At 42.9% G+C, this 246,631-nt stretch overlaps 1 protein-coding gene across 1 annotated transcript; it reads right to left on the reverse strand.

Moving 5' to 3' along the window:
- Positions 1-19,478: 19,478 nt before the first annotated feature.
- TSPAN7 (tetraspanin 7) lies at positions 19,479-209,116 on the reverse strand. The gene is made up of 8 exons (XM_068265611.1): positions 208,919-209,116; positions 61,000-61,188; positions 52,548-52,622; positions 48,738-48,833; positions 45,337-45,492; positions 32,697-32,780; positions 22,903-22,975; positions 19,479-20,490 (listed from the first exon to the last, which is right to left on the reverse strand). The coding sequence occupies exons 1-7, from the start codon at positions 208,997-208,999 to the stop codon at positions 22,907-22,909; spliced, it is 750 nt and encodes a 249-aa protein (XP_068121712.1). The 5' UTR covers positions 209,000-209,116; the 3' UTR covers positions 19,479-20,490; positions 22,903-22,906.
- Between the last annotated feature and the right edge of the window lie 37,515 nt (positions 209,117-246,631).

The following is a 246,631-nucleotide window of genomic DNA, read 5'->3' on the forward strand; positions in this document are numbered from 1 at the left end:
TTTCTTTTTACAGGTAAATATCCATTTTTAGTGAAACGCTGCCCGCATTAGGATAATTTTCTGGTGAACACTGGCCACATTACGATTATTTCCTGGTGATCGCTGGCCACATTACGATTTTTTCCTGGTGAACGCTGGCCACATTACGATTATTTCCTGGTGAACTAGGGGCGTCGCTAGCCCTATTTTGGGGGGGCACGTGCCCCCAATCTGTCCTGGGGTGCCACGGATCTCTTCGCGCCGCCACCCCCTCCAGCCGCCGCCGCGTCACTCAGACCTCAGGATCAGGCGGCGAGCTGGCAACCAATCGTGCGGGCGCTAGGACACAGCGCCCGCACTGATAGGCGGAAGTGACATCACTTCCGCATATCGAGCGGGTGCATCCGGCGCCCACTAGTACTGGTCGGGTCGCCGCTGATCCTGAGGTCTGAATACACTGCCTGGTGATTTGTTGGAGGCCTCATGATTGCTGAATTTGTCTTGTTGGGGGCCTCATGATTTGTTGGGGGCCTCATGATTGCTGAATTTGTCTTGTTGGGAGTCACATGATTGCTAACTGCGAGACTATGGGAAAAGCTGAATCCTTATCATATGAGACAATAGCATTAAACCTACTTTTTTTTAGCATTTTAAAACAGAAAATTAAACTGGGATGTTCTAAAAAATTGAAATCATTTTTCAGGAGTCAGATGGATGAAATTGTTTATCTTCACAGTTTATTTTCAACTTGGATTTTCCATAATGTTCATGTATGAGTTAAAACGTTTGTACAGTATTTAGTTTAAATTGCTGTTGCCACTTTGCGATAGATAAGTGACTTTTGGGTTGCAGTTTGGGCACTCGGCCTCCAAAAGGTTCGCCACCACTGTCATAATCTAATGTCCCACCATTGCTAGGTTCATGTAAATTTGTCTCCACCCGTTACCACACCTATATTCTGGTCCATGGCCCACCCATTTTTCGGTGCAGCGCGATAAGCACGCCGCACAACGTGATCCTCATATTTTTGGCACGCTAGCTGCAGTGTGCTGAATTCTGCTGCCTACAGTATGTACAGTTTACGCTGTTCTCTAGTGCCTGCACTGTGTGCTGATTTACCTCCAGTGTGTACAGTGTAAGGTGTTACTCTGTGCCTTTACTGATTGTAAACCAGCTATATTGTATGCTGATCCCTGCTACTTTCAGTATGTACAGTATTAGCTGTAAAGCCTGGTACACACATACAATTTTGATTAGCCAATTTTAGCTCTGTTCATAAAATTCATTGTCTGTTGGCCCACTTACTGCACGGGTGGGGGGGGGTAAAATTGGGGGTCAGTGATTGACCAATCAAAATTGTTTGTGCGTATACATCTTTGATCTATGCCTATACTGATTGTAAATTATCTAAATAAAGAACAGGGGGCTCCATCCAATATTTCGATGGGCAAGCCCGCTATCTGTAGCTTACACCGCTGCTAAGTTCATGTACATTTGGCCCCACCCATGGCCACGCCCACTCACCTCATGGCCACGCCCATTTTTGCTGCTGCGCGCGCCGCATATACCTCCCCACCTGGTGCCCACAGGTGCCCCCCGATCTCCAAGGACCCTAGAAACGCCCCTGTGGTGAACGCTGGCCACATTACGATTATTTCCTGGTGAACGCTGGCCACATTACAATTATTTCCTGGTGAATGCAGGCCACATTACGATTATTTCCTGGGGAACGCTGGCCACATTACAATTATTTCCTGGTGAACGCTGGCCACATTACGATTATTTCCTGGGGAACGCTGGCCACATTATGATTATTTTCTGGTGAACGCTGGCCACATTACGATTATTTCCTGGTGAACGCTGGCCACATCCCGATTAATTTATGGTGAACGCTGGCCACATTACGATTATTTCCTGGTGAACGCTGACCACATTATGATTATTTTCTGGTGAACACTGGCCATATTACGATTATTTTCTGGTGAACGCTGGCCACATCCCGATTAATTTATGGTGAACGCTGGCCACATTACGATTATTTCCTGGTGAACGCTGACCACAATATTATTATTTTCTGGTGAACGCTGGCCGCATTATGATTATTTTCTGGTGGACACTGGCCACATTACGATTATTTTATGGTGAAATATTGCCACATTACGATTATTCTCTGGTGAACGCTGCCCACATTACGAATATTTTATGGTGAATCATTGCTGCGTTATAATTATTTTATGGTGAATAATTTCTGCGTTATGGTTATTTTCTGGTGAAAGATTGCCGCATTACGATTATTTTAAGTGAATCATTGCTGCGTTATAATTATTTTCTGGTGAAAGATTGCCGCATTACTTTTATCTAATGGTGAAACATTGCTGCGTTACGAATATTTTACAGTGAAAAATTGCTGCGTTACGATTATTCTCACCAGGGGGTGCCACACGGGGGGGGGGACCTCAGGTTTTCTCGCCTGGAGTGACAAAATGACTAGAGACGCCCCTGCTCACATACAAAGCTGTCTAGGAAACTGGGTTTGGAAAGGGGTAGTTTTTGGCTATGGATCCTTTTCCTGTGTGATGTAGAAGGACATACATATACATATGGTCACTATGTAACCCTCTGTTATGCTGAAGCAGCAAAGAAGGGTGATGTGTGTAGGCTAGCGCCTAGCTATTGATAAGTATTTGGCTGCTAACTTAAGATGGTTAAATGTATTTGTTGTTTTGTTTCTTACGTTTTTATACAATGGTGATATTTATTTATCTGATCTGAACATTTGTATAGCACTTTTCTCCTGTCGGACTCAAAGCACTCAAGAGCTGCAGCCACTGGGATGCGCTCAAGAGGCCACCCTTCAGTGTTAGGGAGTCTTGCCTTGAACTCCTTACTGAATAAGTACTGACCCTAGCCAGGATTCAAACCCTGGTCTCCCATGACAAAGGAGGTGCCCTTAACCAGTACACTCTCCAGCCACTATTTATTGAAATGCCGATGAGTTTAATTGTTTGAAACCGCTGCGTTATTTGGGATGTTGCCAGCATGATAACCTTCTCCACATACCTATGAATATGCTGCCGGGAGATTTTGGCACAGGATAAAGCTGATATACGGCTTGCCCTGCTCCTGCTAAAGTCTTGGTGGCGATAATTACTATTCTATACTATGGATGGTAGGGAATGATGTGATTCGGCTTCCAGCTATTGCTGGCGGCCGAATTACAGTGTTTTAAAAGTAATTTGTGCTCCGTCTTATGATGGCGCCCAAGTTACTCACTGACTGCCGCTATAGACGTAATTCCTATTACAGCCTATGGTGGTGCCGGCTGCGCCCAAATCTTCTGCACTGTTTTAACAGAGCTCGACTTTCTCCACCTCCTTCATCTTATTCGTACTGAATTATCTCTATGTAAAAGGGGCTCAGAAGAACAGCCCGAAAACATTACATGTTTTTGGAGAAATAAATCTTTCATTCTATACATGGAAAAGTATGATGAGTATTTATGAACTATTGTTCTAGATATGTGACTTGTATAACGGAATGTAAACAATCAGCATGACTATGTCATCAACCTTTTGACTGCAAAAGTGATTAAGGTAAAACTTGAAATGAAAACAACCACACTACACTGATTCTGGGCATCGCTTAGGGCCCATTAACACTCGGGCACACTGCTGCACAAGGAATCCTATGGGATTTCTCTCACTGCAGCGATTGTGGCGCATTTGCAATTAACGCCAATCGCTAACACGCAACGTGCAGAATTGTCCCTATTGCATCATAATTCTCATTCACTAGAATGAGAATCGTTAAACGCAATTGGTGAAAAATCACGAAGTAGCGCAACGGAACATTGCGATTTTGAGTTCCCAAGTGTGAAAATACCAAAATGATATGCTTCAATTCACAAAAACCTGTTGATTAACAGCAGAGCAGTGTGGAGTTGTTGGTTTTGTTACATGCTGTTCCGTGCAGTGAGGGCATTACAATAGTAAGAGGCATCCCGCCATCTCTTTAGAATGTACATGTTTATTTTACTCCCTCTGCTCACTCTGAGTTTGTCCGTTAGTCTTTCTTAACATTTTATTTAATTGCCATAGCTTAGATGAACTTTAAAAAACTTAAAATATGCCATGCTTAGGTGATTTCCCCACTAGCTCCTGCATCTTCAAAAAGGGGTTAATTGGCCACAGGGAAAGCTTCTTTTGTTCCGATCTCTCTGCTCACTGCCTGGGAGGTAGAAAAGCTGGACCTTCCGGAGAAGGCATGAGGTTCTATCACAGGGACTTGCAGGAGACAGAGGCTGTTCCTATTGGCTCTCTGCTCTTGTCAATCATGGGGATATCCACATGGAAGGCATTCAAAGCTAGTTTTTGACGGATAAGAGCTGCCGGTAAATAGGGAACATGTTCCTGGGCTTGACCGCATGCTTTGATCTTCATGAATTGACATTTACTGACGTGTTGGAGGTGTTTACCGCACAAGTCGATAATTTACCTCACTGCTCAGTAATTTCAGCTTTTCATGCGGTAACAGCCTTGATGAATTGACATTTTACTAAATGCTCCGTAAACTGTTTTCAGCATTACCAAATGTGGTAATGCTTGATGAAATTACGCCCATGTCCCTGAACTCTGCTAAGTCAACAGGAGCTGTCAAATTCGGACATCTGATGTCTCCTAAAAAGGACCTCTCACACATACAGCTGCTTGGGGACATACATGTTCTTAGTAGCTATAGCCTAGAGCGTAGTGCCTGCACAAACATAACACATCGTTACTCACATACTGTACAGGCAACTGATATGCAGAGATGTATATAAAAACACTAGTACACTACACTTATTATGTATGTTAGACATGGAGTAACTACAATGATGATGTGATCCAGGCACCATTCACAAATCCAAATGGTTTGGTGTTCCCTCCATGCACCCAGCTTTCTCCGGTATGTCTCCCACCTTCGTTAAACTTGTTTGTCCACTGCATGTGGATTGCTTATACAATAAACAATTTGGATTTGTGAATGGTGCTCAGATCATGTCTTCATTATTGTAGTTGGTCTATATTAGCTTCTCTGGATCCAAGTGAGCACATCCTGTCCTCGATTCTGGAGATTCCACAAGCATTAGGTAAAACGTTCTGGGCTGTGACACACTGTGACTTCTGATTCCACTTTTTCCAAGCACCGAACTTTTATTCTTCTGTTCCATATGTAATGATAATAATATTGGGTCTGTTGTAATATAAAATAAATGTTTTTACATTTTCCATTCTATGTAATGAAATTCTCCATATTTTGGATATTTGCCATTTCACAAAAGTGAGGAATTTTACATTACAGGTGCGTACATACATCTAACTTTACGCCTGATTGTTGTTTAAACTGGTCGTTTGAACGACATGAAGTGCAAACAACAAGTCGTTCAGATGTTATGTACACACTGACCAACAAAGCGGCTGATATGCTAATTTACTTAATTTACAAGTCGTTTGACCAACTTGATAATGGACAATGGGCTGGATAGAACAATGGGTTAGATTAAATGACTGATCAAACGACTTGTTGTTTGAACATCTATTAGTACTAAAGGCTCATACACACGTCCAACATGCACACAACCACATGACGAACATGACAAACCACATGACCTGTACGTACACATGCCTAGATGGCTAAACAACCAACTGTGAGGGATAGCGGACCCGCTGCCAGCATGCATGTGGCAGCAGGCCCCGCTTCCCAGACTCTCACCGCCGGAGTGCCGCCAAGCGGGGCTGTGCGGTCGGCGAAGTCCGTATGCTCGGCGGACTTCGCCGCGCAGTTGCCTTCTGTGGGGTCCCCTTCGCTGGCCCTTACCCTACACATAACGCGCGCGCGAGGAGGCAGGATCTTTATGTCTCGAGACGGGGAGTCAGCTGACCAGGCCAGTCAGCTGACTCCATCTCCTCTGGTGATTGGCTGGGGCTCTGGGGCGGCGCAGGGCAGCTCACTTGCTACATATAGGACTTGCAGGGCCGTTTCTACCCCCGTGCGGGGCGTGCCGCCGCCCGGGGCGCTGTTAGGAGGGGGGCGCTATAATGGAGGGGGGAGCTGGAGCCGCGGGGAGGGCAGCCTGACCTCTCCCTCCCTCTCCCGGGCGCCCTCCGTGCTCCCCTCTCAGATGCAGAGCGAGCAGCCGGGAAGCGCTGTTTGCAACTCACCTGCCTGGCTCCAAGCGCTGCTCTCTCGCCGCTGGTCTGTCTCCTCTCTCTCTGCATACATGCTGATACACGCGGCTTCCTGTTTAGCCGGAAGCCGCGTGTATCAGCATGTATGCAGAGAGAAGAGACAGACCAGCGGCGAGAGAGCAGCGCTTGGAGCCAGGCAGGTGAGTTGCAAACAGCGCTTCCCGGCTGCTCGCTCTGCATCTGAGGGGGGAGCACGGAGGGCGGCCCGGGAGAGGGAGGGAGGGAGAGGTCGGGCTGCCCTCCCCGCGGCTCCAGGTCCCCCCTCCACTATAGGGGACAGCTAGCTATCTAACCTATCCTGGGGGCACCTACCTAATCTAACCTACGCTGGGGGCACCTACCTAATCTAACCTACGCTGGGGGCACCTACCTAATCTAACCTACGCTGGGGGGCACCTACCTAATCTAACATACACTGGGGGGCACCTACCTAATCTAACCTACACTGGGGGGCACCTACCTAATCTAACCTACACTGGGGGGCACCTACCTAATCTAACCTACACTGGGGGCAGCTACCTATCTAACCTTCACTGGGGGGCAGCTACCTATCTAACCTTCACTGGGGGGCAGCTACCTATCTAACCTACACTGGGGGGCAGCTACCTATTTACCCTACACTGGGGGGCAGCTACCTATCTAACATACACTGGGGGGCAGCTACCTATCTAACCTACACTGGGGGGCAACTACCTATCTAATCTATACTGGGGGGGCACCTACCTAATCTAACCTACGCTGGGGGGGGCACCTACCTAATCTAACCTACGCTGAGGGGCAGCTACCTATCTAACCTACACTGGGAGGCAGCTACCTAATTTAACCTACACTGGGGGGCAGCTACCTATCTAACCTATACTGGGGGCACTTATTTAACCTGTATTGGGGGCACCTACCTAGCTAGCCTATACAGGTGGCCACTATACTGGCTACCTATATTGCAGGCACCTACCTAAATAACCTGTACTGGGGCACCTACCTATCTAACTTATACCGGGGGCGCCTGCCTATCTAACATATACTGGGGGCAACTATACTGGCTACCTATACTGGAGGCACCTACCTGGCTAACCTATAGCGGGGGCAACTATACTGGCTCACCTATGCCTGGCTACCTATACTGGGGTACCTATTCTTGGCTACCTATACTGGGGGGGACCTATACTAAGTGCAACTAGACCTGGCTAACCTATACTGCGGGCACCCATACCTTGCTCCGGGGGGGGGGGCGCAATTTTTACACCCTCGCCCTGGGTGCATTTTAGCCTAGAAACTGCACTGAGGACTTGTTTGTCAGTAGCAAGTTGTCTGCTGTCGTGAATACATCTGTGTTAGCGCTCAGACCTTAGCTCAGTTTCCTAGGTGTTGATACCAAGGACGTCACACCTTAGATTAGGATTGTATTGTATATTTACATGTGTTTTGACTCTGGCTATCCCTGACTACTCTTTACGCTGATCGCTCTTGTACTTCTGCCTGATTCAAGTTGCCGACCCTGCCTGTTTACCGACTCTGAATCAGCTTTCCGTTTCTGTACTGCTGCCGCCTTCTCTGTTGCCGAACCTCCGCTTGTCTGACCTTTCTCCCTTCAGTGTAACGTCTCCCACTGACGGGTTATCTCTGAGGCTTGCCTCTCCGAGACGCCTGCCCCGGCAGACGATTACTGCCAGGGGCTGAGATTCCTTTCTTTGTCTGGGTTAAGGATCTTGCATACGAGGTTCCCATTCAGAGGTAACCACACCTCTGAGGAATTGCCGTGTGATGGATATTTCCACGAACTTACGAAATATTGCTGTCTTTATTGTAATTTACTGTGTTAGGAGTCCAGAGGTTAGTTATACTTGGATTATCGGTGATTCTGCAGATCATCAATAATCAGGTATATATCTGTATTCTTGGTGATACTGCAGATCACCAATAATCAGATTCTCTCTGTGTGCTGACACCGATTGTTACACCAACTCAATTAAGTCTTTCAAACAACTTGTACACACGCACCAACTGCATGATATCAGACCAACATAGATCCAACAGTTGGATTGATCAAACCACCTTGTCAGAATTCTAGCAGTTTATTTATGCAGGAAAAGCTGTCATATGTGTATGTTTAAAGTTTTAATGTTCTATGCAAAATTTCATTGTAAACTGTAAAGTTAGAGTACTTCTTTAAAATATTGCTCTGGGACATCTCAGCATATTCCAGACAGTAAAGCTCATAATTAGATTATTTTAGTTACAGAAGCTAAAACATTTTTGTTTATGTTACAAGCATCTTTCAAATGTCAAGGTTAGACAGTGCAGTGTGTGAATACTAAAATAACGAAATTTAGAAGTCACATTACTCAGCAATTATGTATATTTGCTCAGTTATTACATATAAATATTAATAATCAATACAGTCCTTCTAAAGAAAGAAATAATTATTGTTAAACCCTATAATTACATATACTGTAATAGAATGTATTACTTTGAAATACATTTTAAATGCAGGATTCTGCCAGTGATAGCTGGAGACAGTAAAACTTTTATAAGATTGTTTTAATTTTGAAACTAAAAGATGTTCTTCTTACTTGAAGGCCGTCTCAGCTAGCTGAACATTGATAGCTGATAACAAATGCAATGTTTTGGGAACAGGCCTCATAAAATATAAAACAAATATAAGGGGTTTTCCCAATGTTTTAAGAATGATTAAATAGTGACATCTGCCGGTGGGTGACGTCACATGACTTCAGCCCAGATCCTCCGCATACCGGAAGATATGCGGAGCTGTGCAGACCGGCTGGGGCGGCCGCTGGAACGAGGTTCAGTATGTATTTAGCGGGCAGCGGCTGCATTGCGGGGGGGGGGGGGGGGAGGTATTAGGGGTGGATTGAGGGGTGGGGGGAACTATGCCGTACATTCCTAATGCTGCAGATAGTGTACAGGAGCCCCTGCACCTAGCTAACGTATACTGTGGGGCTCCTGTACCTAGCTACCTTATACTGGGGGGCACCTATCTACCCTATACTGGGGGGCACCTATCTACCCTATACTGGGGGCCACCTATCTATCTTATACTGCGGGGCACCTATCTACCCTATACTCAGGGGTTACTTATATAGCCTATACTGGGGGACACCTATCTACCCTAAACTGGGGGGCACCTAAACAGCCGATCTTTGGAGGCACCTAACCAGCCTATCCCGGGGGTCACCTGCTTACCATATCCTCCTTTGGGACACCTACATTTACTGAGCCTATCCTGGGGGACCTGCACCTACCTTGCCTATCATGGGGGATACATGCACCTACCTAGCCAATACTGAGCGACACATGTACCTACCTAGCCTATACTGGGGGACACCTTACCTACCTAGTCTATACTGGGGGCACCTAGACCTGGCTACTTACCTACAATAATCTGCGGGGGACTCCGAAGACAGATGGGAACCACACGATGGGCGACTCAGGACAGGTAATGTATAAAAGCACACACAGGAGTACATTTTTACATTGGAAGGCAGCGACGAGGTAACGGGCACGGCCGATTCCCGAGCGATTTCATGTTGAAATTTATCGGGAATCAACCTGTGGAGTATGGGCAGCCGATCGATCTCTTTCTAATCACATTTGATTAGATAAAGATCTGTCTCTTGGTCGAATCTGCCCATCATCTCTATTGTATTAGTGCAGGTTGAGCAGCTGCAGCTTGGAAGTATAAATGGTCAGAGATTTTCGGGAGTATTTTTGAAATTTAATTTAGATTTTGTGTTTCAAGCTTTTATTGGTCTCAAAATGTACACTAGACCCCTGCTTGACACATTTTGTTAACCACTTGAGGACCGTGGGCTTTACACCCCTTAAGGACCAGGCACTTTTTTTCCATTTAGACCACTGCAGCTTTCACAGTTTATTGCTCGGTCATACAACCTACCACCTAAATGAATTTTGGCTCCTTTTCTTGTCACTAATAAAGCTTTCTTTTGGTGCTATTTGATTGTTGCTGCGAGTTTTACTTTTTATTATATTCATCAAAAAAGACATGAATTTTGGCAAAAAAATGATTTTTTTAACTTTCTGTGCTGACATTTTTCAAATAAAGTAAAATTTCTGTATACTTGCAGCGTGAAAAATGTGGACAAACATGTTTTTGATTAAAAAAAAACCATTCAGCCTATATTTATTGGTTTGGGTAAAAGTTATAGCGTTTACAAACTATGGTGCAAAAAGTGAATTTTCCCATTTTCAAGCATCTATGACTTTTCTGACCCCCTGTCATGTTTCATGAAGGGCTAGAATTCCAGGATAGTATAAATACCCCCCAAATGACCCCATTTTGAAAAGAAGACATCCCAAAGTATTCACTGAGAGGCATAGTGAGTTCATAGAAAATATTATTTTTGTCACAAGTAAGCGGAAAATGTTTGTGACAAAAAAAAAAAGTTTCCATTTCTTCTAACTTGCGACCAAAAAAAAATGAAATCTGCCACGGACTCACCATGCCCCTCTCTGAATACCTTGAAGTGTCTACTTTCCAAAATGGGGTCATTTGTGGGGTGTGTTTACTGTCCTGACATTTTGGGGGGTGCTAAATTATAAGCACCCCTGTAAAGCCTAAAGGTGCTCATTGGACTTTGGACCCCTTAGCGCAGTTAGGCTGCAAAAAAGTGCCACACATGTGGTATTGCCGTACTCAGTAGAAGTAGTATAATGTGTTTTGGGGTGTATTTTTACACATACCGATGCTGGGTGGGAGAAATATCTCTGTAAATGACAATCTTTTCATTTTTTTTACACACAATTGTCCATTTACAGAGAGATTTCTCCCACTCAGCATGGGTATATGTAAAAATACACCCCAAAACACATTATACTACTTCTTCTGAGTACGGCGATACCACATGTGTGGCACTTTTTTGCACCCTAACTGCGCTAAGGGGCCAAGCAAATCTGATGCACTCGGAAGGTGGTGGTTGGAGGTGGTGGGGGGGAGGGTGGGGTTGGGTGTGGCGGGAAGTGGGGTCTCAGAGGCAATCAAACAATCACAGGACAATCGAAGCCGATCACGGGACAATCAAATACAATCGCATCACAATCGAATACAAGCGCAGCACAATCAAATCTGATGCACTCGTAAGGTGATGGGGGCTGGGGGTGGTGGTGGGGGTTGGTGGGAAGTGGGGTCTCAGAGGCAATCAAACAATCACGGGACAATCGAAGCCGATCACGGGACAATCAAATACAATCGCAGCACAATCGAATACAAGCGCAGCACAATCAAATCTGATGCACTCGGAAGGTGATGGGGGGTGGGGGTGGTGGGAAGTGGGGCCTCAGAGGCAATCAAACAATCACGGGACAATCGAAGCAGATCACGGGACAATCAAATACAGTCGCAGCACAATCGAATACAAGCGCAGCACAATCGATACAATCACAGCACAGTCAAATACAATGCACTTGGACGGTGATTAGGGGGGGGGTCTGAGGGCGATTTGAGGGGGTTGATCAGGAGCCCGCACGGGGCAGACTGAGTCCTGATCTGATGAGAGGCAGACACAGGGGGTTACTGATCGCAGATCAGTTAGTGATTGCTGGGGAGGACAGATGTAAACAAAGAGCAGGGAATGTAATCAGGAGGGGGGTATGAGGGCAATCGAGGGCCTGGGCAGGTGATTGGTTACCCCCGCGGGGCAGTTAGGGTCTGCTCTGATGGGTGGGGGTGCTGAGGGGTGATGGACAGGTGATCAGAGGGGGTTCAGGGGGTAAGGTAGCTGTATACAGATGTATACAGTATACAGGGGGGTAGTCTGGGATGGGGTCTGCGGGTGATCTAAAGGTAGGGGGGGGGGATCAGGGGTGACTAGGAGGCAGTTAGGGACCTAAACTAAGGGACAGCGTCGCTAGTTAGTGGCAGGTGGGGGGGGGGGGTTTACAGGGGTGCAAGGGTGCTGGGCAGGGGTCTGCTGGGGTGATCAGGGGGGGTATGAAGGCTGGGGTGGGAGATCGGGGACTCTGGGCAAAAAAAGGCAGTGTGCTGTGGATACTCACAAAGTGCTTCCTCCTCGCTGGTGCTCTCTGGAACAATGAGACCACGAGGCGAGGAGGAAGCACGTATAAGGCACTTTGTTTACCTAACAAAGTGCCTTATACTCTCTGATTGGCGGATCCCGGAAATTCCTCCGCTCGCCGGCTCTGCTAAGTGGCCAGCGAGCAGAGGCAAAATGCCGGGCTACCGACTCCCGGCGGAGGATCGCGTCACGGATGACGCGATCGCTCCGCCCATGCCCCTACAAGGACCGCCGCTATTTGTCAATACGGCGGTCCTTGCGGGGTCTACTTCTCGGCCGCCATTTGTCAATACGGCGGTCGGGAAGTGGTTAAGATACAGGAAAAAAGGTTAAAATTACGCATTGAACCAGTAATGCGTAAAAATGTATGTGTTAATGTTCCTGCACTAGCGGGAATGCGTAAAAATGTATGCAATGCGGCCCGCCGACCTCCGAGGTCGGCAAGCTGCCAGAGGGGGACTGGAGCAGCAGTGAGTGACTACGAGGGCACAGGATGGCTGCATGGGGCTGGTAGAAGCCCCAGGTAAGTGAAACTCATTTTTTTATTTTGCTTGAACCTTCCCTTTAAGGGATTTATAAACAATAATATTATGACTTAGGTATTCAAAACATGATGAAGCATTGGTGCACGGAAATTTCAGCTAATCAGAACCTGGGATTTAGGGAAATTCCAAATTAGGCAGCCATATTGCATCCAATCACTATAAAAATAGAAGCTGAAAGCTCATAGTTTGCACTAGCCTACCAATCTCCTGAGAAGACACAGGAGGCAGAAGCTACCTTCCCACATGTGGTTCTAGACGCTGAAGAGATGACAGAGAAGGGGTAATATTCTGAAATATTCTGGTGATTTACTTTATTAATTTTTCAGCATTAAAGCGGAATATAACCCTGCATTTCAACTTTGCTCTAAAACATTATTTACAGCATATTATATGCAACCAGCATATTTTTTTTTTTTTACTAGACCAGCATTGGAAGGGTTACACACACAGCTTTAATGTTCCGTGGAGAGAAATGCAGACGCATCCGAAGTTTAGATAGATACATTTAAGTAAACACAATGTAACAAGTGAGGAATGTGACACACACTCTGACTGTGTCCCGGAGCTCCTGCACAGTCAGAGTGTGTGTCACATTCTACACTTGTTACATTGTGTTTACTTAAATGTATCTATCTAAACTTCAGATGCGTCTGCATTTCTCTCCACGAAACTTTAAAGCTCTGTGTGTAACCCTTCCAATGCCGGTCTAGTAAAAAAAAATGCTGGTTGCATATAATATGCTGCAAATAATGTTTTAGAGCAAAGTTGAAATGCAGGGTTATATTCCGCTTTAAGTTCTGTTAAGATGTTAGCAGGAAGTTTTTTTATAAGCTATTTTTTATGCTATTTCTTTAAGAAGATTAGTACAAGTATAAACACAGCTACTAGATACACAGCTATTGATACAGATGAGACTACTTTTGATCCTATTACACATAACACAACTGTTATATTATTTTTGTACTTAGAAGATTGATGATCGCTTGGCTATAAAGGCCATGATGAGATGGAATACTGTAAGGAAACGCTACTTGGAACTGTTCATATTTTGTATATATGCTGTATGATAAGCACATACAATTTTTTATATAAAATCATATGCTGAGTGCTCTGATTCATTTCAAGGTATATCATCAATCTATAATTACTGTTATAGAGGGTTCAGACCCCACTATGCCAGATTTATATGATAGCAATGCTTTAAAGGCTGGTCCTTTACTGAGTTAGCAATCATGAAAAAGTAAACAACCGCACAGGTTTATGACAACCTGTTATTATCAGTTGCTCATCAAGTTGTTTGCACGTGTACACATGCCTGATTATCATCCAACAGACTAAGTCAGATGATAATCAGGCTGTAGGTTGGTCCGTGTGTACTTAGCTTAACCTCCTGAGCGGTATGGACGAGCTCAGCTCGTCCATCACCGCCGGAGGCTGCCGCTCAGGCCCTGCTGGGCCGATTTGCTTTAAATAAAAAGCAGCACACGCAGCCGGCACTTTGCCAGCCGCGTGTGCTGCCTGATCGCCGCTGCAGTGCGGCGATCCACCGCGAGCAGCGGCGAAAGAGGGTCCCCCCAGCCGCCCGAGCCCTGCGCAGCCGGACCAATCAGTTCCGGCCAGCGCTAAGGACTGGATCGGAGGCGGCTGACGTCAGGACGTCGGCTGACGTCCATGACGTCACTCCGCTCGTCGCCATGGCGACGAGGAAAGCCAAACAAGGAAGGCTGCTCATTGCGGCCTTCCTTGTTTGTTCTGGGCGCCGGAGGCGATCGGAAGAACGCCTCCGGAGCGCCCTCTAGTGGGCTTTCATGCAGCCAACTTTCAGTTGGCTGCATGAAATTGTTTTTTTTTAATTGAAAAAAAACCCTCCCGCAGCCTCCCTGGCGATCTCAATAGAACGCCGGGGAGGTTAAGAGTCGTTTGTACACATGTACAGACCTAACAGTCGTTTGAACGCAGTTGGTCTAACGGATCCGCTGAGCGGATCGGGCAAACCGCATGTTATCAGATGCTCGACATCGCATTCACACATCCAACTTATCGTTCAAACGACAAGTTGGATAACAAGTTGTTTGAAAAAGTTGGACGTGTGCATGTACCTTTAGACATATCTGCAATTATTAAAGCAAACCGATACTGTACTTATGTATGTAGAGGAAAGGCTCTGGGTAGCATAGATAACATCCTTGCTCCTCTGTCTCGTCATTCCAGCACCATGCCTTGCTGAAGTTATCCTTTGGAAGTACAAACGTCCGTGAGGGCTTCCAAAGATGGGTGCATCCGTGCTACCCACGCTGGAGTCTGGGCTTGTGCAGGGGTAGTGCTGGTGCACCTCTCTTTGGAAGCCCTCAGAGACGTGAGCACTTTTGAAGGCTGCCCAAGCTGAAGAGGTATTTGACCTGGCAAATTAAATAACTTTACTGGAGCACACCGCTAGACCAACAGGAAGGAGCGAGGACTGGGAAGGCTCTATGTCATCCAGAGCCATCCCTCTATATAGGTGAAGATCTAACCTTTTTTGGGGGGGGGACTGCTTTGGGTTTACTTTGACTGAGCAGAGTCTCATCTATTAAATATTTTGGAAATTGTATATATTATTGCACTGTTGTGGATTAATATCAGTTTTACAGGAATGGGACTTTGCAAATATCAGTGCAAATGTCCAAACATATTTGCATAATTTTTTTGCAAAATCTGTTTTATGTGCATAATTTGTGTTTTCGAGTCTTGGAGAAAGGAAAACACAGAAAGATACCAGGAGCCCAATCTTGTGTAGTGTTTTAGCAGTATGGTGAAGTAAAGAGCAAGTGTGAATATTATACTCACGGGTACATATTTTCTCCGCACCGCTCAGTTCGAATGACGGCTCTCCCCACTGCCGGTAAACTCAGAGGCGGCGTTAAATACTACCCCCTAACTCGGAGGGAGATGTAATTCGGGGTCTGGCGCCCGCCAGAGCCCCGAATTACCGCTACGCGGGGCGCGCATCATAGCACTGCTGCTATGACGGCGCCCAGTTTCGGCGCTCGGCACTCAGAGCTGCGCGCTGAAATGAACTGATCCGTATACTCACAAGTAACCACTTAGTGCGCGTGAGGGGAAGTACCATCCCCCCTCAGCCTTTAATTCAAAAATACAGTCCCTGGTCCTAAAAAAAACAAAACCTAAATGATCGCTCATTAGTAAGTGATCCTTTGAGAGGAATATAGTAATTGGACAATGGGTAGGAGGCACCCACTAGAATCAATATGAATAAACTAATAGAGATTATAATGGGTCCTGAAGGGAGAGATGGAGCGCACTATAGTGCATTATCAAGGTTGGGCTTTATTCGCAAATATAAAAGTTATACTCACAAGATTGACAATGTAAAAAACGCCTTTCAGCGGTACAGCCAACCGCTTCACTCACTGGCAGTATGCCGGCGGCGCGCTGTGGCCAGCAGCGCGATCTCCGGTGGACTGGAAGCCGTTTCGCTGTAGGAGTGGGCGTGGCTGGAGGTCAGCGTGCGTACGACGTCATGACGCGTTTCGGCGCTCTGCGCCTTCGTCAGATCTTCTGCTTGAACTGACAACTATGGGATCATTCTTGCAACGTGAAATAGCTACTGATTGAAACACTTCAAAAGGAAAAATGTGTTTCCTCTGATAGTTTCCTTGAATTGCATTGTTGTACTGTATGTCCTGCTATATTCTAATATTGATACTACACTCCTTACAAGTGAAACTGTGCACTTTCTGAATTTACAAGTGTAAACCCTGCCTGGCTCTATGGAGTATTTGCAGCTCCTCTTATCCTGCATTTAGTGCAAGTTGTATTTGGCTATAGTTAGAAATCTGCAATCTATAATGAGTGTCTTATAGTGCATCCAGAAAGTATTCACAACACATCACTTTTTCACTTCCATGACTAAGGTCCTTCACCCCGATCACACAGTTTAGATAACCAGCCAGCTCTAGGAAGAGTCCTGGTGGTTTTCAACTTCTCCCACTTACTAATAATGGAGGCCACTGTGCTCATTGGGACCTTCAAAGCAGCAGAAATTTTTTTGCAACGTTCCCCAGATTTGTGCCTTGTGATAATCCTGTCTCGAAGGTCTACAGACAACTCCTTTGACCTCATGCCTGGTTTGTACTCTGACAGGAACTGTCAACTGTAGAACCTGGAGGATTCCCCAGGTATGCATACATTTTTTATTTGTCCCCATCTCAGGTTCACCTTAAAGGACTTACGAGCCCAAATTACGAGTGCGGCTGCGCAGCTCTAGGGCCTCCCCCCCCCCCCCGATCAACGCTACAGGAGACAGCCTGTAGCGTGGACCGGGGAGGGAGGCCCTAGAGCTGCGCAGCTGCGGCAACCTCCGGCGGCCATTTTTGTGGAGGCAGGAGAGCCCGACCTGGGCTGTGGGGTCGGGAACCGGCCCGGGGGGGAATTAAGCAGCAGGGACCCGGCGGAACTGCACGGAAGGAGCGGATGGCGTCCTCCGTGCCTTCAAAAATCATGCAGGTATAGGACTTTTTTTTAAAATTTGGGCTCGTAAGTCCTTTAAAGAAAACCTGAACTGAACATTAAAAGTCAAACATACACAAGTCATACTTACCTCCTGTGTAGTCTACTCCTCAATCTATTTTTCCTCTCCTGCATCCTGTTTGTCCACTGTGATCAAGGGAATTCTCTGTCCTCCATTTTTAAAATGGCTATTACCCCCTAACCGCTTCCTGGTCAGCACACTGTTAAACTGTAACATCGCCCACTTGAGCCATAGGGAAACATGGACACATCAGTTCTCCTCTCAGCTGTAACTGACAGCAACTGATATATAACTGACAGCAACTGATATATTTCAGTTCTGACAAAATGTTGTCAGAACTGGAAGGGATCACTGTAAAAAGAAAATGGTAAGCTTCTGAGAGGAACTGATGGCAAGGTGACTATGTAATGTTCATTTGAAGTTACCTTATGTGTTTATTTTAAATAATTTTACTCAGTACAGGTTCTCTTTAAGTTCTGTCGTGCAGGAAGTTCCTGGTTAAGAGGCTCTTTATCTGCTACAAGTTGCTAATATTCACGTGATAAAAACTTACATTGTGTGCGTAAAGCAAATCTGAAGTAAAAATAAACTTCTGAGATAATTGTTTGTGTAGTACAAATAATAAATAGAACATTATATTGTTTTCCAGTACAGAAAGAGTTAAAAAAAACTTGATTTGTTATCTATGTAAAAGAGCTTCTCTGAGCTAGTTGACTAACTTGGTCAACTCAGTACTGTTTTCTTCAGACCTTAAACAGCCAAGAAACAGTGAAAGGGGCACTATGGCGAAAAATAGTACAATTTTAAATATGCGCAAACATATACAAATAAGAAGTACTTTTTTTCCAGAGTAAAATGAGCCATAAATGAATTTTCTCCTATGTTGCTGGCATTTACAGTAGGTAGCAGAAATCTGACAGAAGCGACAGGTTTTGGACTAGTCCATCTCTTCATAGGGGATTTTCAGGGATTTATTTATTTTCAAAAGCACTTAGTGAATGGCAGTTGCTCTGTCCAACTGCCAAAAAACTGTGTAGTGAGCAGGGAAAGCTGGCCAGCATCACTGCTTAAATCCTTTTTAGGGAATATCTTTATAAAGAAATAGCCTTGCTGAGAATCCCCTATGACGAGATGGACTAGTCCAAAACCTGTCACTTCTGTTAGATTTCTAATACCTACTGTAAGTGACAGCAACATGGGAGAAAAGTCATTTGTGGCTCATTTTATGCACATATTTAAAATTTTAAATTTTTTTTGCCATAGTGCCCCTTTAAAGACAGCTTGAGATAAGGTTTTACTGCAGGAAAGTTCAAAGGGTCATTAGGTGGGCTTTGTTTTACAGCTTAAAATAGTGTAGATTCTAAACTGCAAATGGGACAGTATGAAGCAATGTTATAAATAAAGCTGTACAACTGAATATAAATATGAGACTTTTTTGCTACTAATGATCTATTTATTATGAGTACTACACATACAATTCATTATATCATAAGTTTATTTTTGCTTCAGATTTGCTTTAAAGGAAACATCCGGGATTTCAAAAAAAACAGATCTACTTACCTGGGGCTTCCTCCAAGCCCTGGCAGCTTATGTATCCATCGCTGCAGCTCTGCTCCCAGCCAATAGCCCGGGATCCCCTCCATTGTAGTAGCCGACCTGGCGATGTCGGCAGCCACTGCGCCTGTGCAAACTACGTGACTGCGCCGCTCGCATAGCCTGGAGCGTTCTGCGCAGGCGCAGAAGTACTGCGTCTGAGTTGAATGCTCCCAGCTGCAGGAGCATGTCCCAAGCGGCGCGGCTGCGCGCTCGTGCAGATGCTGCCAACCTTCCCAGGTTGGCTGCTGTAACGGAGGGGTTCCCGGGCTCTCAGCTGGGAGTAGAGCTATGGTGAAGGACACATAAGCTGGAAAAAGCCCCACGTAAGTAGATCTGCTTTAAAAAAAACAACAAAAAAACGGATGTTTCCTTTAAGCAGGATTTAAGAAAAATACATTTGTGCTTTAAGGTTCTAGTCAAATTATTTTCCCATAATTATATTAGAAGGAAGCATTAGATGCAGATTTGTGCTGCCTACCATGAATACGATGGAAAAAAAACCCCTATGCTGTAACAATGATAGTCAATATGATAATCAGTAAAAATCAAATATCTGTCATAGTTCAGTTTATTAATATGTATATCACAAATGCTCACAATATCAAAGCATTTTCTCAGCATGCTAGATGGAGACATTATATATTAAAAAAAATCAGTTTCATTTTTAAAAATTTGTGAACTTTTCCGACTTCTTTCCTAATCTTCAGTTTTCACACCGTTCTGAAAATATCATTTGGTTGGTGCACTTCCAAAGCATGGTGGGGCAAAAAGTAAGGAGGGAACATCATCAAGGAGAAGAGATAAAAATAGGTGCAAGAGCATGATTTAGATTACTTTACACTAAAGATTTTTTTTCCTTAAAAAAAAAAAAGCATAATTATACTGCCTTCACAGTAAGCGACAACAGCTTAGTAACAGTGAAACACATGTTCTTGGAATCTGCAGCAAAAGAAATTCACTAGACAAAGATCATTAGCATTAGGCATACAGCACAGAGTTAGGATCGGGGGGTGTGGCCTTGTATGAGGCCCCATTGATCCTATAATTCAAAGCACAACATATTTCAACATTACTCTTCAAGTATTGTCATATCACAGACTTTTAGTTTTTCCTCAACGGTATATGGCAAAATAAAAAGTATGCCTTGTAAATAAATATATATATATAAAAGATTAGATAGGCTATATTTGATTTCCAGGTACTGATTTAGAGAAATGTGTGAAACATTCAATAAACCATTGGTAAGGACGTGGTTGTCCCTTTTGTTTGTATCAGCCACTGCATGCACAGCCAGGTCGAGGCAGTTAATGGACTTTCATAAGAACTTTATAACTACGGTATGACTAAAGAACACACATAGCGTGCCATCATACGAAAAGCCTTCCCAGGAGGAAGTGTGCAGTTACACTATAGAGGCTACTCTTCATGGCACAGCTGTACTGGAACAGATGGTTACACTACAAAATGGGAACACAGAGTGGTTGGTGAATGTGTTGTGTGCTCTAACATTCTGTAAAATCCTTCATGATTCTTTCAGCTCCTCATGTAGAAACTGCTGGTCCCTGGAAAACAACAACAACAACAATATATTAGTATAACAAACTACAATGTTAATGGGGAAACCCATTTTGCCCACCCTTCAGAAACATAACATGATGAAAATACAATTGTCATGGTGGTTGCCCTGTTATATGACCACTGAGGGATGGCACCCCTGGCCATTGGGGTCACTGAGGTTGCAGGTGGAAGGGTGTGTAAATGTAAGAGGGCATCCATGACTAGATTCCCGAGTTCAACCACAATATGGATATATTCCCTCTTGTATTGCAAAATTGAGCAAGAATATATACATCACTAGTAGACCCAGCCCGTTTAAAGACGGGCTCTAGGTCTACGGCCGCCGCCACCGCCAGTGCGCATGCGCACGCACGCAACCGCCGCGCGCTGGGTGCGTGACCGCCCACCTCGCCCGCACCCGCCCACCTCACTCGCCCCCGCCCACCTCGCTCCACCCGCACCCGCCCACCTCGTTAGCCCCTCCAGCTCCCTGGTCCAAGCTGTCAGTTACTGCGCACATGCCCAGTAACAAAAATCCTGAGACACAGGGACAAAACTGCTGGACGCAGCGACACTTAGCTTTTATTAGGTAGGATTAACTGGAGCACTTGACATCGAGCAGATGCCTGTGAGCCTACAGACACTGTGGGACACACTGAATGTAAGAGGGCCCCATCAGAATTTTTCTGGGAGGGTCATTTGTAGTTGTGCCCCTGCAGAAGTTGATGTGTGGTAGATCAGGTAAACCATGGATATCTTACTGATATCCTTAATACTGATCATCGCTGGCAATGAGCAAGACTCTAAAAGACTACACATTTTCTGTATCTAGTTTTGGGGACTCTGTCCTGCACATTGCCTCACATAAATGGGTATTGGTCCATACCTCTACTTAACCTGGTCAGCATTGGTTGTAGTTTTTGATCAATTCACTACGTTTTTAAATATTATGGGGTGCATTCTCTGCTGAATGGCTCCATGACTGTTGTTAGATTTCCTGTAGTTTATATTTGGGAAGTGATCAACTGATCATGGCTAACATCTACATTACATGATCTTGTCTCTGAGGACGTGGCCTTGGTGTGCCATGAAATGCCCATCAGGCCCTGCTGATTTATGAAATCGCTGGGATTTGTTTCTCATTGATTAGCATAGGTATGATTGTATTCCTTCCAGGGCTTAGTCAGCATACAGCTATATATGGGATTTCCTCTTTGTTGTCTATCAAAATTAAAAAACAAAATGGCTTTATTTTATATGCATTAGACAATAACCTCTGCTGAGGAGGCTTTAGTGTAAATACCTCTATGATGTTCTGAAGAATAAGTTGATTATACATAATGTAAAAAATAACTCATCTTATGTATGATGCAGCTGCAAATGCCAAGTGGAGAAAATCTTACATGAACCTCTCAAGTAATCAAATTATTAAGATTCTTGTCTCTGAAAACATCAGCTGTTGTGTTGTAACACACCCAGAAGGAGACCCCCTCTGCTTACTTTCCATCAAAATGGGAAGAAAGCGAAAGCCCTGTACTGTAACATTTAGGTTGGGAGCACACTTGTTTTAATTGCATACATTTCCTGCAGAAGGGAGAAATGCATGCAAAATTGCATAGAATGAAAGTCTATGAGCTACATTGGAAATCGCAGCTGTCTAAACACACAGTATGTTGGATATTCCTGCATAGGGTATTTTAATCACATGCGATTTGCATACAATGCTTATTACGAAAGAGGAAGGGGAAAAGCATGCATTTTGCTTGTGTTTTTTTAAACAAAATACATATATTGTATTTTTCTCCTTTGAAAAAGGGAGATTACGCAAAATGCAAATAACAAAAACGCAAAAAAAAATAAAAATTAAATAACTAAAAATACAGAACCGCACATGGCAGGAAATTCATGGTTTTTCATCTCCGCTGAATACAGGTCTGCAATAACTTACAGGCCTTTTAAAAATCAATCTGAAAGTGCTTCATAAGTTAAGAAGAGGAAATTACCCTGAGGATGGGGTTTAGGATAGACACAGCTTTAGGCTACAGGATAAGGGGGTGATAACAATAACAGATGTATGCACGGTGTGTTAATGCTATTATATCTTATAAGCGGTAGATTCACTTAGTTGACATAATATAAACATTACAAATGTGTGTTTTTTGTATTGTACGTATTTTACCTCCAGCGATTAGCCTGCCTTCTCCAGCAAGAAGAGAAGCCATTAATATGTGATTTGTACAAGCTGTGTATGCAAGCCACTTACGCACTTATTACAGAGAAATGTTATTACCATTTGAAATTGATTAGTCTGAAATCACAGCAATTGCTCCAGCAATTTTAAAGCAAATGTGATTTAGAGCTGGTAAGTGAAGGTGGAAGCAAGAGGCACCTCGGTAAAAGCTGAAATAGAAATTTACCATGTTACACCATCTCGTACTGATTGGCAGTGATGAACCGGGAAAGACAGCATGCCAGCAACATTCCAATCAGCTGCAGGGAAGAAGCATAAAGCACATATTAGGCTGTAATCAGAAGCCACTTAATCTCAATAAATATCATCTATATCCAGCATGCTGGATCTATCATGTGGTTTTACAACAAATTAGATAATCAAATAGTCTATTTGCTATGATATAAAAAAAAAATCTTGAAAATCCAAGTAATCACGTATGTTTATATTTTGTTTAAAAACATTTATGGTACTCATTACAACGAAGAGTCCTCTAGCTGACATAAATACCAGAATTATAAAAAACAAGAATTAGCTTTTTTGTTTTAGCTGGTGAACTATAATTCTTGTCAGCAGCACACGGTCATTAAACAATTGAAGTCCAAAACTATTCTTTATAACCGGTTCAAGCATTAGTTAGATGTCTATGCTAGCACTCCCTGTCTACAGTGTTCATCAAAACGTATGTGACAAGCCCCTGATCACGGTGGAATTTTTCAGCCAATTGTTTTGGCCCTGAGGCAATGCAGGAAGCCTCCTGCCTCTACTCCCCTCTCTATAAGAAAGAACATCTAGCTTGGCCGAGCCAAACATGCATGTACTATTACAAACTATTGTTTGACCAGCAAACCTTCTTTGCATGTATGCCATGCCAACAGGAAATGTTAGTCTACACTGAGGGTTAATCTATGTTTTGGCACTGACCCTCTGCTGACACTCATACCATGTCGAGGGGAATTGGCACTGGCACAAGTGTTCTTCCATAGTAATCTTTTAGTAAGAACAAACAAAACAAATAATGTGTGTGTTTTCATATAGCAAGACAAACCATACCAGGTACTAATTGACAAGCGAACATTGCCTGAAAACCTATCTGCAGTCCTACTCACAGAGAGCTACTCTCTGTGATCTTACAGGATCACAGAATTTACTGTATTTCTCAATTGCTTCCATATTTATACTTCTGGGACTTAATTACAAGAGTGGCAATCCTTTTGGTGTTAGCCGCTAGCATGTACAAGCAAGTGGTTCTGCTCTTCAGACATTTATCAATTAGTGTTACTAATTACTTGTGAGTGATCCTAGGGGGCTTTTATTATCCTGGAGGGATCAGCATCTTTGGGTTGCTTTAACAATACTTATCTGCATGAAAAGATTTATGGACTGAGCCTCTGAAGAAGCCGCGGATGGCCATGAAACGCGTGTCCAGCAGCATCATGTACCTAGCATGAAATTCATGCTCTTCTTATGGATGTTTTTATTGACTATAATGCTTAAAATAAATGGTATGTGTTAACAGAAAGATTGATATTTTGGTGCTGTGTAATTGTTGTTAGTTTGCAGTTGTAAATACATGTGCATTCCGTTTTTGTTTTTTTGTTTTTAACCTAGGACAACCTGGATTTAATAACACAAGCTCTCACTATTGATGCAATTGCATAACTACAATTGCATGACTGCTGATTCACGAATCTTCAATAACTATTGCTATGGTGAGATGACCCTGGTGGAGGGTCCAAATTCTATCTAATAAAAGACAGTTTTTAGTAAACCCAAGACAATTTTGCTGAATGACTTACATTCCCTGATGATCTCCAGCCCTAGAGAACCTCACTGAATCTTGCAGAGTGTGTATAACTTGATTGTCTGAATACAATTTAACTACAAGGACTCTTCCTAAACCCTTATTCTCACAGCCTGTCATTGTTCCCAGGATTTCTGTAGCAGCAGAGTGTTGTACCATGCTGGATGTTGGCAGAAGCAGGGAAATGTACATCCTTTGTGTAGATTACAATTGCAAGCTTTGAGGATAACTCAGGACTAGTGATGTTCCATAACATGCAAACAATTCCAGCTTGCATGCAAATTTAGTGTATACTGCAGTTGGATTTGGTCAATTCAAATTCAGCAGGAAATGAATCTGTCTAGGTTCAAGCTACATACAGTTTGCAATAAATTTGCATGTGGGTGGCATAGTCGATAGCACTCTCGCCTTGCAGTGCTGAGTTTCTAGTTCCAATCCCAGCCAGAGCACTATTTGCATAGTTTGCACGTAGTTCTCCCTGTGTCTGAGTGCGTTTCCTCCCACATCCCAAGAACATACACATAAGTCATTTGTCTTAACCCTAAATTGGCCCCTAGACTACAAAAGGACTGATGACTATGCTAGCGATTTGATTGTGAGCTCCTCTGAGGGACAGTTACTGACACGACTATATACTCTGCAAAGCGCTGCAGAAGATGTCAGTGCTATATAAATACTAAATAATAATAGTCATAATTAAGAAAGCTAGATTATTATTTGCAACTCATTGGCCATCTTTAGTCAAAACTTTGTCTAGAATTTTGTATTAAGGCTTGAGTACACTTGTACGCTTCTATGCATTTTTTCAGCAACACCTCAATGCTACTGACTGATATGCACAGCTGAAAATGCACAGAAGCAGGCAAGTGTACTCCGGCCCGTCGAGATTATGAAATCTGTGTAATACATTGTGTGTAATTCAAATGTGTGATAGAATTGTAAATATTATGGCATGCATGCTTAATGTCTGTACAAAACCTGTTTTACACATGTGCTGTACATGCCAAAATGATAACAAAATGCACCATCATGTATTACTAACCTGAAAGACAATGGCTGCAATTCACTAAGATCATGCTGGAGATAATAAGGCAAGAGAAAACTTACCTCCACACAGTGAGAGTGTTATCTTATCTCTTCATTCCTTAATTTACCTCCTCTGTAGTTAATTTACCTCCTCTGTAGTTAATTTACCTCCTCTGTAGTTATTTTCACACGCAGTTAATAAACAGCCTGTCTTTAATTCTGGAGTTATTTTAAGGATTGAAGAGTTATCTTAAAGACAGAAGAGGTTTGCCTGAGGTAAAATGTTTCCTGAATACGACATGCCTCGTCACCATGGTGATAACTCTAGAAGAGTTATTAAAGACAGGAGATAAGCTTAGTGAATTGACGCCAAAGTCATTTTAGTTTCTGTATTACACAAAGGCCGACAACAGATACAAGCTGTCTCAGAACTAAGCATTTCTATCCACTCAACAAATGGTATCATTTCAAGTACACCTTGCACCAGAAAAGTTTCCAAATCTGAGAGAGTGAATACATATTTGTCAATTATCTAATCAGAACAGCTGTGCTCTTCTGAAGAGGAAATCAGTTTTAAATCCTGCTTCCGGTTTACGCTAGGACAGACTAGGAAAGATTGCAGTGAACCTTATACAAACAAAACAGTAATTACAAACTAGTGCTCCCTGACACTTAATTCTTCCTGTTGTCAGATTAAGGTGAAACAAAACTTATATAAGAATACTCAGACAGCTCATGGTCACCCAGAGGTGGAAGGTATAAACTGCAGTGTTCCCCAACCCTGTCCTCAAGGCCCACCAACAGTGCATGTTTTGTGGAAATCCACAGAGGTTGTTATTTAGCTCTGCTGATACACTAATTACCCCACCTGTGATTGTGGGTGGTTTCCTGCAAAACATGTACTGTTGGTGAGCTTTGAGGACAGTGTTGGGGAACTTTGGTATAAAGGACATAATGTAAGCTTGTCATACATTAAAACCGATATGGATTCTTTTTGTTCTCTCTTGACATTGCATACAGGGGTGGTTTTAGGTAAAATGGGGCCCTGGGAACAAATAAATATGGTGCCTCTTACATACTCACACTGTACTGCTACTGACTTGTAGGCCCCTCTACAACCCCTGGCTTGTGGGGCCCTAAGGAGCTTGGGGCACTGGGCAATTGCCCAATCTAACCCTATGTAACTATAAACCCTGAACATGGTAGCTCTGACGCAACCAATAAAACAGCAGAAATCACCTATGGAGAAATCTGTGGTAAGCCCATCTATTATTTCAAAAGATGTTGTATTGTTTTGCAATACAAAAATGTTAACATAACTAAAATAACTCAGGGCTGACCCCGTATTCCCAGACACACTCAGTATTTATAGAGGTGCTGATGTCACCTGCATAGGGACGTAGAGAGACTATTTAACCACTTGAGGACCCCCCCTTTACCCCCCCTTAAGGACCAGCGCTGTTATTTGTGATCTGTGCTGGGTGGGCTCTACAGCCCCCAGCACAGATCAGGGTGCATCTAGAGCGATCAGATCGCCCCCCTTTTTCCCCCACTATGGGGATGATGTGCTGGGGGGGTCTGATCGCTCCTGCCTGCCGGTGTTGCGGGGGGGGGCACCTCAAAGCCCCCCTCCGCGGCGAAATCCCCCCCCCTCCCTCTCCTACCTGGCCCCCCTGGTGTTCCGGGCTGCACAGGACGCTATACGTCCTGTGCAGCCAGTGACAGGACGTCCCCTGTCACATGGCGGCGATCCCCGCCCGCTGATTGGCCGGGGATCGCCGATCTGCCTTACGGCGCTGCTGCGCAGCAGCGCTGTACAATGTAAACAAAGCGGATTATTTCCGCTTGTGTTTACATTTAGCCTGCGAGCCGCCATCGGCGGCCCGCAGGCTATTCACGGAGCCCCCCGCCGTGATTTGACAGGAAGCAGCCGCTCGCGCGAGCGGCTGCTTCCTGATTAATCAGCCTGCAGCTGGCGACGCAATACTGCGTCGCTGGTCCTGCAGCTGCCACTTTGCCGACGCACGGTATAAGCGTGCGGTCGGCAAGTGGTTAAAAGCAGAGAAGAGAGGGAGAGTACATACAATTACCATATTTTACTACCAGTAGTACATTTAAAAAAAAAAAAAATATCTTCAAGCAGACAGCTTAAAGTGGACCTGAACTCTTGCACAGGACAGAAGGAAAACAGAGAAAAATGCACCCTGTATGTATTTAGAGAGTTTAGCCTGTTTAATTCCCCACATCACTGTGCTCTCTCCCGTGTCTGCCATGGCAGTGATGGCAGATAAGCTCATTTGAAAGCACAGGCGGTTAGCAATATGTCTGCTTCCATGAATCAGGAAGTAGAAACAGTGCAGATTTATTTTAGGATTTGTATCAGCTGTACCAAAGACATTTTTTTGTTTAACGGTTATTATGCTGTTGTGTATCGTTTAGTGCAGAGAGGATGTTCTGAGTTCAGGTCCACTTTAAACAGATCGTTTTTCTTATAGATTTCCATTAACTTCTATGAGAAAATCAATCAGACAAACGATTGAATTTGGATCGGAACTTGTCGTAAATTATCTATCGAGCCATCTATCTGCTGAAAAAACTCATGGTGTATTCCCAGCATAAGGCTTTACCTTTGTATTGCTTCCTAGAAAGTGAAGCCAAGTTAAAACTTCATTTTTTATAAAGATTTTTTTCTCCATAAAAGTTATCATGCTGTGGCTAATCACACAGAGAAAGTCCAGAGTTTAGTTTCACTTTAAAGTTTAGTTTCAATTTAATTTTCAAATGTTAAGAATGGAATTTGTGCTCCAGATTACTGGTAACCTGTAGGCTAATTGTAAGATGTTCCATATTAGCCTAAATACTAGTTGCAGAAAAAGGAGACAACAGAAGGCAGAATTTATCTATAAATAACCATCTCTGCAGTCTGTCAAAAAGGCGGTTAAACAATGATGGCACGGAATAAAAGTTGCCTTCCATTATGGCGACAGATAATGTGGACACCACAGGCTCTACATTCTGTTCCCACCTGACTAATGATCAATGCTGGCTGCACAGCTAAAATATATTCCCTACTTTAGGTCAATATTTTCTCCTGATTTCCATCATTCCTGCAGAGTAATCACACAGCCTTCACAACAGGAAGACACGAAGCAGACGTGGTGAGTGCAACACACTGGATTTACCATTAATTCACAGCGGCAGGACGTCATGCAATTTCTGCCCTACCTTGTGCTATAAATTGGGTTTTTGATTACAGTTTAAAAAGTAAACCCCACCACTTATAATTCCATTCTGGACTCCAGCAGAGAAACTCAAAGTCTCATCTTAACCCAGAAAAAGAAAAGGTAAAATTATTGATGCAGATGTCACAGGACCGCAGTTCACAGGTCGTGGCGAGCTCAAGGCAGAAGCAGAGCAATGTCCCATCTACACACATACGCCCAACAGAAAATATAATAAGATATCAGGATATCACTACAGGAGAAATGCAAGATAATTACTTCCCAAGACAATTAGAGTAGTTGAATTTAGGTAAATTACATTAGTAATTAAGTCAATTCTCAAAACAATATCATCTTGAGTTAGTTGAGGTCAATTTCACAACCTCCAACTACACAGTGTTTAATCAGAAATTGTCCAGTGCTGTGCAATAGGTTACTCTAGCCTTCAACTATAAAAAACCTTCTCATTACAGTTATGGTTGAGCACATCCCGTATCAATGCAAGTGATGGCCTGTTTTTTAGCTGTGTACCACCCTTCAATCTAGAGACCCTCTTTTTGAGTCTCACCGAGATGCTAGTTGTGTGTGCATACTACAGCCTGTAATGCTAGGCATACACGGCTCGATTTTAAAGCTCGATTGATTCCTTCAGCTCGTTTTTCTTATCTTTTTCCATTGTGTTCAATACGGAATCGAGCTGCGAAACGGGAGGGAAAGTGGCAGTTAGGGCCCTACCGGCGATTCCCCGACGTTCGCGGCCGCGATTTTGCTATGCTATGCACTGCATAGCAAAATCGCGGCAATTATCGCTCCGCCGCGCGTTCGCGTTCCCGGCAAAAACGAATCGCGGTAGTGGAAATGACCTACCGCGATTCCCATGTTAAAAAGCAAACCGTAGCGATTGTAAAATCGCTAGCGGTTTGCGTTTTTGCGATTCAATCGCCAGCGGTTTGCGCTGGTGGAAAAGGGCCCTAAGAGGGATCTCCTGTGACGTCTGAAGCCTGGGAGCAATTGACTGACACTTACTATAAGAGCCCGTTTCCATTAGAAAGAATCTGCATGCGTTTCCTGCATGCAGATTCGCATAGACAATACAAGTGAATGGGACTGTTTCCACTTGTCAGGATTTCTGAGCGTTTTTCTGTGCAGAAAAAATCTGCACGGCAGAGCCATCAGAATTCGCATACCGCTATGCGATTTGCATACAATGCATTTCATAGGAAATGCGCATGCGGTTTTGGTATGCAAATTTTCATGCAAATTTGCATACGATTTGGCATAAAAACAATGGAAAAATGCACAGGCATGGTTAAATTTGCATACATAGTTATCCATGCGAAATCGTATGCGAATTCGCATGAAAATTCGCATACAACCGCATGCGAAATTCGCATCCGCATGCAAATTATTTCCGCAGCGATTCCCACCGCACAAGTGGAAACGGGCCCTAAGATAGCAAACTCCTCTAGAGACAAAGTTAACCACTTGATGACCCAGCCTTTACCCCCCCTTAAGGACCAGCGCTGTTTTTTGTGATCTGTGCTGGGTGGGCTCTGCAGCCCCCAGCACAGATCGGCTGGCACGCAGAGCGATCAGATCGCCCCCCTTTTTCCCCCCCATGGGGATGATGTGCAGGGGGGGGTCTGATCGCTCCTCCTGGCTGGCATGTTGCGGGGGGGGGGCACCTCAAAGCCCCCCTCTGCGGCGAAATCCCTCCCCTCCCTCTCCTACCTGGCCCCCCTGGTGATCGGGGCTGCACAGGACGCTATCCGTCCTGTGCAGCCTGTAACAGGATGTCCTCTGTCACATGGCGGCGATCCCCGGCCGCTGATTGGCCGGGGATCACCGATCTGCCTTACGGCACTGCTGCGCAGCAGCGCCGTACAATGTAAACAAAGGAGACAAATGTCTCCTACGTTTACATTTAGTCTGCGAGCTGCAATCAGCGGCTCGCAGGCTATTCACGGAGACCCGCTCTGTGATCTAACAGGCAACGGCCGCTCGCACGAGCGGCCTTTCCTGTTTAATTAGGGAGGCACCTGGCGATGCAGATCTGCGTCGCTGGTCCTCCAGCTACCACTTTGCCGCCGCACGGTATGAGTGTGCGGTCGGCAAGTGGTTAAGGTGGCCACACACGATACAATAAAATGATCCGATTTTACAGCAATTCGATAAAAACTATCGGATCTCCTGAAAAAAACAAGTTTTTTTATTATTCGACTGAAAAATCTGATCGGATTTCCCGTTTTTTCCGATTTTTATCTATCCGGAATGCCAGATATTTTTCTTCAATTTCACTAAAGATTGTGTAGTGTGTGTTAGATTGTCAGTTTATTAATATACACACCCTAGCAATTTTCTCAGAGTTTCCAATCATTTTTATCATAACTGGGAAAAAATTGAACATAGGTGTGTGGTACATTGGTCATATTTTTTTTAAAATGTTACAATCAGTCAGAAAAATGTATTGCAATTCTTAAATTGAACAGATATTTAAAAAAATGTATGGTGTGTGGCCACCTTAACACAGTTGAAATGGCCCCACCCAATTTATTATACACCAACCAGACTAGCTAGGATTGGTGCTATCCATAGTGATCACTGCTTCAAGTGTGGAGCGGGGGCGGCTGATTTCATCAGCACAAGAAACAGTACACATGTCTATATGTACATCAGCACAAGAAACAGTACACATGTCTATATGTACATCAGCACAAGAAACAGTACACAAGTCTATATGTACATCAGCACAAGAAACAGTACACATGTCTATATGTACATCAGCACAAGAAACAGTACACAAGTCTATATGTACATTAGCACAAGAAACAGTACACACGTCTATATGCACATCAGCACAAGAAACAGTACACATGTCTATATGTGCATCAGCACAAGAAACAGTACACACGTCTATATGTGCATCAGCACAAGAAACAGTACACATGTCTATATGTACATCAGCACAAGAAACAGTACACAAGTCTATATGTACATCAGCACAAGAAACAGTACACATGTCTATATGTACATCAGCACAAGAAACAGTACACAAGTCTATATGTGCATCAGCACAAGAAACAGTACACACGTCTATATGTGCATCAGCACAAGAAACAGTACACATGTCTATATGCACATCAGCACAAGAAACAGTACACAAGTCTATATGTACATCAGCACAAGAAACAGTACACAAGTCTATATGTACATCAGCACAAGAAACAGTACACAAGTCTATATGTACATCAGCACAAGAAACAGTACACAAGTCTATATGCACATCAGCACAAGAAACAGTACACAAGTCTATATGTACATCAGCACAAGAAACAGTACACATGTCTATATGTACATCAGCACAAGAAACAGTACACAAGTCTATATGCACATCAGCACAAGAAACAGTACACAAGTCTATATGCACATCAGCACAAGAAACAGTACACAAGTCTATATGTACATCAGCACAAGAAACAGTACACATGTCTATATGCACATCAGCACAAGAAACAGTACACAAGTCTATATGTACATCAGCACAAGAAACAGTACACATGTCTATATGTACATCAGCACAAGAAACAGTACACAAGTCTATATGCACATCAGCACAAGAAACAGTACACAAGTCTATATGTACATCAGCACAAGAAACAGTACACATGTCTATATGTGCATCAGCACAAGAAACAGTACACACGTCTATATGTGCATCAGCACAAGAAACAGTACACATGTCTATATGTGCATCAGCACAAGAAACAGTACACATGTCTACATGTACATCAGCACAAGAAACAGTACACATGTCTACATGTACATCAGCACAAGAAACAGTACACATGTCTACATGTACATCAGCACAAGACAGCGTGTAAGGGAAGCGCAGTAGATGACCCCAGACACAGCTGTGGTAAATGGCCATACCTGTGAGAATGCGATTCCAAAAGCCACCCCGGCAATGATTCCCATGTTAACTTCCATGAAATTAGTGACAAGTTCATAGCAGCCCTAAAGGATGCAAAAAGATACATTTAGAAATGAAACGAAACATTTTGTTAGAAGGAGATGTGAGAGGAATCTACAGGACATCACAAAGCTACATATCTTGCTGCTGAAGGTTGGCATTGTGTGCCTAATAAGCTGCATACTAGTTCCTGGGCAGTGGAGGAACAACATCACTGAGACTTAAGTGCAATCCTTTGGACTACTAGACAGCTTGTGAGTTAGACAATGGCAGCTTCCAGCAGGCAGCAGCAAATTCCTTTGACGTGAATAAGCGTACAAACAAAACAACAGATGTATTTAAATACAAACATAACATACCGTGGTTTGAACTGAATCATTTTTTTGGTCTTTATCACTAGAACACAAGCCTTTACAGTTCAAGTGAAGTGAAGGAAATGCCCAGATATTTATATGTACAGAAAATGAACTTACTGAAGGCAACATAGGGTCTAACATAATTGAAATTTGGATGATTATGAGCATTGTCTTTAAAATATCTTCCAAGCACAGAAAATAAGTATTGTATGTTGATAATAAACAGTGTTGAAGACCCCCATCTCTGTTTAGGGATGATTTGAAAAAGATGGTTTCTGTCACGTTTCGATGTTTAGAACGTGCACGTTGCCGTCCTCAGGAGAGTGCCCATTCTTCTACAGGTGCTGCATGTACGAGGCTGCCCATGTGCCATCAGGGTGCGGGTATAGTAACCCCAGCCGCAATGGAGAGAAGACACAGGAGGAGGCGTGCCGGCCGATAGGTGAGCTGCACCATTTCCACACTGACCACAGGCTCAGGGTGTACATATTACATGGGGGAGACCTGGGGGGGCCTGTAGGCAGAGGCTTTTGCAAAGATTTCTGATCGATTTCATGCTGACATCGATTGGAAATCTATGTACACTACACTGGCAGAAACACATCCCTCTATGTTCAAATTCTGATCAGAGATCAATCTATCTGATTGTTGAATTTGCTGTTCATCTGCCAGTGTGTGAGCACCTCAAGAGATATAAAAGGCCCTTCAGGTTAGCAGCTAACAAAAGTTCATCCTCACATTATCATCCAAATCAGAATTGACAGCCCCCACAATGATTACTCTCACACTTATCTGTTTCTCTCTCTCACACTCATAACTATTCATTATATCCCCACCACATCTCACACCATTGCAAGTCAATTGAATTCATTATATTCACTACAAACATTCATGTGTGCTGTTAGCACTATAAAATAAATATGTTTATAATTTTATTCCATTAATTACTCATGCCTCTCCATGCTTGTGGATGCAAGCAAATTAAAATAAACCCTCCTTAATGAATTGCACACCGCAGTAGGCTTTATTTACAATGCTTATCTTATAAATTGGTTAAGTGATATACGATTGTTAATTTAATCATACATTTATTGGTTAATATGACAATGCTAATAAATACCAAAAGAAATAAATATTCTTTCTCCACTGCATTGTATGTATTATCATTACATCACCACCATTAGTTGTTAATAGAGATTTTACAAACTCGTGTACCGAGATTTCATCACTGACTGTGGGCAGTTACCAGTAATCAGCAAAGGTCACTCAGGCCATTGCCTAGGGCAGCTGCTGACAAAGGGGTGGCCACATTTGGAAAATGGGACAGTTGTTGAAAATGGAAAATGGAGGCTGCAAATGTGGAGCTGCTGCCTAAAGTAAGATGTAGGGGAGTTAAGGGCTGCAGTATACATATGTTAAACAAGGAAGAGAGTACGCTGTACATGGAATTGCAAAGGACTGCTGCACATGGGAAGGTCAGAAGATATAAGCAGACAGTGACTGCTGCACTTGGATGAGGTGGCTACCATACACAGAAGAGGGCTGCCCATTGGAAGGTGGTAGGAAGGGGTGGCACAACAATGCTGGCCTAAATGAGGAAAAGGTAATGCAGTCTTCTCTTCTTCACCGATACCATACAGTATATTATATTTTATTAGGTCTTGTTATTGAAAACAGTTTGTTCTATTAGAATGAATGAAGCTGTGCTATTTGAAAAAATTAGGAAGGGGGGGCGTGGCTTGCGCATGGAAGAGTGAGGAAGCAGCCTAGCGAGGCTCCTGATTCCCTACGGTTTAAAAGCTAACTAAAGCGTGAATTCCGACTGCTTTTACCCACATGGGCTCTTCTAAGAAGAAGAGGAGCAAGAAGACCCCCTCTCACAGAAGTTCTGCTCATATCCTACGATTCCTCAGGCCTCTAGAGCGGAGACTAGCAGAAGCCGAAGAAAGCAACATGGCGTCGCCGCGAGGTCAGCCGAGCGCGCCATCGGCTCCACAGAGACACTCCAACTCACCCAGAGGTTCCCCAAAGTCCACCCAGGGAGAAGTGCAGACACCCGAAAACCAGGGTATGATCCCAGCAGGACATCAATCTCTGACACCGGAGCACGGCGAGATAGAGATGGGGACAACTGCCACTGCGTCACCACGCACACTTCAGGCTCAGGCCTCCCCGGGCTCATCTTTCCGGCAAGCAGCCTCTCCTGGTCAATCACCAAGATCAGCTCTGGACATCCGCCATCAGACCTCAGGGATAACTTCCCCCGTCACATCAGAAGGAGCCGAATCCTACCTGGAGGTAGATCTCCATGATTATGTGAGATCCCTCCCGACAAAGCAAGACTTTGAGAGACTTATTATACGCATGGAGGCAGCATATAAGAGAGAAATGACTGACTTCAGACAAGAGGTAAGCCACATAGTCTCGAGGGTAGAAACGGTGGAAAAACGACAGGACACTCTTGAGGAAAGGCTAGATAAACAACAAGAATCCATTGATGATAACTCACACCACATTTCATCCATCTATCTTAAGATGGATGATATGGAAAATAGGCACAGACGCAACAACATTAGGGTACGAGGCCTTCCTGAAGCCACAAGGCCCCCAGACATCATGGCAACTCTAGAAGGCCTATTCAAACAGATTTTGGGAGCACCCCCTGATCACAAAATTGAAATAGACAGGGCCCATAGAGCCCTGGGCCCGCCTAAAACAGACCCCTCCAAGCCTAGAGATATTATCTGCCGGGTACATTTTTATAAAGAGAAAGAGGCCATTATGAAAGCAGCCCGGTCGCAAGGAGACATTGATTTTGATGGCGCTAAAATTCAACTCCTAGCTGATCTCTCCAGCCTCACCCTCCAGCTCAGGAAAGCAATTCGTCCTCTACTCGAGGAGCTACGCAATAAAGATATACAGTACAGATGGGGTTATCCATTCTCCCTAAATGTCCAGCACGAGGGCAAATCCTTCACATTCCGCTCTCCAGAAGATCTGCCTAAAATCCGATCATTGTTTGACCTGCCTTACATCAAAATCACCGACTGGCCGTTGTTTCAACCACCTGCCTCCCGTCCCTCGAGAGTCCGCTGGGAACCAGTAAACAGACGAAACGACAATAGAAGGGCACGACAAGATGCAACATAGGCTATAGGGCTAAGATCTATGGAAATCCTTGTTTATGGTTTTACATACAACCTTTACTTTCTACACGTTTATCCCATACGGAATGATCTCCTGGGAGTGCCCTTATACATGGGACTATTTACGTATTCGTTTCTATAATTGCAAGACTGCTCATCCCCCATATCATCCTTCAGCGCAAGATTGCACACCATCTCGATCTCTGAAGCGCAAGATTGCACATCAGTAATTCTTCCGTTGTTTACGATAAACCCTATACTACCCATAAGCGCCTGATAGTAACACTAATATGGAGATTTACTCACCTCCCACTCCTCCAAATATATCATCATTACCTGCCAGACTATAGGACAAGGAATGGTATCCTATAACACTAACTTGGGACTGCCTAAATAACATACTTGTCGTAAGCTGAATCCTTTCCAATAGTTAAATGTGACAAAGGCCCGGCCTAATCTCACACAGGCATTACCTAGTATATTAATCATCCCCCCCCCCCTTCTTAAAATAATACTATGGAACTTAAGGATCTTTAAAATTCTATACCTGATAGAGGGATGAGAACTATATATATGGGTTGCAATGTTTCTATTCTGAACGAGGTCTTGCAGTTTGGTTATATGTTATATGTTATATGTTATAAGATAAGTATACCTATACAATGGAGAATATACGAGTAATAACCATATAATGATACGGGTCTGAACCAAAGATTCACAAACATACGCACGTAGGGACAGACCACATCCCATGCGTCTCCACCCCTCATTGATCAGAGCCACATTGCAGAGCGAAAATTGTTTCGCTCCCTTTGTGGCAGAACATATGGCTGATCACCGACTAGGAGAAAGGTGGATAGGTACGTTGATACCAGGTTTCTCATTGTTTATATGTTTTATGTTTTTTGTTTTCTTCTTATCCCCCCCAAGTCCCTTGCCTACAATACAAATGACTGTCCTACCTCACAGAACCACTAATCTGGGATATGCAGCTACCTTTTCGATACATGTGAGATGGCTGACCTCATAATAACATCCTACAATGCTAATGGTTTGAATGTCCCCCAGAAAAGATCTCAGATCCTCTACCACTTCCATAAGCAGAGGGCCTCTGTCTTGGCTCTGCAGGAAACTCATTTCCGCACAGATTCTATTCCTCATATGAAATCGAGGTGGTTCAATAGATGGTTCCACAGCTCTAACCCAGATGGTAAATCAAAGGGTGTATCCATTGGGTTACATAAAAACCTAAATGCTTCCTTCATAGATGATCTTAAAGATACACATGGTAGATTCCTATTCATTAACCTACAAATAGGCCCAAAGATCTATACAATTGGAAATATTTACCTACCTAATCAAAATCAGACTCAGGCCTTATCATCCTATCTTAATAAATTACTTAACTTTGCTAAAGGGCACATCATACTATGCGGAGATTTTAACTTTTGTATGGTGCCGCTCAAGGATTCATCCTCAGGTAAAACCTCGGTCCCTCTGGCTTCTCTCTCACGTATCCGTCTTAAACTCCAGTCAGCATCTCTAGTAGATTCATGGAGGGTAATGAACCCCACCGAATCCAACTACACATTCTACTCCCACCTCCACAAATCCCATAGCCGGATAGACTACATATTCTTATCCCAACCATTACTAGACAGGGGACTGAAAGCAGCAATAGGCAACAGACTTTGGTCTGACCATGCCCCAGTCACCTGCTCCCTATCATTAGACAACTCCCCACGCACAAACATATCCTGGAAACTAAACGATAACTTACTTAAAGATCCCTCCTGCTTCCAAGAGCTTAAACAAACTATAGATAATTTTATGAAAGACCATGCACAGGATGAAACGCCCCCTCCCATTAAATGGGAAACCCTCAAATGTGTGTTGCGAGGTGTTCTTATATCTCATGGGACCAGACTGAAAAAAGAAAGAGGGATGCAAATGTCTCAATTATTAACTAAAATCTCTGAACTAGAGAATACCCTCAAACAAAATGCTACCACAGAAATAGAATTGGAACTCTCCAATACACGACACAAATTACTATCCATCCTAGATGAGAAATCTCTTTCCGACAGAATAAGACTTAGAGGGGTCATTTATGAAAAAGGAGGAAAATGTGGCAGATTACTGGCTAGATATTTAAATCCTAGACTCCCCACAACTTCTATTCCCTCAATTTCCAAACATGACGGCTCTAAAGTATTCAGAACATCAGAAATAGCTGAGGCTTTTAGATCTTATTATCAATCTCTCTATAACATAAAAGGAAAATATGACGATATGTCGACTCCCACACTAAGAAATAGGATTAAAGAATATCTAGAAAAGAACAGAATTCCTCAAATACACCAAGCAACAATGGAAGAATTAGACCAAGAATTCTCCCCCCATGAACTTTTATCTAGCATAAAAGCCAGTAAACCAGGAAAGAGCCCAGGCCCTGACGGCTTTACAGGGTCGTTTTATAAGAAATTAGGCTCTTGTCTGGCTCCGGTAATGCTCCCTGCATTTAATTCTATATCTCCTACCTCCTTTTTCACTCCCCAGGCACTTATAGCACATATCACAGTAATCCCAAAACCTGATAAAGATCATACACTTTGTGCCAACTATCGTCCAATTTCCCTCATCAATTTAGACCTAAAACTCTATTCTAAGATGCTGGCTGAGAGATTGAAACCGCTTCTACCGGAAATAATACACAATGACCAATCCGGGTTTGTGATCAAGAGAGAGGCCAGGGATAATACCCTCAAAACAGTATCAATCATTCATAAAGCAAAAAGACTAAATTACCCCCTGTGTATCATGTCAGTGGACGCGGAGAAGGCATTCGACAGGGTTCATTGGTTATTTTTAGAGGAAGCCTTAATTCAACTGGGCCTGGGACCTAATTTTATTTCTAAAGTAATGGCCCTCTACAATAGACCTTCCGCCCGGGTCAAGGTTAATGGGGCCCTGTCGGATGCCTTCCCCGTTCGCAACGGTACTAGACAGGGCTGTCCCCATTATTATATGTTATCTGCATGGAACATCTGGCAGTAGCACTCCGTAACAACCACTCCATTCAAGGATTTCAATGGAAAGACTCCCATTCCAAATTAGCCCTCTTTGCGGATGATCTCCTACTCTATATTTCTAATCCACGTATCGCCTTCCCCAATATCATGCAAGAACTAAAGGAATATGGCCATATGAGTAACTTTAGGATTAACTTATCCAAGACAGAGATTCTCAACATTTCTATCCCAGAGGAAGTGGTACAGGAACTCGCGGCTTCATTCCAATTCCGTTGGCAGAAGGACAAAATAAAATATCTAGGGGTATACATACCCAACGACCTATCAGATCTCTTTAAACTAAACTTCCCACCCCTGGTTTCAAAAATACTGAATGATCTAGCCAGATGGAGTACTTTATTTCTCTCGTGGTCTAGCAGAATATGTGTGGTCAAGATGGACATTATGCCTAAACTACTATATGTGATGCAGGCCCTGCCTATACACCTTCCCAATCTTTTCCTCAAAAAAATACACACGTCTTTCTTACAATTTATTTGGAACAAAAAGCCTCACAGAATTAACCATAAATTATTAAGCAGACCTAAAGTGGGAGGTGGTATGGGCCTACCGGACATTCACACATATTACCAGGCAGTCCTCCTTACGAGAGTCTTAGACTGGTTTCAGAACAGGCTGAACAAGCAATGGGTTGTATTGGACTCCCTGTTCTCTGACCTAGACCCTAGAGCACTATTATGGATGCCTGGCCCCTCCAGACCTAAAGACCATTTGATGTCCATTAACACTCAGGTTGTCCTGAGGGGATGGGACAAAGCCTGGAAAAAATACAATCTCTCCTCAATACCGGGACCCCTCTCATCTCTTCTTGACAATCCAGAATACGGGGTGGGTATGAGGGCACAAAGTATATTGGGCTGGGATAGAGATTTCTGGCCACAGGTTAGACACATAACCGGCCCTAGAACCATCAAAGACAGATCTGAACTGGGCAACCCTGAAACAAAACCAGACATTAATTGGCTCCTTTGGAGACAGACTAGATCCTTTTATTACGCTCTCAAACCAAATTCCAATATACACAGAAGACTTACTCCCTTTGAATCCCTATGCTCCTCATCGGTATCCACAGACCATAAAATATCTATACTGTACTCTGATATGGCATCTTTCTTGAGCACACCTCAACTTCTGAATATCACTAATAAGTGGGACCTGGATATAGGACATGCTCTAGAGAGTGACCAATGGGAAACAATCTTCTCCCTATTACATAAATCCACAATCTCTGCTTCCTTTCAGGAGCGAAATTATAGGCTCTTTGCTAGATGGTATAGATGTCCTTTACAGACATCAAAATATAATTCTGCCGAATCAGATGCCTGTTGGAGATGCCTCCACCAGGTTGGATCATACATGCATATTTGGTGGCATTGCCCATTGATTAAGCCATTCTGGAAAATGATTTTTGATATCAATGAGTCCCTGTACTTGGAACAACTCCCACTTCTCCCGGAAATTGCTCTTCTTAACCTTATCCCAGGGAAGATATCCCAAGCTAAGAAAAACTTAACAAGCACACTATTAATTGTGGCCAAGTTACTAATAGCTCGAAATTGGAAAAGCACCAATATTCCTACACCCATTCAAGTGTTTAAAGAACTCAATGATATCTGCAGACTTGATGACCTATTCTACAGTGCATATGATCGGAATGAGGCTTTCGTGGGGAAGTGGGCAGTCTGGTTTGAATATAGGGACTCAGAAGCAGCTAAGGGTCTCATCTCATAGTTTCCAAAATCACTATTAGTGGTCTCGTATCTCAAGTATGACACATAAGTCAAGTCTATGAGCTTTCCTCCTTTACGCTGTTGCAAGGGGCTAGATACTGTCTGTTGACAGTGTGTGTTGTTTTCATCTCTTTTCACTGTTCTTTTCTTTCTTTCTCTTCTCTTTTCCTCCTTTGTCTTCTTTTCTCCTCTTTTCACGATATGACAGTTAGAAGTAACTAAACATGGTGTTAAATTCACAGCTCTCTTTCTAAAAGGTTTTTGGACAGTACTACTCTTTGGCTAATCTTGTTTAAAGATAGTATTAAGTTGAACTTTGTTTATCAAAACTTCTTGTCCTTTCCATACTGTTGTACGCATTACTACAAAGTACACTTTATCTGACTGCTGTATCGACATGTCATATTCTGTATCTTTTGATTTTTATACTTCAATAAAATGTTTTATTACAAAAAAAAAAAAAAATTAGGAAGAATTGGCAAAAACATAAAAATGTGCAAAAATAGCACACTGCTCGTTTTGCTTTCCACAATCGGAATGTCACCACTATGTAAATAACATAAATGCTTGCAAAAAACACTCTATAATGCAAATATACTATTATACTTTAATAGAATGCCAATACATCTCTCACAAGGCTTTCCACAGAAAACTGACAAAAGTATAATGTGGCAGGCAAAAAGCTTTAACATTTCTATGCCCTATAGTTTATGCTACGGCTCTTTTTATTTTTTTTTGCAAGAATTACTCTGCGGGTCCTTATGTTTTATGATCCTCTACAACTGTTTCTCTTCAGCTTATGCTCCCTTCTTCTCAATTACAATTATTGCAGGAGTGTTATAGTGCACATTCTTGTCTGGAGGCAGATGTGCCATAAATCTTTCCTTTTTAGTTCGCAACTACTTTTTCTGTTTTTCTATCCCCTAAAATTTTCTGCATCGCCAAATTATACTTCATGCATATGGTCCAGTTTATCACTCTTACAACCTTGTCATAGAGCCAGGGCCATTGGGCAAGGAGGGTGACTGCTTGGGGCGCAGGGTTGAGCAAGGGGGTGCAGGCGAAAGGAGAAGGGGAATGGATGGGACCAATAACGGCAGAGCCGAAGAACAGCAGAGACACCAGCAATCACCTGACTCCTCCTGGGCGTCCTGTGTTTCCTTGGCTGCTGACATCAAGTCATCGTTACGTCACATGACCACTGTTGCCTTGCGAGTGAAGATATTGATGTCCTGGACTGGTACTGCAGCAGCTACTGGAATCATGGCGCCCAAGGAGGAGTTGGCCTGTGTGTCTCCTGGCTGCCTGGATGTTGTCATTGGTGTGAGTTGTAGAAGTGTAGTTATTGTTCCTGTACCTCTTCCTCCCGCAGTGGCTGCTCTCACAATTGGGGGGGGGGGGGGGGTCTCTCTGCCTGATCTGAGGGGATTCCGGGGACCTACCAGCCAGTGTCATTGTAACTTAACTTGTACTGGGCAAGGGATGTCAAGACTTTAGCTGTGGAGTGCTGGTGTGATATTGTAAGTGGCATCACCTGTACTTGGTGGGGTGCTCTCTGGCTGAGGAGTTTTGGGGTGCTGCCATTGTAAATTGTAACCTGAACTGGCCTGGGGGATCTCTGGCTGAGGTGGTTTGGGTTTGTAATACCACCCCAGACCCCCTCAGCCAGAGATCGCCCTGCTCAATGGTTATGCAACTTTCAATACCACCCCGGACCCCCCTCAGCCAAAGATCCCCCCCGCCCAGTGAAGGTTACAATTGCGCTGGCAGCCCTACAAACCCCCTCAACCAGAGAAGCTCCCCAGAGAGAGCTCTCTGTGGTGGTTTGGGGGCCTGCCAGTGCCACTGTAACCTGCACTAGAAGGGAGGACCTCTGGCTGAGGGTGTTTCGGGTGGTATTGTAAGTGGCATTCCCTAGGAGCAATTTAATCTAGAAACTGCACTGGGTAGAGCTTCTTGTGACCCTCACCTTGACTGTAATTAATTTATCACCCACGTGCCCTCAGCACTAACCCTTTTCTAGTGTGCATGGGGGACGTTGGTGATCACAGGAGTGCTTTGCGGCAAAGATCCAGTAAGATTTCTACCTCCTCACACTAGAGCAAGGCATCAGGGCAGGCATCAGCTTGCGTGCTATAGCTCCACCCCAATTGCATGCGCTAGTATAATCACAATGCTACGCGGTGCAGCGTAGTATAGTCTGATGCTGTGCCAGACTAAAGCCAGAAACAGGGCCTCTACCTGCAAACCCAAATGTGTCCGCCTAATATTTAAATTATATGATGCTGCGGTGAAGAATGAGGCCGATGGTGATCAAAGAGTTAGACTTATCCAGGGAATCATATTGACTGTTTGGATGAAAGTATATGGATGCCTGATCGTTTGTGGACAAATTCAGCACTGTTTAATAGTGACTATTCACTAGCATAATTGTCTACATCTAACAGCGGGACTTTTCATTTCCTTTCATCTGGATATATTAGAAGCCCGTAGGTTCCTGATTCTGTAGGTAAACTATATGCATAGGCATTACGTCTGGGGATCCCCCAATGTTTGGTCCTGAACTTGGTGTCTTTTAGTGATACACACTATAGTGGACTGCAGCCTCTGGTGTAGTCACTTATTGAGCAGTCAATTTACCAACTTGTTATGGGATATTTACCTCTTGTCCACCACCGGGTGACGCTGCACTGCTGGCACTATCTTCTGAGCCCTGATCATATGTAATAATATGATCAGAAATCAGAAGAGTATGTTGGGAGTGTATCACCGCAGGTGGATGAAGAGAGGAAGGCGGTACAGTGTCCGTAACAGGTAACTATGAAAGCTCCCTGCGCCGTGCTGCATACCCTGCCATACATCTCCAGCGGCAGGAAAAACTTAGCCCTGCAGCTAAATAAAGTTTGGAGTTTTACTTTATTTGGCTGCTAAAAATTTAAGGATTGTGTGCACCCAAAAGCCATTTTTCCTCAGGTGATTTAAACTATATTACATGTGGGCAGTGTGCATGCAATTTGCAATATTTATTTTATTGAATCATATTTGAATATACGTCTTTAAAAATAGATAAATTGAGATCCTATTCAGATACTTTACTTAGATTGTGGAATTTTGTGGTCTTTCAAGAAAGTATTTAACCACTTGCGCGCCTCAGTACAGTATATCTACGCCCCGGCAGACTTCATGTCAGCGCTCATGGCATACAAATAAGCAACTCCGCTGCGACCGCGCTTGTTCACATCGCTGCCCGTTAGACCAGAGATCAGTGAATGGGAACGCTGTTCCCATTCATTGATCTAAGCAGCCATATCAATGATCGCCAACATCAATGAGATGCCTGCATCATTGTAGCTTCCGGAGTTACACGTTCATGCATTACTTCCTGTTTAGCGTACTATGCAAGAGAAAGTAATGCGCCAGCACATCTTGTGGCCAAATAGTAAAATTGCACCTACATAGATTTATTTTAATAAAAGACCCACAATTACATTTAAAATGAACTCCTTCCCTCCCACGCTCTCCCAATAGAACCTAAAACATTTTTTGCATTAAAAAAAAATACAATTAAAAAAAAACATAAATACTGTAGTTACCTTAGGGACTGAACTTTTCTAATATGTATGCCAAGAGTCTATATTACTGTTAGTTTTTAAATTATGGGCTTGTAATTGGTCAGGGATGCAAAACTAAAAAAATGCACATTTATTTCCAACTAAAACATTGGCACTATACATTGTACTAGGGATATATTTTAAACACTGCAATAACGGGACAAATGGGCAAATACAATGTGTGGCTTTTATCCACAGAAGAATATTTCATTTTAAAACGGCCTGAAGACTGAGAAATAATGAATTTTTCCCCTTTTTTCTTATTATTCCCATTAAAATGCATTTAGAGTAAAATAATTCTTAGTATAATGCACCACCCAAAGAAAGCCTAATTGGTGGCAAAAAAACAAGATATAGATCATTTTGTTGTGACAAATAGTGATAAAGTTATTAAGGAATAAATAGGGAGGAGCGCTGAAAGGTGAAAATAGCTCTGGTGCACAGGGGGAAAAACCCCTCAGTGGTGAATTTATTGCTCCTGCTGCCAGAGAGATGACTGACAGTCCATACATGACCCAGACCACACTTACCTTCAAAAGGCTAAAACACACACACACACACGCATGCACGCACGCACGCACGCACGCACGCACACACACACACACACACACACACACACTGACTTTATTGGTGAAAACAGATGCAGCATCTTCAGAAGAACCCACCCCTTGAAAGACCTTGGATGGAGCGATAGTCATATTACGCATATCTGATGGATTACAGTCACTCATGTTGGAGCAGCAGCTAGGCGGGATTCCATGTTGAGGGAAATAACTACTGGAGGTCCAGTTAAGGTAACTCTGAATACCGCAACACTTTAACTGCAAGAGAAAAAGAGATAAACATTAATATTTATTTAACATTTGTATGTATAACAATGGTAAAATCGGTAACACCAAAGGCATAAAAGTCACAGTACAGTATTTGCTACTTAAAATATTTAAAAAAAAATACCAAAAAAATCAACTTGGGGCCAGCTTGTCCACATTTAGGGCCCGTTTCCACTAGCGCGGAAACTGGGCCAAATCTGCAGAGTTTTCCCACAGGCAAATCGCTTGGGGAAACTCTGCCATAGGAAATAATGGCGCCCTCCGATGAATCTCTTGCCCTAGCGATTCGGCCGGTGGTGCCATCAGTTTTTTGTGTGCTAGGTAGCGAATCCCATAGCAGTGCATGGCACGGCTTCTGGGATTTGTCTGTGTACCAACAGACCCGAGACGTGCCGCCGCACGTCTCGCAGCCGCACGCAGTGGCTAGTGGAAACGGGCCCTAACAGGCTAGACAAGAATTTCCTTCTGTATCTACATTTATCAGGTCCAGGGGCAAGTGTAAGTGTCAGCTTGGCTCCCTTCGACGTACACGCATCCAATTTTAATTGGCCAATCACTTGTCAATTAGTCAATAGTATGAGAGCTTACCTACACAATCTATTCATAGTATACAAAATCTGTTGCCAGTCATAGTACATGGAAATGCTAAAATTGGCCAATCAAAATTGAATATGTGTATGCATCCTTAGGCCTGGAAACAGTTCCAAGTGTCAAAACATCATACACATGTGTACGATGGTGCTTCTGACTGATCTTTTGTTACCCAATACTTCTTTAAGGTCTCTAAAAAGATAATTCACTCATCTGTACATGCCCCTAACATTAAAACAAGTCTGATTTCACAATAGCCAACACAGAAACAGAAACATTTTTACTACAATAGCCAATAAAATTAATGTTTACTAATCAGTTTGACTGGTCTACAGCACAATTCCTTGATCAGTTTTGACTGGATAATTCACTGTTTGGGAGTGAATATTGGAACATGTGCACAAGTCCTTAAAGCGGATCCGAGATGAAAAAGTGCACAAGTCCTTAAAGCGGATCCGAGATGAAAAACTAACTATAACAAGTAACTTGTCTATATATCTTATCTAAAGTTTAGATAGGTTACACAGCAAATCTAGCTGCAAACAGCTTTAATAGAATAAGAATATTTCTTCCTGTGATACAATGACAGCAGCCATGTTGTTTGTAAACATTAAACAGAGGCAGGCTTATCTGCATCTTGAGCAAAAAAAAAACTAATCCCCCCTCCTGCTCAATCCTCCCTTCTGCCTCTGAAATCTCTGGCTAGTAATACCTCCCCCTCCTCCTGCCCAGACTGAGCTCCCATGAGCCCTTGCTACTGTCTGAAAGTGCCTTGGCTCCCTGAAAATCTGGGGGGGGGGGGGCGTATTTAGTTTATAGGGAATTAGAGCATTAAAACAAAAACAAAAAAGTATTTGGCTTGAGGAATGCCCTATAAACAATAGGAAAGGAACACAATTATGCAATGTGTAAAAGTTCATCTCGGATCCACTTTAAAGCATACCTGAAGTGAAAGTTCTATCGTGCTACATTTACTTCTTTTTAAAAAGTTCTATCGTGCTACATTTACTTCTTTTTAAAAATGTTAATTGCGGTGCCTTGCTGTCAGTTCATGTTGGCTCCAGCAGTGTGTGACTCACATGAGTAACAAGCATGCCATCAATGGAGACAGGCAGACACTGGGACACCTAATCTGAACACCCATTCTGTGTCAGGGATTCAGATAATGCTGGAAGCAGTGGATAACCACAACAGGCAAGTATATATCACCTTTATTAATCCTCTCACTTTATGTTTTGTTTAGCTAGCTTCAAAACTATTCTTCTCTTGTGTATGTCAAATGCATATGTAAAATAACTAGCATTAAGGGGCCCATACACCTAACGATTTTCCCGCCGATATACGGCCGATTCGATCACAGTGATCGAATCGGCTGTGAAATCGCCGCACACACTGCTGACAGAACGATTGATTTCAGCCCGAAATCGATCGTTCCTGTCGATTCGTCCGTGCGGAAGATTTTCCTCGATCGCCGGCAGGTCGGGAGTGCGTCGATAGTGGCGTTCGAATTCCCGTCGACTGACGCAAAACATCGGGTATACATTACCTGTTCCGGCCGGCGCGAGTCCCCTCTGTCTTCTTTCCACGCTGGGTTCCCCGGACTGGCTGCAGCTACACAGAACTTCCTGTCCCGGCAGGAAGTTTAAACAGTAGAGCGCCCTCTACTGTTTAAACTTCCCCTGGACAGGAAGTTCAGTAGCTGCAGGAACGGTCTGGAGCCCGGAGCGGAGAAGAAGACAGCGGGGACCAGGGGACTCACGCCGGCCGGAACAGGTAATGTATGCGGGGGGGGGGGGGGGGGGGGAGAATGCGGTAGCAGCGGCAGCTCCACAGATTGTGATCGGTTTCAGGCTGAAATCGATTCACAATCTGTTTGCAGTAAAGGTGGCCATACGATCCCTCTCTAATCACATTCGATCAGAGAGGGATCTATCTGTTGGTCGAATCTGATGGCAAATCGACCAGTGTATGGCCACCTTTAGTGAATGTGACCTCAAACAGAAAGATTCAAGGCAACACGAGCCAGTTGTAAGTTTTGATCTACATATAAGAACCTCACATCCCCACTGAGGACATTCAGTATTTTAAATACACTGTTGTTTCTAATCTTAAAATAGTTATAGGATACAAATAATAAAGTAATTTTAGTAGCTGTAGCTTCTGCATGAAAATGTTATTGTTAAATCACTAATAGGCAGATCAATACAGCTATTGTACCCAGCTAAGTTCCTGCTGTGCCTGCATTTGCTTGCTTAGTGTCTGTATTGTAATTCCTATTTCTCTACGATGCCTAAGCTGGTGCCATATTTGTGTTATCACAAGTCTCCTGGACTATCATATCTTGATCCCATGTATGCACCTGCTATAGGAAAACTGTCACTGGACTACGGTATTGCATTGCTACAGGAAGATACCACTAGGACACTTGTAGTATCCCTGATCCTGGGAATGTGTCAGGCAGAGTGCATGGAGAATAAGGAGTACAGAGAGATGATAACACACTTACATGTTTAGTACAAATACAGTAATAATATATTAGGCTGAATCTGTTGTGTCTTTTTTGGTTTGTAAAGTTAAATAATTCATTTTTGCCACATTTACACAAGTTTTTACTATTTTGCTCTAGTTCTGCTGTAACTGCTTACACTTTTTTGAACATCATCAACTGCACGACTTCTTTCATCGTTGCCATCGTAGTTCTGGATAGCTTCAGTATATGTCCTAAGGAAAGTATCCTTTATCTAAAATAGACCACAGAAATAATGTCACTAAAAAGTATATCCTGTAATAAAAAAAAGATCTCTGGACAATTCAACAAAAATCAAATACACAAATGTGCCTGTAAACATACAGTCCAAGAATCAATATGCAATGCCTACAGTAACCTAGATGTGACAGTACACATTTTCACATAACTCCAAAAGAGGACTTGTGGGAGCCCTGAAATAGTTAATTCTTCAAGCTGTCACCACAGTTCTTCCACCAGTTGTTTATTATTATTTATGGTACCGCCAACATATTATGCAGTGCGGCAGAATAGATAAATAGGGAGACAGAACAAGGTACAAGATACAAGATCATGCAACAGAGTTTAAGTCTTAGAGATCACATAGTTCCAGTCCGAGAGGGTCTGCAGGAAGGGTACCCGATAAAGGTGTACAGGATCAAGTTGGATATACTAGGGGTGAGGACAATACCAGAGGCTTACAATATAAAGGGGAGAATGCTCATTACAGATGGTTCAGTAAAAAGTATTTGTAAGTCATTGTACAATCTTGATTATACAATTCTACCACATGAATGCAGTATAAGAGCCAACAGATTTAAAATTCTTTGAACACATTGTTTAGGAAAGCTCTAAAGGTGCATACACACCTTTTGACTTATGGCACCTATCGGGGACCAGGACCCGATCCCCTTGGGCCACATCGCTAGGCTGGCCTGTACAGACCCGTGTCAGCTGTGTAGCTGACAACATATTTTGTTGCTATGGGGGGGGGGACAATGGAGCAGTGCATGTTTAACGTCATGCGGCAGGGAGCAACATCTTCAAATAAATTGTTGGTCGAGGGGGTGAGTTGATCTGCCGGGTCGCAGTTCAGGGGCCATTGTAAACGCGCCTGACTATCGGCTCCGGTAGTCCTTACTGGCTGCCTCAGCCGAATTTAGTCTAGCGTGTGTACGAGTATTCACACCACATGGAAGTGGTAAGATTAAACAATAATGATTGTATGGTGTATGGCCAGCATTACAGTGATGTTTCTGGGTTGGCAGGGGTGCTGCTCTATCAGGTATATAGAAATATATGAAAGAACATGTCATATACACTGGCAGGTTAATTAAAACTGAGTGATTGCGGGTTCACTAGAAGTAGCTATGCAATTATTAAGTTATTTCCTGTTCTTACAAGTCAAAGGAAAATGGGGGTTCAATTATCAAACCTGTTTTCTCTTAACATTGTTTTTAATCCTAGTTTGTTATTTTCTATTCTTCATAAAATTTTGAAATAATAATACAATAATTGCAGAACAAATCCATGTAGTGGGAACTGTAGACAGTATTCCAAGACATTGTCCATGACTTCCTTAACTAAGCTATGATAAAATAAATACATTTGTTTATTCTCAATCATTAAAACACGCATGCCATAAATGATCTCCCTGTCATGCACCTAGAATCCTATACAGATACGGTAGTATACTGCAGCCTTAAAAAGCTGTGTGCAGCCAATAAGACCATGCTGCTTTGTACAAATGATATCATTAGTCAGAGGCTCTGTACAGAATCAGACAGTGCTTCATTTATAAGGTAACCTACTGACTGCCAATCTGGGGCACTAATTAGAAGTCATTAGAATCACGGGGCTTCAACTTGGTTTCTTCTACAAAAATGAAAGCATTCATAAATGACCAGTGGACCAGTACATGTCCTACATTGATAAAGACAAGATCATTCTTTGTGATCGAGATAAAGGTCATCTGGTCATCCTGCACAGTGCAGCAGCAAATTGACTCAGAAAAAGGACAATAGTCCAAAATCAAAAGCCTGTGTTCTATTTCATAATTTCCATTGTCTGCCTGTAATATCTTTTTCTGAAAAGACAGTATTTTGTTCTTCTAGTTCCCCCAAAGCACTGACTACTTTATTGTGAACCTCTCTTTTTGAAGCCTGCATTGATTTCTGTAGAGAAATTCAGATCTATGAGCTAAAACGTGACTGATCTGCAGTCTGTCCATCTCTGTGGGTGCAACTCTAACAACTTTCCTCACCCAGTCTGCTGTATACATGTATTATACTGTCGGTCGCCCGGTCAGTTGGGTGCATGCTGAGCTGAATGATGGCTCTGCCTGTTGCCGATGAAATACCAGGTGGTTCTAAAGCATACCTATGAAACTGCTGCCAGGAGATTTGGGGGCAGGGTATGAAAATGTAATTGAAAAACATTCAAATTACTGAAGTTCCTAAGTGCAGAAAAGTAAATGGCCTGTCCAAGAATACTGTATTTTGGAACCACTGGTTTGAAACAGTCACTATTATTTTTACTCGGTAGCTTAATGCAAAGAAGAGTCATTTTGTCATGTTATCATGCAGAATGTGGTTAAATTCAATATGAAATGCTACAAGTAATGTGTAATTACATTATCACATTTTTATTTAGAGGGATTAAATGCCCTAAACTAAAATTTGAATACCTACTCTCTTAGGTTCATAAAAGAACATTTGAAAGCAGTTTATTTTCAATAGAGAGAGCAGTAAAATGTTATACTTCTCTGCTAATCAGCAAATGTATTCATTACTAGAAGCTCTCTACCTGGCCTCTTCACTCTGCTCCCCCTCCTCTCTTGAAGTGACTCAGCCTTTGCCACATCAATATGTCTACTCATTATGCTGGGGATACACGGTACGTTTCTGTACCGTGTATCGACCAGCTGATAATTTTCAGCTGGCCCGATCATGCTGCTCGACACGCGCCCGCTCGATTCCCGCCGGCGGACAATGGCAGGGAATCAAGCGGTGATAAGGAAGCGCCAGTGGGGACGAGCGGCAATCGATCCGCACGCACGCACGAGCGGGGATGCGCCGGCATCGAGCCGCCGGCTCGATCTGGCGCATAAAACGAGCCGTGTATGCCCGGCATTAGAGAAAGGGATGAGCAGAGTGAAAAGTCAAGGCAGAGTGGTTCCTGGCTGGCAATGATTACATTTGCCGATAAGCAGAGTTTAGCAAAGCAGTATTACTGCTCTCTGCATTGAAAGTAAACATTTTAATGCACAGGGAATGCTTTCACATGTTTTTTTTATGTACCTAAGAGAAGGTACTTAATTTTTAGTTTAGTGAGTTTAATTCCACTTTAAGTGGAGTTTCAAATAAATCTTCTTTCTGCTTTTGCTCTTTTTGCTTATTCGTGGTGTTTTTAATGTTCTACCATGTTTTTGAAGTGTGAGGAAAAAATAGATTGCCCTGAGTACAAACTCACAAATAACGAGGAGAATAAAAAAAAAACTAATGCAAATGGGGACCTGGGTTTATCTAAACATAGAACCTCTGTTCTACAAGGTGTCTCACTACTTACCTTTTATAGAGCAGGCATGGTATGGAAATGCAAGCAAAAGATGACATGAAAAATTTCAGTGTCTTACTCCTTCCTCCCAATGTATAGTGTGATATACTGTATGGCATGTATCCTGTGTACAGTCACTCAGTACACAGTTTCATACAGCAACGTCTATTGCTGGCACCTTATAGTAGCATTTCCATGATTTAATAGATGCAATGCTGCGTAGATAACCACATTTGAGCATTGTAAATGTTTCACAGTCAAAAAGAATAATTGGCAAGATAGTTTTCTGAAAGTAAAGGGTGTCTGTAGAAGCAGTACACGGTCTGCTCCACCTGTTGGGTACATCCTGCACACAATAACACACAATAAACTGACAATTATCCTTTTCACTCACCTCATGCCGAAACACAAAGCCTGAGATTCCAGCAATCAGTTCAGCCAGGAACACCAGGGATAAAAACATCGCATACTGTAAGGCAAAAGAAAAAGAAAAGGCAAGTCAGGATGTGGAATTACAATATTACAGCTGCTGTGATCAGTAGGATAATAAGCGGAGATTAGAGAACCTGAAAATCCATAATTATTTTTCCAAATGTCCCAGAGTCATGTCCTTGTTGTTTCTTTATTTTTTTTTAAAAAACCTTTCTATCTATACACATATATAATGTCTGAGATGGCGGGCCATACAATATATGGGATAAAAGGAGGAACGTGCAAACCATGAAATGTAGAATCCTGGGTTTCCATAACATCTCAGCAGTGCCACAGGCTGATCACCTTCCTGACACGTCACACTGACAGCCAAACATTGAGTGTGTACATGGACATACTTTTCAGTAGCAGACACCAGAAAGAAATAGAATCTGGCACTTGATGCAGTAACATGAATTGTTGGATACAGCATCAGTGATATTCCAAAGAGATGGAAATTCTATAAGGTGAAAGTGGAACATATTGGATATATAAGTGGTGGGTGTTGGGTGCTGAAGAGCCTGACGGCCATTCTGTGTGTTAAGCACCTCTTCCAATGCTGTTTCCAATGTTAAAGAGACTCCGTAACAAAAATTGCATCCTGTTTTTTATCATCCTACAAGTTCCAAAAGCTATTCTAATGTGTTCTGGCTTACTGCAGCACTTTGTACTATCACAGTCTCTGTAATAAATCAACTTATCTATCTCTTGTCAGACTTGTCAGCCTGTGTCTGGAAGGCTGCCAAGTTCTTCAGTGTTGTGGTTCTGCTATGAACTCCGCCTTCCAGGCCCCTCTATGCACACTGCCTGTGTGTTATTTAGATTAGAGCAGCTTCTCTCTTATCTTTTACAAGCTGGATAAATCATCCTCTGAGCTGGCTGGGCTTTCACATAGTGAGGAATTACAGACAAGGGCAAAGCTGTTTGCAGGAAGAAAGGAGCAGCCTGAAACTTCAGTGCATGAGAGATGCAGGGGGAAAGAAACACACAAATGATCTCTTGAGATTCAAAAGGAAGGCTGTATACAGCCTGCTTGTGTATGAATGTATTTTCTATGTGTGGACATACTGTACATCAACCTACTTCCTGTTTTGGTGGCCATTTTGTTTGTTTATAAACAAACATTTTAAAACTGTTTTTAACCACTTTTAATGCGGCGGGGAGCGGCGAAATTGTGACAGAGGGGAATAGGAGATATCCCCTAACGCACTGGTATGTTTACTTTTGTGTGATTTTAACAATACAGATTCTCTTTAAAGTCCATTGCGGTCCCAAGAGTGTCTTTGTCTTTCTGTGACATACAGTACTTTTCAGTAGGCTAACATTTCTGTATTACATTTTTATTATCATTATTATTGGTCTTATCTAAGTGTAATGAATCTAACCCCAGTTTCATTTTTTTTAATTGAAATATTGAAATACATGAACTTTTCAATGATATTCTAATTTATTGAGATGCCCCTGTATTAACAAGCTTGGCAGCTCCTATCTAGATATGGACCAGTGGTAAAAGATAACAAGGCTGCTGTGGAATAGTACTAGTAGAAATCTAGTAACCAAACACAAGCCTCCCATTATTATTTTGATTTATTTGTAAACTGTCGAGATGAGCCTTAACTGGCACAGAGCATGAATCATTGAATTGTATTTCCCTACACACTGCCTATTGTTCTGTAGAAACACTACTACTGGAATATCTGCTGGAAGTCAGCCAGGGAGGGATATACTGTATGATATTCCGCTAACTCCCCCCTGTAACTCCTACACAACACAATTCAAAAAGGTGCATCAATGAATTCCTCAATCTGCAGTCATGTCTGAAGTCAAGGCTGTTCCAACAGATAATACAGTAAAAGAGAATTCTGGGAGTGCAAAGAAAGAAAAAGAATGTCTGTGACAGAGGTCAGGTTTTGAAAGGACAAAAAAACGTGGGAGTTGCAGAATATCTTTGTCGCCTGTGCACATATATACTTCTTTCCAATGCCTTACAGCAGCTGGGAGAATGCAGGTTTGACAAACTGTGATCACACAAAGGAAACAGTTTGTTAAAGGGAACCTAAAGTGAGAGGAATATAGAGGCTGCCATATTTATTTCCTTTTGAACAATGCATATTGCCTGTTCTGCTGATCCTCTGCCTTGAAAGAGAAACTCTGACCAAGAATTGAACTTTATCCCAATCAGTAGCTGATACCCCCTTTTACATGAGAAATCTATTCCTTTTCACAAACAGACCATCAGGGGGCGCTGTATGACTGATATTGTGGTGAAACCCCTCCCAGAAGAAACTCTGAGGACCGTGGTACTCCTAGCAGTTTCCTGTCTGTGAACTTTGCTGCATTGTGGGAAATAGTTGTTTACAGCTGTTTCCAACTGCCAAAAAAAACCATGCAGCAGCTACATCACCTGCCAACAGTAAAAATGTCACCATGTAATAAATGTCAGAATGTAAATCAGGGATTTAAAAGATTTTACAATGGGAAAACACTGACTAAATCATTTATACATAATTATTGTAAAAATGAAGCACTTTTTTATTACATTATTTTCACTGGAGTTCCTCTTTAATACTTTTAGCCATAGACCCTGAACAAGCACGCAGATCAGGTGCTCTGGTTGAAGTGAGACTGGATAAGCTGCATGCTTGTTTCAGGTGTGTGATTCAGGCACTACAGCAGCAAAAGAGATCAGCAGGGCTGCCAGGCAACTGGTATTGCTTAAAGTGTACCAGAGCTGAAAATTAAAAAGATTTTATACATACCTGGGGCTTCCTCCAGCCCCATAATCTCCGATCGCTCTCACGCTGCCGTCCTTCTCTGCTCGCAGCTTCGGGAACCGGGTCCACGCATTTCCGTCAGTCGGAGCTAGTCTAGTGTAAGAGAAGTGCGCTATTTGCGTATCTCTCCAGCAGCTGCTGGTGAGATACGTAAAGGGCGCACTTCTGCTGCGTAGCTGGCTGCAACTGACAACAGTGACAGGACCCGATTCCCGAAGCTGTGAGCAGAGGAGGACAGCGGCGTGGGAGCGATCGGAGATTATGGGGCTGGAGGAAGCCCCAGGTATGTATAAAATCTTTTACATTTTCCAGCTCTGAGTCCCTTTAAAAACAAATAAATATGGAAGCCTCGCTTTAGGTTCCCCTTAAAGGGGCACTATGGTGAAAAATTGTAAAATTTGAAATATGTGCAAACATAGACAAATAACAAGTATGTTTTTTCCAGAGTAAAATTAGTCATAAATTACTTTTCTCCTGTGTTTCTGTCACTTACAATAAGTAGTAGAAATCTGACAGAAGTGACAGATTTTGGACTAGTCCATCTCTTCATAGGGGATTCTCAGCAAGGCTTTTATTCTTTATAAAGATATTCCCTAAAAAGGATCTAAAGAATGATGCTGGCCAGCCTCCCTGCTCGCTACACAGTTTTTTTGGCAGTTGGACAGAGCAACTGCCATTCACTAAGTGCTTTTGAAAATAAATAAATCCCTGAGAATCCCCTATGAAGAGATGGACTAGTCCAAAACCTGTCGCTTCTGTCAGATTTCTACTACCTATGGTTAGTGACAGCAACATAGGAGAAAAGTAATTTATGGCTCATTTTACTCTGGAAAAAACGTACTTTTTATCTGTATATGTTTGCACATATTTTTAATTTTACAATTTTTCGCCATAGTGCCCCTTTAAGGATTCAGTGCACATATAGAGGTGTTCATCACCAGCACAGCACCAATGAAAAGCTAATAAGATGCATACAGTAGGGCCCCTAGTGGGGCCCCTCTGGTCCAGGGGCCCCGGAGCGGTCGAAACCTCTGCATCCCTTATTGCTACACCACTGCAAATCTGCAGCTTTGGGTACAGGTATCTTGATATACCATTGTATTTCAAAGTGTAAAACATTTTTCTGTTTTTATAGAAAATATATTATTTGATTGTTATATGACCAGCTCAAAAGTTAATTTCTCATGTGACTGCCTTCTGTAGAAAGAATAGATTTGACATGCAACATGATTTTGTTTATATGTTAGGACCTTTGTCTTTTATTCTTTTGATATTATTTTAGCTGTTTGCTTACTGCAGCTACAACCATTTATTTTCTAGCCACCAATTTAGGGCATCTAGTGTGAAAGGGGAATGAATATTTTATCACAATAAAACCTGAGATAACCCCAGTGTCCCAGAGGGAAATCATGTGCAAACCAGTCAGCTCTATTTTTTTGTGTTAGCTTGAATTGTGCCAGAACAGACAGCACATTCTCCATAGGTGTAGTCTGTGCTGAATACAATATTCTGACAAATAACTGAGACGACCTTATCAGACACAGGGATCAGTGCATCCTTTACATCACCCAAGATACAACCACATTAGTCAAATCTCAAATGGAATAGTTAGAACTCCTGTGAGGGTCTATTGCTGCTTGAGTCTGCTGGGGAGATTTACTATTTATTTCCTTTGTCAGTAAATATGATATGCAAGTTTGCATGGAAGGTGGAATTATTAACATCTCATTCATTGGGCTTGATTCACAAAAGAGTGCTAACTGTTAGCACGGCCTTTTTCGCGTGAATTTTCACGCTAAACGATAACAATTTCGCGCGCAAACGCGAATTTTCGCGCGAAAACGATACTGATTTTGCGGTAAAATTCGCGTTTGCGCGTGAAAACGTTATCGGTTCACGCGAAAATTCGCGATCGCGCGCAATGCAAAAATTCACGCGAAAACGGCCGTGCTAACAGTTAGCACTCTTTTGTGAATCAAGCCCATTGTCTCTATTTGTTAGTGACAGACATTACTATGATCTATTTGTAGCCTATGGGCATCTAAAACATTTTATCTTAAAGAGGAGCTGTTAGGTATAAGGTCTCAGAGAAAATAAAAACATATATCAGTAGCTAAATATAGGCTGTACTTACATTACATATGCATTTCACTGTCCACGTTTGTACTTCACAGAATTTTTATATAGTATATGCAGAGATTGATGCTCCTGACAGCTCATGGCAGGTTCCATGTTTTTCTGTCTTCTATGAAGCCAATTGTGTCGTCATGTCCTGCCTGCTTCCTGATCACAGAAAAGCTCTTACTGAATAACACAGTGTGCAGTGAATATTAATGAGCCATGTGGCGAGGAACAATAGCTGACTCCTGCAGTGTACTCTGCCTGGAGATTTATCAGTGCTATGCGCTGGACTGATTACAAGCTGCTGTAACGTCTCATTAGCAGCCGAGGGGAGGGCCCCAGAATGCTTTGCAGTATAGTATGCGGCTTGCGTCCTGCTTGGGTCTAACAGCTTTTCTGATAAGCACACATCAAAGGTAAGAGAGATTTTTATCTTCACTAATGCCTTTTTGGCTTCCTTCTAAACTGTTTAACACAGGAGAATAGAGGTTTAAATTAGCTTCTGCAGCCTGACAGTTACTCTTTAACCACTTGAGGACTGCAGGGCTAAACCCCCCTAGTGACCAGGCCATTTTTAGCTAAATTGGCCACTGCAGCTTTAAGGCCAAGCTGCAGGGCCGCACAACTCAGCACACAAGTGATCCCCCCCCCCCCTTTTCTCCCCACCAACAGAGCTCTCTGTTGGTGGGGTCTGATCGCTCCCCCCATGTTTATTTTTTTTTAAATAAATATTATTGTTAGGTTTTTTTTTCTAAAATCCCCTGTTCCTTTAAATGTATTCCCTCCCTCCCTCCCCACAGCCGGCCAATTATGGCGATCGGCTGTCATAGGCTTCTGCCTATGAGAGCCGATCGCTCTCTTGTCCCCCATGGGGACAGCTGTGTCACACGGCTGTCCCCGGTGCAGCGCTGCTGCTCATCGCAGCGCTGCACCAAGTAAATAGACGGCGTGATCGCCGTCTAACAGTCTCCCGAGCGGCAATAGCCGCTCGGAGACTGAAGGCGGGGCGGAGCTCCGCCCTCCGAGCATGAGATGCGCACGCACCATGCGCACGATCTCATGCTAAACAGAGCCCCAGGACTTTACGCCAATTGGCGTTAGGCGGTCCTGGGGTTGCCGCCGCGGCCACGCCTGCTGGCGTGACGCGGGCGGCAGGAGGTTAAATTGTCCAACAGTTTGCAAGTCTTTGAAGGCATTTCCCTGACAGACCCATCCACTACACTGAAAAAGTAATTCGGGCTTTCTATTTTTTTTAAAGTACACCTGAACTGAGAGGGTTAAGGTGGCAGCCATATTTATTTCCTTTTAAACAGTACCAGTTGCCTGGCAGCCCCGCTGATCTCTTTGGCTGCAGTAGTGTTTCAACACACCTGAACCAAGCATGCAGCTAATGCAGTCAGACTTCATTCTGAAACACCTGATCTGCATGCTTGTGCAGGGTCTATGGCTAAAAGTATTAGAAACAAAGGCTCAGCATGACAGCTAGGCAATCTGCACTGCTTAAAAGGAGATAAATATGACAGCCCTCTAAGTTCAGCTGTACTTTAAAGAGACTCAGAGACGAGTTAAAGTATAGCTCTGATACTTACCCGGGGCATCCTCCCGCCCCGTAAACACGTCTAAGTCCCACACCATCCTCCCACGGTCTGCCGTTCAGCCGCGGTGATCTCAGTTACCAGCCTCAGTTGATGCCAGTCAGGGTCTACTGCGCATGCACAGACCTCCCGCACATGCACAAGAGACCCGAACTGACGTCACTGAGGCTGATAATGGAGCTCACGGTGGCTGAACGGCAGACCGCGGGAGGACGGGTGGGACTTAGATGTATTTATGGGGCAGGAGGAGGCCCTGGGAAAGTATCAGAGCTATACTTGAACTCGGCTCTGAGCCTCTTTAACTGTTGAGTCTCCCCTGACAAAAGGGCTACTAACTTGAAGCAGACATAAAAACAGGTTTCCCCATGTAACTAAGAGAACTAGAGGAATGGTTGCCCTGGCATTCTGGTACCTGCTTGCATGTCTTTCAGCAATGTGGCATACATAGCCAAAAATTCCCAAACCCCTTGCAATGTATTGCTGTCCAATGCTAATGACCACTGAGCTCTTCAGCAATCTCATTCCCCAAACAGAATTGGCTGGCATTGGGGAAGGGGTTTATGTGCAACCTACCCACTCTCCTAGAGGGGGAGAAAGCAGATGGCTACCAGCTACTATGTGAACAGGGACTACCCATTTAAAAGACAAACACCCACACAAAGCAAAACAAAGAGCCTTGGCAAGAAAAGAAGTAATTGGAGGCACAGAAGAATGTTACAATTATTAGGAAGATAGGAGTTTAATAATGTTCTTTTAATTCAGTGTGTGTTTTGAAGAACTAAAGGACTTTTTCTCCATGCAGCATAGGTATTTTTTTGCAAAAGGAATATGCTTAAAGAGAACCCGAGGTGTGTTTAAAGAATGTTATCTGCATACAAAGGCTGGATCTGCCTATACAGCCCAGCCTCTGTTGCTATCCCAAACCCCACTAAGGTCCCCCTGCACTCTGCAATCCCTCATAAATCACAGCCGTGCTGGGAGGCTGTGTTTACATCTGTAGTGTCAGTCTCAGCTGCTCCCCCGCCTCCTGCATAGCTCCGATCCCTGACCCCATCCTTTCCCTCCAATCAGCAGGGAGGGAAGGGATGCAGGCGGGGACTGGAGTTCTGCAGGAGGCGGGGAGAGCAGCAGACTGACACTATAGAGATAAACACAGTCAGCTCTGACAAGATGTTTGTCAGCAGTGTGGCTGTGTTTTATGAGGGATTGCAGAGTGCAGGGGGACCTTAGGGGGGTTTGGGATAGCAACAGAGGCTGGGCTGTATAGGCAGATCCAGCCTCTGTATGCAGATAATATTCTTCAAACCCACCTCGGGTTCTCTTTAAAGGGACTGCAAAAGAGTGTGAGTGTGGCTATATCCCCCTTTTATCTCTTGTGTCCTCCTTTGTCCCCTTCATGTGTCTGCCTCTGCCCCCCCTTGTGTCCTCCACTGTCCCCATGTGTCCTTCTCTGTGCCGCTCTGTGTCTCCCTGTGATCTCCATTGTATATATATATATATATATATATATATATATATATATATATACACACACACGCACATATATACATACATATATTAAATTTGAATGGTGTAACAAGGGGTTAGAATCTCTTTTGGTGTCTCCCTCCTTTGTCTTCATTGAGATTGTGTTCCTTCAAATCGTGTCCCTCAAACTTTCATAAACCTGTATGGGTTTAATCCTGGCTGTCTTGGTGACAGAAAACGAGGGACATCAAGAGAGAAAACATTACAGAGATTCTAGCTATCTCTGGGGGAGAGATTTCACCACCTCCTGTAAGGACAAGACATGTCTCCAAGATGACACAACCAGAAAAAAAGAGGTTGTTAACTATTTCTATATTAATAAAAAGTAAACTGTTAAAAATAAATATACAGATCTTACCAGTTTTAGCATCCATGGGCTACCACGACAGGTGGCAAAGCATCCAAAAAGTCCAAATACAATGATTGTAGTGCCAGTTCCAATGAGTACATAGGGAGCATTGGTGGAGTTTTCAGCAATGAGAGATATATATGTTCCTAATGTCAGCTTCCCCCACACTCCGACAGCTAAAAGAATTACTCCAGTAATCTGTAAAATACAAAAAAGGGAGACATATTTGAGACAAACTTAAGTTTACTTTGAATTTGAGCTTAAAAAAAACCTCTAGGCACTCTGAAATAATATTAGAAGTATATGAAAAATATAAAGTGATGACGATCAGGAGAGAAACTATGCTCTTATCTTAGTGTAAGGGCACTTCATTTTTATGCAATATATTTAATATTGTTCTTGATTGTTGGAGATTACTCCCCTCAGCTCCCCTGTCCCTTTATCCTTCTACTCCTCGAGGGTGCTTGGTAACTTTTATGATTAATGTAATTGGTTTTGATATACAGGAGGTCCCCTACTTACAAACAGTGGTGAAGCTGTGGTAAAATAGAAAAAGGGACGGGAGGACAAGCCGGGAGCCCAATCTAGTGCAGTATTGCAAGTTTTGATGGTTAGATCAACATAACATCCTATATTGTTGTACTCACAAAATTGGGTTGCGGGCTAAGCAACCACTTTGTGTGCATGCGGGGAGGTACCGTCCCCGCTCGGCCTTGTCCGTGGGTGGTCGCTGCTCCTTCAAAAAATCCACTTGCCAAACTGATGACCCCAATTTGGGGTAGACGTCAACAGGATAGGGTAGGAGGCGCCCGTAATGGACAGGTGTTGTATTATTCAACTATAATACATTAAACGCCAGTATATTCAAGTGATGAAAAGTAAAAGATGGTCCTACCTTAAAAAAGGGAATCCATCCATTTAGTAGTATAAAAGAAAAAAACCTTTATTGGGCACTTTAAAATGACAACGCGTTTCGCGGAACAACCGCTTCCTCAGGTCGAGTCCTGTGCCCTCAGGGCAATAGAGCAGCTATCTCGGGCGCCTGTGATAGCTGCTCTATTGCCCTGAGGGCACAGCACTCGACCTGAGGAAGCGGTTGTTCCGCGAAACGTGTTGTCATTTTAAAGTGCCCAATAAAGGTTTTTTTCTTTTATACTACTAAACGGATGGACTCCCTTTTTTAACCACTTCAGCCTACAGGGTTGAAATTTTTTTGCATCTGAGCAACTTTCACCTCCCATTCATTTGCTAATAACTTTATCACTACTTGGCACAATGAATGGATCTATATCTTGTTTTTTCCACCACCAATTAGGCTTTCTGTGGGTTATACATTTTGCTGAGGATTAATTTATTGTAAATCCATTTTAACAGGAATATTAAAGCGGAATATAACCCTGCATTTCAACTTTGCTCTAAAACATTATTTACAGCATATTATATGCTTTTTTTTTAATAGACCAGCATTGGAAGGGTTAAACACAGAGGTTTAAAGTTGCGTGGAGAGATATGCAGAAGTTCAGATTGCTACATTCTATTTAGTTATATGTATCTATTGAGAAATGTTACACACTCTTTGGCTGTCCTCCAACTCCTTCTCAGTCAGAGAGATGAGTCACATTCAACACTTAAATATATTTATGTAAACAAAATGTATCTATGTCAACTTCGGATGCGTCTGCAGAAATCTCCAGGAACTTTAAAGCACTGTGTAACCCTTCCAATGCTGGTCTAGTAAAAAAAAAATGCTGGTTGCATATAATATACTGTAAATAATGTTTTAGAGCAAAGTTGAAATGCAGGGTTATATTCCGCTTTAAGAAAGAAATGGAAAAAAATCATTCCTCAGCTTTTGGCCATTATAGTTTGAAATTAATACATGCTACCATAATTAAAACCTATGTACTTTATTTACCAATTTGTCCCGCTTATTACACCATTTAAATTATGTCCCTATCACAATGTATGGCGCCCATATTCAATTTGGAAATAAAGGTGCATTTTATTCAATTTGCGTCCATCAATATTTAGAAGCCCATAATTTAATAAATCATATTGATATACTCCTTTGACATGAATATTTAAAAAGTTCAGACCCTTAGGTAACTATTTAGGTTTTTTTTGGTTATTGTAATTTTTTTTTTTTTTTAATTAAAACTTGTATGTGGGTATTTTTTGGTGTGGGAGGTAAACAGGGGATTTTTCATGTTTAAAAATGTATTTATTTAATACAAAGTGTGTTTTTGGTGTAGTTTGCTATTTGGCCACAAGATGGCCAAAGTCAAAAAGTCCTGGGAGGGATCAATCTCGCTCCCAGGAAGAAGAAAGAAGACCAGAGCTCAGAAAAGCCGCAGCGTCTGAAGAGACGCTGTCGGCTTTTCTCCGGGGGGGTCCGATCAATGAAAGGGATTTATAATCCCTTTCATTGATCGATGGGCTAACGACCAGCAGCGGGGGCGCGCACGGGGGGGGCCGCGGGAGTGCGCGCAGCCTAACTGGACGAAAACTTTCATCCAGTTAGGCTGAAGTGGTTAAGGTAGGACTATCTTTTACTTTTCATCACTTGAATATACCGGCGTTTAATGTATCATAGTTGAATAATACAACACCTGTCCATTACGGGCACCTCCTACCCTATCCTGCCCAGGGCCGGCCCTAGACTTTTTGCCGCCTGAGGCAAATTATTAAAAAAATTGCCGCCGCCGCCCCCCCCCCCTGGAGGGGTAGCTGGCAGGACGGGGGTATTGGGCCAGCGGCGGGGAGGGGGGTCGGACCCCCCCCTCCCTCGCCTGGGTCCCCCGTCCTCCGCTCCCCTCCAGCCTTAAATAGAAGCAGCCGCTATGTGTAAGAGGAACGGCCGGGGAGGACACTCACCTCTTCCCAGCGTGCGCTCCACTGACGTCACTTCCTGCAGCGTTGCAGGAAGTGACGTCAGTGGAGCGCACGCTGGAACGAGGAAGAGGTGAGTCCTCCCCGCCTGTTCCTCTTACACATAGCGGCTGCTTCTATTTAAGGCTGGAGGGGAGCGGAGGACGGGGGACCCAGGCGAGGGAGGGGGGGGGCTTGAGGCAAAAGTTTCACCCCGCCTCATGAGTGGGCCGGCCCTGATCCTGCCTACTTACAAACAGGTTCTGTTCAGGGAAATTGTAAGTTGAATTTGCTTTGTAATTTGAGTCCTGTATTAAACAATGTGAAATGTTGATGAATGGTTTACCGTACTTTTGGACAACTCTGGATTTGGACATGTAGTATATATTGTGTTTTTGGGTTGTTTTCAATGACAACTTAATGACTTAACCTATTGGGGACCGCCACAGGTTGAATCAATGTCCGGCAGGGGGTTGTACAGTTCAGACCGGATGTTGATTCAACGTCCGCGCTAAAGAACTGCTCCCGACGGGATCGTGCGCACCCGGAGGGGGAGATTAAGCTGTCATATGACAGCTGGCATCTCCCCTCAGTGATCAGCAGCCATCGCGTATGGCTGCTGATCACGTGATCACTACGATCGCCGTCGGATCGTAGTTATCACTTTGACAGCGGCGGCGGCAGGGGGAAAAGAAGAGGATCCACTCACCTCTCTGCCGTTCCAGCGACGATCGGCGCCCCCCTCTGCTCTGGCCGGTATCTCTGCTCCGTCTGACGTCAGGGCCGGGTCCCGGCTTGATGACGTCATCAAGCCGCGACCCAACCTGAGCGTCATTTGGAGCAGAGATGCCGGCCGTAGAAGAAGGGGGCTACTGAGGCTCATCGCTGGAGCCTGGAAGGTAAGTGATGGCTGCTGCGCACATGGGGGACACTTGGCCACACAGGGGGGAGACAGTACAGCCAGCCACAGACGAGATCCGGCCGCCCGACCCCCCTCCACCGCAAAATGCCCTGGTCCCTAAGGGGGGGTTAGGCGGCCGGTCCAGAAGTGGTTAATGACAACTGGACGAATATATACGCCCAGTGTAGTTATGGAGAGTGCACCACCAGTTTGTTACTAAATGAAGCACGTGGTATCATTTTAATCGGGACGAGTTGTAAAATACATTTTGGTATGTCTTAAAGCTTTGACCTACGTCACACAAAAAATAGGTAAAGACAAACACAATCCAACATAAAAAGTTATTCTTTTAAATTATAATCAAACTTGAAAAAGTCTTTGCAAAACTACAAGAGACATATGTGGTAACATTTTAACAATGATAAGTAGTAGAGTAGAGTATAGAGATTTTTAGGGACGAGGCATATGTTTTGTTTATTCTTTTTCGTCACAAACTGAATCAAAAGCAATTACATTTTTGCATATTCTGTACCAAAATAAAATAATTGTAAAATGAAAACAAAGTGACAGAATAGAAAAGAAAAAATGTATATTGTTACCATAGGAACTTGGCTTTTTAAATATGTATGCCATGAGGGTATAATTCTATTACTTTTGCAAACAAGGTCTTGTAATCATCGATAGTGTACAATGAGGTAGCAAAAACAGAAAAAAGACACCTTTATTTTCAAATACAATATTGTCACCATACATTGCACTAGGAACATAATCTAAGGTTCATATGCAATTCACCCTTTCACCTGAGTTTTCTCCTAGGAAATAATGTTTCATTTTCTATTTAAAATAACTCGTCAGCACTTTACAACTGAAAAAGTACCAAAAGGTTGGTGAAAATGTATTATCAAAATTATTTTGCTTATTTTCTTGCTTGCTGGTGGTTTAAAAGGTATTTTATTGACAATTTTGAAAATATCACCTATGAAAAAAAGTAGGTGAAAAAAAATGCATATGAACTTAAATGTTGTAATAATTAGGATGGATAAACAAATACAATTTGTGGGTTTAACTTGTAGTTAGCACTGTTTATTGTAAAGCATAATGGATGTAAATGAAGAAATAGTGTTTTTTTCCTATTTATTCCCTTGTTTTCCCTTTAAAATGGACAGAAAATACGGTAATTAATAAAGAAAGAGAAAAAACAATATATAGATCATTTAGGTGTGATAAATAGTAATAAAATTATTGGCGAATGAATGGGGCTGCTATGTGAAAACTGCTATCATCCTGAAGTGGTTAAACTGCTTATAACAGTCTATACAATACTGTAACATTTAACAAATTCAACAAGAAAAATATGTATTAAAAAGAGCATTGCATATTTTGTGCATGAAGACCACTTTGTTTATATCTCTGAAATGTTGTAACTCGAGTCATTTGTAAGGGCCCGTTTCCACTAGCGCGAATCCGCATGCAGACAACGCATGCGGATTCGCATAAGCAATACAAGTGGATGGGACTGTTTCCACTTGTCAGTTTTCATTTGCGTTTTCTGTGCAGGATTTTTCTGCACGGTAGACCCTGCAGAATTCGCCTGCGTGTGGAATGCAGGCGAATCGCAGGCAATGTATTTAATAGGGAAATTGCATGCGCTTTTTCCCACGATTTCACGTGCGATTTCGCATTGAAAGTAATGTAAATTGACACAGGCAGTGACATGGTTAAAATCGCATATACCCTGCCTATGCGAAATCGCATGCGAAATCGAGGCAAAAAACGCATGCGGAATCGCATCAGCATGCGATTTTGTCAGCGGTGATATGCGGCGATTCCGCACCGCAATAGTGGAAACGGGCCCTAAGTAGGGCACTGTCTGTACTGAGTACTACTGTTCTTTTTTAGTAATAGTAATTCATACAGAACCTATTATGCCAGACTATTGTTCTTGTTCCCTTGGAGACTGGTTGTAGACCTCAGGATTTAGATAGGATCTTTAAACAACGCAATGTTTGCAATCATTGCATTTATAAATGTACATCCTCTCTTGGCCTACCATAATCAATTGGTCCGCTGGGGGCATTTACAAGATATTGGCTGATTACTATAGTCATTTAATAAGTCTATTAACTTCTGCTTCATAATTTATATAGAATGTATTATGTATAGAACATATTTTTTCTTATTTGCCAAAAGAACTAGAAACCCATATTCTGGCTATATGACATAACGAAAATATTACAGACTTTGTCATGGACAAAAAGTCAAGAGCTTGGTAACATTTCATATAATTTTATCTGGAAATGTCTCTTTCCACTGCTTAATTACAGGTCTAATGTAGCATACACAAGCACGGCGGGTCCATTAAACAAGAATTACCAGCCCTATTGATGTAGAAAGAGTGTTTGTAGTGGTTTATGTTTATGTAAGCAGACTTTCCTGAGTCATATGATCCCACGTGCTACATGCCAGAAGGCTGAGGGGACAATAACATCACAGCACAGAAACGGTGTTAGTAAAGCCATAGCTTCCTGGGAATAACTTTCACTGCACACCATTAGGAAGGACACATTTAGAAATACTTGGGTATGTAAAATATAAAGTGTGGATCTATTGGCAGATCATAAAAAAACGTCTGATGCATTCTGAAGACTTTATCTTCTATGCAATCATGTATTTTACAGGCTGAACTCTGGGCAGAGCTAATCTGTTTCAAGAGCATCAGTAACCTGTCACCCAGCGCTGCCTTTATAGAGAAATGTAAAATAACTATTTCCTCACGTATATAGAAGCGGTCACATGAGCTCTGCTCTCTGCACTTCCTTCTCTCTGTGCTGGCTCAGAAAGATGAATGGCAGCGCTGTATAGCAGGCTTTGGATATTGCTCACATACCTCTAATTATCACTTCACTGACGCCAAATATGTGGGAAAATTATCAAAAAGCAAAAAATAAATAAATCACAATATAAATCCATAATAAAAATGTAGCTTCATGCTGCAAAATGTACTTCCCTAGCTATATCAGTTATTGTAATGTATATTGAATATATTTTCTCTTGCTTATAATATGTCTTAAAGCATAAGCGTTTTGTATGCGTTCGTTTTTCAATTGTGTTTTATGCAAATAACCAGGAAGACAACGGGAAGTGGAAATACATCACAAAACATTTTTTTTTTTTTTTTTACAAAAACACATGTAAAATGCATGAAAAACGCATACCATTGTATTTCCATTGACTTTCCTTCTGTGCGTTTTTGATGCGTTTTTGCATATTATGGAACAAAACCAAATTATGGAAAATTACACCAAATAAGACAACTCAATCTACAAAAAGCATGTCCAGAATTCATGATATGTTAGTACATTAATTTTCATATACTGCTAGAAAGTTATCTAATAAAAAAAAGGAAAAAATTTACTGTGGTAAAAATAGCAACATTGCTTACTACTGCATTTACTAGGTCATTAATAAATAAATTGAAGAGCACTGGACCCAGTACAGACCCCTGTGGGACCCCACTGCTAACAGTCACACATTTTGAGTATGATCCATTGACCACAACTCTTTGTTTTTTATACGGTAGATCTTTTATAATAATAAAAGATCTACCGTACATATTAAAATATCAAAATAGGAATAACATATATCAAGCAGATCTTTTCAGTGAGCTCCACACCTAAAACACTACAACCTCTGGTAATTTGTGGGTTTGCTGCAAAATCACGATGTTACACCAACATATAAATAGTAATTTGACAAAACCTTGCGCTGCCTCACAGTCCACTACTATACGTATAAAGTTCCCAACTATGCAACCTGCGAGGTCCAATCTGCTTCAGTCTTCACATCCGGCAAACCTCAGAGGGGAGACAAAAACAGAAGAAAACGATCCTCATCGCATAGACTGTCAAATCAGTTTATCTTCCAAGTTTCACAAATTCTAGGCCGGGCAGTTTCCTTTTCGGTATCACCACCTTGTTGTGCTCCACCACCTTTAGGGACTGCTCTCACCTTTTATAATGGCTGCCTAGACCCCACAGACAGCTTATATCTCATGAGATTCCATACAACAACTTCTCCACTCCCCTGTGTTCTCCAATATCGCTCACAGTAGGACCAATCAGTTTAAAAAGGACAAGAATAAAAATAAAATATCATTGTGCAGGCTGCTTTTTCTCTGGATGTGGAGGAAACCACTACCTGGAAGTATCACCGTGCTTATTATAGGGGTCACCAAAACCACACACAAGTTTCCCCAACACCTGTCAGGACCGTGCTCACCTGATATCACGGCTGCCCAAATCACAGACAGCTCCAAAGCATATGTTTGCACGATCCCTTCACTTCCTCTATTGTTGTTTAAGAAGTTCCTCCACAGCACCACACAAAACAGCCCTCTGCAACTAAAAGAGCTGGTATAATGTAAAACCTTTAATTTAAGAGAATATAAATCATTAGCGCTACTCACAAACATAAGAGCATCTCAAGCATATCAGATAACAACGTAGGACGTCTCCTTCAAGCACTGCCGCCGTCCTGCCCGCTAAGACTTCTGACTAGTGAAAAGAATTGACAGATTATTGGGTGGGGCTGGGGAAGACCTGGCTGTCATGGTACACATTGGCACCAATGACAAAGGTCCTCAAAAATGATTTTCAGGTACTTGGAGATAAACTTAAAGCAGGGACCTCCAAGGTGGTGTTTTCTGAAATACTGCCAGTGCCATGTGCTACATCTGAGAGACAGAGGGAGCTTAGGGAGTTAAATAAGCGGCTGAGAAATTGGTGTAGGAAGGAGGAGTTTGGGTTCCTGTAGAACTGGGCAGACTTTGCAGTCGGCTACAGGTTCTACAGCAGGGATGGGCTGCACCTTAATGGGGAGGGTGCAGCTGCATTGGGGGAGAAAATGGCTAAATGGTTGGAGGAGATTTTAAACTAGGATCTGGGGGGAGGTGGGAGGGTAAAGTCTCAATAGACAAGATAAGGTAAAAAGACAGTGGGAGCCTAACATTATGGGGGGTGTAGAGGGGGGTGGGGACAGTGTAAAGAGTAAGGAGGTTGGTAAAACTTCAGGTAGCCCATTTCATGTAACCAAAATTGGAAAATGTAGTGGTAAAATATAAAGTGCATGGTAAACAATGCTAGGAGCCTTACAAATAAAATAGACGAACTAGAGTTCATTCTGATTGAATAGGCTTTGACATTATGGGAATAACCAAGACATGGATGGATGAAAGCCATGACTGGATAGCAAATTTAGAGGGATACAATGTGTTTAGGAAGGATAGACCAGGGAAAAAGGTGGAGGGGTTTGTCTCTTTGTTAAGAATTATTTTACAGGTGTCCTGAACGATGAGATGGAGGAAGATTGTGAAGATGTGGAATGTGTTTGGGTAAATATTCATGGTGGAAATAAAGGTTGCCAATTGCTTATTGGGGTATGCTACAGGCCACCACATATTCATGAAGCTGCAGAACTGCAATTACTACAGCAGATTGAAAAAGCTGCAAGTAAAAATAAGGTCAGTCATAGTTATGGGTGACTTCAACTTCCCAGACATTGACTTGAGTATTGAGGCTACTCATTCTGATAAAAGCAGCAGATTTCTGGCATCACTACAGGACAATTACTTGACTCAAATGGTAACGGAACCAACTTGGGGGAATGTGTTACTGGATTTGATCATTTCTAATAGACCAGATAATGTATCCAATGTGCAGGTTCAAGAACATTTGGGAAATAGTGATCACAACATGATAACGTTTGATCTGGTGACTGATAGGCCGCAGGGCAGCGGGACCGCTAAAACTATGAGTTTTAGAAAAGCAAAGTTCAATCAACTCAGACAGGCACTAAGTTTGGTGAACTGGGATAATGTACTACAAGGGGAAGACACTGAAGAGAAATGGCAAGCTTTTAAACTCGGACTCCTAAAGGATGAGGGTGGGAACTCAATGGTGGATGACCAAGGTAAGGCAGAGTTATTAAATGCTTTCTTTGCTTCTGTCTTCACAAGGGAAACATCACTGTTGCAAATTACAGATGCAGAAGAGTCTCAATCTTCCAACTGTAAAGCTGGCCATACACTGGCCCGATTTCCCGCCGATCGACAGCCGATTCGATCACTGGGATCGAATCTGCTGTCAAATCGTTCACGTAACATGCTAATTTTCGATCTATTTCGGCCCGAAATAGATCGGTCCCGTCGATCGCGCCGTGCGGAAAATTACCCTCGATCGCCGAGGGTAAGGAGCGCATCGCTAGTGGCGTACGACCGACGCAGGTATGCATTACCTGAAGCTGGCTCCCGGCATCTTCTCCGCATCACCTCCCGGCTCCCGGTGGGCATCTTCTCCACATCAGCTTCCGCATCCCGGCATCCAGCATAACTTCCTGGGTCACTGCAGTGACAGCGGAAGTACAAATAGAGGGCGCTCTATTTGAACTTCCGCTGTCACCGGAGTGACAGAAAGTTATTCCGGATGCCGGGATGCGGAAGCTGATGCGGAGAAGATGCCCGCCGGGAGCTGATGCGGAGAAGATGCCCGGGACCAGGCTTCAGGTAATGTATGCGGGGGCACGGGGGCGACAGCAGCAGCTCAGGAGATTGTGATCGGTTTCAGGCTGAAATCGATTCACAATCTGTTTGCAGTAAAGGCAGCCATGCTATCCCTCTCTGATCAGATTCGATCAGAGAGGGATCTATCTGTTGGTCGAATCTGATAGCAAATCGACCAGTGTATGGCTACCTTAATATTAAATACTTAACGCAGGAAGAAGTGAAGGCAAGACTAAATAAATTAAAAATAGACAAGGCACCTGGCCCCGGATGGCATGCATCCTAACAGTCCTAACAGTTATAGATAAACCCCTTTATCTTATCTTTTGTGGCTCTCTTTCAACTGGCCGAGTCCCAGTGGATTGGCGTACAGCCCACGGTTTCCCATTATTTAAGAAGGGCAAAAATCTGATCCAGGAAATTATACACCAGTAAGCTTAACATCAGTTGTATGCAAACTATTTGAGAGGTTTCTAAGATATACTATACATGGCTTCATAGTAGAAAATAATCGTATTTTTCAGCATCAACATGGGTTTACTAAAGACAGGTCCTGTTTGACTAACATGCTCAGCTTTTATGAGGTAGTGAACACTAATGTGGATATTGGGAATGCTGTAGATGTGATATACTTGGACTTTGCAAAAGCCTTCGACACTGTTCCCCACAAAAGTCTGGTGCAGAAGTTGAGGATGCAAGGACTGGGGAAGAGTCAGTGTGTATGGATAGGGAACTGGCTAATGGACAGAAAACAAAGAGTTGTGGTCAATGGATCATACTCAAAATGTGTGACTGTTAGCAGTGGGGTCCCACAGGGGTCTGTACTGGGTCCAGTGCTGTTCAATTTATTTATTAATGACCTAGTAAATGCAGTAGTAAGCAATGTTGCTATTTTTGCAGATGATACAAAATTGTGCAGAATCATCAACTGTCAGGAAGATAGGGACATATTGCAACATGATCTGGATAGGATGGCTATATGGGCACACAAATGGCGGATGAAATTCAATGTTGAAAAATGTAAAGCTTTTGGTCGTACCAATGGTCTAGCACCATACAAAATAAATGGGATACAGTTGGGAACATCAAACTTGGAGAAGGACTTAGGAGTACTCATCGACAACAAGTTAAACAATCGTACTTAATGCCAAGCCGCTGCAGCTGAAGCTAACAACATTTTGGGATGCATTAAAAGGCAAATAAAAACTTGAGATGCTAGCATAATATTGCCCCTGTTTAACTCTCTGGTAAGGCCACATCTGGAATATGGAATTCAGTTCTGGGCACCACATTACAGGAAAGATATTGCAGTTTTAGAGTAGGTGCAGAGACGAGCAACAAAATTGATACGTGGGATGGAAAGTCTCAATTACCAAGAAAGGTTAGATAAACTGGGTTTATTTAGTCTAGATAAAAGACACCTTAGAGGGGATGTAATTAACATGTATAAATACTTCAGAGAGCAATATAAAAGCTTGGCGGATGAGCTTTTTGTCCCTAGGCCTTCTCAAAGGACTAGAGGACATGATCTGCGCATGGAGGAAAAACGTTTTAGCCCTTTATTTAGGAAACGGTTCTTTACAGTAAGAGCGATTAAGATGTGGAATGCATTGCCACAGGAAGTAGTTATGGCAAATTCTATACCTGCATTTAAAGGGGGCTTAGATGCTTTCCTTGCGTTGAAAGACATCCATGGCTACAATTACTAGGTAGTGCCCAATGATGTTGATCCAGGGATTTTATCTGATTGCCATCTGGAGTCGGGAAGGAATTTTTTTCCCTTTTGGGGCTAATTGGACCATGCCTTGTAAGGGTTTTTCACCTTCCTCTGGATCAACAGGGGTATGTGAGGGGGCGGGCTGGTGTTGTACTTTGTTCTCTGGTTGAACTCGATGGACGTATGTCTTTTTTCAACCCAAATAACTATGTAACTATGATGAGCCACAGATATGTTCTAAGTTACATAGTTATTTGGGTTGAAAAAAGACATACGTCCATCGAGTTCAACCAGAAGTGGGAGCACATCTTTTAATTAGGAATATGCAGATATGTAAAGTAGTATGAAGGCACAACTAATGAATTCCACTTCTAATGGCACAATATTGTGCTTAGAATATTAATGTCAAAATATGAAAAAGAATAATGGCTAAAAGATTCCTCAAGTATTATATTAGAGGCATTAAATATCTGAGGTCGAGGCAGGGGTAAGCTGCATATATCTGTTTGCTAAGCCACTCTGATCCCATTACAATTCAGAGAGAACATTGTAAGAAATACAATAAATGCAGATGCTTGCATAAAAATAAACCGCATGTCTTTAGGACAGAGATCAAGAATTAATGTGTGGTCATGGGGACATCTCCAAAACACAAGAGGGAAAATATGCAAAAGATTAAGTAACAAGACAGATAAAGTATGCAGACTTGTCCCTTGAATTACGCCACATTTTTACTGTGGTCTTTAAATTGGCATTTAACAGGAAATTCAACCTTCTAACAATTATATATGCTTAGATTCTTCAGTCCAAGTTCCTACTCTGTGGTACAAAAGAATGCAATCCAAAACAAAAAGAGATAAATATGCAACTACTAGCTGCATGGCTTTTCATTCTTTATCGGTATGACAAGAATATACATTTTTGGACTGTGTTTTTCCTCTTCATATAATAAATTCACTTTATGAACTCTGAATTTACAATCTTCATTCAGGTACGGAGGAACAGTAAGGGTCCTTTCACAATTTCTCAGGTACATTGCACAACATAGTTTCCTAGACAGCATACACATTAGCCATTCATGACTAATACAAAGAACTTACAGACATAACTTACAAATAATTAAGAAACATGTAATATAGTCTTTTCCTAACGATATAAGTTTTACATGCTATTTTCTGAATGATTGTGTTAACCGTGCCACTTAGCTTCACTGGTCCTTTAAGGAGAAATAAAGTCTGCCTTGAGCAATGGCCTTGTGATGAGGCAGTTCTACAGCTGGCACATTTGCGATGCAGCGCACCCTATAATAATGGCTATTATATGCTCCTGGAATCACTACAGATTGTCAGATACGGAGGCTGTGGGCCAAATCAAGAGTTGATTTACAGGTTTATGTAAGCGGTTTGCCATTTTGTTTATCAGTACTTGACATATTTTTGAGGTATGCCAGGGAAATAAAAAATGGACAAAAAGCATTGACATACTGGGAGCCTAATTACAGAAATACATTTTTGTAACTGTTCAAAGAACAAAACTGCAGCATACATTATACAAAATCCATCTGTTTTTAAGGGCATGCATACTATTAAATGCAGGACACTGAATAGGAGGAAAGAAGTGTCCAGTCTTAACAGCATCCTGTTCCTAGGTGTGCTCCTGTGTGCACACATCCCCATGCTCATGTGTGAAGCGTGCACCTGGCATACTGGACATCCATAAATGGTGTGGAGAATACTTAAATCCTCTGTTGATCCTGATACCTATTGCTGACATTAGCCTTATTTCTGATCTTCCTTTCATCTGCTGACTGCTTTCATATTTCTCTTGAACCTCAACTTCATCTGCTACAACCCAAGCCTTAATATGGGCTATGCCTAGCCAGCAACCAGACCTCACATTCTTTACATGGGTAAGTGACCAGATCAGCCAGCCACCAGTTTTAACTCCTTGCCTGGATAACCAACCAAGCCAGGGAAGTTGTCAGCCCTGGCACCTCCTCTGGTTAACAAAGTCATCCACTCCCGAGTCCTCCCAAAGACAGGCGGCGCACACGCGAGTGCGTCATAGAGGGCGCGCGCACGCGCAGTGTAGACCGGCCCCTCTTCGGGAGCACTCGGGCATTTCCGAAAGCCTCTCTTCGGCCAGGAGACAGCGGTATTTGACCGAAACGGTCGAATACCGCTACGGGGGAGCCAGGACAGCAGTGGGCTCTGGGAGAGGAGAGGGAGTGCTCTATGGGACCCAGAGCCTCCCTCTCCCACTCCCTCTCCTTAGGTGAGTATCTGACTTTTTATCCTATTAAGATATAAACTTATCATCTGCAGCAGAGGTGACTCTTGGTCTTCCTTTCCTGGGGCGGTCCGCATGTGAGTCAGTATCATTGTAGCGTTTGATGGTTTTTGAGACTGCACTTTGGGACACTTTCAAAGTTTTCCCAATTTTTCGGACTGACTGACCTTCATTTCTTAAAGTAATGATGGCCACTAATTTTTCTTTACATAGCTGCTTTTTTCTGTCTATTCAGTAGGACTATCAGCTGTGTATCCACCTGACTTCTCCACAATGCAACTGATGGTCCCAATCCTATTTATAAGGCAAGAAATCCCACTTATTAAACCTTCACACCTGTGAAGTGAAAACCATTTCAGGTGACTACCTCTTGAAGCTTATCAAGAGAATGCCAAGAGTGTGCAAAGCAGTAATCAAAGCAAAAGGTGGCTACTTTGAAGAACCTAGAATATGGCATATTTTCAGTTGTTTCACACTTTTTGGTTATGTACTATACTTCCACTTGTGTTAATTCATAGTTTGGATGCCTTCAGTGTGAATCTACAATCTACAATGTTCATAGTCATGAAAATAAAGAAAACTCTTTGAATGAGAAGGCGTGTCCAAACTTTTGATCTATACTGTATATGATTTAGTAGTACCATCCTTTGTCTCTCTCCCTCTCTCTCTTTTTTAATGAGAAAAGCTTACACATATAAATGCATGAAATAACTCACATGGGCCTTATTCAATTCTGTTTTTCTCCTAGGAGATATTTTTCCTCTTATATTTAAAATAACATTTCAGCACACTGCAGGCCCGGTCTGCCCATGATTGCAAGTGAGGCGACTTCCTCAGGGGGCAGAAGTCTGCGGGCAGCACCAGGCAGAAACAGGAAGTGAAAAGAATGCCTGGCCAACCTATACTGGGGGCAACTGTACCTGGCTAATCTATACTGGGGGCAACTGTGCCTAGCTACCAACACTGGGGGCACCTATACCTGGCTACCTACCTATACCGAGGGTGTTTTTTGGGGGGCTCACCACAGCTATAACATACAGTGCAATTTGTGGGGTGCTGTGCAATCATTCCAATTTGGGGGCAGGCAGGGGGGGGGGGTGTCATCCTCACAAGCTTGCCTCAGGCAGCAGAAAGTCTAGAACCGGCCGTGGCACTCTGCACTTGAAAAAGTACCAAAAAGTAGTTGGAAAAGTACTGTCAACATTATTCTGAGTATTTCCTTGCTTGCTTAAAAGGCATTTTATTAATAAGATGTAAAATATCGCCTAGGAGAAAACTTAGGAGACAAAGTGTATTGAATAAGGGCCAATGACTTTTCCTGGGATTTACACAGAGGTTAGAAATCATGGCACAGCTGCAGTACACAGAGAGTAAAGCAATATGAAAGCTGATTCACTCTTGGACACAAACAGGAAACTAATAATGTACATTACTTAGAGGCAAGTGGACGTTTCTTATTGATATCCTGGTTATGTCAGCAAGTTCAAACTGAGCAGGGAGATCAGGAATCAGTCTTGTTTCCTCTGTAGGCTAAAACAGGAAGCCATAACAACCAGCATGAAAAAATAAATCACATGATACAACTGACCACATACTTCTCTGTGATTTCTCTTGCAAGAGATGGTTTCAACAGGTGTGTCTGTTTCAGTCCATGGTGCCATTACTTATGTAGTGGAAAGATTTACATTTCTGCTTCTGTAGATTGTGGGTACAGCTGAATTTATATATCTGGGTATCCCTGGCCAAATTCCAAACATGGCTGGTTTTGAAAGTGAATACTTAAAAAAAAAACTACTGCGGGGAACAATATGTTAAACACACATTTTTTTTTCTTTAACAAATGTTCGTATGCAGTTACTTTTTACTTATTGGGTTTTAAAACATAACAACCAATCAAATAGTAACTGTGGCATGTGAGGAGCCTAAAAATGAACAGATGCAGACGTTCAATCATTGCCATTGTCCAACTTCTTTCAGGCTAGAGAAAGGACGAGGAGGGTGCTACATAAGAATAATGAAAATGCTATTTCTGTGTTTTTTATGTCTTGCATTTTATGTTAAACCTACCATTATAAGTTGGATGACTGATAACATACAGTACTTAGCCATTCTTTTGGTGTTGGATCTACATTAAAGAGATTTTGTTTCGGATAAAGCTATACTGTACTAATTGAGTTATTTCCCAGCATGCTTTTCATCACAACAAATGAAAATGCTGGTCAGATCTGTAACAATGGCCTTGATTGTAGAAAGGGGAAGCCCAAGTAGCAATGGTAGAGGGGGAAATATTAAGAGTCTAAACAGGATATCTCAATGTGCCAAGTATTTCAAGGATTAAGTGGTACAAACATGATTCAAAAGGGAGAACACAGGCGATAAAGACCAATGGAGCAGAGCACACAGAGGGCAGTAAAAAACATTAATCACAATGCAGTATTACCTCTTGCAAAACAAATGATACGCCTCATTTATAATACTGTCTCTGCTTGCTGGCTTGTACATTTACTTACAGCTGTATTAAAGCTATGAGAAAAAGGATGTGATTACAGATGGTGATTTAACATATAAAAAAATAACCTAGGGAAAAGCAGAGACATCTAGATATATCACGATATTCTGCATATATTTATTGTTTACCGTTCACAGGGATGTCACCAGCAACGGAGAGAGCGTGTGATTAATGAGGAAATCACAATGTTACTGCAGATTATGGTAATTTAATAGGAAATGAAGGATGCCAGCAGAAACTGATGCCATGAGACATCAATACTGTATGCTTAAAGCAGAGCACAAATCCTCTATTGCTTAACAGAAGGGGTGGACAGGGCTCAGTATTGAATTGCAAAAGCTATTAAACACAGTGCACTTGGGGGTGTAGGAACTCACCATACAGGTTATCTGAATATAAGCATCAAAAACTGCCCTAGAATATCCAGATGGCAGGAAGACACTAATGGCTTATAATATTAGCAATGTCCTTAATGTCATTTATTTGAACTCTTAATGGTTGTGACATCACCAGAAGGAAATCATGGCAGGCTAGCAGTGTGCATAAGGCGTGGTGTGACTTATAAATAGCTGAGTGTAGAGAATTGTAAAAGCTTCATTTGATTTGATTATGTCTTGTGTTAAATTACATTTTTTAAGATCAATGACCAGGAGTTTTTCCTAGTGTCTGTCTCAAGGGTCTCTACAAGAGCAGTTAAAAAGGGCACAAGACGCAGCCTTCTGAAAAGGGCATGAGCTATTATAGTGGGTTTACTTTTCAAAAGGAAGCCAGGGGTTAAGTTAAAGCGGAATATAACCCTGCATTTCAACTTTGCTCTAAAACATTATTTACAGTATATTATATGCAACCAGCATTTTTTTTTTACTAGACCAGCATTGGAAGGGTTACACAGGGCTTTAAAGTTCCTGGGGATTTCTGCAGACGCATCCGAAGCTCAGATAGTTACATTTTGTTTACATAAATGTATCTAAGGCCTTGTTTCCATCTGTGCGCTTCTGTCCGCTTCTGTCCGCTTTTCAGCAACATGTATCAATCTGTAACATTGATGTGCTGATAAAAAGCGGATAGAAGCGGACAGATGGAAACAAGGCCTAAGTGTTGAATGTGACTCATCTCTCTGACTGAGCTGGAGAACAGCCAAAGTGTGTAACATTCAACACTTAGATACATTTATGTAAACAAAATGTAACTATCTGAGCTTCGGATGCGTCTGCAGAAATCTCCAGGAACTTTAAAGCCCTGTGTAACCCTTCCAATGCTGGTCTATTAAAAAAAAAATGCTGGTTGCATATAATATACTGTAAATAATGTTTTAGAGCAAAGTTGAAATGCAGGGTTATATTCCGCTTTAAGGCATGAGGGTGGGGTGGTTTATGAGTTAAGGTTAGGTGCCCAAGGAGGGTTAAGGTTAGTTGCCCACTGGGGGGGGGGGGAGGGTTAAGGTTAGGCACGGGGTGGGGTTAAAGTTAGGCACCACTGGGTAGTTGAGGAGTGTTCAGGCAAGAGGAATATGGAGACTGCCATATTTATTTCCTTTGATACTAGTTGCCTGGCAGTCTAAACCAGCGTTTTTCAACCGCTGTGCCGCGGGATGTTGCCTGGTGTGCCGTACAGGTCTGGCCTCTCGCCAGACCTGTTCCTACTGTAGGGCGCAGGAGGGGGTAAGCAGCGCTAGAAGGAGGGGCAGTGGAGGCAGCGGTGGCGAGGGGGGAAATATCCCCCCCTCCCTCACCTGGGACCCCTCCTTCTGCCTCTCTCCCCCTCCATTTAGCGGTGGCAAGTGCGGGCTCGGCGGCGGGGAGGCATGCGGAGAAGTACTCACCACTTCCGCGTTCCAAGCGCCGGCAGCGTCATGTCGTCAGATCTCCGCCTTCAATGCCGCCCACTGTGCTTCCTGATTAGCGGAAGCACAGTGGGCGGCATTGAAGGCGGAGATCTGTGACGACATGACGCTGCCGGCGCTTGGAACGTGGAAGTGGTGAGTAATTCTGCGCATGTCTCCTCGCCGCCGAGCTCGCACTTGCCACCGCTAAATGGAGGGGGAGAGAGGCAGAAGAAGGGGTCCCAGGTGAGGGAGGGGGGGGATATTTCCCCCCTCCCCACCGCTGCCTCCACTGCCCCTCCTTCTAGTGCTGCTTCTCCCCTCCTGGGCATCTATACTGGGGGGAACTGTACTAGCTATACTGGGGGCAATTAAACTAGCTATACTGGGGGCAACTAAACTAGCTATACTGGGGGCAACTAAACTACCTACACTGGGGGCAACTAAACTAGCTATACTGGGGGCAACTATACTAGCTATACTGGGCACTATACTGGGGCACTACCTACCTATACTGGGCACTACCTACCTATACTGGTCACTATACTAGCTATACTGGGCACTATACTAGCTATACTGGGCACCATGCTAGCTATACTGGGCACTATACTAGCTATCTGGGCACTATACTAGCTATCTGGGCACTATACTAGCTATACTGGGCACTTTACTGGCTATACTGGGGCACTACCTACCCATACTGGGCACTACCTATCCATACTGGGACTATACTAGCTATACTGGGGCACTATACCAGCTATACTGGGGCACTATACTGGGGAAACTATACTAACCATACTGGGGCAACTAAACTCCCTATACTGGGGCAACTATGCTAGCTATGCAGCCGCACCCCAGCCCCCCCCCCCCCCCATAGCCTGCTGCGCACGGCACTGTCCACTAGGTCGCGCAAACGCCCGCGCCCCCCCCGCCGCTCCCCGGAGAAAAATATGGTCAGAAAGTGTTCCCCGGGCCGGAAAAGGTTGGGAACCACTGGTCTAAACAATCTCTTTGGCTGAAGTAGTGTCTGAATCACACACCTGAAGCAAGCATGTAGCTAATTCAGTCAAACTTCAGCCAGGGTCTGTGGCTAACAGCATTAGAGACAGAGGCTCAGCAGGACCACCAGGCAATTTGCAGTGTTTAAAGGGAACCTTAACTCAAGTAAAATGAGTTTCACTTACCTGGGGTATCTACCGTTCCCCTGCAGTCATCCTGTGCCCTCGCAGTCACTATCGCGGACATTAGCAAGTACAAATTTACGTATTGCATCAGTAACGTGTAAAAATGTACGTGTTAATGTCCGCGATAGCTTCCTGCACCAACAGGAATGCATGCAAAGGTACAAAAACAAAACTAGCTGCCGGCGGGGGACCAGAGGAGCCATGAGTGACTGCAAGGTCACAGGATGGTAGCAGGGGGCTGGTAGATGCCCCATGTAAGTTAAAGTGGATCCGAGGTGAACTTTTACTCATTGCATAATTGTGTTCCTTTCCTACTGTTTATAGGGCATTCCTCAAGCCAAATACTTTTTTGTTTTTGTTTTAATACTCTAATTCCCTATAAGCTAAATAAACCACGCCCACAGGTTTTCAGAGAACCTTGGCAGTAGCAAGGGCTCATGGGAGCTCAGTCTGGGCAGGAGGAGGAGGAGATGTTACTAGCCATTGATTTCAGAGGCAGAGGGGAGGAGGGAGGAGGGGGATTAGGTTTTTTTCACAGGCTGAGTGTTCAAGATACAGATAAGCCTGCCTCTGTGTAATGTTTACAAACAACATGGCTGCTGTCATTGTATCACAGGAAGAAATAATCATTTTCTATTAAAGCTGTTTGCAGCTAGATTTGCTGTGTAAACTATCTAAACATTAGATAAGATATATAGACAAGCTACTTGTTATAGTTAGTTTTTCTTCTCGGATCCGCTTTAAACTCATTTTTTTTCTAGAGTTAAGGTTCCCTTTAAGAGGAGATACATATGGCAGCCTCCACATTCCTCTCAATTCAGGTGTCCTCCAACAGATAGCTGGCCATCTACTTGATTCCAGTGAACACAATATGACAAAGAAGGCTTTTACTAGTTTCAGTAACACCGCAAAAAGGGTAGTTTGAAAAGTGCTATCACGATCATTTTTTAAACTGCTGCTTTAAATTCAGGCAATGTGGAGAGGAATTTCAATTATGAAACAACAGAGAGGAAGATGGCACCTCACAACATGATGGTAATCACGGTGCAGCAATGCTGCAGAATTTCATCAGGTTATAGAAAGAACTGTTCTAAAAAAAAAAAAAAAATCTGTACATACTGTTCTCTCACAGAGGATTATAAATCCTCATTAGAGTAATAGCGGTAAAAGTGTCAGCTTCTTTGTTTTGCGGTTTAGAATTTTCATTTTATGAAGGAGATAGTATGAAACAGATGACGGATTTAGTATTCAAAGATGTTCTTTTTGTACAGTATAATTCGACTTTAACAAATACCGTACAATATGAATGCAAAAAGTACTATTAAACGCTGTGCTGGAATACAGAGAGGAAAAAATATGTGAGCTTGTACGGAAATGAATATATGCAGACGCATGAAGAGAGCGTGCCCCTCTGTTCCTGTATGTTAAACAGCTGAACTTAAACATTATAATGCTCTCAAGTCAGTGTCAAAACAATTATAGTAGTTAGACTACAAATTTCCTGAAAGACTTCACAAGATCAGAGGTTAAATGGGGTCATGCACTTTAATGAGGTGTACAAATGTCAATATTTGCAATCTTAGCTAAGTGAAACGTCAAGGTTGATTGGTTTTTAAAGCTTTTTTTTTCATGTAGTTAACTCCTTAGATTATATTAACAATTTGATAAATTGTTCTGAAACTCTTAAATTTTATTACACAGTCATCTCTAAGGATGGACATGATGAGGGAAGAGAACTGTTCAAAATGCTTTGTAAAGCACTGTTAAAATGTGTCAATAACATATACAAGTATACAAACGATAATAAATTGGTATATCAAATTGTCGGGATGCTGTGATCTGAGTGGCAAGCAGTCAATATTTACGAGGGTATATGCACTTTTTTTAATTACTGAAGTATGAAATATTACAAATAAAAATGTCCGTTTATTTTCAGTAGTTTTGTGATTCTTTATTGCTAGTGGTAAAGCACTAAAATTTCTTCTAACACGCAAGTCTCTATTAACCTAGGGATGGGACTACATTCACCCTATCAGAACCTCTAGCTGCTGATAAATTAGCCAGCTGCCTGCTAATTCATTTCAAGCTGTAGGCTTTGATAGGCTCAATTACTTTCCCATCCGCAGAAAAAATTTGCACGCTAGCATTCATTTTTGATGTATGCCGATAAAACCAGAGGGCAATACTTCAAAAACAATGCTACAAACCTAAAAAATGAAAAACAAACAGCAGCAGGCACATGAGGAAGGACGCACAGCCCCAAAACACTGTGTTGGCTGTGGCTAAGATGATTTGCAAAAATGTTTAAAAATTTTTTTTAAGATTGCTTTAACCACTTGAGGACCTAGGGCTTTCTACCCCTTAAGGACCGGCCACTTTTTTTCCATTCAGACCACTGCAGCTTTCACGGTTTATTGCTCGCTCATACAACCTACCACCTAAATGAATTTTGGCTCCTTTTCTTGTCACTAATAAAGCTTTCTTTTGGTGCTATTTGATTGCTCCTGCGATTTTTACTTTTTATTATATTCATCAAAAAAGACATGAATTTTGGCAAAAAAATGATTTTTTTAACTTTCTGTGCTGACATTTTTCAAATAAAGTAAAATTTCTGTATACATGCAGCGCAAAAAATGTGGACAAACATGTTTTTGATAAAAAAAAACCCATTCAGTGTATATTTATTGGTTTGGGTAAAAGTTATAGCGTTTACAAACTATGGTGCAAAAAGTGAATTTTCCCATTTTCCATTTTTTTGACTTTTCTGACCCCCTGTCATGTTTCATGAGGGGCTAGAATTCCAGGATAGTATAAATACCCCCAAATGACCCCATTTTGGAAAGAAGACATCCCAAAGTATTCACTGAGAGGCATAGTGAGTTCATAGAAGATATTATTTTTTGTCACAAGTAAGCGGAAAATGACACTTTGTGAGAAAAAAAAAAAAAAAAGTTTCCATTTCTTCTAACTTGCGACAAAAAAAAATGAAATCTGCCACGGACTCACCATGCCCCTCTCTGAATACCTTGAAGGGTCTACTTTCCAAAATGGGGTCATTTGTGGGGTGTGTTTACTGTCCTGACATTTTGGGGGGTGCTAAATTGTAAGCACCCCTGTAAAGCCTAAAGGTGCTCATTGGACTTTGGACCCCTTAGCGCAGTTAGGCTGCAAAAAAGTGCCACACATGTGGTATTGCCGTACTCAGGAGAAGTAGTATAATGTGTTTTGGGGTGTATTTTTACACATACCCATGCTGGGTGGTAGAAATATCTCTGTAAATGACAATTTGTTAATTTTTTTTACACACAATTGTTCATTTACAGAGATCTTTCTCCCACTCAGCATGGGTATGTGTAAAAATACACCACAAAACACATTATACTACTTCTCCTGAGTACGGCAATACCACATGTGTGGCACTTTTTTGCACCCTAACTGCGCTAAAGGGCCCAAAGTCCAATGAGTACCTTTAGGATTTCACAGGTCATTTTGAGAAATTTCGTTTCAAGACTATTCCTCACGGTTTAGGGCCCCTAAAATGCCAGGGCAGTATAGGAACCCCACAAATGACCCCATTTTAGAAAGAAGACACCCCAAGGTATTCCGTTAGGAGTATGGTGAGTTCATAGAAGATTTTATTTTTTGTCAAAAGTTAGCGGAAAATGACACTTTGTGAAAAAACACAATTAAAATCAATTTCCGCTAACTTGTGACAAAAAATAAAATCTTCTATGAACTCGCCATACTACTAACGGAATACCTTGGGGTGTCTTCTTTCTAAAATGGGGTCATTTGTGGGGTTCCTATACTGCCCTGGCATTTAAGGGGCCCTAAACCGTGAGGAGTAGTCTTGAAACGAAATTTCTCAAAATGACCTGTGAAATCCTAAAGGTACTCATTGGACTTTGGGCCCTTTAGCGCAGTTAGGGTGCAAAAAAGTGCCACACATGTGGTATCGCCGTACTCGGGAGAAGTAGTACAATGTGTTTTGGGGTGTATTTTTACACATACCCATGCTGGGTGGGAGAAATAACTCTGTAAATGGACAATTGTGTGTAAAAAAATCAAAAGATTGTCATTTACAGAGGTATTTCTCCCACCCAGCATGGGTATGTGTAAAAATACACCCCAAAACACATTATACTACTTCTCCCGAGTACGGCAATACCACATGTGTGGCACTTTTTTGCACCCTAACTGCGCTAAAGGGCCCAAAGTCCAATGAGTACCTTTAGGATTTCACAGGTCATTTTTGTTTCAAGACTACTCCTCACGGTTTAGGGCCCCTAAAATGCCAGGGCAGTATAGGAACCCCACTAATGACCCCATTTTACAAAGAAGACACCCCAAGGTATTCCGTTAGGAGTATGGTGAGTTCATAGAAGATTTTATTTTTTGCCACAAGTTAGCGGAAATTGATTTGAATTGTTTTTCTTCACAAAGTGTCATATTCCGCTAACTTGTGACAAAAAATAAAATCTTCTATGAACTCACCATACTCCTAACGGAATACCTTTGGGTGTCTCCTTTCTAGAATGGGGTCATTTGTGGGGTTCCTATACTGCCCTGGCATTTTAGGGGCCCTAAACCGCGAGGAGTAGTCTTGAAACTAAATGTCGCAAAATGACCTGTGAAATCCTAAAGGTACTCATTGGACTTTGGGCCCCTTAGCGCACTTAGGGTGTAAAAAAGTGCCACACATGTGGTACCGCCGTACTCAGGAGAAGTAGTATAATGTGTTTTGTGGTGTATTTTTACACATACCCATGCTGGGTGGTAGAAATATCTCTGTACATGACAATTGTTTGATTTTTTTTACACACAATTGTCCATTTACAGAGAGATTTCTCCCACCCAGCATGGGTATGTGTAAAAATACACCCCAAAACACATTATACTACTTCTCCTGAGTACGGCGATACCACATGTGTGACACTTTTTTTGCAGCCTAGGTGCGCTAAGGGGCCCAACGTCCTATTCACAGGTCATTTTGAGGCATTTGTTTTCTAGACTACTCCTCACGGTTTAGGGCCCCTAAAATGCCAGGGCAGTATAGGAACCCCACAAGTGACCCCATTTTAGAAAGAAGACACCCCAAGGTATTCCATTAGGTGTATGGCGAGGTCATCGAAGATTTTATTTTTAGTCACAAGTTAGTGAAAAATGACACTTTGTGAAAAAAAAACAATAAAAATCAATTTCCGCTAACTTTTGACAAAAAATAAAATCTTCTATGAACTTGTCATACACCTAACAGAATACCTTGGGGTGTCTTTTTTCTAAAATGGGCTCACTTGTGGGGTTCCTATACCGCCCTGGCATTTTACGGGCCCAAAACCGTGAGTAGTCTGGAAACCAAATGTCTCAAAATGACTGTTCAGGGGTATAAGCATCTGCAAATTTTGATGACAGGTGGTCTATGAGGGGCCGAATTTTGTGGAACCGGTCATAAGCAGGGTGGCCTTTTAGATGACAGGTTGTATTGGGCCTGATCTGATGGATAGGAGTGCTAGGGGGGTGACAGGAGGTGATTGATGGGTGTCTCAGGGGGTGATTAGAGGGGAAAATAGATGCACTCAATGCACTGGGGAGGTGATCGGAAGGGGGTCTGAGGGGGATCTGAGGGTTTGGCCGAGTGATCAGGAGCCCACACGGGGCAAATTAGGGCCTGATCTGATGGGTAGGTGTGCTAGGGGGTGACAGGTAGTGACAGGAGGTGATTGATGGGTGTCTCAAGGTGTGATTAGTGGGGGGAATAGATCCAAGTAATGCAATGGCGAGGTGATCAGGGCTGGGGTCTGAGGGTGTGGGCGGGTGATTGGGTGCCCTAGGGGCAGATGGGGGTCTAATCTGATGGGTAGCAGTGACAGGGGGTGATTGATGGGTAATTAGTGGGTGTTTAGAGGAGAGAACAGATGCAATGCACTTGGGAGGTGATCTGACTGCGGGTCTGCAGGCGATCGGATGGTGTGGGTGGGTGATCAGATTGCCCGCAAGGGGCAGGTTAGGGGCTGATTGATGGGTGGCAGTGACAGGGGGTGATTGATGGGTGATAGGTGATTGGCAGGTGATTGACAGGTGATCAGTGGGTTATTACAGGGAAGAACAGATGTAATTAATGCACTGGCAAATTGATAAGGGGGGGTCAGAGGGCAATCTGAGCGTGTTGGCGGGTGATTGGGTGCCCGCAAGGGGCAGATTAGGGTCTGATCTGATAGGTAAAAGTGACAGGTGGTGATAGGGGGTGATTGATGGGTAATTAGTGGGTGTTTAGAGGAGAGAACAGATGTAAACAATGGATTTGGGAGGTGATCTGATGTCGGATCTGCGGGCGATCTATTGGTGTGGGTGGGTGATCAAATTGCCCGCAAGGGGCAGGTTAGGGGCTGATTGATGGGTGGCAGTGACAGGGGGTGATTGATGGGTGATAGGTGATTGGCAGGTGATTGACAGGTGATCAGTGGATTATTACAGGGAAGACCAGATGTAATTAATGCACTGGCGAATTGATAAGGGGGGGAGGGGGGGTCTGAGGGCAATCTGAGCGTGTGGGCGGGTGATTGGGTGCCCGCAAGGGGCAGATTAGGGTCTGATCTGATAGGTAACAGTGACAGGTGGTGATAGGGGGTGATTGATGGGTAATTAGTGGGTGTTTAGAGGAGAGAATAGATGTAAACAAGGGATTTGGGAGGTGATCTGATGTCGGATCTGCGGGCGATCTATTGGTGTGGGTGGGTGATCAGATTGCCCGCAAGGGGCAGGTTAGGGGCTGATTGATGGGTGGCAGTGACAGGGGGTGACAGGGGGTGATTGATGGGTGATAAGTGATTGGCAGGTGATTGACAGGTGATCAGTGGGTTATTACAGGGAAGAACAGATGTAATTAATGCACTGGCGAATTGATAAGGGGGGGTCAGAGGGCAATCTGAGCGTGTTGGCGGGTGATTGGGTGCCCGCAAGGGGAAGATTAGGGTCTGATCTGATAGGTAAAAGTGACAGGTGGTGATAGGGGGTGATTGATGGGTGATTGATGGGTAATTAGTGGGTGTTTAGAGGAGAGAATAGATGTAAACAATGGATTTGGGAGGTGATCTGATGTCGGATCTGCGGGCGATCTATTGGTGTGGGTGGGTGATCAGATTGCCCGCAAGGGGCAGGTTAGGGGCTGATTGTTGGGTGGCAGTGACAGGGGGTGATTGATGGGTGATTGATGGGTGATTGACAGGTGATTGACAGGTTATCAGGGGGGATAGATGCATACAGTACACAGGGGGGGGGGGGGTCTGGGGGGGGTCCTGGGGAGAATCTGAGGGGTGGGTGGGTGATCAAATTGCCCGCAAGGGGCAGGTTAGGGGCTGATTGATGGGTGGCAGTGACAGGGGGTGACAGGGGGTGATTGATGGGTGATAGGTGATTGGCAGGTGATTGACAGGTGATCAGTGGATTATTACAGGGAAGACCAGATGTAATTAATGCACTGGCGAATTGATAAGGGGGGGGAGGGGGGGTCTGAGGGCAATCTGAGCGTGTGGGCGGGTGATTGGGTGCCCGCAAGGGGCAGATTAGGGTCTGATCTGATAGGTAACAGTGACAGGTGGTGATAGGGGGTGATTGATGGGTAATTAGTGGGTGTTTAGAGGAGAGAATAGATGTAAACAATGGATTTGGGAGGTGATCTGATGTCGGATCTGCGGGCGATCTATTGGTGTGGGTGGGTGATCAGATTGCCCGCAAGGGGCAGGTTAGGGGCTGATTGATGGGTGGCAGTGACAGGGGGTGACAGGGGATGATTGATGGGTGATAAGTGATTGGCAGGTGATTGACAGGTGATCAGTGGGTTATTACAGGGAAGACCAGATGTAATTAATGCACTGGCGAATTGATAAGGGGGGGTCAGAGGGCAATCTGAGCGTGTTGGCGGGTGATTGGGTGCCCGCAAGGGGCAGATTAGGGTCTGATCTGATAGGTAAAAGTGACAGGTGGTGATAGGGGGTGATTGATGGGTGATTGATGGGTAATTAGTGGGTGTTTAGAGGAGAGAATAGATGTAAACAATGGATTTGGGAGGTGATCTGATGTCGGATCTGCGGGCGATCTATTGGTGTGGGTGGGTGATCAGATTGCCCGCAAGGGGCAGGTTAGAGGCTCATTGTTGGGTGGCAGTGACAGGGGGTGATTGATGGGTGATTGACAGGTTATCAGGGGGGATAGATGCATACAGTACACAGGGGGGGGGGTCTGGGGGGGGTCCTGGGGAGAATCTGAGGGGTGGGGGGGTGATCAGGAGGGGGCAGGGGGCAGGGGGGGAGATAAAAAAAATAGCGTTGATAGATAGTGACAGGGAGTGATTGATGGGTTATTAGGGGGGTGATTGGGTGCAAACAGGGGTCTGGGGGGTGGGCAGGGGGCAGTCTGAGGGGTGCTGTGGGCGATCAGTGGGCGGGGGGGGGGCAGATCAGTGTGTTTGGGTGCAGACAAGGGTGGCTGCAGCCTGCCCTGGTGGTCCCTCCGACACTGGGACCACCAGGGCAGGAGGCAGCCTGTATAATACACTTTGTATACATTACAAAGTGTATTATACACTTTGTAGCGGCGCCCGCGGGGTTAACATACCGCCGGCGCTTCCGTATGGCCGGCGGGATGTTACGGCGGGTGGGCGGAGCCAGTTGCCGGGGGAAGCGCGCGTCATCAATGACGCGATCGCTCCCCCGGCATAGGAAAAGGACGCAACGCCCTAAGGCGTATTGCGGTCCTTAAGGCATCCACTTTGCCGCCGCCCATGGGCTGTGGGCGGTCGGCAAGTGGTTAAAGAGTACCTAAATCAAAAATTACAGTTTGCTTTAAACCTAATAAGTTGCCAAGATATATAAACTCACACATGATAAAGTGTGATTTTCTCAACCCCAGGGTCTGTATTCCACATATGGTCTTGAAACCCCCGCCCCCAGTGTGAAATTGGGCCCGGGGCATTTTTTTTTCTTTCCAAACCAAAAGTGCAAAGGATGCTGGGGGATTGATGTCATAACTCCACCCCTCATGTCCATGTGATCTAATCTAGGACAGACAGACAGACATCTGAAATAAGAATTATAGGAAACAGACATGATAAGACAGGCTGCTGCAGTTTTCCTGTCTTTTCTCTGTATTACAGTTTGTGAAAAGCGTAGTAATTTGATCCAGACAGGGGAGTTAACCAGGCTGAAGAGGTGGGCACAATTTTTTCAGCTTCAGGAGGAATAAGGAAGTGCTACTTACAGATATAAATATGAGTCTGTTCTATCCAATATGATGCACCAGATGTAAACTTTATATGTTCATCTAACTGTACACAGTGCCTAGACTACGTATATGTATTGTCATTCAGACCTTTTTTGGCTGGAGGTGGTCTTTAAAGATCACCCGAGGTGGGTTCTAAGAACGCGAATTAGCACACAGAGGCTGGGTCTGCATATACTTCTGTGCCCCCCATAAATCATGCACCGAGCTGTCGACACGCAGCTGGCTGTTTACCTTCTATCTTCTCTCTCGCCGCTCCCCCGTCTCCTCCATAGCGCCGGTCCCCGCCCGTGTCCCTTCCTTCCCCGCTAATTGGAGGGAATGGACGCGGGCGGGGACCGGAGCTATGGAGGAGGCGGGGGAGCTGCGAGAGTGACAGATGGAAGGTAAACAGCCGGCTGTGACGCGCTGTGTGTCGACAGCTCAGCGTATGATTTATGGGGGGTAAGCAGAGCGCAGATGTACTGGAAACATTAGGAGAAACAGCCCTGCCTTTTCACGCTTACGGTCTTCTGATGCTCTGTTACCACCCATGAGATGACTTGACCCTTGTTTGCCGAACATCCACTATCACCATTGCATCAGCCATGTCGTAGATAGCGTGCTATCTATAACATTTCCAACTTCTGTCCAGCATCAGGAAAGACCATACTGGTCAGGACTTTGTGTTCCATTACTGTAACAAGAAAAAAAAAACATATATCCAGGCACATCACCTCTAGTTAGGACATTAAATAAGTTATTAAGGAAAGGTAGGTGCTGAAGGGGGTGTGGCCAGAAAATTAGCAAAAATCAGTAACCCTTCGCACACTCGCATGCAAATGTTCAAACAAATGCATTCACAGATTCACTAATCCAGGCACCACTGTTATCCCTACAGCTAAGTTTAAAGCCTTAGTTCACAGAAGAATGCATTATTTTGCTTAGTCACCTACACTGCGCAGAAGTACCCAGGTAAACATAGGTGTTCTAACTCCATTACTGTAACAAACATCCATCATAAAATATATGTGGGCACATATAGGGCTTGATTCACAAAGCGGTGCTAACCCAGTTAGAGACTTTAGGCGTGATAACCATTGCACCACGCTGGTGAAAAGCCAGTTTAGGCGTGATAAGTTTAGGCATGATGAGTTTAGGCGTGATAAGTTTAGGCTTTATACGTTTAGATAAGTTTAGATTGCGCGCAAAGTCCTGCACGCAAAGCAGAGCCATTAAACTTTATGTGAAGTGCACCAGACTTTGCTAGCGCAAAACTTTTGATCAGCTGTGCACTGCGGTACTAATCCAGTTGGTGCTTAAACTTATCACGCCTAAACTTATCATTCCAAAACTTATCATGCCTAAACTTATCATGCCTAAACTTATCACGCCTAAACTGAGTTTAGGCGTGATAAGGGGCTTTTCACCAGGCTGCTAACTGTTAGCACCGCTTTGTGAATCAAGCCTATAATGTAGGCCAACATATCCGTTGGTCCGTTCTGTGATTTGGACTGCTTTAGTTCCCAGTGTGAACCTAGCCTAAAGGGATAACAATTTTTAACTCATTCTCCTGGCACAAGTACCGTATTTTTCTGACTATAAGATGCACTCCCCCCCCCCCCCCCAAAAAAAAGTGGTGCGTCTTATGGTGCGAAGATAGCCAGACTGTGACCCCCCTCCCCCCCCAACTGGTCCACGTCTCAGGTATACTCCCCTTTCTACCTCTGTGCAGATAGCCACTATGCAAGAATACAGGGCAGCTGTATGCCCACAGGGACTGCAGCGCTCTGTAACTTGCAGACTTTCAGGCATGGGGTCACTTGCGGCGGGGTCACTAACAGCACACACATGCCGGGTTAATAGCATCGTACAGGTGCGGTTCACTTGCAGTATACAATGGGGTGTATACACTAAAGTAACACAGATAAAGGGTTATGTACCATGCATAGAGCGTAATGCATTGCATGTAATGTATTTCATTCTACTCATGGGGCTCGATTCACAAAAGCGTGATAACTGCTATCACAGCAGTTATCACGCGAAATGCTCCGGAACGTTGCTTTGCACACGAAAAGCATTACTCCGCGTGATAAACGAACATTTGCACATGATCACGCAAATCTTCGTATATCATGCGGAGTAATGCTTTGCACGTGCAAAGCACCACGTGCGGCAGATCGCATGTTAACTGCTGTGATAGCAGTTATCACGCTTTTGTGAACCAACCCTAACCAGTAAGACTTTGAGAATGTTATTCTGCTTAGTGCAGTTTAGTGCATACACCCCATAATGAGGTCATCATCACTACCCTAAGGTTACCCAAAATGAAAATACAATGTGAAATGATTATGCAGAGGGTGAACTAAATCCCTGCAAGTTTTCATTTTTCAACCTTCCTTATTATCGGAGTACAGGAACACATCTTATTGGTTGCTCTGGGTCACTGTACTCTATAATAGGTTATTACTCATTGTCTTACCTTGGTAATGACATTCACAAGACAGACATGGAACTGGCCATTGCTGCCTCCTTCCAAAAAAATCTAATTTTCTAGCTGTAATCCTGCTCGTCTTGCAAAAATGCTTAATAAATCATTAACGTGGAATGAGCATTCAGATACTTCTGACATTTCTTTTATGAATATTCATTCCAGGTAAATGACTTAACTGTCATAATAGCTAAAAGACCTCATTACAGCATGAACAGCTCTATTAAAGTCAGTCTGAAGCTACTTTAAAAATAAAAAAACAGATACTCACCTAAGGAGAGGGAAACTCTGGATCCCATAGAGCCTTGCCGTTCTCCTGCCCCTCTCCTCGTTCCCCTGCAGGCTCCCACTGCGGGAGACTTTGGCACTCTTGGGCTCCCGAAGACTGGCGGTGCTGCACTGAGAGAGGGCGCTCTCTCGTGCGCATTACGGAGCACCCAGTCTTCAGAAGTCTGAGAGCTTCCGAAGACTGCCCAAGCCAGCCCAACCCAGAAGAGAGCAGTCCACGACTAAACAATCGTGGACTGCTAACCACACCCTTTGGAAGACACCCCTTGGAAGGCCACTTGAAGTCATGACTTTATTTAAGCACCTTTTTAGAACAAAATCCAGTACACCAGTAGAGAAATCTTTTTAAAATACTATATTACTGGTTCTTTACATATACTGTACATATACTAGGTATTACATTATTCATATACTGGGTATTAAAAAAAGTCACAGAACATTTATATCATGCTTTTCTACTGGCGGACCGAAAGCGCCAGAGCTGCAGCCGCGCTATATAGGCAGTAGCAGTGTTAGGGTGTCTTGCCCAAGGTCACCTCACTGAATAGGTGTTGGCACACTGAACAGGAAGAGTTGAGGTTTGAAACCCTGGTCTCCTGTGTCAGAGGCAGAGCCCTTGACCATATACAACTTTATTGCGTTTCCTGTACAGAATACACCAACAGAAGTTTGTGAACTGTTACAGCAGTTCCAGTAAACCATGTAATTACATTTTTTTTTTATAGAGGGTTTTACTGCAGTGGGACCTTCTGTTTCTGTCGGGTGGTCTGCCAGGGATAATACAGTATATCTCTAGCAACAGGCTGCATGCTATTTGACCCCAGGTTCTGTGCATAGTTATGTGAGAACACATATTAATTACAGTAGAAAGGGGGAGGATTACCAACCACTTTGATACTGCTGCGTAGTACAGGTTAGACTTGAAATTAAACAAAAATCATGGAATATTTAAGAATGAAATAAAAATGTACAGTGAATAAATTGTCAGCTCCTTACACCTTGAGCTTTACTGCTAAACAGATTCAATTCAATCTGTATATGTCTATTAAACCTTCATTATAGCTATGCAGGGCAGGCGCAATAGTTATCAGCTAGTTATGAAGTGAGGGGTGAGGTATGTTGAGCAGTGTGTCTAATATGATCTATCCTGCACAACATCCCTAGCATCATAGCTTGGATGCTTTAAACTTCACTGGCAGATCAAAAAACACTTACTTGATACAATTCACAGTCTCACTTCAAGGACTTCATGCCAATACGTCAACTTTAACACATAATTTGAATGAGAAGAATGATATGCTGGTGGTGGTGATCACAGGAGATAGAAATGTGACACGTTTCCTGTAAACCCTTCCTAGTGACCTTGCTCTTTTAATAACTATACATGTAACATTGAGTAAGAGACTCTCCACATTTTCTTTCCTAGGTGCCTTCTATGAGGTTCTGCAGATGGCTTAATGCATGCTAATATTGTGCACATCGGAGCTCTCTAATTGAAGGTAGCAGAGAAAGCTTCTCCCTATTAGGAAGGCAGCCTGTTGCACAGTATCCTTGTAGCAAACTGTGATAGCCTTAAGGCTCATACACACATCAGACCATAGTCTTTTGAAAATGAAAGATCACAGACCAATTTTACCCCCTTCCATGTAGTAAGAGAGCCATATCTACACAGTCTATTCTATGGAGCTGAACTCCCCATCAGACAGAAATCTTTGCAAGATGCTGCACACAAAGATGCTGTAGACATTCAACAGATCAGTATCTGCAAAAGATCTGTTCCTGTAAAAGATCCGTTCCTGCAAATTGCATTCATAGTCTATGATATCTGCAGATCATCATACACACCTTGTTTAACAGACATTCGTCTGCAGATCAGATCCACCAGGATGGATTTTCAGATCTGCAGATGATTGTCTGATCTGCAGATGAATGTCAATTAAACAAGGTGTGTATGATGATCTGCAGATCTCATAGACTATGAATGCAATTTGCAGGAACGGATCTTTGACAGGAACAGATCTTTTGCAGATACTAATCTTTTGTGTCTGTACAGCATCTGTGTGTGCAGCATCTTGCAAAGATTTTTTTCTGATGGGGAGTTCAGCTCCATAGAATAGACTGTGTAGGTATGGCTCTCATACTACATGGAAGGGGGTAAAATTGGTCTGTGATCTTTCATTTTCCAAAGACTATGGTCTGATGTGTGTATGTGGCCTTAGCCACATCTACAAGTATCATGTACTGACTCTTCAGATGCCCAATTCTAAGGTCTTCAATTTTCTGTATCAGTCTCAGAAAGTTGCACTGTCCATTTACAGAAAGATTCTCCCTTTAAAATTTACTTAAAACATTTTTTTACATATCTTATCATATTTAATGGGTGCCTCCTAATACCTGTTGCCTCAAAAAGGAACTGTGGTGAAAATAATATAATGAATAAAATGGTTATTTTTTTATTTTACAGTATTCATTTATAAATGATTTACTCAGTGTTAGCACATTGCAAAATCTTTTCTCCTTCTGGTTTATATTCTGAAATGTATCCTAGGTGGCGATATCTTTAGTTCTGCCAGTTGATCTCAGTGGAATGTTTGTTTACTAAGTGTTCTATGCACAGAGGGAGATATTGCTTGCTTGGCAGTTGGAAACAGCTGTTATTTTGCACAATGCAACAAGGTTCACAGACAGCAAACTGTCAGGGCCATGGCCCTGACATCACACTATTGGAGGGGTTTCACCACATTGGCCTCAATTCACTAAGATCATGCTGGAGATAATAAGGCAAGAGAAGACTTACCTACACACAGTGAGAGAGTTATCTTATCTCTTTATTCCTTAAGTTACCTCCTCTGTAGTTAAGTTACCTCCTCTGAAGTTATTTTCACATGCAGTTAATTAACAGCCTGTCTTTAACTTAAGAATTCTGGAGAGCAGTAGGAGAACAGAGGCACCAGCAGGATAAAAGCGGATAAAAACTTTAAAATTTGCTGAGAGGAAGTGGTGGACTTACCGCCATAAAGCAGACACGAAAGACTGTCTGAATAGTAGCAATCACATTTATTAAATAGTACCCCAAAAAAGTGCAACGCGTTTCGCAGGCCCAGCCCGCTTCATCAGGCAATAAACGTGGGGACAAAACAGAATTTCGGCAGTAGCAGGTGTAGCGCCGCAGTCAACTGGTGGAGGGGTGATCTACCCCCTTTCGCATCTACAGAGAGCGACTTCTTATCCCTGAGTGAGGACAGGTCTAATCTCCTAACCTGCCTATACAGTGGTTGCCTTTGTGGTAACCCATGTTTGTGAGTATAATTTTCTCACGATAACCTTTACTTCAATTATGCCTAAAGGGACTCCGAGCTCTGGCTAAAATAAAAATGTTCACTTACCAGGGGCTTTCTGCAGCCCAGTGCTGGTCGGGACGTCCCACGCCGACCTCCTGGCTCTTCTCCCCACGGCTGTCCATATAGGGCTGATCTGCGGCTCCCCGGGCGACACTAGCTTAGTGTCGGGGCTCCTTCTTCCGCAAACCTTATCAATGACGTCGCACGCCGGCCGCCTCGCGTCATCACGCCGGCCGCCGTGATGACGCGAGACGGCCGGCGTGCGACGTCATTGATGAGGTTTGCGGAAGAAGGAGCCCCGACACTCGGCCAGTGTCACCCGGGGAGCCGCCGGACAGCCCTATATGGACAGCCGTGGGGAGAAGAGCCAGGAGGCCGGCGTGGGACGTCCCGACCAGCACTGGGCTGCAGAAAGCCCCTGGTAAGTGAACATTTTTATTTTAGCCAGAGCTCGGAGTCCCTTTAACGTACTACACTATATTGGGCTCTCGGTTTCTCTACACTTTAAGAATTCTGGAGTTATTTTAAAGACAGAAGAGTTAACTTTAGGTTTGCCTGAGGTAAAATGTTTCCTGAATACTACATGCCTTATCACCATGGTGATAACTCCCAAAACGTTATTAAAGACAGGGGATAAGCTTAGTGAATTGAGGCCATTATCATCCATACAGATGTTTCAGATTATCTATTTGAGAAAAAGTAAAGATTTCTTGTGGAAAAGGGGGTATTAGCTACTAATGGGGTGGTGTTTAATCCTGGGTTCAAGTTTCTCTTTAGAGAGGAATTTTAATTTTGGTTTGAGCTTTATCCCAATCAGTAGCCAGAACCCCCTTTCCCAGTGACGTAACTACAATTTATGGGGTCCCCCAGCAAAACTTTGATGGGGACCCCCAATGTTCACTCCTCTTCCCTTGCTTCCCCTTGATGCCCTACATGACTCACAACGTCTCACAAAGGTCATAATACAAGTGTGGCCATCATGATCTTCACACCCATAACAAGTGTAGCCACAAAAACACCTGATCTGAAGTACAGTCCCCTGTATTGAAGGAAGGGAAGGTTAGTACTTGGGGCCCAACAAAGCTCTGGGCCCTCCTACAATCACAGGGGCTGCTCCACTCTAGTTATACCCCTGCCCTTTCCCACTAGAAATCTTTACCTTTTCTCAAATACATCGTCAGGTGGGCCTGTGTGTCTGAAATTGTTGTGAAACCTCTCCCACAGTGTGATGTCATGACCAAAGTCATGACTGTTTCCTCTCTGTGAACCTTGTTACATTGTGGGAAATAATGGCTTTTTCCAACTGCCAAGCAAGTAGTAACTTCCTCTGTGCATAGAACTCTCAGTAAATGAACATTCCACAGAGATCACCTGGCAGAACTGTAAAGATGTCGGTAGTAAAGATGATTACCCACAGGCTCATTGGGGATCAAACAACATGAACAAATTACATGGCAATTATTAATCATTTCTTAATCTATCTTCTATCTTTTTAAGTCTCACTTTGCAATGTATTGATTTATTTTCCCCCCACTACTATTTTTTGGTAAAGTTCCTCATTAAGTAAAAGTAAGCTTAAATGTGGCTGGATAGTATAATAGTTAAGGGCTCTGACACAGGAGACCTGGGTTCAAATCTCGGCTCTTCCTTTTCAGTAAGCCAGCACCTACTCAGTAAGGAGTTCTTGGCCAAGATTCCCTAACACTGGTACTGCCTACTGAGTGCAAACTAGTGGCTGCCTTGCAAGCGATTAGTGTACGACAGGAGAAAAGTGCTATACTGTACACATTATTACATTAAGTACATTAGTACATTAATTATTATTACATTCCTTAAAAAATATATAATGTTTTTAATCTTTGAACTACTTATGGTAGTGGATTTATTAAATTGTTGGCTCCATTTAAAAGTTTTGTCGTATCCTTTCATGAACACCCTATACACCCAGAAAAAGAATACAGGTGAAATTTTAGAATCTTGAAATACATTTTTAAAATACTATTCAATTTTTAATAGTGTCAAGCCAGAAGGGCAATCAAACATTTATAAGTGAGCTCCTTAAAAGTTTATCAGTGACTATGTTTTTTTTTGTAAAAGCATAGTGTTGCTGTACTCCTCTTACAATCAGTATTCACCTTACAATCTCGTCGTACATTTCTGTGCATTTTTACCAGCATTTAGGCATTGTGAAAGTTAACATACTGATTAAAATTAGGGTTGCTGTCCAGGGGCGTAACTACAAATTATCCCCCAGTATAGATCTGCCTGCCGAGTACCCATCTTCCAGCCTCCTGAAGGGGACCCGCTCCTGAGAGGAGGACCTGTCAAGCAGTCGAGAGCAAGTAATGTATAACGATCCGCTGCCACCGCTCTGCATTTAACGGTGCATTTGCTGATAGGAATTGGCTGTCGGTGGGCACAGAGGCTATTTTATGCCCTTTTTTCTGTCCATGTTTGGGTTAATGCTAAATTCAGAGAGCCAAACATTTTGTAATGTTTAAGAGCACACTTCAAAAAAATTTGCAAAAACGGACAGACACAGAACATCTCTATCGCGCTTTTCTCCTGGGGGACTCAAAGTGCCAGAGCTGCAGCCACTAGGGCGCCCTCGGTTGGCAGTAGCAGTGTTAGTGAGTCTTGCCCAAAGTCTCCTTATTAAATTCACCTCTTCTCCTAGGTTCTATCCTAGGTGATATTTTCATACCTTTACAGTAAAATGCCTTTTAAACTACGAGCAAACAATCACTTTCCCTGTGTATTCTCTAATGCCTCTCTCGTCACGTGTGCGGCTGTCAGGTGATAGCGATGTTTGCACTGAGTGTTGTATCTGGAACCTATAGAATGGCCCTAGAGGTGAGAGGTTAGTATACATGCACAACTGTTGTCGCCTAAAGGTTTTAAGCTCCATCTACACCATACAATTTTTTGTCTGATTCGACTCAATCTGACATGTCCAATCAGAATTTGATTTGATTCAATTTGCCATTGCAAAACAATGGCAAATTGAATCGAATCAAATCCTGATCAGACATGTCAGATTGAATCAAATCAAATCAATGAATCGAATCAGACAAAAAATTGTACGGTGTAGATGGGGCTTTAGGACTACAGTTTGGGGGCTGATCGCTGCACTGATGCCTTGCTCTGCTATGGCAGAGGGACATGTTTGTTGCTATGGAAAGGAAAAGAGAGTGATTGATTGTTATGACCTTTGCAAATGTTCTGCTACATAATCAATTTTTCATACCTTACAAAAATTAAATGGCCTCAGGAAATTTTGTACCCATAAAAGTTTTGCGTAGATTTGCAAACCTGCATCCTTTAAACTTCCATTCAGGAAAGTAGAAATGTACTGTATGCTGCTACATGACTGCTGTCTATTTCACTTCCCAGAAAAGGAAAGTGTGACAAGAAATAAAACTAATGGGACCCATTGCATATTTCCACTTTATGGCTAATTTAACAATCTGATGGACATCTAAATCACAGTTTCCATTTGAAATCACAAGCTAGCACTAATAAAAGTTATATATAGACATTTTCCTGCAACATATCCAGAGATAGACAACAAATGTCAATGCTATCAAAGACTTTTAAAAGGAGTAGTTATGACCCATAGCTATAAACTATTACTAACAGTAGGAAAATGACACATTAGTTCTACAGTAATTTCAAAGCAATATTTATACTTAAGAGTTCACAGCAGGGCATTTTTCATCTGAAAAATGCTTTTAAAAAAGAGGATACAAGCAAAACGGATTATTCATGGAATATTGGTACAATATTACAGCAAAGCTCCTTCCCAGGTCAGTGTCCAGCATATCCCAGACCCCTTGTTTTTAGAACACGTGGCAGTTAAAGAGGAACTTATGAATGTTACTATGTTACTAGTGGACCTGGAGTCTTGCACAGGACACAACGAAAACATAGAGAAATGCACCCTCATCTGTGTCTAATCCCTAGTTGTAATTTGATCTCCCCTGTGTCACATGACTGCCTATGGCAGATAAGCCCATTTGAAAGTACAGGCTGTAAACAATATGTCTGCTTTCATGAATCAGGAAGTAGAAACACTGCAGATTTATTTTAGGATTTGTATCAGCTGTAACAAAGAAATGTTTTTTGTTTAAAGGTTATTATGCTGTGTATCTTTTAGAGCAGAGAGGAGTTCTGAGATCAGGTCCACTTTAAGGCTAATTTCACACCAGGACGTTGCGTTAGAGGGGGCGTTAATGTCGCATAACGTCCCCCTAACGGAACGCCTGGTGGTGCTGGATCTGGACGTCAGAGTGAGCCGCATTGTGCAGCTCACTCTGGCGTCAGTGATGCCGTGATGCGCACTCTTGTGCGCATGCGGCATCACGTGGTCCCGCCGGCCAATCGCCACACAGAGCGGCCGCTCCAGGAAGTAAACACTGCACGTCACAACGTGCAGTGCATATTAATTAGCAATGTGCCTGGCCGCTCTCCGCTCCTCCCCAACATTACTGAGCATGTGCAAGCAGTCTAACGCGGCTCAGCCGCGTCTAAAGTACTGCATGCAGTACGTTGTCTTGTGACGCAGCCTTACAATGTAACACAACGTGGGCACTGTGAACAGCCCCATTGATTTTTCATTACTGTGCGGTGGGCTGCGTTACAGGCTGCTCTAACGTGCGCCTGTAACGTCCCACTATGAAACCAGCCTTAAAGAGAAACTCCGACCAAGAATTGAACTTTATCCCAATCAGTAGCTGATACCCACTTTTACATGAAAAATATAATGATTTTCACAAACAGACCATCAGGGGGCGCTGTATGACTGATTTTGTGCTGAAACCCCTCCCACAAGAGGCTCTGGTACCGTACGGTACTCTGGGCAAACTGCCACAATGTAACAATGACACACACAGGAAATGGCTGTTTATAGCTGTCTGTTAAAGCCAGAACAGCTACATAATCTGCCCACAGTAACAATGTCACTATGTAATACATGTCAGAATGTGAATCTGGGAGAGGAAAGATTTTACAATGAGCAAACTCTGACTAAATCATGTATACATAATTATTGTAAAAATTAAGCAACTTTTTATATTAAATTATTTTCACTGGAGTTCCTCTTTAAGGGGCAAACATATACAAATAAGAAGTACATTTTTTTCCAGAATGAAATGAGCCATGAATTACTTTTCTCCTATGTTGCTGTCACTTACAGCAGGTAGTAGAAATCTGACAGAAGAGACAGGTTTTGGACTACTCCATCTCTTCATAGGAGATTCTCAGGAAATTATTTATTTTCAAAAGCACTTAGTGAATGGCAGTTGCTCTGTCCAACTGCCAAAAAACTGTGTAGCGAGCAGGGAAGCTGGCCTGCATCATTGTTTAAATCCTTTTTAGGGAATATCTTTATAAAGAATAAAAGCCTTGCTGAGAATCCCCTATGAAGAAATGGACTAGTCCAAAACCTGTCACTTTTGTCAGATTTCTACTACCTACTGTAAGTGACAGCAACATAGGAGAAAATTAATTTATGGCTCATTTTACTCTGGGAAAAACGTACTTTTTATTTGTCTATGTTTGCACATATTTAAAATTTTACAATTTTTCACCATAGTGCCCTTTTATTAATTAAAAATGTATACATTATTTAACCATTTAAGCCTCCTGGACATAGAAGCTACGTCCAGGAGGCCATTTGCGCTCCCGCAGCCGATCCCGCTCGTGCACACGCACTCCAGGCCGCGGATCGTTAGCCCAGGAATCAATCAATCGGGACATGGTGCCCGATGATTGATTCCTCTCCCCTGCAGAAAAAGCGACGGCTTCTCTCTCTCGGAAGCCTCGCTTTTTCTGCCTCTTGCATCCCCCTACGTCCCTCTAAGCGTACATGTTACGCTTAGAGTGATGTCATGTAAACAAACTCATGCCTGCCATCTTGTGGCCAAAAAGTAAAACTACATCTAAATGTAAAAAAAAAAAAAATACACATATATTTACATAAAAAATTACTATTTACATCCCACCCTCCCAAAAATACCCAAATAAAATGTTTAATAAAAAAAACAAAAAAAAAAACGTTACAATAAAGAAAAAAAAAACACATAAATATTTACCTAAGGGTCTAAACTTTTTAAATATCAATGTACAGATGAAATATATCTATTTTTTTTAATTATAAGCCTGTAAATAGTGATGGATGCAAAACAGAAAAAATGCACTTTTATTTCCAAATAAAATATTGTCGCCATACATTGTGATAGGGACATCATTTAAACGGTGTAATAACCAGGACAAATGGGCAAATACAATACGTGGGTTTTAATTATGGAGGCATGTATTATTTTAAAACTATAATGGCCAAAATCTGAGAAATAATGACTTTTTTCAGTGTTTTTCTTATTCTTCCTGTTAAAATGCATTTACAGTAAAGTGTCTCTTAGCGAAATGTACCCCCCCAAAGAAAGCCTAATTGGTGGTGGAAAAAACAAGATATAGATCAGTTCATTGTGATAAGTAGTGATAAAGTTATAGGCTAATGAATGGGAGGTGAACATTGCTCAGATGCATAAAGTGAAAACGACTGAGGGCTGAAGTGGTTAATGTTTGCTCATTGTAAAAATGTCCTCACCCTTTCTACTCCCTGATTTACATTCTTAAATATATCACAGGTGGTGACTTCTTTACTGCTGGCAAGGTGCATCACTGCGGAATGTTTGCTGTGTGTTCCGAAGTGAGCAGAAACAACAGCTGGTCTCCCAAGTGCTCTGGGAGGCAAAGGCTGCATAAGTAAATGACCTAGGCTAAACATCACTGGGGTTATATACAAAAATACAGGAATATATAGACAGTGGTCTCCCCAAAAATTTTTCCAAGCCGGGTGACATGAAAATAGCCTGGTGGGGTGAGATGAGAGAATGGAAGGCCGGCGCTTTTCTGCACAACTCTGCTTACAGCATAGGAGGAGGATTAGATCAAGTGGAAGTCCGCACCACCTCTTTAGGATAAATCTTGTTTTATTAGTATCAAAAACACATTAAAAAGAACCAGTAGGCAAGACAGTCCGCTGTTTCGGGCTCCTGCCCTTCTTCATGTTGCCAGGTTCTGAATACATATTCAAACACATCACATATATATACACCAGAGTAACCAATCAGATTCAGTATTCAAAAAAGAGGACCTGAAGGGGAACTGCTCATTTAAATACAAAACCCCTCCTCCCCATATATCTCTATGGGGTACCCGTATCCTTTAATAATACATTGGGCATATAAATTACAGATTTCAATTTTACTCCATATAGGATAAATATATCTGCAGGCAATATCCTCATACATCGTAGGGTTCTCCTGGCTATAGATCGCCTTTACCTCATTCAAACAGTGTGTCGCTGGTTTGTAAACAAACACACCTCCGTGGTCACTGTCCAATCAAAACGCTATACGCGTCCGCGTGATGGTCCAGAATACGCCCACGTCACGCAGCCATTCCTGCCGACCAATCAAAAAAGACAAGCGTCAAATGACGCATATGACGCGGCCAAACGTCAGCATAACTAAACATGCCGACCAATAGGATCATGCGTAACGCGTCAGCCAATCCCATAGTGTTAGTACGGCCATGCGAACGCGCAAAAACGCCTGTCAAATGCCGAACAAAGGTACGCAATGTTAACGCGGCCATGCGAACGCGCAAAACGCCGATCAAATGTTAAATAAAGACACAGAAACTCACCCCAGGCAAGGTACCGCTATGTCAAAGGGGAGAATATGTGTCAAAAACGCATACTTCAAACCGGACATAATCCAAGATAGCAAATGCGATGAAATATAACCAGAAGAACACACATCACTCAGTTAATCTATAATGATTGTTATACTCTAAAATTTTAAAACCAATATAACAAAGACCCCTAAGTGAACTGTTAAATAAGCATATATACAACAAGAGCAAACCAATTACCAATCAAGGCGTAAATCATAGTCCCTATTTAATCCTGAATTAATCGTATCCAATTCCCTAATCCACCTAGATTCCATTTTTAGAAGTTTGGACAGCCTATCACCTCCTTTTTTTATCTAAGGGGACACTACCAATGATACATACTTTGAGTTGGCTTACATTATGTCTAAAAAGAGTAAAGTGTTCTGACACAGCTTGATTCCTATTATGATTACGTATGGCAGATTTGTGCGATGCCAGTCTGTCTTTAAGTCTTTGGGTCGTTTGGCCCACATAACATTTGCCACAAGGGCATTTAAGTAAATAGACTACCCAACTGGAACCGCACGAATATCTGCCATGTATCTTATATTTCTTTCCACTGGTATGATGTGAAATAGTGTCCCCCCGAATGAGGCTATTGCAAATGTGGCAGTTGAGACATGGAAAAGTGCTGCAGCGTCCCTAATATGTGGCTTGTTTGGTAATATCTGAGTGTACAAGTTTACTGCGAAGGGAAGGAGGTCTTTTATAACAAAACATAGGTGGCCGTTTAAATTCAGGTATATATGGCAATGAAGCCCCTAAAATATTCCAATTGCGTTTAACACATTTTTCAACCTGATGGCTAACAGTATTATAAGTGGATACCAACATAACTCTATCCATTTTGGAATTTTTAGACTTTTGGTTGGTCATATGTTATTTCCGTAGTTGTTCATTAAGTATTCTATCCGGATAGCCCCTCTGTCTGAACCTTCCCACCATCTCAGCAAGTCTTGTATCCTGATTGTCTTTTTCACTGACAATTCTGTTTATTCTTTGGAACTGTCCTCCCGGGATGTTACTAACCATATGTCTGGGATGAAAGCTGCTAAAATGCAAAATAGCATTACGGTCTGTTTGCTTCCTGTACAAGTCAGCAAGCAATTTCCCATCTTTCTTGTACATCATAGTATCTAAGTATGCGATGCCCTCAAGGTCAAAACTGGCAGTCAGTTTAATCTCATGACATTTCTCATGCAGTGAGTCAATAAATTCCAAGAGGGTCGAATGTGACCCCGCCCACAAACAGAAGACATCATCGATGTAGCGAAACCAACACCGTGCATGTCGAGAAAACAGTGGAGAGGTATACACAAGGGCCTCTTCATAGAGGCCCATGTAAAGATTAGCATATACTGGGGCCACACTCGACCCCATGGCTGTGCCCCTGCATTGTAAATAGAAATTGTCATTAAAAAGAAAATAATTCTCCCTTAAGATGATATTCAACATATTAACCAAGAATGATCTCTGGGCATCATCATAATCAGAATATGCAAAAAGGTAATGCTCGATCGCCTCCACACCTCCATCATGAGGGATGGAGGTGTAGAGGCTCTCAACATCAAGCGTAACAAGCAGCCAATCATCACCGACATAATCTAATTTACCAATCTCGCCCAAAAAATAACCAGTATCTCTAACATAAGATGGTAAACAGCTAACATAAGGCTGAAGAATACGATCTAAAAATCTCGCCATAGGGGAAAAAATGGAATCAGTGGCTGCCACTATTGGTCGTCCGGGGGGGAGCAGTGGATTCTTATGGATCTTGGGCAATGTATACAGCAATGGAGTAGATGGATGCCGATTAATGAGAAAGTGAGAAACATCATCACCAATGAGGCCATTATTCAAGGCTCCATTTACCAAATTCTCAACCTTTTCCATAATTGACAAAATCGGATTACCATCTAATTTCCTATACACATTGTGATCAGATAATTGATCAGTAATTTCTTTAATGTAATAGTCCCTGTCCATAATGACCACTGCTCCCCCCTTGTCTGCTGGACGTATAATGATCTCAGGGTTGGCTTCCAAACTTCTCAAGGCCTTCCTCTCTTCTGAAGTCAGATTATGATTAACCAAATATTCACCCCTCTTGGTAGATTTCTCTACCCTCTTTAAATCATTAGTAACCCGTTTAATAAACAGATCGATGGCCGGGTGACTACTTGGTGTGAATGCACTTTTATTACGAAGGCCAACCTCTTTAAGAGTAAGGCTATTCTCATCAGAGGGTGCTGTAAACCTAAAAATAGAATCAGATCGGGGAGTCCCAAAAAAGTTCTTAAGTTTCAGGGTTCGAAAAAAACGATTAAGTTCAATGTCCAACGAGAAAAAATCTGGACCATGAGTTGGGCAAAATGACAATCCATATTCAAGAATCTGTTTTTCAAATTAGATAGAGTATAAGATGAAATATTAATAACAAGAGACACATCACCTATCTTCTCCTCAGTTGAATTGGACTCCTCTGTTTTGAGGTTCCGGCGTTTGTGTTTCCTGCCACCGCGTCTACCTCTCCTCTTCCTCTCTCGGGTGTCAGATCCCGTGAGGACAAAAAATCAGATGTAGAACCACCAGCCATGGAACTCTCATCACCAGAGGGATTATTATTTTTCTTCTGTTTGTTGCCACTTTTTTTAAACTTGCGTCCTCTCCCCTTAGATGGATAATTATTAAAGGGTTTCCTTCCTCCCGGGACGCGTTTTTGCCAGCTGTACACATAACCAAGGCGATCTATAGCCAGGAGAACCCTACGATGTATGGGGATATTGCCTGCAGATATACTCATCCTATATGGAGTAAAATTGAAATCTGTAATTTATATGCCCAATGTATTATTAAAGGATACGGGTACCCCATAGAGATATATGGGGAGGAGGGGTTTTGTATTTAAATGAGCAGTTCCCCATCAGGTCCTCTTTTTTGAATACTGAATCTGATTGGTTACTCTGGTGTATATATATGTGATGTGTTTGAATATGTATTCAGAACCTGGCAACATGAAGAAGGGCAGGAGCCCGAAACAGCGGACTGTCTTGCCTACTGGTTCTTTTTAATGTGTTTTTGATACTAATAAAACAAGATTTATCCTAAAGAGGTGGTGCGGACTTCCACTTGATCTATTACTACCACTCTCTGTGGTATCCGGAGACAAGCCCTGCACACCTCACCCCCTTTCTTCTGACTAAGGGTGGTGTGCCAGAAGAGTGCGATTGGCTCTTTCTTAAGCATAGGAGGAGGATGACAGCCGGGTGCTCACCAAAACTAGCTGGGTGGAGCACCGGCTAAAAGAGCCTGGGGAGAACACTGTATAGATATAGGAGGTGTTTGTGATGCTGAGACCAGGATAATTAATGTAAAATTGGGTATCCTGAATAATGTAGTACATTCTACTATATGTCGTTATGGTGCCTCTTTAACCACTTGAGAACCACAGTGGTAAACCCCCCTAAAGACCAGGCTGTGTTTTGCATAATTGGCCACTGCAGCTTTAAAGAAAACCTGAACTGCAAATTAAAAATCAAAATAAGCATACATAAGCCATACTTACGTTCCATGTAGTCTACTCCTCATTGTCTTTCTCCTGTCCCGCGTCCTGTTTGTTCACTGTGATCAAGGGAATTTTGCGTCCTCCATTTTGAAAATGCCCATTACCCATAACAGCTTTCTGGTCAGCACACTGTTAAACTGTAACATCGCCAACTTGAGCCATAGGGAAACATGGACATTACCTGGTACATCAGTTTTCCTCTCAGCTATAACTGACAGCAACTGATATATTTCAGATCTGACAAAATATTGTCAGAACAGGAAGGGATTATTGTCAGAAGAAAATGGTGAGCTTCTGAGAGGAACTGATTGCAAGGTTACTATGCAATGTTCATTTGAAGTTACCTCATGTGTTTATTTTTACTCAGTACAGGTTCTCTTTAAGGCCAAGCTGCAGGACTACACAACACAGCGCACGAGTGATTCCACCCCCCCCCCCTTTCTCCCCACTAACAGAGCTCTCTGTTGGTGGGGTCTGATCTCCCCCAGTTGTTTGTTTTTTTTTTTTTACAAATATTTATCTATATTTATTGCTAATAGAAATGTGTATTTTTGCTTTTTTTCCCCCTGTCCCCCCCGCCCACCCCCGCCAGTCAATCACGGCGATCGGCTGTCATAGGCTTCTGCCTATGAGAGCCGATTGCTCTCTTGTCCCCCAGGGCTGTCCCCAGTACAGTGCTGCTGCCGATCGCAGTGCTGTACTGTGTAAATAGACGGCGATCACACCGTCTAACACTCTCCCGAGCGGCAATAACCGCTCAGAGACTGAAGAGGGGGCGAAGCTCCGCCCCCAAGCGGGAGATGCGCGCGCAGCCTGCGAACGATCTTGTGCAAAATGCAGCCCCAGGACTTGACGCCAATTGGCATTAGGTGGTCCTGGGGCTGCCGCCGCGACCACGCCCGTTGGCATGGGGCAGTCAAGTAGTTAAAGAGGAACTCCAGTGAAAATAATGTAATAAAAAAGTGCTTCATTTTTATAATAATTATGTGTAAATGATTAAGTCAGTGTTTGCATATTGTAAAATCTTTTAAATACCTGATTAACATTCTGACATCATATGGTGACATTTTTACTGTTGGCAGGTGATTTAGCTGCTGCTTGCTTTTTTGGCAGTTGGAAACAGCTGTAAACAGCTATTTCCCACAATGCAACGAGGTTCACAGACAGGAAACTGCCAAGAGTACCACGGTCCTCAGAATTTCTTGTGGGAGGGGTTTCACCACAATATCAGCCATACAGAGCCTCCTGAAGATCCGTTTGTGAAAAGGAATAGATTTCTCATGTAAAAGTGGGTATCAGCTACAGATTGGGATTAAGTTCAATTCTTGGTTACGGTTTCTCTTTAAATATCAGGCTTTCGTATACACTAAAACCCTGCCATTCAGTTAACAGGCACTCTCAAGCAACCTGGATTACCTGGGTGCCTGAAGGGAGTGTGCCTCTCTGTCTCCTCCCCAATTACGCTGAGCAGCAGAGCAACTTCCCAGAGAACCGGGTGCTGTCCTCCTCTCTGCTTCTGACAGACACCGACTGTTCTGCTGCATCCTTCGTGGGTTCCCAATGCCATGTGACCTGATAGTCTGTTAAGTGACATGCAACAGGAGCCTGCGGAGGATGCAGAAGCAGGGGCTGTAGGAAACGCAGAGGAGGATGGTGCCTTTTATGTGTCTGAGGTTGATAGAGGTTTTGCTGTATAGATAAGCACTTTAATTACCATGACCTTGTTATTTCTAAAGTTTTAGAAACAACTTTTACCAATTAGCATCTTTGAAATATATATATAAACTTAAAGTAACCCATAACTACGTGACTGCTTTCCATGTATTCCCTTTATACTTTTAAGCAAATGAAAAATACTAATTTAGGTTAGTTATAATAAATTTATTAACAGATTAAGTACTCCTTAGGTCCAATATTATGTATATGTACTTACCTTTTGGGATATGCATACAGTATATTGACAATCTAAACTTCAGATCACAGTATATTCAGCCTTCAGTCTATATAAGCTTGCGTTGTAGAAACTGAAGTATTTAACTTGTTAGACAAGTCCTTTCATGACTAGCAATACAAGAACATCAGAACAGACACATCTCAATGCCAAGAAATGCCCATGCCAAAGCTTGTACACTAATTGTTATTGTGTGCATAGCACTCAGATTTATAAAACTGGGAGAATTCACTGTGGAGATTGCGGCTACAGCCAACAGTTTTTAATTTGCACAATGGCCTCAATTCACTAAGATCATGCTGGAGATAATAAGGCAAGAGAAAACTTACCTCCACACAGTAAGATAGTTATCTTAACTCTTCATTCGCTAAATTACCTCCTCTGTAGTTAATTTACCTCCTCTGTAGTTAATTTACCTCCTCCGTAGTTATTTTCACACGCAGTTAATAAACAGCCTGTCTTTAACTCTGGAGTTATTTTAAGGATTAAAGAGTTAACTTAAAGACAGAAGAGTTAACTTTAGGTTTGCCTGAGGTAAAATGTTTCCTGAATATGACATGCCTTATCACCATGGTGACCACTCTAGAAATGTTATTAAAGACATGAGATACGCTTAGTGAATTGAGGCCATTGTCACAGCTTAGATGGATCCTATATGCTACAAGTAGACCTAAGCCCGTTTAAAAAATGGCTCCAGGTCTGTGTTTCTGGGCGCGCGCCTGCTCACCCGCCGCACATCCGGCCGCCCACTCACACGCCGCACATCCGGCCGCCCACTCACACGCCGCACATCCGGCCGCCCACTCACACGCCGCACACCCGGCCGCCCGCTTACACGCCGCACATCCGGCCGCCCACTCACCCGCCGCACATCCGGCCGCCCGCTCACACGCCGCCCGCTCGGCTCCCTGGCCCCGTCCCCGGCCTCCTTTCTCTGGTTCCGTGCTGCGCACATGCACAGTAGCAGAAAGCACGGACAACGCTACACAGAGACAGGAGGCACACGCAGGGACACAGGGGTTTTATTATAGAGGATGGAGAAAACAGCCACATGTATTTTTTAAATTTATTATGTGTTTCACTGTATCATTTCTAAAATGTTTATTCAACATGATAGTGAAAAGGGCATTAATCAGATTTCAGTCTAATATAAAGAATTATTGGAAACGGGTTACTGTTCCTTTCCCTTATTCTTTACTATGTCTTCTAATTAATCAAAAACACAAAATATCATATAGAGACAAATGTAAACAATCCATAAGAAAAAAAACACAACATTCTTTATGCATTTCAATACAACACTCACAAAGAAAAATATTACTCTATTGAGTGAAAACGGAACTAAATTCATGAAAGAATATCGCTCACAATTTTTATTCCTGTTATTGTGTATTTATTTTGCAATGACACCTTCTGCAGTATTTAAAGAGGAACTCCAGTGAAAATAATGTAATAAAAAAAAGTGCTTCATTTTTACAATAATTATGTATAAATGATTTAGTCAGTGTTTGCTCATTGTAAAATCTTTCCTCTCCCCGATTTACATTCTGACATCAGTGTTCTCCCCAGAAATTTTTTCCAGCCGGGTGGTATGAAATAGTAGCCGGGTGGTGGAAGGTTAGGTTGGGCGCCACTAGGTGGGGAATCGCGCGCCCCCCCCCCCCCCCCCCCAATAAATTGACAGGCTAGGCTCTGTCTTTTGTACTGGAATCTCTTAAAGGGATACTAAACTGAAAAAAATTAGACTAGTTACTTACCTGGGGCTTCTTATAGCCCCCTAAAGTCCTCCTGCTCCATGATCGCCATTCCACACTGCTCTGTTCCTTAGCCCTGCAGCTACTCGATCATGCTCCTGTGACCAGGAGTGTTTTGCCCATGCGCAGTAGCAATTTTTAGTTACCGCGCAAGTGCAAAACGCTGCCGGTAACGGGAATGTGGTGGAGGAGGCAAGTGACATGTGGCTGTGCATGCAGCGTTCAGAGAGGAACACAGCGGTGCGGAATGACTGCAAGGGAGAACAACAACTAAAGGGGCTGGAAGAAGCCCCAGGTAATCACTCTGTGCCTCTGTCTGCCATTGCCCTGGGTGAGTCTGTGGCTATCTGTACTCTGGCTCAAAGGGTTAAGCATCCTAAGGTTCTTGGGGGGGGGGGGTTAGTGTATAGTAGCCAGCGAGATTACATACACGCTGCTGCTGGGACAAGCACAGGGAGAGGAGGACAGCGTCTGGCTGGACATGCCACAAACATCAGGGTTGCGCGTTATTCTGAGTACAGGGAGAGGAGGAGGAGGACAGCGTCTGGCTGGACATTCCAGAGCCGCGCTTCCTAGCTCATGTAAGCTGCTCGTACAGAGAGAGGAGGACGACAGGACAGCGTCTGCAGGACCTTCCGAGAGCCCTGCTTCCTCTCTTCACTCAGAGCTTATGTGTGAGCTGCGTAACGTCTCCTGCATTCCCCGCCCCTCCACACAACTGCCGGGAGCTGAGGAGGTGGGCGGAGATAGTGTCTCTGAGTGACAGCGGCTGGCTGCAATGATACAGCCACCGCTGATCACTGATGAGCCGCACAGAATGGGATAATTTTACCCGGGCGCTCGGGGGAGATCAGCCGGGCGCTCAGAAGAGACCAGCCGGGCGGCGCGCCCTGGTAAAAGGCTCTGGGGAGAACACTGGACATTTATTACATGGTGACATTTTTACTGTGGGCAGGTTATGTAGCTGCTGCTAGCTGTTTTGGCTGTTAGAGACAGCTGTAAACCGCTAATTCCTGTCTGTGAACCTTGTTACATTGTAACAAACTACCAAAAGTACCACAGTCCCAGAGCTTCTTGTGGGAGGGGTTTCCGCACAAAATCAGTCATACAGCGGGCCTCTGATGGTCTGTTTGTGAAAAGCAATATATTTCTCATGTAAAATGGGGTGTCAGCTACTGATTGGGATAAAGTTCAATTCTTGGTTGGAGTTTCTCTTTAACAGAGTATAGTTATGTCATGTATCTCAAGGGAAATCTAATCCCGACTACAGTCATAGTCTAGTTATAGTTACAGTCATAGTCCTTTTAGTCTAAGGCCAGTTTTGTGGGGAGTAATCCAGAGTTCCCAGAGGAAAGCCATGCAAATATGGGGTGGACATACAAAACTCCAGGCAGAGAGTTTCCAGGCCCAAATTTGAACTGGGGAATCTAGGACTGCAAGGTGAGAGTGCAACCCACTATGCCATTTATATTAACCAACGTATGTTTGATAAGTAGTCCAATAAAAATGTCTATACCTTAACATGTTTGTGTATATCTGTGGAAGTAAATCCTCCACTTACCTCCTTTTAAACTGTTTTAGTTAATTTATTTTTTTGGGCTCCTCCTTTTTATCATATAGTTACTCTAGTAAAGGTATGCATGCAGGTCACATCAGCTTTACCGTTAAAGCGGGATTGTCACCATAAAAATCAAATTTCAACAGCAACTGCTCTGAGTGTATTAAGTGATAAAGATGCTAATCCTGCATTCAAAACTTTTTCTGCTGTTATGGTTTGGAGTTATCACATACCTTAGGAGCACTGGCCCTTTAATAGCCATTGCCAAACAGTTGCGCGCTGGTTTTTTTTATTATCTATAATATATTTCTCCTCTTCCCTTTATTTCCCTGCCTAGCTGCCTAGCTGAAACACGATCCTCTGCTCACTTGTGTTTACAAGCAAGGCTGAGGAGAAAAGAAAAAATGGGGAAAAAAAGGCCTTCAGCATTTAGCCTCAAACTGTGGGCGAAAGAAATGGTTCCCACCAGGAACATAATTCTCTTCATTTACTATATACAATTCACTGAAATCAAAACATGGAGAGTACAATACATGTGTTATGTAAGTAGATTAAGTATTTATCTAATTATATATGTGTTTTTTTCCCTGGCATAGTATGGCTAATCCTCCTGCTTTAATGGACAGAGTGTATGCTGCAACAGTAATAGCATTATTATTACACTGTTTGTATTCAGAAATATTATGTATTACAGGAATCTTAAAATAGACATCTTTATAAATGCAAAGTAGAAAAAAATGTTTTAAGACTGGTTTTCAGACGTAATAATAAAGAGACAGGAAACATGAAACTGTCATTAAAACCCTATCTTTCCATAGGCAATAGATTACTTGGCTGTGCCTGCTATACAGAAATGTTTCTACATAGGGCAGGCGCCTACTTGAAAACAAACCTTTTGCAGACTCCAGTAACACAAGCATCTTGAAAAGGTGCGAATGTAACTGTGTGGTTTGGGATTCAATGCTAACATTTTGCAAACTGAGCTACAATCAGTGGTTCACTGGACTGCAAAAACAAACTAAGCGTAAACTAAATAAGGGACTGCTCATGGCAAATATTTATGTAGAGTACGTTTTCATGTGGATTTCGCTTGTGATGAATGCTTCTTTGGAACTCTTGTTTAGATGCAAATAAAGGGGTATTTTTGTCACAACTAAGAGGAAGTAATCCCTACATGGCAATGACTTACATATTTGACATACACAGGAATTCCATATAAGTAAAAAACTTAAACAGCCTTTTAAACTTTTGAACAACAGCTGTTGAAGATAATCTGATCACCTGAAAGTGGACTGTCCAGCAAAACTAAATCTCACAGCACAGCTCCACAACTACCTCTATACTGGCTGAATATTCATCTATACATTCCACTGCCTCTCCTATGACCAGGGGATATTTCTAGTGACTGCTGAACTTAATAATAATAATACTTGTCATGACATGCATGATTTGTCTGGCTGAAGCAACTACTTCCATTCACTGTGTGCAGCACATGCAACACATCACATTATTAGAGCACAATATATTGATGTGGATTCTGACATCTGCATAAGATTTAATTCTGGCAAACCCAGAATAGTCCATCGTGATAATACTACTCCATATGCACTGCTGTGGTCTTGGTTTCTGGCTTCTGCAGAAGGTATTTCAATATATACTGCTTAGACCCTCATAGGCAGTGCTGGAGAACAAGTATTCTCACCTATAGGAGCCAAAAGCAAAAAAAGGAGGAAACTGCACCACGCTACTTAGCAAACTGAATTTAGCTGATACAGTGGCTACATGAAACGTGTCTAGGGCAGCAGATAACAATTGCCTCTGCAGACAATCTAGCATGTGCACAGCAGCCCCTAACCCCTTGGCCAGAGCTTCACCTGGCAGATCGCTTCAGCTGAGCAACAGGCCAGAGCACTGTTTTCCCCACTCACCCTGCCCCTGTGACGCCACACTCACTCCGCTCCTCGCATGAAACAGAATGCGTCGCTAGCCTCAGACCTGCAATGTCGTCCAAGGGTTTGGGTCCCGATACCCACCACGCGTAAGTCGTAGAAAGAAACTGAGTTTTTCCTGATCTAGCAGATCATCTCCAGTTATTCTTAACCCCGATGATCCTAATGTTTTTGACTAAATTATTTTACCTAGTCTTGGGGATTAAGAATAGAGTTTGCCACTATTAGTGTGATCAGCTAGCTCTACGTTTTGGTGTGGCCAGACCTATTATTGTATTGACTGATTCTTGGAGCTCACTGTGTTGTTAGTTGTCATTTTTTAATGTTTAATATATTTAACACACTTTTTAGCGTAAATAAAGGTAAACTGCAATTTTAACTAACATTTGAGGAAGCTTTTACATTTTTTGGTGTGTATGGCAGATTTCTCTGTTCCCTTATATTCCCTATAAGTCCCAATATGAGGCTACTATTTTAGTGCACATACATATACATATATTCCGTATGTATATATGTAAAGACACTTAGCAGGCACTGTGCCAGAATGCCAAAGCCTTGTTGAGCATTATAGAATATAATTGATTGTGATACAAATTAACTTCTAAGAAATAGCACACAAGTTCATCTTCATTTCAGTGAAAAGAGGAAGATGATGTTTTTGATTTATGTAATTAGTGTAATTAGATGAAGTTTATAAAATAAACTGCTGCTGAGGAGAAAGATTAATTACACAAAAGGAAATATTTTTTAATTATATTTAAGGAACAGAATTGAAAACAAACAACAAATGCTAGAGGTAGTCCATGGTTAATCATTGAGATAGCTTCTGTAGGTTCTTTCTTAAAGGAAACATCCGGCGTAGGCAAAAAAATGAGAACTACTTACAGGGGCTACCTTCAACGCCTGGCAGCCGATATGTCCCTCACCGCAGCTCCGGAGTCCTGGGATCCCCTCCGTTTCAAATGCCAACCTCACCTGGTTGGCATCTACTGCGCCAACATGAGCGCCGCTGTCAATCACTCTCATCACAACATGAGAATGATTGACAGCGGCTCTTGTGCAGGTGCAGTAGATGCCGACCTGGCGAGGTCGGCATCTGAAACGGAGGGCATCCCGGGACTCCGGAGCTGCGGCAAGGGACATATCGGCTTCCAGGGGCTGGAGGTAACTCTAATTTTTTTGCCAACCTCAGATGTTTCCTTTAACCAGAATTTGTACTTAAGTCGAAACACTGTGTCATCTTTCTCAGTTCCTTCTTTGTGCCCCCAGTAAGTCAAAACACTGCTACCTCTGTCCCCTATGCCTCCTTTGTGCCACCAGTAATTTAAAATAATGTGCTACCGCTGTTTTCTGTGCCTCCATTGTGCCTCTAGTAAGTTGAAGCACTGTGCTACCTCTGTCCCCGTGCCTTCTCTTTTCTCCCAGTGTCCCCGTTGTGCCTCCTCTGTGTCCCCCTCTGTCTCCCTATTGTTCTCCTGTACCTCTATCCATGCCCCATATATCCCCCTGTGCCTCTCTCCATGCCTCTGTGCCTTTTCCTGCCCCCTTTGTGTCTCCTTCCATCCTCCCATGCATTCATCCATGGCCGTGTCTCCTTCTCTTTCCCCTGTACCTCTACCCATGCCCCGTGTCTCCTTCTTTCCACCCTGTGCCTCTCTCCATGTCTCTGTGCCTCTTTCTGTTCCCCATGTGCCTCCATCCATGGGCCCCATACATTGTTATTGCACTTACCCCGTGCCTTTAAATGTTAAATAAACAGCAATATAAAACAACTGATCACAGTAAGTTCAAGTAATCAGTGTTTAGAGCTCAGCATTCAACAGCAGTGAAGGCTAGCCCTTCCACCAGAACGTTATATGATGTTCCAGATCACTTCACAGTGGAAGAAAAAAAAAACATTTTACCATCATTCTACTTTCCAGCAAAATTCCACTTTAACTGCATATGAAAAATTTGTAGTAAAATTCAATTTAAGAATAGATGGTATTTACATTTCTTGCTGGTGCTTACACTGGCCTGGGACTAGTGTTTATTGCCAAACAAATAAATCAACAGACTTCCATGAATACAGTGATGTGAAAAAATATTTGCCCCCTTCCTGATTTCTTATTCTTTTGCATGTTTGTCACACTTAAATGTTTCTGCTCATCAAAAACCGTGAACTATTAGTCAAAGATAACATAATTGAACACAAAATGCAGTTTTAAATGATGGTTTTTATTATTTAGTGAGAAAAAAAACTCCAAATCTACATGGCTCTGTGTGAAAAAGTGATTGCCCCCCTTGTTAAAAAATAACTTAACTGTTGTTTACCACACCTGAGTTCAATTTCTGTAGTCACCCCCAGGCCTGATTACTGCCACACTTGTTTCAATCAAGAAATCACTGAAATAGGAGCTATCTGACACAGAGAAGTAGACCAAAAGCACCTCAAAATCTAGACATCATGCCAAGATCCAAAGAAATTCAGGAACAAATGAGAACAAAAGTAATTGATATCTAACAGTCTGGTAAAGGTTATAAAGCCATTTCTAAAGCTTTGGGACTCCAGCGAACCACAGTGAGAGCCATTATCTACAAATGGCAAAAACATGGAACAGTGATGAACCTTCCCTGGAGTGGCCGGCCGACCAAAATTACCCCAAGAGAAAACTCATCCGAGAGGCCACAAAAGACGCCAAGACAACATCTAAAGAACTGCAGGCCTCACTTGCCTCAATTAAGATCAGTGTTCACGACTCCACCATAAGAAAGAGACTGGGCAAGAATAGTCTGCATGGCAGATATCCAAGGCGCAAACCACTTTTAAGCAAAAAAAACATTAAGGCTCGTCTCAATTTTGCTAAAAAACATCTCAATGATTGCCAAGACTTTTGGGAAAATACCTTGTGGACCGACAAGACAAAAGTTGAACTTTTTGGAAGGTGCGTGTCCCGTTACATCTGGCGTAGAAGTAACACAGCATTTCAGCAAAAGAACATCATACCAACAGTAAAATATGGTGGTGGTAGTGTGAGGGTCTGGGGTTGTTTTGCTGCTTCAGGACCTGAAAGGCTTGCTGTGATAGATGGAACCATGAATTCTACTGTCTACCAAAAAATCCTGAAGGAGAATGTCCGGCCATCTGTTCGTCAACTCAAGCTGAAGCGATCTTGGGTGCTGCAGCAGGACAATGACCCAAAACACACCAGCAAATCCACCTCTGAATGGCTGAAGAAAAACAAAATGAAGACTTTGGAGTGGCCTAGTCAAAGTCCTGAATCCTATTGAGATGTTGTGGCATGACCTTAAAAAGGTGGTTCATGCTAGAAAACCCTCAAATAAAGCTGAATTACAACAATTCTGCAAAGAGGAGTGGGCCAAAATTCCTCCAGAGCGCTGTAAAAGACTCGTTGCAAGTTATCGCAAACGCTTGATTGCAGTTATTGCTGCTAAGGGTGGCCCAACCAGTTATTAGGTTCAGTGGGCAATTTATTTTTCACACAGAGCCATGTAGGTTTTGAGTTTTTCTCACTAAATAATAAAAACCATCATTTAAAACTGCATTTTGTGTTCAATTATGTTATTTTTGACTAATAGTTAACGGTTTTTGATGAGCAGAAACATTTAAGTGTGACAAACATGCAAAAGAATAAGAAATCAGGAAGGGGGCAAATAGTTTTTCACATCACTGTAAGCTGCAGGAAAGCTGTTTCTTCATTTAGCATGCAGTAACCTCACACCAAGCTGTTCTGTGCTGAAGGCTTTGAAACATGTCATATAACAGGAGTGCAGGTGAATAACCAGTACAGCACTTGAAGCCACCTATTATATTAATAGCAATACAATATCCAAACAAAGGTATTTTAATTCAGTTTTAACATGGTCACCGATACAGGCTAAGTACATCTTACCCTTTGGTTAATTGTGCTTTTGTATTATCCCAGGCAGACTGAGAGTGCTGGATTTGCATCAGGGGAAAACTAAATGAATTGTATTTTTGCTGGGTTGTTAAAGTAGAGCTAAATGCCCAGAAGAGAGCATCACTTGACTATGCAGATGGTGTATCCTACATTTTCTATACTGGAAATGACTGTGGACTAGATCACAGTGCTCAGTTGCGTTGCAGAATAATTCTGCATGTCAACTCACTGCCCATACAATCCTATGGGCTTGTTCACAGTACTGTGTTGTTACTGATCACATTATTCTAACTCACAGCAAGCAGGCTTTGTATTAAACTGTAAGGAGATTTTTTTACAAAAGAAAGGAAAAGAGAGTGTGTTATGAGGAAAAGAAGAGATAAGCAAAAGAGAGAAGTAATATCAGTGTGGTATAAAAAAACATGTTTACATTTGAATGAGTCATTAGACTTGAGGCAGCCAGTATATAAGTCAGGTGAAACTGGTCAGAATCACACACCTTTCACTCTCCTTGGATTGCATAAAAAAAATGTGTTCAGGCAGCATGGGAGGAATCATGTTTACTACTGGCATGCAGAGCTAGATTATTTCTCTGTTCTCCACTAGGCTGCTATGCCAGAGCTGTGTCTGATCCATTTACTATAGAATTATATTATGCTACTGATATTTAACCTACACACTCGAAATTGAGAGCAGGGAGATGACCCCTTGAACTACTTCTGAGCCAAATTGCTGCCCTCCAGTCCCAATGGTTCCTGAGATAGGGTTTATCGAAGCTATCTTGTGAACCAGTGGGGCTGGGATGCTGCAATTTGGCATAGAAGTAGTTTGGGATGCTCTCTCTATCCTCAAAGATTGGAGTGTGTAGGAGTTATGGGTGGTGAGATATCTGGCCTTAAATATCAGCATTATGCAAAACAGGAAGTAACTGCATGTGATGCCATTACCCACAAGGCTGTGCACCCAAACCTGAATTTTAATTAAGCCTAGGCCTAACATCACTTAGTGAGAGGAATTTCACTTTTTCAGCTGGATTTTCCATTGCCTGCAGGACTTTTTCCCCTCTGGGAAGTGGCTTTTCCCTGACAAACCTGCCACCAGCTTTAATCTGGTGGCAAGTTCATTTCCACCTTACAGTTCTTCTTTAAAGTCTATGTTCAGTCTCTATTGCAGCTCACACTTATTATAATGTATGAGTTATGCAACGGACCACTGTGAATCTAGCCTGTGAGTCCAACATTAGTCTACTAAACTAAGCATGTAGATAGTTTTACACTGTGCCCAGCCTCATTTATAATTTTACCTTAATAAGGAACATACCTTACTGAGAATTAGAGATTAGCTTGAATGTTCGCTATTTTTGTATCAAAATGTAGAATTTTTGCCCGATAATAATATTTCGATAATATAATATTATATATTATAATATTCTCATCGGCATGAAAGGGTGGAAGACTCCATCACCTTTTTAATACTTGTTAATCTAATGTAAATATGGTCAATGTAAGAAGGCAAATGCTACTCTAAGTGTGCCTGTGAGGTGGTGGGACACTTTCATATATGTGATTTGTGGTATTATGCTATGTGCTTTGCACTTTTTGCTTCATATTTGAGTACCAAGTAGTAGACTAATGAGCGTTCTAGTGGTTCTAAACCTCAGTCAAAACCAGCCTTGACTGATACCTTGAGAAGGTTTTTAAACACTGACAAACCATTTATATGAGAACAATGCTGGACAACAGTGTTATTAAACAGTGGCACATACAAAGTAATAATTATCTGTGCTGCTTATTTTGGAAACAATACACAGAAGAATTTGTATAACAAGTTACTTTCCTACACATCCACCTAAAGCATACATGAACTGACTTGTGACATATGGGGGTATATTCACTTAACGGCAGTAAAATTACTGAGTGCAGATGTTTATGCAAATAGGGTAGTGTATGTTGCGCACATAGCACAACTCTTGTTATTTACGACTGTTGTGTCTCTAATCCATTATAGTATTTGTGTAGTGTGCATCATAAAACTATGCACATGTTGTGTACATAATGCCAGTTGTGCTATGAGTACAATGCACACTACACTAGTTGTGTAAAAATCCCTTTATAGTAAACTCTAAGAGACCTGGCCAAGTAGATTACAATATCAGAAATTTACTATTTTAGAATTTGACATGTGTTGTATATTTATACAGTTGCCTGGCAGGGACCTGGGGGCTGAGTTTACTATAACCAGTTCACTATATTAAAGTTTACTATAACGAGATTCTACTGTACAGGTAAAATTGCCGTGCACAGCCTGCTCACAAAAATGTTACTGCTGTTTAGTGAAAATACCACATGATGAGATAAACATACGTAATAATTATTTTACCTATGTTTATCTAATCATGTGGTATATATATATATGTCTATCCTACCTAGAGTTTGCCAGTGTTTTGCTTTCTGTATTTTTTTTATTGCAAAGGATAATAAAGCAGTGCTTAATCTGAGCAAATGAGCAGTAGAAAGTAGGATCAGGTCTCTAAAAAGTAAATAATACCCAAAGAAAGACTTGTATTTGAATGAGCAAACACTCTGATAACATGATAGTGCTAAAAAAAATTAAGGAAATTATTTTGCTCTGTACTGGAGCTGAATGAAGATTTTACATCACACTGACATGGCTGCTGCTTATATTTCACATTAGAACTCAGGTAAAAATAATTAATAAGAAGAATGTAAGACTCCAGGGAAGTTCCAATTTCTATGAATACATTTACAATAAATTATCTCATAATTTTTTACACGTTAGGTTTGCTCTAACCACTTCTTGCCCCATGATGTAAAAATAGGTCACTGCAGTCTCCTCTGTACAAAATCCTAGATAACACTGTTTATTTAGCTCTGAGCTGATAAAAAATGCTATAGAGTTGAAAAGGAATCACAGCAACATATACTCTTTTCCCCACGGAATTCAATGACAGGGCTAATGAGTAAACCAGTGTAAAATAAACAATCCAGGAAAAGACAGTAAAGGAAAGTACACACGTTCAGCTTTTTCGAACAACTTGTTGTCTGACGTTGTTTGAATGACAAGTTGGACAAGTGTACGCGCAGACGAGCGACTGATAACAGCCGGCTTGCCCGATCCGCTCAGCGGATCCATTGGACCAACTGTTGTTCAAACAACTGTTAAGTGTAATGCTGGGGATGCATACTGTCTGAACACCCAGCACAATAAAGCTAAGAGCTGGATAATGGAAGAGGCTACACAGGCTGCCCAGAGCGACTGCAGCTCTGGATGTCCGATAATACGCAATGAAAGCAGTGCGATGTTGCGCTACTCCTGCAATAACAAACATAAAGACAGATACAGGGCAGACTGGAGTGAGGTAGCCAATAGCAACCGCAGCAATGGCTACCTCGCAAGGACAGGACTATGCTAGCTAAGCACGGGTGATCACGCTAAGCGCAACCTACCGAAACATGCTAAAAACTGACTAGCTAGACACAGAATATCAACAGTTCGAGTACGTGTACATCAGCGGCACTGATATATCACCGTAGCACGAATACAAGGAAAATAACAAACGCTGACTAGAATATGTATGTATTGGCGATGAACCGATATATAGCATAAGCAAGGAATACTGACTAGAATCAGGAACAATACAGCGAACAAGGCTAGGTAATACAAAATCTCTATACTAGAAGGAGTACGTATATATGTCCCTGTGGGAAATATATAACATAACTCCACAGGATAACTGAACTAGAACATAACAAGACAAGGGCTATATTTCACAGTATCAAAGGACCCAGTCACAGCTTAGACCGAACTAAAGCTGAAAACTATGATGGGCGGAGCACGCTTGCAGGAAGCAAACCTTTATACTGAAGTCATCCAATGAGAGCAGAGATGCAAATCTCCACACAGGTGAATGGTAATCAGTCACAAGCAGGCTGGCTTGACTACCATTCCCTAGCTGACAGACTATCACAAGCAATGCGTGCAGAACTATGCTAGCAAATGCATGTAAAGGAATCAGAGCTGCTTGGCTGCAGTACCTCTGCAGCCAGCAGTACATGCTGCAGAAGCGATCATGACATTAAGTCTTTACATGTGTACAAATGACTGTTAGTCGTTTGTCCACCTAATAGATGTTCAAACAGCAAGTCGTTTGATCAGTCATTTAATCTAGTCCATTGTTCTAACCAGTCCATTGTCCATTATAAAGTTGGTTAAACGACATGTAAATTAGGTAAATTAGCATGTGAGCCGCTTTATTGGTCAGTGTGTACATGATGTCTGAACAACTTGTTTGCACTACAAGTCGTTCAAACGACAAGTTGGATGACAAGTTATTCAAAAAAGTTGGACGTGAGTGTATACTCAACTGTTACATCTAATACATTATGAAAACAAATGAACTGTTTAAACAGAAAGTTAAACTAATAAAATGTGTGGGTTTAATGTACAATAGAACGGTTTACATTAAAACTATAATGTATGAAAATGGATAAATTGTGGATTTTTTATTACTTTTTGTCTTCATTCTCCTTTTCCTTTTGAAATGCATACAAAATAAGGTAATTACTAAAAATAAATATCAGCCACAAAAAAAACTAATTTGACCTGAAATCAAAAACAAACAAAAAACAAAACAAAAAAACAACAATATATAGATCATTTAGTTGTGATAATTATTGATAAAGTTATTGCCAAAGTAATCACAACTGAGCTGAACTGTGAAAACTTCTTAAAGTTTGCGCCAGTAGCCCGGAGCACACTGTGCATGCTTATGACATCACTACGTAATGCACATGAAGTCATATGCATAGCACTCCTGGCCACAGCTGAGCGCTGTAGGACATGCAAAGCCCTGCCAGTGCCTGCGCAGTAAAGCCCGACTCCAGCGACCCTGAAGAGGATCCCGGGGGCTTTTAGGTAAGATACGGGGGGGGGGGGAGGGGGGAGAGGAGAACAGGGGGAGTGGTAATGTATGAAAGTCAGAGGCGCCAACAGGATAAAACATTAAAAATGCTTGGGAGGTAGTGGTGGACTTACCTCCCGCAAGCAGAAACCAGAAACTGTCTATTCAATTTATACAGATTTTATTGGCATACTCCACAAAGGACTGCAACACATTTCACAGGTATGAACCTGCTTCCTCAGGCAATAGGGTAAAGGAGCATACAGCAGAATTTGGTCCGGGTAGCACTAGGAGTGGTAAGCATCGGGACAGATGACAGTAAATGCCTGTTCCCCCCCCCCCCTCCCCCCACTCTCCAGGTTTTTTTTGGCTTTGGTTTTCTTTTAACCTCCTTGCCGGTTATCCCAATCTCAGCTCGGGGTAACCTGCGCAGGAGGATTTCTCAGGCCCCGCTGGGCCGATTTGCATAATTTTTTTTCCTACACGCAGCTAGCACTTTGCTAGCTGCGTGTAGTACGCGATCGCCGCCGCTCGCCGCCGATTTGCCGCTACCCGCCGCGCCGAGCCCCCCCCCCCCCACCCCAGACTCCTGCGCAGCCTGGCCAATCAGTGCCAGGCAGCGCTGAGGGGCGGATCGGGATTCCCTGTGACCCCGTCGCCATGGCGACCAGGGAAGCCCTGCAGGAAAATTCCGTTCTGAACGGGATTCCCTGCTTACTCTGATCACCGAAGGCGATCGGAGTGGGTGGGGCGATGCCGCCGCTCAGCGGCTATCATGTAGCGAGCCCTGGGCTCGCTACATGATTTAAAAAAAAAAAAGTTCTGCGCTGCCTCCTTGCCGGATTAATTAGACCGGCAAGGAGGTTAAGAAACATTATGAACCAAAAAACACTATGTATTATTATGTACCAAAAACAAAGGCAACCAAAATGCTTATTTGAAATGAAAGTACATTTTTAGCCATCTATATGATACCAGCTCTGCTCTGTCTGTCTCTTGAATATGACACAACATGCTAGGCACAGTGAATCACTGAGTAGGTGTCAGGCTGAAGAAAAATAGCTACTGTGACAGTGTGGCAGACTCTGTGGCATGATGGGAATCTAAATAATGTGCATCTGATGTGGAGGAAAGTGAAAAGTATTTAATCATAAAGAACTAAGTAGGATGATTAATAACTGCAATACTATTGCGGCCACAATATACTCTTTATAGAACAAGTCTGATCACTGGTCATACAAACTTGTAATAAGTCAGAAAACGGCCCAAATCACACAAACATCTGTACTGTGTATCTAATATTTTATGATAAGTAGTGATGCACATGCTTCTTTAATTGGTGTACCTATGTGTATACTGATGTGCCAAATTCAATACTGCATTCTAAAAACTTATGACATCTATAATTGGTAACCTGAGGTTTACACTATAGTTAAAAAATATAATTTTTCACAAATAACTTTTAACAACTGTTTTAGAGACCCATGTTTTTCCAGGGATCAAGCTAGGAGAATTTTACCCAGCATGATTCACATTACCTATCTATTTGAATTAACATAACTAATGTAACTTAATGACAGTATTCTTGTTTAGGCTGGAGTTCCTCTTTAATAACATAACTGGAGGGAAAGTTACTGGTTCTGTGATCCAATAACTTGAAAAGGTATCAATATGTAATTTTATCTAATAAATGTATTTCATTAGTTTGTTAATATGGTGAGATTTGTTCTCTTACATTTACTAGGTTTTATGAAATGAAAACTAAACACAGGATATGATTTAAGAGTAATGTACAGTGTTACCTTGTCTTGTTTTATTGAGCTCAGTGCTAACAATACAATACACATGAAATATTTAATTTTATTTGGGGCTCTAAGCAGAGAAGGATTAACTTGAAATAAGGCCCCAGGCAAGATGCCAAATTTGGGCCCCACTATTGGTCATCTGGCTTCTTTAGTAAGGTACGATGAAGGAGGTTAGTCAGTAGAGGTGTCAGCCAGGCCCCAGGGCACCCATAAGGCCCTAGACATTTGCCTAAATTGCCTTGTGGATGATCCAGCTCTGGCTCTAAGTAAATGGCACAAGTGGATTTGTAATATTCCATACCTTCCTGATTTAAAAGTGTATATATATATATATATATATATATATATATATATATATATATACAGTGGTGTGAAAAACTATTTGCCCCCTTCCTGATTTCTTATTCTTTTGCATGTTTGTCACACTTAAATGTTTCTGCTCATCAAAAACCGTTAACTATTAGTCAAAGATAACCTAATTGAACACAAAATGCAGTTTTAAATGATGTTTTTTATTATTTAGTGAGAAAAAAAACCCTCCAAATCTAGATGGCCCTGTGTGAAAAAGTGATTGCCCCCCCTTGTTAAAAAATAACTTAAAGGTGGTTTATTACACCTGAGGTCAATTTCTGTAGTCACCCCCAGGCCTGATTACTGCCACACCTGTTTCAATCAAGAAATCACTTAAATAGGAGCTATCTGACACAGAGAAGTAGACCAAAAGCACCTCAAAAGCTAGACATCATGCCAAGATCCAAAGAAATTCAGGAACAAATGAGAACAAAAGTACTGTAATTGAAATCTATCAGTCTGGTAAAGGTTATAAAGCCATTTCTAAAGCTGTGGGACTCCAGCGAACCACAGTGAGAGCCATTATCAACAAATGGCAAACACATGGAACAGTGATGAACCTTCCCAGGAGTGGCCGGCCGACCAAAATTACCCCAAGAGCGCAGAGAAAACTCATCCGAGAGGCCACAAAAGACCTCAGGACAACATTTAAAGAACTGCAGGCCTCACTTGTCTCAATTAAGGTCAGTGTTCACGATTCCACCATAAGAAAGAGACTGGGCAAAAACGGCCTCCATGGCAGATATCCAAGGCGCAAACCACTTTTAAGCAAAAAGAACATTAAAGAGAATCTGTAACGACAAAACGTCCCCTGGGGGGTACTCACCTCGGATGGGGGAAGCCTCAGGATCCTAATGAGGCTTCCCACGCCGTCTGCCGTCCCTCGGGGGTCTCGCTGTAGCCCTCCGTACAGCGGTGACGTAATATTTACCTTCCTGACTCCTGCGCAGGCGCTCTGATGGCTGTTGGCTCCGAAGGAGGCGGAAATACCCGATCGCCGTCGGGTCCGCTCTACTGCGCAGGCGAAAGTCTCCGGCGCCTGCGCAGTAGAGCGGACCCGACTGAGATCGGGTATTTCCGCCTCCTTCGGAGTGAAAGCAGCCACAGCGCCCTCGCTGGAGCCTGCAAAGGTAAATATTGAATTGAACAGTCGGGCCTGTCGCCGGCTGTTCGGAGGGCTGCAGCGAGACCTCCGTGGGACAGAGGACGGCGTGGGAAGCCTCAATAGGATCCTGAGGCTTCCCCCACCCGAGGTGAGTACCCCCCAGGGGACGTTTTTGATGTTACAGAGTCTCTTTAAGGCTCGTCTCAATTTTGCTAAAAAAAACTCTCAATGATTGCCAAGACTTTGGGGAAAATACCTTGTGGACCGACGAGACAAAAGTTGAACTTTTTGGAAGGTGCGTGTCCCGTTACATCTGGCGTAGAAGTAACACAGCATTTCAGCAGAAGAACATCATACCAACAGTAAAATATGGTGGTGGTAGTGTGATGGTCTGGGGTTGTTTTGCTGCTTCAGGACCTGGAAGGCATGCTGTGATAGATGGAACCATGAATTCTACTGTCTGTCAAAAAATCCTGAAGGAGAATGTCCGGCCATCTGTTCGTCAACTCAAGCTGAAGCGATCTTGGTTGCTGCAGCAGGACAATGACCCAAAACACACCAGCAAATTCACCTCTAAATGGCTGAAGAAAAACAAAATGAAGACTTTGGAGAGGCCTAGTCAAAGTCCTGACCTGAATCCTATTGAGATGTTGTGGCATGACCTTAAAAAGGCAGTTCATGCTAGAAAACCCTCAAATAAAGCTGAATTACAACAATTCTGCAAAGATAAGTGGGCAAAATTCCTCCAGAGCGCTGTAAAAGACTCGTTGCAAGTTATCGCAAATGCTTGATTGCAGTTATTGCTGCTAAGGGTGGCCCAACCAGTTATTAGGTTCAGGGGGCAATATCTTTTTCACACAGGGCCATGTAGGTTTTGAGGTTTTTTTCTCACTAAATAATAAAAAAACATCATTTAAAACTGCATTTTGTGTTCAATTATGTTATCTTTGACTAATAGTTACCGGTTTTTGATGAGCAGAAACATTTAAGTGTGACAAACATGCAAAAGAATAAGAAATCAGGAAGGGGGCAAATAGTTTTTCACACCACTGTGTGTATATATATATATATATATATATATATATATATATATATATATGTGTGTGTGTGTGTATATACGAAGGAATCAGGCAAAACATTGACATAGTAAAGGCAGTCACAAAACTACTTTTACTGAGCAGTATTTCATAAGCAGCCAGCCTGCAAATTCATCATGCCTTGAATAATATGCCAAGTCCTGAATAATAAGTGAGATATACTTATGTGTAAACTCTAGTGGCTGTAAATATAATACATCTTAGAAGATAAAGTTTACATTTTCTGACATTCCAGCAAAATGCTGAAAAATCTTGTCACATACAGAGGCTTTGTAGTTTGTGTGCAGTATTTCCAGCCAGTTTGTTCTGCAAAACCAGATGAATAGGACCCATGTTGCCCATTCATTGTACCAAGACACCTGTTTCCTGCAAGACTGCTGAGTGCAGCTTTCTACACAGGGATCGATTAAGAAGCACTTTGCTGAAGTCTTAGAGATAATTATTCACATAAACATGCTTTTCTGCCATTCCTCCAAGGTAACATCCATCTTTCTACACTAGAATTCTTTTGTACATGTTCTACCATACAGAACACAGGGTAGTTATTACTGCTTGATTCAGTGCCTAGCCTAGATGGTTGAATTTGCCGCATCATCCCACACTAGTATCCCACAATCCTCTTGGTGTTACTATGAAACATTGTATTGGTAGCCCTCTGTGAAGTGCCTGGGGATTCCTCTAAATGTACAGCATTTATCAAACTCCCAACAACTCCCAGCTGCAGGTGTGATGATGGAATATCTTGTTTTAGTTGTTTCATCATGAAAAGACAAACAGCTGTGTACAGTTCCACGCTAACTAGGTTGTGGTCACCACTTGTGTGTTCAATGACTGATGTACAGTACCCTCTGTGAGTTATGCATATATGTTAAAATTAGTCATAAACCCTTAATCCATGTTTAAAAACTAGGCTTAGTTAATATCTATATATATAATAGAGTAAGTGCCTCAACCTTCAAGCAAGAAGAAGAAGTAGCGCCCTGCCCCCAGGGCCGGTCCAAGCAAGAAGAAGGGGCTGGTCCAAGCAAGGAGAAGAAGTAGTGTCATATCAAACCAAGGGCAAAGAGGGATAATTTGCATATTCAGTAGTAGTGCATTGTGGGTAACCACAAATGTTCACTTATAGCTGAATTATTGCAGATTTGCTTCTGTTTTAAGAAGGAAAATTACACCAAGCTTTGCTTTTCTTAGTAGGAGGGCTTTTTGGTCTCTTTTATCCTCCTATACATGCTTAGTAGTTTGGGTCACCCTGAGCTGCTTGGCTACTCTGTTGTACTGGTCCAAGCCCTATCTCATACAGCCATATCAATCCCTGCTATGTACTGATGAGGACCAAAAGTCTTAAATAGACTGTTACATGTGGGTTTGATATGACTGTGTAAAACTTAAAGCTATAGGCTTGCTTGACTTACCAAGGGTGAAAAGGAATAATTTGCATATTTAGTAATGGTGCATTGTGGGTAATCACAAATGTTCACTTATAGCTGAAGTATTGCATATTTCCTTCTGTTTTAGGAAGGCAAATTACACCAAGCTTTGCTTTTTTTTAGTAGGAGGTCTTTTTGGTCCCTTTTATCCCCCTATACACTCCGAGTGGTTTGGGTCACCCTGAGCTGCTTGGTTACTCTGTTGTACTGGTCCAAGCCCTATCTCATACAGCCAGATCAATCCTTGCCAAGTACAGATGAGGACCAAAAGTCTGAAACAGGCTGTCACATGTGGGTTTGATATGGCTGTGTAAAATTTAAAGCTATAGGCCTGCTATACACCAGTGGTTCTGGATGCTTGATTGGCTTACTAATGGTGAAAAGGAATTATTTGCATATTTAGTAGCAGTGCATTGTGGGTAACCACAAATGTTCACTAATAGTGGAATTATTGCATATTTCCTTCTGTTTTAGGAAGGCCAATTACACAAAGCTTTGCTTTTTTTTTAGTATGAGGCCTTTTTGGTCCCTTTTATCCCCCTATACATTCAGAGTGGTTTGGGTCACCCTGAGCTGCCTGGTTACTCTGTTGTACTGGTCCAAGCCCTATCTCATACAGCCATATTAATCCTTGCCATGTACTGATGTGGACCAAAAGTCTGAAACAGGCTGTCTACATGTGGGTTTGATATGACTGTGTAAAATTTAAAGCTATATGCTTGCTATACACCAGCGGCTCTGGATGCTTGCTTGGCTTACCAAGGGGGAAAAGGGGTAATTTGCATATTTAGTAGCAGTGCATTGTGGGTAACCACAAATGTTCACTTATAGCTGAATTATTGCAGATTTCCTTCTGTTTTAGGAAGGCAAATTACAACAAGCTTTGCTTTTTTTAGTAGGAGGTCTTTTTGGTCCCTTTTATCCCCCTATACATTCCGAGTGGTTTGGGTCACCCTGAGCTGCTTGGTTACTCTGTTGTACTGGTCCAAGCCCTATCTCATACAGCCATATCAATCCTTGCCAAGTACAGATGAGGACCAAAAGTCTGAAACAGGTTGTCACATGTGGGTTTGATATGGCTGTGTGAAATTTAAAGCTATAGGCTTGCTATACACCAGTGGTTCTGGATGCTTGCTTGGCTTACTAAAGGTGAAAAGGAATTATTTGCATATTTAGTAGCAGTGCATTGTGGGTAACCACAAATGTTCACTAATAGTGGAATTATTGCATATTTCCTTCTGTTTTAGGAAGGCAAATTACACCAAGCTTTGCTTTTTTTTTAGTATGAGGTCTTTTTGGTCCCTTTTATCCCCCTATACATTCAGAGTGGTTTGGGTCACCCTGAGCTGCCTGGTTACTCTGTTGTACTGGTCCAAGCTCTATCTCATACAGCCATATCAATCCTTGCCATGTACTGAGGAGGACCAAAAGTTTGAAACAGGCTGTCTACATGTGGGTTTGATATGACTGTGTAAAATTTTAAGGTATATGCTTGCTATACACCAGCGGCTCTGGATGCTTGCTTGGCTTACCAAGGGCAAAAAGGGGTAATTTGCATATTTAGTAGCAGTGTATTGTGGGTAACCACAAATGTTCACTTACAGCTGAATTATTGCAGATTTCCTTCTGTTTTAAAAAGGCAAATTACACCAATACAGTGTGCGGCATTGCAGGAAGTGACGACAGTGGAACGCACGATGGAACACGGAAGAGGTGAGTCATCCCCGCCCACTGCCTCTTACTAATAGTAGCGGCTGCTGAGCTTAAGCTGGAGGGGTAGTGCACATGGGGGACCCAGGTGAGGGGGGGGGGGGGTTCCTGCTGAGCTTAAGCTGGAGGGGGAGTGCACATGGGGGACCCAGGTGAGGGGGTGGTTCCTGCTGAGCTTAAGCTGGAGGGGGAGCGCACATGGGGGACCCAGGTGAGGGGGGGTTCCTGCTGAGCTTAAGCTGGAGGTAGAGCACACATGGGGGATCCAGTTGAGGGGGGGTCCAACCCCCCTCCCCGCCGCTGTGTCCAATACCCCCTTCCTGCCCTCTACCCTCTTATGCGGCGTATGCTACGCCGCGGGTCGGCTAGTATGTTATATTTAACATACATAGTTAACACACTCAGCCCACAACCATTACGACAAACAATAAAAACTGTTTACAATTTACCAGTAGACCAAGCTTAGTTTCACTTTAATGGTTTTAAGAATCGGACCGGAATGTAGATGTGAAAAACAACTGTACAACACCTGAGATAAGCTGAACTGTAGGTTTTAGATACTGTTAAATTACCTTTCAGTAAACATACTTATCTCCAGAAATAATAAAGGGTCACTTAAGCCAAATTAAAAAAATTAGTTTTACTCACCTGGGGCTACTACCAGCTCCCTGCAGCTGTCAGGTGCCCACATAGACTCGCTGCGATGCTCCTGGACCCGTCGGCAGCCACTTCCGGTTTCGGCAACAGGAGCCGACAGGCTGGGTACGCAAGTGATTCTTCGCGTTCCTGGCCGTAATAGCGCCCTCTATGCTGCTATATGCTATTCGCTATAGTGTCCCTTTAGCTTAAGTGTCCCTTTAAAGCAAAATGGGATTCTTTTTAATAAAAAAGAAACCAGATACTTACCTAAGGAGAGGGAAGGCTCTGGGTCCTAATGAGCCTTCCCTCTTCTCTCCTGGTGCACTTGGTGCAGCATTGGCTCCCCCGTTTAAATTCACCACCGCGGGGGACTTCGGAAATCTTCGGGAGCAATGTTCTCCCGAAGACAGGCAGCTCCATACAGCGCACACACAAGTGCGCGAGAGAGGGCATAGTTGTACTAGTGACAGCCAATATAAGGTGAATATGTAATATCTGTATGGCACATTAGGGGCGCACGTTTAATTTAATTTATGTACGCATTGGTAAATAGATAACAAACATTTGTGCATGTTAAAAGACACAACAGGGGGTGCTCGCTAACCAGAGTAGCAATCATGCGAGCAGCCTCCAGTACAATTAAGTATTACGCGGGCAAAAGCTGATTGGTATCTGCGCGTAAGAAAGCCGAAGGATATATGGGTAAAGTAGTTTGAGCTGAATTGCACACTACACAGCGGCCGGTATAGGTGGGTTTGTGGTGATAAGTTAATGAATGCACTATAACTGGTCCTGCACCACATCCAATCACAAGCCCCTGATGAGTCCTGTGGAACAACATGCATAGGGCGGAGCTCGATTGATCATGGATGCAGGACGCTGAAAACAACCTGGGACTTTTAATATACAATGTGCATGATTTTATCTCCAATGTGAGTGCAATTCTATGTTATTTTGAAGTTTAATAAACAGTATTACGTTAAGCAAAGACATTTGTAGTTGTAGATTTAAAGGCTGAAGGCTACGCAGGAGGCTTGCCTGCTTAGGAATACTGCCACCTAACAAACGATATCTGCTGGTCTGTGTTTGGTCAGCCAGTGAATCTGCTGTGTATTTTGTCACGTGATGGATTATCACATGTTGTAAGAACATACTACACCAATAGTGTCTGTTTTTACTTTTTTTGAGGAATTCTGATGAAGATTTACTGATTCCAGAAGAGACAATTGTATTGGATACTGAGCGTGCTTTGCTGGTCTGTCATTAGTCAATTATATCTAGTGAGAAGTAATTTTGGATGATATTGTGGGATTCAGGAAGTCACATGAGGATTTGACTTGATAAAGTATTTGGTGGGGTGTTTTAGGTGGGACAGAACCAGCCTCTCGAAGACCTTCATGATGTTTGCTGTTAGTGCAACTGGTCTGTAGTAGTTTAGATTGGCAGCTCCTGGTTTCTTCGGGATTTCTTTAGGCAGGATGGTACATTGCGTTCTTTTAGGGAACAGGACTGGGGCCAGTTGGGCTGCACATGTTTTCAGGCAGAGGTTTGACACACCATCGGGGCTTGGTGCTTTTCTTGGTTTGGGTTTCTTTAAGTGCTTTATTACCTCAGCCTCTTCTTTCATCAGTGCAACTGGGCTGGTTTGGACAGGTGGTGCAATGGGAAGGGGGTGTACACAGTCCTTGAGTGAGTTAGCTTGGTTGTCCTCAAAGCTACAGTAGAACTTGTTTAGATCTTTGGCTAGCTTGATGCCGAGAGTCGTACTTTGAGGGGGGGTTCTTAAAGACGAGCTGTCAGCCACAGTATCTCAAAAACAGACAAACATACATATATATATATATATATATATATATATATATATATATATATATATATATAGACAAATACTTGCTCTACTTACATAACATATGTATTGCACTGTGCATGTTTTGATTTTAGTGACTCTTCTATAGTAAAAAAAGAGAAAATTCTTCTTAGAATTCTCCACTTTAACTGTATCTATCTTGAAGCCAATCCTGATGTCATTTTTTCCCTTACTCTCCTCTGCCTGATTGTGTATGCATTGCCTGCCCTCCTCCCAGTTTTCAGACACCCCACCCAGCTCTGCAATAGGAAGTGCATTGTCTCAGCATGAGAAATATTGGCCAATCAGAAAGGAACAGAGGAGGTGTGGAAGGGGGGGGGGAAGGGGCTTCAGCCAATCAGTCTGCATTAGTTAAGTCTGAGAGGAAAATAAAGAAGCAAAAAAAGATAACCCGCCCAGCATGCCCTGCAACTTCCTTGTGCGGCAATGTACTAAATAAGAGTCAGGTAAACTGGGAAATGATCATTTATCAACAAGAAAAGTAATAGTGATTTTTAACTCTTGGGTTGCCTGGTTAGCATCCTTATTACTTGTTTACCAGATAAAAATGAAGAATTTATTTTTGATTTTATGCCCGCAGTTAGACTTTAAAGTGTGTGGCTGCTTTGAGACCTTTCCAGTGGTGTGAGTTGTTTGAGCTGACACTCAGCCACAGTTTGTTGTTGAACTTTCTTTTTTGAGCTCTTAGCCTTTTAAATCCACAAAACACATATTTGAAATGTTCTGTTTTGGTCTTGACTAAAGCAGGAAAATTATTCATTGAAAGAACCTGCTACAAACAAGTTGACGACACTATTATAAGACATGAAGGACTCGAGAAGAAAACATCCATTCTAATAAATCTAAAAGACAAAACAGCACTGACCAAAGATGATGCCTCCCGTACCACAACCAGCAGATACAACATTAATAAAATATTACATTCAAAGGTGCGATAAGATGCATCAAGCAGCAGGAGAATCAATTGCTTTTACTGTACATTCCCTGGAGGCCAAAGCGGAACATAAAAAACCCATTCAGCTTACATCTGCATTTCAGTTGCTGCTAGAATTATGTACCATTTAAAGATACTTTTACAGAATTTTTTAAAGAAAAATGCACAAAACTAAAGAATTGTTTTATCCAGTCAGCACAGAGAAAATGTTCTAGCATAAAGTCAGTCTTGGAGTCAGTCATCCAACCTGGAGAGCACTGTAGACACGTGACCCTTAAAGGCCCACCTTAATCTGTAAGCTTTGTTTATACAGTGGGTTGCAAAAGTACTCGGCCCCCTTGAAGTTTTCCACATTTTGTCATATTACTGCCACAAACATGCATCAATTTTATTGGAAGTCCACGTGAAAGACCAATACAAAGTGGTGTACATGTGAGAAGTGGATCGAAAATCATGCATCATTCCAAACATTTTTTTACAAATAAATAACTGCAAAGTGGGGTGTGCGTAATTATTCGGCCCCCTGAGTCAATACTTTGTAGAACCACCTTTTGCTGCAATTACAGCTGCCAGTCTTTTAGGGTATGTCTCTACCAGCTTTGCACATCTAGATACTGAAATCCTTGCCCATTCTTCTTTGCAAAACAGCTCCAGCTCAGTCAGATTAGATGGACAGCGTTTGTGAACAGCAGATCTTGCCACAGATTCTCGATTGGATTTAGATCTTGACTTTGACTGGGCCATTCTAACACATAAATATGTTTTGTTTTAAATCATTCCATTGTTGCCCTGGCTTTATGTTTAGGGTCATTGTCCTGCTGGAAGGTGAACCTCCGCCCCAGTCTCAAGTCTTTTGCAGTCTCCATGAGGTTTTCTTCCAAGTTTGCCCTGTATTTGGCGTATTTTACATCAACTCTGACCAGCTTCCGTGTCCCTGCTGAAGAGATGCACCCCCCGAGCATGATGCTGCCACCACCATATTTGACAGTGGGGATGGTGTGTTCAGAGTGATGTGTAGTGTTAGTTTTCTGCCACACATAGGGCTTGATTCACAAAGTGGTGATAACCCAGTTAAAGACTTTAGGCGTGATAACCATTTTTATCATGCCTAAACTCAGTTTAGGCATGATAAGTTTAGGCATGATAAGTTTAGATAAGTTTAGATCGCGCGTAAAGTCCCGCACGCAAAGCAGCGCCATTAAACTCTATGCAAAGTGCACCAGACTTTGCTAGCACAAAACTTTTGATCAGCTGTGCACTGCGGAGCTAACCCAGTTGGTGCTTAAACTTATCGCGCCTAAAAACTTATCACACCTAAACTTATCATGCCTAAACTTATCACACCTAAACTTATCATGCCTAAACTGAGTTTAGGCGTGATAAAGGGCTTTTCACTAGCGTGCTAACTGTTAGCACCGCTTTGTTAATCAGGCCCAAAGAGTTTTGCATTTTGGCCTAAAAGTTCCATTTTAGTCTCATCTGACCAGAGCACCTTCTTCCACATGGTTTCTGTGTCCTCCACATGGCTTGTGGCAAACTGCAAATGGGACTTCTTATGCTTTCCGTTAACAATGCCTTTCTTCTTGCCACTCTTCCATAAAGGCCAACTTTGTACAGTGCATGACTAATAGTTGTCCTATGGACAGAGTCTCCCACCTGAGCTGTAGATCTCTGGAGCTCGTCCAGAGTCACCATGGGCCTCTTTACTGCATTTCTGATCAGCGCTCTCCTTGTTCGGCCTGTGAGTTTAGGTGGATGGCATTGTCTTAGTAGGTGCACAGTTGTGCCATACTCCTTCCATTTATGAATGATCGCTTAAACAGTGCTCCGTGGGATGTTCAAGGCTTTGGAAATCTTTTTGCAGCCTAAGCCTGCTTTACATTTCTCAATAACTTGATCCCTGACCTGTGCTGTGTGTTCTTTGGACTTCACGGTGTTGTTGCTCCCAATATTCTCTTAGACAACCTCTGAGGCCCTCACAGAGCAGCTTTATTTGTACTGACATTAGATTACACACAGGTGCACTCTATTTAGTCATTAGCACTCATCAGGCAATGTCTATAGGCAACTGACTGCACTCAGATCAAAGGGGGCCGAATAATTATGCACACACCACTTTGCAGTTATTTATTTGTAAAAAATGTTTGGAATCATGTAGGATTTTCATTCCACTTCTCACGTGTACACCACTTTGTGTTGGTCTTTCATGTGGAATTCCAATAAAATTTATTCATGTTTGTGGCAGTAATATGACAAAATGTGGAAAACTTCAAGGGGGCCGAATACTTTTGCAACCCACTGTAGATTACATATTTTAGTATGTTTATTTTCAGAAATCTGCCATAAGTTAAAAACATGTTTCTAAATTGCAAGGATTTTCACAATCTGAGGGTATTTTCAAAACACAGTGTAATAAGTAAAATTCAAAATGCAGTAACCCAAAGCAATTAATCAGGATTTGTTAATGTTACAGTAAGTCCTTTCAGGAGATTGGTAGGTTTTTATTTGCGCGTGCATATTATTTTGGCGCCGCTCAGTTCGGCATGGTGAGAGCCGAATGACGGCTCTCACCGCTGCCGCTAAACTCCGAAGCAGCGTTAAATACTATTCCCCCTCCGAGTTGTCGCAACTCGAAGGAAGATGTAATTCGGGGTCTAGCAGCTGCCAGAGCCCCGAATTACCGCTCTGCGCCCCACGCAGCATAGCATTGCTGCTATGGGGTGCCTAGTTTCGGCGCTCGGCTCTGAGAGTCGCGCGTCGAAATCAGCTGGTCCGCCTATTTGCTATGGAGTCTGCACTAGGCATAACACACTGCTTTATTAAATATTTTTTTTCTGAATGGTGCAGACTAGTTCTGCTAATGCCCAGTAAGAAAAGGAACCCATTAGCCCAATCTAAAGGGGGTCATACACTAGGCGACCAACCAACCAATCGACAATCCAATTCGATTATTATAATCGAATTGGATGAAAATTGGTGCTGCCAAGTGCATGCCCAACCGACAAAGCAACCAATTTTGGGACAGAAATTGGCCGCACGGTTGATAGCGCATGCTGGAAAATTTCGGGCCAAGGTTGGTTGGTCGGGTGCGCGGCGGTCGAATTGCAAACAAGCGACGAGACGACGCAACCCCTGCTGCTGCAATGTATAAATGTATGCAGTGTGTAGTGCATTTATACATTACCTGTCCATTTTCAGCCTCCGCGCGGTTTCCGTCCATCTCGCCGGGTTCCGCATACACGCTGGCGGTGCTCTGACATCACGAAGGAGCATAGCGGCTGACGTCAGACGCTATGCGCCGCTAGCGTGTATGCGGCTTACCCGGCGAGATGGATGGATGGGCCTGGCGAGCTTCTTCAGGACAGGTAATGTATAAATGCACTACATAATTTACATACATTTATACATTTTGGGGGCAGCGGCGGGGTGGGCAGCGGCGGCTCAGCCGATTCCCGCATGATTTCATGCTGGAATCGGACGGGAATCGGCCTGTAGTGTATGGGCAGATTCGATTAGAGACATATTTATCTCTAATCAGATTTGATTAGAGGTAAATTTGTCTCTTGGTCGAATCTGCCCATATTCGTTCTAGTGTATGGCCACCTTAAGAATGAAAGTGGCTTTGGATCTGGTAGTGTTGGTTCTACATCACCAGTGATGATCGTATACTATACATAGCATACAGTGTGTGTGTGTGTCCGTGCTTTCTGATTGCTTGAGACTCAAATTTTAAAAGTAGACTTAGTAGCTAATACAGTATTATTCCCCACTCTGTATACATACCATGAACTCTGTATAAAATGTAATTGAATGTACCAGTACATTAACCTGGTGGGAACCGTGGAACTCAGTCTTAAACACAGCAGAGCCCACAAACAGCCTATGTATTTAACCTTTACCACTGTGAGTACTGCCGGCTATGTGTGCTGGTTAGTTCAGTTCTGGATAATTGGGACACTACTGCATATACATTAATAGTACTAGTATAGGTGGATTTAAGTATAATTTTCAAATTTGTTGAATATCCTCCTCTATACTGTACTACTCAAAATTGCCTCTGATTGGATCAGCCTGATACTTGCTATGCTCTCTCTGTTTTAAGATTTGATGCATGATGTCATCTGTAACTAGCAGGAAAACAAAAAAGGTATGGCCTGAGAATAGCCAGGGATAAAGTGAAGATTTAGCAGTTGCTCCTCAACATTAGCCCGCTAATAAAAGGCATTCACAGTTCATCCGTGTTACATGAGTGCGATGCATATAACAGAGTGCATTTTTTAATACCTTAAGGCACAACATACATCTATATAGTTCTAAGAAAACTGTACAAATTAAGAATTGTGTCTGTTTTTTCATAAAAGAGCAAGCATGAATCCACTGCACTGATTTACAGTTCCAGCTCCAACACATTAATGCTTTAAAGCTGCCAGGAAACAACCTCTGTGTCCATGGCTGTCAAATTGCCTTTATCAGCTCTCCATCGCACAAATGCATCTGTCAAGCATCAGATTTGCTCCTACTCAAGTGGACTTTGACATTTTCACTTTGCGTATACCATATGCCTAATGTACTCAGCATGGTGTGTGGTTTCTGCTTTTACCACAGACCGTGCTTTAAAAGTTACGCTTAAACAACGGGAATCCATTTAAAGAAACACTTTCCTGAAAGAACGAGTCTTATTAGGGTATGCTACATGCTTTGATGGACTTTTAGAAGGAAATTTACAGCAGCTTGGGTCAGTGTAACATTTTAACATTACTTCTTGCAAGAATTCTCTGGACATCTTGCTTTATGTACTCTTTAAATAGCTTTCACTAATCTGGAGATTATACTGAACATGCTCTATGCTGTTCACGGTTCCTAAATCCTTGCAAATTGTAACCTGGGCAGGGGAAAAGTGTATTTATTTTAATAGCTAACTAAAAAAAAGTTTCATAATGCACAGCTACATTATTATCTCTTATTTTGAATTAAGAAATTATTTTTGCAATTTTTCCATTACGTGGAAAACAGTTCAAAGCAATACTTTCTACTTAAAATTATATCTTGGTATTAAATTTTGTCCATATTGGTAAAATTGCTGAATCAAATCATTTCGATAAGATTGGAATTCTCGCCATACCTAGCAATCTCCTAATCATTTTTCTCGCCCTACTCAACTAACCCCTAATCCACAGGTGTCAAACTCAAGTTCTCGAGGGCCATATCCATGTCAGTGTTTAGGATGGGCTGAGAAATAGAGCAATGTGTTTTGCTTGATACCACAAATGTCCTAATTCAGTCCCATCAATTAATCTGAGCTGTGCCAAAGATGTGTGTGGACCTCAGCCTTTGACGACTGGAGTTCTGCATCCGTGATCTACTGTTTGTATAGGCACCTCATTTACTTGTTGTTGTTGTTGCCCCAGTAATCCGCTAAGTTGGATATTGTTCAGCTTATTGTTACTCTATTCACAGCAGTGCCTGTCAGCCGGACATCTCCTGCTTATTCTCCTCCCTCCCCTCTCCTCAGGATACAGCATGCTGCTCAACAGGCAGCTCAGGTCTGTACACAAATACACAGATCTCTGGAAAACAACTACTTGCATTGATCATTAAAGATCGTTTCGGGGGACAGAAATCTATTATGTTTACATAGTTAAACTAATTAAAAAAATAGTCTTTGACTTGTTCACATTTTAGCCGGCATGACCTTTCATTGCGTCTGCTGTCTATTAATAAGAGAAATGGCTTACATTAAATTGACCATTTAGGGGAATGAAGTCGATATGCAGACAATCAATGCAATCCCATTTTGCTTGAGAGATTTCATGGGATACATTATTGAAGAGCGAGACATTCCTCGGTTTTGTAAACACGATTTCGCCATTCAGACAGCTGGCAAGCGCTGAGAGCTGACCTAAATACTGATTGCAGTACACACTGAGGGACATAACATTAACTCCAAACTAAACAAAGGCAAAATTCATTCAAACCTTCCTGTTTTCCTCTAAACCTAAATAAAAGGTAGCTTGTTTAATAGAATAGGTTAACTGATTTTACAATTAACTGGTGTGTGTGTAACACACACTAGTGTGTGTTACAGAAAAATAAGGAGACTCCCATTCCTGCTGATCTGATTCTGAAAATGCTACTTGTCTACCTGTATAATGGTAATTAAATACAGAAATAATAGTGATTTATATGTAGTTGTGTCCTTAAAGACTATAAAGAATAAAGCCTTATAGTGTACTGGTTAAGGGCTCTGCCTTTGACATGGGAGACTAGGGTTTGAATTTCGGATAGGGTCAGTACCGATTCAATAAGAAGTCCTTGGACAAGATTTTTTAACACTGCAAGGTGGCCCCTTAGTGGTTGCAGCTCTTTTTTCACTATTAAAGTTTATTGAAAACAAAAATAAGTAACAGTACAGAATGAGTATATAATAAATCTGCATATCACAGTGATCCAACAGCCTATTTGGAAACAACATGTCTAACCATAAAAAGTCCAAAGCAATTTACAGAAAGATGGTTAAGATATATGTGTAAGGACCTCAGCAGTAAGTAGGATTACAGTTGCATAAGGAAAAACAGATCATATCTTGAAATACATAAACTCAGAACAAAAACTTCAAAAGGTAGCTGAGAAGTGGTATTAGAAACCTCAGCATTAGAGATATTACCATAGGACCATTCTAGCCCCCGTGCCTGCAAGAAGGAGGAGAGAGGGTATGAGAAAGGAAAAAAAGGCAAAGAAGGGAAATAGACGAGAGAAGAGAAATATAGAGTGCATATATAATGGTTATGATGCAGTAAGGTGATGGAAAAGGATGTCCTCACCCATTCATAATAGCTTTGTATTCGTCAGAAAATTAAAATTCTACCCAGACAGCCCAGGTCATCATGTAGCGCTCTTTACGGTCTTGAGAAAGCATAATCAAAGCCTCCAAAGACTCGATTGTATCCATCCTTTTAATCCAGGCTTTCACTGAGGGGGGGGGGGTTCACTGATTTCCAGTGTACTGGTATTAGTGATCAGGCAGCATTCACCATGTGAAGTACAAGCAATTTTTTATATGATTTGACTGATTCATTTGTGTCATGGAGGAGTAGGGTACCTGGTAAGAAACGAATCTTGGAGCCTGAGATGTGCTCCATCAATCTGTGTATCTCCTGCCAGTATGGTATAATCAGCGGACAATACCAAAAGATGTGGAGTAGTGAGCCAGAGTCACCACCACACCTCCAGCACACATCAGGAACTGAGGGGAAAATCTTGTGTAGAAGGGTGGGGGTTCTGTACCACCTGGAAATAAGCTTGTATCCCTGTTCCTGAACAGTAGCATTAAGAGAGCCTTTGTGGTTAAAGAGACACTGAAGCGAAAAAAAAATGATGATATTATGATTTGTATGTGTAGTACAGCTAAGAAATAAAACATTAAGATCAGATACATCAGTCTAATTGTTTCCAGTACAGGAAGAGTTGAGAAACTCCAGTTGTTATCTCGATGCAAACAAGCCATTAAGCTCTCCGACTAAGTTAAGCAGCCCATACACTCAGCCGATTTTCTGGCCGACCGATCGATCCCGATCGATCGATTGCAAATCGGTTGGCCAATCGACCGATCGACGGCCGATTTCGATCGATTTCGATGGATTTCCATCGAACTTGCAGGGTGGAAAATTTAGGTCGATCTGATGAGATTGCTTATCAGTTTGCATTGGCCTTAATGGAAATCTGATGGCAAAAAATGCCATCAGATCGAATTTCAATAGATTTCAAACTAAAATCTATTGGAATTCTATCCTGGTAAAAAATGTTCTAAAAACGCATCAGATAGATCATCAGATGCATTTCTTATCTATCTGCTGCCAATCTGACGAGTGTATGGGCACCTTTAGTCATGGAGAGGGCTGTTATCTGACTTTTATTTATTCAACTGTTCCTGGACTATTTACTTTTCCTCTGCCAGAGGAGATGTCATTACTTCACAGACTGCTCTGAAAGACTCATTTTGAATGCTGAGTGTTGTGTAATCTGCACATATTATAGAATGATGCAATGTTAGAAAAAACACTATATACCTGAAAATAAAAGTATGAGAATATTTTCTTTGCTGCTAATCTTCTAGTAATTATTCATAGTACACAACCAATTCACTATATCATATTTTTTTTTTCGCTTCAGTGTCTCTTTAACCTCCCTGCCGGTTATCCCGAGCTCAGCTCGGGGTAACCTGCCGCGGAGGATTCCTCAGGCCCTGCTGGGCCGATTTGCATAATTTTTTTTTTGTTACACGCAGCTAGCACTTTGCTAGCTGCGTGTAACTTACGATCGCCGCCGCTCCGCGCCGATTCGCCGCAACCCGCCGCATCAGAGGGTGCCCCCCCCCCGAGACCCGTGCGCTGCCTGGCCAATCAGTGCCAGGCAGCGTCGAGGGGTGATTCGGGACTCCCTCTGACGTCACGACGTCTATGACGTCGGTGACGTCATCGCGCCCGTCGCCATGGCGACGGGGGAAGCCCTCCTGGAAATCCCGTTCAGAATGGGATTTCCGGATGGGTAAATGCGCCGGCGGCGATCGGCGCATTCGGGGGGACGCCGCAGGGAGGGGGGAAGCATGTAGCTAGCGCTAGGCTAGCTACATGCTATAAAAAAAAATAAAATGCCAAAAAACACCCTCCCTGCCGTGCGCAGCAATTTTTTATAACGGCAGGGAGGTTAAGCGTAAGAATTTTGTCCCATTGTTCCTCTGAAAAGGGGGAACCCAAGTCTTTTTCCCAATCTTCTTGGAACTTTAGAGTTTGGTTGCTGAGTGCAGTGAAAAGCATTGAATATATTTCAGAGATTAAGTGACTATGCGGACTGGTGCTTAACACTAGGTTTTCGAAAGGAGTCGGTGGCTTTGACCATATCGAGGCTCCTTTAAGCGAATTTAGAAAGTGGCAAATCTGGAAATATTGGCAATTTGTTAGTCTGACATCCTCCCTCAAATGACTCATTTCGGTGAATGTTTTAACTGCTCTAGATGTAGTGAAGTCTCGAGCTCTGGGACAACCATTGTTTGGCCAATGTTGGAGGAAAGGAATGTCAGTTGAAGGGGCAAAGGCGGGATTGTCTTGAAGAGGAGTGAGTTTCCCCGGAAAGGACGTCAGACCCATGGCAGGTAGGTATTCCCTCATGTTATTAAAGAGAGTCTGAAGCGAGAATAAATCTCGCTTCAGACCTCATAGATAGCAGGGGCATGTGTGCCCCTGCTAAACCGCCGCTATCGCGCCGCTAAACGGGGGTCCCTTCGCCCCCAAATCCCCTCGGTGCAGCGGGGGAGCGCTTCCTGGTTGGGGCAGGGCTAACCGCCACAGCATTGCCCCACGCGCGTCTGTCAGCGCGTATCTCCGCCTCTCCCCGCCCCTCTCAGTCTTCCTTCACTGAGAGGGGCGGGGGAGAGGCGGCGATGCGCCGCTGATAGACGCGACTGGAGGCAGGGCTGCAGCCGTTAGCCCTGCCTCCAGGAGTGACCAAGTCTGCGACCAAGTGTTGCAGGGGGGAGGGGGGTTGGGGGTGAAGGGACCCCCGTTTAGCGGCGCGATAGCGGCGATTTAGCAGGGGCAAACATGCCCCTGCTAACTATGAGCTCTGAAGCGAGATTTATTCTCGCTTCAGAGTCTCTTTAACTGTTGCTATTAAGATCGGATTAAGCCAACTTAGTCGCTGCTTGTTTGTAGTGTTAGCCCAACCGATGGAAGGGGCCCTACATTGTGCAGTTTCTTGTTCGCCCAAGACCCATTTCTTGGGACCTGAAGGGCATGCCCACTCCACCACTCTGCACACCTGAGATGCTAAGTGATATTTAAATAAATCCGGGAGACCCCTTCCTCCCAATTCCTTTGGCAAAGTAAGCGTTGTACGCTTAATTCGAGGAGGTTTCTGGCCCCAAATAAATCTGTTTATGTGTGACTGGAGATCTTTTAGGAAGCTGGATGGGAGAGTAATTGGTAGGCATTGACTGATGTATAAAAATCTGGGTTGCAAGTTTATTTTTACGGACGCCAGCCTCCCAAACCAAGACAGACTTTTCTGGGTACCCCATTTAGCTAAATCCTGTTTTAGAGTTTTTGCTAGAGTTTCAAAGTTGGATGAGAATAGAGCTGAGAGTGAGTATGGAATATTTATCCCCAGATGTCTGAGAATTTGAGATTCCCATTTGTACGGAAAGGAATTTCTACACGTTGTTACCACATCAGCCTCTAGGGATATATTAACCTTCCTGGCGGCTATCCGTCGCGGCGCGCGGCCCCCCCCCCCAGACCCCGTGCGCTGCCTGGCCAATCAGTGCCAGGCAGCGCCGAGGGGTGGATCGGGACTCTCAATGACGTCACGACGTCGGTGACGTCATCCCGCCCCGTCGCCATGGCGACAGGGGAAGCCCTCCATGAAATCCCGTTCTTTGAACGGGATTTCCTGATCAGAGATCGCCGAAGGCGATCGAAGCGGGCGGGGGGATGCCGCTGAGCAGCGGCTATCATGTAGCGAGCCCTGGGCTCGCTACATGATTTAACAAAACAAATTAAAAAACCAAAACTGCTGCGCTGCCTCCTGGCGGAATTTTTCATACCGCCAGGAGGGTTAAGGGCCTGGGACTTGTGAAAGTTAATTTTTAAATTTGAAATTGCTCCAAACTCTTCAAATCTGCGGATAAGATTTGGGAGTGAGACCAAGGGGTTTTGGAGATAGAAAAGTAGGTCATCTGCGAAGGCAGCGACTACATGATTAGTGGTTCCTGTGGTTATACCCTTGATTGAGGAATCCATTCTGATAGCGTTTAAAAAGGGCTCTAGCGTTAGTATGTATATTAGGGGGGAGAGGGGGCAGCCCTGTCGGGTCCCATTGGATATTTGGTTGCAGCTCTTGAGCACTTTGAGTCCAACAGGAGGAACGTGTTATACAAATTTTAGGATTATTATTATTATTATTAGGAAAGCCTTACTACTTCACCAACCCTTACTGCTTGTGTAAATATAGCTCAATTGATCTCTGGTGAATTTCATAGGACTCTACTACTGTACTGGTCTGATTACTAACTCCATGCCTCTTCCCTATGTAATGGCTGTGGTGGGGCCTCAATATTGGTGCACAGCCCAGGGGTGATGACACCAGGGGCTGGAAGGGGATGTAGCTGATGCAGAAGCGGAATGGCAGGGGTGAAAGGGGCATAGTTGGGCTCCCAAACTAGGAAGTCAAGCCAAACATCAGGGCTGGGTATTGCCTCTAGCTGCTTTAAGCCAGATAATTTTAGACTAGTCACTGTGTTCAGCAATACATGTTGCGTTTCTACTTATTATTTCATACATAATCTTAAAGGACTACTGTAGGGGGCTAGGGGGGAAAAGAGTTGAACTTACCTGGGGCTTCTAATGGTCCCCTGCAGACATCCTGTGTCCACGCAGCCAGTCACCGGTGCTCTGGTCCCCGTCACTGGTTCACTCTAAGTCCCTTTAAAGTGTCAAACCCACTGCGCCTGAGCGGCTTCATCCTTGCTCCCGCTGACGTCACTGGGCGTGTACGCAGCGGGACCAGACCATCGATGACTGGCTGTGTGGGCACAAGACGTCTGCGGGGGACCATTAGAAGCCCCAGGTAAGTTCAACTCTTTTTACCCCCTAGCCCCCTACAGTAGTCCTTTAAAGCAAATCTGAAGCCAGAAGGGCTATTAGTTGGCTCTATAAGTTTTTAGATGGCTCCATAAGGCTCTAGCTGTCATGTTTAATTACTGTGCCCATTTTCCTACAGCCAATTGATTCGTCAGCCTCTGCAGTCACCTAAGAAAACGCTGCTTATTTTAAACATTTCCAGGGGACCCCAATATGATTATGCTTGGGTCTGGGGAAAAAGTATACTATTTGAGTATTGGATAGCAGTCACCACCAGAAAAATAGTGCACTGTGAAACCCAGAAGATCACTTTGGGTCAGTGAAGGTCTTCATTTTTTTTCTTTTTTTGCTCCAGCAAATGTATTGGTGTTCATAATAGCGTACTAAGAAGAAAGTGACATGAATCTGTTACTGACCAAATATATAGAGAGTTTGTGCTGTATACTGTATATGCCCTCTAGTGCAGACAGTCAGTATTCAAATGCACAAGAAGAAGATTCAGGCCCTGTTCACATCTAAAAAGGCAAAACGGGAGCGCTTTGTGGTTCCGTTTTGCACAAGTGATTTTACCACGATCAGCGCGGTAAAAATCTCTGGACACTTCCGCGATTCAAGAGCGATCGCGGTCAGCACTTTATCAGCACTGTACTGTGATGGCTCCAGAATCCCCCTGAAAATGCTGCAGGTAACTTGTTTGCGATTGGCTCTATTCGCAGAACACCTGCGATCGGCGCCAATGGCAGCTGTGAGAACACTAGCACTAGCGCTTTTAAAAAGCGATTAGCGGGAATCGTCCACTAATCACATAAGTGTGATTGGGCCCGTACTGTGCATTTTTCTGCATAAAAGCCTCCATTACACATTTTCTCTTTCGGGATTTTTATTTTACGGCTTATACCTGAATGCAGCTACTTACTACATCACTTAATAAGGGACTGTGAGTTAGTAATATAGAACTGTGTACTGTAAAAACATGAATATTTCTTCACAAGAAGCATATCTGGATTTACATCTTTGTCCAGAATGGCTATAAAACGTCAGAAGACTGCTTGCTGCATGCTGCTTGACTAAAATAAAGGGTAAAAAGGCCACTTAGTTTTGTGTACTGAATCAAAGAAACATTCATTGTATAATAATAAAATGAATACTTAGTGTACACTTCAGCAAAGCTGATAATTGATATGTTAAAATTGTCCAGGAGCAAATTAACTAGAATGAATTGTTAACACCTTGAAATCACACTTCCTATCCAGCCTCAGCAGAGGGTGTCTTTCCTGCCAACACTTACATACCAAGTTGACCACCCACATGCAGGTCAGCTAATGTACAGTTGTACAGTACATTACACTGCTGGTTATAGTGTTAGGAATGGAGATGTTGTTACCAATGAATGCAACATCCATCCACATGTTGTTACTTGGACAGGGCAGTCTCAGCAGTTTACTCTGGACTGGTATAGTCTGAAACAATACAGGTAGTACATCTTTTTCACAGCATATTTGATATTTTCAACATATATTTTGTACTAAAGGCTGTATTTGTTTTTAAACTATTTCACCTTTTGTGATAAAAATGTAATGTAATAAAATTACGGTAAATGCTAACAATTGTATAGTGCTTTTCTTCTGTCAAACTCAAAGCGCTTGAAAGCTGCAGTCACTAAGGGCTATTTTATACTGCACGTGATTTTTCTGGGTTTTCCAATCGCATGCAAAACGCAAGGACAACAGAAAAATAATGAAAATCACAGGGAATTATACTAGTGTGACTTATACTAGGACTTACAGGGACTTATACTAGTGTGATTCGATTTTAATGTTATTTTGCCTGATAACATAAGTCCTGCAGGCCAGGGCTGTTGAGTAAGAGTCGGAGTTGGAGTCGGAGCAATTTGGGTACCTGGAATAAGAGTTGGTGGTTTCATAAAGTGAGGAGTCAGAGTCAGGAGTCGGGTGATTTTTGTACTAAATCCACAGCCCGGGTAAGTATTAGACTATGGAGTCGGAGTCGAGGAGTCGGAGCAAGTTTGGGTATCTGGAGTCGGCGTTGGAGTCAGTGGTTTCATAAATTGAGGAGTCGGAATCAGAGTTGGAGTCGAATGATTTTTGTACCGACTCCACAGCCCTGCTTTTTTCTGAGTTCTCTCCTTGTGTTCCAATCATCCAGTGAAAATTGCTGCAAAATCACGTTGTAAAAATTGCTTAGAAGTTGCATGGCTTTTGCGTTTGCATTTTGCGATTTGCATTGTAAAAGAGCCCTAAGCTTCAGCCAAGATTCAAACCTTGGCCTCCTGCACCAAAGGTGGTCAACATTCTTGAAGACAACACATCGGCAGGGCAAAATTGGCTAAATGCAGCTTTTTATAGTAATGACTGTAAAGACAATCAGGCTGTATTCAGGTGAGACTGCGCTAGCAATCCATCTCCAGTGAGGGAATCGCTGGAGTATCATCTGTGTGAGTAAACAATAGATAATAAATCCCCCATAAAGAGTGCTGTCAGTCAACCAGGTTCATTTTCCCAGCTAATCATTATTATTCGGCCAAGGAAAAAAATTATTTCGGCATGCATAATCTTAGAATTCTCCAGCTTTCCAATTAGTGAAGTGGCTGGACAGTGTAATGGTTAAGGGCTCTGCCTCTGACACAGGAGACCTGGGTTCGAATCTCGGCTCCGCCTGTTCAGTAAGCCAGCACCTATTCAGTAGGAGACCTTGGGCAAGACTCCCTAACACTGCTACTGCCTATAGAGCGCGTCCTAGTTGCTGCAGCTCTGGTGCTTTGAGTCCGCCAGGAGAAAAGCACGATATAAATGTTCTGTGTTTGTTTGTTAGAGGAAATTAATGATTTTCTCTATGCATTTAATTTCTAGGTCTTCCCTTCCCCAGTGTCTGATAAAACAAAGCCCATTTTAGGCGCAGAGATATACCATCTGATAGCTCAGAAAGCAGAGAACTGAAATGTTGCTTTTCTTGTGGGTAGCTAGGATTCTGCAAAATGGGTTTTTTTTTTTTTATTTGGTCACATGACCAGGAGCAGCTGATTGAGTAAGATGATAAGCAACTGGTACTAACATTAACTACATAAAGACCGATCCACGACCATGGGCGTGACCGCGGCGACAGCTCCAGGACCGCCTAACGCCAATTGCCATCAAGTCCTGGGGCTGCAGTTTGCAGGAGATCGCGCGCAGGTCATGTGCGCATCTCCTGCTTGGGGGTGGAGCTCTGCCCCACCTTCAGTCTCCGAGCGGCAATTGCCGCTCAGGAGACTGTTAGACGGTGTAATTGCCATCTATTTACATGTACAGCACTGCAATCAGCACCAGCAGCGCTGTACTGGTGACAGACAGCAGTGTGACACGGCTGTCACCCTGGGGATCAAGAAAGCGATCGGCTCTCATAGGCTGAAGCCTATGACAGCCGATCGCCATAATTGGCCGGCTGGGGGGAGGGAGGGTTTAATAAAAAAATAAAAAAAAGAAGAAGAAAGAAATGGTAAAAAAATAATTTAAAAAAATAACATAAATATTGACAAAAAAAAACAAGCATCTGGAGGGGCGATCAGACCCCACCAACAGAGAGCTCTGTTGGTGGGGGGAAAAGGGAGGGGGGAATCACTTGTGTGCTGTGTTGTGCGGCCCTGCAGCTTGGCCTTAAAGCTGCAGTGGCCAATTATGAAAAAAAGCCTCAAGTGGTTAAAGAGGAACTGTACTCAAAATAGCATAATGAATTGAATTGATTATTTTTTACAATATTGCTTTATAAATTATTTAGTCAGTGTTTGCCTATTTTAAAGTCTTTCCTCACCTTAATTTACATTCTGAAATGTATCACAGGTGGTGACATCATTACTACTTGTAGCTATGTAACTGTCAGGTTAGCTGCTCCCAGCCCCTCCTCCTGAGTTTCCTGTTTGCATAATAAGTAGTAGCAGATTTGCATATGATTTGTATCTGAATTGAATGCAAAGTGTGCATAAAATCTATTTAGGTGCTGCACACTGAGGTGGTGGTCATTTCAGATGCATCCTTAGTGGTATGCGCTGGCGTTCTCCTCGCTGTTCAACATCGTTACTACTGTCAAGTGATCTCTGAAAAATGTTTGTTTATTTAGAATTCCTTAGTCAGTAGAAATAATACCTGGTCTCCCAGAATGCTCTGGGAGGAAAATTCCACATAGCTACACAGCCTCGGCTGTGACATAACTGGGCTACAGACCAAAATACATCAATACATAGCTATAGGAAGGGGTTCTGATGCTGAAACCATGATAAATAACATCAAGAAGGTATAATTTACTACATTCTACTATATGTCACTATGGTGACTAACTAATATAGTTACTAACAGCTATGACATACTTTAGCATTTGCTGTCATGTGACACAGCTGTTAGCAGTTGCATTGGACAACATTATTATCAGTCATTAGAATCTTAGTACCCGTAACTGGTGTGACATGGCCCCAGGCAGACTGGAGAGCAATGGAAGTTTGTTCTGCACGACTGGCAGATACAGGAGCTTCTGATCAACTACTTTAAACTTCAGGACCAGAGCAATTTTCACCCCTCATTCATTTCTCATTAACTTGCACAGACGAACATTTATGCCCCTAGAGCAATAAGTGGTTTTAAAAGGGATTTAACTTTACCATCCAATCTCAAAGCTAGTCATACATAGGTAACAACAAATTCTGCCTATGAGTTCTCAAATATGGATAGAAAAATTTTTGCTTCTGAATTTGGTTTTATATAATGAATAAAATTGCTTATTTTTTACAACATTTTTTCATCAATCAAAGGTTAATTGCAATACAAGTAATTTGAAGTGCTGAAGGCTGATACAATACATGCATAATATTGCAAGAAGGATACGGACACATCATAATATGTATATGCAATCGAGGCTTAGCAAAAAAGGTAACATTATTCATGAATACAGAGGAGAAAAAGTTAGATGAATTGCTTATAAAACAATAACGGCTTTTAAGTGAATTAACAGCAGTTAAAATTTGGATAGCCAGCGTTCCCAAACCTTAGGTATTTAGGTATTTGTCTGGGCACTTTCTATGTTGATAGACAAGTTACTTGTATGGTAAGGAGCGGTTAATTTAATTTTTCTAGTCATCTAGGAATGGAGATGTTGTTACCAATGAATGCAACATCCATCCACATGTTGTTACTTGGACAGGGCAGTCTCAGCAGTTTACGCTGGACTGGTATAGTCTGAAACAATACAGGTAGTACATCTTTTTCACAGCATATTTGATATTTTCAACATATATTTTGTACTAAATGCTGTATTTGTTTTTAAACTATTTCCAGCTTTCCAATTAGTGAAGTGGCTGGACAGTGTAATGGTTAAGGGCTCTGCCTCTGACACAGGAGACCTGGGTTCGAATCTCGGCTCCGCCTGTTCAGTAAGCCAGCACCTATTCAGTAGGAGACCTTGGGCAAGACTCCCTAGCACTGCTACTGCCTATAGAGCGCGTCCTAGTTGCTGCAGCTCTGGTGCTTTGAGTCCGCCAGGAGAAAAGCCCGATATAAATGTTCTGTGTTTGTTTGTTAGAGGAAATTAATGATTTTCTCTATGCATTTAATTTCTAGGTCTTCCCTTCCCCAGTGTCTGATAAAACAAAGCCCATTTTAGGCGCAGAGATATACCATCTGATAGCTCAGAAAGCAGAGAACTGAAATGTTGCTTTTCTTGTGGGTAGCTAGGATTCTGCAAAATGTTTTTTTTTTTTTTTTTTATTTGGTCACATGACCAGGAGAAGCTGATTGAGTAAGATGATAAGCAACTGGTACTAACATTAACTACATAAAGACCAATCCACGACCATGGGCGTGACCGCGGCGGCAGCTCCAGGACCGCCTAACGCCAATTGCCGTCAAGTCCTGGGGCTGCAGTTTGCAGGAGATCGCGCGCAGGTCATGTGCGCATCTCCTGCTTGGGGGTGGAGCTCTGCCCCACCTTCAGTCTCCGAGCGGCAATTGCCGCTCAGGAGACTGTTAGACGGTGTAATTGCCATCTATTTACATGTACAGCACTGCAATCAGCAGCAGCAGCGCTGTACTGGTGACAGACAGCAGTGTGACACGGCTGTCACCCTGGGGATCAAGAAAGCGATCGGCTCTCATAGGCTGAAGCCTATGACAGCCGATCGCCATGATTGGCCGGCTGGGGGGAGGGAGGGTTTAATAAAAAAATAAAAAAAAAAGAAGAAGAAAGAAATGGTAAAAAAATAATTTAAAAAAATAACATAAATATTGACAAAAAAAAACAAGCATCTGGAGGGGCGATCAGACCCCACCAACAGAGAGCTCTGTTGGTGGGGGGAAAAGGGAGGGGGGAATCACTTGTGTGCTGTGTTGTGCGGCCCTGCAGCTTGGCCTTAAAGCTGCAGTGGCCAATTATGAAAAAAAGCCTCAAGTGGTTAAAGAGGAACTGTACTCAAAATAGCATAATGAATTGAATTGATTATTTTTTACAATATTGCTTTATAAATTATTTAGTCAGTGTTTGCCTATTTTAAAGTCTTTCCTCACCTTAATTTACATTCTGAAATGTATCACAGGTGGTGACATCATTACTACTTGTAGCTATGTAACTGTCAGGTTAGCTGCTCCCAGCCCCTCCTCCTGAGTTTCCTGTTTGCATAATAAGTAGTAGCAGATTTGCATATGATTTGTATCTGAATTGAATGCAAAGTGTGCATAAAATCTATTTAGGTGCTGCACACTGAGCTGGTGGTCATTTCAGATGCATCCTTAGTGGTATGCGCTGGCGTTCTCCTCGCTGTTCAACATCATTACTACTGTCAAGTGATCTCTGAAAAATGTTTGTTTATTTAGAATTCCTTAGTCAGTAGAAATAATACCTGATCTCCCAGAATGCTCTGGGAGGAAAATTCCACATAGCTACACAGCCTCGGCTGTGACATAACTGGGCTACAGACCAAAATACATCAATACATAGCTATAGGAAGGGTTTCTGATGCTGAAACCATGATAAATAACATCAAGAAGGTATAATTTACTACATTCTACTATATGTCACTATGGTGACTAACTAATATAGTTACTAACAGCTATGACATACTTTAGCATTTGCTGTCATGTGACACAGCTGTTAGCAGTTGCATTGGACAACATTATTATCAGTCTGTAAGGCTTGGTGGTGTATTCTCCACAGTCAGCATGCAACGCATGAGCTGGCGTAGAGGAGGTACACACACTAGCACCAGGAAACAGGCTATCCCTAGTATAGTGGAGGGGAGGACTGACTCCAATAGGAGATTGTGGCGCACAGAGCCGGTGCAGATCTGACAGCCACAAACAATGCTTTCGTTATAACGTCTCAGCGCAAAGTAGCGCTGAGCGCATAAACCAGAACTGAGGAGATCAGGACAGGTAGACAGAATGAACGCTTGCTAGCTAGCGGCTACTTAGCGACAGCAAGCGTCCAAAACCAGACAGACTGGAATGAGGCAGCCAATGCGATGCGGCGATGGCGTGCCTCACAAAGACAGGACAGGATAGTCAGAAAATAGCAGGATTAAGATAGATGAACGTAACACAGATAAATATACAATAAGTATGTTTTCCTAGCGCATTACAATTACAGCTATCAATGAAACTATTTGTAACGTCTGACTAACATATGTATATATCGGCAATGAACCGATATATGACATAAGCTGGAACACTGACTTAGACTGGAGCAATACAGGGAACCGGACTCAGAAGGATTCGCTATCTCTTCGCAGAGATGAACGCAATCCACAAACGGTAACAGAACAGGATTCAGAAGGATTCGTTATCTCTTCGCAGAGATGAACGCAATCCACAAACAGTAACAGAACAGGATTCAGAAGGATTCGTTATCTCTTCGCAGAGATGAACGCAATCCACAAGCAGAACCAGGAGCAGGGTAACTACCTCAGCACGGGTGGTCACGGTACGCGCAACCTACCAAAACGTGCTGGAAGCTGACTAACTGCACACAGGATATAAACAGTTCGTGTACGTATACATCAGCGACACTGATGTATTAACGTAACACAAATACAAGGAAAATAATAAACGTGCTGGTATGCATATATATTGGCAATGAACCAATATATGATGCAAAGACCAGCAAAGTATCTTTATAACAAGAAACACGATCGGGGGCTAAAGCGACAGCAAGGCAGGCTTAAGCTGAAGCTATGCAAACCCAAGGAAACCCTGCAGGAAGCAGATCTTTATACTGAGGTCATCCAATGGGAGCAGACATGCAGATTCCCACACAGGTGAATGATAATCAGTCACAAGCTGACAGCAGGGAAAGACAGACAAAGCTATGCAACTTGCATGGAAATAGATCAGAACTGCCTGAGCTGCAGCACTACTACTTCCAGTAATAGCTGCTGCAGCAGCGATCATTACAGTACCCCCGCCTTTAAAAGCGGATTCCAGACGCTTTTCAAAACCGAAATTCCCAACAAAACAGTCTGACTGATAATTCATGATGACCGGGACAGCCCGGCAAGACCGAATTCCAGAATCAGTCCCCACAAGACTGGACCCATCAGAACCAGAACCTACAGAACCACGCCCATCAGTACCACAAGCCCCAGTGTGACACCCATCAGAACCATGATTTCCAGAAGAAAGCCCTCCGAAATTCCCTGAGCGATACCCACCGCCTTCCAGGAACCGTCCAGAAACGCCAAAGCCTTTGCAATGCCCACCGGTACTGTCTTTACCAACACAAAACCCACTGTCGAACCAGTCCAAGGCACCAGGACAGGTTCTCTCAGAGACCTCCCAGAACACCCTGAAGCTCCAAAGAGATCCCCATAGGTCAGAACGCCCCTTAGGCTCACATGGAGAACCATCAAGAACCCCCATGGAACCCAGGGCAACTCCCGAGTCAGGGCCACAAGGACAAACATCAATATCAGGGCCCCCAGGGACCAGAACCATCTCCGGGCATGCAGGCAGACTGGCAACATCAGAACGTGTTCCCACTAAGGAAGCATCAGAGCACGCTAACACCTTAGACACACTTGGGCATTCTGGCACACAAAGAACATCTGGGCACACCGGCACATGAGAAACCTCTGGGCATGTCAAGGAACTGTGAGCCTCAGGGTCAGCCAAGACAGGACCAAAACCAGGACTGGCCAAAAAAAAATCATCATGACTAAACTTCGCAACTACTGGACTTTTACACGAGAATGCTGGATCAGACTTAGATGTCGCTGATTCCAGCAAAGTCAGTAACAAATCAGATTCAGGGGCACTAACAAGACAGGACAAATCTTCTGATGTATGCACTGAACCAGATAGGGACTCCACAACTACCTCTGGACTGGACAGAGACTCATTTAATACACTGGATTGGAGCTCATGAGGCGCTGCAGAACAAGTCAGTATTGCAGCAGCCCCCACTGGACTAGGCAAAACTGAGGAATTCCCTGGACAGGAAGGGGACTCTGGAACCTCTGCCACAGCGGCCAGAGAACCAGAATCTTTCAGGATACAGGGCTGGGTTTCAGGAACACTCATCAGACCGGACTGAAATTCTGAGATTTCTATTATTTTGACCAGAGAATCAGAATTATCCATGTTACAGGGCAAGACTTCTGAAACATTCAGAGGACAGGGCTGGAGTTCCTCGGCTGTTACAACACTGGAGAGGGACTCAACATTGGTTAAATCAGACTGTGTACAGGGCAAGGTATCTGACACACTTGCTGACAAGGACAATATTTCAATGGCTTCTGCTTTGCTGGGCAGAAATTCATCAAGTTTTATTAGAGCAGACTGTAATTCCAAAACAGCTGCTAGACAAGTGAATATTACTGCAACACCAACTGAGGTAAGCAGTGCTTCAGCCTCCTCTGCTAGAGGGTTTAAAGTATCCAAAGTACTGGGTGAAGCATAAGACTCTGCGACCACAGCTTCACTGGACAGGATCACTGAACAGTCCATATTGCAGGGCAAAACCATGGAAGCACCTGCTGGACAGCATAATGATTCTGTGACCTGAGTTTCATTGGAGAGATCTACTGCACAATTCATGGTACAGGGCAAATTTATTGGAAAATTTTCTGAACAAGGTAATAATTCTGCGATTTCAGGTTCACATAGCAGATGCTCTGAGCTATTCACGAAACTAGAGCGAGGTGTAGAAACAGGAAGATCAAGACACAATGTTTGCGCATCTGCTGGATCAGACAGGAGTTGAACTTTATTAACACAGGTAATTTCTGCAGAAGTGTTTGCAGAGACAGGCAAGATTTTTCTGGTGTCTGTTTCACTAAACAAAGAGTCATGAGTACTGGCTAGGCTGGACTCGGAAGTCAGCAGGACCTCTGGATTCTCTGCTGAGAAATTTGCGCAGGGCAAGGTTAAGAATGTATCAGTGGCTTCTGTTTTACTGGGAAGTAACACTGAGTTATCCATGGTACAGGGTGGAATTGCAGGAACTTCAATTTCACACAAAAAGAGCTCCGAATCACCTGCTGAATCAGCCAAAGGTGCTGAAGCAGGCGGGTCAGAACGCCAAATTTGCGAATTCGAAGTCACAAAAAAATCATCCAAAATCAGTTCCCACACATCAATCAATGGAGCCACAAAGTCATACTCACACACACCAGTTTTTATTAGGTTATAGGCAGACTTAATGCATGCATTCAATACCAATTCACTTTTTGCACTGTAAAATTGACAAAATGAACTTGAATCATTCTTCCATTCATTGACCAGAGCTTCCATCTCTCCTTTCTCAAATGGAGGATTCCAAGCATACTTAACAGGCAGATCATGGTTTGCAGATATGATTGTAGCAGGGACATATATTGGGTTAATTAGCAGGTGATTGGCAGATTCCTTATTCCTAAGAATCTCCAATACCTGTAGCAAGTGCTGAACTGTAGTGTATGCAAACTTTCCTTGCTTTACAAATAAGTTGATTTGTTCAATACTCTGTAATATCTCCTCATAATCATACTCAGATAATTTTTTTAAACAAAAATCTTTATTTTCCCTAGCCAGGGAGGAAAGTTCATTAGTAGTTTCATAAGTCCATTTAACTCCCCTGAAAGACAATTGCATTTCATTATCTGTTAATGGCAGAATCTCATTATAGGTCTCAGTCGCTAAGGATAACGACTCTGCAGATCGGACACGTTTCTTAGAACGTTTGCGTTTGGCCTTAGACCCTGCTGTTTTCCCTGCTGTTCTTGGTGATTTATTCAAGGCTGCAGGAAAATTATCAGTAACACCTTCTGCTTGCTGAACATTTTTGCAAGCAATTGACGGAGTAGCTGATTGACCTGCTGCCAGGAGTTCATTAAGAGGAAAAGGCAATGGATCTATGCGCAACCAGTTATGGATCACAAACGCTAGAAATTCCAGCGGTCTTTCTTTCAAATCGGAATGATTGAGAACATCAAATGCCCACTGGAATAATTCCCCTTTAAACAAAATATAACTTAGTTGGAGTGCCCAGGTTGAAACAGGAGTCGCTTGGAGATCAGGATTAGCCAGGAACCTGGCACATTCAGAGAAAAACTCATTTTCTGTTTCAGAGCTAAGTTCTTCAAATTTCTTAAAGGAACAGGAACCATAATTAACAGTGTCATACTTTCTGGGAATCCCCCCCCACAATGGGGATTGGTAAAGGGGTTTTCATAATGTAAGGCTTGGTGGTGTATTCTCCACAGTCAGCATGCAACGCATGAGCTGGCGTAGAGGAGGTACACACACTAGCACCAGGAAACAGGCTATCCCTAGTATAGTGGAGGGGAGGACTGACTCCAATAGGAGATTGTGGCGCACAGAGCCGGTGCAGATCTGACAGCCACAAACAATGCTTTCGTTATAACGTCTCAGCGCAAAGTAGCGCTGAGCGCATAAACCAGAACTGAGGAGATCAGGACAGGTAGACAGAATGAACGCTTGCTAGCTAGCGGCTACTTAGCGACAGCAAGCGTCCAAAACCAGACAGACTGGAATGAGGCAGCCAATGCGATGCGGCGATGGCGTGCCTCACAAAGACAGGACAGGATAGTCAGAAAATAGCAGGATTAAGATAGATGAACGTAACACAGATAAATATACAATAAGTATGTTTTCCTAGCGCATTACAATTACAGCTATCAATGAAACTATTTGTAACGTCTGACTAACATATGTATATATCGGCAATGAACCGATATATGACATAAGCTGGAACACTGACTTAGACTGGAGCAATACAGGGAACCGGACTCAGAAGGATTCGCTATCTCTTCGCAGAGATGAACGCAATCCACAAACGGTAACAGAACAGGATTCAGAAGGATTCGTTATCTCTTCGCAGAGATGAACGCAATCCACAAACAGTAACAGAACAGGATTCAGAAGGATTCGTTATCTCTTCGCAGAGATGAACGCAATCCACAAGCAGAACCAGGAGCAGGGTAACTACCTCAGCACGGGTGGTCACGGTACGCGCAACCTACCAAAACGTGCTGGAAGCTGACTAACTGCACACAGGATATAAACAGTTCGTGTACGTATACATCAGCGACACTGATGTATTAACGTAACACAAATACAAGGAAAATAATAAACGTGCTGGTATGCATATATATTGGCAATGAACCAATATATGATGCAAAGACCAGCAAAGTATCTTTATAACAAGAAACACGATCGGGGGCTAAAGCGACAGCAAGGCAGGCTTAAGCTGAAGCTATGCAAACCCAAGGAAACCCTGCAGGAAGCAGATCTTTATACTGAGGTCATCCAATGGGAGCAGACATGCAGATTCCCACACAGGTGAATGATAATCAGTCACAAGCTGACAGCAGGGAAAGACAGACAAAGCTATGCAACTTGCATGGAAATAGATCAGAACTGCCTGAGCTGCAGCACTACTACTTCCAGTAATAGCTGCTGCAGCAGCGATCATTACACAGTCATTAGAATCTTAGTACCCGTAACTGGTGTGACATGGCCCCAGGCAGACTGGAGAGCAATGGAAGTTTGTTCTGCACGACTGGCAGATACAGGAGCTTCTGATCAACTACTTTAAACTTCAGGACCAGAGCAATTTTCACCCCTCATTCATTTCTCATTAACTTGCACAGACGAACATTTATGCCCCTAGAGCAATAAGTGGTTTTAAAAGGGATTTAACTTTACCATCCAATCTCAAAGCTAGTCATACATAGGTAACAACAAATTCTGCCTATGAGTTCTCAAAATGGATAGAAAAATTTTTGCTTCTGAATTTGGTTTTATATAATGAGTAAAATTGCTTATTTTTTACAACATTTTTTCATCAATCAAAGGTTAATTGCAATACAAGTATGGTAAGGAGCGGTTAATTTTATTTTTCTAGTCATCTATCGTCGGGCAGGTCTGTGACAACCACCAGAAAGCAATGTACTGTTTTGCAGCGAACATGGTTTCAGTAATAATTACCTTGTCAAATTTAGGGGTGTCCTCTTCTACGTCATTTAATATACATGTTTTAATGTCTAAGGGAATAGGAGAACCCATGAGGTCATGTTGAAAGGCAATAACCTGTTTCCAAAAGGCCTCAAGAGGGGGGCATTGCCACAGCAAATGGAGGAAGGATGGATTCATAATGTTACACTTAGGGCATTGATTTGGATTCGAGGGGGAATATTTAGCAATTCGAGCTGGTGTCAAATAGGACATACTATATAGAGTTGAGTTAATCATTCTCTTATACTTGGAGACACTTTGCATTTAGACAATAAACAGTTTTTCCATTCTTCCTCGTCTAGAAGTACATTGAGTTGTGTCCATTTAGATAGTCATAGTAGATGTATAATAGGGTAAGATATCTGTTCAATAAACAGAGTACATGGTGCCTACATGTCTTATTGTTGGGCCATCTTTAAGGAGCTCAAGAGGTACCCATATGTGGGAGAGCTCAAGGGAACTGGGCTCCCAAAGCATGCCTTAGTTGCAAGTAAATGTATATTTGTGGCTCGGGTATAGAATACTGAGACTGGAGGGTGGTAAAGGGTATTAATTGGGTGTTATTCAGTAGTTGACCTAGGTACAGTGTGCCCTTGTTCTCCAAATTACAATATTATTTTATAGATTATTTAGGCAGTGTTTGCCCATTGTAAATTCTTTCCTCTCTCTGATTTACATTCTGAAATGTATCACTGGTGGTGACAAATTTAGTTCTACCAGGTGATCTGTGCGGAATGTTCGTTACTGAGAGTTTTATGTACAGAGGGAGATATTGTTTGCTTGCCAGTTGAAAAAAAAATATTTCCCACAATGCAATGAGGACCATGGTCATGACATCAAACTATGGGAGGGGTTTCACCACAATAACAGCCACATAGAAATTGTGGGAAAGGGGGTATCAGCTACTGATTGGGATGAAGTTCAATCCTGGGTTAAAGTTCCTCTTTAAAGCATACTACACAAATAAATTAATACTATACTGTAAATGTTTTGGCTGGCATGTTGGTGGTACAGTCACACATGCACCTATACTCCTATCTGAATAGGCAACTTACATGTACATCAATTACATCACAACAGTATTCCTATAACACAGATAGTGGGCTTGATTTGCTAACATCAGAAAGAGATGTGTAGTACCATGCGCATTAATCAGCATGTAGTACTGAACATAATTCATTAAACTTGAAGTGACCAAGGACTCCAATTAACGCATATCTCACTGAATTACTGGGTCGTCCGATATCGTCCTCTTTCTAGGCCTGTTTGCTGGGCATCATTGATAATGTCACTTGTGGTAAACACAAGAAGCAAATGCTAAGAATAGTATATTTTTATGCTCAGAAATGCCTAGCTTTGAAATGGAAATTGTCACAAACTCCATCTGTTAATGAATGGAAAGCCATAATTAATTAAAAGTTACTATCATACCAATTGACGTATCAAACCAGATGTCATGAGTCTAAATTTGAGTGTGTAACATTTGGATGGAAGCCACAAATTCAACTGTGCTCAACCTTGACATTAATGTAAGTGTATCAGGTATTTATCTTTGAGACAGCAACAGGCTCATACATATTTTATACATATTACGGTACCGGTTGCCTTGGTATAACACTCATACCTATTTCTTTATGCTATATATGTTTGCATTGATCTCATGCTCACTCTATGGGCTTGATTCACAAAGCGGTGATAACTCAGTTATCACGCCTAAAAGACTTTAGGCGTGATAAGCGGTGCAAAGCTGAGTTATCACCGATTTGTGCTGCTCTTCGCGCGAAGCTCCCGCGCGCAAAGTTTTGCGCGCGTAGCGCAACGCGCTGCGCGCGCAAAGTCCCATAGGGCTCAATGGACGCTGCGCGCGAAGCACGGCACACTGCGCGCGCAGCGCGGTGCGCTACGCGCGCAAAACTTTGCGCGCGGGAGATCGCGCGAGTTTCTTCTTATCACTCCTAAACTGAGTTTAGGCGTGATAAAGGGCTTTTCACAGGCGTGCAAACACTTTGCACCGCTTTGTGAATCAAGCCCTATGTCATGAACTTTGCTGATGGATTAGGAACTCATGGACCCTAGTTGTTTGTTTGTTCTAGAACTTGGGGGGTGGGTGGGGTTTGGTTTACTCTGTGCATTGTTTTTTGTTTTTTTAGTTGTTGTAATTGAAAACTTAAATAAAAATTATCTTCCCAAAAAAAAAAAAAACTTAAAGTGACTAAACTACAGCAGGTTACTAGAGTAAACTACACCAGGTTACCTGTCAGCATAACTTGTCTGGCCATTATAGAGGTCTCGGAGTCTAAATTTTGTGGCTCATCCTCTAGATGGTCACTGTGTAATATTTTCTGTACACATGCCCCTCAGTGAGGCGTTGCTAAGGTAAAGTATGAGGCAGCACAGACTACTCACACTAAATACTCATTGGAAACCATGCCATAAGAGCATGTGAGCCTGGAGCTGAGCTCAGGGGAGCACATTTTATATTCGCCAGAGCCTCTTGCATTCATTAACTGTATTGGGAAGCCCCATGACCCCCATAATGGCAGCTCTGCCATGCATATGTGATTTGAGTGCTGACATGATCCTGAAGAGGAGGTTCCGCCAGATTATGCTAAAACAGAATATGGTGCCCTGCCCTTCTGCCTGTATAAATTCTTCAAATAAACTAATTCATTGGGAGTGGATTAGAGACACATCCCACGGCTGCAGCTTGTGTTAATAAGAAAAAGCTTATAAAAATAATTGATTTTACTGTATTTTACAGCTTACTTCCCCTTCAAGTGAAAATGATCTCATTCTGCAGTCAAATACTCGCACCACTCATTATCCGATGTGGCTGTCTGAGCTTATTAGTTACTGCACAGCAGGAACATTCTAATGCTGAACTTGTGGTCAGTTTGTCATCACATGTTCAGTGCTAAGAAAGTGTTTTTTAGTTTTTTAATTAAATAGTGTAAAGTTGACAACAGAACTGCTTGTGATCTTAATACTAAAGTAGTAAAATATCTGTAATCTTTACCGATAGATTACTAACAACTAACCCTGTTCTCACACAAGCCTCCCTCTACTGATGCCTAACCAAACCCACCTTGCAGCAAACCCAAAATTTATCAGGTGCTGTTGGCATCTAAATTACACTCTGGGCGCCACTATAGCCACAATTAACATTGCAGTCTATGCGGCACCGATTTTACCGCATCACCATTAGTGCCCAAATTACCGGCTTCAAATAAACTTCCACCACCACTCACGTCTTGTGCAAAGTTAACCTGGTAAAGAGTTAACAAATGAGATATGAAAGGCAAGCAATTTAGGCTGTTCAGTGCCTAACAAGCCAAGGTTAATCTGTGCTTTGCTAAAGGAGGACACACTGAGAAATTTTCCTCTTGAACAGGAGAAACACTGAGAATACTGCAGGTGTCAGTGCTGTGCTCTTTTATAGATGATAATTGCTGTATGAATCTCGCTCATGCAGAGTATTCTTACTGCTTCATACATCTACTGTACTGGGAATGACTATTCAAACCTGTATATGGGATAATTGTCATTTTACTGCTAAAGAAAAAAAAATGTGTAATTGTATCCTAAGCCAGCGGAGATAATTATTCTTGCAGTACTATAATAAATTCACAGTAGTATTCTTGCAGTACCATAATAAATTCACAGCAGCATTCTTGCAGAAGATTCTGGGAAAACAGCACACATTATTATACGATAATTAGGCTGTTTTATTCAAGTTTCCAAGGGTTACAGTACAGTACAACCACACTCAGAATAGAAAATTCCCACCATACACTTATGACACTTCAATTAGGCAACTGTGCGATTGTAAAAAAAAATATATATATATATACCACCAAGGGGCCAAAGGCCAGCTGCGACTGACTGACTGGGCTGTATATAATGCAAGTGGGCCACACACAAAAAAAAAAACTAGATCACAAGAACAAGATTAGCTCTCAAAAGAGCTGTTGTGGGGTGCTTTTTTAGCAATAAGAATCAGCAAGGAGCAAGCTAAGAAGTCTACAAGAGCCTAACTAAGCTTTCCCTATAGGTCTCTGCACAGCATCTCTCCCTTCTCTAATTACTGCAGGCACACGAGTGAGTGAAAAGCCTGACGCTGCCTGCCTTTTATAAGGGGGGAGTGGCTCCAGGAGGGAGTGTAGCCTGATTGGCTACAATGTGCCTGCTGACTGTGATGTAGAGGGTCAAAGTTGACCCTCATGATGCACTATGGGGGCGAACCGAATTTCTGAAAAAAGTTCGCGGTTCTCCAAAATCGCGAACCCCGGAAGTTCACTGGGAACCGTTTGCTGGCGAACCGTTTGGGCCATCTCTAATTGTTACATGACAAGCTGACTTTGTCCTTAAAGTGTAACTGTCGGGCATAAAATCAATTCTGTATTTTTATCTGGTAAACAAGTAATAAGGATACTAACCAGGCAATCCAAAAGTTAAAATCACTGTTACTTTTCTTGTTGATAAAGAATGATCATTCCTCAGTTTACCTGACTTTTATTACACACAAAGGACTTGCTTAGTCACTAAACCGTGATAACTCATATGACGGCCGCGCAAGCATTTTCACGCACAAAAATTCGATTGCGTGCGAATATTCACGATTGTACGCGAAAATGCAAAAACGCACGCAAACCGCGAAACCGCGCATGAAAACACTAGCGCGACCGTGATATGAAATATCATGGTTTAGTGAATCAAGCCCAAAATTTGGTACGCACAAAGGAAGTTGCAGGGCATTTTTTGCTTCTCTACTTTCTCCTCAGACTTAACTAATGCAGCCTGACTGGCTGAAGCCTCTTTCCCTCATACAGAGTATTCTTACTGCTTCATACATCTACTGTACTGGGAATGACACACCTCCCACACCTCTGTTCCTCTCTGATTGGCCAATATTTCTCATGCTAAGACAATGCACTCTCGATAGTGGAGGGCGGGCAATGCATACACAATCAGGCAGAGGAGAGTAAGGGAGGAAATGACATCAGGATTGGATTAAAAATAGCCACAGTTAAAATGTGAAATGCTAAGAAGGATTTTCTCTTTTTTTACTGTAGAAAAATCACTAAAATCAAAACGTGGACAGTGCAATACATATGTTGTTTAAAGCAATATGTAGAGCAAGTATTTATCTACTTATGTGTTGTTGTTTTTTTCTGAGATAGTACGGCTGACAGCTCCTCTTTAAACTACTCAATAATGCAATGTAAGGAGTAGGATAGCTGCAGTGACTATGTGTTGCTCAGAGTTCTCATGCAGGGACATGATATTTCACAGCACCATTTTTTTTTTACCAATCTACAGAGCATAGAGGACGAAATGGAAAATGTGATGCAGCTCTATTCCCTAGATAAATAGTCACTAGGTAAGTGACCTAAACAAGATCAGGTAATGCTTCAATGTCCTAGATTCAGCTATTTGACATAAATGTTTCTTAATGGCAACATTTATGTGCATAGAACTGCTAAGACAACTGGAAAATCTTGTAACTACTGTAAACATTACAAACTTGTATGGCATTTGATTGTTCACATTATTATTATTTAGTATTTATATACCGCCAATCTCTTCTGCAGCGCTGTACAGAGTACAGTATATTGTCTTGTTACTTAACTGTCCCTCAGAGGGGGTCAAAATCTAATCCCCACCATACTCATATGTCTAAGTATGTATTGTATAGTGTATGTATTGTGGTCTAGGAGGAAGCCAATTAACTTCTCTGTATGTTTTTTGGGCGGATGTGAGAGGAAACCGGAGTGCCCCGAGGAAACCCACACAGTCAAGGGGTGATCATACAGTGTCCTGGCTAGGATTTGAACCGGAGACCCAGTGCTACAAGGCGAGATTGCTAACTACTGTGCCACCATGCTGCCCATTTATGTTGAATGAGTCCAGTAAAAACCAATGTAAAGTGCAGGAGAAACTTGTGTAACATACATGAAAAATGCATGCATTGCAAAACATGAACATGTTAATTGGCCCTAGATATCAGAATAAGGTACCAGTTAAATTGAATTTTCCAATTCATCCTTACAGCAGCTTTGCTTAGACATGTAAATTACATAATCTATTGCATGTAAAGTAAAAACGCAGAGAAGGGCATATAGGCACCTTTGGCATATATAATCCCTAATATGGCTGCCGCAATCATGGAGAGAAGTAGTCTATTTACTTTGCCAGTAAATTCACTGGTTATTTTATAGACATTGTTTTCTTTCGCTTAAACTTCTTTAACAGCTGGGAATTTTAAGTATATGATAATACAGTTTGGATCTTATAAGTATGTATTTATTGTTCTTCTGTCTCCCAGAAATGTATAATGCTTTCCCTGACAAAGAAGTCTATCAGTATTACAATTATGTAAGTATCTGCTTCTTTTCTCAGGCACATTTGAAGTGGACCTGAATTTGAGTTAATAAATATAGCAGTAAGGCTCCATTAAGAACTGGTTTACCTATCTTTCTGTGGTGCCAGTGCCAAAAATACACTTCCCTCTGCACCTGTGTCCTGGATCCCTCGGTCCTTGAAAACATTGCATTATTGGACATGTGGACACACTCCCACGTGCGTCACCCTCCAGTCTCAGAAATAATGTAGAGGCCTGTGAGAGGTCATGTGAGACAGTCAGCCTCAATCACTAAAACAATCATTAACTCCCTCAGAAAATGGAAACCCGTGTCATGGCTGGCATAGTGGAGGTACAAGTAGGACTGCACCCAATGCAACCTTATTATTATTTCCTTTTTTTTGTAATGGAAGATAAGGTCCACTTTAAGGATGAAATAAGCAACCTACGCTCTTGTACAAATGACATATTAACAATAACATGGTCGCACTTAACAGGCAGAACACTTAAAGAGTACTGAGGAAAAATATTTAAAATAAACACATGAGGTAACTTTAAATGAACATTACATAGTTACCTTGCCATCAGTTCCTCTCAGAAGCTCACCATTTTCTTCTGATAATAATCACTTCCAGTTCTGACAATATTTTGTCAGATCTAAAATATGTCAGTTGCTGTCAGTTATAGCTGAGAGGAAAACTGATGTACCAGGTAATGTACATGTTTCCCTATGGCTCAAGTGGGCGATGTTACAGTTTAACTGTGTGATGACCAGAGAGCTGTTATGGGTAATGGCAATTTTCAAAATGGAGGACGGAAAATTCCCTTGATCACAGTGAACAAACAGGACGCAGGACAGGAGAAAGACACTGAGGAGTAGACTACATGGAAGGTAGGTATGACTTGTGTATGCTTATTTTGACTTTTAATTTTCAGTTCAGGTTTTCTTTAAGTATAGATAAATATCCCTGAACTTTTTTCTAAAGCAGCATTCAGTAGGTCCATTTTCCAAGTCCACAGTAATTGAGGCATTCAAGAAGTGCCAAATAGGTCTTTGGATTACACCTAATTCTCCTAAAACCATGTTTTTTGTTTCTACATTGACTTCAATGCATTTAGTGTGGTTTTTTGTGCGTTTTTGCTGCGTTTGCGTCAGCGGTTTTTTTTTTTACCAGATGCGTTTTTGCAAACATTTTGTGTGCATTTTGATGCATTTGCGGTTCGCATATACAAAAAGCATATGCGTTTTGTATGTGTTTTACACACGTTTTACAATTACGTTTTATGCAAATCACTAGGAAGACAACAGGAAGCAGAAATACATCACAAAACAATTTAAAAAGAAAAACGCATATAAAAACTCATGAAAAACGCATACGATTGCGTTCTTAACCACTTAAGTACCAGCGGTCTCTGCCCCCTTAAGGACCAGAGACCACTGGTACAATACCGACGGAATCTCAATGAATCACCAGATATACCCACAGCAACCGCCGCACGTCGGGATCTTCCTGACATCCACTCTGCTGTCTCTATGACGGCAGAGTCATGTTAGCCGGTTAGGAGCCGCATTCATTGGCTCCTGACCGTGTCTATCAATATAAGCCAATGGGCCTTGCTTACATTGATAGACATGCCCAGGAGCCAATGAAATTGGCTCCTGACCGGCTTACAGGGCTCTGCCATCATAGAGACAGGTAGAGCAAGTGAGCTGCGACTGGACATGGCGGGGATTCAGTGGCAAGATCGGTGGGGAGTGACGAAAACGGTGGATGAACGCTTGATTGAAATCTACACCCTACCAGCCAGGTAACCACCAAAACAGGGCGTAGATTTCAATCACCTCAGTCCTTAAGTAGTTAATGACTTTCATTATGTGCAATTTTTCATGTGGCACATAGACTTCCATTCGCAGCAAAAACGCAGCGTTTTTCGCAATGCTAGCGTTTCTGCTAAGTGTGCACCTAGCCTGAATCATAATACAGACACTGTTTGCTATTTAGTCTGAGGAAACGTTATCGTTCAGGTATCTGATAAAGTTTATTTTGATATGAGGGGGCTAATGGTTTTTCAGTTACCGGTAATTTTGTGGGCAACTGGAATGTCACACCTACTTCTTCTAAAAGTGTTTCTTTTTCCCCTGAAAATGAATTTGCATTTGATCCCTTAGAGTGCACTGTACATTTCACTGTATATTGTTAACTTTTGCCTCGCCTCCTTTTTACTGACCCTGTAATGTTAATAGGAAGTGAGAGCAATTCTTTCAGCAGATAGAAAGCAACAAATACTTGACTGAAGTCAGAGTAAAGCTTTCAAATACAAAAATAGTTTTACAATTTTATGTGACACTGTTAGGGAGACTATTTCCTTTACTTTCCACCTTGGCCTCTTGACTCGACAAAATTTCATTGAAATCTGAAGAACAGGATCCAGCCAGTATAAAAATATATCACCATCTCCTGCATTCAAGAGACTTGTGCTATAATGTACATAACCAGGTGTGTAACTATAGTTATAGAGCCCCCTCCCAAGCAAAAATCTGTCGGCCAGCATCTCCCCTCTCCCAAGTCACAGTTTAGGGTAGCTTCCAGCCCCCAAAATATCACAGCATTAGGTAGATTCCAGCCCCCTCACCCCCCCCCCCCCCCCAAGGAGCAGCAGCAGCAGAGCATTATACTTTACCTGCTTACAGTGGCAGGACAGGTCATCCTCACTCCTCTTCAGGGCAGCTCCATGCCGTGCAGCCAATCAACTTGTGTTTCCCCTTTCTGTATGTCATGTGAAAAGCATCGGGAGCTGCAAGGTGAACGGAAGAGTGGGGACCTGTTCTACCGCCCGAAGCAGGTAAAGCATGATGCTCTGCTGCAGCAGCTCTTCATGTAAGCATAGGGGAGGGCCCCCTTAGCTTCCTCCATGATGGCTAGGGTAGTAGGGGTTATTGTTACACCCCTACACATAACACTGAAGGCTCATGGTCATACTACTGTGAAATATTCATCTGAAGACATGTAGATAGTTATTTTCCCCTGCTTTTATTTAGTAAAGTATATTTAAGTAAATCATTGCAAAAAAGCAAATAACATGTTTGCACATGGATGCTTTTATTGTATCACTCAGTGATTTGTTCTGTAGTATTGAAATGCCATGTATCTATAAATGACAGCACAATGCTACTACCAAGCTACAGTGTAAAGGAAATGGTAGAGCTCTCTCATCACTGCCGTTAAGCCTGATTTCTACAGACACTTGAAGGATAATGACTAAATTGAAAGGTACATTTTGAAACGACATGGCATAGATGAAAGACATTACAAAAGAGGATTCCTCAGAACTGTATCTGAGCTTTCTCCTGCATGAAGTCTGAGAAAATATGAGACCCAGTAACTCGCCTTCATATAACAGCAGCAACCACACAATGCTGTATGAATTCTACTTAGCTTTTACGGTTAGGAGTTTCCGAACGTGATCAGTTCCGCTATTGTCATACAATAAGCATTAAGCATCTGCCTGACTCCATTAACAGAGTGATCTATCATTTACCAACACAGTGAGCAAATAGTTGAAATTCACTTTGCAGCAGCATAAAACAACAGGTAAATACAGTAAAGAATAAATTACATATAAAGTGTATTCATGATACAGTGTTGATAAAAATCCAAGAATAGCATTTCATTAATACATTGTTTTCAGTGAAGGGGGATTTTCATCTTACAAATATCTGCCTTTTGACATTTATAGATATTGGTGTACATACTTGAAATAGAATACTGTTTCTTGAAAAACACAGACTTCTACTTCACAAAATCAAAATGTACTTTGTTTCACAGGTTAGAATATAATTTTGCAAAAATTAAAGTTGGACAGACAGATTTCATTGCACAAAGATAGCTGGGAACAACCCCCAGTGAAGCCACAAAATGCCATCTGTATTTGTAACTGTGTGTATAACAAAACAGCCAGGAAATAATAAAGGTAGCTCACATGAGCCAATAAGAGCTTTTCTTCCTGTATAATACGTGTCAATCACTTACAGTTATCTGGAGTTGCACTGTATGGCTCACTCTTGCCTCAGTAATTTTAAAGGGACAGTGCAAGTTTAAAAGCAAAGGCCCCACTGCATAGTCTTGTCACCTTATAAAATAAAGCCAGAGGCATAGTTACAAAACCATAGGCTGCAGGGCATATTTTACACTTATCCCCGTAGCACTGTGCCACACATGTGACACAACACCAAAACCTTGATTTTAAAGACAAACTGTGTAAGAGGCGTAAGCAGAGGAAAATTAAAGGACTTAAGAGGCAAAATGAGGAAAAAAAGTTAATCACTTGCCTCATCTTTTCAGGCACGGAGGACGCCGTCCGTGCCCTCCATGCCGATCCGCCGGGTCCCCCCGCTCATTAGCCCCCCGGGCCAGCTGCTGACCCCACGGCCCGGGCTCTCTTGCCTCTCCTAAAATGGCCGCTTGCTCTTGCCGCGGCTGTGCAGTCCGCATAGCCGCGAGTGCGGCTGCGCAGCTCTAGGGCCAACCCCCCTGATCCACGCTACGTAGCGTGGATCGGGGAGGTTGGCCCTAGAGCTGCGCAGCCGCACTTGCGGCTATGCGGACTGCGCAGCCGCGGCCAGAGCAAGCTGCCATTTTAGGAGAGGCAAGAGAGCCCGACCCGGGCCGTGGGGTCGGCAGCCGGCCCAGGGGGGCTAATGAGCGGGGGGACCCGGCGGATCGGCACGGAGGGCACGGACGGCGTCCTCCGTGCCTGAAAAGATGAGGCAAGTGATAACTTTTTTTCCTCATTCCGCCTCGTAAGTCCTTTAATGGTTTGTTAAAAGTTAATAGTCAAGCACAAATAGAAGTGACGATTACCACTACAGCCCCAATAAAGAGCAAATTAAACTCCATGAAGGGTCACTGCACCCCCTTCAGCTGCATCTAACTACTTGACTATGATGCAGAATATTCACATCCCTCGGAAAAACCTGTATTCGTTTTTAAGGAAACATCTTTTCCTCTAGTTTTAACCACTTCACCTCAAAGGGTTTTTCCCCTTAAAAAACCAGAGCAATTTTCACCTGTCAACGCACCTTCCATTCATTCACCTATAACTTTATTACTACTTATCACAACAAAACAATTTATATCTTGTTTTTTTGCCACCAATTGGGCTTTCTTTGGGGGGTGCTTTTTGCTAAGAATTATTTTTTATAAAAGTGTTTTAACAAGAAAAAAATGGAATAAAATTCATTATTTCTCAGTTTTTGGCCATTACAGTTTTAAAATAATACATGGTAACGTAATTAAAACGTACGTATATATGTCTTTCTGCTCCTTGCCTTGACAAAGGGACAATAAGTGGCCCCGAAACGATCGTCGGCCTTGCAGGTCGGACATAAAATTGCACGTGTATGTGATGGGACAATAAATGCAGCACTGATGTTCCTGTAAGTCTGTGTGCGGACTCCTTCTTCGTATAATTGTACTGAGCAGCCTGGGAGCCCAGCACCAGCATTCCCACACCTAGGTGTGCGGTTCTTCTCCTGGATCATCCCTAAATACAAGGCTATAATTTATAAAGTAATAGTAATATACCATCTTTACATACATATTAAAAAAGTTTAGTCCCTAAGGTAACTATTTTTTTTTTTATTTGTAAATTTATTTTTTATTATTTTCAAAAAAAAATAATACTTTGGTAACTATTTGGAAGTGTGGGGGGTTAGGGGTTAATTTAATATGTAAAAATAAGTTAAAAATAGGTCCTTTATTGAAAATAAAATGTAGATGTTATTTTACTATTTGGCCACAAGATGTCCTCACTGCTCACTTTCTTATGCGTAGTATAACTACGCAAACAGGAAGCAATGCGTGGACGGGTTTTGTGACGGAGACTTAGATTAATGAATGTGGACCGTGTAATGGGAACTGTGTTCCCATTCATTGATCTAGCAGCTAATGATTGGCGGCAGTAACAAGCACGGGGGGTGGGGGGAAGGGCGAGCAGGAACATGCAGCGGGGAGGGCTACGCCTCTGCAAGCAGTTATGGCATTTTGCAGGGACATAGCTACTCGTCCTGTGGGAGGGGAAGTGATTTTAAAGGGTGGCCACAGGTCTTCTGCAGTGATCTAATTACAGAACTCGATGGACATAAGTCTTTTTTCAACCTAAATAACTATGTAACTAAACGATTAGTGCAAATTATTGCAAAGTGAACATTTTCTTTATAAATAGTACATACATACTGTATATACAGAAAGCGAGAGAGAGAAATTTTCATCACCCAACGCAACTGGTTTTGATGATTTTGGTTGACAATCTAGCATGTTTACTGGTGTCCCTCAGTGTTAACAATCTCTCCTTTAGTCGTCTGCCAAATTGGATAACGCTTGGCCCCCAAATCTCCTCTCCGAACACAGGTATAATGTCACCCAGAGTAGGCCTGAACGATTTTAGAAAAAATTGCATTGAGCGATTTCTGTAGGAAATTGCAATTTCAATTTGATTCACAATTTCCTTCAAATCAAGGTTTGTTCCCCATCTGTGCTTGTTTATTCCTCCTCTGTCCCCCTGTCTCTCTCTGTGCCCCCTTTGCCTCCTCTGGGTCTCTCTCTTGCCTCCTTTGTGTCTCTGTGCCCCCTATGCGTCTCCTGTGTCTCTCTCTGTGCCCACTCTGTGTCTCTCTGTGCCTCCTCTGTCCCCCATGCTGCATCAGTGTTGGACATAGCTTCCAGGATGAGTCCAGTGATGCTCTAATGCACGGAATACTTCCTGTATGTCATGTGACATAAAAACATGTATGTCATGTGACATACCGGAACCCCAAGTTTTGCCAAGTGCAAGAGCTGGCAGATGGCGATAGATGACCGACAGAGTTGGACTCGTGCAGAAGGTATGTCCAACGCTGTGGGCCGCACGCTCAGGACTTTGGGGAAGTGTGAAGCCGCTTCCTCAAACTTCCCCATGTGGAAATGACGTGATTGTGATAATTGCCGCTTTGACGATTCCGAAGTTGTGATCTTGGAGATCGCGATTTTGGTTTAAATTCGATTTATCTTTTAGGCCTAACCCAGAGTGATTATAAAATACTATTTTGGGAGACACTCGGTTCTGGGAGGCTGAAAGATCTACCTATTGTGTTCACGTAAACATTACATAAGCGGTTGATTTACTACAGCTGTGATTAACCATTTGCCCTAGGACCTCCTGCAAAACCTGCAATCAACAAATATATTGAAAAAAAAATCAGATACTTCACTCATTTAAAACATTTTTTATCTTTTGTGGGTCTAGTCAGGTGCACTAATCATAACCAGAATTTCATGATAAACGTAAAGGAACTGCTACATAACCCACCGACTAAAGATTGGCTACAGCCACAAAATGCCACATGCACAGTAACTACCTGAATTTTAAGCTGAAATAGGTATTACATCATTATTCATCCACTCCAACGTTCTCTCTATAATTGTGGGTGGGACATCAGTTACCTGTGACATCACATCCCCTGTTTAAGACTTCTCTTCAGGCCCTGTAGTTATCCAGTTCAGTAGGCAGGTTTACAGTGTCACTGTGCTTGTCCTTAAACTACTTGTGCTGCAGTGGGTGATCATTTCTGATGCATTTTGTCACAGTGAGGCATTTTATTTTTATTTGCAGTTTCAGACTTTAACTAATACAGTAGAATCCCTGTAGAGTAAACTCCAAAGGACCAGGTAAAGTAGTTTACTATATCAGAATTGGTCATACATTGTTTATTTATACAGACACATTTGGACCTGAGGACTGAGTTTACCATATTAGAGTTTACTATGATGAGATTCTACTGTAACAATAATTCAGTAAGTTGTGACACAATGAAAAACAATATGAAAGATGAGAGTAGTTTTCTATTTTGCCAAAAACATGCTTTTGGATCTTGTCTACGACAACTGACACACTACACTTTGCTTCAAAGTGTACTGGAGTGTCTTCTCTGAGTCATTGATCCAGTGTTATGATCGCTTCTGCAGCGTTTACTGCTGACTGCAGTGGTATTGCAAACCAAGCAGTTCTAATGTCATTACATGCATTTGCTTGCATAGTTTGGTTTGCACTTAAACTAGTTGCTGATTCCATCTGCAGTCGCTCTGAAGTTAATGACAGTTTAATATGCTTTTGTGTAAACAAACATTGTCTGCTGCAATGGAGGGGCAATCCCTTTCCTGCAGGCTGCATATCATTGTCTGCCTTTTCCTGCTATCAGCCTGTGATTAATTACCATTCACTTGTGTGGGAATCTGCAGGTCTGCTCCCATTGGATGACCTCAGTATAAAGAACTGCTTCCTGCAATGCCTCATGGGCTACCATAGTCTCAGATTCTGTCTGTTACTCTGCTCGTGCCCCACCTCGTTCCTAGTCCGTGTGGACTGCGCTGACTCCTGCGAAGGGGTCAGCGAGTCCTCCTAGTTCTGCTCTTGTTTCTAGAAGTTGTTACTTTGCTTGTCTTGTGTCATATATTGGTTCATCGCCAATATATACGCATACTTGCACGTTTATTATTTTCCTTGTATTCGTGTTACGTTGATACATCAGTGTCGCTGATATATACGTACACGAACTGTTTATATCCTGTGTTCCGTTAGTCAGCGTTCCAGCACTCTGAGCTAGTTATCCTGTTCCTGGTCCTGTTTGTGGATTGCGTTCATCTCTGCGAAGAGATAGCGAATCCTTCTGAGTCCTGTTCCCTGTATTACTCCAGTCTTAGTCAGAGTTCCTGCTTATGTCATATATCGGTTCCTTGCCGATATATACATATGTTAGTCAGACGTTACAAATAGTTTCATTGATAGCTGTAATTGTAATACGCTAGGAAATCATACTTATTGTATATTTATCTGTGTTATGTTCATCTATCTTGATCCTGCTATTTCCTGACTATCCTGTCCTGTCTTGGTGAGGCACGCCATTGCTGCAAACGCATTGGCTACCTCATTCCAGTCTGTTTTATTGTGGACGCTTGCTGTCACTAAGTAGTAGCTAGTTAAGCAAGCGTTCATTCTGTCTACCTGTCCTGATCTCCTCAGTCCTGGTTTATGCGCTCAGCGCTACTTTGCGCTGAGACGTTATTACGAAAGTGTTGTTTGTGGCTGTTCGGATCTGCACCGGCTCTGTGCACCACAATCTCCTATTGGAGTCAGTCCTCTCCTCCACTAAACTGGGGATATCCTGATTCCTTGTCCTTCACGTCAGCTTATGTGTTGCATGCTGACTGTGGAGATTACACCTCCAAGCTTAACATCCAGAATGAGTGTGCAGATCAGGTGTTCTGATTCCACTGTGACAAATTCTGCCTCAGATGCGTGTTGCAGGTGTAACTCAGCATGGCATCCTTGCAATCGGTGTTCATATTTTATCAACTGCAGGTTTCGTATTTTTCAGTACAGCTCCACATTACACTTTGTTCTTTGCAGAGACCAGTATTTCAGCCTGGCTGTTGTTATATAAGATGGCATCATATAGTTTTTTTGTGGCAAATACAATGATGTACTATATATGTTGCAGATCAAAAATAGAAACAACAGACACATACACAACACAGATACATAAAAATAAAATAGAGACATGTTACTGGATACATCTCAGGAAATGTGAGATGAATAGTCAAGCAGCTGCTGCTAGCTCTAATAAAATCCTGGGAAGTATGAAATGTGAAACATTAGAAGGAGGTGCAGATTCACAAAAAGGAAAAAGTCCCTTTGATGCCCCACGTTAATGTGTTTTTATTTGTGGACACCTCTGTAGACACGCAAACTAAAAAAAACAGAATTGTTGGTAATTGCAACCAATAAAACTTTGACCTAATTAAATAATGTGCTGTAAACTTAGATGGGAGTAAATCATTTTAAAGTAAACATTAGTAAACATTCGTTTTATTCTACTAGGAACCTATGTTATTTAAGTACAGCTTTTAATTAACAATAAGTATATGGTTGTGAAGGAGGTGTGTAGGACTTTACCTCTGACAGAGGCGCCAGGCTATGTACCGGACCGCATTGGAGATATGCTCCTATTTATTGCCTGAGGAAGTGGGATATACCCGCGAAACGCATTGCACCTTATTCGGAGTATGTAAATAAACTGATTTTTGCTTAAAACAGCAATTTTTGTGTCTGTTTTGGAGGGGTAAGTCCACTGCTACCTACTTCATTTTAACCATTTTAAAGAAATATTGTTTTTACCCTGTTGGCACCTCTGTACTACTTTTGCAGTTGTTTCCACCCCTGGTGGTGGGGAACTCTTCTTTTTTCCCGATCTACAGAGAGCGACTTCTTAATCCTGAGTGGGGACAGGTCTAATCTCCTCACCTGCCTTCATAGTGGTTACCTGGACGGTAACCCTTGTTTGTGAGTATAACCTACCTATACTGACCTTCCATACCCAATTTACAGTACATACTACACTATACTGGGCTCTCGGCGTCTTCCCTTATACAGCAACACTGAAGTCTTTGCACATATGAAAACTCAGACGTCTAAACAGGTGCGTTGATTCTCTTCCCTGCAGTACAAGGTTCAGCCCCTGGCACCATTTCTCTACAAAAAGGGACACAAATAACTACAAAAATATTCCCTATTAAAATTAACTGGACTTTTATTCTTAATCACTATCGCTTCACTTCATATCTGTAATTATTGAAATTCAAGTGCACAGCATAGAAAAGCATTGTATCCTGGATTTCTATGGTACAAAAGTAAATTCTTCTTACACAGACAGATCAGATGTACTTACCCCTGTATGTTGCTAACATTATATATTTTCCTCAAAGGCTCAACACACACCATACAATCTTGGTTGTTCAATCTTACCACTTTCATGTAGTATAAGAGCTTATCCAATCAATTATTCAAGGTATTTTCAATCTGTTGGCCCTTATACTACATAGATTTGGTAAATCTGTACAACCAAGATTGTATGGTGTGTGTTGAGCCTAAGCCTGACAAGACCCCATTTTCTAACTTCAGCATCAGCACCAACTCCCTGCAATTTTTCTGTTACAGATCTTGCTACATTAAATTTGGCCGCTATGGCTTTCAACACTTTGCACATTATTATTATTACCCTTGCTTTATTCAGTACACCTGGTCATCTTTTCCCGCTATTATACTCATTTCTACCTTGATTTTAGCAAGGGTTGAGAAAGTTTATCTACAATGAAATGTGCATCCCTTGCCTGTTGATGATTTTTCCCAGCATATAATTATACATTTCCTTACAACAGTTGCGTCTACACCAGTCTACTGCCTGAAGCGGACGTCACAGCATGATTTAAAAGCAGTCACATGGCGTGGTGTGTGTGTTTCTCCTTCTAAATATTGCACCAGCCATTTCGTAAGAGTAATTAAGACACATAATTTAGGTGCTCCGCGCCTGATAGGGCAGATGCAGCTTGCACTCATCAAATCCCTGTGATCCTCTCTGTGTCCTGACAGTTGCTCACACAGATTATCTGTTGAATAAGAAATTATGCCACTTAGAAGCTCCACATGAGCGATACACAATCCTTCAACAAAACAGGTTGAAATCTGATACTTTGCGGCATTCTTGGACAAGCTATTAGTATAATAGACTTCTGTTCTGAATGTTATTTTCGTTATAAATGTGTCATTAATATGACTAGGATACTACACAAGTATTTTTGCAGTTTAATGCCATTACCGAATTATACAGACAGTCCCCTAATTACAAACAAACTTGTCTCATGTTCAAAATGTACCGCACTATTTTTGTTAGCACTTATTTTTGTTGTTACAATTTACCATATTGTGTGAACTGTTGTAAGTTTAAAGCATATAAAAATCAAACAAGAACCTTGTTCATACTTTATGTTCAAATCCAGAAGAGTACAAAAGTATATAATTTATCCACACATTCCAGTACCATGTCAGGTTTGAGCCAGCTAAGACTTTCCAAAGCTGACAATAGGCTCATTTTGCTTCTCTTTGCAGACATGACAACCATGTTTGGAGTACAGTTCCCACAAGGCTGTCTGGAAACTCCCACTTTGCAGCAGTAATAATTACAAGCAGTCACACAAAATGGACATGGCACCCATAATGATGCAAAAACACATCCAAATCCCCCTTTCGAAATATCCCATGCCTGCATCATGTTGGTGAAAGCACCGTTGCAGACGGTTGTGTGACAGTCTAGGAGGGGTTCTATAGCAATGGGTCGCGTTGTGAGTCAGGAGTAAGGACCAAGCAGCAGTGGAATAAGGACATGTTAAACAATGTTCCCCTGCCTGCTGGCTCTTTCCCAGCACACATACAACACAGTACCTGGATAAATTGAATTTTTAGAGGGGTAATGGAGGATGCATGGGGGGCCCACATGGACTCTGGGACCCTGGAGCAAATGCCCCTTTTGCCTATATATCGTGGCGCCAGCCCTGCTCCAGAGATTGCCCTGGAGTGTACTATGGTGAGAACACTCTAAAGCAGTGTTCCCCAACCCTGTCCTCAAGGCCCACCAACAGTACATGTTTCGCAGGAAACCACAAACATGCATAATTAGTGTCTCAGCAGAGCTGATTATCTACCTCTGTGGATTTCCACAAAGCATACACTGTTGGTGGGACTTGAGGACAGGGTTGGGGAACACTGCTGTAAAGCACAGGTGTCAAACACAAGGCCCGCAGGCCAAATGTGGCCCTTCTTGCTATTTTATGTGGCCCTCAAGAACTTCATATGTGCATCACTGTAAGCAGTAAAAGAATAACAGTACACTGCCTTCTCATCCAGAGGATGGCAGTATTTTTGGTTAAAACATTGTCATTTTAAGCCTGGGTGCAGCAATAACCCACAGGCCCACCCCTGCCAAATTAGCATGTGGCCCCTCTCCATGAGTCTATCAGGACGATAAGAGCAGCCCTGGAGAAGGTAAACATTGAACTGCTCCACTGTGCTACTTTGCAAAAGGAGAAGGAGCAGGCCCACCAGTTGCTATAGTTATGCCACTTTATTTGAGACCGTTCAATAAATGTTAAATCTTAATAAACAATTTGGCCTGCAACTTAGACTATGTTTTACATTTTGGCCCCTTATGTGATTAAGTGTGACACCCCTGCTCTAAAGGGACACTATAATGAGAGTACATACTGTAGAACACTAAAGATTAAAAGGGGGCTGAAACAATAAAGTAAAAAGCAGTATCCTTACACTTCATGAGCCTAGGATGTTTTCTATTGCATTCAGAATTAGACATTTGTATTTGTAAGAAAACAAAAAACAAGAACTGGTAACCATGCCACCCACAAACATTGCTGCCTAAAGGTACATACACATGTACAGTAGATGTCACCCATAGGGATTGCGTCTCGATCTCTACGATGACAATTCTGGGCCGGAGGCAGCTGTGCACAGGTTAGAGTCTCAGCCAAGATGACCATTAAGGTTCAATCTAGTAAGTGTATAATGCTTAACATTTAAGTTTGCACACAATAATTTGCTTTAAACCGAGACAGGTATAATGAAAATTAAAAAAAACAAACATGTTGATATCCAATTCCATCTGAATTTATTCTATTTCCCAGTAAGAAAACATAGTTATACATGCAAAACTACATCCCAGCAACATTTTAAAATAAAACACAACTGAGACATTATCCAGGCTGTTTACTTGGCAAAGGTATTCAAAAACTATATTGCAGAATCTTGCATTCTTTTAGGGCTTGTTCACACTAGGGACGTTTTCAGCCTTTTTTCAAGCACAGGCGATTCTTAAAATCGCCCACAAAACGCTTGTGCAATGAATCTCTATGAGAAGGTTCAGTGCGCTGTGCGTACAGCAAAGCGGTGCCTGGACCATTTTTGGGGCGATTTTGCCTCAATGGAAGGTATAGGAAAAATGCAAACGCTCACAAAATCACTTTGTGCAGCGATTGCGTTCGCGTTTTTAAGAATAAATATATTTATTCTTATTTATTAAAAATAAATGTATTTATTCTTTTCCGGGTCAAAGAGTTCACTTCCTGACTTGTGTCAAGGAGTGAATAAAAAAACGGCTAGGGAAAAGCGCTTAGAAAAGCGCTTTTCACAAAAACGCAACACCCACCCAAGCGCCGGGAATCAGAAAAAAAATTGCTTCAAAAAAGCCCAACGTGAGCGCTATGCGAGCGGAACACGATGTGAACGAGGCTTAATTCTGTAGATAGCAGTGCCACAGGCTATTCTAGTGAGCTCCATGAAGGCATGGTAGCAGCGAAAAGAGAGGCTTACTTATAACCCACTTTTTCATTCTCAGGCGACATTAGCTAATTGCTATGGCCTCGCTAGTAGCCTAGCGCTAGTAGTGACTAGCAACAGGTCACTGAAAGCTACTTACAGGATAAGTATACTTAAAACTTACTTCTACTAGATCAACCCTAAATCGCTCACTGATCAATAATGTGATTACTACTTATTTTTCTTCACTGAGGAGACATGAGGTTGCCTATTGTTTGGAAGTACTTCCTCAACTTACTAGTAGTCTATATGCTATGTAAGAGATGCTGTAGACCAGCCTTTCTCAACCACAGGGGGCCATATGCAATTAACTTTTTCTCCTGAGTTTTCTCAAAGGTGATATTTTTAAACTTGACAATAAAATGCCCATTAAGCCACCAGCAAGCAAAAAAATACTCAAAATAATTTTTATAGTACTTTTTCACCTACTTTTTGGTACTTTTTCTATTACAAAATGCTGAAAATCTATTTTAAAAAGATGTTGGAAATGTCTCTCCTAGGATAAAACTCAGGTGAAAAAGTGAATTGCATATGGCCCAGCGTTCCTTGAGGACTTTGCAGACGTTCCCTGCCATTTTTACTCTACGAGGTGAGCTGCCTCAGCTGGCAGGCTGAGAAATTTTCAAAATTTCCACCAGTAAAAGTCTGAGGACAACAAACTTTGGTGGTTTCTTTAAACAGGTGTTATGCCGGGCATACACGGCACGTTTTTATGCGCTGGATCGAGCCAGCGGCTCGATGACGGCGCATCCCTGCTCCTCCGCACGTGCGCGCGGATCCCCGCCGGCGCTTCCTTATCACCGCTCGATTCCCGGCGGCGATCGAGCGGGCGCGGGTCGAGCGGCATGATCGGGCCAGCTGAATATTATCAGCTGGCCGATACACGGTACAGAAACGTACCATGTATCCCCAGCATTACAGAGAAAACCTTTTATAGTAATCTCCAAGAGGTACAGACTAACCAGCAAGCTCATGGTGACCCAGAACTCATTGGAGTGTGTAAGGGACTACAATGGTCCTAAAAGCCCTAATCTCCAAGGGACCTGGCCAGGCAGTTTAATATATCAGAAATTTACTATATAATATCAGAGTTCCTTATACATTGTATATTAATAGAGGCGCATGGTCGGGACCTGAGGACTGAGTTCACTATAGCCAAAGGTTTATTATATCACAGTTTACTATAATGAATCAGTCTACTGTATTATGAATTCTTCTTTAAGCCAAGCAGATGCTTACAAATTGTCCTAGGATGTAAAGTGATAAAAGAAAAATATTCCACCACCAATAAGTAATCTATTTTTAAAGAATTACAAAGGTAAATGTAACTGAAATCTTAGTTCTTTTCTATGCAAAAGTATGAAGCAGACTTAACTCAAGTTAGCTTTTCCTAGCCTGGTTTAATATCTAATGTGGATGTGTACAGGTGTCCCCCAACTTGGGTGGCCTCCCCTTCAGCAACAAGCCCACTGAGATCAAAAGAAAAGACTGTATTTATGTGATCCGAAGCATTAAAGAATTCAGCTTGCAATCATACCTAAACCAGTTAGGATCATATCTATAATTAAACTATCAATAATGCAATAGTTCAGGATTGATTGGGCCAACCAGCCTCTGTTTTCATACAATATGATCTTAATAATCTGACCAAAAATATGACTGTGACAGAAATATAAAATGCATATATGGTTTAATAACTTGTTCAGCACCCTTTTAGACCAGAAATAAGAATAAATAATGGCTAAAAGCCTTTCCAGCAGGCATAGAACAGATCTATATTATATATCATCCAGGTACAAAGTGCAAGTATGCAGATTAGTTGCTATGCGAGAGTGTATTCTAGCTTTTTAGATTTATGAGTGATTGCAGAACGTAGCACTCCCAAAAACTCAAATGAAACCAAATGCAACTGCAGGTTTGTCATAAGAGTTCACAAGCAGCATTTTGCACATGATTATCTTCCATCAGTATTTACTGCAGGATGAAAACATTTTTATTACTGCTAACCGCAACCAATAGCAATCTTACAAAGCGGTTTGTGTAGCAGCTTTCAAAACACAAAGCAATATCATTTACTGGTCTATGGGGGTTAATATGGATGGGGTTTTTCAGATATCATTTTCAATTTTGTATCAATCTTTATTGTGGGATGTGCTGAAAAAAAACAGCAGTTCTGGATGTGAGCCTGGCTTCAGAAGCAAAAAAAAAGTGTGTGTAGTGACAACAGTCATGATGGGTAAGTAAGAATACTGAATGTACTATCTGTGCCAGCGGAAAGAGCTTTGGAAGCAGAGACACAGCTTCTCTGGGCCCTGGTGCACCAGCTGTTTGGGAATCGTAAATCCAATTGGAGAGAGAAGACTACAGGTATTTACAGAGCAGGATCACTCACAAGGCAAGCGAAGCAAGTGCCTGGGACCTAGTGGGTGTCAAGGGGCCCAAATTCTCTAGCCCATCTGCCACCTCAGCTTACTAAAATGGTCATAAAGGGCAGCCAAAGTTAGTTTCTTGCCTCGGGCCCCATTTAATCTTAACCTTTCTCTGGGTATATAAAAGAAGTCTACGTAGAAGGAAAAGTGGGTGAAGACCTGGAATATACCGGCCGGATTATATTTTCTAGCTAGCATAATAAATCTTGTAAGCCTCAATGGACAGCTGTACTCTATGACTGGGGAAAATTATGCCTGGACTAACTTGCTTTTCTGTAACCATAGGCTCTGGTTTAAAAAAGCAAGATCAATCACCTGATATCAAGAGAATTTACACCTTGCAGGCATTTTCCTTCTTTGGCACAGCACAGATTTTAAATGAGGCAGATGTCAGCAAGGAGCTGAATCAATTATGCAAACACTTCCACTCACGGCAGCCAAGTCTACAGCAATATACACACACACTAGACTTTTGTTCTCTGAAACGTTCACTTGTGCTAACATTTTAGTATGAGTATACAGTAGATGTCCACTCCAGCTACTGTAGCTTCTACTGCAAACTGCAATAGGATACCTCCAGATCATTCTCCCTACCCTCATCATAGGACAAAATGGGCAACTCGGCAGAAAGCCCAGCAGCTTATCTGTACACTGTTCAAGAGAAAAAAAACAATAAAGAAAGATTGCATCAGGCAACATTCATCCTCTGTATATATGCAGTTTTATGATAACCACCCAAGGGGCAATATAGTAGATCAATCAAACATATATTTTACCTGACATGATGCTTTTTTGCCATTTGTACCTGTGACACCAGCCTGTCAGTCAGTCAGTCCTGTCACTCCAGCCTGTCATACCAGTTCTATCGTGCCAGCCTTTCATACCAGTCCTGTCACGCCAGCCTTTCAGTCAGTCCTGTTATAATAGTCCTGTCACGCCAACCTATCATACCAGTCTTCTCATGCCAGCCTTTCAGTTAGTCCTGTTACAATAGTCCTGTCACGCCAGCCTGTCATACCAGGGCTGTGGAGTCGGTCCAAAAATCCACCGGCTCCGACTCCTCAGTTTAGGATTCCACCGACTCCGGCTCCTCGACTCAGACTCCTCTAATTTGCATATTACAATTTTGTTGATTAAAAGTATGTAACATGAAATTCGTCTCTTAACTGCCAACGCTTAGGAATGTTACAAGACAACTGAAGTGAGAAGGATATGTAGACTACTCTATTTATTCCCTTTAGACTAAAACTAGTCCTTGGTAAGAGTACTTGTAAAAGGTACAAACCGGAACAAAGAAACATCTATCAGGCCCTAGGCAATGTAAGTGTGGGTACATGTAAGAATAATGTGCTGGTACTCTGCAGGGGAATGAGGAGATTCTTCCTGTATTACACATTCTTCATGCACAATCTGAACAAGGTTTATGGGTGACAGACAACACCTCTGTGTTCAATGTGCACAGCATTCTCAGTGGATTCCCTGCAGCTCTGTGGGTAGTGCATATGTAGAGTATAGTACTACTGTGTAACAAAGTAAACCTGAGACAGATGAAATTAAAGTTTTATACATACCTGGGGCTTCCTCCAGCCGCCTTCAGGATAATCAGTCCCTCGTTGTCCTCCTCCACCACCTGGATCTTCTGCTATGAGTCCAGGTACTTGAGCCAGTCGGGTGTAGTGCGCATGCACACACTCCGCTGTCAGGAGCATACTACACCTGTGCAGCACTATTGCGCAGGTGCAGAATGTTCCTGGCTGTGGGAGCGGCATGCAGCCGGACAGCGCTGACTGGCTGAATTACCATGAATCATAGCAGAAGATCCGGGTGGTGGAGGGCAGCGAGGGACTGATTAGCCTGAAGGGGGCTGGAGGAAGCCCCAGGTATGTATAAAACTTTACTTTTCATCCGACTCAGGTACCCTTTAATTTGTAGTCACCAAACCAAATTTTAACAACATATCAAATTATTTGATTTCATCAGCAAAGGGAGTGCATACATTTGCATAAATCAGCATCAGTGCAGAATTATTTCCATCTCATTGACCATCTCTATTAGTGACACAGCTACACATCAGGCTTTATTCTTACAGCATAGATGTTATTTAGTATATATAAGAGATTCCTGTGTACACATCATATATACAGTCACAATCAGATATGTATATCTGACCTTAAAAATACGGGGACTGCTTTATTGAAGCAGCACAAGTAACTCATTTTGATTGGTTTATTTCATTTTTGTGGACTAAGCACAGCTATTACTGTATATATACATTATTTTTAATGACTATTATCTGAGAAATTTATCATATTTTCTATTTTAATTACAGATACAAATTCATTAGGAGTCGGAGTCGGTGCATTTTTTCCCGACTCCGACTCCAGGCACCCAAAATTGCCCGACTCCACGACTCCGACTCCACGACTCCGACTCCACAGCCCTGTGTCATACCAGTCCTGTCATGTCAGGAAGTCTGTCAGTCTTGTTACTCCAGACCTGTCATACCAGCCCTGTCACTCCAGGCCTGTCAGTCAATCAAGTCATGCCAATCCTGTCATAGCAGTCCTGTCACGCCTGTCATGTCACTCCAGTGTGGTTAGTGTCAGTACTGTCACATCAGTTCTATCAGTTGGATCACCGGTCCCCATCTTCCTTCCCTTATAGCAAGGTCACCCCCTCCTGTTCTTCTTGTCTCTGGTGGGCAGTCCTAGGGGTTGTGACCTGGTGGGCACTATGCAGGAAAGTAGTCCGTCATCCACTGGGGTGAAGGCCTATCATCCCTTGCAGGGTGCTCTAGTGAAGACCCATGTTCACTTAGACTACACCCCCTGAGAGTGCCAGCACCAATCCCCGGTGCCAAGATCAACAGGTCCCTGACAAAGTAGTGTTAATTATGCTTATCACTCAACAATACTGAAGGATAATCCAGAATCCTACACCAATAAGCCACAACATTAAAATCACTGACAGATGTGAATATAATTGATTATATCATTACAATGACATCTACGAAATTAAATGAACAGTCAGTTCTTAAAAGTGATGTGTTGGAAACCAAAAAATGGTCGTGCCTAAAGATCAGAGTGACTCTAACAAGGACACAATTAGAATGGCTAGACTAAAGATTCAGAATATCTCAAAAAACAACAGGTCTTGTGGGTTGTTTCTGGTACGCAGAGGTTAGTACTTGTCAAAAGAGGTCCAAAGAAGGGCACAAGATGAAACGGTGACAGTGTATATATATGCATGGAGAATAAAGTGTAGCTCATCTAGCATGACAACAAACAAGACCTATTGTAGCACTAAATCTTGCCCACTTCCAAAAGTGCCTCCAACAATCACATGAGCATCAGAACAAGACAACGGAAGAAGATGAATCAGGTTTTTCGTTAGACTTTTAATTCCTCAAATGGACTCTGCATATGTGGGATGTTTTGAAACGCCAGCAGTTCTGGATGTGAGCCTGGCTTTAGGACATAAAGAAATACTTTATCGTGGGAAGCCACATTGCTCACTTAAAGCTGAATTATCACTAATACCTTTTGTCTTAAGGAAAATTACACTCAATGAAAATAGGAAGTTAGAGGAAGACTACAGAGAGAACACGGAAAGCAATAAAAACCTGGCAGAGACAATAGCCCTTCCACACCTTGTCAGAAACCACAAGTGACATTTTTGCCATGAATTAGACTTTAAGCCACCATTACCATACAAACAGCTTCTGCAAAGTCAAAGTAGCCTTTTTAAAAAGTTTTTTTTTTTTTTTAGAAACTTTACACAGCTGCTAAACTGCTTTTCTATACAGCACTTCAGCAAACAGTGATCGTTTGTTAACTGAAACCCGAGTAAGCTGTGTTTTGGGAACGTAGAGCAAGTCAAGCAGTAGATTTTATTAAACCAATGATTTGTTTTGGGAAATTGCATTTTCTTGCTATAGCTGAGGGCAAAAAATGCCTGAAGATCTTCCAATTACCGACAACAGAGTGTCACAATGAAGCTCACAGACAGTGTTTGCGGTTGTGCGGCTTTCTGAGGTACGTTTCCAGAATATGCTGCTAAATTCATTATCAAGATGCAGGACAAGTAATCGGAACATAGCCGCCAATGTTCAGCATGTTATCCATGCTTCAGCAAACCATCTCGCATTTCACACTTCTGTGGGATGCAAAGTATACAACAATAACTTGTGATTTTATTAGCTTACATGCCACTAATGCTGAATGAAGCAGATTTTGTGTGGGCTATACTAATATAAGAGAGTATGTTGGTTATAATATTTACAATGAACAATGCGATGTAACTACCATACTTCAGTATACTCACCATCACAGGATTGCCTGTTATACCATTTTCTTCTTTGACAAATTTAACTATTCTAAACTTTTTCAAGACAATGTTTTTGCAAAACCATGTAGCTTTCTCAAATGTTTTGGTGAAATGAGAATGCCCATATTTTCCCAATATTAATGATCACCGGAATTTCTGTAATTGGGAATGTTACTTTTTTTGTTTGGGCAAGGTCCTCCCCCTTGTGTTTCCTACTGATCATGCACCTGCACCTATCCCACTGAATGACTTAATTACCAGGACTACTTAATCACCACTCCATTGACTAAATAAACCTAGGACTTGATTCATTAAGCTGCACTGCTAAAGCTTAATGTAAGGAGCGTGCCTTTCTTAGTTACACGCCTTGCTTACATAGCAACGTGTGTAACTTTAAATGCAGGCGATCCTGTGAAGTATTGCTACCATGATACTTTACTAGCGACCGCTACTATGTCAATTAACATAAAGTAACTATGTTAACTGACATGTAAGCAAGGCGCGTAACTAAGGAAGGCATGCTCCTTACATAGCAACGAGCGCTGCTATGTAAGTCATACTTTAGTGGACGCTCCTTCACATTAATTAAGCTTTAGCAGTGCAGCTTAAAAAAAATCAAGCCCCTAGTCTCATACCTAAATATTCTCTGGGGATGTGTGATTGTGTGTATTTATGTGTCCTGTTTCGTTGTCTGTAGCCTTATTTATTGTCAAAGCACTGCATAATAACTTGGAGCTTCATAGCCTCCTGGTTCTGGTTGAACTCGATGGACGTATGTCTTTTTTCAACCAAAATAACTATGTAACTACAAACAGAATATATATATATATATATATTTGTGAAAAACTTTTTCATAACAACACCTCCAGTAATACAAAGTGATATTGGAATTAGCATCTTAGCATCTATAATCTTCAAAGTTTACACTAAATGAAATAGATCAGAATCTGTTGAGTTAATAGATAGCCAATACAGTGGAACCTTGGTTTGTGAGTATAATTCATTCCAGAAGCAAAGGCACTTGGCCCAGCTACAGACCTGCACTGTACCTACTCCTACCTAATGCCTTAGGGAGCGGGGGCATACCTGCAAGATGCGTTGCATTTCCCATGGAGTAAGTAAATAAATGTGTTCTACTAAACTTTGTTGGCATATCTTGTGTTTGTTTGGAGGAGGTAAGTCCACCACCGCCTCCCCAAATTTTAACCACTTGAGGACCGCAGTGTTAAACCCCCTAAAGACCAGGCCATTTTTCACTAAATGGGTCACTGCAGCTTTAAGGGCTCGCTGCAGGGCTGCACAACTCAGCACACAAGTTATTTCCCCCCCCCTTTTCTCCCCACCAACAGAGCTTTCTCTTGGAGGGTTCTGATCGCCCCCCAGATGTTTGCTTATTTTTTTATTTGTTTATAAATGTTTATTTTTTAAATAAATTATACTGCCCCCCTCCCCCCCACTGCAGGCCCACCAGCCAATCACCATGATCAGCTGTCATAGGCATCAGCCTATGACAGCCGATCACTATCCTGTCTCCAAGGGAGAAAGCCGTGTCACACGGCTGTCCCCAATACAGCGCTGCTGTAGATTGCAGCGCTGTACTAATTAAATAGACAGCAGTTTCTCCGTCTAACAGTCTTTTCACCATAGTGCCCCTTTAAAGAGAAACTCCAACCAAGAATTGAACTTTATCCCAATCAGTAGCTGATACCCCTTTTTACATGAGAAATATATTGCTTTTCACAAACAGACCATCAGGGTGCGCTGTATGACTGATTTTGTGCTGAAACCCCTCCCACAAGAAGCTCTGGGACAGCGGTACTTTTGGCAGTTTGTTACAATGTAACAAGGTTCACAGACAGGAATTAGCTGTTTACAGCTGTCTCTAACAGCCAAAACAGCAAGCAGCAGCTACATAACCTGCCCACAGTAAAAATGTCATCATGTAATAAATGTCAGAATGTAAATCGGGGTGAGGAAAGATTTTACAATGAGCAAACACTGACTAAATAATTTATACATAATTATTGTAAAAATGAAGCACTTTTTTATTGCATTATTTTCACTGGAGTTCCTCTTTAAAGAGAACCCGAGGTGGGTTTGAAGAATATTATCTGCATACAGAGGCTGGATCTGCCTATACAGCCCAGCCTCTGTTGCTATACCAAACCCCCCTAAGGTCCCCCTGCACTCTGCAACCCCTCATAAATCACAGCCACGCTGCTGACAAACAGCTTGTCAGAGCTGGCTGTGTTTATCTCTATAGTGTCAGTCTGCTGCTCTCCCCGCCTCCTGCAGAACTCCAGTCCCGCCTGCTTCCCGTCCCTCCCTGCTGATTGGAGAGAAGGGACGGGGGCAGGGACCAGAGCTATGCAGGAGGCGGGGGAGCAGCTGAGACTGACACTACAGATGTAAACACAGCCTCACAGCGTGGCTGTGATTTATGAGGGTTTGCAGAGTGCAGGGGGACCTTAGTCGGGTTTGGGATAGCAACAGAGGCTGGGCTGTATAGGCAGATCCAGCCTCTGTATGCAGATAACATTCTTTAAACACACCTCGGGTTCTCTTTAAGTAAAAATGTCAAGCAATTTTTGCTTGCATTGCAAAGCACTTGCAAACCAAGTTACTTGCAATCCGAGCATTTACTATATGTCTAAATGTACAACTGCTCACTTTTGCAAAAATGGCAAAAATAGAAAAAAAAAGAAAAAAGCAGAACTGTAAATGTTCCTCGTGCCCAAATTAGCTTTATTACTTCCCATTTTAAAATAATGTCTCTAATAATACTGCTATGTCTATCATGTACTGCACTTTTATACATGCCTTTGTATTCCAGTTGCATATATGGTGTTGTGTGTGAGGGTGTGTAGGCAACAGGGGGAAAGGAGGGTCAACTTTTTAATTTTTATTTTTGTTATATTATTTTACTTTGTGTTTGTAACCTCTTTTCATACTGCCACTAGGGGAAAGCCATGTCCCATGTAGCAACATGTGTGAAATGTTCCCTTGAGAATACTTCACAGGTCAAAATTTGACCTCTGATGACTATCCTGGGATCAGCAGGGGTCAGGGGACACACTCCTCTGCAGGGCCACAGCATCCACATTACCAGAAATGCCCTCACTTCACCTGTGGAGGATAAGTGATAGTTACAGGCACCAAAGTAAGAGAGTGCTGGAGTACTAGCCGGGGAAAAGACCAATCGGTAGAAGGAGCTGGAGGAAGGGCAGCAAAATAGAGGCAGTATGCTTGTGCCAGAAGTGATATAATGTTTCTATAGATAATTGAATCCAATCTACAGAGCTGATCTAGTAGTTCAACATGAAAGCAAGCGTGAGGCTGCTGTTACCAAGGCTGGCCAATGAGAGGCAAATAATTCCAAGTTAATTGGTCCATTTTCAAGCTGCATACATTTGCATAAAATTACCATAAAATCTGAATCAACATGAAATTATTTGCATCTCACTGAGCATCACTAGCTACTACAGCCTTCAAACCATAACAAGGATACCTCATGAGTGGCAGTCAAAGGGCTCACTCACTAACAACAGACTTGCTTTCTAAGTGCCTGCTTCCAAACTTCAGTTGATAACTTAAAGAGAATCTGTATTGTTAAAATCACACAAAAGTAAACATACCATGGGGGACATCTCCTATTACCCTCTGTCACAATTTCGCCGCTCCTCGCCGCATTAAAAGTGGTTAAAAACAGTTTTAAAAAGTTTGTTTATAAACAAACAAAATGGCCACCAAAACAGGAAGTAGGTTGATGTACAGTATGTCCACACATAGAAAATACATCCATACACAAGCAGGCTGTATACACCCTTCCTTTTGAATCTCAAGAGATCATTTGTGTGTTTCTTTCCCCCTGCAGCTATCTTTCACTAAAGTGTCAAGCTGTTTCTTCCTGCAGAGTGCAGACAGCTCTACCTGTCTGTAATTCCTCAGTATGTGAAAGCCCAGCCAGCTCAGAGGAGGATTTATCCAGCTTGTAAAAGATAAGAGAGAAGAGAGAAGCTGTCCTAATCTAAATAATACACAGGCAGTGTGCAGAGAGGGGCCTGGAGGGGGGAGATGCATCACAGAACCACAACACTGAAGAACTTGTCAGCCTTCCAGACACAGGCTGACAAGTCTGACAATAGAGAGATAAGTTGATTTATTACAGAGATGGTGATAGTAGAACGTGCTGCAGTAAGCCAGAAAACATTAGAATAGCTTTTGGAACTTGTAGGATGATAAAAAACAGGATGAAATTTTTGTTACGGAGTCTCTTTAAAGAGGAACGCCAGTGAAAATAATGTAATAAAAAGTGCTTCATTTTTACAATAATTATGTATAAATGATTTAGTCAGTGTTTGCCCATTGTAAAATCTTTCTTTTCCCTGATTTACATTCTGACTGTGAAGAAACGCGGAAAAGCCGCCGCTTCTCAGGGTGAGGCGGCTGTTTCCGCGTCCAGCATGGCGTCACAACGCAGAAAAACCGCTGCATGCCGCATAGGCAGAGCGGCGGAATCCACATTGGGAGCGGCAGAATCCGCATTGGAGGCGGCGGACTTGCCGCATGGCAGTGTCCCTGACAAGGGGGCTGAGCGTGGGGAAGCCGCCGCTGGTGTAGGGAGCGGTGCGGCGGCTCCCACGCTCGGTCCAATGGATACATTGCAAGACAGTACTGGTGTGGCTGGGACTGATAGTCCACCAAGATTCAGAGTGACACGCGCGCGCGCACGCGCCCTGAGGCAGAGCTTATATAACAGCCAGAAGTTAGTCAGCTGACCAGGCTGGTCAGCTGACATTTTCTACAACTCTCATTGGTCCAGCAATTAGGGAGGGGCCTGGAGAGTGTCTGTGTATATATACTGCTGGCTGTTCAGTTGCTGGTTGTCTGGCGTTGCGATCACTACGTGGTAGCACGCAGACCTGAGTCAGATCCGAAAGTGTGCCGGGACCAGCTGGAGCTGTAATCCTACACTTAGCTAGAGATTGTTGATAGTCTAAAGTACTAGTTTGATTGTGATTATCTGTTATGACCTTCTGCCTGCCTGACTATTCTCCTGAACTCTGATCCTGTACTTTGCCTTTCTGATACTCTGTTGCCGTACCCCGGCTTGTCCTTAGACTTTGCATCTACCTTCCGATTTTGTACCTCGATATTTCTGATACCCTGTTGCCGAACCCTGCCTGTACTTTAGACTCCGCCTTTGCCTTCTGATTCTGTACCTTGTCTGTCCGTGTGGTTACGACCTGATCCGACCTCGAGAACCGACCTTACTGTTAGAGGCGGTTCCCAGTCCTGATAGTGACACTTCCTCTTGAGTGTCACTCTCGTTCTGACATTCCTTCTCTCAGCCTGACTCCTCCCTCCGGGAGAGTCCAGAAGGAATTGTGCAGTACTCCTTACTGCGCTGAGGCACAGTCCTCTCAATATTACTGTTTGCACCAAACACTCTACTCAGGTGTCCAGAGGTTAGCTTGTATATCTGATTATCGGTGATACTGCAGATCATCAATAATCGGGTATATATCTGTATTGCCAGTGATACTGCAGATCACCGGTAATCAGATCCTCTCTGTGTTACACCGGTCGTTACACTGACATTTATCATGTTGTGACATTTTACTGCTGGCAGGTGATATCAGTGGAGGGAGATGCTGCTCGCTTTTTTTGGCAGTTGGAAACAGCTGTTATTTCCCACAACGCAACAATGCTCCCACAGTGTGATGTCAGAACCATGGTCCTGACATCACACTGTGGAAAGGGTTTCACCACAATATCAGCCATACAGTTTTAATAAAAATCCAAACAGTTACACATATACAATATCTTACTTTAGGGGTCCTTTTAACAGGGACCCTTAGTAGTAATAAGCATGTAGTGTACACCAATACACAGCAACAGTCTCACGATCTTTTGTACAATTGCCCAGTCTCCAGTTGTCGTTCCGACCGGTTTCGGCCTTTCGCCGTCGTCAGGGAACACCCGGCAACGCGTACAAAGATACGCATTGCCGCATTACCTACGCGTATTTTTGTACGCGTTGCGGTCCGCAATATCGCTAATTATAGTCGGGAATGCGGAAAAAGATATGCGTGGCCAGTACTGACGGGCCTGTCGGCAAAAACGAAACTAGCTGGCAGAGGGGGACCAGAGGATTAGTGAGTGGCTGCAAGGGCACAGGACTGCTGCAGGGGGCTGGTAGAAGCCCCAGGTGAGTAAAACTCATTTTTTTTCTGGCTTAAGGTTCACTTTAATGCAGTCCTACACAAAATCATTGTATACATAACTGTTATCACACAAAACTATCATAAGTGATTGCTTTGACAGTTTGGAACAACTTTCACACTGTTATGTTCTATAGGAGGGAAGAAGAGGGGAGGCAAGTGGGAGGCACCCGGCTGCTTGAACTACAATAGAACATTTAACAATATTAGTAGGAAGACCAGGATCCAACATGGCAGATCACAACTTACATCATCAATGACATCATGAGGCGCTTGTACATATGCTAGATTTTCTCCTAAAAATGTTTCTTATAAACGATAAACAATAATCTAATTGCTTTATAGTCTCAGTGCTCAGATGTTTCATTTTTCATGTGATATGTGTTTTCTGCAGTTACAAATTCTGTCTTGAAATTTTGGTCATATGACCAGATGCACTATGTCAGTTTGGTTGCATCCTCATCAACACCATTCATACTGCAAGAGGGAAGGCACAACAAAGAGAGTTTGAGAAGATAGCAGCCTATTGCACCGGCAGTCTTTAGTGTAGGAATTGGTCAGTGTCTAAACGCCTAACTATATGACCGTAAATAGGCCAATCCGTGGATAAGCTCACCCCCACCCACTTTTGGCCCGTTCATAAGCATGCTGTTAAAAGCATTCAATACCTTTCCTCACTATAGCTTGCATCCTCCTATCTCACCAGCAGCACCTTAACTGGTTGTGAGAGGTCTAGGCTCACTGTGGTCACATGGCAGTGAGTCTGGTGATCTAGTGACCAGTTCAGAAGCTGCCGGGGAGACGTGATGATGCAAGTTGGAGCAAGGAGAAATATCACGATATGTTGGCTGACACCAACTGAGAGGAACATGATACCCCATGGACTGTATTGCCCTTATACTGCCTCCATACCCTCCCCACCCTTATGGACTATATACCCCTTATACTGTCACCTATACCCTCCCATGACTATAATCCCAAAATCACCCCCTCCCAAGGCACGGTCTCTCAGCTCAGTGCTCTAATACCCCCAATAGAGCATGTTTTGTAGAAATTCGAAGAGGTTGTTAATGAGCTCTGCTGAGACACTAATTACCTCACCTGTGAATGTTTGTGGTATTTTGCAAAACATGTACTGTTGGGGGTACCTGAGAACTGAGTAAAGAAACTCCGGATTACGGCACACTTCTAATGCGCTTTCCATAGGGAGGCCGTACACAGTATATCACCTGCAAATAAGCTGAAACACCCCTTTTGGCTCAAAATGTCAATGTAAGAAAGAGGGTTTATCCACCGTGATATGGTTTATTTGACTTAAAGAGGAACTCCAGTAAAAATAATGTAATAAAAAAAAAGTGCTTCATTTTTACAATAATTATGTATAAATGATTTAGTCAGTGTTTGCTCATTGTAAAATCTTTCCTCTCCCCGATTTACATTCTGACATTTATTACATGGTGACATTTTTACTGTGGGCAGCTTATGTAGCTGCTCCTAGCTGTTTTGGCTGTTAGAGACAGCTGTAAACAGCTAATTCCTGTCTGTGAACCTTGTTACATTGTAACAAACTGCCAAAAGTACCATGGTCCCAGAGCTTCTTGTGGGAGGGGTTTCAGCACAAAATCAGCCATACAGCGCCCCCTGATGGTCTGTTTGTGAAAAGCAATATATTTCTCATGTAAAAGGGGGTATCAGCTACTGATTGGGATAAAGTTAAATTCTTGGTTGGAGTTTCTCTTTAAGCTGATCAAGGAGTTTATATACAAACAAAAATAAGTTCTGTAACTGAGAGCCCACACAGATACAAATGTGTGTCTAGGATGGGCTTTTAAGAGAAAACTAAGCACTGCAGAAGTCAAATCTGTCACCCACAGTAATTGTTGTTAACAATGTGATGACAAATCTTCACAAAGGACAACAAACATATGGAACATTGCTTCTAATGCCAGGTACACACCATCAAACAGATCAACAGGTGGAATTGATAATTTCCGACAGGCCCAATCTAATTTCTGATCATTATTCCGATCCCTTCTGTCGAGAATCGATCAGAAATCTGAGCGGAGCTGTCGGAAATGATTGATTTGACCTATCAATCTGACAGGAAATTGCATGGTGTGTACCAGGCATAACATGCAAATAGTGTAATGCAATGGAATGCAACTCAACAGCAGCTCAGACTGCATACAAATGACACCAGGCAAAGAGATGTAAGCCAATACAGAAACTAGCTGCAATACATAATAATTCTGTGATCTACGTGTTGATACATGAAACATTAGACAGCGTCAGTGACCAGAAATACACAGCAGGTTTAGCAAAGGATGACTGTAGCCACATTATGTATATTTCTGTACAACCTCAATCAGTTATAAGTGCACCGTAGCTATGCTAATGAGGCATAACAATGAATATTCTTAATATTTATGTTGACGTTGAAAACACTTACTTCAGAACAAACAACTTGGTTATATCAGATGGCAGATTTTGAAGAATTTGTTTTAATTAAAGAAAAAAAATCATCACTGGAATAGATTTACTAATTTACAAATTTAATGAAGAGCGATAGAGATGCTCTGTGCCTGCTCCAAACATCTGATGCCATACAGAAATGTGCCTGTTTTTACATTCCTCTGAGCAGAATGGACAGCTGAAATGAACATAAGTCACCCCACAATGCCATCCTTACTTTTATACTAGTATTAAAGTGGTATAAAGCATTTCTTCTTTGCTCTAAAAGTTTATTTACATTGTAAAACCTAACACCAGAAACAAAATTGGTAGCAGAACAGCATCCAGTTAAACACAGCACTTTCTTCTTCAGTGGTAAGCACTGCTTCGAATTCGAAGTTGAGGAAGTGATAACATTGTCTTGTTTATGTTTCCTTATCAGCCACTATTAGTTTCACATGGGCTTCCTCCAGCAGCGGGCAGTTAAGGAATTTCTGGTGCTTGGAAACAACAAGTGCGTAGTTTACTCGTGTTGCGCTGCGTTTCATTTGTTTATGTCCCAGCTTTTTGTTAAAAAAACAACGACGATTGAGGTCCCAGAAGCTGCATGCAACGTCTAGAAAGGACAGGGGTTTAGTGTTTGGGGAGGATGCGCAAACACTGCCATTGCACAAACAATGGTAAATGATAGCAAACGTGTGCACTGTTAGTGAAAGAACTGCTTCCATTTATTTTGAATGGAAGCAGTTCTTTTTAAAAAAAACAAATGAAAAAGATGTCTGCAAAAATGACGGAGGAACCGTCTGTGTAAACCGGCCCTTAGTAAACAATCCTAGCAGTGGTTCAGCTGAACACAAGCAGGAAGTTTACACAGATGAGAAATTCTAACCGGATAAGTTATAATATATACATACAGCCGCTATGCAAAAATTACAATTGCAGCTTTCAGAGCAGATAAACTGTACTTTGCGAACTTATAATTTGTAAATGGACAATAATACTTGTGCACAAAAGCAAATCTGATGTATGGCATGTTTTTGATGAATGTTATTTCAGAGTTTCTTCTTGTTTTAAAGGGACAGTAATACCTACCTAACCTAGATGGTATATGGACCATTTTTATTGCATTTTTGAACAAGTAAACTTGAGTCTTTTCACATTTTATTTAATACAGTTTTTAGCTGAGTGATTATACATACATGAAACTGATCTTTTTGCTCTCTGTTTCTCCTCAGTCACTTCTTATTCTTCACAATTTAGTATCTTCAAAGCTCATTATTTCCATTTATTTTACAGTTGATGCACTGAGCAATATGATATTTTCCCCCCATCTTGAGCAACTAATGCGGTTCTTGTGAATATGTAATTGCATATCTTTTCTGCTTTTTAATGTATATTTGCTTCTATTTTACCACACTTCCTCACACATCGACTAGTCTGTATGACATTTAGAATAAATGTGCCCTATAGACTTTGCCAGCTCATAAGAAGGAAAAGGTGCAGGATTTCTAGTAAAAAAGAACTGTAAAGTGTCTCTGATCATGACTTTTAAAATAACACTAGAACATTATCTTTCCCCTGCAGTAATTTAAATATGGCAGCAGTATAAAATCCTCAGAATACTTTATGTCAGAAAGGGCTTATAAATGCCACCTTTCAACAACTGACGATTACTGTACTAATCAGCTTCTGGGTAAAGTGAACGAGAGGCACAGACTGACAAGACTGACAAGACTTTTAACAGCTATTGGGAGATTTTGAGACAGTGGTAGGATCCCACACAAGAAGATTGTTTTAATGGAGGACCTGTCATAGTTTGTTAGGTCAACAGCTATGTGCAGGGAATTAAATGGCAGTTAGAAGTCTTTTTAGGTGGAACCAAGTGAAGAGGTTGATCTCTGTAAAGCTGGCCACTATCGGTCCAATTTCTAGCGAAAAATCGTTCGAGCGATCAGAAATTCTGATCGGATTGGTTGTAAATAATCTCCATTGGTGGACACAATCGATTATGAACAAGTGAAAAAAATGTCACCCGAATGAATTTTCGTCGAACGAAAATATGGATTTTCTTGGTGGTCGTGATAGATAGGAAGCAATGATTGGTTAGTTGATGGTGTAGTGAACGATTTTTTGTCCGATCAGAATTTCTGATCGCTCGAACGATTTTTCGCTAGAAATTGGACCGTTAGTGGCCAGCTTTACTCACATTAGCCCTGCTGACAGGCAAGGCACTGCCAGATATTGAGAAACTGGAATACCTAAGCTTTTTTTTTACTTTTACAAAGTACATTGAGGATTGTATTCTCTTAGTATTACATAAATGACTGTAGGCATAGCAGAATGTCAGGGAAACTCTAACAAAATGACTAAGTTGCCTTTTAGCTGTCTGCTACGCATGAGCATAACTGACAATATTGAAATCATTTGGAGGGAAAAAATGATCAGGATTATAGACAGGGAAAAGTAAATAATGGGGCTGCAGACTAATGCATCACAGAGGGTATTCTCCAATAAGAATACCAACTCAGGGGTATCGATTGGAAATTTCTTTAGGCTGCTCTCATTACATGTATGGCCAGCTTAACTGTAATTAATAGCATTACCTCCTTCTAACCCCCACCCCAAAGCACCACCATTTCCCATCACAATAAACGTTTAAAATGTTGCATCTTTTTAACAATGGGGAATTGCTCTACCTTTTCCCACATGAATATACATTACTGATCAGTGAAACAGCTTGGTGAAATGTATAATGATGAATTCAGATAAGACTAGATAGCCCGGATTGTTTACTTTCTTTTTCTCAATCATCTCAACTCTCAACCCTTGTTCCATAGAGCAGCATTGTATGCCTAGGATATGCTACTGAAAAATGTCTAAAGACAGATCTCATAGTGGCAAACAGGTTTCAGATACCTATATTCACATTCAGCAAGAAATGTCCAGATAGATGTTTATGAACACTGCAGTAAATGGTGGCAAAACCGTGATCAGGTAGCTTCAAAGTATTTGCCAGATTCATCATTGAAAGTGTTTCCCAGGGCACACGAAGACTTGGAGCGGAGGAACTTTACAAACTGCACACAGCACATCGGTGCAACCAAATTCTAGGCTATTTAGCATGACGATAGCTGACAGCAGAGAGCTGAATACGCGGGGGTGGCTGTTAGGCACTTATATGTTCTCAGGAAGCTGCAGATGGCGGTAGTACGGTGCTTCCATAGCTCCATTCTCAATTCAACAACATCTAGGCAGGTTAAAACCAGATGCCGCATGATACAGCTCTAAACCCAGTGTCAGGGTGTTGGCAATCTTCTTATAGCCTAGGCCATCTTTATGTAGAACATTCAAACTGTATGAAGTTTGGAACACCAGGAAATGCACCTGACTGACCCAGTTCCTAGCTGCTTGTGTTTTGCATGACATCTACATGTGGGACAGATTTATTAGCATCTCATTGAACATCGCTACTACTAACAAACCCCTGAGGTTTTTGTGCTGGATGAGGCCTCTTGCACACTATCACTTTGCAACATTTCGTGGTACTCTCCCCCGCCGCTCTGGCCATTAGTCTCTATGAGCCTGGCCACAGTACCCACGCTGCATCGCAATGCGATAGAAGGACTCTGGACGATGCAGAGGCAACACAGACTGTGCAATGTGTTGCTGAGCGGTACCACTCAAGTCACAATTGCATTGGGGTCAATGGCACTGCAACAAACTTTATAGATTGTTGCGGTAGCAATGCAGCACGAACGCACATCCCGGTGAAGTCAGGTGATGCACTTCCTGTCTGGAAGTGTGCATGTGACTTATATGTCTATGATGCCTGACATCATTTGCGCGCACGTTCAGGGGGCACGGGTATGCAGATTTTCTTGTTGGCACCCTCAGCGCAAGGACAAATCTGCATGCAATGGTGCGGTGTGATGCCGTAGGCTCTTCTACCGCATGCAAATCCTTGCGGTGTGCACCAAGTGTGCAATTAGCCTCACAGTAACCCACTCTGTCACACAATTAAGTTCAGGCTTGTGAAACAAGATCAGTTTAGTTTGCCCTCACTTTCCCAGACACAGGAATTAAAAAATAAGTCATGCCACTACTGCAATAATCACATTTTACTTTTTGTTTTTACCTACGTAGTGTCACTCTCGCCGCTCCCCCGCCTCCTGCATAGCTCCGGTCCCCACCAGCGTCCCTTCCCTCCCCACTGATTGGAGGGAAGGGACGCGGGCAGGGACCGGAGCTATGCAGGAGCCGGGGGGAGCAGCGAGAGTGACACTACGTAGGTAAAAACAGCCTGCTGCGTGTCGACAGCGCGGCTGTAATTTATGGGGGCATAGCAGAGCGCAGGGGGGGCCTGGGGGGACACTACATAGCAACAGAGGCTGGGCTGTATAGGCAGACCCAGCTTCTGTGTGCAGATATCATTCTTAAAATCCACCTCGGGTTCTCTTTAACAGCATAATAACCTTTAAAGAAAAACATTTCTTTGTTACATCTGATACAAATCCTGCAACATATCTGCAGTGTATCTACTTCCTGCTTTCATGGAAGCAGGCATCTTAACAGCCTGTGTTTACCAATTAGCTTCTCTGCTGACACAGGTGAGATATCAAATTACAACTTGTGATTAGTCACAGACGAGGGGGGGTTAGACAGGCTAAACTTTCTAAATACATACAGGGTGCATTTCTCTGTTTTCCTGCTGTCCTGTGCAAGAGTTCAGGTCCAATTTAAATGGTCTTAACACCAGGGAAGCAATTGCAATTACCCTATTAGTGCTATGTGTTACCATGGTAACATGTGCGTTATATGTTAACACACGTTACACCGTGCATTATTATAGCAACATGCTTGTTATCCTAGTAACACGTGTGACACTAATAGAACAACGAGTGGTGCTCTCCTGGCATTAGGGCCAATAAAATTGCAGTGGGCTACTTACTGAGCTTTTTTGTATCAGGCACCAGGAGTGCAACCCCACTAAGCTAAAACATCTTGCTTCACAAATCTCTGTTCAGTTTGTTTGGTATGAAATAGTGACAGGATTCACTAACCCCAGCAACTTTATGAAAGCTGCTGTTCTGCTGGAGAAGGAATCTGGAGACAGATGCAGCATAGCATATTTAGGACTGGATTTGTGATATGTAAGCAATAATAACAATATATGGCACTGTCTAAATTAGTTTAGTGTTATTAGTAAAGACAAGACTCTTTACTGCATATGTAAATAAAAGAAAAAGCTGTGTTGTTTTCCTGAAATTATAACAGGAATAGGCAGCTGTAGCACTTTTCAGAGAACACTGAGCAGCTGGGCAGCACGGTGGTGGTGCAGGTGTATGCACCTTTATTACTGTCCCTTACAGGTATTCATAAATAAATGAGAACGCCAACTAGCCTATTGCTACCAGTATGTTTCTGAAGATCGCTGCAGGGAAAGGTTTTACTAGTACAGTTATCCATAAGAAAACATATCTGAGATCAGTGTTCTACCGTACTACCTGCAGATGACAAAATAATCTTAATGAACTAAATCTATGCAATCAGTGAGAATCACACGATTTACATGTGTAATGACAAAACAACCATATCCAACAATACTCTTTGACACAATCCACCACATCCTGTTTGTGTGAAGTGCTTCCTAATTCAGTTCCTGACACTTGACACAGATTGTTAGTGTGGCAGGTTTATATCTGCTCCACAGAGATTCTGTATTGAAATAGACATTGGGAAAAAGGCAATATGCCAGCAGGCACTTAATCTTCACATCCATGTGACCTCAATGTACAGAATATTGCCTGTGCCTACAACCCCACTGCTGTGCAGTTTCATTAAACCAGTGTTTATATTGTTTGTTATAAAGCTAGCATAAGCTCACATAATAAGATAGTAAACAAAACTAAAAGCCAAACAAATAAGAAGGCTGAAGTTGCCGAGTAAGTTTCAAAATTCTTCTTGCCTGAGTTGTAAGTATACAAAACATACAATATTCACATGGCAAACGGGCAAATTCCAAATAGCTTCAAGTTCTTTTGTACATTCCCACAATATTTGCAGGCTCCTCCTATCCAAATAAACATGTTAGCAGGTCGGTGTCTATTATGTGCACTTCTTAAAGAGACTCTGTAACATCAAAAAGATCCCCTGGAGGGTACTCACCTCGGGTGGGGGAAGCCTCGGGATCCTAATGAGGCTTCCCACGCCGTCCTCTGTCCCACGGGGGTCTCGCTGCAGCCCTTCGAACAGCCGGCGACAGACCCGACTGTCAGTTCAATATTTACCTTTGCAGGCTCCAGCGGGGGCGCTGTGGCTGCGTTCGGCTCGAAACTAGACGGAAATACCCGATCTCCGTCGGGTTCGCTCTACTGCGCAGGCGCCGGAGACTTGCGCCTGCGCAGTAGAGCAGACCCGACGACGATCGGGTATTTCCGCTTACTTCGGAGCCGACAGCCACCAGAGCGCCTGCGCAGGAGCCGGGAAGGTAAATATTTACGTCGCCGCTGTACGGAGGCCTGCAGCGAGACCCCCGAAGGACGGAGGACGAAGTGGGAAGCCTCATTAGGATCCTGAGGCTTCCCCCACCCGAGGTGAGTACCCCCCAGGGGACATTTTGATGTTACAGTTCCTCTTTAAAGCAAACCTGAAGTGAAAATAAGATTATGAGACCAACAATTGTATATCTAGTCCTAATTCTAAATAGGATCCTCCAGAATCTTCCCATGCTGTCCTCAGGACCTTTGCCACTGCCCTGTATCCTCTAAAACAGTGTTTCTCAACATTTTATCGGTGTGTACCCCTTTTAAAGCCTTGTACTCACCATGTACCCCCTAGCATAGTAAACATTATCACAAGTACCCCTTGACAAATATATATTTAATCGTAGTACATTATAATTGGTTCTAAACTATTTCCAAGCCTTTACTATTGCTTTTATTTAGCTAAAATACTAATTTGGGGTTGGGGTTAAATAAGATTTATCATTTTCTAAAACTCTAAATTTGTTATTCTTGGCTAAGTATATCAAGCCTGAGTACCCCCTAGAACCATTAGAAGTACCCCCTGGGGTACGCGTACCACACGTTGAGAACCTAGGCTCTAAAACATTGGGGCCGTGCTCAACCACACAAGCATGAGTGGCTTTGGCTTAAATGGAGACGCAGCTATATTCACGCAGGCGCAGTATAGCCGTGCTCGCATCAGATGAGAGTGGTCGTAATGTTCATTCCGAAAAAAGTCCTTGTTGAACTTCTCTGGGGGGCTGTACTCAACCAGAGGACAGCGTGGGAAGCCTATATAGGATGCAGAGGGCAGAATATGTGGTTTTGTACTCCAGGTTCGCCTTGGGTACACTTTAAAGCCTCTTTCACGGTGCGAAGTTTAAGTCGCACGTTAGAAAATGTTTTAACGTGGACTAAGGCACAGCAATATTAAGTCTGTGCAACATTCACAGTGCACACGTTACGTTGTGTGTAACGTGTAGCAATATTTAGAAGGTGCTGCATGCTGTGCGTTTAGCAATAAATCTGCTGCGTTGTGTGTGTTGCACATGTTCAGTAATGTTTGTTTGTTTTTTAAATGTAACGCATGCGTCGTTTTCGTTCCATCACTGTGCGATGAAAACGGCGCACCAAACGCAGGGCTAAAGAATGTACTATAACGTCCAAGTTATAGTCTTTCAATGCGTTGCATTAGGGGCACGTTATGCAACCTTAACGTCGCATTAAACGCACTGTCCCACTGTGAAAGAGGCCTAAAGGTTAAAATCCATGCAAAACATTTTACTGTCTCAGATACATAAGTCTAAAGACTCATGAGTGTCTACACACTGAGTGCTCTCAACCTTGAAATAAAGTCTGGGAGACACAGGCAGAGGTACAAACCTAGGGAGAATAGACTCTGACAACTCTGTGAGCAGAAGACCCCCGAGGATTAGAATCACTTCCTGCTGCACTGTCCCAAATAAACCTTTAGGCTGGTTTCACACCAGGACGTTGCGTTTTAGGGGATGTTATGGTCGCATAACGTGCCCCTAACGCAACGCCTGGTGCTCTCTGCTGTGGACGTCAGAGTGAGCCGCGTTGTGCAGCTCACTCTGGCGTCCGTGATGCCGTGATGCGTACTCTTGGACGCATGCGGCATCACGTGGTCCCGCCCGGCCAATCGCCGCACAGAGCGGACGCTCCAGGAAGTAAACACTGCACGTCACTGAGTGCAGTGAATATTAATTAGCCATGTGCCTGGGCGCTATCCGCTCCTCCCCAACATTACTGAGCATGTGCAAGCAGTCTAACGCGGCTCTGCCGCTTATAAAGTACTGCATGCAGTACGTTGTCTTATGGCGCAGCGTTACTAAGTAACGCAACGTGGGCACTGTGAACAGCCCATTGATTTTTCATTGCTGTGCGGTGGGGTGCGTTACAGGCTGCTCTAACGTGCGCCTGTAACGTCCCACTGTGAAACCAGCCTTAAACTGATGGAACTATCTCTAGAATTTCACACATTAGAGGATGAGAGAAAACTCCTCATACTGGGAGAAGAGAAATCCACAGTGACAATCACTGCACACTATGTCACAGCATGCTACAGACTAAAAGAAGCATAAATGAACCGTAAACCTGAAAATGTCCACTGACTGCTTACCCATTGTTCCCTTATCCCACACCCAACCCCCAGGACTCACCATTTCCCCTTGCTTTGGCAGTGCCTGTATGAATCTTGGCCATATTTTATGTGTATAGGGTTTTTTAAATGTTATTCAACTCCTATACATACAAAATACGAAATTCTGAACTTGTTATCTGTTCCCTGTGTTCAGAAGTGCTTTCTTCAGCCACATGTGAGTTTTACGAACTCTGATTAGTTAACAATGAGAATTACATTGTTCAGCCTGCAGAGAGACTGTCATCTAGGGTAGTAGCAGTAGAGTATTCTACCATGTTAGCCATCAGTAAAAGCAAGAAGTTTGGAATTAGGATCATACCATTTGTTGGCTAACTTCAAAGAAAAAGAGTAAACTTTTGACTTACTATTTTTCTTTTAAATGGGCGATCCGAGGAAAAAAAAAACAAGTTCTACTTACCCGGGGCTTTCCCCAGCCCCTGATAGCCAAAATGTCCCTCACCGGAGTCCCCTCTATTGCAGATGCTGACCTCGCCAGGCGGCATCTACTGCGCCACTCGTGATCGCGCTCACGTGGTCTGGCGCGCTCTGTGCAGGTGTAGAAGTACTGCCACAGCACAGAACGTTACAGTCCATGTGAGCAGGATCACGAGCGGCGCAGCTGGGCGCTTGCGCAGAGGATGCCGACCTGGCAAGTTTGGCATCTGCAACGGAGGGAACCCCGGGACACGGGAGCTGCAGCGAGGGACATATTGGCTGTCAAGGGCTGGAGGAAGCCCCGGGTAAGTAGGACTTGTTTTTTTTTCTCCTCGGATCTTCCCTTTAAGTTAGCCAATAAATGGTATCATCCTGATTCAAAACTTCTTTCATTTAGGGTACCTTCAAACTGACATGTTGCGTGGCAGTCAACACTGTTTAGCTGATTGTAACCTGGTGCAACATTTCAGTTGCCAGCATCACACATGTTGACGCCCACAATGTCAATTAAGGTGCATAAGGTGGCCACACACCATACAATTTTTTAAATATCTGTTCAATTTGAGAATTGCAAACAATTTTTCTCACTGATTGTAACACACCTATGCTCAATTTTTCCCCAATTATGATAAAAATGATTGGAAACTCTGACAAAATTGATAGCGTGTTTATTAATAAATTGACAATCTAACACACACCATACAATCTTTAGAAAGTTTGAAGAAAAATATCTGGCATTCCGGATCAATAAAAATCGAAGAAAACGGGAAATCCGATTGGATTTTTCAGTCGAATGAAAAAAAAAGCTTTCGATTTTTTCGGGAGATCCGATCGTTTTTATCAAATTGCAGTAAAATCGGATCATTTTATTGTATCGTGTGTGGCCACCTTTAGTCTTCAGTTGCTTCTTCCCCACATTACACCTACATTGAATGCCACCACAAATGTTATTTTTGGTTCCATTTTGAGCACATTATAACATAGTGCAATGCAACGCCCAAGTGTAAAACTAACCTCAGAGCTCTGAATTCTAACTCTTCAAGTGAGAAAAGAGAGAAAGAAACACATCCTAGTTTTAAGTAATATTGGGATTCACTATACAAATGATGATCTCATCATGTTACATATCACTTCAGGTACCATTTAAGCACAGCTCCCAAATGCTCCTTTTTTGAGTCACAGTGCTACTTTATGATGCAGATTCTCTGTCCCTCTTTCCTCCTCAGCTATCCCTGTTCTAGGTCTTATGTATGGACCTGTAAAAAAAAATTATACCTACTAAAAAGAACATTGTCTTAAACTTGATGCCCATCTTCTAAATTACTGTCTTTTCTATTTTCAGATGCTGTTATGAACACAAGAGAAGTGATAAAAAAAAAAACCATAAGAATGAGTTTAGAAATAAAAACGTCTTTTGGTCATGAATAATTTACAGTATGCATAACTGGAGGTGTTGTGGGGCATGACTGAATGGGTGTCAGAGGCGTGGCTGGATGGGTGCAGAAGGTGTGGGTGAAGGGGTGTTGGTGTTGTGGCTGGATGGGTGCAGAAGGTGTGGGCGAAGGGGTGTTGGGGTTGGAGGCGTGGCTGGATGGGTGCAGAAGGTGTGCTTGAAGGGGTGTTGGTGTTGTGGCTGGATGGGTGCAGAAGGTGTGGGTGAAAGGGTGTTGGGGTTGGAAGCGTGGCTGGATGGTTGCAGAAGGTGTGGGTGAAGAGGTGTTAGGGGTGTGTCTTTTGCATGTTTTTTTTTTTTTTTTGCAGTGGAAGATGTTCCTCTTTTTTAGTTATGTTCTCAATTCCTGAGCCCTATTGATACACAGATGCTTAGAAAACTAATATGTAAACATTTATTTATTTATTGTATTTATAAAGCACCAACATATTACGCAGCGCTAAACATGAGGTAATCAGGAATTTTTCACGGGCTATGGGTTATTGTTGATTAATTAACCATTAAATAGTCAGCTGCTGGTGAAATGATCAACACCCTAATTGCATGAGTGCAGTGGCGTAGCTAAGGAGCTGTGGGCCCCGATGCAAGTTTTACAATGGGGCCCCCCAAGCACTCTATACATAACAATTTATACGGCGCACCAAAATCTGCCAATGGCAACTACAGTGTCAGAGGTGCAAGAGGGGGATGGGGAACAGTTTGTTAATGATTACCACTATTCAAAGTATCTACAGAAATCATTATTATGAGCATAGGACCAATAGAGAGCTAATTCTGTAGTTAAGGGAGGGCCCTTCGGGGCCCCTCTGGCCCAAGGGCCCCGATGCGGTCGCTACCTCTGCACCCCCTATTGCTACGCCCCTGCATGAGTGCTTGTAAAGATCGAGTTACACCCACACAAATCTCTGGAATCAGATTCTGCATAAATCCATATTTTCATATCAGGTCTAGTGTAGCAAGTATACTGATGCGGTATTAAAAAGGTAAATAAAAAAAAAACATAAGTATAGATGACGTTTACATCCAAGCCCTCGATGCAATGCTGTAAACCACTGACAACTGTATGCCAACTCTCAATTCCTAACATGCCCTGCCTGTGCTGGGTGTTGGATAGAAAATCTTCCTATTCAGGCTTATAGGAAACCTGTAGACAAACTCTCCACAAGCAGTGTGAAACCAGGGAAGGTGGGGGGAGCGGGGAATGGGGGGAGGCGGGTAGGAACGATGCGCTCTTAAGAGAGATATTGCAATAATGAATTATGGTAAAAAAAACATGGAAATAATATTTGAGCATCTGCAGTATCATTTCACTATCTCTCCAAACAAATCCCTCTATTTTCATTTTCTTTAAGATGATATCTGGAACATCGTCAACTGGCACCTATGGATATTTTCCACCTCCAAATGCTGTTGTTTTGTCAAACATCGATCAGGAACTAACAGTCAGCAGGACAACAAGCATGATGCTACAAGCTCCACAATTATGTGCAACACATTTAATCAATATAACAATAGTGATGCTGGTATTTGTCTTCCATTCGGTACGGCATATTAGTCAATCCTGCTGAGCCCCATAAATCTCACATACTCAGACTAATCACATTATTCCAGCGATTCACAGCAAGCTATTCTATGGATAAAACAGGATACTTTACTTTAAAGTAAACATGGGGTTAAATGCCTTGCATGCTGTATAATTGTCTTACTTTGCATGTGTGGAATAGAACCCAGGCACACTAGTGCAATCTTGGGTATCTGGACTGAAGCCAACTGCTGTTATCAGCACCCAGCAAACAAATGTAAGCATGTGGAAACAAATACTATTTTTAAACCCATCAGAGCATTTCAATACACCATAGGAGCAAAATATCAATGCGTATCAATGCCAGCATGCCATCCACAGGGAAAAGGAACATAAATTGAATATTTAATTTTCTAAAACGATCTCCAGACCTCTATTGTTTTTTCCTTATATATGCTATGAATTACAGGGGATAACAGCTGTCAGGTAGAACATTATGTGTGTATCAACTACAGCTGTGTGGAGAATCCTATCTCCCAGCAGTATTTTTCTAGAAATACTGCATTACAAGCACTAATATAATGCCAACCTTTGCAGCAGATGATTATATCTGCCTATTAGAGTTGCATTCCCCTATAATAAACCCCTGGTCCTTAGCAACACTGGATACAGGCACGTCTCTCTGTATTATCAGGGTTGCCTGATCCCATTAATTAAAGCTTGTATTAAGTGAGTGATGGAGGACAGTGTGCGAGGAGGCTGCAGCGCATAAATGAAATCTTATGTAATGTATATTTCTGGGTGGATTACTGATGCAGACGTAATTACAAGCAATCTTAATGGCAGGTAGACGTGACATGGAAGGGATGCAGCCTCCATGCACCTTGCCCGTATGGCCATTGAGTGACAGTGATTTCCCCAGATCGCTATTAGCAGAGGCTGGGATCGGACAGCGGTGTCTGAGCTGTCCCATGTCCCCAGACTGGCACAACAAGGATCTCATTTTGCGCAGTAAACACGACTAGGGCAATGCAGAAGGAGTGGAGGGGAGATACAGAGAAAAAGGGAGGGGATGAAAATCTCAGAAAATATACGTTATTACTTCTAATTTATTTCCATTCGGCACATCAAAGCAAGTATCCTTCTCTGCAGTTTCTCCAGTCACCCCCCAGCCCGGATTTTACTCACCCAAAAGACGAAAGAGTAGATAATCAGGAGGGTTTTCAGACACGTTATAACTGGCTTGGTCTCCATTCTCCTTGATGCCATGCTACTGAAATCCGGTAGCCGGGTGTTACTGTTGCTGCTCACAGCCCCTCCTGCTTGCAGTTTATCCCCAATCCGCAAGAGGAGGATAAGGCAATGGAAACAGCCTCGCAAGTAAGATGTGTGTTATATGAAGGAAGGCGTCCCCGGCATTCCTCTAGACGTGCGTGCTCCGCGCCCCTCCCCGCCGGTGCCCTGTCCTCTGGGTGGGCGGTGGAAACTTTGCCGGGAGCTGTCCCTCCTCACCAGCAGCAGCCACTGTTCGGAGCTGACAGGAGGAGAAAGATGGCTATTGTAAAATAAAACGTATTACAAAAATGTATATATAATGTGACACCAATGCGCTACATTTGTTGCAGCGCTGCCAGGAGATTGCTGGTATATGATGACAGGCCACAAACAGTACCTGCAATCTTGGGGTCACAGCTCGTCATACATGTTGCTTGCGCTAACATAATCCCCGAGGTCAGGAACGGGGAACAAGCGCATAAAACTCAGCTTCTGTACTAAGCGCTATCCTGTTACCCATGGCAGCAGGACAGAGGCAGGAGAGGCTCCAGCCTCAGCGCAGTGTAGGAGGGGGCGCACAACGCACAACTCACTCAGCTATCATTCCCCTATTGTGTTTGAAGCAGAGAGAAATAAGAGAAGGGCATACATGGCAGTGACTGCAAGCCATATAACTAGAGATGGAGGAGGGGGGCCATGGGGTGTCTCTTAGCCTAATAGCAATCAGTGCATCATGGGAAGGATGGAGGGGCGCACTTTGGTGTCTCAGCCTTGGGTGCTGGAGGGTCTTGTCCCCGGCTCTGCATTGCAGATAGGTCAGGGGTTTGAGGTAGCCGCCAGGCACATCAGGTAGTACTGGGGCATTATTATTCTGTATTGTAACCTCCCAGTCTACAGGTGGTGTGGTGAAAATTGTTTAAACTTATAATATTTTATAAAGTATAAGTAATTTATACTTATAGCTATCAGAAAGTGCAAGGAAAATGCAACCCAACCTAACCCTATTCTCACCCAGAACCCTCCTCTTCAGGACAACTAATAACCCACATTGGAGGGAAGTAATAACCCCCCCCCCCCCCCTTGGTGGGCAACTAATAACTAATAATAAGTGTTCCAACAATGCAACTAGTTGCAGCGCATCTCAACTGATGCGATGTGAAACGCTTATAGACTTTGAATTACGCCATGTTACGTATTGCAACGCAGAGTCTATTGCAATGCAATGTGACACTGTAAATTTAATGCAGCAACAAACTTATCAAAAAAAATAAAAAAAAAGTGGTGGAGGAGTAGCTAGGTAGTATGTTCCAATCTCTTCTTTAGTCCAGTTCCCAAATAACTGAAAATCAGGCCAGCCATACTGGAGAAGAACTAGCATACCCACCTTAGGGGTTTACATGCCAAGGACTGATTTTATACAAGTCCTATGCTCAGAATTTATCTGGAATTACATATCAGAATTGGAACAGCCCAGGGCCGGATTTGTACTTTTTACCGCCCAAGGCCAATTATACCGTCTGTATGGTTGTTATCTCCGTGTGCCCCAAAGAGAATTATACTTACATGATTGGATGTCACAGACAATAACTATTTCAGTAATACGCATATAAATTATAAGATATATTTTCCTTAAGAACTTTTACGTTATGTTTGCCATCTCATTAATGATGGACCCGTTGTGCCACCATGTGAGTTAAGTTGAAGTGTACCTGCAGGATAGAGCTTACAGGTCTTGCAGGGACGACACAAGAACACAGGACAGAGAGTTCAAAGTTGAAAGCTGTCCTTGTAGATAGGGATGGCTGCATAGAACAGCTTTACTGTCCCTCACTGAGCCGCCCCTAAATTTCTGGTGCCCTAGGCCATGGCCTATGTGGCCTTGCCAGAAATCCGGCCCTGGAACAGCCATAGGTCTTTGCTGGAGAATGAATGAGCTCTCTGCTACTTCCACAACTGCCCCAGGGCTATTGCAGACACTATGACACTGCTGTTCCTGTACTGCTATTCCCAATCTTTTCAATTACCCTGGTATTCAATCTAGGCTATAGTCTATGTCCACTTGTACTCTCCACTACCGTATTTAAACTTTGCAAAATCAGTTTTTTATGAATTTGCTTTCTCAGGACCACTACTGCAAAACATTGTAAAATGCATGTGTACACACATACTTAAGAGTACATTTCCCCCAGATTATCATGCTCTAAAATACTTTCCCCTATGCTCCTATCGCTCACAGTAGATGGTAAACATCTGACACATCCATCAGGGTTTACACTTGTCCAACTCCTCATGGAGAGTCCTCTTTATTTTCAAAGGTACTTATTGAATAGCAATTGCTCCATTCCAGAGATTTTTGTAAAGAATAAATTAGATACTGAAAATCCCTTATGAGGAAATGGACTAGTCCAAAACCTGTCAGATCTTTTGCTGCCTGGTGTAAGTGACAGTAACACAGGAGAAAAGTAATTTATATTGTGTTTTACTCTCGGAGAAATGTACTTCCTGTAAGTATGTGTGCACATGTACTTGAAATATTTACACTTTTTTTGTGATAATGGTTCTTTAGACTTCACAACATACACCTTTTATGTGTGTACACAGCCATAGAAACACATACAAAACTGACAGGACTGGACCAGACTGGAAATGTACACCTTTTATGTGTGTACACAGCCATAGAAACACATACAAAACTGTTAGCAAACTGACAGGACTGGACTGGACCAGCATAGAAACACATACAAAACTGACGCCAACTGTCAAAAACTGAAAGGACAGCAGGGGCGTAGCAATAGGGGGTGCAGAGGTAGCGACTGCATCGGGGCCCTTGGGCCAGAGGGGCCCCATTGGGCTCTCCTTCAAGCACAATATTAGCTCTCTATTGGTCCTGTGCTGGTAATAATCACTTCTATAGATGCTCTAAATACTTGTAATCATTAACACACTGTTCCCCATTCCCTTCTTGCACCTCCAACACTGTGGTTGTCCTTGGCAGGTTTGGTACGCCGTATCAATCGTTATGTATAGAGTGCTTGGGGGGCCCCATGTAAAACTTGCACCGGGGCCCACAGCTCCTTAGCTACGCCACTGAAGGACAGGACTGGACGCCTTTATATGTGTGAGTCAAGCTTTACAATCTTTTCTTTCCCGTCTGCACCTTTATCTCACTGAGCTGAACTTACTTTCATATGAGTTAATGCAACCAGTATCTCCACTCACTCTGTGATGCTCTGAAACCCCTGATAACTCTGTCTTGCTCCAAAAATCCTGGGATAGCATCCAATCACTACCACAACACAGCCTCCTTAGTTTTAACCTCTAAAGACCTCTTTATTAACACTCACCCTTTTGCAGCAGCCAGGGCCGGTGCTAGACTTTTTGCTGCCTGAGGCAAACTTTTGAGGATCGCCCCCTTCCCCCCACATTTTGGAATTATCGCACAGCAGCTGACAATTTGCACCACATGTTATAGCTGCGTTGCAACCCCCCCAAAAACACCCTCAGTATAGGTAAATAGGTAGCCAGGTATAGGTGCCCCCTGTATAGGAAGCCAGGTAGGAGTGGCCCATTATGGATTAGCCAGGTGTAGTTTGCCCCAGTATAGGTTAGCCAGGTATAGGTGCCCCCAGTATAGGTAGCCAGGCATAGTTGACCCTAGTGTAAATAGCCAGGCATTGGTGCCCCCAGTATAGGTTAGACTTTGCATTATACTTTATTAGCAAGATGAATACAGTATGTAACAGCTTTAAAGAGGCACTGTAGTGACATATGGTCGAATTCAGTAAATTATGTAGGATTTTTGCTGCCTGAGGCAAACTTGTGAGGATGCCCCCCACCCCCGATTTGAAATGATTGGCCAGCACCCGACAATTTGCAATGCACGTTATAGCTGCGGTGCAACAACAACAAAAAACACGCTCAGTATAGGTAGTTAAAATCAATTAACCCTTCGCACACTCACATGCAAATGTTCAAACAAATGCATTCACAGATTTACTCATCCAGGCACAACTGTTATCCCTACAGCTAAATTAAAAGCCAGGGTTTTAGTTCACAGAAGAATGCATTCTTATGCTTAGTCACCTATACTGCGTAGAAGTACCCAGGTAAACATAGGTGTCCTAACTCTGGCCCTGTAACATGCATAGTGCAGACATGCAAACACATTCATTGCATCAAACCTATCAATGGATTAGGAGCACACATCCTAACTTCCTCTCCTGGGAAAGACAGTGCATCTTACCAATGCATCTTACCAATTTGATGCAATGAATGTGTTTGCATGTCTGCACTATGCATGTTACAGGGCCAGAGTTAGGACACCTATGTTTACCTGGGTACTTCTACGCAGTATAGGTGACTAAGCATAAGAATGCATTCTTCTGTGAACTAAAACCCTGGCTTTTAATTTAGCTGTAGGGATAACAGTTGTGCCTGGATGAGTAAATCTGTGAATGCATTTGTTTGAACATTTGCATGTGAGTGTGCGAAGGGTTAATTGATTTTTGCTGTTTCTAGCCACACCCCCTTCAGCACCTCCCTTTCCCTAATAATTTATTTAATGTCCTAACTAGAGGCGATGTGCCTGGATATATGTATGTTTATTCTTATCATTGACCCCTGTGGCTAGGGTCCAATTCGGTGCACTCCCCCCTTCCCCTGTATGTTTGTCAGCATGCAGACAGCTTGTGCTGGTGTATGCGCATGGTGCACATGGACGCATAACGTTAGCTCCCTTGTGCGATTGGTAAGATGCACTGTCTTTCCCAGGAGAGGAAGTTAGGATGTGTGCTCCTAATCCATTGATAGGTTTGATGCAATGAATGTGTTTGCATGTCTGCACTATGCATGTTACAGGGCCAGAGTTAGGACACCTATGTTTACCTGGGTACTTCTACGCAGTATAGGTGACTAAGCATAAGAATGCATTCTTCTGTGAACTAAAACCCTGGCTTTTAATTTAGCTGTAGGGATAACAGTTGTGCCTGGATGAGTAAATCTGTGAATGCATTTGTTTGAACATTTGCATGTGAGTGTGCGAAGGGTTAATTGATTTTTGCTGTTTCTAGCCACACCCCCTTCAGCACCTCCCTTTCCCTAATAATTTATTTAATGTCCTAACTAGAGGCGATGTGCCTGGATATATGTATGTTTATTTTTATCAGTATAGGTAGTTATCCAGGTATAGGTGCCACCAGTATAGGTTAGCCAGGTAGGTTCCCCCAGTATAGGTTTGCCAGGTAGATTTCCCCATGATATAGGTTAGCCAGGTAGGTGCCCCCAGTATTGGTTGAGCAGGTTGGTTTCTCCAGTATAGGTTAGCTAGGTAGGTGCCCCCAGTATAGGTTAGCCAGGTAGATGTTCCCAGTATAGGTTAGCCAGGGGGTGCCCCAAGTATAGGCTAGCCAGGTAGATTCCCCCAGTATAGGTTAGCCAGGTAGGTTCCCCCAGCATATGTTAGCCAGGTAGGTGCTCCCAGTATAGGTTGGCCAGGTAGGTTCCCCCAGTATAGGTTGGCCAGGTAGGTTCCCCCAGTATAGGTTAGCCAGGTACGTTCCCCCAGTATAGGTTAACCAGGTAAGTTCCCGCAGAATTTCCCCTAGTAAGTACTTCTGGCATATGCGCTGCTATGGGAAACACTCTCCTTTCTTCACTGCGGCGTTGCGGGTCACAGCTGATCTGAGGTCTAGAAGCAGACGAGAACAACTTGCAGCGTAAAAGAGGAGGGACGGAGGGGGGCGTGATGTGCGGGCGGGATGCCGCCTGACGCATGATGCACATCATTCAGGTGACTCCCTGCAGGAATGTACTGCAAGCAGTCCTGATGTCCACCGCTCCCCCCATTCTCCTCTGTCCCCATCCTTTCTTACCTAAATGCCACTTCCGGGTGGGCCAGGTCGGGCATTTGTGCGCAGGCACCGGCCCGGCTTTGCGTGTGCTTACATTGCACGCGTGCGGTTGGTAGCGCATTGTGAATGACGTCACGACTGCATCATGCGCATGTGCAGAGCGCTCCCGATCATGCGATGTGGGACATGGAAAAGGCTGCTGAGGGCATTTAGGTAGGAAAGGAGGAGGACAGAGGAGAACGGGGGAGCGGTGGGCATCAGGACAGCATGCAGTACATGCCTGCTCCCCCCATTTCTACTATTTAGTTCAGCTCTGGTATCCATAAGCTGTAGACCCTGAACAAGGGCGCTACGTAATATGTTGGCGCTTTATAAATACAATAAATAAATAATAACAAGCATGCAGATCAGGTGTCTATGACAAATCTGCCAAGATCAGCTGCATGCTTGTTTCAGGTGTGTGATTTAGACACTGATGACAAGAAAGATTGGCAGGACTGCCAGGCAACTGGTATTGTTTGAAAGGAAATAAATATGGCAGCTTCCATAGGTCTCATGCCTGGTACACATGATGCAATTTCCTGTCAGATTGATGGTTAAATCGATTATTTCCGACAGGATTTCCAACCATTTTTCTGCTCGATTTGGTATAGAAGTGTTTGGAAAATTCAAAAAACGATTAGAAATCAGATCGGAACTGTCAGAAATAATCGATTTGACCGTCAATTTGACAGAAAATTGCATTGTGTGTACAAGGCTTCACACCCTCAGGTTCAGAAGATCCAGATTAAAGATACTAATCTCTGCCTCTAGGACTATATCAGTCCTAGGGCATTGACACTATTTGCTTAGAAGCTAAATAGATTTGAATATACTGTACTAGGAAGTCACATTGCACAAATACTGTACACAGTTTTTATCTAGTAACTATCTAAATGCAGGCATAACTAAAGGGAATCTGAGGCTGCCTTAAATAAACATGACAGCTGTCTGTCAGACTTAAATCCCTGCCTCTTATGCATATTAGGGTTAAGAGTGACAGCCAATCATATGCGAGTGGCTGGAATAGTTGGTGCTTTTTCTCTGTATAGGAGACGTCAGGCATGCTGCTGTCCTACCTTTTTTGCAGCAAACTACGATTTAGCTTGGATTAAGACAGTTACAGAGAGTTCAAATGGAACTTTTCAATGTTTGAGCTTTTATTTTCCCGAAAAATGTGTTGTGTCTGTTGTCAGGGGGTTTTAAGAGGTCACCACAGCCAGGCATGAATGAAAAATGCATCGACTGTTTCTACATAATGGTTTGAATGGGTAAAGCGTAATTTCCATCCATGCCTATGCTAGACTGATGAATGGACAGATTCTTTTTTTTTCTCTACTCTAGTAATGAGGGAAATAAGAAGCCTGGTAACGCTGACTAGAGTTGAACTTCATTTCTGACTTTCCATGCACTTTTTCCTCTAACTTGAAACTGAGCAAATAGCTAACAGTGGTTAGTTAACCAGCAGCTACTAGATTAATCCGTGGAAATTTGCATAGAAAGTCAGAAATAAAGCACATTTCTAGTTAGCAATACCAGCCTTTTAAAGCAATACTGAAGCGACCTGGGGGAAATAAAGGCAGATTCTCACCTACGGTGAATCCTATAGACTTCTTGGTCCTCTATCGGTGTCCTCATTCCAGCGCTATCCCCCATTGCCAAATACCATCTCCGTACTGCGCATGCGCAAGTAAGTGCGCACATGCGTTGTACAGAGCCCCCTGTCTTTGGAACCACTAGTGAACATAAGTGCTTTTGATGCCTTCTGAGGATCCCCAAAGGCATATTGGACCAGTAGGACAAATTCCTGCAACCGGGTGACAGCGCTGGAGCGAGGACAGAAGGCTCTATAGGGTCCAGAGCCCTCCCTCTCCATGGGTGAGTGTCTGCCTTTTTTTCCCCAGGTCGCTTCAGTATCACTTTAAAGGACAACTGTAGTGAGAGGTATATGGAGAATTCCATATTTATTTCCTTTTAAGAAATGCCAGTTGCCTGCCAGTCCAGACCAGAAACAAGCATGCTAGTAAACTAGTCAAATTCGACAATGTCAGAAATACCTGATCTGCTGCATGCTTGTTCAGGTACCAGAGGCAGCCTTGGGGGGAGGGGGGGGGGCGCTAGTAGGGCAATTGCCCCGCGCTGTGTGTATTCATGTCCACTGCTCATCTGAAGGCCCCCCTCAGGCTGACTGAGGTTCTTCCTGGTCGGCTCAGGTGCTGACCCAGCTCCGTATCCTTTATTGCGCACCTGTCACTGGGAGCACTCTGCGCATGATGTCACGGTTGACGTCATGTGCAAAGTGCTCCTGACTGAGGCTTGCGCAATACTGCCAACCCAGCCAACCAGGAAGAGCCTCAGCCTGGGCTTTTTTCTTTCAAAAAAAATTTTATTGAGAGAATTGTAGCAAAAATACAAACATTTCAACTTTTGTACAGGAATACACTTATAAAGTATTAATGATCATAGAAACGGCTTAGCCCTGGTGTGGCAGTGGGCCTCATTATACAGGCCAGAACTAAAGGCACAGCAAATGAATGTTGGCAGCCAAAGGCATCATATGCCAACATTCTCATGGTATCGAGGTCTGCAGATATATACGGGAAAAGTGCATAACATATATAAGGTCCAGTGTACAGGGGGGGTGGACCACAACGGAGGCGACCTCAAGTACCTATACCATCAGGCCTATATGGGGACAGAGGGAGGATGCCGTAAGGCACTCTCCAGTGCACTTATAACTGTGGATACCCAACTTGGTAGAAAGAGAAAGAGGAGGAAAGTGCGGGGAAAGCCCCCAGAGGGTGAACAAGAGGGGGATGGTGGGCCCGGGGGGGGGGGAATGGGGGGGGGGAAGGAAGAGGGGGAGGGGAAAGAAAGAAGATTAGCTCTCCAGCCGCACCCCGCCCCCACAGGCCGGCGGTATCAATTTTAGATTGTGAGTCTCTAGATGCATAGAGATGCATCGTAGCAAAGGGTCTCAGGAACTCACACCGCTATACCTCAGAAAGTAGACTATGGGGGCAATGTAAGTATTGTGAGGTGTAAGGTAGCCAAGTCTTTTCGAAGTTTCGAAGGGAGTCATCAGATATAGCTTTCATCTTGTCGAAGCAGAGTGCATTATTCAGATTGGATTTAAAATGGGCATAGGACAGGGTGGGAGTGCGCCACGAGCTGGCAATCACGCGTTTTCCTGCTAGACATATGTGAGTTAGTAACTTATATTGATGGATTGAAATGTTTGGGGCCTAATACCCAGAAGGGCGACTTCTGGGAGTTTAGGGATCTGTGTTTTAATAGTTGTGTATATTATTTGATATATTCTGATCCAAAATCTACGGACCGTAGGGCAGAACCACCACACGTGAGACATTGTACCTGTTTGACCGCATCTCCTGAAGCATAGACCATTGGATTTAGGATCGAAATTTGCAAGCCTATTGGGGGTTAGGTACCACCGAAAGAGTACCTTGTATTGTGTTTCTACAATAGAAGCGCTGATTGAGCATTTGGGTGTAAATGCCCAGATGTCGTTAAGGTCCTCTAGGTCTAGAGAGATATTGAGTTCTTGTTCCCATTTCATAATGTATGTTGGTTTGGATGATTTAGGAGGTGCTATAATACATTTATATAATAGTGAGATCAGGCCCGTGGATCCAGGGTCGGAGGCACAGATGTGCTCAAAGCATGTTCGCGTTAATAGTGAGTTGTGGTGTTTAATGATGCGAGCTATGAAGTGCGAGATTTGTAGGTAGCGAAAACTTTCGCATGCAGGAATTTGTTTCGTTTCCTGCAATGATGCAAACGTTTTGACTGAGACATCAGTTACCAAACTGTATATGGAGGTAAGGCCCTTATCTATCCACCATTTAAATGTGCGGGGATTATCAAGACCTGGGACAAAGACAGGGTGGCCTAAGAAGGAGGTAAGGGGTAGGTGTTGAGATATAAGGCCCGATTTAAACTTCACTTTGTCCCAGGTCCTGAGGGAGTGGGTGATGATGGGGTCTGTGATACGTTTACGTTGGGGCAGAGATAACCATAGAAGGTTATTGAGCGCCATAGGGGCGCAGAGTTCCTGCTCTATTAGCACCCACAGGGGGGGGGGCTGAGAGGATTCATGCCACATTGCTAATTGTGAAATTTGTGCTGCATCGTAGTAAGTTGCTATATTAGGGACCCCCAGCCCCCCGCTTAGTTTGGGGCGAAAGAGGGTAGTTCTTGAGACTCGAGGTTTGGTTTTACCCCAGATGAAGGAGAAGATCAAGGATTGTAGTTGTTTAAGTGTGGAGGCGGGAATTTGGATGGGCAGTCCGCGGAATGCGTATAATAATTTAGGTAAGATAGTCATTTTGACTGACACTATACGCCCCACCCATAAGATGCAATATCTTTTCCAACATTCCATAAGATGGGTGATCTCTTGTATTATTTTGGGATAGTTAGCTTTATACATAGAGTGGTATGAGTTGGTGAGAAATATCCCTAGGTATTTTAATTTAGCGGGTTCCCAGGTAAAGTCACAGGAGGCTTTTAGGGTCTGGAGTGTCGGGGCCGGGAGAGAGATATCGAGGGCCCTGGATTTCTGACTGTTTATTTTTAATCCGGAGACATCTTTGAAGGTAAGCAGGATATCGGCTAGGTTTGAAAGTGATTCTTGGGGGTTTGTTATAGTGAGGACCACGTCATCTGCATACATGCAGAGTTTATGTTGTCTTCCATGCAGGGGGAGCCCCTGGATCCCATTGCAGTTATTGATCATCAGGGCCAATGGCTCCATTGCTAGCGCGAATAGTAGGGGCGAAAGGGGACACCCCTGCCTGGTACCTCTGCATATAGGGAAGGCGTCTGAGCGGGAGCCGCAGTATTTTATAAAAGCACGTGGGGAATGATAAAGGGCTTTTATCCAAAGCAAGAAATTTGGCCCAAAGCCCCAGTGAGATAATAATTTAAAGAGGTAGTCCCAGGAGAGTGTGTCAAACACCTTCTGGATGTCTAATGATAGTAACATCATAGAGGAGTTCGAGCGTTTAGCCGAGGATATTACATGAAGAAGGCGTCTGACATTGTCCCCTGCCTGTCTCCCTGGCATGAATCCCACCTGATCCAACCCCACCAGTGAACAAATGTCTGCGTTGAGTCAGCCTGGGCTTTTATTAGGTGAGTAGAGCATGGAGCCAGAGGGGGCTGGAGGGGTATAACATAAGCTGGACTCATGGTACTGGGTGTGCTGAAACTAAAGTAGCCTGTAATTTGCAGACTTCAGCAGCGGGTTTGACAGAAGAAACAAGTGTTATCTAGTTTCTTAATTTTGCGTGCAAAATGTTCCTAAATCATTAATTCAGTTGATTAAAGGCCACTAAACCAATAAAATGATAATAACAATACGTAATGTAATCAAACAGTAAATGGTAGTACCATTGATTAGGCCTGGAACCCACTAGAGTGTTTTTTTGAGCATTTAAAGAGAACCTGTACTGAGTAAAAATATTTAAAATAAACACATGAGGTAACTTCAAATGAACATTACATAGTTACCTTGCCATCAGTTCCTCTCAGACGCTCACCATTTTCTTCTGACAATAATCCCTTCCAGTTCTGACAATATTTTGTCAGATCTGAAATATATCAGTTGCTGTCAGTAAAATATCAGTTGCTTTCAGTTATAGCTGAAAGGAAAACTGATGTACCAGGTAAATGTCCATGTTTCCCTATGGCTCAAGTGGGCGATGTTACAGTTTAACTGTGTGTTGACCAGAAAGCTGTTATGGGTAATGGCAATTTTTAAAGTGGAGGACGGAAAATTCCCTTGATAACAGTGAACAAACAGGACGCGGGACAGGAGAAAGACACTGAGGAGTAGACTACATGGAAGGTAAGTATGACTTGTGTATGCTTATTTTGACTTTGAATTTTCAGTTCAGGTTTTCTTTAAGGAGTGCTTTCAATCGCTAGGGATTTCCCTAAACGCTCTGCCAAAGTAAGTGGATGGGACAGATTCCACTAGAGAGATTGCAATTAAGGAAATCGCAGTCGCAGAACATGCAGCATTTTTGGAGCGCTTCCATTTTAATGTAATGTATAGGAGCAGGGAAATTGCTCCCAAAAAAGTTTTGCACTTTCTAGTGGGTTCCAGGCCTTACAACTGTTGTGCCTGTCTGATCACTGCCCTGGCTCCCACCCCTTGAGCCATTCACCCTTGCAGCACTGCACTGAAGTCATGTTCTGCACTTTATTTACACTTGCTGTATTAACAAAGAAAACAGCTTCCACAAAGCTGCCTGGATTTCCTTTTTGGTTGATGTATATATGGCCTTAAAGAGAGTCTGAAGCGAGAATAAATCTCGCTTCAGACCTCATAGTTAGCAGGGGCATGTGTGCCCCTGCTAAAACGCCGCTATCACGCGGCTTAACAGGGGTCCTTTCACCCCCAAATCCCCTCCGTACATTGCGGAATCTCTTCCGCATTGGGGCAGTGCTAACCGCCGCAGCCCTGCTTCCCGCGCGTCTATCAGACGCGTACCTCCGCCTCTCCCCCGCCCCTCTCAGTCTTCCTTCACTGAGAGGGGCGGGGGAGAGGCGGTGATGCGCGTCTGATAGACGCGCTGAGAGGCAGGGCTGCAGGCGTTAGCCCTGCCTCCAGGAAGAGCAAAATTTACGACCAATTTGGTTGTTGATTTTGCAGGGGAGGGGGGGGTTGGGGGTGAAGGGACCCCCGTTTAGCCACGGGATAGCGGCGTTTTAGCAGGGGCTAACTATGAACTCTGAAGCGAGAATTATTCTCGCTTCAGTGCCTCTTTAAGTTAGTTACTGACATGATGTCTCCTGATCTGGCTGTTTTCAGGAAGGCTATGATATTTCTATAGTACCTGTACACTGTCCCAGATAACTCTTTTGCAGGATAAACACTGGATCAGGTTTAGGGTTCCTCTGCAAATTATTCATCTGTCTTCTTACAACACAGAAGTGTGAACAGCTCCATAGAATTGTATAGGTAGTAAGTTGGCATGTACAATTATTCAGCAATGGACCTAGTGTGAAAGTGCATCTGTTTGGAGTTGATATGTTCTCCCTGGGTTTGCTGTGATGTGTTCTGAAAAAGTTGTGTGACTGGTGGATGTATAACTAAAAACTGAGGACATCAAGCAGAATTTACATATAAAAATAATAAATATTAGTTGTACAAGTGACAAAAATAACATTGTGAATATTTCATGGCTGACAGAAATAAAATTAATTTACACTTTAAACTCAGATTAGGAGTTTCAGTCTTTTGGAGTCCCTCAGTGCTTATCAGGTCAGCTAATCCTCATGTCCTGATTTAATTAGCTTGTATCAACATCCGGTATGCAGTGAGGGCTGGTGCACACCGAGCGGCTTTTTGGGCGTTTTCAGATCCGCTTGCGGCTGCGGATCTGCTTGGTCAATGTATCTCAATGGGGTGGTGCACACCAGAGCGGGGGGCGTTTTGCAGAAACGAAAAATGCCTGGGTGAGGCATTTTTTGGATTGCGGGTGCGTTTCTGCCTCAATGTTAAGTATAGGAAAAACGCAAACCGCTCTGAAAAACGGCACTTCAGAGCGGTTTTGCAGGCGGTTTTGTTACAGAAGCTGTTCAGTAACAGCTTTACTGTAACAATATATGAAATCTACTATACTGAAAACCGCAGCAGCAATCCGCAAAACGCTAGCAAAACGCCTCATAAAAATAAAAAAAAGCGTTTAAAAATCTGCTAGCATTTCGCGGATCTGCTAGCGGGTTTTGGTGTGCACCAGCCCTGACAGGGGATTCTCAGGGTTTTCCTGATTTTCAAAAGCACTTAGGGCTGGTGCACACCGGGCGGGTTTTTGGGCGTTTTCAGATCCGCTTGCGGCTGCAGATCTGCTTGGTCAATGTATCTCAATGGGGTGGTGCACACCAGAGTGGGGGGCGTTTTGCAGAAACGAAAAATGCCTGGGTGAGGCATTTTTTGGATTGCGGGTGCGTTTCTGCCTCAATGTTAAGTATAGGAAAAACGCAAACCGCTCTGAAAAACGGCACTTCAGAGCGGTTTTGCAGGCGTTTTTGTTACAGAAGCTGTTCAGTAACAGCTTTACTGTAACAATATATGAAATCTACTATACTGAAAACCGCAGCAGCAATCCGCAAAACGCTAGCAAAACGCCTCATAAAAATAAAAAAAAAGCGTTTAAAAATCTGCTAGCGTTTTGCGGATCTGCTTGCGGTTTTTGGTGTGCACCAGCCCTTATGCTGGGTACACACTATGAGATTTTATGGTCGATTTACTGTCAGATTGATTATTTCCAACATGTCCGATTTGCTTTCCGATCGATTTCCGAGCATTTTTCGATCGATTTTCGTTAACTTTAACCCATTCGCATTCCGTCGTTTTCACTTGAGAAATTTTCACCTCCTATTCATTAGCCTATAACTTTATCACTACTTATCACAATGAACTGATCTATATCTTGTTTTTTCCGCCACCAATTAGGCTTTCTTTGGGGGGTACATTTTGCTAAGAGCCACTTTACTGTAAATGTATTTTAACAGGAAGAATAAGAAAAAAACGGAAAAAATTCATTATTTCTCAGTTTTCAGCCATTATAGTTTTAAAATAATACATGCCTCCATAATTAAAACTCACGTATTGTATTTGCCCATATGTCCCGGTTATTACACCGTTAAAATTATGTCCCTATCACAATGTATGGCGACAATATTTTATTTGGAAATAAAGGTGCATTTTTTCCGTTTTGCATCTATCACTATTTACAAGTTTAATATAAAAAAAATATAGAAGTATTTCATCTTTACATTGATATTTAAAAAGTTTAGACCCTTATGTAAATATTTACATGTTTTTTTTTATTGTAATGTTTTTTTTTATATTAAACATTTTATTTGGGTAGTTTTGGGAGGGTGGGCTGTAAACATGTGATTTATAATGTAAATGTGTGTTTGAATTTTATTTTTTTTACTTTTAGTTGTAGTTTTACTTTTTTTATTTTTACTATTACTGTATTGATATTCTGTGTACGACCTTTTGCTTGAACCTCTGACTCCGCTCTCTGCCTCCTGATTCTGTACTGTACCTATCTGATCTGTTGCCGATTCTCTGCCTGATTACTGATCCTGATTTCTGTCTCACGGTTCGGTACTTTGCCAATCTGATCTGCTGCCGACCTTGGCTTGTTATTTGATTACGATATTGCCTTAAGATTCTGTACTACTGCTGACCGACCCGTTGCCGACCTTGCTTGTATGATCGCTCTCTGTCTAGTGATAGCCCCAGTCACCAAGGGCTATCTCACTAGGAGTACACCTAATACTACTGTGCACTAACACACGGGTAATCACACTCTGATTAAAGTACTGATTGCTGTTCTGTGAGAGCTCATACTGATCAATTATACATCACTGATCGTTATGATCGTTACATATAATACTTCATGCAGTATTTTCCTCTTTATTTAGCAATTCTGAAAGATTTTTCTGCATTTCCAAACATGCTGTAAAACGTGTGGTAAATGCATAAAGTGAGGTAAAACGAGCTGTACTTCAGCAGTAAGTCTTTAATCGGTTTTCATAAGTAAGGATAATCTTTGGAAGATGTTTTTTTGGGGGTGGGGGGGGGGGTGTATTTGATTATGTAGCAACCTATAAAAAGTATATTTATAGGCATCCCCTATAAAAAAAAATCCAGTAAATATTTGGAGTTTTAGTTCTACCATTCTTTTCTATTACACAGCCTGAATAGGAACTCCACTAAAACTGCAGAAGGAACTCCACTAAAGACTGCAATATGCACAGAAATTGACTTTACCTCCAGGTACAGGCAGGTCTTAAACTTTTCGGTAAATTATGTGCTAACATGCCCCCTAATTTCCATGAGAATAGCTATTTTCGGTAAAATTAATGTAAATTACCTCATAATAACAGGTAAAACATGACTAAAACCTACCAGAATTGCTAAATGTCATTACCTCATGAGGTTTATTACCGTACATGAGGTAATTTGTTTGAAAACACTATCAAAATTGAGGCCATTGTGTTTTCCCAGCACTAAAGAGACATCTCTCTCAGATAAAGGTGCCCATTTTTTCTTTTTTTTTAATTAGATAATTTTGTTCAATTATTCCATTAGATCGAATATAAAGATTTTTCCAACGTGTCCGATCAGATTTTTATTGAAAACACTGGATAATCGATTCTTTTTTCTTGATCGCAAAAAAGATTATTTTAAACTTTCATTCGATTCGATCGTTTTGGGCGAATAAATGGGAAAATGTAATCTTTTTATTGTACCGTGTATGGGTACCATAAAAGACATTTTGCTGTGACAATAGTAGACGTAGAGGATGGCTGGCACCAAATGCTGGCTGTGGAGTAGCTCTGTGTAGTATACTCCCCACAGGTGTGTGCTCACGTAATCCAGATGTGTAATCCAATGTCAAGAAGCAAAAAGACGGAGCACCAGCACTGCTCTTAAGGGTTTAATTGTAGTTACACAGGCATACAGGCAACAAGTAGGATGAGAGTATAAGATACCGGCCTTACAGCCGTTTCACGGCAACTGCCGCTTCTTCAGAGACCAACAAAGGTATCAAAAGCGGTACATATGAACAGTCATTTATATACGTAAAGTATAGCCACTTACCACTCCCCACCGTCTAATTACCGCTAGCGAGTTGCGCGCCGCCATTGCTGCGGCTGCATACGCTTCCGGGGTCGCGTCCCACCCACTCCCGGGGGTCACGTAACGTCTTACCCAATCGGCGCTCTGGAAGGGGGCAACCAATCCGGCGCACGCTGGGTCCGTTATCGCTGATGCGTCCTTGGTTACAATGTAACCAATAGCGGAGAAGACGGTGGAGGTGGAGTTCTAAAGGGACATAAACAATAACACAGAATTAAAATTGTAACCTGTGATAACAATAAAAACAGCATAAAAATACATAAGCGAGGTCGTGTATCTATAGAGACGATAAGGTGCAATCTAATAAGCATCTAAATAGCAATGGAGTTCATTCCGTTCATTTAGTCCCATAGCATAACAGGCATCAGTCAAGGAGATTAAACGTGCTTCTTCCTGTAATAGTTTTTGTTTGCGGTTTCCTCCCCTATGGGGGATTGGTACCTGTTTGAGCCCCAAAAACCTCAGGCCCCCTGTTTTACCTCCATGACACTCCCTCATATGAGCTATCAGTCAGCCTGCTCCTATGCCAGTCCGTACTGAGTTGACATGCTGCTGAAAGCGGGTAGCTAGTTGTTGCTCTGTCTTCCCAATATAGAACCTTTTACATGGGCACATAATAGCATAAACAACATATGTGGACCTACAGTGTAAGTAATCCTTTATAGTCAGACTTGTTCCCCCTAACTGTATTGTTTTTCCTGGGAAGAACTGACCACAATGATTACATGTTCCACATCTGTAGTTACCCTGTGGACAGAGGCCATGCAGCCAATTTGTCTGTTTGATCTGTCGTAATTCGCTCGATGTAACGATGTCTCCTATCGTGCGTGCCCTTCTGAATGTAATCAGGGGTTTCTCGTTAGCAATATGGCTCAGTGATGGATCTACTTTTAAGATAGACCAATGTCTAAGGATAATACTGCGTAGTTTTTCCGCCATGGGGGAGTATTCAAAGACCATTGCTACACGTCCTTTGTTGGGTTGTGTACCTACTCCTTTCTTTTTCCTTTCTTTCCAAATCAAGTCAGTACGTTTCATCTTGTTAGCTCTCCAGTAAGCCCCCACCACCACCTCTTTTGGGTACCGCTTGGCCAAAAAGCGCATGCCCAGGTCGAAACTTTGTTCCTCATAGTCAGAATCTAGACTATTGTTCCTTTTTAATCGTAAGAATTGCCCATATGGAATTCCATCTAGAGTGTGTCTTGGGTGGTAACTGTTATACTGAAGGAGAGAGTTTGTTGCCGTATTTTTTCGGTATCCTCTGGTAAGGATATTCTCTCCATCAGTAAACAGTTGTAGATCCAAAAACTCGACCTGATTCCCTCCCCACACTCCAGTGAACTGCATATTGAAAGTATTCAAATTAATGTATTCAATGAACCGATTGAAACTGGACTGGTTCCCTTTCCACACTATCAGAACATCATCCACAAATCTAAACCAACAGACAATGGAGCCGCGATAGGGATTCGTCGTACTGTGGATATATACTTCCTCCCACTTTGCCAGGAATAGATTTGCAAACGTGGGTGCTACCGCGGTCCTCATCGCTACTCCAGATGACTGTTTGTACCATTTATCTTCAAACATGAAGCTGTTGTGGTCTAAAACAAATTTCAGGCATTTGCCAAGGAAGCACACCCAGTCTTGTTGTTCTCCCCGTCCTAGCATGTAGTCACTGACCATATTAACCCCTAAGTCCTGGGGGATCCGTGTATATAGACTCACTACATCTATTGATGCAAGGCTATATTCTTGTCGCCATTTTATGGTACTGATTTTTTTGAGAACATCTAATGTGTCCATAAGTAGGGATGGTATTTCCTCCAAAAATGGTTTCAACTGGAAATCAAGAAATTTAGATAGAGGTTCCGTAAGGGATCCTCGGGCCGATACTATCGGTCGTCCTGGAGGTTGCAACAAATTTTTATGAATTTTTGGAAGGAAATACCAGACCGGCTTAATTGGGAATGACGGTAATAGTCCCTCCCCCACTTTCTTGGTGATTTGACCTGTTTCAACTCCTGTTCGTAGTAGAGACTGTAGCTGATTTTTATAGTGTTCTGTAGGGTTTTTAGGAAGTTTGGTGTAGTCACCTGGGGTTCCTTCTAGGAGCCGCATTGCTTCCTTAGTATAGTACTCCCTTGACATTACTACTGTATTCCCCCCCTTGTCTGCTCTTTTGAGAATTAAATTTTCATTTTTCTGTAACTGTTTCAGGGCTTTCAATTCCCCCTCACTAAAATTAGGAGTGGCGAGAGGGTATAATAGAGCCCTCATATCAGATTTCACCAGAATATCAAACTTCTCAATGGCCGACCCAGGGGTGCTTGGAAAGTCTCTAGTAGATTTCCTTGGATTGTATAGTCTTTTAGTTTGGGTTGGAGTAGTGTCCTCTGGTTCTAATTCCATTATAGATATATCAGTATTTTCTCTTGATAGAGATTCAAGCACTTCCAATGTTGGGTTATCGTTCTGTGTCAATACACTTGAAGGAACAAATCCCAGATTACCGGAATCTACAACATCACTAGTACTTCCATCTCTTTCACAGTTCTGCCACGATGCTATATTTAGCCTCCTGATAGATTTATACCAGTCCACATCAAATTGTGGTTTATCAAACGGGCAGGTTAGGGAAAAGTTCAGGCCTTTTTCTAAACCATTAACACAGTCTATGGAAAGATTCATACCTGAAATATTGATGATCTTCTGGCTTTCTTGTATCTCAAAATCTTTTATTTGTTCTTGGGATATCGCTTCCCAGGGGTTCCCCTTCGCCAGGTCACTTTCTTTTTCCTCTTTTCTGTTGAATCTTCGCCCTCCCCGGCGGATGCGCCTTCTAAAGGGACTTCTGCACATGGTTCTTTAGGTTTAGAATTAGGGCCTGGTTTAGGACGTGTTTTATCCGGTCTTTCTGTGTCTGAATCTGAGCTGGAATCTGTCGTCCAGTAGCCTTTGGAGGGTTTATTGGATCTTCTTCTCCTGAATCTTTTGCCACTAGATGACTGTCCCCAATCGAATATTCTCCCTTTCAGGTAATCGTCCTGATCGCGTTGAAATTTCCGGAGTTTCCTTTCTTTTATATCACTTTGTGTCTTCACCAGCCGATTTTCAACTTTGTTAACGATCTTCTCTAATTGTTCAGGAGATGTTAGCTTAGCTAATTCTTTTTTACAGTTGTCAATATCATCAGTTACTTTGTTATATTCCGCTTCTGTACGGTTAAGGACGATAGTTTGCAGTTTTAATGCATTATCCAATTGCTGTTGATTCCACACCTTAATAAAATCTGGATCGTCTCTATATTCTGCAGCCTCGCTATATTTTCTAAAACCTCTGGCTGCTATATCTTTGTCTTTGTATCTCCTTAGGCTGGCAACTGTCCAGAACAATTTAACTTCACGTTCTGATAAACGAAAGAGGCGTTGTTCTGCCACTTTTACTCCCAGTGCCTTACTTGATTCACTGCCTTGTGCGGGATCCACTAGAAAGGTTTCCCAGTCAGTCCTATCAGCCATAAACCGTCCCACTGGGTTTTGATCCGTCCCACTCGCAGACTGGACTATTGGTTGACCCTCCGTGGTGACTGGTTCCTGCATCTGTGCTCACTCCCAATCAGCAATTCAATAACAATAGTAGACGTAGAGGATGGCTGGCACCAAATGCTGGCTGTGGAGTAGCTCTGTGTAGTATACTCCCCACAGGTGTGTGCTCACCTAATCCAGATGTGTAATCCAATGTCAAGAAGCAAAAAGACGGAGCACCAGCACTGCTCTTAAGGGTTTAATTGTAGTTACACAGGCATACAGGCAACAAGTAGGATGAGAGTATAAGATACCGGCCTTACAGCCGTTTCACGGCAACTGCCGCTTCTTCAGAGACCAACAAAGGTATCAAAAGCGGTACATATGAACAGTCATTTATATACGTAAAGTATAGCCACTTACCACTCCCCACCGTCTAATTACCGCTAGCGAGTTGCGCGCCGCCATTGCTGCGGCTGCATACGCTTCCGGGGTCGCGTCCCACCCACTCCCGGGGGTCACGTAACGTCTTACCCAATCGGCGCTCTGGAAGGGGGCAACCAATCCGGCGCACGCTGGGTCCGTTATCGCTGATGCGTCCTTGGTTACAATGTAACCAATAGCGGAGAAGACGGTGGAGGTGGAGTTCTAAAGGGACATAAACAATAACACAGAATTAAAATTGTAACCTGTGATAACAATAAAAACAGCATAAAAATACATAAGAGAGGTCGTGTATCTATAGAGACGATAAGGTGCAATCTAATAAGCATCTAAATAGCAATGGAGTTCATTCCGTTCATTTAGTCCCATAGCATAACAGGCATCAGTCAAGGAGATTAAACGTGCTTCTTCCTGTAATAGTTTTTGTTTGCGGTTTCCTCCCCTATGGGGGATTGGTACCTGTTTGAGCCCCAAAAACCTCAGGCCCCCTGTTTTACCTCCATGACACTCCCTCATATGAGCTATCAGTCTGCCTGCTCCTATGCCAGTCCGTACTGAGTTGACATGCTGCTGAAAGCGGGTAGCTAGTTGTTGCTCTGTCTTCCCAATATAGAACCTTTTACATGGGCACATAATAGCATAAACAACATATGTGGACCTACAGTGTAAGTAATCCTTTATAGTCAGACTATAAAGGATTACTTACACTGTAGGTCCACATATGTTGTTTATGCTATTATGTGCCCATGTAAAAGGTTCTATATTGGGAAGACAGAGCAACAACTAGCTACCCGCTTTCAGCAGCATGTCAACTCAGTACGGACTGGCATAGGAGCAGGCAGACTGATAGCTCATATGAGGGAGTGTCATGGAGGTAAAACAGGGGGCCTGAGGTTTTTGGGGCTCAAACAGGTACCAATCCCCCATAGGGGAGGAAACCGCAAACAAAAACTATTACAGGAAGAAGCACGTTTAATCTCCTTGACTGATGCCTGTTATGCTATGGGACTAAATGAACGGAATGAACTCCATTGCTATTTAGATGCTTATTAGATTGCACCTTATCGTCTCTATAGATACACGACCTCGCTTATGTATTTTTATGCTGTTTTTATTGTTATCACAGGTTACAATTTTAATTCTGTGTTATTGTTTATGTCCCTTTAGAACTCCACCTCCACCGTCTTCTCCGCTATTGGTTACATTGTAACCAAGGACGCATCAGCGATAACGGACCCAGCGTGCGCCGGATTGGTTGCCCCCTTCCAGAGCGCCGATTGGGTAAGACGTTACGTGACCCCCGGGAGTGGGTGGGACGCGACCCCGGAAGCGTATGCAGCCGCAGCAATGGCGGCGCGCAACTCGCTAGCGGTAATTAGACGGTGGGGAGTGGTAAGTGGCTATACTTTACGTATATAAATGACTGTTCATATGTACCGCTTTTGATACCTTTGTTGGTCTCTGAAGAAGCGGCAGTTGCCGTGAAACGGCTGTAAGGCCGGTATCTTATACTCTCATCCTACTTGTTGCCTGTATGCCTGTGTAACTACAATTAAACCCTTAAGAGCAGTGCTGGTGCTCCGTCTTTTTGCTTCTTGACATTGGATTACACATCTGGATTACGTGAGCACTCACCTGTGGGGAGTATACTACACAGAGCTACTCCACAGCCAGCATTTGGTGCCAGCCATCCTCTACGTCTACTATTGTCACAGCAAAATGTCTTTTATGGTACCCATACACGGTACAATAAAAAGATTACATTTTCCCATTTATTCGCCCAAAATGATCGAATCGAATGAAAGTTTAAAATAATCTTTTTTGCGATCAAGAAAAAAGAATCGATTATCCAGTGTTTTCAATAAAAATCTGATCGGACACGTTGGAAAAATCTTTATATTCGATCTAATGGAATAATTGAACAAAATTATCTAATTAAAAAAAAAGAAAAAATGGGCACCTTTATCTGAGAGAGATGTCTCTTTAGTGCTGGGAAAACACAATGGCCTCAATTTTGATAGTGTTTTCAAACAAATTACCTCATGTACGGTAATAAACCTCATGAGGTAATGACATTTAGCAATTCTGGTAGGTTTTAGTCATGTTTTACCTGTTATTATGAGGTAATTTACATTAATTTTACCGAAAATAGCTATTCTCATGGAAATTAGGGGGCATGTTAGCACATAATTTACCGAAAAGTTTAAGACCTGCCTGTACCTGGAGGTAAAGTCAATTTGTGTGCATATTGCAGTCTTTAGTGGAGTTCCTTCTGCAGTTTTAGTGGAGTTCCTATTCAGGCTGTGTAATAGAAAAGAATGGTAGAACTAAAACTCCAAATATTTACTGGATTTTTTTTTTCTAGGGGATGCCTATAAATATACTTTTTATAGGTTGCTACATAATCAAATACACCCCCCTTCCCCCCACCCCCAAAAAAACATCTTCCAAAGATTATCCTTACTTATGAAAACCGATTAAAGACTTACCGCTGAAGTACAGCTCGTTTTACCTCACTTTATGCATTTACCACACGTTTTACAGCATGTTTGGAAATGCAGAAAAATCTTTCAGAATTGCTAAATAAAGAGGAAAATACTGCATGAAGTATTATATGTAACGATCATAACGATCAGTGATGTATAATTGATCAGTATGAGCTCTCACAGAACAGCAATCAGTACTTTAATCAGAGTGTGATTACCCGTGTATTAGTGCACAGTAGTATTAGGTGTACTCCTAGTGAGATAGCCCTTGGTGACTGGGGCTATCACTAGACAGAGAGCGATCATACAAGCAAGGTTGGCAACGGGTCGGTCAGCAGTAGTACAGAATCTTAAGGCAATATCGTAATCAAATAACAAGCCAAGGTCGGCAGCAGATCAGATTGGCAAAGTACCGAACCGTGAGACAGAAATCAGGATCAGTAATCAGGCAGAGAATCGGCAACAGATCAGATAGGTACAGTACAGAATCAGGAGGCAGAGAGCGGAGTCAGAGGTTCAAGCAAAAGGTCGTACACAGAATATCAATACAGTAATAGTAAAATTCCTACGCTATGTGTGAATCCCCGGGGTCCTGCCTGATCAAACACACCAGGATCTGACTAAGGTCTGAGAGCTATCACAAGGAAGTGTTCGCAACAACAGACAAAGAGCAAATGACAAGTAGGTCCTGATATACTGTGGACTCTTCGAATGGTGCCGCCCAGAAGCCCAGCCAATCCGGACGCAAGTAGCTGTCAGCTGACCAACAGGTCAGCTGACACGCTTTCTTAATGAATAAATGCGGCAGTGATCCACGCGCACGCGAACCCGACGCCCGCCCACATTGCCACAGAGACCGGACCTCCCTGATGCCGGCGGGAGGCCCGGAGACGCCACGGCGGGAGACGCCGTGATGCCAGATACGGAAGCGCTTCCTTAATGAATAAATGCGGCGGTGATCCGCGCGCATGCGAACCCGACGCCCGCCCACATTGCCACAGAGACCGGACCTCCCTGGTGCCGGCGGGAGGCCCGGGGACGCCACGGCGGGAGACGCCGTGATGCCAGATGTGGAGGCGCTTCCTTAATGAATAAATGCGGCGGTGATCCGCGCGCACGCGAACCCGACGCCCGCCCCCATTGCCACAGATACAGGACCTCCCTGATGCCGGCGGGAGGCCCGGGGACGCCACGGCGGGAGACGCCGCGATGCCAGATGTGGAGGCGCTTCCTTAATGAATAAATGCGGCGGTGATCCGCGCGCACGCGAACCCGACGCCCGCCCCCATTGCCACAGATACAGGACCTCCCTGATGCCGGCGGGAGGCCCGGGGACGCCACGGCGGGAGACGCCGTGATGCCAGCCGGCATGACATGACTTGGGTGACCTCCCTGTGACAATCTGAAATGGGGAAAAACCTGAGGACGCGTTCTTGAGGTTGTTGTGAGCAAAACTCCGCAAAAGAAAGAAACTTTACCCACTCATGTTGAGAATCAGCCACGTAACAATGGAGGAATTGCTCCAGTGACTGATTCATTCTTTCAGTCTGGCAATTGGTTTGGGGGTGGTACCCTGAGGAGAAGGACAAGGTTAGCCCTAGATGCTGACAAAATGCCCGCCAAAATTTAGACACAAATTGTACCCCTCTGTCAGAAACTATGTTAACTGGGATCCCATGCAGGCGAAAAATGTGCACAATAAAAAGGTCTGCTAACTCCTGTGCTGAGGGGAGTTTTTTTAAAGGTACAAAATGAACCATTTTGCTAAAGCGGTCTACCACCACCCAAATGACAGTTTTCCCTTCAGAGATGGGGAGTTCCCCCACAAAATCCATGGATATATGGGTCCATGGTCCCGTGGGTGTCGGCAAAGCCTGCAACGTTCCCGCAGGAGCCTGTCTAGATGGCTTGCTGCGGGCACAGACAGTACAAGAGTTTACAAACTCTCTGCAATCATTTCTTAGGGATGGCCACCACACACTGCGAGATAGGAGTTCTTCTGTTCTGCTTATACCAGGGTGCCCTGCATTCTTATGATTATGGAACATCTGCAGAACCTGGAGACGCAACTGTAGTGGCACGAACAGTACATCGTCCGGCTTTCCCTCTGGAGAGTCATTCTGGTAAGACTGCAGAGTGACTGCCAGATCCTCCATGGGTTCTGTGACTGCTACAATTATGTTCTCAGGCAAAATTTTAGCTGGGAGTGAGGGCTGGACTGTCTCAGGTTCAAAACAACGGGATAATGCATTGGCCTTGATATTTTTATTGCCGGGTTTGTAGGTAATTATGAACCTGAATCGGGAGAAAAAGAGGGCCCACCAGGCCTGTCTCGGATTCAGCCTCTTTGCCCCTTCGATATATTCCAGATTTTTATGATTTGTGTATACTGTACTCACATGTTCTGCACCCTCCAACCAGTGACGCCACTCCTCGAACGCCATTTTTATGGCCAATAACTCCCTGTTGCCAATGTCGTAGTTCTTTTCTGCGGGAGAAAACTTGCGGGAAAAGAAGGCACATGGATGCAACCGTCCCTGCGTTCCAGAATATTGGGACAGTACAGCTCCCACTCCAACCTCGAAGGCATCTACTTCCACAATAAATGGACGTGTAACATCCACATGATGCAGAATGGGCGCAGCACAGAAAAGTTTTTTAAGCTGAGAAAAGGCCTGGCATGCTTCCTCAGACCAGTTATAGGTATCAGCCCCCTTCTTGGTCAGATTGGTAAATGGGGGGAGACTACCGAAGAGAACCCCTTAATAAACTTTCTATAGAAGTTAGCGAATCCTAAAAACCGCTGGAGGGCTTTTAAACCCGCGGGTTGTGACCACTCTAACACCGCGGAGACTTTCTTGGGGTCCATTGACAAACCATTGACGGAGATGATGTACCCCAAGAATGCAACCTCAGACACTTCAAACAAGCATTTTTCAAGTTTCACATACAGACAGTTCTGCCTGCGCTTTGCCAAAACAAATTTAACGTGTTCCCTGTGTTCCTCGAGGGTCTTAGAGAAAATCAAAATGTCATCTAAGTAGACAACAATGAATCATCCCAAGACGTCTCTAAAAATTTTATTCACAAATTCCTGAAATACTGCCGGGGCATTGCACAACCCGAAGGGCATCACTAGATATTCGTAATGCCCATCGGGTGTGTTGAAGGCCGTCTTCCACTCATCCCCTTCTCTGATACGTATTCAATTGTAAGCCCCCTCAGGTCCAGTTTAGAGAACACTTGTGCCCCAGAGACTTGTGAAAATAAATCGTCTATTAATGGTAAGGGATAACGATTGGGGATGGTCATCTTGTTCAGAGCCCTATAGTCAATGCATGGATGAAGTCCACTATCTTTTTTCTGGACAAAGAAGAACCCTGCCCCTGCTGGTGACTTGGAGGGACGGATGAAGCCTTTCTCCAGGTTCTCTTTGATATTCTCCTTCATGGCTAACTGCTCTGGACCTGAGAGGTTATATAAGTGCCCCCTGGGGGGTATGGTACCTGGCCTTAAATCGATAGGGCAGTCAAATTCCCATATGAGGGGGAAACTTATCAGCAGCTCGAGGACAAAATACATCGGAATAATCTGCATATGGAAGAAGAAAACCTTCCACATAAAACTCAGAGGAACACAGGGCAACTTTCTCAAGACAAGAGTTTTGACAAGCTGAGGACCAAGACAGCAATTGCCCAGTTTTCCAGTCAATCTGAGGTGAATGTTGACGTAACCACGGGAGCCCCAGAACAATCATAGCAGATTACATTTTCAATACATAAAATTGTAGTTCCTCTTTATGAAGAACACCAATGTGACGGAAGAACACCTTCTTCCCCAAGCGGTTCAGCTGCTAAACTCCAACCTCCCCGTCAGGCCCGCCTACCGGCTGCTAAACTCCAACCTCCCCCTGTCAGGCCCGCCTACTGGCAGGCCCTAGCGGTGGTCTCTCAGTCAGGTCTCGCTATCGCCCTTGTTCTCATTGGCCAACTACTGTACGGGGGCCACCATCATCATCATTATTATTATTACTATTATTATTATTATTATCAATATTATTATGGGACTGCTCTTGCACGGTCAGGAAGAAACACTAAAGAACGAACCGGGTCTGTCATGTATACCGTTACTATTGTTGTGTATCTTGTCTTCTTATACTATGTCTATGCCATGTGTACCACAAATAATTCCGAATATAGCTCTTGCTGTATTTGGGGAAATAAATATGATTCTGATTCTGATTCTGATTCTGACAGGTGAGCAGAGGAGTTTGGGAGAGAGGTTGCCTGTTTTGTAGTGGGGAATTATCTATGGCAGTGACATAGATCTGCCTCTTCATGGGCAGAATGTGAATTTCCCATTTAGAGGCTAGGTTAAAGTCAATAAAGTTAGCTGCAGAGCCTGAATGAAGGCCTGTGTGCAGAAAACTTGATTGTTCCATGTGATGGAACAGGGCAACAAAATTTTAGATATCCTTGGAGGTAAGACAGGTTCGCCTAGGGCAGTATCCCCCACTACACCTAGGCGAAGAAGTTCCGCCTTGCTACAATTTTGAATCAGGCGACCTTTCTCTCCACAATACAGGCAAAGGCCCTCCTGGACTTTTCTGCCTCCGACAATTTTGAATGACCGATTTGCACTGGCTCATCCGAACTAGTCGTGACCGATGGAGTGTGGAAGACCGTCCTGGATGAAGGACGTGACCTGCCTTGCTTATGATACTGTACCCTACGATCTATCTTAACAGCCAAAGCTATAGCCTCGTCAAGGGTTTTTGGTTCAGGATGACTTATGATGATGTCTGAAACCGATTCTGATAATCCTGAAAGGAAACAGTCTAATAAAGCATAGTGATCCCATCGAGAGGAGACTGCCCACCTCCTAAATTCTGAGGCATATTCCTCCACTGTGCCCTGCCCCTGTCGGAGCCTCTTTAGGTTTCTTTCTGCCGTGGCGCAATGTCGGGATCATCGTAGATTACCACCATGGCCTCAAAGAAAGCCTGTACCGACCCTAAGGCTACATGATCATCAGGCAGACTATAGGGCCAAGTCTGAGAATCCCCTTGTAATAGGGTTTTAATTAATGTGACCCTCTGTAATTCAGTGCCTGATGAAATGGGCCTCATAACAAAATAGAACATACACCTACATCTGAAATTCCTAAAGTCTGCCTTATGTCCTGAAAACTTCTCAGGAAGTGCCATTTTAGGTTCATGAACTAGTGAGGGAAACGATGATGATACAGCTCTCTGTGGGTTGCCTACAGCCTCAGACAAGAGATTCAACTGAGCCTGCTGTGACGCCACAGTAGCCGTTAACTGTTCTACGGCCACAGTTAACGCCTGAGCCTGAGCCTCCATAACGATTTTTTTAAGGTCTGTTGTTATGTAACGATCAGTGATGTATAATCTATCAGTATGAGCTCTCACAGAAAAGCAATCAGTACTTTAATCAGAGTGTGATTACCCGTGTATTAGTGCACAGTAGTATTAGGAGTACTCCTAGTGTGATAGCCCTTGGTGACTGGGGCTATCACTAGACAGAGAGTGGTCATACAAGCAAGGTCGGCAACGGGTCGGTCAGCAGTATTACAGAATCCTAAGGCAATATCGTAGTCAAATAACAGGCCAAGGTCGGCAGCAGATCAGATTGGCAAAGTATTGCAGTCTTTAGTGGAGTTCTTTCTGCAGTTTTAGTGGAGTTCCTATTCAGGCTGTGTAATAGAAAAGAATGGTAGAACTAAAACTCCAAATATTTACTGGATTTTTTTTATAGGGGATGCCTATAAATATACTTTTTATAGGTTGCTACATAATCAAATACACCCCCCCCCCCCCCAAAAGAAACATCTTCCAAAGATTATCCTTACTTATGAAAACCGATTAAAGACTTACCGCTGAAGTACCGCTCGTTTTACCTCACTTTATGCATTTACCACACGTTTTACAGCATGTTTGGAAATGCAGAAAAATCTTTCAGAATTGCTAAATAAAGAGGAAAATACTGCATGAAGTATTATATGTAACGATCATAACGATCAGTGATGTATAATTGATCAGTATGAGCTCTCACAGAACAGCAATCAGTACTTTAATCAGAGTGTGATTACCCGTGTATTAGTGCACAGTAGTATTAGGTGTACTCCTAGTGTGATAGCCCTTGGTGATTGGGGCTATCACTAGACAGAGAGTGGTCATACAAGCAAGGTCGGCAACGGGTCGGTCAGCAGTATTACAGAATCGTAAGGCAATATCGTAGTCAAATAACAGGCTAAGGTCGGCAGCAGATCAGATTGGCAAAGTACAGAATCGTGAGACAGAAATCAGGGTCAGTAATCAGGCAGAGAATCGGCAACAGATCAGATAGGCACAGTACAGAATCAGGAGGCAGAGAGCGGAGTCAGAGGTTCAAGCAAAAGGTCATACACAGAATGTCAATACAGTAATAGTAATAATCCTACGCTATGTGTGAATCCCCGGGGTCCTGCCGGATCAAACACACCAGGATCTGACTAAGGTCTGAGAGCTATCACAAGGAAGTGTTCGCAACAACAGACAAAGAGCAAATGACAAGTAGGTCCTGATATACTGTGGACTCTTCGAATGGTGCCGCCCAGAAGCCTAGGGCAGTATCCCCCACTACACCTAGGCGAAGAAGTTCCGCCTTGCTACAATTTTGAATCAGGCGACCTTTCTCTCCACAATACAGGCAAAGGCCCTCCTGGACTTTTCTGCCTCCGACAATTTTGAATGACCGATTTGCACTGGCTCATCCGAACTAGTCGTGACCGATGGAGTGTGGAAGACCGTCCTGGATGAAGGACGTGACCTGCCTTGCTTATGATACTGTACCCTACGATCTATCTTAACAGCCAAAGCTATAGCCTCGTCAAGGGTTTTTGGTTCAGGATGACTTATGATGATGTCTGAAACCGATTCTGATAATCCTGAAAGGAAACAGTCTAATAAAGCATAGTGATCCCATCGAGAGGAGACTGCCCACCTCCTAAATTCTGAGGCATATTCCTCCACTGTGCCCTGCCCCTGTCGGAGCCTCTTTAGGTTTCTTTCTGCCGTGGCGCAATGTCGGGATCATCGTAGATTACCACCATGGCCTCAAAGAAAGCCTGTACCGACCCTAAGGCTACATGATCATCAGGCAGACTATAGGGCCAAGTCTGAGAATCCCCTTGTAATAGGGTTTTAATTAATGTGACCCTCTGTAATTCAGTGCCTGATGAAATGGGCCTCATAACAAAATAGAACATACACCTACATCTGAAATTCCTAAAGTCTGCCTTATGTCCTGAAAACTTCTCAGGAAGTGCCATTTTAGGTTCATGAACTAGTGAGGGAAACGATGATGATACAGCTCTCTGTGGGTTGCCTACAGCCTCAGACAAGAGATTCAACTGAGCCTGCTGTGACGCCACAGTAGCCGTTAACTGTTCTACGGCCACAGTTAACGCCTGAGCCTGAGCCTCCATAACGATTTTTTTAAGGTCTGTTGTTATGTAACGATCAGTGATGTATAATCTATCAGTATGAGCTCTCACAGAAAAGCAATCAGTACTTTAATCAGAGTGTGATTACCCGTGTATTAGTGCACAGTAGTATTAGGAGTACTCCTAGTGTGATAGCCCTTGGTGACTGGGGCTATCACTAGACAGAGAGTGGTCATACAAGCAAGGTCGGCAACGGGTCGGTCAGCAGTATTACAGAATCCTAAGGCAATATCGTAGTCAAATAACAGGCCAAGGTCGGCAGCAGATCAGATTGGCAAAGTATTGCAGTCTTTAGTGGAGTTCTTTCTGCAGTTTTAGTGGAGTTCCTATTCAGGCTGTGTAATAGAAAAGAATGGTAGAACTAAAACTCCAAATATTTACTGGATTTTTTTTATAGGGGATGCCTATAAATATACTTTTTATAGGTTGCTACATAATCAAATACACCCCCCCCCCCCCCAAAAGAAACATCTTCCAAAGATTATCCTTACTTATGAAAACCGATTAAAGACTTACCGCTGAAGTACCGCTCGTTTTACCTCACTTTATGCATTTACCACACGTTTTACAGCATGTTTGGAAATGCAGAAAAATCTTTCAGAATTGCTAAATAAAGAGGAAAATACTGCATGAAGTATTATATGTAACGATCATAACGATCAGTGATGTATAATTGATCAGTATGAGCTCTCACAGAACAGCAATCAGTACTTTAATCAGAGTGTGATTACCCGTGTATTAGTGCACAGTAGTATTAGGTGTACTCCTAGTGTGATAGCCCTTGGTGATTGGGGCTATCACTAGACAGAGAGTGGTCATACAAGCAAGGTCGGCAACGGGTCGGTCAGCAGTATTACAGAATCGTAAGGCAATATCGTAGTCAAATAACAGGCTAAGGTCGGCAGCAGATCAGATTGGCAAAGTACAGAATCGTGAGACAGAAATCAGGGTCAGTAATCAGGCAGAGAATCGGCAACAGATCAGATAGGCACAGTACAGAATCAGGAGGCAGAGAGCGGAGTCAGAGGTTCAAGCAAAAGGTCATACACAGAATGTCAATACAGTAATAGTAATAATCCTACGCTATGTGTGAATCCCCGGGGTCCTGCCGGATCAAACACACCAGGATCTGACTAAGGTCTGAGAGCTATCACAAGGAAGTGTTCGCAACAACAGACAAAGAGCAAATGACAAGTAGGTCCTGATATACTGTGGACTCTTCGAATGGTGCCGCCCAGAAGCCCAGCCAATCTGGACGCAAGTAGCTGTCAGCTGACCAACAGGTCAGCTGACACGCTTCCTTAATGAATAAATGCGGTGGTGATCCGCATGCACGCACGCGAACCCACATTGCCACAGAGGCCGGACCTCCCTGATGCCGGCGGGAGGCCCGGGGACGCCACGGCAGGAGACGCCATGATGCCAGATGCAGAAGCGGCGGGCCGCTATCCGCATCAGCCGGCATGACATTTTACCTACAAAAGAATATTTACCGCACATATCTACCAGAATTGAGGACGATGAGTTTTTTTGGCAGGTAGATGGCTCGATAGATAATTTCCAACAGGTCCAATCTGATTTTGATAGTTTTTCTGAACGATTTTGTGTTCACTTCTATACAAATTGATCAGAAAAACTATCGAAAATCAGATCGGACCTGTAGTGGAGCTTGATGGCAGTGCATGCAAGAATGTTGGCCTGGAATTGTTTGCTCTCAAATGTGCATAAACTTTTACTAACTGTGTGTGTGTTTTTAAACCTTTTTGGTCTGGAACAAAGCTGTTTTAGGCTATGATAGCGTGTTTCTAAGTTTAGTGGCTGTAGATGATTGGGAAGTTTAAACGGAGGGACAACAACAAGGATGTGGATAAGGTGAAGAGGAAAAATCTGTATTCTTTTGAGCACTGGGTACCTGGTCTGTTATCAGTCAGCTAGCCTATCAGTTGTGCAGTTAGCTTGCATGTTGGTGATGGCTTAAGATCTTCACTGGGGGTGTGTGCTGTGCACATAAAACACTGAGCACTGGTGTTGACAAAACATCTAGCATTTGTGACAATAATACAGTATATGCAATTGTTTGTGTCTTTTTTTTCCCCGAGGGGACAAAATGGAGTGAAGAAGCCTTAAAGGACCTCAGTCGCGAAAATCTTTAAATTTTAAATACATGTAGACATATACAAATAAGAAGTACATTTCTTCCAATGTAAAATGAGCCATACATTTATTTTCTCCTATGTTGCTGTCACTTACAGTAAGTATGAGAAATATGACATTATCAACAGATTTTGGACTAGCCCATCTTCTCATGCGGTTGTTTTCAGGGTTTTCTTTAGTGAATGGCAGTTGCTCCGTCCAACTGCCAAAAAAGTGTGCAGCAAGCAGGGAGGCTGGCAAGCATCTTTGTATAAATCTTTTTCAGGGAACATCTTTAGAAAGATTAAAGGCCATGCTGAGAATCCCCTATGGAGAAATGGGCTAGCAGTGAAGTAGCAATAGGGGGTACAGAGGTAGCGACCGCATCGGGGCCCTGAAGGGCCCACCCTCTATCACAGTATTAGCTCTCTATTGGCCCTGTGCTGGTAATAATCACTTCTATAGATGCTTTGAATAGTGGTAATCCTTAACACATTGTTCCCTATCCCCCTCTTGCACCTCTGACACTGTGGTTGTCCTTGGCAGGTTTTGGTAGGCCATATCAATAGTTATGTATAGAGTGCTTGGGGGGCCCCATGTAAAACTTGCACTCGGGCCCATAGCTCCTTAGCTACGCCACTGGTCTAGCCCAAAATCTGTCAGTAATGTCAGATTTCTAATACTTACAGTATGTGACAGCAACATAGGAGAATAGTAATTTATGGCTCATTTTACTCTAGAAGAAATTAACTTTTTATTTGTATGTTTTTTAAAGTTTAAGATTTTCGTGACAGTTCCTCTTTAAAGGGACATCTCTATCAGATATTGTTAAGAGACGCTGTGAATGTGCAGTTACATATACACCATAGACTTTATGTATTATTACCTACGGTGGGGGGACTTACTGAAAATGAAAAGTCAAGAAAACATACACAGGTCATACTTACCGCCCATGTAGTATAGTCTTCAATCCTTTTATCTTCTCCTGTGTCCTGTTTGTCCACTATGATCAATGGAATTCTCCATCCTCCATTTTGAAAATGCCCATTACCCCATAACAGCTTTCTGGTCTGCACACTGATAAACTGTTAATTGCCTACTTGTGCCATAGGGAAACATGGACATTACCTTGCTCATCAACAGTCCTTTCTGTTATAACTGACAGCAACTGATATAAACCTGGCAGCAACTGATATATTTCAGTTATGACAAAATCTTGTCAGAACCGAAAGAAATTGTTGAAAGAATAAAATGGTGAGCTTCTGAGAGGAACTGACGGTGAGGTAAGTATGTAATGATTATTTGTAGGTACATCATTCTTTGCAGGTACATACACTTACCTAAAGAATTATTAGGAACACCATATTAATACGGTGTTTGACCCCATTTCGCCTTCAGAACTGCCTTAATTCTACGTGGCATTGATTCAACAAGGTTCTGAAAGCATTCTTTAGAATTGTTGGCCCATATTGACAGGATAGCATCTTGCAGTTGATGGAGATTTGTGGGATGCACATCCAGGGCACGAAGCTCCCGTTTCATCACATGCTGCAAAAAGTATGAGCAATAACTCTATCTAAAATGTTATATTAACACCTTTGGCAAACAATTACACATGTACATTGGAGAAAGACTGCCCACTAGTGGTGAAAGGTTTAGATGAACACTATTATTTATAATTGGAAAATGATCATTCCAAACATATCTTTCAAAATGAATTCAATTTATTAGGGACATATCCCTTTAAAAAGAGTAAAAACAAGTACATAAAATCTCCCAAAACATTGCTTATAAGCAAAACATCCCCAACCACAAAGGATTAGAAGTTACGAATGATTAAATATTTGGGGTAAACTACAGAAAACAAAGTGCTAGTGCAGAAAATATACGTGCTTGATGCAGTATCAATGAATACCAGACTGTGCAAAAATGCCCAAAAATACAAAAACATGCAAAAATGTATCCAATCTGAGTGAAAAATCCTACATACAAAACATCAAAAATACAAAAATATAAAAATACAAAATAGTGCAAAGGTATAACTGTCTAGCAAGGGTTACAGTCTGTGCAAAAAATGAACTAACAAAGTGCCTATGCTAATACAAATTGATATGCTAGATATCCGCAATTCCAAATTGATCAAGAGTGACAAAACACTGTGCAAAATAGCATGAAAGGTGCAATGAAAAGGAGGTACTTTACCCGTATAAAAGGTTGGTGGATGAGGGAGACAGCCCTACGCGCTCGCAGTCCTGCTGCTTCTCTGGAGGCCTATCATATCTAGCATATCAATTTGTATTAGCATAGGCACTTTGTTAGTTAATTTTTTGCACAGACTGTAACCCTTGCTAGACAGTTTTACCTTTGCACTATTTTGTATTTTTATATTTTTGTATTTTTGATGTTTTGTATGTTTTTCATGACAGTGGTCCTTTGAAGAGAACCTGTACTGAGTAAAAATATTTAAAATAAACACATGAGGTAACTTCAAATGAACATTGCATAGTTACCTTGCCATCAGTTCATCTCAGAAGCTCACCATTTTCTTCTGACAATTATCCATTCCAGTTCTGACAATATTTTGTCAGATCTGAAATATATCAGTTACTGTCAGTAAAATATCAGTTGCTGTCAGTTATAGCTGAGAGGAAAACTGATGTACCAGGTAATGTCCATGTTTCCCTATGGCTCAAGTGGGCGATGTTACAGTTAACTGTGTGCTGACCAGAAAGCTGTTATGGGTAATGGCCATTTTCAAAATGGAGGACGAAAAATTCCCTTGATCACAGTGAACAAACAGGACGCGGGACAGGAGAAAGACACTGAGGAGTAGACTACATGGAAGGTAAGTATGACTTGTGTATGCGTATTTTGACTATTAATTTTCAGTTCAGGTTTTCTTTAAGGATAGTCTCACACTGAGGAGTTACAGTGTACTGCGTTATAACTTTAATAGCGCAACCAAAAACAACATTTGCAGTGGCATGCGATGGAACACAGGCAAAGAAGAAGATGACCAATGAGAACCTTCATTGACTGACATTGTGTGCGTCATCGCAGTTGTAGCAATGCACTGCATGTTCTGCATTGTAACAAAGGAATCAGTAGCATCACATCACAACTGATGACGTGTGAACTATTCATAGACTCACACCATCTATACAGTGTCAAAACAGTGTCTGTTAATCCATGTACACATGCCTGACTTAAAGTACCCCTGAGTGTAACAAATAGCGGACCTGCTGCCAGTATGCACTTGGCAGCAGGCTCCGCATTGCAAGCGGCTTCCTCCGCGTCCTTACCGGCGGGTGGGGCTGTGCGGCTGGCGGAGTCCGCAAGTCCGGCGGGCTCCATCGCAAGGTCGCCATCTGTGGGGTCGGCCGGTCCCTCCTTGGGTCATAGTCTCCGCAATACGTGCACACGCACGAGGAGACAGGAACTTTATGCTTCCAGAAGGGGAGTCAGCTGACCAGGTCGGTCAGCTGACTTCAGTAGGTCCTTGGATTGGCTGGGGCTCTGGGGCGGCGCTGGGCAGCTCTCTGGCTACATATAGGGCTTGTGTGTCAGTAGCAGGTTCTCTGCTGTCGTGAATACTTTGGTGTTAGCGCTGAGACCTTAGTCCAGTTTCCTAGGTGTTGATACTAAGGACGTCACACCTTAGATTAGGATTGTATTTGTATATTTACCTGTGTTTTGACTCTGGCTATCCCTGACTACTCTTTACTCTAATCGCTCTTGTACTTCTGCCTATCTGATTCAAGTTGCCGACCCTGCCTGTTTACCGACTCTGAATCAGCCTTCCGTTTCTGTACTGCTGCCGCCTTTCTGTTGCCGAACCTCTGCTTGTCTGACCTTTCTCCCTCCAGTGGAACGTCTCCCACTGGTTGGTTACCTCTGAGGCTTGCCTCTCTGAGACGCCTGCCCTAGCAGACTGTTGCTGCCAGAGGCTGAGATTCCTCTTCTGGCCTTTTAGAGGATCTCACATACGGGGTTCCCATTCAGAGGTAACCACACCTCTGAGGAATCGCTGTGTGGTGGATATTTCCACGATATTGTGAATTGATACTGTCTTTATTGTCATTACTGTTTTAGGTGTCCAGAGGTTAGTTACACTTGTATTATTGGGGATTCTGCAGATCATCAATATTTAGGTTGCGTCTGTATTCTTGGTGATACTGCAGATCACAAGTAATCAGATCCTCTCTGTTCACTGACACCTATCTTTACACTGAGCTTTATATTTGAACAATATACTTTTTATATATTTTTTTTATTTCTTCTGCTGTGACATATCACTGCATAATCCTCCTCTCCCTCCAGCTCCCCCTCTATCCCCCGCTCTCCAGAGTTATCGATGATGGGCAGGGAGAAAGTGTCAGTTCTTCCTCCTCTCTGCCTGTCCTTAGCTCCACCCCCTGCACATCGTAGCTTACAGGTCCGATCTCAGACTGCACACAGCGCGCAGGGGAACCACTCTGTGTGCGGGCTTGTGATAATTGAGAGCAATAGTGTATATAAGTACACTATTGCCAGTGGCATAGCTAAGGAGCTGTGGGCCCCGATGCACGTTTTACATTGGGGCCTCCAAGCACTCTATACATAATAATTGTTACGGCGCACCAAAACCTGCCAATGGAAACTACAGTGTCAGAGGTGCAAGAGGGGGATGGGGAACAGGTTGTTAATGATTACCACTATTTAAAGTATCTTTAGAAGTGATTATTACCAGCACAGGACCAATAGAGAGCTAATACTGTAGTTGAGGGAGGGCCCCTCTGCAACCCCTATTGCTACGCCCCTGACTATTGCTCTGATCTCAATTATCATAAGCCTACCCACAGGGCAGTTCCCGTGCTCACTGTGTGCAGTCTGAGATTGGAACTGTAAGCTACAATGCGCAGGGTTTGGAGCTAAGGACAGGCAGAGAGGAGGAAGAATTGACACTTCTC

Source organism: Hyperolius riggenbachi, chromosome 2 (genome assembly GCF_040937935.1).
Source record: "Hyperolius riggenbachi isolate aHypRig1 chromosome 2, aHypRig1.pri, whole genome shotgun sequence".
NCBI lineage: Eukaryota > Metazoa > Chordata > Amphibia > Anura > Hyperoliidae > Hyperolius > Hyperolius riggenbachi.

Coding starts and splice junctions, on each gene's coding strand:
- TSPAN7 (XM_068265611.1), bottom strand. CDS start 208,999: ATGGCATCAAGGAGAATGGAGACCAAGCCAGTTATAACGTGTCTGAAA. Junction 61,189..208,918: donor TCTACTCTTTCGTCTTTTGG/GTGAGTAAAATC, acceptor TGTATTTTACAG/ATTACTGGAGTAATTCTTTT. Junction 22,976..32,696: donor TTGGAATCGCATTCTCACAG/GTATGGCCATTT, acceptor TCTTCCCTGCAG/CTGATTGGAATGTTGCTGGC.